At 43.6% G+C, this 247,376-nt stretch overlaps 13 protein-coding genes across 18 annotated transcripts; 6 read left to right on the top strand and 7 right to left on the bottom strand.

The window, feature by feature from the left end:
• The first annotated feature begins 1,417 nt into the window (after nt 1-1,417).
• On the top strand, nt 1,418-12,473 carry LOC125371550 (organic cation transporter protein-like). 2 transcript variants are annotated; one of them, XM_046503575.2, is made up of 11 exons: nt 1,418-1,722; nt 3,336-3,520; nt 4,734-4,959; nt 5,164-5,267; nt 6,788-6,942; nt 7,075-7,243; nt 8,611-8,829; nt 10,136-10,362; nt 11,248-11,429; nt 11,602-11,753; nt 12,305-12,473. In XM_046503575.2, the coding sequence occupies exons 2-11, from the start codon at nt 3,375-3,377 to the stop codon at nt 12,402-12,404; spliced, it is 1,680 nt and encodes a 559-aa protein (XP_046359531.2). In that variant the 5' UTR covers nt 1,418-1,722; nt 3,336-3,374; the 3' UTR covers nt 12,405-12,473. The 2 variants fall into 2 exon arrangements, with proteins under 2 accessions (XP_046359531.2, XP_048258454.1); XM_048402497.1 differs by having other exon boundaries at nt 1,418-1,714; nt 3,334-3,520.
• Nucleotides 12,474-18,657: 6,184 nt separating this feature from the next.
• On the top strand, nt 18,658-28,435 carry LOC125371654 (organic cation transporter protein-like). Its single transcript, XM_048402496.1, has 12 exons — nt 18,658-18,723; nt 20,925-21,005; nt 21,477-21,644; nt 22,676-22,901; nt 23,101-23,204; nt 24,138-24,292; nt 24,553-24,721; nt 25,721-25,939; nt 26,540-26,766; nt 26,937-27,118; nt 27,567-27,718; nt 28,269-28,435. The coding sequence occupies exons 1-12, from the start codon at nt 18,701-18,703 to the stop codon at nt 28,366-28,368; spliced, it is 1,806 nt and encodes a 601-aa protein (XP_048258453.1). The 5' UTR covers nt 18,658-18,700; the 3' UTR covers nt 28,369-28,435.
• A 4,581-nt stretch (nt 28,436-33,016) lies between these two features.
• Nucleotides 33,017-54,153, bottom strand: LOC124137316. 4 transcript variants are annotated; one of them, XM_046503565.2, is made up of 15 exons: nt 54,054-54,153; nt 45,710-45,846; nt 43,526-43,629; nt 43,197-43,337; nt 42,576-42,820; nt 42,188-42,272; nt 40,945-41,118; nt 39,408-39,481; nt 38,901-39,083; nt 37,785-37,958; nt 37,184-37,339; nt 36,994-37,071; nt 35,366-35,549; nt 34,578-34,777; nt 33,017-33,914 (listed from the first exon to the last, which is right to left on the bottom strand). In XM_046503565.2, the coding sequence occupies exons 2-15, from the start codon at nt 45,810-45,812 to the stop codon at nt 33,746-33,748; spliced, it is 2,070 nt and encodes a 689-aa protein (XP_046359521.1). In that variant the 5' UTR covers nt 45,813-45,846; nt 54,054-54,153; the 3' UTR covers nt 33,017-33,745. The 4 variants fall into 4 exon arrangements, with proteins under 4 accessions (XP_046359521.1, XP_046359519.1, XP_046359520.1 ...); XM_046503563.2 differs by lacking the exon at nt 54,054-54,153 and adding an exon at nt 48,266-49,865; XM_046503564.2 differs by lacking the exon at nt 54,054-54,153 and adding an exon at nt 48,145-48,278.
• A 4,205-nt stretch (nt 54,154-58,358) lies between these two features.
• Nucleotides 58,359-69,847, top strand: LOC124137318 (organic cation transporter protein-like). Its single transcript, XM_048402498.1, has 8 exons — nt 58,359-58,518; nt 62,076-62,234; nt 63,978-64,203; nt 64,993-65,096; nt 65,299-65,453; nt 65,959-66,127; nt 66,601-66,819; nt 69,720-69,847. Exons 2-7 carry the CDS (start codon nt 62,092-62,094, stop codon nt 66,632-66,634), a joined length of 831 nt encoding a protein of 276 aa, XP_048258455.1. The 5' UTR covers nt 58,359-58,518; nt 62,076-62,091; the 3' UTR covers nt 66,635-66,819; nt 69,720-69,847.
• LOC125383680 (solute carrier family 22 member 15-like) lies at nt 66,728-72,346 on the top strand. The gene is made up of 5 exons (XM_048402383.1): nt 66,728-66,819; nt 69,720-69,946; nt 71,041-71,222; nt 71,530-71,681; nt 72,262-72,346. The coding sequence occupies exons 1-5, from the start codon at nt 66,728-66,730 to the stop codon at nt 72,344-72,346; spliced, it is 738 nt and encodes a 245-aa protein (XP_048258340.1).
• Nucleotides 72,347-74,875: 2,529 nt separating this feature from the next.
• On the bottom strand, nt 74,876-126,062 carry LOC124137311 (ubiquitin carboxyl-terminal hydrolase 45-like). 2 transcript variants are annotated; one of them, XM_046503555.2, is made up of 20 exons: nt 125,975-126,062; nt 120,606-120,742; nt 117,759-117,853; nt 117,002-117,115; nt 115,679-115,782; nt 114,935-115,047; nt 114,246-114,355; nt 113,943-113,990; nt 113,207-113,359; nt 111,144-111,280; nt 110,617-110,704; nt 110,024-110,114; nt 108,173-108,261; nt 106,593-106,649; nt 105,754-105,909; nt 104,748-104,913; nt 81,911-82,978; nt 80,957-81,057; nt 78,494-78,580; nt 74,876-77,947 (listed from the first exon to the last, which is right to left on the bottom strand). In XM_046503555.2, the coding sequence occupies exons 2-20, from the start codon at nt 120,721-120,723 to the stop codon at nt 77,588-77,590; spliced, it is 3,255 nt and encodes a 1,084-aa protein (XP_046359511.2). In that variant the 5' UTR covers nt 120,724-120,742; nt 125,975-126,062; the 3' UTR covers nt 74,876-77,587. The 2 variants fall into 2 exon arrangements, with proteins under 2 accessions (XP_046359511.2, XP_046359510.2); XM_046503554.2 differs by having other exon boundaries at nt 80,957-81,060.
• Nucleotides 126,063-129,765: 3,703 nt separating this feature from the next.
• LOC124137323 (26S proteasome non-ATPase regulatory subunit 13-like) lies at nt 129,766-141,357 on the bottom strand. Its single transcript, XM_048402499.1, has 13 exons — nt 141,162-141,357; nt 140,240-140,318; nt 139,423-139,457; nt 138,951-139,006; nt 136,901-136,944; nt 136,625-136,711; nt 135,713-135,884; nt 134,686-134,765; nt 134,216-134,341; nt 132,128-132,190; nt 131,150-131,230; nt 130,839-130,955; nt 129,766-130,563 (listed from the first exon to the last, which is right to left on the bottom strand). Exons 1-13 carry the CDS (start codon nt 141,260-141,262, stop codon nt 130,468-130,470), a joined length of 1,137 nt encoding a protein of 378 aa, XP_048258456.1. The 5' UTR covers nt 141,263-141,357; the 3' UTR covers nt 129,766-130,467.
• A 5,905-nt stretch (nt 141,358-147,262) lies between these two features.
• LOC125383681 (uncharacterized protein K02A2.6-like) lies at nt 147,263-151,348 on the bottom strand. Its single transcript, XM_048402384.1, has one exon. It carries the CDS (start codon nt 151,346-151,348, stop codon nt 147,263-147,265), a length of 4,086 nt encoding a protein of 1,361 aa, XP_048258341.1.
• Nucleotides 151,349-152,847: 1,499 nt separating this feature from the next.
• LOC124137409 lies at nt 152,848-178,686 on the bottom strand. The gene is made up of 17 exons (XM_048402500.1): nt 178,367-178,686; nt 175,161-175,370; nt 174,787-174,853; nt 173,932-174,101; nt 173,501-173,668; nt 168,035-168,151; nt 166,404-166,520; nt 165,608-165,814; nt 164,235-164,559; nt 159,622-159,797; nt 159,265-159,408; nt 159,004-159,120; nt 156,772-158,325; nt 155,766-155,905; nt 155,381-155,432; nt 154,391-154,632; nt 152,848-153,619 (listed from the first exon to the last, which is right to left on the bottom strand). The coding sequence occupies exons 1-17, from the start codon at nt 178,539-178,541 to the stop codon at nt 153,446-153,448; spliced, it is 4,155 nt and encodes a 1,384-aa protein (XP_048258457.1). The 5' UTR covers nt 178,542-178,686; the 3' UTR covers nt 152,848-153,445.
• An 11,704-nt stretch (nt 178,687-190,390) lies between these two features.
• LOC124137410 lies at nt 190,391-202,969 on the bottom strand. Its single transcript, XM_046503695.2, has 3 exons — nt 202,960-202,969; nt 195,544-195,873; nt 190,391-190,635 (listed from the first exon to the last, which is right to left on the bottom strand). The coding sequence occupies exons 1-3, from the start codon at nt 202,967-202,969 to the stop codon at nt 190,391-190,393; spliced, it is 585 nt and encodes a 194-aa protein (XP_046359651.2).
• An 11,703-nt stretch (nt 202,970-214,672) lies between these two features.
• On the top strand, nt 214,673-215,878 carry LOC124137411 (flocculation protein FLO11-like). The gene has a single exon (XM_046503696.2). It carries the CDS (start codon nt 214,673-214,675, stop codon nt 215,876-215,878), a length of 1,206 nt encoding a protein of 401 aa, XP_046359652.2.
• A 4,838-nt stretch (nt 215,879-220,716) lies between these two features.
• LOC124137414 (ganglioside GM2 activator-like) lies at nt 220,717-225,702 on the top strand. The gene is made up of 5 exons (XM_046503697.2): nt 220,717-220,965; nt 221,489-221,717; nt 223,683-223,881; nt 225,075-225,252; nt 225,563-225,702. The coding sequence occupies exons 1-5, from the start codon at nt 220,717-220,719 to the stop codon at nt 225,653-225,655; spliced, it is 948 nt and encodes a 315-aa protein (XP_046359653.2). The 3' UTR covers nt 225,656-225,702.
• Nucleotides 225,703-242,099: 16,397 nt separating this feature from the next.
• LOC125383682 (zinc finger MYM-type protein 2-like) lies at nt 242,100-243,329 on the bottom strand. Its single transcript, XM_048402385.1, has one exon. It carries the CDS (start codon nt 243,327-243,329, stop codon nt 242,100-242,102), a length of 1,230 nt encoding a protein of 409 aa, XP_048258342.1.
• Between the last annotated feature and the right edge of the window lie 4,047 nt (nt 243,330-247,376).

Here is a 247,376-nt window from a genome sequence, read left to right on the forward strand (position 1 = left end):
TTTGCAACGATGAAGAAGTCAGCTGGGATTTTTTATTACCAGTTTGGTTGCACTCTGATGAGTCGTGGCAGCCATAAGCAGTTCAGCAACTGCCCCAATACATCTGGTGGAGCGATCCCCGACTAGACATTGTTGTAACACAGCTCATACCACAGGGCATACGTCACATGGACTTACTAAGCGACGAACATATACATAATATACGAAATATATAAACAGTTGTATATAACTAAGAAAAAACTAATAAAGATGTGAGTTGAAAACACAATCCTTAAGCCCCCTGCTCTGTCAGTCCAAGTTGTCTCCTATGTTACTGTCTTCAATGAGAGGTCTGAGGTCACATATTCATCAACTTTATGTCATCATGCTACGCAGGTTTGATCGACATATAACTTCGATCGGCCATTTTGAATGATATCAGCATCAGGGTGATAGTTTTGATTCGTACGACAATAATGGGATAAGTGATGACGAACTCTGCTGCAAATATAAACACCTGCTGCAATATTGTACCTGGTGAGGTTCGAGCTAATGTCTCACTGATCATTACAACCTGGGCACACTGTACCCACCCTACATGTCAGCACTGGACACATTTACGTTTCTGCACGCCAGTTCGTGTTGTGCGTCGACATTCTGAGTTTTGGTGCCCCTGTCATGATGAGCCAGAAGAATAACGCCCTGCATTATTCTTGTAAATAAGCTGGATATTTGTGACTTTTCATCGTTTTTTTTTCAATATTTAAACATAAAATGAACGTTCCATTGACAAAAATATGAATAACTACTGTGGACTGCTCTGATTCGGATCTTGACTCCAGAGATCGTCCATACATGTCATCTCTGTTACGCAACAAGCAAGCCATTCAAATGATCGAACTTGTGTGGCGTCGAGTTGTAGGTCACGTCTGTTGACGTTGAGAGAGTGGCCATGCCGCGAGTGTCAGTTTCACTGGAAACACCTGGATTTTGGAAATGTTTGACATAAATAAACAGGTTTAGAAGTAAGATATTTGAAAATTAAATTATATGAATATTACTATGAATATTCAGCGACTTTTCGTAAGTAATCGGACTTCCATGACACGAGGATAAATAATTTAAATGAACATATGGATTCAGTAAGTAAACTTTGTCAATGATGTGAGATATATACACCACCCTTCAAAGAAGGTTCGTATTATATCGTTCGACTTTTAGAGATATGTATGTTGGGTACATTGCTGACTGTTGTCTGTAAGTGTAGCCTGCAGTCACCTCACCTGTGTGAGCCTCGTGTCATTGTTGCATGAATTATGTATGTGACAGTTACGTCAACCTCGACCCATTGTTCACTCAGGTGGTAACATTTCCAACCTGCCGTATCAAGTTAGAAAAAAGTCAATATTACACATAGCATAAAAGCATAACATTGTAAAGGTTTGGTCTCCACAACTGTTTATTAGAAACGGAAGTGGACATGTTTTATCCCGTGTGTATCATGTCCCGTCTGCAGCTTGTTGACATGACATCTGAGGTCACCACTAACGTTTCATGGGTGTTTATTCGGCAAACATTATAATATGAGACGAGCGAATCAGAGCTGCACCATTCTTACCTGTCATGCGAAGGTCGATGTCAAGTAAACCATCCGGGAGCGTGTGCGTTATTACCTATAGGGATATTCTTTACCCTCACACACTGACGGGATCTCGAGTGGATTTCCTCTCTCGCACAGCCAAGGTACAGTCCAATCTTTTATTTACTAGCGACAGTGATATGATGTTTTGGCTTTTTGAAAGGATTGTAGAACTTGTAGAAATATGTTCAGTGATTACTTAAGGATTGACTGTGTATTTGTTTCGGTTCATTGAGGTATGAATCGAAAAAACAAAGTGCAAACTGTATGAATCCGCATAGCGGATTCTTACAAAAGTTTGCACATTGTTTTTTTCGATTCATACCTCAATGAACCGAAACAAATACACAGTCAATGCTTATAATTTAATTCGACAACATAAAACATGTTTTATCTTCAATAGTTTAACCGAAAACAGTTGTATATATCAAAACAGACAAAAATGATGAGATTGATAAACATTCCAGGTGTAGGAATACATACTGTGGTGTGACATGAATCAGGTGATCGTTTAATTTATGCACATAACTTGACACGCCTACACAGTCAGTAGCCAATCAACCGAGAGCAGGATCAAAACAATGTTCATTGGACCTGTCAATTAAGACAAGAGGCGAAAAGAACTGCAACAGTCAGACTGTAACGAACCGGAAGAAATAAGTTCGGGATAAGGCGGCTGTTACCGCCAGATTCAAACATTACTTCCCTGATTACGGTAAAACACAGTTGGAAAAATGCTTGTTAGAAATGAAACCCGAACACATGAAAGTTGAACCGAGGCGAGCAGAAAAAAACCAGGCGAGCGAACCTGCACGTTTGCTGTTTCATTCATTCTCGGCTTTCGGTTTCAAAGGTTTGTTTGGACAATGAATATGCATTAAAGTCGCTAAATGTCTTGTGCATGAAGATACACGTGAGCAGAAAGGGAATTCCCTCGACTGTAACATTGGGATTCCCCGACATTCCGAAGTAATAAAAGTAGTGCGCCCCGGTGGGCGTGGCTAAATTCTTTACATTCATTGGGAAATGAATGCAATAACACGTGACCAATTCAGCTAATCAGAATACAGGAATTTCAATGAACACAACGAAAATTTAATCATATGTACATGAATCCTGAAGGATACTACTGGTTATCTATTTATGTTGTAGTCAAAGTTAATCAGCTGCTTATCACAACAAGTTCTGTGACCATGGAAAAAGGAACAACTTGAAAATCGGGAAGTGACCAAGTACTTGTAGATTGTTGTTTGGCTGGAAGTGGTTCACCCAGGTGTCATCCACTGTCAGAACTCGTTGCAAGAACCTTTCTGGATCAGCTTTAAACAGGGCCAGATTATGACGTTATTGATCAGATGTCAGAAGTTTTAGAAACCAAAGAGCTGATATATTCTTCATTGCGTTCAAGTGTCTGTGCTGCTGGTGTTTACTGCCTGCTTGCGATGCGGACTGAACGTTATTATAATATGATACTCATATCTCCATGGATGCCTTTCGGTGTTAAACCCTGTTCCTGCAAGTACTTTCTCACAACACGTTCTTCAGGTTTGTCCATTTTCCAACGGTCACAGACCCCTGCGTATTCTGATGTCTTTTTTGAGCATATACCTCTTGACATCATGTAATGTTCATGAAATGTTCACAAGAAAATATTCACTATTACCTAATTTTGTGAGGCTCAGAACTGTAATTAACCCTTGCAAGTATGCTTTTACAGAACCTTTGAAGACCTAGCGAGCATATCACAACAGTCGACATGAAGTCTTTCGACGAGATCCTGCATGAAGTTGGGGAATTAGGAACTTATCAGAAGAGGCTCCTGTTTTTCATTTTTCTCCCCACACTGGTGACAGCCTTCCTGACACTTTCCGGTGTCTTCACACTGTACATACCCCCTCACAGGTAACACTCCCCGTTTCTTCACGCTGTACATACTCCCTCACAGGTAACACTCTCCGTGTCTTCACACTGTACATATCCCCTCACAGGTAACATTCTCCGTGTCTTCATGCTGTATATACCCCCTCACAGGTAACACTCTCCGTGTCTTCACACTGTACATACCCCCTTACAGGTAACACTCTCCGTGTCTTCACACTGTACATACCCCCTCACAGGTAACACTCTCCGTGTCTTCACACTGTACATACCCCCTCACAGGTAACACTCTTCGTGTCTTCACGCTTTACATACCCCCTCACAGGTAACACTCTTCGTGACTTCACACTGTACATACCCCCTCACGGGTAACACTCTTCGTGTCTTCACGCTGTACATACTCCCTCACAGGTAACACTCTCGGTGTCTTCACACTGTACATACCCCCTCACAGGTAACACTCTCGGTGTCTTCACACTGTACATACCCCCTCACAGGTAACACACTCCGTGTCTTCACACTGTACATACCCCCTAAAAGGTAACACTCTCCGTGTCTTCATGCTGTACATACCCCCTCACAGGTAACACTGTCCGTGTCTTAACACTATACATACCCCCTCACAGGTAACACTCTCCGTGTCTTCACACTGTACATACCCCCTTACAGGTAACACTCTCCGTGTCTTCACACTGTACATACCCCCTCACAGGTAACACTCTCCGTGTCTTCACACTGTACATACCCCCTCACAGGTAACACTTTTCGTGTCTTCACGCTTTACATACCCCCTCACAGGTAACACTCTTCGTGACTTCACACTGTACATACCCCCTCACGGGTAACACTCTTCGTGTCTTCACGCTGTACATACTCCCTCACAGGTAACACTCTCGGTGTCTTCACACTGTACATACCCCCTCACAGGTAACACTCTCGGTGTCTTCACACTGTACATACCCCCTCACAGGTAACACACTCCGTGTCTTCACACTGTACATACCCCCTAAAAGGTAACACTCTCCGTGTCTTCATGCTGTACATACCCCCTCACAGGTAACACTGTCCGTGTCTTAACACTATACATACCCCCTCACAGGTAACACTCTCCTTGTCTTCACACTGTACATACCCCCTCACAGGTACCACTCTCCGTGTCTTCACTCTGTGCATACCTACTCACAGGTACCACTCTCCTTGTCTTCACACTGAAATCCTCTCTGTTTCCCGCCAATAGATGTGCAGTCCCCGGCCTCAGTAACGACACCTACGCCATACAGGGAGACAACCATCGTCGTCTGGTCAACTTGACCATTCCCATTAAAGATGGCGCATACTCCAAATGTGATGTCTACACGGATGACGTCACAGACCTTGCTAAAAGGTCAGACAACTCCAGTCAGTCCCAGTGTGGAGAATGGGTGTACGACAAATCAATGTTTACATCCACCATAACAGAAGATGTGAGTTGTAATTTGTCATTCAATTTTGTTTATTCCTGGTTAATTATTGTATGGACAATATGTGATATTTAAAAAATAATAATTGAATACATTTATTACTTGCACAGTGAAGCTTATATATACATATATATTTTTTAACAATATCACCATTTTTAACAATGTGATGATGTTCCTTGTTCCTGAGCTATATCTGCTTTCTCGCAGCTTAGCTTGGTGTGTGACAATAAAGTGATGCGGTCCCATTCCAACATGGTGGTGATGGCGGGGAAGCTTGTTGGCTCCTTTGGGCAGGGTCTCATCAGCGACATGTGAGAATACTTTAACTTGTCTTAATAGACGTCAGCCTTCTATTACTGATAGATATCAATAATAAATACCATTTGGACACGCTTCACTCTATATTTTATGCTACAAAATGTTTCCTAAGTATAAAGTATTGATGATATAAAAAAATCATCCAACAAATAAAGACTTTAATATCCCGTACACAATAATTTGGTAACCCCTTTAGATCCTCAATTTCATGACAAACGGACATAAGCAGGATGTGCACGATGTACTTGAAAACATGTGTTGCACATCATTGCAGGAGAGCGCAACAACATTTGCCACATTTGCAACTGGATGTTTTTTGACGACTGAAAAAATCGACAGATACATAGGCATCCTTGAAACTGGGTCACCACACGGTCACTTTGCAAATGTCTTTGGTGATCAGCAGAGATTTGGAACAACTTCCTAGTGACATATAACGACAGCAGGAAGACGTGTTTCACATGATTGCAGCTGTTATCACTTCATGACTGCCATCACACTCAGAAATGACCAGCAGAACGTTTTAGATGTTTCTACGGCGCGTAGTCGTCTCAGTGAGTCTCTGGTCACTTTAGAGGAGGCATGCATTCACATCCCACTGAGCCGACATCACAGGCAGGCAAGTTTGGATTGGACTCACATCAGTTGGACAGACCAGGCCTGGGCTCCAGCACTTTGCACTGATGAATCGCGATACTGTCTATACTTCACAGATCGTTGTACGCGAGTGTGGCGTAAACAAGGTGAAAGATTTAAGGTTTCCAACAAAGCCGAACATTACCGCTATGTAAGGGGTTCAATCATGATCAATAGAGCCGGAAGAACCGATCTCCTACAACAGGACACGATGACAGGTGTGTGCTACAGCGATGACAAACTGGGTGTGAAAATGAGATCGTATGCTGGTGCACTCGGACCGGACTTCATCCTCATGGTCGATAAAGCACAACCTTATCATGCCAGGGTCGGTTATGCATACTTAGAGCAGAAGTCCATTGTACTCATGAAGTGCCCAGCCTGGTCACCAGACCTCACCCCTATCCGACACGTGGCGACCGAGCAGCAGAAGCCTTGTCCTTCCGGTAACTCTACTTCCCCTTTCACTGAAGAGTGGAGCAATCTTCCCTTGGCAACAATCCAGACACTTATTGGGAGCATGGGAAGGCGATGCCAGGCTGTGATTGCACCACGTGAATCACATATGCGCTACATGGGCGTTGTTTTTGATGGACAATTAATTTGTCTTACGTGTCAATTTCGGTCAGATTCTCTCATTTTGCAGGTGATCTGAGTTTGTTTGTTGGCATTGCGTGACACATAACACCGGATTTTTGTTCATTGTTCGTCTTCATGCAATATTGTCCTTAGCTTTTTCAAGAAATGCACACATGTGACATAATACCTTTTAAAGGGGTGATCCTTAGCAAACTTTGAGTCGTTTATTATGGATGAAATTCGAATCAACAGTTACAAGGCAACGGGAGTAAACTTCCTTATAATCTCTTTCTTACAGGTTCGGGCGGAAGAAAGCGTTGATGATGTTCTTGTGTGTGATGATTTGTGTCGGCTTCCTCAACTACGTCATCCAAGACTTCGCCTCCCTCATCATCATCCGCTTCCTCTCCGGCTTTGGGTCAACATCTGTATACATTGCCACTTTCGTCTTGGGTAGGCTTTAGATCTATGCAGGACATGGAGCTTTAGTTAGCAGAACATGGCATTTTGAAATTGTATTCATAAACTGTACACACATATTGCCCAGAACATTTGTAGTATGCCAATATGTTGTGTTTGTTTCAGGAATGGAACTGGTTGCTCCTTCCAAACGCTTGTACCCTGGGAATTTAGTCCTGTTTTTTTGGGTGACGGGGATGCTTCTGATGTCGGGTGTGGTCTACTTTATCCGAGACTGGCACAACTATGTCCTCACTTTAGCATGTGCTCCAGTCCTCTTTCTTTCCTACTGGTGGTAAGTCCTTCTCGGGGTTAGTCCTGACCCTCTTCCTCACCTACTGATGGTAAGTCCCGACCCTCTTCCTCTCCTGCTAGTGGTACGTCCTGACCCTCTTCCTCTTCTATTGGTGGTAGGGTCCTGACCCTCTTCCTTTCCTACTGGTGGTACGACCTGACCCTCTTCCTCTCCTACTGGTGGTACGACCTGACCCTCTTCCTCTCCTGCTAGTGGTAAGTCCTGGTCCTCTTCCTCTCCTATTGGTGGTAAGGTCCTGACCCTCTTCCTCACCTACTTGTGGTACGTCCAGACCCTCTTCCTCTCCTATTGGTGGTAAGGTCCTGACCCTCTTCCTCTCCTGCTGGTGGTTAGTCCTGGTCCTCTTCCTCTCCTATTGGTGGTAAGGTCCTGACCCTCTTCCTCACCTACTTGTGGTACGTCCAGACCCTCTTCCTCTCCTATTGGTGGTAAGGTCCTGACCCTCTTTCTCTCCTTCTTGGGGTAAGTCCTGACCCACTTCCTCACCTACTTGTGGTACGTCCTGATCCTCTTCCTCTCCTTCTTATGGTGAGTCCTGACACTCTTCCTCTCCCGCTAGTGGTAAGTCCTGGTACTCTTCATCACCTACTTGTGGTAAGTCCTGGTCCTCTTCCTTACTTACTGGTGGTAAGTCCCGACCCTCGTCCTCTCCTGCTGGTGGTAAGTCCTGACTGTCTTCCTTTCCTACTGGTGTTGGGCGGTTGGGTAGCTCGTCATGCTGAAGACCCGGGTTCAATTCCTGACATAGGTACAATGTGTGAATCCCATTTCTGGTGTCCCCGCCATGATGGTGCTGGAATATTGCAAAAAGTGGCGTAATACCATACTCACTCACTTACTCTTACTGGTGGTACGCCCTGATCCTCTTCTTTCTTCTCCTGTGATAAGGCCCCGGCCCTCTGCTAGTTGTGGCGAGATGCTGCCATGGGCCTCATTCCATAAAGTGATCTTAGCACTACGACTTATGTCGTAAGCCTATGCAAAAGAATGGGAGCTACGATCAACTTAGCACCAAGATCGTTTCGTGGAATGGGTTCTTCACGGGGTCTTGAGGCCCTAACCCTCTTTACATTATCAGACCTAGGGATTTGTTTTCATTAATTGTCTCCATTCAAAGAGTCAAAGTCGTACTTTTGTAAGATGAGATAATTACGTAGCAAGGCTGCCTCACCAGCTCAAGAGTAATATAAATAAAATGCCAAGAACTAGTCCACCATACTAGCCATGCATGTAAGCAGACTTAAATAAGTTTACGACAATAGCATATGTCCTGGTTGTTTGTGAGTCATCATATCGAATGGAACTGATGTTCTAACCGTCCAGAATTCTGTTCATCTCTGTTAAAGGTTTATACCCGAGTCTCCAAGGTGGCTTATATCCAAAGGCAGGTTTGGAGAAGCAGAAGTCATCATCCGGAAGTTTGCGAAAGTCAACAAGACCACAGTTCCGGAAAATATGTTTGATGGCAAATATGTGGAGGAGACTAAAGCTCCAACAGGAAAACTGTCTGAGCTGCTGACAAACAGAACCCTGGCCATACGCAGCTTCATACTCTTATTTCATTGGTACGTAAACGTCATCATGGATAGATATATGAGAAACCTTATTTAAACACTGTAAACATATACTTTGAGGCATATTAAAAAGATTGGCAAAACTGATCAACAAAGTTGAAATTAAAGTGTCAAATGTTCTTAAAGTGAAACACAACACTAGTTTCTGAGAAAATGGCATCACAAGTCAGTATCTCATGTGTCCGCCATGTGCATTGATGACTGCCGTGCAACGTCGATACAAGGAATGGATGAGGCGGTTGATTAAGGCCATAGGCACTTGAGCCAACACTCTGAGGAAGGCCTGACACAGTTCAGCTGCAGTTTCGGCCTTGGTCGGACGTCATTCAACCGTCTTTGAATCTCGTCCCACAGGTGCTCAGTGCGATTTAAATCGGGACTGAGGGCAGGCCACTGCATGGTTCTGATGCCATTCTGCTGAAGGAAGTCTCTTGTTGCTCTCGCAGTGTGGGCACGGGCGTTATCATGCTGAAACTCGTGGTTGTGGCGACGTGCCAAATGAGGTATGGCGTGTGGTCTCCAGACTTTATCAATATACCGAGCTGCTGTGCCACCCTTGCCTCTCCTTGGACTGATGTTCCGGAAGACCACAGGGCCGACCCTCTGTGCAAGACCAATTCCACCCCACACCATGATGCTCGGACCACCCCACGAGTCTCTCTCAACACAATCATCCGAATAATGTTCCCCACGGCGTCGCCAGACTCTCTCTCTGCCATCTGCTGTTGAGATACAGTAGCAGTTCCGTCTGAAAAGGAGACTCTTTTCCACTGCTGGTGGCGCCAGTGCCAAAAACGGTCCCGGCGATGACGTGGTGTCAGAATTGGTCCTCAGTGTGGCCTGTGACAGTGGTGTCTGCTCGTCAGTCGTCGACGCATGGTGTCCGCAGCAGTAACAAAGCGATCTTGAAGATGCCGTCGCACAATCTGACGACCCAAACGTCGGGTGGTGACCCTTGACCGTCGGTCATCTGTAGTGTTGGTTGTCTGGTACCGTTGCTGGATCCTGTATATGGTCCTTACGTGAACTTGAAATTCTTTGGCTACTTTGACCGGCTTGCAATCGTCCAATTCAACACCTACTTCCTCTTGTATATACGCGTTATTCAACATCTTATTCATTTGGTATATGCGTGTTATTCAACACCTCCTTCCTCTGGTATATGCGCTTTATTCAACATCTCATTCCTTTGTTTTATACTCGTTTTCAACATCTCCTTCCTCTGATATATACATGTTTTTCTCCTTTCTCTGGAAATATCCGTCGGATTTAACGTGACTTGTAATGTGTTAAACAGGGCTGTGTGTAGTCTGACCTACTACGGCTTAACACTGAACGTCACCAACCTCAGTGGCAACGTCATCAACAACTTCGTTTTTTCTGCGCTGGTGGAGGTGGCTGGGTATCTGCTGACACTGTTTCTGCTCGACAGAGTTGGACGGAAGTGGCTCCATTGCGGCTTCTTCCTGGGCGGGGGCCTTGCGTGTCTCGCAACCATCTTCCCAGTCCTCTATGCTGGAGAGGGTATGTACCTCTTCTTCAATAGTTTGTGCCCTTTATTCATGCACTGATTGTGAATCTATTCGGCGGCTTTATCTGGATTTTTAATTTTATGCTATTTTAAAAAAAATGGATATGTTTGACCTACGAGTACTACTGCTATCAGTACTGAAGACATGGTCAATATATACACAAAAGTTAAGCGCCACCCACCATATTTGTGAGCTGTTACTTTTGCCACTTAATGATGACTATTATAACGAGATGTACGATTGTTATAAGCCGTATATGTAAACCTCATGTGATGCAAAAGTTGTCCCAAAGCAAGTTTACCTTGTGTTCCAAAAGAATATGAACAGAAAGGAAGTTTACCGAAGGCCAGAAATTGAAGGATTAGAAAACATTGAAAAACTTTTTTTGTCATGTAACTGTCATGACATCAGCAGACCATATCAAGTGTCACATAGACACCCTAGGGAGTCTATTGCAAGACAGAAACGACAGTCACGTGTGTATGATCCACGGACATTGACCACAGCTTCAACCTGGCCCTGCATTACATGCCAGCATTTTTCATGCCTATCACTTGCCATCTTTCAGTGTCCGTTAACTTTCTCCTCACCATGGCTGATTTTCAACCTCTATTGGCAAGGGAATCTCACACAGGAGCAAAATGCAACCACGTGTCTGAAACTTCACTATTTATAGGGCAGGGGAACTGCAGCAACATGTAAAGCAAGCTTTCCGTGTTGTATCTGGACAAATTTGGGTTCATGAAACTATGGAAACCTAATTCAGTCACACGTGAAATCAAGAGAATATGAACGTGGTGGCGCTTAACCTTTGTGCATGTTTATATAACAGTTTGACAGCATATATGTTTTTTATAAAATCTCCTATTTTGCGCAGACGCGAAGTGGACGCTCGTATTGCTGTCCCTGATTGGCAAGATGGGAGCGTCAGGAGCCTTCGCCACCGTCTACATCTACACCGCCGAACTCTTTCCAACTCCCGTCCGCAATGTCGGGCTTGGGGCCGGGAGCATGTGCTCGAGACTTGGGGGTGTCATTTCTCCCTACATTGTAGATCTGGTACGTTGAGAACTTCCTCTAGATGCTTGCTCTAAATATTCAAAAAACCCAACCATTGTCACATTGAAGTATGGGATCAGAGTCCGCAGCAATGTTACTTTTCTTAAAAGCATTGACTACGGTGTATATGATGTAGTGGTGCTTATTGCTGACACAATACTTCATTCTGCAGGGCATCTTGGTGGAGGGAGGGTTTGGAGAAGCTCTTCCCCTCATGGTGTTTGGTGGTGCGGCGGTATTGGCGGGAGTGTTGACCTTCTTCCTCCCGGAGACCCTCAACCAAGACCTGCCAGAGACGATTGAGGACGCCAAGAACATTGGCCGGTAATAATACTCGGTGTATATCAGTACCATTGTGCGTCAAGACGCTCGGCAGGTAACAGTATTCAGAGTATATCATTAGCACGATGCTTGGACACCGTGGAGGAGGACAAGACCATTGCCAACAGGTAACAGTTGTATATCTTCATGGTGCTTGGACACCGCGGAAGACGTCAACTTTCTTGGTCGGTAACAATTGTACTGTAAATTCCGTTTATAACAAACACGCTTATATCAAACAGATTGGTATAATGAACTATTTCTTGATCCCGTACATTTGCTGTATACATGTTGTACATATGCTTACAATGAACTGTGGTTAAAACAAATTAGGTTGCATCGCAGTGGCATTGTCTGTGTGACTGAGGCTTTAAACATCAACATATGATTGGACTTCACGTGGTTTGATTTAATTATAGTAAGATGTGGGTCCCAGAAACCTTGTATGGTTCCACCTCTCATTTGTCTTGAAAGAGCGAACCTCAAAGAATCCCACACTATAATCACGGTCGATCCCTATTACATCACGGTAAACTATCTACTTCATCTTTCAGAACTCGGGCCAAGTCTGCTTCAAATGTTTACGAAATGAGGAAGTCACTGGATGGCCGGGACATTGCTGTGTTTGCTCTGTCTATCAAGAACAGAGACTGAAATAGTTATAACTGTCCCTGTCCACATGTAACAAAGATATTTGGATTAAAAACGTACTTGAACAATCTGGACATGTCTGGTCTTTCTGGTAGCAGCAGAATATCATGGTGCTTGGACACTGTGGACGATGACAGTGACTTGATGATAACTGACATTGACTCTGAGGTACTTGATGGCCGAGACAATGCTGTGCTTGATCTCTCTATCAAGAACAGAGACTGAATAGTTATCCACGCTCCTTATCTATGCCTAACAGACATACATTTCTTATTCATTGAGGGCACAGGTCTTGCGACATTCAGAGTAGTCTCGCAGAACAGAGAATAAATACAATTGGCGGCAAGGATGGGACTCAACAGTTTAACAGTGCAAACATCTAAAACGAATTTAGAAATTTAGAGACTGATAAGATAATCCTATAAATCTATCTTTTGTGGAGGACGACAAACTAGTACAGGATGCAAACAGGTAGATATCCTGAGGTAGGAACTGACTTAGAATTAACTCCATCACTGTCACTCAGAACACCATCATTTGACAGTGAGAGTGGTGAAGTATTTTCCCCTGTGTCAGCAGAATCACAAGAACAGGCTGGAACAGGTACAGTCTGAGTCACATCACCAGATATACACTGTGGTGACGTGGGAAGGGCCGAGTAGCTACGGCCAACATCACAGAGGTCTCTGTGTTAAACCGCCATGCAGAGAACTACATCCAAGAAAGAGGACCGTCTCGAGAACTGACAACATCAGGTGTCCACTTATCATGACCAGCTCTGTAATCTCGAATGGACACTTCCTGTCTGGATTCAGCGTACCTAGGTCGACGTTGCTTGCCACACTCAATGCCCAGCTGTTTCTCTTGAACGGTTTTTCTGATGGTAGGCTTCATCAAATCAAAACGCGTCCTGGGGTGTATGTTCATAAACAACCACGCTGGTGTTTCACCAGTGGTAGAATGAACTGATTTCCTATAAGACAGGGGGAATTTAGATATTTTACTCTGCATTGTCCAAGACAGTGGCTGGCTTTTTCTGAGATAATCGACATCCCGAGCACAGCCTTGATTTCTTTCAGTGTTCCAATTCGTCCGCCGAAAACACCAGGGTACTTGTCAAGGATTGAACTTAACTTCTGTGACACAGACGATGATGAGAGTTGTCCTACCTGAAAAGTCTTGATACTCCTCCTATCAGGTTTGATCTGGTTTAACCAGTTCCTTCCAAAGTGAGTGAGTGAGTATGGTTTTACGCCGCTTTTAGCAATATTCCAGCAATATCACGGTGGGGGGGCACCAGAAATGGGCTTCACACATTGTAACCATGTCGTGAATCGCACCCGGGTCTTCGGCGTGACGAGCGAACGCTTTAACCACTAGGCCACCCGACCGCCCCATTCCTTCCAAAGAGAGGCGTACCATTACGCTCAATCACAGAAATTTCGAGGTCACAGCAGGTCGGACCATAGCTTGCAAGTTGCGTTTTGTGTTTATGTCCAAATAGCATACCTAAGCTATCCACCGGTTTAGACTTATCCCGAAAAGAAAGCTGAATGAGATTTGATATTAATGTTATGAAATTTGATTTGATCTCTTACAGCAGTTACCATAGCAACAGCGGTCTCTACTGCCTTAGCAAAAATTAACTTGTTGTCTGCCAGCAAACGCCTCTGAACAGTCTCTATTCTAAGTCCGCAAACGAAACTGTCTCTGGGTGCATCGTTTACATTAGTACCAAATTCACAATGTTGTGACAAACGCTTCAATTCAGCTACACAAGAGAGCTAACACCCTTGCCAGGTGTCTGAACTCTTTCATGAAAATGGAAACGTTCTGCAATAATGATGGGTTTTGGTGATTGGTGATCTCTCAAGATTTTCACTATACCATCAAAAGTTTTGTCTTTTGACTTGTCTGGACCTGTCAAACTTTTCAAAAGGGAAAACACATGTTTTGGGTTCATCAATATCATTCGCAGCAAAGTAAACTTCAGAACAACATACGTTGACCGATCTTCCAATGACTCATTAAATTCACCTAGAACTTGCCTTAATGTTAAAACAGTCAAAATATCACCTGAACGAGAAACGTAAATGAACACTTATTATACATAATAAGCGTAGATAAACAAGTGTTTATACAGAATATATCTTGTGTACATAAATATACCAAGTGATTATACACAGGATAGTAACTTACTTACATAGTTTCCATTACAAGTAAAGGGATTTGGCAAAAGTATTTAAACCATAGGGCTGAAAGATACAAAGTTCATCATGCAACATATAGGCCAACATGCGGTGGCTACACACAGTGAAGCAATATATAGAGAATACTGCACTCATTCACGTTAGATACCATTATTACGACACGAGTGGATTTCTATGGTATCAGATCGAGCGAAAACGAGGTCAGATACCATAGAAAGTTCACGAGTTGGTATCTAACGAGAATGAGTGTGGTATTTTATTTATTGCCCACGTCAAATATACATTGAAGTGTAAATACATAACAACTTTCGTCAATTGACAGACCAAACTGAAACTGGTTGCAAAATCTGGATGCGCATGAATATTGATATATGCCCAAATATGGGCATTGTTGACATTTCTGTGCATCCGCATTAACAACATGCGCCTGCAGTTGTGTTTGCAAATAAAACAGCACCGACGCTCAAGATCCTTTGGGAAGAAATTCTTCAACTTATGGTAATTCAAGCGCCATGTTGTAAGTACGAAAGACACCTATAAGAAAATTTGAAAAGTCACATTAGCGCCGCGCTTTGAATATCGGACTGACGGTCGGTCACTCGCACTGCCGGTGTCCTATCTGTTTAATCAAAATGGCTCGGTTTCCTTGATCTATCAGCAGAATTTATATCATGTCCGTACCATTTTGGAAGAGGGAAATCAGACTGTTCGCCAAAGACATTCATGTTAACTGTACCACCCTATATACTGAAGACGTAAAAATCAACAAACTCAAGTCTGGTTGCATGTCAGTGACAGCTTCGAACGATCGAAACGGTCACCACCAGAATAAGAAAAGACAACCGTGATCTACTCACAGCGTTTTATGCTAGAGATGGGGAATGTTACTGTTCACATTTGGAATGTTTGGGGCTACAAAATCAGAAGTCAGGCACACTTCCACGGAGTTTTCGAAGGATTTGTTTCAGAACTGTTCACTTTTAGTGATCTGGTCGTGCTGTCGTGTGCGTTCATTCATGAACAACGCCTCCCGAAACAGCGCCACAAAATACACTTCGAAGGGGACACTGATGGCACAACCGGATCATCCCAAGTAAATCTAGATATCTAGATAGTTTAAACAGACTTCATTTCACCACGCTTATCCCTTTACGTTAAATCAAATTGAAAGTTGCGACAGCGGTCGGGTGCGTCACGCTCATGGGGACCCTCGCTCTATTGATCGGTAGTCGTACATTGTAAATGGATATAGCTCGATTATATAATGTCTGTAGAAGCTCTATGCATAACTGTATATAGGATGCAAACCAAATTTGATGCGTGTGACTATTTCGTATGGTTTAATAAAGTGTTTGTAAATATCTCTCGTTCTCATTAATTTCTTCAGTTCTTCCTTGTAGTTGCAAAATGAATGACGTCTCGCGCTTTTTTATGAACGAAAAAAGTAGTCCCGGTGTGACAGAGGTCGCGGTTATCCAATCAAAACGAATAAAACAAGGTCATCCTTGTACGACACACGTGTGACGTACGGGTTTAGTATCTTACCACTTGTATCTTCACCACGTGGGTAATAAAGTGAAATCTCCACAAGTTACCTATAAGAAACATGCAAGGGAGGTAACTCATCCACAAAACAGTTTTGTCCAAATAAAACAACACATATTTCTTGTGTTAATGCATAAATATACCAAGTGATTATATATAGGCTACATCTTGTGTTGATAGATATACATTGATGGGTCTGTGTCAATATCCCTAGTTGCCCGTATGTTTGCCAAATCAAAAACTTTTATTTCTGGACTGTGGGACAAGTAGTATCAGCGGGAGGGGTTGCCATGAGACGTAGGACCAACCTCACCTGGACAGGATCGTCTCACTACGTTAACTGCACCACGCAACAGATTCAACTCGGCTCTTGTTGTCAATGGGGAATTACGTCCGTACATTAACAGGAAGTCGAATTTCTACATCAACCGTTAAAAACCGGCTCTGTTCGTCCCGCCTGAAAGAAAGGCGTCCTCTGACGGGTATGGCCTGACCACAGGTGGCAAGGATTGGAGTGGGCTGCATCTAGGCAACTGCAGGGACGGGATGTGCGCCATCGGCATTACACCATGTTTACACACGTATCAAGGTTTTGCTCCGATAGATGTCAGAGTACTTTGTTGACAACGTTGCGGCGAACGGTATATGCTAGGGCAACTATGTTTTACAATGATCATCACAGGCCGGAAGTGTCATGGTGTGGGGCGGCATCACACGTGACAGGCGAACTCTTTGAGTAAATGTGAATGGAGATTAGCAACCTCTTGTTCCATTCACTGGTATTATCGGCAGAAAGTTTGAACTGCAAGTTGACAGTGCCAGACCACAGACTAACTCGGCACTGATGATCTCCGACGAGAAGTAATACGGCCCGCTACGTCCCCGAGGAGTCCCCAATAGAGCATCTGAAACCATCTGGGATGATGTTCTCGGGCGTCGAGTGTACACCAGAACATTGCACCCGCCCAAGTGAGAGAGAGAGAGAGAGAGAGAGAGAGAGAGAGAGAGAGAGGGAGAGAGAGAGGAGGGAGAGAGAGAGAGTGAGAGAGAGAGGGGGAGAGCGAGAGAGGAGGGAGAGAGAGGGAGAGAGGGAGAGAGAGAGAGGAGGGAGAGAGAGAGAGTGAGAGAGAGAGGGAGAGAGCGAGAGAGGAGGGAGAGAGAGGGAGAGAGGGAGAGAGAGAGAGGAGGGAGAGAGAGAGTGAGAGAGAGAGGGAGAGAGCGAGAGAGGAGGGAGAGAGAGGGAGAGAGGGAGAGAGAGAGAGGAGGGAGAGAGAGAGAGTGAGAGAGAGAGGGAGAGAGCGAGAGAGGAGGGAGAGAGAGGGAGAGAGGGAGAGAGAGAGAGGAGGGGAGGGAGGGAGAGAGAGAGAGAGAGGGAGGGAGGGAGAGAGAGAGAGAGTGAGAGAGAGAGAGGGAGAGAGGAGGGAGAGAGAGAGAGAGAGAGGGGGAGGGAGGGAGGGAGAGAGAGAGAGAGAGAGAGAGAGAGAGAGAGAGAGAGAGAGAGAGAGAGAGAGAGAGAGAGACCCCCTCTGTCACTTATACATAAACATGAAGTAGGACGGCGATTTTTCATCGTCGACGTAGTCATTGGTGATGTGGTAGCCGTAGCCGACGCAACGACGAACCATAAATCCACATGTCCATGTCCAGGGCCGGCCTCTCTGATTGACCGTGTCGGTCCGGTTTTGTAGGTAGAGGTATTACAGTGACCCACAGACATGTACATAAACACACATCCTTCGACATAAGGAGATGCTAACTGACTTATAGATGGGGATTATAGATTGGGATTATAGATGGGGATTATAGATGGGGATTCAGGGACCTGCACGAAGGAGACATGATAAGAGGGGACACGCAGTGTTTGCTGAATATATTAAAGAGACAGAATAGGAGATATAATATAAATTAGGTGCACTTGAACATTTAAAACAATTTGGTATTTTTGATACATGACCTTTTAAAAAAACGTATTGAAGCGGTTTACACTATGACATATGGAAAAGAATACACATTAAACAAAGTGTCATAGTTCCAAAATACATCATGTTTTCTTATATTTTTTGTAAATAATTTTGACTTTATAAAATATGACTAAACAACATATTTTGTGTATATTACTTAATATTTTGTGTACTAAACGTTTATTATCAGTCGGCCTTCATTCGCAAGGTTAACATTTGGTTGATAAGCATTATGCAGTAAGCGTTAAGACTATGAGTGTAGTTGATAGGCATTATGTATTAAGCGTTAAGACTACATGTCCAGCGAGAGAAGTAAACATTACTCTATGATAACGCGATATCCGAGAAAACTTATGTAATTTTAGTCATTTCTGCATACTCATGTCCTTCAAAACTGCGAGGTAATCTCTTAATTCAGATAGTCAGCACGTTAGATTAGCAACATTGCGTAGGTATTGTGTAAGTAAGTGATAATTGAAAATGTGACCATATCAGGACCTAAGAGCATCGGTGGTACAGATAACGACCTTATTCCGGGTACCTCACTGATGAGACACACGGAATAAAGACTGGCCACTAATAGATGCTTCTCTTGGTTGTCTCAAGGTAAGATATGTTCACTTCATATATATTGTATGTTCTTAAACTATATTCCTATTTTCCTGTTTTCTATTGCATTCTATATTCTTAGTTGCTTTGAATATAATCAACATTTTAAATTAGGCAATAATGATTAAGGTAACCAGTTAAGTTAGTATTATAGTTAGGTTAGATCATGTAGCACGAGAAACAATCTAACAATATAGTGTATATTAAAATAGTATAAAATATAATATGATAGCGTTTTTAGACATTGGTTCAGCAAATTAAAATTACACATAATCGGGCACGTGGAAGCAAAGTAGTTCTTGTGCATCTGTTGTCAATTGTATATTTTATTGAATGTCTGCAATTGAAGTGTATGTAAATGAATGCATCTCCAAATGATTACTGCGTGTGTTCCATTCAAATGATTCAAACTACCCTTGATGTAATTAATGTTTAAACAATGTACTTATTAAGCGCGGCAACTATACTGTACACGCAAAACCCGTGAGCACACATAACACTTGTTGTTTAATTCAGCTGCTCATGTATTGCTATATTTTCAGTATTATTAAGCTCTATTTATGTCTACATTGTACACATACAATGACATGCCGTCGGGCATATGACGTTTGGTTATTAACGGTAGTTTAGATATAAAACATGTGGCCATATTATTTAATTAGCAGATTGAAATCTTAATAATATTTGTGTATTCCTATTATTCGGTTTAAGTTGTATTCCGTAAGGTTGTATTGAAGTCAAGCTCATCTTTACGTTTCTCATAAACATCAAAAGATCATGTATGATTATTTTAGTAATGGGTGAGATATTTTTTAATATTTGTGTATTCTTATTATTCGGTTTAAGTTGTATTCTGTAATGTTGTATTAAATTAAAGCTCATCATTACGTTCTTCATAAACATCAAAGATCATGTAAGATTATTTTAGTAATCGGTAAGATATCTATTAATGTATGTGTATTCTTATTATTCGGTTCAGGATATCTTCTGCTGGGTATATTGGGGGCACGGGTGGCCCAGTCGTCTAAGGCGCCGCGATTCGCTGTGCAGAGTTGCGTCCCTTGGGCACGCCAGAAACCTATGATTGTGGGTTCGAATCCCGGTTCGCCCCAATTACGTTTCTAGGTTTGTCAGCTCGTGGGTTCACCGAAGTAGTAAACGCCTGAGACCTTCATCACTTCGGGCTTTCCTCCCACATTAAGCTGACACGCCGTGATATAACTGGAATACTGTTAAAAGCGGCGTTAAACAAAACTCACTCACTCACTCTGCTGGGTATTTTAAAGTAACGCTTATCATTACGTTCTTCATAAATAGCAAAGATCATTTAAGATTATTTCAGTTTTTGGTAACACATATCTAGTACGTGTCTAATCGAAGAGTTATCTTATTTATTTAAAATACATTGTCCTTAATTGCGCTATATCACGTGTATTATATTTTCAACCAAATGTAAAGTGTCTTCGTTTTATTGTTAAATGCAATTGTTTATTGTATGATACATTGTAAGATTTATACTGTAACTGTTAGTTCATAATTTGCGGAATACTTTAATTGTCTTAGGTTGTACTTTGTTTATGTTTTATTGTGATATGTAAATGACTGATGAGACACACGGAATAAAAACTGGCCACTAATAGATGCTTCTCTTGGTTGTTTTAAGGTGTGCGGTCCCTCGCTAATTCCCCGACAACTAATTCTAGGAATTATAATTAGCCTTGACCAAACAAACCTTTAAAGGTTATTATAGGTCATAAGGTTTATTATAAAAGCATAGGCATCGATGGTAATGTTTTTTTTTTTTTTTCTTTCTTTTCATTTTTCTTCTTTTAAACCAAACCGCCCAGAATGCCTCTCTTCCCTCCATCTCTGCCACACGTGACTGAAAAGAATGGAACAAAAAAATAAAAAATAAAATAAAAATAAGATGCTAATGTTATATCCTCTATAACAGTTTATTAGATAGTGAAGTGGCCACTCTTATCACGTGTGTGGCATGTCCCCTCCCGTCCCCTGTTGACATGACATGTGAGGTCACCACTGGTGTTTGAGGTCAACACTAACGTTTCATGGCTGTTGGTTGATCAAACATTGTAAGATGAAAGAACGACTCAGAGATGTGCCAGTGCTTACCTTACATGACAAGATAATTCATGTCGATGAAACCCAGTCTGAGGCGTGTGCGTTATTACCTACAGGGGCATTTGTTATCCTCACACAAAGACGGGATCTCAGCCTGCCGGACAAGTCGAGCGGACTTTTCCCCACGCACACCAAAGGTACAATCCAATCGTTGTATACTGGCGACAGTCACATGATGTTTCATGGTTTTTAAAAGGATAGTTTAACATTGTAAAATGTTTTCAATGATTACATATATGTAAAGCCTGATTGTTGGGCTAGAATAAGACGTGTTGATTATCTCCCGGCTCCTTCTTCCTGCGATAAGCGTTATACATATGTATACGCTTGTGGTCCCATTCCGGGTTATAAGTCATCTTCAGCAACCCATGCTTGCCGTAAAAGGCGACTATGCTTGCCGTAAGAGGCAACTAGCGGGATCGGGTGGTCAAGCTCGCTGACTTGGTTGATGCATGTCATCGTATCCCAATCGTGTAGATCGATGCTCATGATTTCACTCACTGGAAACATTGTTGAGTGTGGCGTTAAACAAGAAACAAACAACATCAGACTCTATTGAAGTGGAATGATTAATGTCATGCAACTATTCATTTTGCATGGTGACCTAGTGAACACATCAAAGGAGTCGACATGAAGACCTTCGACGAGATTCTGACGCAGGTCGGGGAGTTCGGGACTTATCAGAAGAGACTCCTGTTCTTGATATTTCTCCCCTCGGCGATGACTGCCTTCCTGACACTTTCCGGTGTTTTCACACTGTACATACCCCCTCATAGGTAACACTCTCCGTTTCTTCACACTGTACCAACGCCCTCACAGGTAACACTCTCCGTTTCTTCACGCTGAATGCCCCCTCACAGGTAACACTCTCCGTTTCTTCACACTGTACATACCCCCTCACAGGTAACACTCTCCGTGTCTTCACACTGTACATACCCCCTCACATGTAACACTCTCCGTGTCTTCACGCTGTACATACCCCCTCACAGGTAACACTCTCCGTGTCTTCACACTGTACATACCCCCTCACAGGGAACACTCTCCGTGTCTTCACACTGCACATACCCCCTCACAGGTAACACTCTCCATGTCTTCACACTGTACATACCCCCTCACAGATAACACTCTCCGTGTCTTCACACTGTAAAAGTCCCCTCAGATGTAACAGTCCAATTGCACCACCAGTAATTGTGTCAGTTCGAAAACAATAATTGACCCCCATATTCCCGAGGCAAGGGAGTTAGTTAATTGACTGTAAAATTCCAGTTTCCAACCTTACCGAACTAGGCTGGAAATATGCAGGTATATACTGGCTGGATTAACGATTCTATTTCAATAGTCTAATCAAAATCGCGTAACGAAATCGACATCCGTTTTTGTAAACTGTTGTGCAGATTTCGGTCGACTGCAGGATTTGCAACACGGCGTCATCAGATATTTTCCAAACCTTTTCATGTTTTTAATCAAGTTGTTCACGTGATGCATTTCGCGAAGTAAGGCCGGTTTTATTACAACAAAGTATTTGATTATCAATTGGATCGTCTTGGCGCCGCCATTTTGTTTGAAGCAAATGCAAGTGAGGTGAGAGGTGGCCATTAGGGGGGACATAGAAGGGACATAACTCGTAATAGCCACTGGTGGCGCTACGATCGAGCCCAGAAATTCCAGCCGAGTTCCGCAAGGGTGGAAACTGGATTTTAACAGTCAGATGACTCTCTTGCCTCAGGAAGATGTTGACCTCGAGCTGATACCATTTATTCAATTTGCTATTTTCATGCTATTTTTCTTCTCTGTTTCCCGACAATAGATGTGCAGTCCCCGGCCTCAGTAACGACACCTACGCCATACAGGGAGACAACCATCGTCGTCTGGTCAACTTGACCATTCCCATTAAAGATGGCGCATACTCCAAATGTGATGTCTACACGGATGACGTCACAGACCTTGCTAAAAGGGCAGACAACTCCAGTCAGTCCCAGTGTGGAGAATGGGTGTACGACAAATCAATGTTTACATCCACCATAACAGAAGATGTGAGTTATAATTTGTAATTCAACTTTGTTTAGTCTTTTTTGTTTTTTGTATTGACAATATGTGATATTATATATTTATTACAATACAATTATTGCCTGCACCGTGCGGCTTAAATGTACAAATATATTTATAACAATATCACTATTTTTACAATGTGAGGATGTTCCTTGTTCCTGAGATATATCTGCTTTCTCGCAGCTCAACTTGGTGTGTGACAATAAAGTGATGCGGTCCCATTCCAACATGGCGGTGATGGCGGGGAAGCTTGTTGGCTCCTTTGGGCAGGGTCTGGTCAGCGACATGTGAGAATACAGCTACCTTTACTTGTAATAACAGACTACATATTGACATTTCAGAAAGAATTCCCCCCTACCTTAATATATCAACGTGAACAGAATTTGAGATCGCACTGTCATATCGTACGAACGCTGTTATGGTGTTTCGACCATTGGACGAACTTTGTCAACGAGACAGAAAATGGCTTCACGTGTGAGTCGACATCAAGATATTAGTTCCCAGTCAGTCAATTTTTCCAGCTGCATGGTGCGATCTCGGAAATCGCGTTGTTTTTCAACAATTTCCTTTTCTCAATTTCCTCACACGTCAACAAGAAAGTAACCATGTTGAAATTCAATGGAGCATCAACCTTAGCCACGAGTTTGGGTCGGCCCAACCGGAAATATTCACCTTAACTAAGGCTACTTTAGGGTAACACTTGCACAAAGTGATCTTAGCGCCAAGTCTGTTGCTAGCCAATGATGAAGTATGGGAGTTTCATGCAACAGGGAGTCGACTTTGGTAAAGGCCTGAGGTTAAAACTTGAGGATATGAGGTAACCTTAGTGCTTAGGTCGTTTTGTACAACGGTCATTTTCAGTCAGCCATTCTTACAATTTTCACAGCAACTTTGCCGTTTCCGCCCAATGGCGGATGGTCGAGAGTGGTTGATGTTCTATGTATCATATCATTTCTATTATGAATGAAATTCGAATCAACGATTACAAGTAAAAGGAAGTACAGTAAACTACGGTTATAACGAACTCAAATGCACCACTAATTTTAGTTCGTTATAACCGTAGTTCGTTATAAGCATATATACAACATCTATACAGGAAATGGCAGGGACCAAAAATTAAGTTCGTAATATCTGTCAGTTCGTTATAAGCGTGTTCGTTATAAACGTATTTTACCGTAAACTATTCACTTCCTTGTCGCGACCCTTCATTTCTGTGACAGATTCGGGCGGAAGAAATCGTTCATGATGTCCCTGTGTGTGATGATTTGTGTCGGCTTCCTCAACTACGTCATCCAAGACTTCGCCTCCCTCATCATCATCCGGTTTCTCAATGGCGTTGGGTCGACATCTGTATACATCGCCACCTTCATCTTGGGTCAGTCAACACCGATTGTCCTCTAGAAGAGATATTCTAGTTAGCAGAAATTGGCATTTGGAAACGAAACATTACCCTGAGATGATCTATGCTGACTTGTAGCTTGGATTGTGAGTGAATTTAGAGACCTGTTGTTTTGACCCCATCACTCTTCTCGCTTTTTTACTGTATATACACACACGACGTCAGGATTTCTCCATGACTCTTTATATCTCATTAAATCTGCACCATGATAAACAGTTACCGTGTGTTTGTTTCAGGAATGGAACTGGTAGCTCCTTCCAAACGCTTGTACCCTGGAAATTTAGTCCTGTTTTTCTGGGTGACGGGGATGCTTCTGATGTCGGGTGTGGTCTACTTTATCCGAGACTGGCACAACTACGTCCTCACTTTGGCATGTGCTCCAGTCCTCTTCCTCTGCTACTGGTGGTAAGTCCTGGTCCTCTTCCTCTCCTACTTGTGGTAAGTCCCGACCCTCTTCCTCTCCTACTGGTGGTAAGTCCTGGTCCTCTTCTCTCCTATTGGTGGTAAGTCCTGGTCCTCTTCCTCTCCTATTTGTGGTAAGTCCTGACCCTCTTCCTCTCCTACTGGTGGAAAGTCCTGACCCGCTTCCTCTCCTGCTGGTGGTAAGTCCCGACCCTCTTCCTCTCCTACTGGTGGTAAGTCCTGGTCCTCTTCCTCACCTACTGGTGGTAAGTCCTGACCCTCTTCCTCTCCTACTAGTAGTAAGTTCTGACCCTCTTCCTCTCCTACTTGTGGTAAGTCCTAGTCCTCTTCCTCTCCTACTGGTGGTAAGTCCCGACCCTCTTCCTCTCCTACTGGTAGTAAGTTCTGACCCTCTTCCTCTCCTACTAGTAGTAAGTTCTGACCCTCTTCCTCTGCTACTTGCGGTAAGTCCTAGTCCTCTTCCTCACCTACTGGTGGTAAGTCCCGACCCTCTTCCTCTCCTACTGGTGGTACGCCCTAGTCCTCTTCTTCTCCTACTTGTGGTAAGTCCCGACCCTTTCCTCTCCTACTGGTGGTAAGTTCTGGTCCTCTTCCTCTCCTACTGGTGGTAAGTCCCTTCTTCCTGATTACCGTTAGTGAGGTCCCGACCCTCTTCCTCAGTACCGTTAGTGAGGTCCTGACCCTCTTCTATTTTCTACTGGTAGTACTGTCCCCCATTCGAAGAGTCAATGCCGTGTTTTGTATGATGAGCTAATTACAAAGCAAGGCTGCCTCACCAGCTCAAGAGTAACATAAAAACCATGGGGACAATTAACTGACATAGTGAGACCATAGTCAAGAACTCGTCCACCATACTAGCCATGTAAGCAGACTTAAATAAGTTATTAACGACAATAGCATATGTCCTGGTTGTTTGTTAGTCACCATGTCGAGTGGAACTGATGTTCTAACCTTCTAGAAGTCTGTTCATCTCTGTTAAAGGTTTATACCAGAGTCTCCAAGGTGGCTGATATCCAAAGGCAGGTTTGACGAAGCAGAAGTCATCATCCGGAAGTTTGCGAAAGTCAACAAGACCACAGTTCCGGAAAATATGTTTGATGGCAAATATGTGGAGGAGACTAAAGCTCCAACAGGAAAACTGTCTGAGCTGCTGACAAACAGAACCCTGGCCATACGCAGCTTCATCCTCTTCTTTCATTGGTAAGCGAGCGTTTTCATCACCTCTTTCAAAACCCTTTTCATCTTGCATGTTCATTTAATAATTAGTTTTGGCATATGTCGAATCACTTTTTGTGCATGCACGATATCCTTCTTCCTCTTGCATATAAACGCTATTTACCGTCTCCTTCCTCTTGGATATACACGCAATTCAACGTCGCCTTCCTCTTGGATATACACGCAATTCAACGTCTTCTTCCTCTTGGATATACACGCAATTCACATCTCCTTCCTCTTGGATATACACGCAATTCAACATCTCCTTCCTCTAGGATATACACGCAATTCAACGTCTTCTTCCTCTAGGATATACACGCTGTTCAATGTCTCCTTCCTCTCGGATTTACACGCTATTCATCAACTACTAACATCAACTCAACATCAACTTCTCCTTCTTCTTTAATATGCATGTTATTCAACACCTCCTTCCTCTGGTATATATACGTCATTCATCAACTGCTACGTATTGTACAAAAACCTTATTCAACATCTCTTTTCTCTGGTACGTACTCATTATTCAACGTCTCCTTTTCCCTGGAATCTTCAACTGTGACTTTTGTAATCTATGTCTGTGTTAAACAGGGCTGTGTGTAGTCTGACCTACTACGGCTTAACACTGAACGTCACCAACCTCAGCGGCAACGTCATCACCAACTTCGTTCTGTCTGCGCTGGTGGAGGTAGCTGGGTATCTGCTGACACTGTTTCTGCTCGACAGAGTTGGCCGGAAGTGGCTCCATTGCGGCTTCTTCCTGGGCGGGGGCCTCGCGTGTCTCGCAACCATCTTCCCAGTCCTCTATGCTGGAGAGGGTATGTACCAATAGCTGTGTTTGAGCACAGCACTATTTCTATTAATACTAAAGAAATGTGCATATATATAACAGTGTCCATGTCAGGCGGATTAAATGAAATCAGTCTGTCGACATAATAATTCCACAGGTCACGTAATGTCTGATTTCAAAATCTCCTATTTTGCACAGACGCGAAGTGGACGCTCGTTTTGCTGTCCCTGATCGGCAAGATGGGAGCGTCAGGAGCCTTCGCCACCGTCTACATCTACACCGCCGAACTCTTTCCAACTCCCGTCCGCAATGTCGGGCTTGGGGCCGGGAGCATGTGCTCGAGACTTGGGGGTGTCATATCTCCCTACATTGTAGATCTGGTACGTTGAGAACTTCCTCCAGGTGCTTGCTTCAGATATTAAACCACACGAGCACAGTGAAAGTGTAAAAGGGTTCCACTCAATCCCCACCTTCCCGAGACAAGGGAGTTAACTATCTATAAAAGTCCAGTTGACTGGGCGCCGCCATTTTGTTTGAAGCAAATGCAAGTTATATGAGAGGTGGAATCTGATTGGTCAGTAGGGTGGTCATAGAAGGGACATAACTCGTAATTACCACTGGTGGCGCTACGATCGAGCCAGTAAATTCCAGTCTAGTTCGGCAAGGGTAGAAACTGGGACTTTATAGTCAGTTAACTCCCTTGCCTCGGGAAGATGATGAATCCCCAGCAATGTTACTTTTCGTCGTACGTGTGAGGACACTGCAGCATTTGTTATGGTGTATGTGATGTAGTGGTGCGTGTTGCTGACACAATACTTCATTCTGCAGGGCATCTTGGTGGAGGGAGGGTTTGGAGAAGCTCTTCCCCTCATGGTGTTCGGTGGCGCGGCGGTATTGGCGGGAGTGTTGACCTTCTTCCTCCCAGAGACCCTCAACCAAGACCTGCCGGAGACCATCGAGGACGCCAAGAACATTGGCAGGTAATAATACTCGGAGTATATCATGGTGCTTGGACACTGTGAAAGATGCCAAGACTCTAGGCAGGTAACGGTACTTGTAGTGCATCGTGGTGTCTGTGCACTGTGGTGGATATCAAGACTCTTGGCCGGTAACGGGCGTATATCATGGTGTTTGGATACTATGGTGGTGCTATATATTGCAGCTGCATGAGAAAATCAAGTGATGCGGTTACACAGAAAAAGTTTTTTCCATCCGATACTATTCGTTCGTCTTGTAAGAAAAGTTTCCATTTTGTATATTATATGCACTAAAGTTGCGGTTGTATTAGAATATTTGTTATATGTTTTTTACGCCTAAACATCAACATAAGATTGGACATACAATTTCAAAAAGTGATTCGATTTTTTCGTAGGACGTATCATGTGATACCGGGCCGACTGTGTGTTTGTTTGGCTCCGCCTTTCAGAGAACAAAGTATATGTCTTGAAGGAGAGGCCCCCAAAGAATCCCACACTATAATCACGGTCGATCCCTATTACATGACGGTGATCTATCTACTTCATCTTTCAGAACTCGGGCCAAGTCTGCTTCAAATGTTTACGAAATGAGGAAGTCACTGGATGGCCGGGACATTGCTGTGTTTGCTCTGTCTATCAAGAACAGAGACTGAAATAGTTATAGCTGTCCCTGTCCACATGTAACAAAGATATTTGGATTAAAAAAGTATTTGAACAATCTGGACATGTCTGGTCTTACTGGTGGTAGTAGAATATCATGGTGCTTGGACACCGTGAACACCGGGCTTTTTCGCAGAGACTTCCCATGAATATGGAAGGGGTTTTGTCTCTCAACAGGACATAATCTAAGATCAGGACTACCTTCAACTGCCAACACTATTATTACGTGAAGCTGTTAGGGCAACTGCGTGAGAATATCAAATCTTAAAGTCGCGAGACACTCACTAACGCTGTATTGTTCCACCTGGTCAATGCATCTTTTCACAAATCTATTGTCGCCATGATTATAATGCATGATGGTGACTTTGAAGTAATTAAACATCCTCCGTATTTTGCAGATTTGCAACCAAATTTCGAAGCATTGTCTGGCAAACATTAGGCAAATGATGATGATCCCGTTTCTTCTGTGGAGGACATTTTCCACTACTAGGAGGAGGCCTTCTACCCCAGTCATCCGGGCACTACAACGTCGTTGGCAGAAGTGTGTGGGCCTTGGAGGGGAAAATGTACATGGTATTTGATTCGACACTGTTTCAACCGCCTCTCGTCAGCTAACTTCCCTCTGCCGGTCCTTTGTTCACAACCTTGTGCGCCTGTTTTAGTGGTTGGCCATTGTTACGTTTTATAGGCATATCCTACACCACGAGATCTTGTGGTTCAGTGAAATTGGACAGCAAATCGCTACATAAATCAAATTCTTCAACCTAACCTTCTTCCAATCATTGACCGCCAGAGGGACCTGTTTCAACAGGACAACGCTCCACCGCACACAGCTCGTGACTACCTTCATAATGCCAACATCAACGATTTGCCATGGCCGTCGAGATCTCAAGCCAATCGAACACCTCTGGGATGAACTCTATCATTTTAGACTGTTATGAACTACCCCAGTAAGTCAGACACAATGATAGCGCGTCCTAATACATTTACATCAAGTACACGACGCTAAAATGGCCTACACGATAAACGTGACAGGAGAGATTTCCGAACTGTGTGATGAACCTGTGGCTATTCAAGGTGTTAGTCATTGCTCATCAATTGGCCGATCGCTGAAAGGTGAAAGGATCTATCAAATAGTTAAATTCATAGATTGCTGTAGACTGTCACTGTAGTCTAGACAAGGTGAGATGAAATTGGGTTTAACGTCGCGTCCAAGATTATTGCACTTATATAGCGAGGTGCATGCATGCACGTGTGTGTGGCTGCTTGTACTAGTCCGGACTGATGCCGATTTATAGTGCTAGCACACTGAGATACCATGCCGCAGTTTAACATGAATACCTCACTCAGACACAATATACTGACTCCGAGCCGACCAGTCCTTGTTTTAACCCTTAAATGCCGAGCGCCAGACAGGGTAACAACAAGTACCATCTTTTAACGTCTTTTGGTATGACGCGGCCGGGGATCGAACTCCGGACCTTCCGCTCTCCGGGCGGACGCTCTACCTCTAGACCACGGAGGCGGTTTCTAGACAAGTTTGGATGTGATTTTCTTCGTTTGTTCTCTAAGAATGGTTGTACCGAGGATATCCTTGAACTGGCATGCAATCAGTCTCTGACTGTTCCCAGTGTATGCTAAAACGCTAAGTTCAAGATGAAAGGGTCTAAGCTATCAGAAACAACGCTTCTGTGTGTATTCGTGCTTGGGAACTCGCCGGCTTTTCCCCGGGAATGTGGAAGTAGTCCGTCAGTGTACACCTCGTGAGAAACGTATAAACGTATAAATGTGTCGTTTAACACTTATGAACTTCAGTTTCGCGGTCACATGACCCCTCTTCCAATGGAATAGCCGTATATCGTGTAACCTTCACATTGAAATAGTATATGCTTATAACGAACAACGGTTATAACGAACACAAATTAGTGGCCCCTTTGAGTTCGTTATAACCGTAGTTTACGATATACACTTATCCTTAACACAGGTTCAAAGACGGCACTTTGGTGTACATGTACTAAGAAATGACATGAGATGTGTATAGCCGGGGTGGTAGGCCCAAGTTTGATGTCTGCTCTATCCGCTTGTGTTGTCATAAAATGTGTTTTACCCCTGAACTATTATACTTAAAGCACGGGGACGCTTGGAAGGCGATACCTCATGGAGGCGCACATCCATTATATCAGGCTGGATAAACATCCCTAAGCCAATGCTAGTATACTATATCGCACAATGGCCTCCAGAAAAGCACACAGTGCATGACCTGTCATATCGTGTGCTGGATGATGTGTTGACACGCTCGGCCGACATGAGTCATCTCACGACATCAAAACTGTGCTGACCCTGATACATATAAGTGTAAACAGAACAGTTCAGAGAGCAGGCAATATTATCATTCTGGGGACGAACATCAAACCCTTTGATTAAAAAGATATTGCAAGACAAAAACACTCGAGATGAAGCCCTAGGTCGAAAAAATCCCTCACTCAAGCCATCTGGGATATTAGTACGTGAACTCATTCGAAGTCACAATTGTGATGACATTCAGCCTCCAGAAAGTCACTACAAAGGGTTACACCCTACCTGGACTTTAAAAACTCCCAAAGTTGACACTGCTTTAACATCAGAAGTCACTAAAAAGGAAAACCCAACCCTACTACGATCAGTAGCTATCACTAAAATTCAAACTACCTGGGACAGTTCGGCCCCTATATACAGTGATGGATCCAAGAATCCTATCGACAACAGTGCTGGTTACCGGATTTATATCCACAGCTCCAAACCCCAAGCACATTTAGTTCGCTTGCCTGATGGTCAGTCAGTGTTCACTGCTGAAATGGAGGCAAATTATCATGCACTCAAACTCATACCGGAACTTCCGGAAGCAAAGGCAGTCGTCCTATCAGACTCGCTAAGTGCACTTCAGGCCATCAGTGGCAGAAACTCAAACTCCAGGCCAAACACGGTCAACCAAGGGCAACAGGTGGAGCTGTGTTGGATCCCCTCTCACATAGATATTCATGGAAATGAAAAAGCAGACTCACTGGCGAAGCTAGCTCTAGACAAAGCGGATATAAAGCCTATTCCCTTTAGTAAACTAGAGATTAAAAGCAAAATCAAAGCCTCCATAGCAGAGAGATGGCAAGCCACATGGGGTGCAAGTAAGATCGGCAGATGGCTTTACAAAATTCAACCCAAGGTCCAACAAAAGTCAAACTCATACTCAAATGAAAGGAAAATTGAAATTGCTATCTCACGCCTCAGACTCGGTCACAAAAAGCACTAGGACAAGGTTTGTTCATCTTGCAATCAGGCTGAAACCATTGATCACGTGTTACTAGAATATCAAGACCATGCCCCAGCCCGGGCTAGGTTAAAACAAGAATTGCAGTTAGATCCGCTCTCCGTCTTAGATCTCCTGAAGCCAAGAGATGCAATAGCGAAGGCCAAACTAACTCTATTTCTGAGAGAAGGAGAGCTACTCGAACGTATATAAACAGAGCAGCCAAGGATAAAAATGAAATCATATCAATATACGAAAATGGAAATCATATTAATACAAAAACAGAAATTATGTGAACACCAAACTCACAATAGATAGGTGTACCCTACTCACACACAGGAGTCCCAAAGAGGGACAGGTCAGCCGAAATTGCTTAGGCAGAAGGCGAGCTCTTAATATAAACACTTAATGCAACAATAACAACAGTTCAATCAAGACAAGCATGTTTTCTACAACATGACCTACATCATCATCAACTTTGCTGTTTTTTGCTCTGACGAATGCTAACAATTATGCAGTGAAACTCGGCATATATTGTCGCCTGCGACAACATGTCCGTGAACGTTGCATATTTTGTCGCGGCGACAGTGAGAATTTCTGGACATTCCTGTGTACATTGACATATGTTATAGAGCTTGTAACGTATTGCTGCGGACGCTTATGTGACCCATAGTATTGTCTTACGTCATTGTAAATCGGAACCTGTATATATGATATAATATCGGTTTATTATTTACTGATCTTGTGATCATTTACTGATTTCGCAATTTAGTTTTTAACGAACCGAGTACGGGGTAATCTTTACGTTTCAAATTTGAAAACCACCTGGTCATATTAACACAGCAACGTCCTGAGATAACATAAAGAAGATTACAGGTAAATAGGCACCATTGTGAAGTAAGCTGTACACCTCACAGAGCTACATTGATGACGTCACACCACTCACTGTGACGTAATAGACAGGACGTTATAGCCGGATGTAGAAAAGGGAAAAATTCAAGCTATCTGTTTCCCCCCAAATATGAAATACACGCTATCACTGTAGTTCTATCATGTTTTCTCCCCAATAATGATTGCCAACTTTGAAATAATAATATCGTAATAACCGACACCCTGTATTTTGTAACCTATCATTGTACATAGCATTGTTTCGAAATATCTGTCGGCAACAATTACTTGTCTATAGATATCAGCTTCAGCTGTTTCAATCAGTGACCAGCCAATGAGAATCGAGTATTTTCCACATTCACGTTAGAGTGCGCCTTGCCGTCATTTGTAGAAATACATGTATACATATCTTCAGTCATTTTGTGCGCAACGGAACGATCCTCACGATGATATAAAGCGGAATGTATACGTTGTGAGGTGTTTACAACTGAAAGTTTTATTCAATGGTACACAGTGTATATCTGTACAGAATCGGGATCCACAACATACAACAAGACAGCATGAACGTCATCTTATAAGAATTGGCACGTTGCAATGTCAGGGAAATCTGTACTACAATACACCGCTCCTCCGTACAGCGTGGTGGGACTATGATGCACCGGTGAGGTGTCCCACGGGCACTGCTTGCAGGAGTTACCTCCCCTCAGCAAGCCAGCATACTTTTGCTTTTTGAAGCTACAGTTGTCTGACGTGTCCCGTCTCATCATGTCTGTGATAAACGTGAAGATTGTATTCCTTATGACTATCTTTCGACCACCATGTATAAGATGTAGGTCCCTAATAATAGAGAACTGGCAGTATAATACCCACAGTAATGCTTCTCAGATCCTCACAGAAATAGTTTTCCGATCCTCACAGAAATGGCTCACAGAGCCTCACAGAAATGGTTCTCAGATTCCCACAGAATAGGCTCACAGATCTTCTCATAAATGGTTCTCAGATTCACAAAGGACAGTTGTGAGGTCGTCACAGAACTGATTCAATGACGCCGACAGAAACTCCATTATCTAAGGAACCCCGGGTGGACACTACCTACCGGGTCACTATCTCCACACCACTCTGGTCACGTCGCCAACGTGACAGACGTCACGAACCCGCGGAGTCACTGACTCCACCACCTTCCTGGATCAGCTGTCGTCACGTCATTCCAACTTGATTTCGACCTGGGCTTCTGATAGGTCAGTAGACTCTTCTGTCTCTGCCACCAGCATTTGTGATTGGATGCGATCAATGTCCTCATCTTTTATTGTATTGCTGGTAGGTGTAGTGGCGAGAGGTCTCTCTGGAGGAACAAGTCGGTCCAACTGCTCTCTACAACAGAAACAGAATATCAGCTGAAGAAATCCAACTGTCCGACTTCCAATATTCACTATTACTACCATTACACGAGCGTGTCCAAGTCACGTGTATTTACTATTCGTAGAAAACAGGTCTAGGACTGCGTCACCAAGGCCAATCACCCGAACGCGTTACCCCAGCTTATTGTGTCCACAAGACGTGTACGTATCAGAGGTAGCTTTAGGAAACCAGGCACAGGACAGCGTTGGGTCAAATTCTGTGGTTGCTGATACAAACTAACACAAGAAAACGTTTGATGCGATGCATCAACACGGCGGCAAACTCTTTGTGTCCCCCAAAATATGTTATATATTGGTATCAATTCATTTCCGGCTTTACATCTTAAACCATGTTCTTGACTACAATACGATTACCTCCCTTCAATACCTAATTTGATAAACAAGGTATTTTCACAGTATATGAGCGAAGTGGCCTCTTCAGGCCGAAGGAAGGTGAGTCCGCATTCTGCAACAATGTAGTCTTTTGTGGGGGACATTTTCTTTGTATTTCAACATGATCATTTTTTCAATCAATTTCCGGGACAATTTATTTTTTTGATAATAATTATAAAATAAAAAACAGAATTAAAACCATAACATGGTTGGTCCCCTTGCCCGGTGCGGGGTGTATACTGACTGTATCCGGGTGAGCGTGTATTCCTGTCGGGCCAGGCGGTTCTTGATCGTCAGCAGGTTGAGCTTGTGTGAGTCAAGGCCGTCCCAGATGTCCCGGATGTACTTGTTGAGCTCGTTGAGGGGAGGATTCTCCCACTTCTCCAACACGTCCAGGGGGCTTGCGATCTCGTCCATCTCCTGGTACTTCGTCACGCGGTAACCCTGGGAGACCACCATCATATCACTCAACGTTTAACCTCATCACTGGAGCTGTGACTTCAGCGTTCTGTGTTACACCTAGCCATCTCTAGCGTTAACTGTTAGTTCTCGATACTTTTTTGTCCTATCACTGCTGTTATAGTACCACTGGATGGTGGTAGTGTTTATGAAGTGCTGAATTCTCATTGTTTATGCCTATAAACAATGTTATCTTGCCTATAAACAATTTACCCTTGCCTATGAAAATCCTACCTTTGTCTATAAACAACCTCACCTTTTCCTATAAACAATGTAATCCTGCCACTAACCAATCTCACCTTGCCACTAACCAATCTCACCTTGCCTATAAACAATCTCACCTTGCCTATAAACAATCTCACATTGCCTACAAACAATCTCACCTTGCCTATAAAACAATCTCACCTTGCCTATAAACAATCTCACCTTGCCTATAGACAATCTCACATTGCCTACAAACAATTTCACCTTGCCTATAGACAATCTCACCTTACCTATAAACAATCTCACCTTGCCTATATACAATCTCACCTTGCCTATAAACAGTCTCACCTTGCCTATAAACAATCTTACCTTGCCTATAAACAGACTGTTAAGCTCAACACGGGCAATAATCCACGCCCTGTTGAGCTCCAGACCGCGTTGTGCATCCCGCTGTACGTTCTGGTAGGTGTCGCTGAGCTGGGCGATGAGGATGTTGAGGAGGACAACGATGCAGGTGAAGAGGAAGATGACCATGATGATGCAGCTCAGCGTGCTGTGGGGGGAAGCAAGCGCAGTCAGTGATGGTAGAAAACACACACCCATACACACACACACGCACAGACACACATATGCACGTACGCACGCACGCACACATCCCCTTCCCCCGACCTCTTACAACCCCGTGCCATAAGAAACCCAGATAAGACACGTGATTCAAAGAAGCAGTAGGTTGTGTGGAGATTATTGTCCAAATGGAGAAGTGGTAAAAATGTATAGACCTCACAAGTCGCTCATAAAGTGCAATCATATTATTTATTTGCAATACTGCCAGGTGTATGATTTGTTGCTACCGGTCGTATTGCGGTAATACCATAGCGAATAATAGTGTAAGGCCATCATGAAGTGAACTTTCATCTTTATTAATGCGACCTCCTTTGTAATAACAGCGATAAGGAATGCATGGGAATATTAGTCCAATGAATGACTCCACCAGGTAGTAACTGATTCAACTAGTGACGGTTCCCTAAAGGTACTCGTTCATCCGACTAGTGACTGTCCCCTAAAGGTACTCGTTCATCCGACTAGTGACTATCCCCTGTAGGAACACGTTCATCCGACTAGTGACTGTCCCCTAAAGGAACACGTTCATCCTACTGGTGACTGTCCCCTAAAGGAACACGTTCATCCGACTAGTGACTATCCCCTATAGGAACACGTTCATCCAACTAGTGACTATCCCCTATAGGAACACGTTCATCCAACTAGTGACTATCCCCTATAGGAACACGTTCATCCGACTAGTGACTATCCCCTGTAGGAAGACGTCCATCCGACTAGTGACTATCCCCTATAGGAACACGTTCATCCGACTAGTGACTATCCCCTATAGGAACACGTTCATCCAACTAGTGACTATCCCCTATAGGAACACGTTCATCCAACTAGTGACTATCCCCTATAGGAACACGTTCATCTCACTAGTGACTATCCCCTGTAGGAAGACGTCCATCCGACTAGTGACTATCCCCTATAGGAACACGTTCATCCGACCAGTGACTATCCCCTATAGGAACACGTTCATCCAACTAGTGACTATCTCCTATAGGAACACGTTCATCAAACTAGTGACGTTCATCCGACTACTCCGACTAGTGACTATCCCCTGTAGGAGCTCGTTCATCCAACTAATAACTATCCCCTGTAGGAACACGTTCATCCAACTAGTGACTATCCCCTATAGGAACACGTTCATCCAACTAGTGACTATCCCCTGTTGGAACACGTTCATCCAACTAGTGACTATCCCTTGTTGGAACACGTTCATCCAACTAGTGACTATCCCCTGTTGGTACTCGTTCAAATACCAACTTGTCGTTCAAGCCCTATTCACACTCAGCCTCCTTTGCAACCAAAGCAACACTTCAGTGGACTAGTCCTTGGATCCTACATTGACGTCGCTGTTATACACAGCAGTACACGTCTTGAGCTAGACTCACCTATATTCTGTGTACTCTATGACAGGCTCGCCCTCAATCAGGACCCGTACGCCTGTGAACAGGATGTCCCAGAAGGTGCTGTACAGGAAGACGAAGGCATATAAAGAATTCATTGATATATATTTGTACTGATTATCTGCATTGTATGTCACACATGGTGGTTACGGGAATAAAGGGGAACCACCCGTACCTGGTTTCATTGTGTACTTGCAGGGAGTTCTCTCCCCTTAGGGCCATGATGAAGGATCCGCTGAAAGCAAGCAGGATGACGGCGAAGACAATGGTGAACTGGATGAAGTCGTGTGCGATGATGCGCCATAAGATCTGGGCATAGGCTCCGGTTTGTCTGAGGACGAGAAGAGATGTGAGGAGTTAGCTATATGTAGCCACAGGCCGTCAGCGAGGGTGCTTGTTGTGTAGACATCCGGTTATTAAAATAGATTTTGTAACTGTAATCGCGCAAATGTTATATGATAGCTCATAAAACTGCATTAGCCTCAGTGCTTGGCCGACATCTTGGAAAACAGCCTGAGCGTCCACAGTAGATAGCCGACCTTACCGAAACACTGCGGCGTATTTGAAGAGCCTGAGTGTCCACAGTAGATAGTCGACCTTACCGAAACACTGCGGCGTATTTGAAGAGACTGAGTGTCCACAGCAGATAGCCGACCTTACCGAAACACTGCGGCGTATTTGAAGAGACTGAGTGTCCACACCAGATAGCCGACCTTACCGAAACACTGCGGCGTATTTGAAGAGACTGAGTGTCCACAGCAGATAGCCGACCTTACCGAAACACTGCGGCGTATTTGAAGAGCCTGAGTGTCCACAGCAGATAGCCGACGGAGAAGACGTGCCACTGCTCCTGTCTGTGCGTGAAGCGGAGCGGGGGAACCAACAGCAGGAGGGAGGAGGACGACAGGTCGATCCAGTTGAACTTGTCCTTCCAGTAGTCTAGTCTGTGTCTGCAGGCACAAAGCCAGGTAATCAAGAACTCGTCCAACTCTGCATTTCCTTCTTGATTAGATTATTTGAATCTTTACCTATACCATCATCTCACAACACTGCCCACAACACACAGCAGATAAGCACATAGATATTAACTCTTGTACGGGTGTACGTGTTCCCTAGTCGTCTCAGGTCCCACAATCCGCGGTGCAGAATTGCTTCCCTCGGACACCCCGGAAACCTATGATCGTGGGTTCGAATGCCGGTTCGCGCCGATTATGTTTCTAGGTTGGTCAGCACCAGACCCATGCTCGTGTGTTTCGATGGCAGCATTACCTCGGGTTTTCCCCCAACATTAAGCTGACGCAACGTGATATAATGCGGAATACTGTTAGAAGCAGAGCTCACTTTCTCATACACTCGGAAACACACATATATAGACATACTTTCTGAATTGGTTGAACTACATGCCTACAGAGCTATACTCAATTGCTATGACGTACTTTCTGAACTGGTTGAGCTACATGCCTACAGAGCTATATTCGATTGCTGTGACGTACTTTCTGAATCGGTTGAACTACATGTCAACAAAGCTATACTCAATTGCTGTGACGTACTTTCTGAATTGGTTGAACTGCATGCCTACAGAGCTATACTCAATTGCTGTGACGTACTTTCTGAATTGGTTGAGCTACATGCCTACAGAGCTATATTCGATTGCTGTGACGTACTTTCTGAACCGGTTGAACTACATGTCAACAGAGCTATACTCAATCGCTGTGACGTACTTTCTGAATTGGTTGAACTGCATGCCTACAGAGCTATACTCGATTGCTGTGACGTACTTTCTGAATTGGTTGAGCTACATGCCTACAGAGCTATACTCAATTGCTTTGACGTACTTTCTGAATTGGTTGAACTGCATGCCTACAGAGCTATGCTCGATTACTGTGACGTACTTTCTGAATTGGTTGAGCTCGAGGAAGAAGGTGACGATCACGGCCAGGTAGGACCACACCTCGAACACCGCACGTGCTAACTGTACAGGTGAGTCGTAGACTGTGGGGTCTGACGTCATCACGGCCGAGATGGCAGAAAACGTCATCGAGAACAGTGTGATGCAAAACAAGAAACAATTCATTCTGAAACAGAATAATGTGTGTTAGAACACTGTACCGTGTGTACAGTATAGAATGTGTACTTGAATCAGCATTTTTTAAATATAGAAACCAGTTGTCAAGTGTATGCTTCCCTTTGACCGACAGTTGAGTACATGGTGCAGGCAAACCACTATTAACTCACACAGAATCGACCCTCACCTTAGTGGTTCGACCAGACACTCCGCCCCAAGGCCCAGATGGTCCAAATGCAGTGGCCATTTTGTCCACCCAATCAAGCAGGGGCGGAAGAGCGTGGCATCACCATGGCAACTGGGAGTTTACATTGATGGAACTAATGATACTCACTGAAATCGGAAGCGTGCGTAGCCTTTCCACTTCTTCCTGATGAGGAGCCTGACAACGTCGTGGTACACCACCGACTGTAGAGGAGGGAACAGATGTTGAATGTGGGACCAGTCATCCATACTAGTCAACTTGTGATAGGGATATTCGTGATTATCCAGGTACAAAGGAAAGTGGCTTGGAGATGTTGTCATACTAATAGTATCGAATAGTGCCTTGATACTGGCGCATTTTTAGCACCATGTCCAGATGCAATGACTACACACTAATGATGTGATTTCCTCATCGTTTAGTAGCAGCATGCACTATCTTAAAATCTCCATAAAACGCTGAGTAGTCCAGTTAAACACCTTTGTGCCGAAGTTGAGGGGCCTACGTAAATACTTCGAGTCATCCGATGTTCGACCTGATGACTAAAGAAGGTATACGCGGGGACCAAGCATTTACTTCGAGACAAACGTTAGTTCGACACAACGGTGTTTAATTGTATATTATGTCACATAAAGTTTGGTTAGGAAAATATTTGTTGCTAAGAAAATATTATAGATCAAACAATTTGGAATTCATCCCGGTTCGCCCCGATTAATATTCCAAGTTTTGTCAGCACCATACCCGTGCTCGTGGGTTTCACCGAAGTGGTAAACGTCTGAGACCTGTATCACTTCGGGCTTTCCTCCCACATTAAACTGACACTGGAATAACTGGAATACTGTTAAAAGCGGCGTTAAACCAAACTCACTCACTCACCTTATGAACATTTATAGATGCCAGGATGGATCAGTCAACATGAACACTATGTGTTATATATTCGATGATTAGAGGAATTATTTGTTGAGGCACAATATGTCAATGACTTTAGACATGTGTAAACCCTTGTCATGGTTTCTGTCATGTTTTAAAAACTTATACAAAATATAACAATTTTGGCTTCCCTGTTTTGTATACATGCTGTTGCGTCACTACGTATATCTTTTACTATCAAATCATTACTGTATACCTATCGCATGTATCCTGAAGATACAGAATGGTAATTTCTGATAAGTTACACGGTTTAAATATGCAACTAAACCTCAATTTGACAGATATGGACTGTGTTTCAAAACCATCTTGACGCAGTGGCCGAACGATCGCATCCAAATGTGGAAGAAATATGACAATCGATATTGAGAGAGAAAGGTGCAGAAAATTGCGAGAACTACAAACTTAATCCCCTCTGAACATAAGAATGAGAATAACTGCTCTGGGTTGCGCCCCTTATGGTGTATTCTCCCTGCAGTGTTTTATTGTCCGATGAATAACTCCCATGATTGTTTAACGTCGGATGTCTGTGAGACGACTTTAGATACACATGCTGAAATACAAAGACAATAGACAACAAACAAAGACAACAAAACTTACTTGAATTTTCGGAGAATAGATGAAACTAATTTTTCGTTATCCTTTTAAAAAGAAAAAAAACACCAAATGTTGCAAAAACGTACACCACATCCTGAGGTTACTAGGGCGTCCTATATGAGAGTCTGTACATGAGGACACCCACCTTATACCCTTCCTTGGCTATGACATGTAGACAGGACTTGGAGTTAGAGCCAAACGACGGATGTCGCGGGGATCTGCCAAACTCATCGGCCTCCAGCACGTGGTAGAACACCCTCATGTGTCCACTGTCTCCTATAGGGTCCATCATACAGTCCAACACACCCAGGGCAGTCTTCTGTAATACACAGAACATAGACCATACAGTCCAACACACCCAGGGCAGTCTGCTGTAATACACAGAACATAGACCATACAGTCCAGCACATCCAGGGCAGTCTGCTGTAATACATAGAACATAGACCACACAGTCCAGCACAACCAGGGCAGTCTGCTGTAATACATAGAACATAGACCATACAGTCCCGCACAACCAGGGCAGTCTGCTGTAATACATAGAACATAGACCATACAGTCTAGCACACCCAGGGCAGTCTGCTGTAATACATAGAACATAGACCATACAGTCTGGCACAACCAGGGCAGTCTGCTGTAATACATAGAACATAGACCATACAGTCTAGCACACCCAGGGCAGTCTGCTGTAATACATAGAACATAGACCATACAGTCTGGCACACCCAGGGCAGTCTGCTGTAATACATAGAACATAGACCATACAGTCTGGCACATCCAGGGCAGTCTGCTGTAATACATAGAACATAGACCACACAGTCCAGCACAACCAGGGCAGTCTGCTGTAATACATAGAACATAGACCATACAGTCTGGCACAACCAGGGCAGTCTGCTGTAATACATAGAACATAGACCATACAGTCTAGCACACCCAGGGCAGTCTGCTGTAATACATAGAACATAGACCATACAGTCTGGCACAACCAGGGCAGTCTGCTGTAATAAAGGCAACATGAGTTTCCTTCCCTACAATCGCGACCACTTTCTCTATATGGTGAAAGTTAGTTTATGAAATACGAGTAAAGTTGACCTAAAGAGTACACAAATGTCGTGGACTCGTCGATTTGAGAAAGAATAAAACAAGACTATTGTCCAGGGTCAATAGGGTCAAGAAAACGTCATGTCATCAGCAGGTTTGGTGATGCACGGAATGAACCAGCCCGTGGCTTGTGATTGGACAAGGATCTAGTGTCATAGATGTCGGCGTGTGCATTGGCACCTGGTGGGCTAGCGTCAAAGCAAAGACCCGAATTAGATTACCCATATGTACCAGTGTGCGAAGCTGGAGTATTGCGGCGTAAAACCCAGCCCGCTCACTCACTCACTTACCAGCATCTCATTGCGCAGGAGTGTGTGGAGTTTGCACTCAGCCTCAGAGTTCTTGTCATCCGTCACTGTGTGGAGCTCTCGGACCCTTGTAATATGAAACATCATAAATGGTTTTCTTTTAAATGAATACAGCTGCTTTCCAATACAAAGAGTAGTCCCTTGATGCTATATATGTGTAGAGCATCCCCCGTGACTAATACATGACTGCACCTCGATTTACATATGTCAGGGTTGCAGTTAGTCGATGGCTAGTCTTGCATGACGGCACTTAGATCTACATGTGTCAGGGTTGCAGTAAGTCGATGATTATCACTGCTTGACAGCACTTAGATCTGCATCTATGGGGGTTGCAGTACGTCTAAGGTTATCCTCGGATGATGTCACTCACGCAGTGTTGGGCATGAAGTTGAGGATAAGGGCGGCGATGTCGTCGTTGTTGTTGTTGAGGGCCAGGTGGTAGGGCATGTTGTTGTCCTTGTCTCTGGCGTGGGGGAGGGCGTCGTTCTCCAGCAGTTTACTACACACCCCCTTGAAGTTCCTCTTGACGGCGTGGTGGAGGGGGGTCTGCCAGGCGCTGTCGCACGTCGACGGGTTGGCGCCGCGGTGCAGCAGGGTGTTCACGAAGATCTGCACCTGGACACGAACCCAACACATTGCACAATAATATTTTCAGTGAAGTCGGTAATGTCGCGAGCCATTGAAGACATGGTGATGGCCTTGAGTTACCCGAAGATGCCATTGCCTTCAACGTGGCACCTCTGATTTGTTTGTTTGTTTGTTTGTTTAACGCAGCATTCAGCAATATTCCAGCTCTATGAGGGCCGTAAAAAATCCGGTCTGAACTGAATATTCCATTGACTGATATTATGAGCAACAATCCATTCCGCCCAGGAATGATAACACGGAGCTGCTTTTAGAGATATCGCTTGGAACTCTGACAGTGTTATTTATGACATCCATGGTAGTTTTAACATCAGTTTTATTCAGTATATGTTACCGTATATGTTACCTTTATTTCTGTGGGGATTTCCGACACGACATACAGCAAGGCCTTATCTTTTCCCTCGTATCTGTCAATCAGCTTGTCAATCATCACCTCGGTCTCCGCCTCCTGTCGGCCGATGTAGTGTGTCTGTGTCTTCTGGACGACCTAAGGGCGAACAGTTAACGCAGTTTGACCAATGTTCAAATCATAACGTGTGGGTTTGATGCTGAAACAAAGCCAACATTTAACCGCATATGTTCAGTATTGGGTAGAAAAATACTGCTTCTCCATATATTCGTCCCTGGTTTCAAAATGCCTCATTAAGGTTTCTTTATGCTTTTCCTTTGCAGTACCTCTCTTTGAAAGGCATCTTCAGTGATGTCGGTTCCAAGAAAGTCAGCAACAGACGCAGTGATCGGCAGGGTCGACGACTGAGACGCCCGCTTCTGAGACTGACCTATAACAATGAGAAAGAGGAACTAGTCAGCAGCACTACAAGGTGTTGACATTAGTGTTCCCTCACTAGCTGCATGTAACACGGAGCTGTGTGGCTGCACTACGAGGTGTTGACATTAATGTTCCCTCACTAGCTGCATGTAACACGGAGCTGTGTGGCAGCACTACAAGGTGTTGACATTAATGTTCCCTCACTAGCTGCATGTAACACGGAGCTGTGTGGCAGCACTACAAGGTGTTGACATTAGTGTTCCCTCACTAGCTGCATGTAACACGGAGCTGTGTGGCAGCACTACGAGGTGTTGACATTAGTGTTCCCTCACCAGCTGCATGTAACACGGAGCAGTGTGGCAGCACTACGAGGTGTTGACACTAATGTTCCCTCACTAGCTGCATGTAACACGGAGCTGTGTGGCAGCACTACGAGGTGTTGACATTAGTGTTCCCTTACCAGCCACATGTAACATGGAGCTGTGTGGCAAAACGACAAGGTGTTGACATTAGTGTTCCCTCACCAGCTGCATGTAACACGGAGCTGTGTGGCAGCACTACAAGGTGTTGACACTAGTGTTCCCTCACCAGCTGCATGTAACACGGAGCTGTGTGGCAGAACTACAAGGTGTTGACACTAGTGTTCCCTCGCCAGCTGCATGTAACATGGAGCTGTGTGGCAGCACTACGAGGTGTTGACATTAGTGTTCCCTTACCAGCTGCATGTAACATGGAGCTGTGTGGCAGCACTAGTAGGTGTTGACATTAGTGTTCCCTTACCAGCTGCATGTAACACGGAGCTGTGTGGCAGCACTACGAGGTGTTGACATTAGTGTTCCCTTACCAGCTGCATGTAACACGGAGCTGTGTGGCAGCACTACGAGGTGTTGACATTAGTGTTCCCTTACCATCTGCATGTAACACGGAGCTGTGTGGCAGCACTACGAGGTGTTGACATTAGTGTTCCCTCACCAGCTGCATGTAACACAGAGCTGTGTGGCAGCACTACAAGGTGTTGACATTAGTGTTCCCTCACCAGCTGCATGTAACACGGAGCTGTGTGGCAGAACTACAAGGTGTTGACACTAGTGTTCCCTCACCAGCTGCATGTAACATGGAGCTGTGTGGCAGCACTACGGGTTGTTGACATTAGTGTTCCCTTACCAGCTGCATGTAACACGGAGCTGTGTGGCAGCACTACAAGGTGTTGACATTAGTGTTCCCTCACCAGCTGCATGTAACACGGAGCTGTGTGGCAGCACTACGAGGTGTTGACATTAGTGTTCCCTTACCAGCTGCATGTAACACGGAGCTGTGTGGCAGCACTACGAGGTGTTGACATTAGTGTTACCTTACCAGCTGCATGTAACACGGAGCTGTGTGGCAGCACTACAGGGTGTTGACATTAGTGTTCCCTCACCAGCTGCATGTAACACGGAGCTGTGTGGCAGAACTACAAGGTGTTGACACTAGTGTTCCCTCACCAGCTGCATGTAACATGGAGCTGTGTGGCAGCACTACGGGTTGTTGACATTAGTGTTCCCTTACCAGCTGCATGTAACACGGAGCTGTGTGGCAGCACTACGAGGTGTTGACATTACTGTTCCCTTACCAGCTGCATGTAACACGGAGCTGTGTGGCAGCACTAGGAGGTGTTGACATTAGTGTTCCCTTACCAGCTGCATGTAACACGGAGCTGTGTGGCAGCACTACGAGGTGTTGACATTAGTGTTCCCTTACCAGCTGCATGTAACACGGAGCTGTGTGGCAGCACTACGAGGTGTTGACATTAGTGTTCCCTTACCAGCTGCATGTAACACGGAGCTGTGTGGCAGCACTACGAGGTGTTGACATTAGTGTTCCCTTACCAGCTGCATGTAACGAGGAGCTGTGTGGCAGCACTACAATAAGATGCTTGGTGACAGCTGTGTCTCCTTCAATGTTTCTTTGTTGTTAACGTCACAATATTCCAGCTACTTAACGGCGGTATGTAAATATGTAAACGACGTCTCACAATCAACCAAGTTCCCAAACCTGACCCCCGCACACAATTGCTATAGCATTGATCTTGCTTCAACAACAACACCTACCTGGGGAGCTAAGTTCCTGCAGAGCAATGTCTTTGGATTTGTTGCGCTTGCGAATAGGGGCTTGGTCCTCACCCCTTCCACGCCGATACTTCCCGCTAGACATACCCGGAGTCCCCCACCCGATCACGTGACAATACCTGTAATCATACAAGATAAAATGAATATAGAAAATGTCCTGCGTGTGAAAAAGACCAAGTGAGACTCATGAAAACATTAAATCTGATTCCCAAATTGTGTATACCAGGTGATGTGTTTTACCACGCGGCTGTCATCTGCTCACACCCCACTCCGTACGCTGCATCCTCTGTTTGACAGTCTCTAGGCGTGGTCACGTGCTTCGCCAGTTGTAGAGTATGGACAAGCGCGTTCTAGGGATACTCATTAACTTGGCGCGCCTTGATATAACTGAAAGAGTGAGTAAGTGTGGTTTTACGCGGCTTTTAGCAATATTTCGGCAATATCACGGCGGGGGACACCAGAAATGGGCTTCACACATTGTTCCCATGTGGGGAATCGAGCCCGGGCCTTCGGACGAACGCTTTAACCACTAGGCTGCCCCAGCGCACCTAAAACTGAAAGAATATTCATATCCGTGTGAAACTGGGTTCAGACATTTCATAGACGCCCCCCATGGATAGACACCAATTACGGCGACATGGAGACACTATCCAGATCATAACACCACAGCTGCAGCTGGTTGACATGTAACCCAGGTGACACGCTGATAGCAGGGTAATTATACGTTCATACCTGGCGACAGGTAGACTCCCGTAATTAGCACCCTCTCAGGCGACTGATTACCTGTGTTGACTATAAATCACGAACACATTATAAACTCGTCATCATCGCCATGACACCTGACGTAGAACACTGTCTCAACGCTACAAGTAAATTAGCACGGCCTCAGATTATGATCTGTTCTCCGTTAACTCGCCAGCTTAACATGAAACCGTTTGTCCGTTAGAAGTACCACTGCTTCACTACAACCATTCGTCATCTTGCATTAGGACCTGCTTGTTATCTCTGCCCGTCGTCCCCTCGTCTTCAGGTTGGGTTTGTGTCTATGCGTCCCCCAACCCGACATTGTGTTCTTTGGTTGTCTTCAGAGTGAGTGAGTGAGTATGGTTTTACGCCGCTTTTAGCAATATTCCAGCAATATCACGGCGGGGGACACCAGAAATGGGCTTCACACATTGTACCCATGTCGGGAATCGAACCCGGATCTTCGGCGTGACGAGCGAACGCTTTAACCACTAGGCTACCCGACCGCCCCTGTTGTTGTCTTCAGAGCGCCGATCTGGATATCGTGCATGTGAAGACACCACAGCACCGTGGAGAGGCATTGTCAGAATGCGCCGCCAGGTATCTATGCTGATTGTAAGAGGTGACTTGGTGGATCGGGTGGCCAGGCGCTGATTGGCTGATTGGGTGTCACCGCAGCCGTGCGACGTTGATCATTATATCAATCACTCGTTTGTTGTGGTCCAGATAACAGTGGAACCAAATGACCTGAGACCTCAGTGATATGCTGGTAGAACCAATTGACCTGAGACGTCGGTGATATGCTGGTTGAACCAATTGACCTGAGACCTCAGTGATATGCTGGAAGAACCAATTGACCGGAGACGTCGGGGATATGCTGGTAGAACCAATTGACCTGAGACCTCGGTGATATGCTGGAAGAACCAATTGACCTGAGACATCGGTGATATGCTGATAGAACCAATTGACCTGAGAGGTCAGTGATATGCTGGTAGAACCAATTGACCTGAGACGTCGGTGATATGCTGGTAGAACCAATTGACCGGAGACCTGAGTGATATGCTGGTTGAATCAATTGACCGGAGACCTCAGTGATATGCTGGTAGAACCAATTGACCTGAGACGTCAGTGATATGCTGGTAGAAACAATTGACCTGAGACCTGAGTGATATGCTGGTTGAATCAACTGACTTGAGACGTTAGTGATATGCTGGTTGAATCAATTGACCTGAGACGATAGATATGCTGGTAGAACCAATTGACCTGAGACGTCTGGTTGAGATGCAAGTAGAACCAATTGACCCACGACGTCGTCGAGTAGCGGAAGGCACAGTTTAAATTACATCCGTCAACTGTTAGTTTTAGAAATCGCGGGAAATATATGCGTCAGTTCTGATTTCACAGACGATTGTACCAAGGCGGATACAGACTGTGTATCAGTGTTGGGTTGTAGGACGTGAACCCCACATGTTGGTTATAACCGAGTCCTTCAACAACACACATTGGACATTGTTGAGCAATACATGATTGCCATGGCCATTACGCATCCACATGGGACCAGATTCACTTCCTGGTTGACTCGGGACAACAGTCTATCCCACACCGGGCCCGCCCTCTCACTATAATCGTCTTTGTACTTATCATCAGTGTATAACTATACAAATAATACTCACTGTAGGTACAGATATGATATGTCCAGTGAAGTCTATGGTTCCGTCAGTGATGAGTATCACCTGTCTGTCGCAGGCTAGTTCATTCTCCTCCCGCAGGAAGACGTATAGATCTGCAACTTACCCAGAGGCATGACCTGCTGCACTTGGGGTCACGTGACGTCTCGAACCGTTCTGTTATAGACGCAGTCAGTGATATCACACGGCCAAGAAACAACAGCTGCCTTTCCATGCAGTCTGATAGAATAGAATAGGGGTATATTCCAATACAACACACGATAACGCAACAACGCAGTGATAATTAACGTGTCACGTGAACATCTGTGTACGTGTCAGAGGTCACCAGGGCGTCAGAGCGTGGAAGTGAAGTCGCAGTGAAGTGCGAGATGATCTGTCAAGCTATCTATTCGCGTCTGAAATCTCAGTGTGACACCTGTTTGTACCCAGGGGCGATGTTGCGTCGCCCAGCGTAGTCACCAATACCATGGCGTGGTGGCACGGCAGTGTAAGCAACAAGAGAGCAGTTTGAGCGTATGCGATGAGAGGCGCTTAAACTGCTCTATCATCGCATACACCAAAACTGCTCTATCATCGCATACACTAAAACTGCTCTCTCATCGTCAAAACTAAAACTGCTCTCTCATCGTACACACTAAAACTGCTCTCTGATCGCATACACTAAACCTGCTCTCTCATCGCATACACTGAAACTGCTCTCTCATCGCATACACTAAAACTGCTCTCTCATCGTCAAAACTAAAACTGCTCTCTCATCGTACACACTAAAACTGCTCTCTCATCGCATACATTAAAACTGCTCTATCATCGCACACACTAAAACTGCTCTCTGATCGCATACACTAAACCTACTCTCTCATCGCATACACTGAAACTGCTCTCTCATCGCATACACTAAAACTGCTCTCTCATCGTCAAAACTAAAACTGCTCTCTCATCGTACACACTAAAACTGCTCTCTCATCGCATACATTAAAACTGCTCTATCATCGCACACACTAAAACTGCTCTATCATCGCATACACTAAAACTGCTCTATCATCGCATACACCAAAACTGCTCTCTCATCGTACACACTAAAACTGCTCTCTCATCGTACACACTAAAACTGCTCTTTCATCGCATACACTAAAACTGCTCTATCATCGCATACACTAAAACTGCTCTATCATCGCATACACCAAAACTGCTCTCTCATCGTACACACTAAAACTGCTCTCTCATCGCATACACTAAAACTGCTGTCTCATCGCATACACTAAAACTGCTCTATCATCGCATACACTAAAACTGCTCTATCATCGCATACACTAAAACTGCTCTATCATCGCATACACCAAAACTGCTCTCTCATCGTACACACTAAAACTGCTCTCTCATCGCATACACTAAAACTGCTGTCTCATCGCATACACTAAAACTGCTCTATCATCGCATACACTAAAACTGCTCTATCATCGCATACACCAAAACTGCTCTCTCATCGTACACACTAAAACTGCTCTCTCATCGCATACACTAAAACTGCTCTATCATCGCATACACTAAAACTGCTCTATCATCGCATACACTAAAACTGCTCTATCATCGCATACACTAAAACTGCTCTATCATCGCATACACTAAAACTGCTCTATCATCGCATACACCAAAACTGCTCTCTCATCGTACACACTAAAACTGCTCTCTCATCGCATACACTAAAACTGCTCTCTCATCGCATACACTAAAACTGCTCTATCATCGCATAACTAAAACTGCTCTATCATCGCATACACTAAAACTGCTCTATCATCGCATACACTAAAACTGCTCTATCATCGCATACACTAAAACTGCTCTATCATCGCATACACCAAAACTGCTCTCTCATCGTACACACTAAAACTGCTCTCTCATCGTACACACTAAAACTGCTCTCTCATCGCATACACTAAAACTGCTGTCTCATCGCATACACTAAAACTGCTCTATCATCGCATACACTAAAACTGCTCTATCATCGCATACACTAAAACTGCTCTATCATCGCATACACCAAAACTGCTCTCTCATCGTACACACTAAAACTGCTCTCTCATCGCATACACTAAAACTGCTCTATCATCGCATACACTAAAACTGCTCTATCATCGCATACACTAAAACTGCTCTCTCATCGCATGCACTAAGACTTCTCTCATACTACACACTTTAACTATTTACTATACACGCCACACTACACACTCTACAATACACACTACACATTACACGTCTTACAATACACACTCCACACTAAACACCATACACGGCACTTCATACTCTACGCTATGTAGTACATGTCATACAGTCCACACTACACACTAAAAACTCTACACTATACAGTAAACGTCATACACACTCTACACTACACACTACAAAATGCACACTCTACGCTATATAGTACACACTACACAATACACACTACGCACAACATACTACACAATACACACTACAGCATATGCCATACACTACATACTACACACCACACACTACACACTTCATTACACGCCACACACTAAACACTACACACTTCACATTACACGCCATACAGTCAACACTACACATAACACACTACACACTTCACATTACACGCCATACAGTCAACACTACACATAACACACTACACACTTCACATTCACGCCATACACTCAACACTACAAATTAAACACTACACACTTCACATTACACGCCATACAGTCAACACTACACATTAAACACTACACACTTCACATTACACGCCACACAGTCAACACTACACATTAAACACTACACACTTCACATTACACGCCATACAGTCAACACTACACATAACACACTACACACTTCACATTACACGCCATACAGTCAACACTACACATAACACACTTCACACTTCACATTCACGCCATACAGTCAACACTACAAATTAAACACTACACACTTCACATTCACGCCATACAGTCAACACTACACATAACACACTACACACTTCACATTACACGCCATACAGTCAACACTACACATAACACACTACACACTTCACATTACACGCCATACAGTCAACACTACACATTAAACACTACACACTTCACATTACACGCCATACAGTCAACATTACACATAACACACTACACACTTCACATTACACGCCATACAGTCAACACTACACATAACACACTAAGCACTTCACATTCACGCCATACAGTCAACGCTACACATTAAACACTACACACTTCACATTACACGCCATACAGTCAACACTACACATTAAACACTACACACTTCACATTACACGCCATACAGTCAACACTACACATAACACACTACACACTTCACATTACACGCCATACAGTCAACACTACACATAACACACTTCACACTTCACATTCACGCCATACAGTCAACACTACACATAACACACTACACACTTCACATTCACGCCATACAGTCAACACTACACATAACACACTACACACTTCACATTACACGCCATACAGTCAACACTACACATAACACACTACACACTTCACATTCACGCCATACAGTCAACACTACACATAACACACTAAACACTTCACATTCACGCCATACAGTCAACACTACACATTAAACACTACACACTTCACATTACACGCCATACAGTCAACACTACACATTAAACACTACACACTTCACATTACACGCCATACAGTCAACACTACACATAACACACTACACACTTGACATTACACGCCATACAGTCAACACTACACATAACACACTTCACACTTCACATTCACGCCATACAGTCAACACTACACATAACACACTACACACTTCACATTACACGCCATACAGTCAACACTACACATAACACACTACACACTTCACATTCACGCCATACAGTCAACACTACACATAACACACTACACACTTCACATTCACGCCATACAGTCAACACTACACATAACACACTACACACTTCACATTCACGCCATACAGTCAACACTACACATAACACACTTCACACTTCACATTCACGCCATACAGTCAACACTACACATAACACACTACACACTTCACATTACACGCCATACAGTCAACACTACACATAACACACTTCACACTTCACATTCACGCCATACAGTCAACACTACACATAACACACTACACACTTCACATTACACGCCATTAAGTCAACACTACACATAACACACTACACACTTCACATTCACGCCATACAGTCAACACTACACATAACACACTACACACTGTACATTACAGGTCATACAGCACACACTGCACACTACACACCACGCACCGTGCACTACACACTACACGTCATACAACACACACTACACACAACACTTTACACACTAGACCCTACACACTCTACTCTACACGCTTCGCACAACACGCTACACACTGCACACTGTACATTACAGGTCATACAGCACACACTGCAAACTACACACCACGCACCGTGCACTACACACTACACATTACTCGCCATACAGTGCACACTGCACACTTCACACTACGCAATGCACATAACACGTGATACAGTACACACTACACAGTATACACAACACCCGACACACTAAACACTACACACTAAAGCCTGCACACTCTACACTACACGCTAAACACTACACACTACACACTAACCTCTGCACACTACACACTACATACTACACACTGTACATTACACATCATGCAGCACACACTATACACTACACATTACACATTATACCCGGCACACCCTACACTACTCGCTACACGCTACACACTACACACTACACACTACACGTCATACAGCACACACTATACACTACACATTACACACTATACCCGGCACACCCTACACTACTCGCTACACGCTACACAGTACACGTCATACAGCACACACTATACACTACACATTACACACTATACCCGGCACACTCTACACTACTCGCTACACACTACACACTACACGTCATACAGCATACACTATACACTACACATTACACACTATACCCGGCACACCCTACACTACTCGCTACACGCTACACACTATACACTGCACATTACACACTATACCCGGCACACCCTACACTACTCGCTACACACTACACACTACACGCTACACACTACACGTCATACAGCACACACTATACACTACACATTACACACTATACCCGGCACACCCTACACTACACGCTACACGCTACACACTACACACTACACACTACACGCTACACACTACACGTCACACAGCACACACTATACACTACACATTACACACTATACCCGGCACACCCTACACTACACGCTACACGCTACACACTACACACTACACGCTACACACTACACGTCATACAGCACACACTATACACTACACATTACACACTATACCCGGCACACCCTACACTACTCGCTACACGCTACACACTACACACTACACGCTACACACTACACGTCATACAGCACACACTATACACTACACATTACACACTATACCCGGCACACCCTACACAACACGCTACACGCTAAACACTACACACTACACGCTACACACTACACGTCATACAGCACACACTATACACTACACATTACACACTATACCCGGCACACCCTACACTACTCGCTACACGCTACACGCTACACACTACACACTACACGCTACACACTACACGTCATACAGCACACACTATACACTACACATTACACACTATACCCGGCACACCCTACACTACTCGCTACACGCTACACACTACACACTACACGTCATACAGCACACACTATACACTACACATTACACACTATACCCGGCACACCCTACACTACTCGCTACACGCTACACACTACACACTACATGCTACACACTACACGTCATACAGCACACACTATACATAGGACACGGGAACACTTACTTCCTGAACAACGACCGGTCAGCCCTTGTCCTCCATCACGGTCACTGATCTGCCCCTGGTCACCCTCACGTGCACTGGTCACGTCACAGTTGACATCAGCATGACTGATCTCTGTCTCGAGCAGCCACGCCCAGATCCCGTGGTACTTACCTGTAAGCTTCAGCTACTCTGCGTTAATATCTTGAGACAGCGCCCAGGAGTGGATTGATACACGTGGTTACTTATTGTATCTGTATGAAAGACTAACATATTAGTATCCTCATCTACTCTGTCAAATTTAGTGTTTTAGTAAAACATGAAATGTTAGGTTAAGATTAAAAGTTAAACAAACGAATAAACGCATCCTTCTACATATAGACAAAGATAGATAGGTCATATTTTCCCTGATTATATAGAATTGTTGATACTTTTATTTGCAGATGATATTGTATTGTTTTCAGATACGATTTCAGGTTTACAAAACCAACTAAATACTCTCAATAAGATTAGTATTGTAACAAATGGAAATTGACAGTTAATTTAGACAAAACAAAAATAGTGGTATTAATCAAATATGGAATTTTGAAAAAAACACGAACGAAGGACTTTTAATAACCAAAATGTCGAAATTGTAAAACACTATAAATATTACTCAAATATGAATATGATAAAAACAGTGAAATACACATGCCAGAAAGGTAAACAAGCACTTTATGAAATTTTAAGATCATGATATGAACTTGGGTGCTTGGCATATTCTTTAAGATATTTGATGCACAGATTAAGCCTATTTTATCATACGGTGCAGATATTTGGGGCACCAATACCTTTGATCCACTTGAAAAAATTCAGAATTATGCATGTAATTATTTCTTGGTTTACCGTCACAACCTCCTAACGCTATGGCTGTGGGAGAATGTGGTAGATATCCCTAATATGTTGATTCATTTGTGCAGTGTGTAAAATACTGGCTTAGATTAATACACATGTCAGATGGTAGAATACCCAAAAGGTTGTATATGTTAAAACACTTAGCTGAATGTGATAGGAGAGATTGGGTAACAAATGTTATAGAATCTTTATGTTTGATAGGTCTTGGAGAAGTCTGGTTCTCTCAAGGAGTAGGTAATATTGATTATTTAATAAATATGATTAAACCTAGATTAAGAGATATTTTTTTTCAAGAGTGGCAAGCAAAATTAAGAGAAAGTACAAGATTCGATAGTTACAGTAAATACAAATTTTCATTAAATGCTGAACCATATGCGCAATGCATAATTAGCTCTTTTACGAACTGGATGTGCAAAAATCTACATAAATGTTGGAAGACGGAAAAATGTTGAAAAAGGTAAAAAAATCTGTCAGAATTGTAAATGAGTTAGAGGATGAATTCCACATAATAATGAAATGCCCATGTTTTAATGATTTAAGAAGCATTTTTGTACCAAAGAAATATTTAAGCAAATGCACATCCAAATGTTTTGTTAATTTAAAGAATGATTATGAAGCAGCTATAGTATAGAAGACTTGTTAAAATTGTGTAAAGCTTCACTTGTAAGGAGAGAATGTTATCATTAATTACTGATCTGTTATCACTGAATGTATTTATATATATTTGTGTGTGTGTGTGTGTGTGTGTGTGTGTGTGTGTGTGTGTGTGTGTGTGTGTGTGTGTGTGTGTGTGTGTGTGTGTGTGTGAGAGTGTGAGTGAGTGAGTGAGTGAGTGTGATGTGTGTGTATGTATGTATGTGTGTACATGTGTATGTATATTCACACACACACACACACACACACACACACACACACACACACACACACACACACACACACACACACACACACACACACACACACACACACACACACACACACATATATATATATATATTCACATATATATATATATACATGCTATATATTCATATATATATATATATATATATATGCTATATATTCATATATATATATGCACATATGATAAACCGCCATCACCCTTGATGTATATTTTGTATTTTTGTATACTTTGTACACTTTGTATATGGGCCTCAGGTACAAATAGATAAAGAATATTATTAAAGACGGGTAGCTGAATGACAGATCGATACTAAAAGTGACTTTGCATCTGACATTTATTATTCAGTCACATCTGATTTTCAGTGATCAATTCATATTATATTCACCGCTACTTTGTTGACTACCTTGCCTTCTACGCCCAGTGGGATCCGCTTCACTCACTCACTCACTCACTCACTCACTCACTCAACCACTCACTCACTCACCCACCCACCCACTCACTCACTCACTCACTCACTCACTCACTCACTCACTCACTCACTCACTCACCCACCCACTCAGTCACTCACTCACTCACTCACCCAACCACTCACTCACTCACTCACTCACTCACTCACTCCAGCTATACATGGGGATCATGCTAACATGAGAAACTCGCGTGTCGGGTCATTTATCTTCCAGAGCAGCAGGGTCTCATGTATGTCATCAACCCTCGCCACGTCACCCACTCGTTCAGTCCACAACGCTGTGTAACTGGGGGTCAATGTATCAATGTAACATTGAAATCTAACTCCTTGAAGCTTATGGAGCCCAGAACAATACTTAATCCTGGCGCTGAGGCATCGGACTTCTGATCATTCTAGACTTGAGTTGGACTCCTTTCTTAATTTATTCTATGGGGCATGGGAGACAGGCTCAAAATTCTGTTAAGGCCATTTATACTGGAAAAGCTTTTAATTTACATTTATTTTCCGTTTCAGCACAGTAGTAGTTTTGCTATTGATTCCTGAGGGTAAATGTGTGTACAGTACGGTGGACCTCTCCGGACGACATCTAGTGTACCATGTATGTAGGGCTAATGACGTGTCATGTTGGGGCCCACCCCTGTATGATGTGAGATGTTGGGACATATCTATGTATGACGTCTGATGTTCTGGAACATCCATGTGTTCCGTCTGATGTTGTGGCACATCCATTTGCTCCTTTTGATGTAATGGCACATCCCTGTATGACGTGTGATGTTGAGGCACATCCCTGTATGACGTGTGATGTTGTGGCACATTCCTGTATGACGTTTGATGTTAGGGCACATTCCTGTATGACGTGTGATGCTGTGGGACATCCCTGTATGACGTGTGATGTAATGGCACATCCCTGTATGACGTGTGATGTTGAGGCACATTCCTGTATGACGTGTGATGTTGTGGCACATTCCTGTATGACGTTTGATGTTAGGGCACATTCCTGTATGACGTGTGATGCTGTGGGACATTCCTGAATGACGTGTGATGTAATGGCACATCCCTGTATGACGTGTGATGTTGTGGCACATTCCTGTATGACGTGTGATGTTGTGGCACATTCCTGTATGACGTTTGATGTTAGGGCACATTCCTGTATGACGTGTGATGCTGTGGGACATCCCTGTATGACGTGTGATGCCGGGGGACATTCCTGAATGACGTGTGATGTTGTGGCACATTCCTGTATGACGTGGGATGTTGTGGCACATCCCTGTATGGCGTGGGATGTTAGGGCACATCCCTGTATGACGTGTGATGTTGTGGCACATCCCTGTATGACGTGTGATGTTGTGGCACATCCCTGTATGACGTGTGATGTTGAGGCACATCCCTGTATGACGTGTGATGTTGTGGCACATCCCTGAATGACGTGAGATCTCTGTATGTATAAGTTAAGCAGATGGTGGAGGATGATAGGTTCGTGACAAGGGGTAACTACGTACATGCTGTCACCCTGACGGTAGTAGCACTTCTTCCTGCTATGTCCCTTTATACTATGGGGTTTCGCTTACACAAGAGTGAGTGAAAGGTTACCAAGTGAATTGGCTGCATTCAGTAATATTCAACAATAATAATGTCCATGTATAATGCGCCAGATTCAGCACCCAAGCATGCGCAGCCGCTAAATTACCATTGCGCTTGTCATTGGACTATGCAATGTCATTCTCAACTCAGTATACAACCAATGTATTCAAACAATAACACAGTAGGGACATCAAGATTTCACTTCATGTTGTGCCCATGTATGGAATCGAACTACTCGTCCGGCTTCCAGTGTTTGTGTAAATACTTAGTGTAGACAAATATTTATAAACAAAGGGTGTCTTGTACGAGGTCCCCTGTGTGCCGTGTCCGGCTGTGAGCAGGCGTATGGTAATGGTGTGTGTACAGTCACACCTGGGGTCAACTGAGATATACTGCACCACGATATGATGATACTGTATCCCCCCTGAACAAACAACCCCTTGATACAGTGCCCCCCACCCCAACCCCCACACCCCACCCCCACTGCCCCCATCCCTGGCTGTCCATCTGGCTGGAAGTGTCGCTCAGGTGACCCTGTACTCTCGAGATCTACCTGTCTGAAAGTAGAACGCAGGTGATCCACAGCGAGCAGCAGTGTCCCCTCCCACTAGCCGGGCTGAAGCCAGTGTTGTCTAAACATCGAAGTGAGTGAAACTATGTCTACAATCTCTCTGATAATATTTTGTCAAACGTTTGCCGCCATCTTGTTGATTATAGTTTCTAAGAGAAAATGCAAGAAACAATGTTGATGATGATGATGGTGATGATGACGATGATGATGAGGATGATGATGATGATGATGATGATGATGATGATGAGCTGTGTACGGTGGAATGGACATGCATATGTCACGTCTGAGTGCCACCTACTTGACCAGTCCACGTGATCATGTCATGTTAGTTTGGATATGACTGTGACAGAGAGGCGGGATAAGACGAGAATACCGGTCCTGTGTTGGACATGGGGATAATAAGGAATGGAACATCTTGCATGTATGTCTCGGATGGTCCTGATAAGTTGGAGGACAGTTGTCCCTCTCTGTGCTGTCTGGGAACGCGCGTCCTGACCCGTGGACTGACAGGAAGTTAAGAACAGACAATGTTCGCACTGTCATGCAGCCAGGCATATAGTTCAGGGTCAGTAGTGGCGGGGCAGCCCTTCTTCAGAACAATTACAGGGAATAGAGAATTGTATATCGTTGCAGAACATCTAGTTAATGCTCCTATTTTGTTGAAGATCCAATCGTTTAAAATTTATCGTACACGTTTACTTTGACATGCCTTTGTTTGTGTGTGTGTGTGTGTTTCTGTGTGTGTGAGAGACTGTGTGTGTGTGTGTGTGTGTGTCTGTATGTGTTTGTATGTGTGTCTGTGTTTGTGTGTCTGTATGTATGTGTCCGTGTATGTATGTTCATGCCTGTTTGTGTGTGTGTCTGTGTGTGTGTGTGTCTGTGTCTGTGTGTGGAGTGGGGAGGGAGTTATTTGCTTCGTGGTATAGTGAACTGGGTCACTGTTAGATATGCCCATCAGCTAACAAGACAGGTGAAGTAACAGGGAAGGCGACACGATCAGTTAATATAACTTTACATATCCAACGCAGTGCCGGATTTTTTATAGAATACAGTTTTATTTGAAAAATCATGAAAATACAAGTTGGGGACAAGTGATACTTGTACAAATATTTACCACCCCCCCCCCCCAAAAAAAAAAAAGAAAAGACAAAAAAGTTAACTACGGCCTTGCAACGACATGTGGCCTGTTTGCAGAGTTACCTGGTGGGGGACTTAAAACGTTCATCTCATCAGACACATGCTTAACCTCAACCACAGTCAAAACAAGTTAATTCATTGATATTAAGAGTTTTCATCAGGAGCAGGGAGAGTGATGTCGTCAGATGTAAGGTCAGTGACGTCGTCACATTTACGGAGAGTGATTGCGGACACCAAACTATATGTGAAAACTGTTAGCGTTCAAGACACCAAACTCATTGTTGTTACATGTCGATTCCCAAATTGAAACAATATGTTAATCCAGAAATCTGTACGTAAAAGTGAGTGAGAGGGTTGTGTTTAACGCCGCTTTTAACAGTATTCCAGTTATATCACGGTGTGTCAGCTTAATGTGGGAGTGATGCATGTCTCAGACGTTTACCACTTCGGTGAAACCCACGAGCACGGGTATGCTGACAAACCTAGAAACATAATCGGGGCGAACCGGGATTCGAACCCACAATCATTGGTTTCTGGCGTGCCCAAGGGAAGCAACTCTGCACAGCGAACTGTACGTAAAAAAACTTAGTGTGAAATCAACAAACAACCAACAAGTGGTACACAATCAACATATCTATTACAAAACTCACTTTGTTTACAAATCAGCACACACTGCAGCACAGCATTTATAATGGCAGTAAACAACAGAGTGGAAGTACAATATTCAATGGCAATGAATAATATAATGGCAGTGGACAGTATCAAATACAGGAATATGGTGGTGATAGCAAAAGTCAGTGATAATAATAGATATATTCACCCAGCGGCGACAGTGGTCAAACTTCTGAGATGGGCTAGGCAGGGAATCGGGAATACTGAGCGATCCTTACATGAAGGTGATGAAAATGCGTATGTGTCCCGCAAACATGCCACTGCCCCCTTATTTACAACCCACAAGACAAAACATTACAGAAATGTCCATATGTTTCTATAACATACTCTCACCGTCCGCGGTACACGGGCCGGAAGTGTACACACCACACTAGTATCAGAACAGTGAAAATAGCATCATCATAAAGAATTTATGTATAATAAAAGACCATACGTGAGATCCAGCGACGTAAGGAGGTGTTAATTGACATTTACAGATACCGCTGGGGATTAGGGTCCTGCCCGGAGGGGGCATATGCTTAGAGGGGATACGCTGAATGTTTGACTTAAACATTAAACAGGAAAAGGAGATAGAATTTCTGTGCACTTTGGAAGCATATTGAAACAAATAGTTATTTTGGATAATGAAGTTTATAAAGAAACCTATTGAAGTGGTTTGCACTATAACAATACCCCTGAAAGTCATGGAGCTTTTGTCCTCAAATGCTTTTTAAAAATGGTGACAATATTGAAAGTACAAGTATACAGTAAAATGCATTTGTCCTATCCCAAATATCAGTTTTTGCCTCAGATTGATTAGGATTTTCACATACTCACCTACATCATCACAAAATAGAAACAAGTGACACAAGCCCCATTTGTAGAAGCAAAACGCACCTATCAGGGCAGATTGTTCCAGGTGCATGAAATGTAAGAAGCCAATATCATTTAGCCCAGTTCTTCTGAATGGCACTCTCCCGTTGCCATGGTTAAAAAACGGGATAGCTCTTACCGCCTTGACGTAGATTATAGACGCCTCAATGCAGCTACCAAACTTATATATTTTCCCCTCTGTCAGCATTGAAGATGCCGTATATAGTCGACAGCCATGCCAACATTTCGAATGTCCTTGATTGTGCTAGTGGCTTTTTGCAATACCACTCCATCCAAATACAAAACACAAGTTGGCCTTCATTACAAAGATGTTTTTAAATGGAATCGCCTCCCTTTCGGTCTCAAAAATGCTCCTATGGCGTTCTAGCAAACCATTTCAAACACTAACAGAAATGAATTGACTTTGTATATGTAGATGACATTTTAATCACCTCAAGGCAGTATACCAAAAGATACAAGAAGCAGAACTTTTAAGTCGCCTACATATAATGCATGTATTCAGCAAATATGGCATCCATGTCGATCCTTTAAAGATAGATTCAGTCGAACAGATCCCACCCCCTACAAATGTCTATGACATACGTCATTTCTTAGGTTTGGTCTCGCATTACCGTATATTTGTAGCAAACATTGTTGGCATACTGTCGCTCATGGTCATGCCTCTCTGTCAAAGATGATGGCTTTGCTCACGAAATGCTCTGTATTGATGAGGATGGCCATATTATGGTCGAGACTTTTTATTGAGGCTGAAATATTTTTATTCAAGCAGATGGAGTTTTTTTATTTACAAAAAAATATGAGCTGTTTTTTTTTCTTTTCAAAGGGTTTGTCATGTCATACCTTATTATCAAAACAATATGTCAACAATCAGAATCAAATATCAACAAAGGTATTGTTTTCTTACTCCTCTGCCGTCTGTGTGTCAGCTGCTATATGTATGTTGAACAGGTCAGGAACGCGGAGTATGAAGTTTGACGACGTGTTGGCGTTACTGGGGGAGTTCGGGCCGTACCAAAAGCGACTGTACTTCCTGGTGTGTCTGACAGGGATCTGTGTCGCCTTCCAGACGCTAGCATCTGTCTTCACCCTCACCGTGCCCCCTCACAGGTGAGCTCGACATTTATATCGATCCTCACCACCCCGTCACAGGTGAGATCCACCCTCATATCGATCCTCACCAACCCGTCACAGGTGAGTTCCACCCTCGTGTCGATCCTCACCAACCCGTCAAAGGTGAGTTCCATCCTCATGTAGATCCTCAACACCCCATCACAGTTGAGTTCCACCCTCATGCCGATCCTCACCACCCCATCACAGGTGAGTTCCACCCTCATGCCGATCCTCACCACCCCGTCACAGGTGAGTTCAACCCTCATGTCGATCCCCACCACCCCATCACAGGTGAGTTCCACCCTCATGTCGATCCTCACCACCCCGTCAAAGGTGAGTTCCGTCCTCATGTCGATCTTCACCACCCTGTCACAGGTGAGGTACACCCTCATGTCGATCCTCAACACCCCCGTCACAGGAGAGATCCACCCTCATGTCGATCCTCACTACCCCGTCAAAGGTGAGTTCCACCCTCATGTCGATCCTCAACACCCCATCACAGGCATGTTCCACCCTCATGCAGATCCTCACCATCCCATCACAGGTGAGTTCAACCCTCATGTCGATCCTCACCACCCCGTCACAGGTGAGTTCCACCCTCATGTCGATCCTCAACACCCAATCACAGGCGAGTTCCACCGTCATGCCGATCCTCACCACCCCGTCACAGGCGAGTCCCACCCTCATGTCGATCCTCACCACCCCCTCACAGGTGAGTTCCACCCTCATGGCGATCCCCACCACCCCATCACAGGTGAGTTCCACCCTCATGTCGATCCTCACCACCACATCACAGGTGGGTTCCACCCTCATGCCGATCCTCACCACCCCATCACAGGTGAGTTCCACCCTCATGCAGATCCTCACCACCCCGTCACAGGTGAGTTCAACCCTCATGTCGATCCTCACCACCCCCATCACAGGTGAGTTCCACCCTCATGTCGATCCTCAACACCCCATCACAGGTGAGTTCCACCCTCATGTCGATCCTCAACACCCAATCACAGGCGAGTCCCACCCTCATGTCGATCCCCACCACCCCGTCGCAGGTGAGTTCCACCCTCAGTCGATCCTCAACACCCAATCACAGGAGAGTTCCACCGTCATGCCGATCCTCACCACCCCGTCACAGGTGTGCTCCACCCTCATGTCGATCCTCACCACCCCCTCACAGGTGAGTTCCACCCTCATGTCGATCCCCACCACCCCATCACAGGTGAGTTCCACCCTCATGTCGATCCTCACCACCACATCACAGGCGAGTTCCACCCTCATGCCGATCCTCACCACCCCGTCACAGGTGAGTTCCACCCTCATGTCGATCCTCACCACCCCGTCACAGGTGAGTTCCTCCCTCATGCAGATCCTCACCACCCCGTCACAGGTGAGTTCCACCCCCTTGTCGATCCTCACCACCCCGTCAAAGGTGAGTTCCACCCTCATGTCGATCCTCAACACCCCGTCACAGGTGAGTTCAACCCTCATGTCGATTCTCACCACCCCGTCAAAGGTGAGTTCCACTCTCATGTCGATCCTCACCACCCCATCAAAGGTGAGTTCTATCCTCACCATCATCACCCACAAGTTGGCTGGCTTCACACTCACCCTCAACCCGACAGGTAAAGCTCGCCACCCACCCTTTCACAAGTGACGCTTGTCACCGTATCCCTCCTTAAATGTATGCATGTTAACTTGTCTTGTGCTTATTCCACCTTAAGATGACTGACAATTCTACGACAGATGTAAGATCCCCGGCTACGACAACGACACATACGCCGTGCAGAATGGCTACCACCACGAACTCGTGAACCTCACCATTCCCGTCTCCGATGGCAAGTACTCAAAGTGTGAAGTCTACACAAACGGGGACTCCACAATTTTATCAAGGGGAGACAACTTCACAAAGCGCGAGTGTGACAGCTGGGTGTATGACAGATCGACCTTTGTTTCCACCATCGCCACAGATGTGAGTCAGTATATCACGACACTACTTTACAGTCACTGATGTGAGTCAGTATATCACGACACTACTTTACAGTCACTGATGTGAGTCAGTATATCACGACACTACTTTACAGTCACAGATGTGAGTCAGTATATCACGGCACTACTTTACAGTCACTGATGTGAGTCAGTATATCACGACACTACTTTACAGTCACAGATGTGAGTCAGTATATCACGACACTACTTTACAGTCACAGATGTGAGTCAAATGCCCCGGGAAGATCTGGGTTAGAATAGGTCTTCAGCAACCCATGCTTGTCGTAAGAAGCGACTGACGGGATCGGGTGGTTAGGCTCGCTTACTTGGTTGATGCATGGCATCGTATCCCAATTGCGTGGATCGATACTCATGATGTCAATCACTGGATTGTCTGGTCCAAACTCGATTATTTACAGACCGCCGTCATATAGCTGGAATATTGCTGAGTGCGCCGTTAAACAACAAACAAATCAATAGGTCATAACAAGAATGTGATTCCTTAGGACATAACAGTACTCTACCGCTTCAGATATGAGTCAATAGCACATATCTACAGCCACAGATATGAGTCTACAGAATGGAATTTATTTGCTGAGGTCGCTATGTACAAGTGGGCTCTGAACAGTACGCCAACGCTATCGAATCCCTTGAAATGTAGAAGCTTCAAATGAACACACACCTCAGAATGAAAAACACAAAAGGGACATTTTGAAATTAATTTGCCAGTTTTCAAATTGTTTGACCAACATCGTGACCTCCCCCTCCCCAGCTGGACATCGTGTGCGGCGACAGATTGGTGCGGACCTTGTCCAACTCCCTAGTGCTGGCGGGCAAGCTAGTCGGCTCCACCCTGCAGTGCTTCATCAGCGACATGTGAGTACATGCCGACCGTGTCTCAGTGCTTGGGGGATAGACAGGGTAACAACAAGTACCATCTTACAACGTCTTTTGATATGACGCAGCCGGGGTTCTAACCCCGGACCGTCCGCTCTTCGGGCGGACGCTCTACCACTAGACCACGGAGGCGGTCCACTAAGGTCGATAACTGACATAAGTGCTGTGTTTTGTGTTGCAGATTCGGTCGTAAAAAGTCGTTCTTCATGTTCCTCTTCCTGATGATACTTACCGGCTTCGCCAACTACTTCCCCTTCAACTTCACCTCGTTGATGATCTTCCGCTTTCTTGCCGGGCTCACCACGACATCGACGTTCCTGGGAGCCTTTGTTATAGGTAGGATAGTCCACGACATCTACGTTCCTGTAGCCTTTGTTATAGGTAGGACAGACCACGACATCCACGTTCCTGAGAGCCTTTGTTATAGGCAGGACAGACCACGACATCTACGTTCCTGTAGCCTTTGTTATAGGTAGGACAGACCACGACATCCACGATCCTTAGATCCTTTGGTATAGGTAGGACAGACCACGACATCTACGTTCCTGAGAGCCTTTGTTATAGGTAGGATAGACCACGACATCCACGTTCCTTAGATCCTTTGTTATAGGTAGGACAGACCACGACATAAAGTATGTGTGTGCGTCAGCTAGGATTGGGGGAAACGTAAGACCCACGCACTGTGAGGTACATGTCTGTGAACACGAGAAGCTTCCGTTGGTTGTGATGAAGTCAAGATGCTGCTGATTGTGAAGACAGGATCTCGATACTGCTTAAAGTGACTTATCGGGAATCCTGATGTAAGATACAGCGTAGATAACCCCTTGCTCTATGGCTACAGGTGTGGAGTTTGTGGGTCCGTCCAAGCGTGTGTGGACCGGCCTGGTGATCGAGCTGTTCTGGGTGCTGGGGATGGTCATCATGGCGGGCCTCGCCTACTTCCTCCGGGACTGGCATCACCTGGTTCTCGCCCTGGCCTCGCCCGCTGTCCTCTTCCTCAGCTACTGGTGGTCAGTATCCAGTACCACAAGTCCAGGATGGGATAGTACTCTCCCAGGATCACACGGGATAGTACTCTCCCAGGATCACACGGGATAGTGCTCTCCCAGGATCACACGGGATAGTACTCTCCCAGGATCACACGGGATAGTACTCTCCCAGGATCACACGGGATAGTACTCTCCATGGATCACACGGGATAGTACTCTCCCAGGATCACAACACATCACTAAATACGTCCACTTGCACAAAGCGATGTCAGCGCCCAGACGATCGTATCTCCTATATCTTAACAAATACGATAGTCGTAGCGCTGAGATCGATGTCCAACTACGTGACAGAACTTAACAATGTAGTCTAACTACCAATACATAATAGCATGCTGCAGTAAAGGGGTATGCTTCGCCGAGGAATATTATATAATACCGTAGTCTGCCGCTCATCTGTTGCAGTCTGTCACTATGATGCTGTGTGTGTTGTGCAGGCTCATACCGGAGTCTCCCCGCTGGTTGATGTGAAAAGGCCGGTTGAAGGAAGCCGAAAACATCATACGAAAGGTCGCCAAGGTCAATAAGGTCACGCTCCCGGAAATGTTGTTTGACGAAAAAACAATGGCGGCGGACAATGAACCGAAAGGGAAGCTGAAGGAGATGTTCACCAACAAAACTCTGGCAGTGCGGTCCTTGATCCTCTTCTACATCTGGTAGGTATGCTGGACTAAGGGGGTGCTTGATCTTCTACATCTGGTAAGTATGCTGGACTAAGGGGGTGCTTGATCTTCTACATCTGGTAAGTATGCATGACCAAGGGGATGTTCGATCTTCTACATCTGGTAAGTATGCTGGACTAAGGGGATGCTTGATCTTCTACATCTGGTAGGTATGCTGGACCAAGGGGGTGCTTGATCTTCTACATCTGGTAGGTATGCTGGACTAAGGGGGTGCTTGATCTTCTACATCTGGTAAGTATGCTGGACTAAGGGGGTGCTCTATCTTCAACATCTGGTAAGTATGCTGGACTAAGTGGATGCCTGATCTTCTACATCTGGTAGGTATGCTGGACCAAGGGGGTGCTTGATCTTCTACATCTGGTAGGTATGCTGGACCAAGGGGATGCTTGATCTTCTACATCTGGTAAGTATGCTGGACTAAGGGGGTGCTTGATCTTCTACATCTGGTAAGTATGCTGGACTAAGGGGATGCTTGATCTACTACACCTGGTAAGTATGCATGACCAAGGGGATGCTCGATCTTCTACATCTGGTAGGTATGCTGGACTAAGGGGGTGCTTGATCTTCTACATCTGGTAAGTATGCTGGACTAAGGGGATGCTTGATCTACTACACCTGGTAAGTATGCATGACCATGGGGATGCTTGATCTTCTACATCTGGTAGGTATGCTGGACTAAGGGGGTGCTTGATCTTCTACATCTGGTAAGTATGCTGGACTAAGGGGATGCTTGATCTACTACACCTTGTAAGTATGCATGACCAAGGGGATGCTCGATCTTCTACATCTGGTAGGTATGCTGGACTAAGGGGGTGCTTGATCTTCTACATCTGGTAAGTATGCTGGACTAAGGGGTGCTTGATCTTCTACATCTGGTAAGTATGCTGGACTAAGGGGATGCTTGATCTACTACACCTGGTAAGTATGCATGACCAAGGGGATGTTCGATCTTCTACATCTGGTAGGTATGCTGGACTAAGGGGGTGCTTGATCTTCTACATCTGGTAGGTATGCTGGACCAAGGGGGTGCTTGATCTTCTACATCTGGTAGGTATGCTGGACCAAGGGGGTGCTTGATCTTCTACATCTGGTAAGTATGCTGGACTAAGGGGATGCTTGATCTACTACACCTGGTAAGTACGCATGACCAAGGGGATGCTCGATCTTCTACATCTGGTAGGTATGCTGGACCAAGGGGGTGCTTGATCTTCTACATCTGGTAGGTATGCTGGACTAAGGGGGTGCTTGATCTTCTACATCTGGTAAGTATGCTGGACTAAGGGGATGCTTGATCTACTACACCTGGTAAGTATGCATGACCAAGGGGATGCTCGATCTTCTACATCTGGTAGGTATGCTGGACTAAGGGGGTGCTTGATCTTCTACATCTGGTAAGTATGCTGGACTAAGGGGTGCTTGATCTTCTACATCTGGTAAGTATGCTGGACTAAGGTGATGCTTGATCTACTACACCTGGTTAGTATGCATGACCAAGGGGATGTTCGATCTTCTACATCTGGTAGGTATGCTGGACCAAGGGGGTGCTTGATCTTCTACATCTGGTAGGTATGCTGGACCAAGGGGGTGCTTGATCTTCTACATCTGGTAGGTATGCTGGACTAAGGAGGTGCTTGATCTTCTACATCTGGTAAGTATGCTGGACTAAGGGGATGCTTGATCTACTACACCTGGTAAGTATGCATGACCAAGGGGATGTTCGATCTTCTACATCTGGTAGGTATGCTGGACCAAGGGGGTGCTTGATCTTCTACATCTGGTAGGTATGCTGGACTAAGGGGGTGCTTGATCTTCTACATCTGGTAAGTATGCATGACCATGGGGATGCTTGATCTTCTACATCTGGTAAGTATGCTGGACCAAGGGGGTGCTTGATCTTCTACATCTGGTAAGTATGCTGGACTAAGGGGGTGCTTGATCTTCTACATCTGGTAAGTATGCATGACCATGGGGATGCTTGATCTTCTACATCTGGTAAGTATGCTGGACCAAGGGGGTGCTTGATCTTCTACATCTGGTAGGTATGCTGGACTAAGGGGGTGCTTGATCTTCTACATCTGGTAAGTATGCATGACCATGGGGATGCTTGATCTTCTACATCTGGTAAATATGCTGGACCAAGGGGGTGCTTGATCTTCTACATCTGGTAGGTATGCTGGACCAAGGGGATGTTCGATCTTCTACATCTGGTAGGTATGCTGGACTAAGGGGATGCTTGATCTTCTACATCTGGTAAGTATGCTGGACTAAGGGGGTGCTTGATCTTCTACATCTGGTAGGTATGCTGGACCAAGGGGGTGCTTGATCTTCTACATCTGGTAGGTATGCTGGACCAAGGGGATGCTTGATCTTCTACATCTGGTAGGTATGCTGGACTAAGGGGATGCTTGATCTACTACATCTGGTAAGTATGCATGACCAAGGGGGTGCTTGATCTTCTACATCTGGTAAGTATGCTGGACTACGGGGACGCTGCACTCGGGGCTGTTAACATGATCAAACAAATAAGGTAAAACAAAGAACTAAAGTTTTTCCACATTAGAAACACGTGACGTGAGAAGATGCTCATATTCCTCTAATATTAAACATGTTCAGCTTGATTGATCAGTGTATCCCACAAGATACTTCATGCTCTGGTTAGGACGAAATGTGGACGCTGACATCCATGTCGGATGTCGATTTCGTTGCGCGATTTTGATTGGACCGTGCAAAGACTTGTTAGTCCAGCCAAAATATAGCTCCATAATTCCAGCCTAGTTCGGAAGGGTGGAAATTGGACTTTTATAGTCAGTTACACACTTGCCTCGGGAAGATGTTATTAACACTGCTCCTCTACTCTCCATCTCTATCTCTAGGATGGTGTCGAGTCTGGTGTACTACGGCCTCACCCTGAACGTCTCCAACCTCAGCGGCAATATCTACGTCAACTTCGTGCTGTCGGCGCTGGTGGAGGCGGTGGGGTACGTCCTGGCTATCTTCCTACTGGACCGGGTGGGGCGCCGGATGGTGCTGTGCGCCCTGATGACCCTGGGGGGCGTGGCATGTGTGCTCACCGTGTTCCCTGCTGTCTACGCCGGCGGAAGTAGGTACACCGGGGTCGAACACTATGCATATGCATACTGTGTTGTGCATAAACTGGGAAACACCAGTAGGCGATGTCCACCGAGGACATCTGACAAACATGGGGTAGTGTAGTTACGGGTTGATCGCACCTCCCCGAGGCAAGGGCGTTGACTGACTCTAAAAGTCCAGTTTCCACCCTTGCCGAGCTAGGGGGATATTCCTGAGTTACATTTTGGCTGGACTAATGAGTCTATGCATAGTCCCATCAAAGTCGCGTAACGATCTAGACATCCGGTTCGTAAGCAACATGGATTTCAACGTGCAGATTTCGGTCGACTGCAGGATTTGCAAAGCATGTGTACCGCCAATTGGGTGTCGACAGATATTTTGCAAATCTTTTCATGTTTTAGTCAAAGCGCTGAAGTGACCTGATGCACTTCGCTAGGTAAGACCCTTTTTTATCATAATATAGATCTGTTTGAAGCAAACGCAAGTGATGTGAGAGATGGAATCTGACTTCAATATGACCAATAACTAGTATTCGTCACTGGTGGCGCTAAAATTGAGCGTGGAAATTCCAGCTCAGTTCGGCAAGGGTGGAAACTGGACTTTGATAGGTTGATCGAAGCAATGACGGGGTTGACAAATCATGTCCTAGAGAAAAAGGAAGTGAAATAGATACCCATGGTGTATTTTGAAAAATGTGTGTCCATTAATACTTAATGTTAGAAGCTTAAAAACTGGTCGTGGTTAGTGTGAGAAGTATGGCTGTGGTAAGAGGGTAGGGTCTATCACAGATCATTGTTGGCATTTGACAGGATTTATCACAGATCATTCAATTTGCATCAGGCTAGAGCGCGAGTGCAAAATCGGCACTCCCGGAAGCGCTCGTTAAATCTCCATCATCATCATCATCATCGTCGTCGTCGTCGTCGTCATCATCATCATCATCATCATCAGGCATCAAGTGGTGTATAGATGTCCGTCAGCAGTATACCAATCACATATATGAATGATATACGGCAGTCTACCGTCACAGCTTTCCCGACGTTTCGTTCCTGCCTTACAATGAAGTAATAGATATTTGTCTGACATGCGTCATCTTTGTTTCAGCGGCAGACTGGTCACTGATGATGTTGTCGTTGGTGGGAAAGATGGGGTCGTCAGGGGCGTTCGGCGTCATCTACATCTTCACCGCCGAGTTGTACCCCACGCCTCTTAGAAACATCGGTCTTGGGGTCAACCTGACGTTCTCCAGGATAGGCGGAGTTATCTCCCCTTTCATTTCTGATTTGGTGAGTTTGTCAGGACATGCATCAGTGAGATGTTGTCTTCTTTGTCATTGTCATTGTATGTAGTGCATTGATAATTGATTCTGAAGTCTTTGGGGACTTTTCCTAAAACTCATCTTAAAGAGGGTCCATGTCAGTCTGGTTCCCAATTCTAGATCGAGATCTAGATTTGTGTGGGACTGGGTCACTGTATCTGTCTGGAGAAGGTTGGTTGTGAATAGATGGAAACGAACTTGCTGGGATTGTGAAATTATCATGGAATTCTTACACACGCATTATGTGTTGGTCCATCTATTCCTGTCTGTTGTAGGGTATACTAGTTGGAGGTACATTTGGCGAGCAAGCTCTTCCTCTGGTGGTATTTGGTGTTACCGCCGTTCTTGCTGGGGGGCTGGCCCTCGCTCTTCCGGAAACTCTGAACCGGAAACTACCGGAAACAATCGAAGATGCCAAAGCTATCGGGCAAGTTATAATTTCCCTCATGAAAAAATATCTCCCAATAGTGAGTGAGTATGGTTTTACGCCGATTTTAAGAATATTGCACCAATATCACGGCGGGTGACACCAGAAATGGGCTTCACACATTTCGGGGCTTCGGCGTGACGAGCGAACGCTTTAACCAGTGGGCTACCCGACCGCCCCTTATTTCCCAATATGACAAACTGATTGTCTATTATAAAAGTCCGGTATACATTGCATCTACAGATCTTTGGTGCAGGTACATTATTGGAGAGCATTGTCTGGTTGCCATATTGCATTACCAGTACGTTGGTGCATATATATGATTTCACAGTATTGTCTGGTTGCAATACTTCATGTACATTACATTGGTGCATGTACCTGATTTGATGGTTGCAATATTGCATTCCCAGTACATTGGTGCATATACATGATTGACAGCATTGTCTGGTTGCATTATCGCGTGCGTGGTGGTGCATGCAGGGCAAGTGAGATACGTCTATCACTGGAAGTAGTTGTGGGAACACCCCTGTAATGCATGTGATGAGAACTGTGTTACTGTAACTCGACGTGTCCTCGGCAGGTCCGACACAAAGCACAAGTACAAGATGAGGACAGAGGACCAGGCCGAGAGCGTCTTCTCAGTGGCCTTCACGAACAGGGAATAGTCAGACCACGTGACATCGTGACCTTCACCCAGCACCACGTCTCCCGTGTCCTACGAATGACCCCATGTTGCCCATGTGTCGTGTCTGTGCTGTAATATATTATATTCATGCGGTGATAATGTTGAACGAATAAACTCGAATACTGTTGGAATTTAAATATTAATGTACTTGTTTGCATGTAAATGTGGATGGCCTTGTCAGCTGGTTTGTCTTATCTTGTGTCCCGGAGCTTTAGTTGACTGCATGGATGCTGAACCCCGGCTCGTCTCTTTCCGCGACTAATCACATGACTGGAGGGTGACCCGTCGGTGACGTCAGACTCACCTCTGTCAAAGTGAGTGAGTTGGGTTTAACGCCGCTTTTAACAGTATTCCAGTTACATCACGGCGGGTCAGCTTAATGTGGGAGGAAAGCCCGAAGTGATGCAGGTCTTAGACGTTTACCACTTCAGTGAAACCCACGAGCACAGGTATGGTGCTGACAAACCTAGAAACATAATCGGGGCGAACCGGGATTCGAACCCACAATCATAGGTTTCTGGCGTGCCCAAGGGACGCAACTCTGCACAGCGAATCGCGGCGCCTTAGACGACTGGGCCACCCGTGCCCCCGACCTCTGTCAAAGCTGTGGAAGGTTTTCAGTCAGACCAATATCTTCTATTGCTAACTGGAAACCATTCACAATAGCAAATTCAAGTAGCATGTTGTAAATATCAATTTTGCCTGCTCACTCGATAAAATAAACAACTATTTGACAGGAAGAGCCAAGTTTTCTCTAATTACTGAGTATTCAGTGATGTAACGGTTTATGTATCTGAAAGCATGAACACTCTCCACCAGAACTTTCTGCCCCGATGAGAAAATCAGTTTCAGAGTGAGAGCATGAACATCGGCCAGAAAGCACATGGAAACAGAAAATTATTTTATTGGCACAAGTAATATTTTCACGTGTAAATTATTCAGGTCGCGAGGTGACTTGACTGCAGTATTGTGTTAAGACAGATCGATGTCATCATAACTCACGTCAGTAGACTTAGAACGAGACATGTCAGCTTCAGGTTGCTGACGTCATGCAGTGTGATGCAGGTGTGATCTGACTTGGTTCATGCATGTCATCGATCCCGATTCCGTGGATCGATGCTCATGATATCAATCACTTGATTGTCTGGTCCAGACTCGATTATTTACAGACCGACGTCATATAGCTGGAATAGTGCTGAGTGCAGCGTTAAACAACAAACAAATCAGATGAGATGCAGAGCAAACTAAGGATCATACGGTCCTGACGTGTCTAAGGGAGGCAACTGGTTTTCAATTGGTTTATGGATGCTTCACTGGAAACGCTTGGTCGGTGGACGAACTGAACCAACATTAATCCCACTACTCAGTGTTTTGTATGTAAGAATATATGGATGGAAGGAGGAGCATCCCTTCAATTTGTATATTGAAAAGTAACAGGAATGTTAAACAGCCATAACGTTCACATGAGACACGAGCCACACAGCTTGGGGCACCAGTGTGGCTATACGTTCACACGAGACTCGAGCCACACAGCTTGGAGCACCGGTGTGGCTATACGTTCACACGAGACCCGAGCCACACAGCTTGGAGCACCAGTTTGGCTATACGTTCACATGAGAATCGAGCCACACAGCTTGGAGCACCAGTGTGGCTGTACTTTCACATGAGACTCGAGCCACACAGCTTGGAGCACCAGTGTGGCTATACGTTCACACGAGACTCGAGCCACACAGCTTGGAGCACCAGTGTGGCTGTACGTTCACATGAGAATCGAGCCACACAGCTTGGAGCACCAGTGTGGCTGTACGTTCACATGAGACTCGAGCCACACAGCTTGGAGCACCAGTGTGGCTATACGTTCACACGAGACTCGAGCCACACATGGAAGGGAACGTTCTGAATGGGGCACTGACTGCATTAAGATTTTTATGAAATCCCATATCGCTGTTTGACGGTGCTGGACGAATTAAAGAATCTGACCTTCAAATATTACTGTACAGGGATGCCAGACATAGTTTGGTGTTACTTTGAAAGGTATTTTAGTTTTATCAACCTGTCAACTTCATGTGGGAGAAAAGCTCGAAGAGATGCAGGTTTCAGACATTTACCACTTTGGTGAAACCCATGAGCACAGGTGTGGTGCTGACAAACCTAGAAACATAATCAGGGCGAACCGGGATTCAAACCCACAATCATGAGTTGAAGAACTGGCATGTCAAGCATTAAACCCAGCAATCTGGCATGTCAAGCATTGAACCCAGCAATCTGCCATGACAAGCATTGAACCCAGCAATCTAGCATGTCAAGCATTAAACCCAGCAATCTGGCATGACAAGCATTAAACCAAGCAATCTGGCATGACAAGCATTGAACCCAGCAATCTGGCATGACAAGCATTAAACCCAGCAATCTGGCATGTCAAGCATTAAACCAAGCAATCTGGCATGACAAGTAGGCTACCCTGAAATGGGAAAAAACACACCTGCAGACAAACAACAGACTACAGACATTACCCCCTGTATTTATTGTTGGCATTTATCACTGATATCAACAAGTTCATATGTATTTACAAAGATCAGTCTGAATGTACAACAGTTTCATGGAATAAATACACAAATGAATGTACATAGCACTGCCGCATGAGACCTGCTGTGTTAGTGAGTGAGTGAGTGAGTGAATGACAGCCCTGAGAGATAGACACCTTGTCAGGAGAAGGAAACCATGGTAACAAGAGATAACATCTTTCACAATACTGCAGAAACTACTCCAGTGGTAGAGTCCCTGGATGGAGTGGACACTGACGGTGGTTGATATATGGTGTGGACGCTGCTAGTACCTGTATGGTGTGGACGCTGACAGTCATTGCTGGACGCTGCTAGTACCTGTATGGTGTGGACGCTGCTAGTACCTGTATGGTGTGGATGCTGCTAGTACCTGTATGGTGTGGACGCTGACAGTCATTGCTGATGGAAGTCTAGGAGAGGTTGTTGTGTGTACATTCTGTCATGCAGCCTTAGACAACAACATGGGATTATCCGAATTGATCCTATTTCAATCAGTATTGCATCGTTGTTCAGGCCCAAACATGAATTGATGAATTTACAGAATTTGCTGAAATATGACTTGGCACACACAAATACTTAACAATAGGGTTTTCACTGCATAGAAAAGGAACTGTTGTTGTATTGATAATATTTTCAATGACAAATTCCTGACATCAAAACATGTGCTACATCATAAATAGCTATTGCCGACCTTGAGATTACCATCAGTGTATACTGGGAGCAGACAGTAATGGCTTGACAAGGCTGCATCTGTGGGATGTGGTCAAGTATGCTTCAGGTAGACATAGTGATCCTTAGCTTATGAAGATCAGTACATATCTAACATTTGGGAAAATTATACATGTAACAGTGAACTTGCTATTCTCTCAGGTTCAACCTTGTTCACTGATAGAGCAATGGCGTTCTTTATGAAAGGACAGAAGTACTGCAATACAAGTATCTTCCATCACCTGTCAGTGCCATATGGTCCATGTCTCACCACAACACCTCTTGTGTGTTAACCTTATCAAGATAGGATCATATACATAATATACATGATATACGAGAAATGCTCATGTAGATAACAGTTCTTTTGCTATATATCTGAGCATATATTTCACCAAAACATGTTACTTATACCTTTTCTTATTTCATTTATATTTTCTTGTATATTTATAGTTGTGTTCTGCTAGAATATCGACACTGGTTCCATGTGACTGTTTCCAGCTGACAAGGACACTGGTTCCAGGTGACAGGGACACTGGTTGCATGTTACAGACACTAATTCTGTGTAACAGAGATTCTGGTTCCAAGTGACAGGGACACTGGTTCCGGGTGACAGGGACACTGGTTCCGAGTGAAAGGGACACTGGTTCCAGGTGACAGGGACACTGGTTCCAGGTGAAAGGGACACTGGTTCCGAGTGAAAGGGACACTGGTTCCAGGTGACAGGGACACTGGTTCCAGGTGAAAGGGACAATGGTTGCATGTTACAGACACTAATTCTGTGTAACAGAGATTCTGGTTCCAAGTGACAGGGACACTGGTTCCAAGTGACAGGGACACTGGTTCTGAGTGACGGGAACACTGGTTCTGAGTGACGGGAACACTGGTTCTTAGTGACGGGAACACTGGTTCTGTGCTACACTGGTTCTGAGTGACAGCAAAACTTGTTCTGCTTGACAGGGACTCTGGTTCCGGGTGACAGGGACACTGGTTCCAGGTGACAGGGACACTGGTTCCAGGAGACTGGGACACTGGTTCCAGGTGACAGGGACACTGGTTCCAGGTGACAGGGACACTGGTTCCAGGTGACAGGGACACTGGTTCCAGGTGACAGGGACACTGGTTCCAGGTGACAGAGGCACTGGTTCCAAGAGACCTTACATACAGGAACACTGGTTACCATATGTTTGTAAGACCCTTGTTCCATGTGACATTGACACAAAGAATGTATCTTGTAGCTAGCCACCATGGTCAGAAACACTAGAAATAAGAACATGTTACTTGGCTTGTGTTACTTGTAGTACTCGTGACCTGGTCAAGCTCAGTGCCTTTCAGGGGGCTTCTTTCACTTGGCAAAAGAATCATGTAAAGAAAGACACTTGGCATTAGGTTTGTTGTACATGCTTAAGTATGGAATGTACTTTAAAGAAAGAATGAAATAGGAATAATATATCAATTCTTCCCTAAGTCAACCACAGTCCTCAAAGTCATCCTCCTAGCCACACATCAAATAGTTCATTCTCTATGAAATTCCATCAAAATCTAATTAGCAATTTACTAAACTTTGGAATTAAAAAAGAACTAAGGAAATATCCAATCATAAAGAGTTACTAAAATAAAATTTTGGTCTGAATCCTACTTCAGCATCTCCTGACAACACATCACATTCACAAGAGATTCTTCAGCTCTCTGCCTGTCTTCCTTGGTATTTCAGTATATTCTCTAGTAGAAGACTAGAAAAGTCTTTACCTTCCCACTAGCTCCCTGGGTATTTCAGTATATTCTCTAGTAGAAGACTAGAAAAGTCTGTACCTTTCCACTAGCTCCCTGGGTATTTCTGTATATTCATTCATAGAAGTGTAGAAAAGTCTGTACCTTTCAACTAGCTCCCAGGGCATTCCAGTATATTCTCTTCTAGAAGAGTAGAAAAGTCTGTGCCTTCCCTGGGTATTTCAGTATATTCTCTCATAGAAGAGTAGATAAGCCTGTGCCCTCTGCACTGTGGCCTCCTGCACCTCGCTGACCCGACTGTCACTCACGTGGTACCACTTGCCCGGGGGCACCAGACTCTCCAGCGTCTCATCACTCAGGTCCTCCTCCGTGGGTGACCGCGGCCCGTTCAGCATGCGGTGAGCGTACTGGTGCACGTAGTCCTTAGGGGTTGGGACCTGAGAGTTCAGATAGTTGGTCAGTGCTGCTAACGATGGTCGGACTTTGACGTAGGCGGTGTAGTGACCGCCGGACAAGCGGCCGCTGTGTTCTACCACTCCGTACAGGGCATACAGGATCTTCTTCTGACCTGGCCGGATGCCCTGAAACACCCAAGACATGCTGTAATCCATGGAGTGAGTGAGTGAGTGAGTGAGTGAGTGAGTGTTATGTTACACCGTTTTAAGCATTATTCCAGCGATATCACGTCGGGGGACACCAGAAATGGGATTCAAATATTGTGCCCATGTGGGGATTGAACCTGGCGCTTCAGTGTGACGAGTGAACACTTTATCCACTTGGCTACCCCACCGCCCCGCCTCATGGAACTAGTGTCCTTCAAGCATGGGATAAGTACATCCCAGGTATAGTGTTTTCGTGAATTGATATACTCAGCCTTTCAAATAGTTCTGGTAAACAATTTACACTCTTATTTTCTAAATGTTTGTTTACTTTGCCCTTAGTCAGTCCTCCAGGTAAACACACAATGTTCTAATAATTCTCATGTACTGATATTGTGGTAATGCTGAGAAGCAATCAAGACATAGTCTCACGTGTACAGTCACTAGCCTGCAACCTACACAACACACTCAACTTTCAAGAATACTTGTGATGTGATGCATTATCTTCCCCCTTGTGTGAATTGTTACCTGACAGAGGGCGCTGCAGTAGGGGGCCAGGTCAAACACAAACGGGAAGTCCACATGGCGGTTTACTTTCCGTGATGTGAAACCCACCTGAAATACATGAATTTCTGTCAATTATCTGCTGTTGCCTCCAAGCTAAGTCACTGTATGAGATCAAACATGAAGCTGACTGATTCACAATTCTATCATGTCTATGTCAACAGTACAACAAACACACACTGACGGGAAGCAACAAGTGAACGCCTCATGTGTCATGGTAGTGGAACGGAGGAACACTTGCTACTCTGTCTACCATGTCTTTTATAAAAACACTTCATTTGAACAAAATAAGGCAGACAATGAAATGTTAGGAACTAACATGTAAATTGCCCTACAATCTCCAGTTATCTCGGGGGTATATACATCAATCTCCAGTTATCTCTGGAGTAGATACAACAATCTCCAGTTATCTCCGGGGTACATACTTCAATCTCTAGTTATCTTGGGGGAACATACAACAATCTCCAGTTATCTCGGGGTACATACAATAATCTCCAGTTATCTCAGAGGTACATACAACAATCTCCAGTTATCTCGGGGTACATACAATAATCTCCAGTTATCTCAGGGGTACATACAACAATCTCCAGTTATCTTGGGGGTACATACAACAATCTCCAGTTATCTCAGGGGTACATACAACAATCTCCAGTTATCTCAGGGGTACATACAACAATCTCCAGTTATCTTGGGGGTACATACAACAATCTCCAGTTATCTCAGGGGTACATACAACAATCTCCAGTTATCTCAGGGGTACATACAACAATCTCCAGTTATCTTGGGGGTACATACAACAATCTCCAGTTATCTCAGGGGTACATACAACAATCTCCAGTTATCTTGGGGGTACATACAATAATCTCCAGTTATCTTGGGGGTACATACAACAATCTCCAGTTATCTCGGGGTACATACAATAATCTCCAGTTATCTCCTGGGTACATACAACAATCTCCAGTTATCTCAGGGGTACATACAACAATCTCCAGTTATCTCAGGGGTACATACAACAATCTCCAGTTATCTCGGGGTACATACAACAATCTCCAGTTATCTCAGGGGTACATACAACAATCTCCAGTTATCTTGGGGGTACATACAACAATCTCCAGTTATCTCGGGGTACATACAATAATCTCCAGTTATCTCCTGGGTACATACAACAATCTCCAGTTATCTCGGGGTACATACAACAATCTCCAGTTATCTTGGGGGTACATACAACAATCTCCAGTTATCTCAGGGGTACATACAACAATCTCCAGTTATCTTGGGGGTACATACAACAATCTCCAGTTATCTCAGGGGTACATACAACAATCTCCAGTTATCTTGGGGGTACATACAACAATCTCCAGTTATCTTGGGGGTACATACAACAATCTCCAGTTATCTCAGGGGTACATACAACAATCTCCAGTTATCTTGGGGGTACATACAATAATCTCCAGTTATCTTGGGGGTACATACAACAATCTCCAGTTATCTCGGGGTACATACAATAATCTCCAGTTATCTCCTGGGTACATACAACAATCTCCAGTTATCTCGGGGTACATACAACAATCTCCAGTTATCTCAGGGGTACATACAACAATCTCCAGTTATCTCGGGGTACATACAACAATCTCCAGTTATCTCAGGGGTACATACAACAATCTCCAGTTATCTTGGGGGTACATACAACAATCTCCAGTTATCTCGGGGTACATACAATAATCTCCAGTTATCTCCTGGGTACATACAACAATCTCCAGTTATCTCAGGGGTACATACAACAATCTCCAGTTATCTCAGGGTACATACAATAATCTCCAGTTATCTCAGGGGTACATACAACAATCTCCAGTTATCTTGGGGGTACATACAACAATCTCCAGTTATCTCGGGGTACATACAATAATCTCCAGTTATCTCCTGGGTACATACAACAATCTCCAGTTATCTCAGGGGTACATACAACAATCTCCAGTTATCTCAGGGGTACATACAATAATCTCCAGTTATCTCCTGGGTACAAACAACAATCTCCAGTTATCTCGGGGTACATACAACAATCTCCAGTTATCTCCTGGGTACATACAACAATCTCCAGTTATCTCGGGGTACATACAACAATCTCCAGTTATCTCGGGGTACATACAACAATCTCCAGTTATCTCGGGGTACATACAACAATCTCCAGTTATCTCGGGGTACATACAATAATCGCCCTCTATCTCAACATGTTGCAAAATTTCCCTGTCTTCCATTCCCTCAGTATGTACTGGAACCTATCTGAAAAGGCTGTGGTGTGATGCCTTGCAAGTTCCAAAGTAAAGGTTTAGTGATAGTGAACTATTTTACTTTGCATCAGATTTACAAGAACTCCTCTCCTATATGTAGAAGACTCAGTCTTTAACAGTAGTGGACTGGGTCACCAACCTGCTCGAAGCGCTTGAGATGCAGCGTGAGCACTGACGGCGGCAGGAAGATGTGATACTGCTTGCTGGCGTTGGAGTAAACTGTCTCCGACGTCTTCTTATCTGCTGATGAAAACGTAACGTAAACATGAGCATTTCGAGATAAATGTACTGTTATTATATTAACCTGACACCACACAGTGCTTTAGCTTTGCTTCCCTACCTTTACAGACAGACAGTACTGGAACAGACAGACAGCTGAAACAGACTGCAGCCTGTGCACATTCTCTCCTATTCTATGTAGTGTCAGGTTAGGTAAAACATGACAATCAATCAAGACTGATGATTGATCTATACCCTGAATCAATACAATGATAGGGTGACAATCATCATGTTTATCTAAAATATTCAACCTTTTTTTGGTTTTCATGTTTAACATGTTCAAGGAACGAGATTTTTAAAATTTCATTTTTCTTTTTACCTTCCAGAAACAAGTGAGTGAGTGAGTGAGTGAATATGGTTTTACGCCGCTTTTAGCAATTATTCCAGCAATATCACGGCGGGGGACACCAGAAATGGGCTTCACACATTGTACCCATGTCGGGAATCGAACCCGGGTCTTCGGCGTGACGAGCGAACGCTTTAACCACTAGGCTACCCGACCGCCCCTCCAGAAACAAGAAGATATCAGCACCCAACCAAGAGGATTATGATCAATAATTGAAATGTGGGAACCAATGAAAAGGGCTACATGTTGGAACCAATTACTGATGAATAAATACCAACACAAAAACCAGTATCAAAGTACTTGTCAGAAGCCTTGACCATGCTGATAAACAGTTCCGCAATTCTATTTGTGACAGACTCTGAACAAGTAACAGTGGTCGGGACAGCGAGATGAGTCGGGACAAGATCTGCATGACATGTCTGGTGGGCTGTGAAGGTGATAGAATCTTATAGTAATAAAGCACTGTACCTTTCTGCTGAGATATGGTCTTGTTGCGTTTTGTCTTGGTGCATTGCTTACAGCCAAACTTGTTGGAGCCAGTGAGCAGCTCGGCGGAGGTGAACTGATGGAGACAGGACATGATAGAGCACTCTTTGGGAGCCGGGTGGTAGCGAGGAGCAAGGGAATTCATGGACTTGTACTGGGCCTGCTTCCTCAGCTCCACCTTGTGCTTGGCCTGGTTCGGTGACAGGCGGTCACTGGTCAGCCCGTTGGTCAGGATTTCTTCTGTGGAGGGCATTGACGTACACTCTGTCAGGTCCCGCGGGGACTGACAGTACAACGTGTCCTCACTCTCGCCCTTCAGAGTCAGCTGACTATCACACTCCTCCGGGCTGACTTGGCCAGTGTCATCCAGTGCACTGAACGCTGCCGCACCGCTGCCTTCCGTCTCGGGTGCTTTGACCCCCTCAGACTCCGCACCAACACCGTTTATCACAGACTTCTCAACTTCCCCATTCATAGTTATCACAGTATTACCATTCAGTAGAATATCAGTGTTTTGGCTTGCTTGCTCCACTGCTCCCCTGTTGTGCTGACATCTGGCACAGTACTGACCCACCTCCTTGCACTGCGGAGACGGTCCAACACGGCCAGCAGAGTTCACATCAACACACATATCTTTGGCATCACATTCTTCAGTCTCGGACTGATCGGCAAAAGTCAAGCCACTCAAGTCATTACCTAAACTAGACACATCTGTTTTGACTGCTGCTATAGATGTTCCACATTCCCCAACACTGCTAGCCATCCCCTGACTGTGGGACTTGATGTCCCCGTTCCCAGTACACACTCCGCCAGACACGTGGAGATCGGGGGAGATTTCTTCCGCTGCTATATGTCCCAGTCGTACATCAGTGTCCACACTTACAGGCTGACCAGGAGTCTGTGTATCCGTCCTTCTACCTGACACGGTTTCCCTCTGCGCTCCATCACTGTCTACAGTGTCCTCAGTCAACCCTACATCTCTCCCCCCCTCCTGCTGGGCGTGCATCAGTCGGGACGTGTCACTCTCCAGGTTGTCCTCAATGTCAGCATCTGAAAAAACATGTATTTTTTAATTCCACAAACGTGACTGCCAACACTCCAAGGAGACAGCCCTGACATCCACCATGTATCAATGACTACCATATCTACTGCTGAGTTTCATACATCCACCATGTATCAATGACTACCATATCTACTGCTGAGTTTCATACAGCCACCATGTATCAATGACTACCATATCTACTGCTGAGTTTCCTACAGCCACCATGTATCAATGACTACCATATCTACTGCTGAGTTTCATACATCCACCATGTATCAATGACTACCATATCTACTGCTGAGTTTCATACATCCACCATGTATCAATGACTACCATATCTACTGCTGAGTTTCCTACATCCATCATGTATCAATGACTACCATATCTACTGCTGAGTTTCCTACATCAACCATGTATCAATGACTACCATATCTACTGCTGAGTTTCATACATCCACCATGTATCAATGACTACCATATCTACTGCTGAGTTTCATACATCCACCATGTATCAATGACTACCATATCTACTGCTGAGTTTCATACAGCCACCATGTATCAATGACTACCATATCTACTGCTGAGTTTCATACATCCACCATGTATCAATGACTACCATATCTACTGCTGAGTTTCCTACATCCACCATGTATCAATGACTACCATATCTACTGCTGAATTTCATACATCCACCATGTATCAATGACTACCATATCTACTGCTGAGTTTCATACATCCACCATGTATCAATGACTACCATATCTACTGTTGAGTTTCCTACAGCCACCATGTATCAATGACTACTATATCTACTGCTGAGTTTCCTACATCCACCATGTATCAATGACTACCATATCTACTGCTGAGTTTCATACAGCCACCATGTATCAATGACTACCATATCTACTGCTGAGTTTCATACATCCACCATGTATCAATGACTACCATATCTACTGCTGAGTTTCATACATCCACCATGTATCAATGACTACCATATCTACTGCTGAGTTTCATACAGCCACCATGTATCAATGACTACCATATCTACTGCTGAGTTTCATACAGCCACCATGTATCAATGACTGCCATATCTACTGCTGAGTTACATACATCCACCATGTATCAATGACTGCCATATCTACTGCTGAGTTACATACAGCCACCATGTATCAATGACTACCATATCTACTGTTGAGTTTCATACATCCACCATGTATCAATGACTACCATATCTACTGCTGAGTTTCATACAGCCACCATGTATCAATGACTACCATATCTACTGCTGAGTTTCATACAGCCACCATGTATCAATGACTACCATATCTACTGCTGAGTTTCATACAGCCACCATGTATCAATGACTACCATATCTACTGCTGAGTTACATACATCCACCATGTATCAATGACTACCATATCTACTGCTGAGTTTCATACAGCCACCATGTATCAATGACTGCCATATCTACTGCTGAGTTACATACAGCCACCATGTATCAATGACTACCATATCTACTGCTGAGTTTCATACAGCCACCATGTATCAATGACTGCCATATCTACTGCTGAGTTTCATACATCCACCATGTATCAATGACTACCATGTCTACTGCTGAGTTTCATACATCCACCATGTATCAATGACTACCATATCTACTGCTGAGTTTCATACATCCACCATGTATCAATGACTACCATATCTACTGCTGAGTTTCATACAGCCACCATGTATCAATGACTACCATATCTACTGCTGAGTTTCATACAGCCACCATGTATCAATGACTGCCATATCTACTGCTGAGTTACATACATCCACCATGTATCAATGACTACCATATCTACTGCTGAGTTTCATACAGCCACCATGTATCAATGACTGCCATATCTACTGCTGAGTTACATACAGCCACCATGTATCAATGACTACCATATCTACTGCTGAGTTTCATACAGCCACCATGTATCAATGACTGCCATATCTACTGCTGAGTTTCATACATCCACCATGTATCAATGACTACCATGTCTACTGCTGAGTTTCATACATCCACCATGTATCAATGACTACCATATCTACTGCTGAGTTTCATACATCCACCATGTATCAATGACTACCATATCTACTGCTGAGTTTCATACAGCCACCATGTATCAATGACTACCATATCTACTGTTGAGTTTCCTACATCCACCATGTATCAATGACTACCATATCTACTGCTGAGTTTCATACATCCACCATGTATCAATGACTACCATATCTACTGCTGAGTTTCATACATCCACCATGTATCAATGACTACCATATCTACTGCTGAGTTTCATACATCCACCATGTATCAATGACTACCATATCTACTGCTGAGTTTCATACATCCACCATGTATCAATGACTACCATATCTACTGCTGAGTTTCATACAGCCACCATGTATCAATGACTACCATATCTACTGTTGAATTTCATACAGCCACCATGTATCAATGACTACCATATCTACTGCTGAGTTTCATACATCCACCATGTATCAATGACTACCATATCTACTGCTGAGTTTCATACATCCACCATGTATCAATGACTACCATATCTACTGCTGAGTTTCATACAGCCATCATGTATCAATGACTACCATATCTACTGCTGAGTTTCATACAGCCACCATGTATCAATGACTACCATATCTACTGCTGAGTTTCCTACAGCCACCATGTATCAATGACTACCATATCTACTGCTGAGTTTCCTACAGCCACCATGTATCAATGACTACCATATCTACTGCTGAGTTTCCTACATCCACCATGTATCAATGACTACCATATCTACTGTTGAGTTTCATACAGCCACCATGTATCAATGACTACCATATCTACTGCTGAGTTTCATACATCCACCATGTATCAATGACTACCATATCTACTGCTGAGTTTCATACATCCACCATGTATCAATGACTACCATATCTACTGCTGAGTTTCATACAGCCACCATGTATCAATGACTACCATATCTACTGTTGAGTTTCATACATCCACCATGTATCAATGACTACCATATCTACTGCTGAGTTTCATACAGCCACCATGTATCAATGACTACCATATCTACTGCTGAGTTTCATACAGCCACCATGTATCAATGACTACCATATCTACTGCTGAGTTTCATACAGCCACCATGTATCAATGACTACCATATCTACTGCTGAGTTACATACATCCACCATGTATCAATGACTACCATATCTACTGCTGAGTTTCATACAGCCACCATGTATCAATGACTGCCATATCTACTGCTGAGTTACATACAGCCACCATGTATCAATGACTACCATATCTACTGCTGAGTTTCATACAGCCACCATGTATCAATGACTGCCATATCTACTGCTGAGTTTCATACATCCACCATGTATCAATGACTACCATGTCTACTGCTGAGTTTCATACATCCACCATGTATCAATGACTACCATATCTACTGCTGAGTTTCATACATCCACCATGTATCAATGACTACCATATCTACTGCTGAGTTTCATACAGCCACCATGTATCAATGACTACCATATCTACTGCTGAGTTTCATACAGCCACCATGTATCAATGACTGCCATATCTACTGCTGAGTTACATACATCCACCATGTATCAATGACTACCATATCTACTGCTGAGTTTCATACAGCCACCATGTATCAATGACTGCCATATCTACTGCTGAGTTACATACAGCCACCATGTATCAATGACTACCATATCTACTGCTGAGTTTCATACAGCCACCATGTATCAATGACTGCCATATCTACTGCTGAGTTTCATACATCCACCATGTATCAATGACTACCATGTCTACTGCTGAGTTTCATACATCCACCATGTATCAATGACTACCATATCTACTGCTGAGTTTCATACATCCACCATGTATCAATGACTACCATATCTACTGCTGAGTTTCATACAGCCACCATGTATCAATGACTACCATATCTACTGTTGAGTTTCCTACATCCACCATGTATCAATGACTACCATATCTACTGCTGAGTTTCATACATCCACCATGTATCAATGACTACCATATCTACTGCTGAGTTTCATACATCCACCATGTATCAATGACTACCATATCTACTGCTGAGTTTCATACATCCACCATGTATCAATGACTACCATATCTACTGCTGAGTTTCATACATCCACCATGTATCAATGACTACCATATCTACTGCTGAGTTTCATACAGCCACCATGTATCAATGACTACCATATCTACTGTTGAATTTCATACAGCCACCATGTATCAATGACTACCATATCTACTGCTGAGTTTCATACATCCACCATGTATCAATGACTACCATATCTACTGCTGAGTTTCATACATCCACCATGTATCAATGACTACCATATCTACTGCTGAGTTTCATACAGCCATCATGTATCAATGACTACCATATCTACTGCTGAGTTTCATACAGCCACCATGTATCAATGACTACCATATCTACTGCTGAGTTTCCTACAGCCACCATGTATCAATGACTACCATATCTACTGCTGAGTTTCCTACAGCCACCATGTATCAATGACTACCATATCTACTGCTGAGTTTCCTACATCCACCATGTATCAATGACTACCATATCTACTGTTGAGTTTCATACAGCCACCATGTATCAATGACTACCATATCTACTGCTGAGTTTCATACATCCACCATGTATCAATGACTACCATATCTACTGCTGAGTTTCATACATCCACCATGTATCAATGACTACCATATCTACTGCTGAGTTTCATACAGCCACCATGTATCAATGACTACCATATCTACTGCTGAGTTTCATACATCCACCATGTATCAATGACTACCATATCTACTGCTGAGTTTCATACATCCACCATGTATCAATGACTACCATATCTACTGCTGAGTTTCATACATCCACCATGTATCAATGACTACCATATCTACTGCTGAGTTTCATACAGCCACCATGTATCAATGACTACCATATCTACTGCTGCGTTTCATACATCCACCATGTATCAATGACTACCATATCTACTGCTGAGTTTCATACAGCCACCATGTATCAATGACTACCATATCTACTGCTGAGTTTCATACATCCACCATATATCAATGACTACCATATCTACTGCTGAGTTTCATACATCCACCATGTATCAATGACTACCATAGTTACTGCTGAGTTTCATACATCCACCATGTATCAATGACTACCATATCTACTGCTGAGTTTCATACAGCCACCATGTATCAATGACTGGCATATCTACTGCTGAGTTTCCTACATCCACCATGTATCAATGACTACCATATCTACTGCTGAGTTTCATACATCCACCATGTATCAATGACTACCATATCTACTGCTGAGTTTCATACATCCACCATGTATCAATGACTACCATATCTACTGCTGAGTTTCATACATCCACCATGTATCAATGACTACCATATCTACTGCTGAGTTTCCTTCATCCACCAAGTATCAATGACTACCATATCTACTGCTGAGTTTCATACAGCCACCATGTATCAATGACTGCCATATCTACTGTTGAGTTTCATACATCCACCATGTATCAATGACTACCATATCTACTGCTGAGTTTCATACATCCACCATGTATCAACGACTACCATATCTACTGTTGAGTTTCATACAGCCACCATGTATCAATGACTACCATATCTACTGTTGAGTTTCATACAGCCACCATGTATCAATGACTACCATATCTGCTGCTGAGTTTCATACAGCCACCATGTATCAATGACTACCATATCTACTGCTGAGTTTTATACATCCACCATGTATCAATGACTACCATATCTAATGCTGAGTTTCATACAGCCACCATGTATCAATGACTACAATATCTACTGCTGCGTTTCATACATCCACCATGTATCAATGACTACCATATCTACTGCTGAGTTTCATACAGCCACCATGTATCAATGACTACCATGTCTACTGCTGAGTTTCATACATCCACCATATATCAATGACTACCATATCTACTGCTGAGTTTCATACATCCACCATGTATCAATGACTACCATATCTACTGCTGAGTTTCATACATCCACCATGTATCAATGACTACCATATCTACTGCTGAGTTTCATACAGCCACCATGTATCAATGACTACCATATCTACTGCTGCATTTCATACATCCACCATGTATCAATGACTACCATATCTACTGCTGAGTTTCATACAGCCACCATGTATCAATGACTACCATATCTACTGCTGAGTTTCATACATCCACCATATATCAATGACTACCATATCTACTGTTGAGTTTCATACAGCCACCATGTATCAATGACTACCATATCTACTGTTGAGTTTCATACAGCCACCATGTATCAATGACTACCATATCTGCTGCTGAGTTTCATACAGCCACCATGTATCAATGACTACCATATCTACTGCTGAGTTTTATACATCCACCATGTATCAATGACTACCATATCTAATGCTGAGTTTCATACAGCCACCATGTATCAATGACTACAATATCTACTGCTGCGTTTCATACATCCACCATGTATCAATGACTACCATATCTACTGCTGAGTTTCATACAGCCACCATGTATCAATGACTACCATATCTACTGCTGAGTTTCATACAGCCACCAGGTATCAATGACTACCATATCTTCTGTTGAGTTTCATACAGCCACCATGTATCAATGACTACCATATCTTCTGCTGAGTTTCATACATCCACCATGTATCAATGACTACCATATCTACTGCTGAGTTTCATACAGCCACCATGTATCAATGACTACCATATCTACTGTTGAATTTCATACAGCCACCATGTATCAATGACTACCATATCTACTGCTGAGTTTCATACAGCCACCATGTATCAATGACTGCCATATCTACTGCTGAGTTACATACATCCACCATGTATCAATGACTGGCATATCTACTGCTGAGTTTCATACATCCACCATGTATCAATGACTGGCATATCTACTGCTGAGTTTCATACATCCACCATGTATCAATGACTACCATATCTACTGCTGAGTTTCATACATCCACCATGTATCAATGACTGGCATATCTACTGCTGAGTTTCATACATCCACCATGTATCAATGACTACCATATCTACTGCTGAGTTTCATACATCCACCATGTATCAATGACTACCATATCTACTGCTGAGTTTCATACATCCACCATGTATCAATGACTACCATATCTACTGCTGAGTTTCATACATCCACCATGTATCAATGACTACCATATCTACTGCTGAGTTTCATACATCCACCATGTATCAATGACTACCATATCTACTGCTGAGTTTCATACATCCACCATGTATCAATGACTACCATATCTACTGCTGAGTTTCATACAGCCACCATGTATCAATGACTACCATATCTACTGCTGCGTTTCATACATCCACCATGTATCAATGACTACCATATCTACTGCTGAGTTTCATACAGCCACCATGTATCAATGACTACCATATCTACTGCTGAGTTTCATACATCCACCATATATCAATGACTACCATATCTACTGCTGCGTTTCATACATCCACCATGTATCAATGACTACCATATCTACTGCTGAGTTTCATACAGCCACCATGTATCAATGACTACCATATCTACTGCTGAGTTTCATACATCCACCATATATCAATGACTACCATATCTACTGCTGAGTTTCATACATCCACCATGTATCAATGACTGCCATAGTTACTGCTGAGTTTCATACATCCACCATGTATCAATGACTACCATATCTACTGCTGAGTTTCATACAGCCACCATGTATCAATGACTGGCATATCTACTGCTGAGTTTCATACATCCACCATGTATCAATGACTACCATATCTACTGCTGAGTTTCATACATCCACCATGTATCAATGACTACCATATCTACTGCTGAGTTTCCTACATCCACCATGTATCAATGACTACCATATCTACTGCTGAGTTTCATACATCCACCATGTATCAATGACTACCATATCTACTGTTGAATTTCATACAGCCACCATGTATCAATGACTACCATATCTACTGCTGAGTTTCATACAGCCACCATGTATCAATGACTGCCATATCTACTGCTGAGTTACATACATCCACCATGTATCAATGACTACCATATCTACTGCTGAGTTTCATACATCCACCATGTATCAATGACTACCATATCTACTGCTGAGTTTCATACATCCACCATGTATCAATGACTACCATATCTACTGCTGAGTTTCATACAGCCACCAGGTATCAATGACTACCATATCTACTGCTGAGTTTCATACATCCACCATGTATCAATGACTACCATATCTACTGCTGAGTTTCCTACATCCACCATGTATCAATGACTACCATATCTACTGCTGAGTTTCATACATCCACCATGTATCAATGACTACCATATCTACTGCTGAGTTTCATACATCCACCATGTATCAATGACTACCATATCTACTGCTGAGTTTCCTACATCCACCATGTATCAATGACTACCATATCTACTGCTGAGTTTCATACAGCCACCAGGTATCAATGACTACCATATCTTCTGTTGAGTTTCATACAGCCACCATGTATCAATGACTACCATATCTTCTGCTGAGTTTCATACATCCACCATGTATTAATGACTACCATATCTACTGCTGAGTTTCATACAGCCACCATGTATCAATGACTACCATATCTACTGCTGAGTTTCATACAGCCACCATGTATCAATGACTACCATATCTACTGCTGAGTTTCATACATCCACCATGTATCAATGACTACCATATCTACTGCTGAGTTTCCTACATCCACCATGTATCAATGACTACCATATCTACTGCTGAGTTTCCTACATCCACCATGTATCAATGACTACCATATCTACTGCTGAGTTTCCTACATCCACCATGTATCAATGACTACCATATCTACTGCTGAGTTTCATACATCCACCATGTATCAATGACTACCATATCTACTGCTGAGTTTCATACATCCACCATGTATCAATGACTACCATATCTACTGCTGAGTTTCATACATCCACCATGTATCAATGACTACCATATCTACTGCTGAGTTTCCTACATCCACCATGTATCAATGACTACCATATCTACTGCTGAGTTTCATACATCCACCATGTATCAATGACTACCATATCTACTGTTGAATTTCATACATCCACCATGTATCAATGACTACCATATCTACTGCTGAGTTTCATACATCCACCATGTATCAATGACTACCATATCTACTGTTGAGTTTCCTACAGCCACCATGTATCAATGACTACCATATCTACTGCTGAGTTTCATACATCCACCATGTATCAATGACTACCATATCTACTGCTGAGTTTCATACATCCACCATGTATCAATGACTACCATATCTACTGCTGAGTTTCATACATCCACCATGTATCAATGACTACCATATCTACTGCTGAGTTTCATACATCCACCATGTATCAATGACTACCATATCTACTGCTGAGTTTCATAGAGCCACCATGTATCAATGACTGCCATATCTACTGCTGAGTTACATACATCCACCATGTATCAATGACTACCATATCTACTGCTGAGTTTCATACATCCACCATGTATCAATGACTGGCATATCTACTGCTGAGTTTCCTACATCCACCATGTATCAATGACTGGCATATCTACTGCTGAGTTTCATACATCCACCATGTATCAATGACTACCATATCTACTGCTGAGTTTCATACATCCACCATGTATCAATGACTGGCATATCTACTGCTGAGTTTCCTACATCCACCATGTATCAATGACTGGCATATCTACTGCTGAGTTTCATACATCCACCATGTATCAATGACTACCATATCTACTGCTGAGTTTCATACATCCACCATGTATCAATGACTACCATATCTACTGCTGAGTTTCATACATCCACCATGTATCAATGACTACCATATCTACTGCTGAGTTTCATACATCCACCATGTATCAATGACTACCATATCTACTGCTGAGTTTCATACAGCCACCATGTATCAATGACTACCATGTCTACTGCTGAGTTTCATACATCCACCATGTATCAATGACTACCATATCTACTGCTGAGTTTCATACAGCCACCATGTATCAATGACTACCATATCTACTGCTGAGTTACATACATCCACCATGTATCAATGACTACCATATCTACTGCTGAGTTTCATACATCCACCATGTATCAATGACTACCATATCTACTGCTGAGTTTCATACATCCACCATGTATCAATGACTACCATATCTACTGCTGAGTTTCATACATCCACCATGTATCAATGACTACCATATCTACTGCTGAGTTTCATACATCCACCATGTATCAATGACTACCATATCTACTGCTGAGTTTCATACATCCACCATGTATCAATGACTACCATATCTACTGCTGAGTTTCATACATCCACCATGTATCAATGACTGCCATATCTACTGCTGAGTTTCATACATCCACCATGTATCAATGACTACCATATCTACTGCTGAGTTTCATACATCCACCATGTATCAATGACTACCATATCTACTGCTGAGTTTCATACATCCACCATGTATCAATGACTACCATATCTACTGCTGAGTTTCATACATCCACCATGTATCAATGACTACCATATCTACTGCTGAGTTTCATACAGCCACCATGTATCAATGACTACCATATCTTCTGTTGAGTTTCATACAGCCACCATGTATCAATGACTGCCATATCTACTGCTGAGTTTCATACATCCACCATGTATCAATGACTACCATATCTACTGCTGAGTTTCATACATCCACCATGTATCAATGACTACCATATCTTCTGTTGAGTTTCATACAGCCACCATGTATCAATGACTACCATATCTTCTGTTGAGTTTCATACAGCCACCATGTATCAATGACTACCATATCTACTGCTGAGTTTCATACATCCACCATGTATCAATGACTACCATATCTACTGTTGAGTTTCATACATCCACCATGTATCAATGACTGGCATATCTACTGCTGAGTTTCATACATCCACCATGTATCAATGACTACCATAGTTACTGCTGAGTTTCATACATCCACCATGTATCAATGACTGGCATATCTACTGCTGAGTTTCCTACATCCACCATGTATCAATGACTACCATATCTACTGCTGAGTTTCATACAGCCACCATGTATCAATGACTACCATATCTTCTGTTGAGTTTCATACATCCACCATGTATCAATGACTACCATATCTACTGCTGAGTTTCATACAGCCACCATGTATCAATGACTACTATATCTACTGCTGAGTTTCATACAGCCACCATGTATCAATGACTACCATATCTACTGCTGAGTTTCATACATCCACCATGTATCAATGACTACCATATCTACTGCTGAGTTTCATACATCCACCATGTATCAATGACTACCATATCTACTGCTGAGTTTCATACAGCCACCATGTATCAATGACTACCATATCTACTGCTGAGTTTCATACATCCACCATGTATCAATGACTACCATATCTACTGCTGAGTTTCATACATCCACCATGTATCAATGACTACCATATCTACTGCTGAGTTTCATACATCCACCATGTATCAATGACTACCATATCTACTGCTGAGTTTCATACATCCACCATGTATCAATGACTGCCATATCTACTGCTGAGTTTCATACATCCACCATGTATCAATGACTACCATATCTACTGCTGAGTTTCATACATCCACCATGTATCAATGACTACCATATCTACTGCTGAGTTTCATACATCCACCATGTATCAATGACTACCATATCTACTGCTGAGTTTCATACATCCACCATGTATCAATGACTACCATATCTACTGCTGAGTTTCATACAGCCACCATGTATCAATGACTACCATATCTTCTGTTGAGTTTCATACAGCCACCATGTATCAATGACTGCCATATCTACTGCTGAGTTTCATACATCCACCATGTATCAATGACTACCATATCTACTGCTGAGTTTCATACATCCACCATGTATCAATGACTACCATATCTTCTGTTGAGTTTCATACAGCCACCATGTATCAATGACTACCATATCTACTGCTGAGTTTCATACATCCACCATGTATCAATGACTGCCATATCTACTGCTGAGTTTCATACATCCACCATGTATCAATGACTACCATATCTACTGCTGAGTTTCATACATCCACCATGTATCAATGACTACCATATCTACTGCTGAGTTTCATACATCCACCATGTATCAATGACTACCATATCTACTGCTGAGTTTCATACATCCACCATGTATCAATGACTACCATATCTACTGCTGAGTTTCATACAGCCACCATGTATCAATGACTACCATATCTTCTGTTGAGTTTCATACAGCCACCATGTATCAATGACTGTCATATCTACTGCTGAGTTTCATACATCCACCATGTATCAATGACTACCATATCTACTGCTGAGTTTCATACATCCACCATGTATCAATGACTACCATATCTTCTGTTGAGTTTCATACATCCACCATGTATCAATGACTACCATATCTACTGCTGAGTTTCATACATCCACCATGTATCAATGACTACCATATCTACTGCTGAGTTTCATACAGCCACCATGTATCAATGACTACCATATCTACTGCTGAGTTTCATACAGCCACCATGTATCAATGACTACCATATCTACTGCTGAGTTTCATACATCCACCATGTATCAATGACTACCATATCTACTGCTGAGTTTCATACATCCACCATGTATCAATGACTACCATATCTACTGCTGAGTTTCCTACATCCACCATGTATCAATGACTACCATATCTACTGCTGAGTTTCATACATCCACCATGTATCAATGACTACCATATCTACTGCTGAGTTTCATACATCCACCATGTATCAATGACTACCATATCTACTGCTGAGTTTCATACATCCACCATGTATCAATGACTACCATATCTACTGCTGAGTTTCATACAGCCACCATGTATCAATGACTACCATATCTACTGCTGAGTTTCATACAGTCACCATGTATCAATGACTGCCATATCTACTGTTGAGTTTCATACATCCACCATGTATCAATGACTACCATATCTACTGCTGAGTTTCATACAGCCACCATGTATCAATGACTACCATATCTACTGTTGAGTTTTATACAGCCACCATGTATCAATGACTACCATATCTACTGTTGAGTTTCATACATCCACCATGTATCAATGACTACCATATCTACTGCTGAGTTTCATACATCCACTATGTATCAATGACTACCATATCTACTGCTGAGTTTCATACATCCACTATGTATCAATGACTACCATATCTACTGCTGAGTTTCATACATCCACCATGTATCAATGAATACCATATCTACTGCTGAGTTTCATACAGCCACCATGTATCAATGACTACCATATCTACTGCTGAGTTTCCTACATCCACCATGTATCAATGACTACCATATCTACTGCTGAGTTTCCTACATCCACCATGTATCAATGACTACCATATCTACTGCTGAGTTTCATACAGCCACCATGTATCAATGACTACCATATCTACTGCTGAGTTTCATACATCCACCACGTATCAATGACTACCATATCTACTGCTGAGTTTCATACATCCACCATGTATCAATGACTACCATATCTACTGCTGAGTTTCATACATCCACTATGTATCAATGACTACCATATCTACTGCTGAGTTTCATACAGCCACCATGTATCAATGACTACCATATCTACTGCTGAGTTTCATACAGCCACCATGTATCAATGACTACCATATCTACTGCTGAGTTTCATACATCCACCATGTATCAATGACTGCCATATCTACTGCTGAGTTTCATACATCCACCATGTATCAATGACTACCATATCTACTGCTGAGTTTCATACATCCACCATGTATCAATGACTACCATATCTACTGCTGAGTTTCATACATCCACCATGTATCAATGACTACCATATCTACTGCTGAGTTTCATACATCCACCATGTATCAATGACTACCATATCTACTGCTGAGTTTCATACAGCCACCATGTATCAATGACTACCATATCTTCTGTTGAGTTTCATACAGCCACCATGTATCAATGACTGCCATATCTACTGCTGAGTTTCATACATCCACCATGTATCAATGACTACCATATCTACTGCTGAGTTTCATACATCCACCATGTATCAATGACTACCATATCTTCTGTTGAGTTTCATACAGCCACCATGTATCAATGACTACCATATCTACTGCTGAGTTTCATACATCCACCATGTATCAATGACTGCCATATCTACTGCTGAGTTTCATACATCCACCATGTATCAATGACTACCATATCTACTGCTGAGTTTCATACATCCACCATGTATCAATGACTACCATATCTACTGCTGAGTTTCATACATCCACCATGTATCAATGACTACCATATCTACTGCTGAGTTTCATACATCCACCATGTATCAATGACTACCATATCTACTGCTGAGTTTCATACAGCCACCATGTATCAATGACTACCATATCTTCTGTTGAGTTTCATACAGCCACCATGTATCAATGACTGCCATATCTACTGCTGAGTTTCATACATCCACCATGTATCAATGACTACCATATCTACTGCTGAGTTTCATACATCCACCATGTATCAATGACTACCATATCTTCTGTTGAGTTTCATACATCCACCATGTATCAATGACTACCATATCTACTGCTGAGTTTCATACATCCACCATGTATCAATGACTACCATATCTACTGCTGAGTTTCATACAGCCACCATGTATCAATGACTACCATATCTACTGCTGAGTTTCATACAGCCACCATGTATCAATGACTACCATATCTACTGCTGAGTTTCATACATCCACCATGTATCAATGACTACCATATCTACTGCTGAGTTTCATACATCCACCATGTATCAATGACTACCATATCTACTGCTGAGTTTCCTACATCCACCATGTATCAATGACTACCATATCTACTGCTGAGTTTCATACATCCACCATGTATCAATGACTACCATATCTACTGCTGAGTTTCATACATCCACCATGTATCAATGACTACCATATCTACTGCTGAGTTTCATACATCCACCATGTATCAATGACTACCATATCTACTGCTGAGTTTCATACAGCCACCATGTATCAATGACTACCATATCTACTGCTGAGTTTCATACAGTCACCATGTATCAATGACTGCCATATCTACTGTTGAGTTTCATACATCCACCATGTATCAATGACTACCATATCTACTGCTGAGTTTCATACAGCCACCATGTATCAATGACTACCATATCTACTGTTGAGTTTTATACAGCCACCATGTATCAATGACTACCATATCTACTGTTGAGTTTCATACATCCACCATGTATCAATGACTACCATATCTACTGCTGAGTTTCATACATCCACTATGTATCAATGACTACCATATCTACTGCTGAGTTTCATACATCCACTATGTATCAATGACTACCATATCTACTGCTGAGTTTCATACATCCACCATGTATCAATGAATACCATATCTACTGCTGAGTTTCATACAGCCACCATGTATCAATGACTACCATATCTACTGCTGAGTTTCCTACATCCACCATGTATCAATGACTACCATATCTACTGCTGAGTTTCCTACATCCACCATGTATCAATGACTACCATATCTACTGCTGAGTTTCATACAGCCACCATGTATCAATGACTACCATATCTACTGCTGAGTTTCATACATCCACCACGTATCAATGACTACCATATCTACTGCTGAGTTTCATACATCCACCATGTATCAATGACTACCATATCTACTGCTGAGTTTCATACATCCACTATGTATCAATGACTACCATATCTACTGCTGAGTTTCATACAGCCACCATGTATCAATGACTACCATATCTACTGCTGAGTTTCATACAGCCACCATGTATCAATGACTACCATATCTACTGCTGAGTTTCATACATCCACCATGTATCAATGACTACCATATCTACTGCTGAGTTTCCTACATCCACCATGTATCAATGACTACCATATCTACTGCTGAGTTTCCTACATCCACCATGTATCAATGACTACCATATCTACTGCTGAGTTTCATACAGCCACCATGTATCAATGACTACCATATCTACTGCTGAGTTTCATACAGCCACCATGTATCAATGACTACCATATCTACTGCTGAGTTTCCTACAGCCACCATGTATCAATGACTACCATATCTACTGCTGAGTTTCATACATCCACCATGTATCAATGACTACCATATCTACTGCTGAGTTTCATACATCCACCATGTATCAATGACTACCATATCTACTGCTGAGTTTCATACATCCACCATGTATCAATGACTACCATATCTACTGCTGAGTTTCATACAGCCACCATGTATCAATGACTACCATATCTACTGCTGAGTTTCATACATCCACCATGTATCAATGACTACCATATCTACTGCTGAGTTTCATACAGACACCATGTATCAATGACTACCATATCTACTGCTGAGTTACATACATCCACCATGTATCAATGACTACCATATCTACTGCTGAGTTTCCTACATCCACCATGTATCAATGACTACCATATCTACTGCTGAGTTTCATACATCCACCATGTATCAATGACTACCATATCTACTGCTGAGTTTCATACATCCACCATGTATCAATGACTACCATATCTACTGCTGAGTTTCATACATCCACCATGTATCAATGACTACCATATCTACTGCTGAGTTTCATACATCCACCATGTATCAATGACTACCATATCTACTGCTGAGTTTCATACAGCCACCATGTATCAATGACTACCATATCTACTGCTGAGTTACATACATCCACCATGTATCAATGACTACCATATCTACTGCTGAGTTTCATACATCCACCATGTATCAATGACTACCATATCTACTGCTGAGTTTCATACATCCACCATGTATCAATGACTACCATATCTACTGCTGAGTTTCATACATCCACCATGTATCAATGACTACCATATCTACTGCTGAGTTTCATACAGCCACCATGTATCAATGACTACCATATCTACTGCTGAGTTTCATACATCCACCATGTATCAATGACTGCCATATCTACTGCTGAGTTTCATACAGCCACCATGTATCAATGACTACCATATCTACTGCTGAGTTTCATACATCCACCATGTATCAATGACTACCATATCTACTGCTGAGTTTCATACATCCACCATGTATCAATGACTACCATATCTACTGCTGAGTTTCCTACATCCACCATGTATCAATGACTACCATATCTACTGCTGAGTTTCATACAGCCACCATGTATCAATGACTACCATATCTACTGCTGAGTTTCATACATCCACCATGTATCAATGACTACCATATCTACTGCTGAGTTTCATACAGCCACCATGTATCAATGACTACCATATCTACTGCTGAGTTTCATACATCCACCATGTATCAATGACTACCATATCTACTGCTGAGTTTCATACATCCACCATGTATCAATGACTACCATATCTACTGCTGAGTTTCATACATCCACCATGTATCAATGACTACCATATCTACTGCTGAGTTTCATACATCCACCATGTATCAATGACTACCATATCTACTGCTGAGTTTCATACAGCCACCATGTATCAATGACTACCATATCTACTGCTGAGTTTCATACAGTCACCATGTATCAATGACTGCCATATCTACTGTTGAGTTTCATACATCCACCATGTATCAATGACTACCATATCTACTGCTGAGTTTCATACAGCCACCATGTATCAATGACTACCATATCTACTGTTGAGTTTTATACAGCCACCATGTATCAATGACTACCATATCTACTGTTGAGTTTCATACATCCACCATGTATCAATGACTACCATATCTACTGCTGAGTTTCATACATCCACCATGTATCAATGACTACCATATCTACTGCTGAGTTTCATACAGTCACCATGTATCAATGACTGCCATATCTACTGTTGAGTTTCATACATCCACCATGTATCAATGACTACCATATCTACTGCTGAGTTTCATACAGCCACCATGTATCAATGACTACCATATCTACTGTTGAGTTTTATACAGCCACCATGTATCAATGACTACCATATCTACTGTTGAGTTTCATACATCCACCATGTATCAATGACTACCATATCTACTGCTGAGTTTCATACATCCACTATGTATCAATGACTACCATATCTACTGCTGAGTTTCATACATCCACCATGTATCAATGACTACCATATCTACTGCTGAGTTTCATACATCCACCATGTATCAATGAATACCATATCTACTGCTGAGTTTCATACAGCCACCATGTATCAATGACTACCATATCTACCGCTGAGTTTCCTACATCCACCATGTATCAATGACTACCATATCTACTGCTGAGTTTCCTACATCCACCATGTATCAATGACTACCATATCTACTGCTGAGTTTCATACAGCCACCATGTATCAATGACTACCATATCTACTGCTGAGTTTCATACATCCACCACGTATCAATGACTACCATATCTACTGCTGAGTTTCATACATCCACCATGTATCAATGACTACCATATCTACTGCTGAGTTTCATACATCCACTATGTATCAATGACTACCATATCTACTGCTGAGTTTCATACAGCCACCATGTATCAATGACTACCATATCTACTGCTGAGTTTCATACATCCACCATGTATCAATGACTACCATATCTACTGCTGAGTTTCATACATCCACCATGTATCAATGACTACCATATCTACTGCTGAGTTTCATACATCCACTATGTATCAATGACTACCATATCTACTGCTGAGTTTCCTACATCCACCATGTATCAATGACTACCATATCTACTGCTGAGTTTCATACATCCACCATGTATCAATGACTACCATATCTACTGCTGAGTTTCATACAGCCACCATGTATCAATGACTACCATATCTACTGCTGAGTTTCATACAGCCACCATGTATCAATGACTACCATATCTACTGCTGAGTTTCATACATCCACCATGTATCAATGACTACCATATCTACTGTTGAGTTTCATACAGCCACCATGTATCAATGACTACCATATCTACTGCTGAGTTTCCTACATCCACCATGTATCAATGACTACCATATCTACTGCTGAGTTTCATACATCCACCATGTATCAATGACTACCATATCTACTGCTGAGTTTCATACAGCCACCATGTATCAATGACTACCATATCTACTGCTGAGTTTCATACATCCACCATGTATCAATGACTACCATATCTACTGCTGAGTTTCATACATCCACCATGTATCAATGACTACCATATCTACTGCTGAGTTTCATACAGCCACCATGTATCAATGACTGCCATATCTACTGTTGAGTTTCATACATCCACCATGTATCAATGACTACCATATCTACTGCTGAGTTTTATACAGCCACCATGTATCAATGACTACCATATCTACTGTTGAGTTTCATACAGCCACCATGTATCAATGACTACCATATCTACTGTTGAGTTTCATACATCCACCATGTATCAATGACTACCATATCTACTGCTGAGTTTCATACATCCACTATGTATCAATGACTACCATATCTACTGCTGAGTTTCATACATCCACTATGTATCAATGACTACCATATCTACTGCTGAGTTTCATACAGCCACCATGTATCAATGACTACCATATCTACTGCTGAGTTTCATACAGCCACAATGTATCAATGACTACCATATCTACTGCTGAGTTTCCTACATCCACCATGTATCAATGACTACCATATCTACTGCTGAGTTTCCTACAGCCACCATGTATCAATGACTGCCATATCTACTGCTGAGTTTCCTACATCCATCATGTATCAATGACTACCATATCTACTGCTGAGTTTCCTACAGCCACCATGTATCAATGACTGCCATATCTACTGCTGAGTTTCATACAGCCACCATGTATCAATGACTACCATATCTACTGCTGAGTTTCCTACAGCCACCATGTATCAATGACTACCATATCTACTGCTGAGTTTCCTACATCCACCATGTATCAATGACTACCATATCTACTGCTGAGTTTCATACAGCCACCATGTATCAATGACTACCATATCTACTGCTGAGTTTCATACATCCACCATGTATCAATGACTACCATATCTACTGCTGAGTTTCATACATCCACCATGTATCAATGACTACCATATCTACTGCTGAGTTTCATACATCCACTATGTATCAATGACTACCATATCTACTGCTGAGTTTCATACAGCCACCATGTATCAATGACTACCATATCTACTGCTGAGTTTCATACAGCCACCATGTATCAATGACTACCATATCTACTGCTGAGTTTCATACATCCACCATGTATCAATGACTACCATATCTACTGTTGAATTTCATACATCCACCATGTATCAATGACTGCCATATCTACTGTTGAGTTTCATACATCCACCATGTATCAATGACTACCATATCTACTGCTGAGTTTCATACAGCCACCATGTATCAATGACTGCCATATCTACTGCTGAGTTTCATACAGCCACCATGTATCAATGACTACCATATCTACTGCTGAGTTTCATACAGCCACCATGTATCAATGACTGCCATATCTACTGTTGAGTTTCATACAGCCACCATGTATCAATGACTACCATATCTACTGCTGAGTTTCATACATCCACCATGTATCAATGACTACCATATCTACTGCTGAGTTTCCTACATCCACCATGTATCAATGACTACCATATCTACTGCTGAGTTTCATACATCCACCATGTATCAATGACTACCATATCTACTGCTGAGTTTCATACATCCACCATGTATCAATGACTACCATATCTACTGCTGAGTTTCCTACATCCACCATGTATCAATGACTACCATATCTACTGCTGAGTTTCATACAGCCATCATGCAGCAGCCAGTCTACAGGCCACATATTGGGTATGCGTTGGGGAGTCCTTGGTATTACAGCTGTATCATTGTCAGGAGACCCGTGAACATCCGGGTTAGCATAGATCCTCAGTAACCCATGTTGTAAGAGGTGACTATGCCTTATTGTAAGGGGCGACTAACGGGATCGGGTGGTCAGGCTTTTTGACTTGGTTGATGCATGTCATCGCATCCCAACTACGTAGATCGATGCTAATGATGTCAATCACTGGATTGTTTGGTCCAGACTCGATTATTTACAGACCGCTGTTATATAGCTGGAATATTACTGAGTGCGCCGTTGAACAACAAACAAACAAACATGGTCAGGACACAGAGAGAGTTCAAACTATGATACACACTGTAACGACTCTTCCCCGACTACATTCAGCTCCAGATCACACCATGCTACAAACATCCTGCTGTGGCCAGGACACATTTGAGAGTGTTTGGTCACAAACATTTCTCTGTAAACCTTACAAACTGAGTCTAAGCAGAACATAACGATTTCTCCATGCAACCCACCTGACTGGTCATCACGTCCGCTCCCCTGCGAGTCGTCACCATCATCTTCCCGCACCTTCTCCACCGACACCGACATCTTCCTCTCCTCACCACCGACCTCATCCTTCCCACCAAGGTCGTCAGCAGAAGTCCAGCTCTTCTGCTTAGCTAGTTTGGCGCCACGACGCTGAAGAAAAAGAGAAGAAAATGCTGCACATCTTCCTCTTTCAGCTACTGTATTACACCAAAATTGGACCATAATTTGTAATGTTGTTATATGGCAGTGTATTTTATTGTTTAACAATGATTGTAACTGTGTAGCATTGTTTCTGTTGGGATTCGATAGACACTCATTGCATTGTGTTTGGACATTGTGTTTGGACAGTGTCCGTCGTCAGGAAGTTACTATATTTAGATGCTAGTGTGGTGTGTAAACATCTGGTCTGGCATTCCACGGATGGTGATAGTATGTTACCGAAATTTCTGTAATGTTCTTAATGGTGAGGGCAAGGTATAGAAATTTCCAGTAGCTTGTTAGACTGTATATTTAGTGAGACAAGAGAGTTTATGTATCTCTCATACAGTTCATTGCTTGGGAACCAGCTTTCACGTGAGGATTGCTCACCATTCCTGATTCCCTGCCCATCTTGGAAGCTTGACCACTGTCGCCACTGGGTGAATATGTATTATTATCATGGACTGTTGCTTTCACCACTGTATTTCTGTACTTCATACTGATCACAGTCATCATATTATTTATTGTCATTGAATATTGTACTATCACTCTATTGTTTACTGTCATTGGAATTGTGGTGCAGTTATTTGTATTGATTTGCCATCTTAGAGAACTTTGTAATACATTTGTTAATTGTATACCACTTGTTTTTTTACGTACAGATTTCTGGATTTACATATTGTTTCAATTTGGGAAACGACACTTAACAATGTGTACTTTCCAAAAGACATCATCTACAGACAAGGAGGACAGTAAGCACTGTATCTCTCACAAAACTAGTTAGCTAGTTACCTTAGCCTTGGCCTCTTTCCTTGCCTGCTTCTTGTTCTTCTTCTTCTCCACATGCTTTGTGGGCTTGTCTGTAACGCCCCCCTCCACCCCCTTCACCTCCTCCGTGTCCATGCTCTCCTTCTTCCGACCCCCAAGGATCAGGTTCGGACGCTGAGGCTGCAGGAAACACAACGTCAAGCAATACTCAACGAAATAGGCTTCAGTTTAACATCGACCACATTAGGGGTGAATCGATACATCAATGCACCGGTGCCTCATGAGTTTTCATGTCACAATACGGAACAAGATACGTTTCTTTCTGTATCAATACAAGATCATACACCTGTGGAAATAAATTAATCACTACTTGTTTAATGACCCCTGTCATTTTTGTCAGTCAGATATTGCAAAATGTGTTGTAACTTGCGTTTCAAGTTCACTAATGACAAATTGCCACAATGAACATGTGTCTACAGCAAGCTTTTCCTTTTGAACCTGCTCTGAAATATTTATTGTCAAGAAGTTTACATGCGACTTGGCATAAATATGCGTATGCTACGTATCGTATTGTGACCTTGCTGTGTCGTTTCACCCCTAGACCACAAAGTCTGTTTAGAGTGTTGCTCATCAACACATAGAGCCTGTGATGGATGTATTGGATGTATTGGACTGCTCCACAAGTGCATCACCATGGTGTGCCACACTTTTGTATCTTGTCGTTCACAGGCTAATTCTTTGACATGTTGACTTGGGTATATAGATAAACATAGCTTTGTATGGTTCAACAAGCTGAGAAAGATTGAAGATGAATGTTTGACAAGATAGACATGACAGCCAGCACCAAAACATGAGTAACCTACCTTCTCCTCTGTGACAGGAAGGGACAGGTCCAAGAAAGGCTCAAATATTTGGGACACCTGTCAGTGTAGAAAACGTCCATGCATTATTTGCCCCCACATAGGTACAACAATCTACAGGTACAACAATCTACAGGTACAACAATCTACAGGTACAACAATCTATATTCGCATTAACTGAATCAAGAAATGGCTACTTGGACACTTCCTGAAAGCTAGATTATCTACTCGAGGTGTCACGATTCACTGACACACTGATGCACCGTGAACTTACACCTGATATGTCTGTCCATGTATCAACTGAATTCTTTCTATTTCTGTACAGATTTCCAAAAAGTAATATCTAGTATCTGATTGCAAATACTTTTAGAATCAGCCTAGTTCAACCAATGATGCAAGTTAAACACAAAATGATTCAAAGCATACCCTTTTGTTACTGGACCACATGCAAGAGTGGAGAGAAACGACACACTTAGTATCATGACTAAATGACTTGATCACAAAATGAGGGCCTATCTGATGTGGCTAGTGCAAGCTTTATTTACATAATCATTTAACAATCTACCCTAAAGAGACTATTTATGGTAGGACTGAATAATGCTACCCTAAACAGACTGTCTACGGTATGACTGAATCATGTTACCTTAAACAGACTATCTATGGTAGGACTGAATCATGTTACTTTAAACAGACTATCTATGGTAGGACTGAATCATGTTACCTTAAACAGACTATCTATGGTAGGACTGAATCATGTTACCCTAAACAGACTATCTATGGTATGACTGAATCATGTTACCCTAACAGACTATCTACGGTATGACTGAATCATGTTACCTTAAACAGACTATCTATGGTAGGACTGAATCATGTTACCTTAAACAGACTATCTACGGTATGACTGAATCATGCTACCTTAAACAGACTATCTACGGTAGGACTGAATCATGTTACCTTAAACAGACTATCTATGGTAGGACTGAATCATGTTACTTTAAACAGACTATCTATGGTATGACTGAATCATGTTACCTTAAACAGACTATCTACGGTATGACTGAATCATGTTACCTTAAACAGACTATCTACGGTATGACTGAATCATGCTACCTTAAACAGACTATCTACGGTAGGACTGAATCATGTTACCTTAAACAGACTATCTACGGTAGGACTGAATCATGTTACCTTAAACAGACTATCCATGGTAGGACTGAATCATGTTACCCTAATAGACTATCTAATGTAGGACTGAATCATGTTACCCTAACAGACTATCTACGGTATGACTGAATCATGTTACCCTAACAGACTATCTAATGTATGACTGAATCATCATGATCATGTTACCCTAAACAGACTATCTACGGTAGGACTGAATCATGCTATCTTAAACAGACAATCTACAGTAGGACTGAATAATGCTGCCATAAACAGACTATCTACGGTATGACTGAATCATGTTACCTTAAACAGACTATGTACGGTATGACTGAATCATTTTACCTTAAACAGACTATCTACGGTAGGACTGAATCATGTTACCCTAAACAGACTATCTACGGTCGAACTGATTGACATACGTGTTTGCACTCCTCACACATGACGGTGCTGACCAGCTGCCCGCCAAACACCGAGTCCAGGAACGTGTGTTTCACTTGCCGACCATACTCTGTGGACAACGTTTCGAAGCAGTTAGAATACAGAAACATGAAACTGAACACTTCAGTAAGATGCAACTACTTGACCACCAGTGTAAAGACAACAGAACCCTTCAGGCAACAACTGATCAGACACTGGTGTGGAGGTACAGACAACTGTATGTAGGAAGGAGGTACAGACAACTGTATGTAGGAAGGAGGTACAGACAACTGTATGTAGGAAGGAGGTACAGACAACTGTATGTAGGAAGGAGGTACAGACAACTGTATGTAGGAAGGAGGTACAGACAACTGTATGTAGGAAGGAGGTACAGACAACTGTATGTAGGAAGGAGGTACAGACAACTGTATGTAGGAAGGAGGTACAGACAACTGTATGTAGGAAGGAGGTACAGACAACTGTATGTAGGAAGGAGGCAGACAACTGTATGTAGGAAGGAGGTACAGACAACTGTATGTAGGAAGGAGGTACAGACAACTGTATGTAGGAAGGAGGTACAGACAACTGTATGTAGGAAGGAGGTAGACAACTGTATGTAGGAAGGAGGTACAGACAACTGTATGTAGGAAGGAGGTACAGACAACTGTATGTAGGAAGGAGGTACAGACAACTGTATGTAGGAAGGAGGCAGACAACTGTATGTAGGAAGGAGGTACAGACAACTGTATGTAGGAAGGAGGTACAGACAACTGTATGTAGGAAGGAGGTACAGACAACTGTATGTAGGAAGGAGGTACAGACAACTGTATGTAGGAAGGAGGTAGACAACTGTATGTAGGAAGGAGGTACAGACAACTGTATGTAGGAAGGAGGTACAGACAACTGTATGTAGGAAGCAGGTAGTCAACTGTATGTAGGAAGGAGGTAGACAACTGTATGTAGGAAGGAGGTACAGACAACTGTATGTAGGAAGGAGGTAGACAACTGTATGTAGGAAGGAGGTACAGACAACTGTATGTAGGAAGGAGGTACAGACAACTGTATGTAGGAAGGAGGTACAGACAACTGTATGTAGGAAGGAGGTAGACAACTGTATGTAGGAAGGAGGTAGACAACTGTATGTAGGAAGGAGGTACAGACAACTGTATGTAGGAAGGAGGTACAGACAACTGTATGTAGGAAGGAGGTACAGACAACTGTATGTAGGTAGGAGGTACAGACAACTGTATGTAGGAAGGAGGTACAGACAACTGTATGTAGGAAGGAGGTACAGACAACTGTATGTAGGAAGGAGGTAGACAACTGTATGTAGGAAGGAGGTACAGACAACTGTATGTAGGAAGGAGGTACAGACAACTGTATGTAGGTAGGAGGTACAGACAACTGTATGTAGGAAGGAGGTAGACAACTGTATGTAGGAAGGAGGTACAGACAACTGTATGTAGGAAGGAGGTACAGACAACTGTATGTAGGAAGGAGGTACAGACAACTGTATGTAGGAAGGAGGTACAGACAACTGTATGTAGGAAGGAGGTACAGACAACTGTATGTAGGAAGGAGGTACAGACAACTGTATGTAGGAAGGAGGTACAGACAACTGTATGTAGGAAGGAGGCAGCCAGCCTGATGTTGCCAGTTTCACTGTAGAGCAGAAGACATTGTTGTTTCACAAGTCAACATTGCAATGTGTCCACTGATGAATAGATGTCTGCTTTTTTGTTGTTTCACATTATTCTTGCAAATAGCAACTTTCCAATATAAAGAACAAAGGTAAAACAACATCACATAGTTTGTTGATTAATAATCATATATAAAGTATGACTCCATTATACCTTTGACCTTGACCTTGGTGTCATCATCAACCTTCTTTGGGTTGGTGGACTCCTGCAGCTTGAAGTACTTCAGAATCCCCATCTGGCCGCGCTGCACAAACCAGAACACACAATAAACTGACATAAACGTTTACTTGAAATGGGTATCTTAACCATTACATACAAAACAAAACTTCACATAAGTTCCTGGAAGTGGGAGCAGGACTGAAAGAATTTGAATGTTTAACAGAGCAACAATATTCCAGCTATATCATGTACATCAGGGGCAGACACCCATGTTCACATCTCACTACTACGCAGGTCATTTCTGATGAGTAGCTCATGTAACATAACTACAATGGGGAGGAACAACTAGTCCCTCGAAATATTCACTTGTCTCGGACCAACAGACTAGTGGCCGTGACTATCCATGCGTTTGACAGATGTAAATAGTCTGGGCCAGTCAAACCAGTGGTTGATATAATGAGCAGTTCCCATGTTGCCTGGGTGTAATGACATGCAATCAACCAGGCTGCCATACCCACAAGCAACTTCAGCATGCATAGTTTATTCCAGACAAAGACTACAGCTTCAAGTATCAGTGAGAGTCTGACCTTGACCTCCTCGGTGCGGATGACGTCAAGAAGGTAGCGCAGGAGCTCGTGACTGTCTTGCTGCTGGAATCCCTTGAACCGCGGGGCTCTGTAGACAGAGAGTCAGTTACCTCATTACATCATTGCAACATACACAGTGCACATGCTCAGTGTGACAGACACTACTCAAGATGATTGTGTAGGAAGGGAGGCAACTCTTCATGGAGACAGCTGTAGAAAAGACTTGGAAGAAATATCCAAAATATTAATGTTTGTAGTTTAGAATGCAAGGGGTGTGATATAACAATACTTTTCAGATAGGAATCTATTTGAGGCTTTAAGTTTCTGAAGTATAGATGGAATTTGCCAAGATATTTGTATTTATATCAGAACATTAGCTGCTCATATCCCATTGAATTCTGATGATAGTCGAGTGAGTGTCCATCATTATCTCCAGGACTTGCCAACGTCAGGTCCAGTCAGGATATGTAGCTGGTGTTTCTGTGCCTCCAAATGAACAAGCGACGGCTCAAATTAATAATACTTACTTTTTACAGACTTGTCCGAACAGGCCGCTGGGGTTGACGGTCATGTTGCGTGGCGCGGTGTGGTTCATGTCCTGCAGGAAGGTCATCATAGCCTGGGTCAGCGGCCCGGCATCAGGGGGCACAATCTCAATAGGAGACTGTGGGAAACAATGTCAGTCAGTAAACAGTGTATTCATCTTGATTAGAGTGAGTGATGAATCGCCAGGCCATTCATTTTTAACACACATGTATAAAGTAGGTTTTTTAATGAGATTCAGCTGGCTACTAGGCTCGAGCCCTTTGAAGATGTTCCTTGGCACAGTCCAGTGGACTTGCATTAATTCTTCCTGCTGGCATGATGTGTCTGGCTGGACAGGGGATGGATGCAGACTAACGGGTGATCATGGTGATCGATGACATTCACGCAGACTAACGGGTGATCATGGTGATCGATGACATTCACGCAGACTAACGGGTGATCATGGTGATGGATGACATTGCATGCAGACTAACGGGTGATCATGGTGATCGATGACATTCACGCAGACTAACGGGTGATCATGGTGATCGATGACATTCACGCAGACTAACGGGTGATCATGGTGATGGATGACATTGCATGCAGACTAACGGGTGATCATGGTGATCCATGACATTCACGCACCCTAACGGGTGATCATGGTGATGGATGACATTGCATGCAGACTAACGGGTGATCATGGTGATTGATGACATTCACGCAGACTAACGGGTGATCATGGTGATCGATGACATTGCATGCAGACTAACGGGTGATCATGGTGATCCATGACATTCACGCAGACTAACGGGTGATCATGGTGATGGATGACATTGCATGCAGACTAACGGGTGATCATGGTGATCGATGACATTGCATGCAGACTAACGGGTGATCATGGTGATCGATGACATTGCATGCAGACTAACGGGTGATCATGGTGATCGATGACATTGCATGCAGACTAACGGGTGATCATGGTGATCGATGACATTCACGCAGACTAACGGGTGATCATGGTGATGGATGACATTGCATGCAGACTAACAGGTGATCATGGTGATCGATGACAGTGCATGCAGACTAACGGGTGATCATGGTGATGGATGACATTGCATGCAGACTAACAGGTGATCATGGTGATCGATGACAGTGCATGCAGACTAACGGGTGATCATGGTGATCGATGACATTGCATGCAGACTAACGGTGATCAGGGTAATCGATGACAGTGCATGCAGACTGATGGGTGATCATGGTGATCGATGACATTGCATGCAGACTAACGGGTGATCATGGTGATCGATGACATTGCATGCAGACTAACGGGTGATCATGGTGATGGATGACATTGCATGCAGACTAACGGGTGATCATGGTGATTGATGACATTCACGCAGACTAACGGGTGATCATGGTGATCGATGACATTCACGCAGACTAACGGGTGATCATGGTGATCGATGACATTGCATGCAGACTAACGGGTGATCATGGTGATTGATGACATTCACGCAGACTAACGGGTGATCATGGTGATTGATGACATTCATGCAGACTAACGGGTGATCATGGTGATTGATGACATTGCATGCAGACTAACAGGTGATCATGGTAATCGATGACAGTGCATGCAGACTAATGGGTGATCATGGTGATCAATGACATTGCATGCAGACTAACGGGTGATCATGGTGATGGATGACATTGCATGCAGACTAACGGGTGATCATGGTGATCGATGACACTGCATGCAGACTTACGGGTGATCATGGTGATCGATGACATTGCATGCAGACTAACGGGTGATCATGGTGATAGATGACATTGCATGCAGACTAACGGTGATCAGGGTAATCGATGACAGTGCATGCAGACTGATGGGTGATCATTGTGATCGATGACATTGCATGCAGACTAACGGGTGATCATGGTGATCGATGACATTGCATGCAGACTAACGGGTGATCATGGTGATCGATGACAGTGCATGCAGACTAACGGATGATCATGGTGATCGATGACATTGCATGCAACGGGTGAGACATATGACAGGTGAACATACAATTTCCTTTAGCGAGTCGTCCTCGCTGTCATCATCGCTGGAACCCCCGGTGTCGGAGTCAGAGTTAGCAATCCGCCCAGGAAGCAGGAAACCACGCCCTTTCTTTGTCCGATCACACAGGATTGACTCCAGGCTGTGGGTCTGACTCAGATTCTGGAAACATCAGATCACACAGATGTACAGTCGGCAAGACCTCAACCCTAACTCCCTACATTAATGTCAACATATTCCAGTCTCTGAACACCAATCAGCCAGACCAACACACTGCCCTATGATCATTGAATTGAGGGACACTTAAGTGTGCAAAACTGCATAGAAACATGTGGTGACAAAGGTGACAGAGGTGACAAAGGTGACAAAGGTGACTGAGCTACATGTCCCAACAGTCGACACTGTCTCCTTGACATCGTATTGCCAACATTCAACATGTTCAGTCATCTTAAAAAATTTGTTCTCCATTTTCAGAATGTTAAATAAAGTTGGACACTGAGTTATAATCTGTACAATTGATATGAATAATATATCCCCCATACTATATCCCTCTGTGGAACATGTTCAACATATATGCAGGGATGTGAGCAGGTTTACCTCAAAATAGAGGATAACTCAAGGGGGTATGGGGGCATTCCCCCCAAGAATATTTTTAATCATTTGATTGCATTTTAAGCAATTTCGTGCAGTTTCACACCAAGAAATGACACGTGACACACTACTCTGAACATGTAGGAAGTCCTACCTGCATCACAGCATTGAAGAAACAGGTGTTTCCTAAGTTGCTCAGGCCCTGAAACAATCAACAGAAATAAAACAAAAAAACAACAACAGTCTGTTATTCCACCAGTCTAAATTCAGCAGTTAGATTTGTTCAGACTAGAAAACTTAGCAATAATTTATTGATAAACATGCCAAAGCCTACAAGCAGTTTTAAGGCATGAAACTTATTTTATACAAAATGGTGGAACATTATTTGTAGCTTCATCTCCAACACCTGCTGTGTTCGGTGTAGTAAGAAACTACCACAGTTGGATCTCCTACTGACCTTGACCTTCTGACAGGATGATGTAGCTACTGTGGCCTTGGGCGTGGTAGGTCGGCCGTTGTCCTTCACTGCAGCTAAATCAACTGTGGAGTCGGCCCTCCCTCGTCGCCCTGCAGTTACAGAAAGTGTTGGTCAAACCACTGAGGGAGTGAGGCAAGGATGGAGTGGGAGGGATGTGGAATGGGGCTGGAGGGAAGGGGCGGGGTTGGAGTAGGGGGTCAAGTAGGAGGGAGAGATGATGACGTGGCTGGGGTGGTTGTGTTGGAGTGAGAGGGGGTGACATGGGAGGAGGGGAGGGGGATGGTGTGGGGTGAGACATGATGACTTGGGTGGGGTGGTTGTGTTGGAGTGAGAGGGGGTGACATGGGTGGGGTGGTTGTGTTGGAGTGAGAGGGGGTGACATGGGTGGAGGGGAGGGGGATGGTGTGGTGAGACATGATGACATGGGTGGGGTGGTTGTGTTGGAGTGAGAGATGATGACGTGGCTGGGGTGGTTGTGTTGGAGTGACAGGTGACATGGGAGGGGGGGGAGGGGGTGAAGGGGGGATGGAGTGAGAGGGGATGACATGGAAGTGGGGTCTTGAGTGAGGACATTTTGAATCCCGAACCATTGTTTACACTAAACCATCTCCAAAAATTCAATGCTGGTGAATGGTCCATACATGCATTCCTGGTGATTGAGAATGTACCTGTGGCTGTCTGGTCGACACGCGGGAGGCCTGCCATCTTCCGCAGCATGTCCACACACTCCTGTATCCTCTTGCTTGTCTCCAGGATGATTTCCTCATCACACGCGTAACACCTGCAAAATTCACTCATTGTTTTCATCACCAATTATTCTTCATGTCATTCATTCAAAACAAGCCATCACTGGAAATAAATACACATTATGTATTTAAAGTTTGCATTGTAATAATGAAATCTAATAAAGCATGGTTGTCCATAGACATAATCTGACACTCACATTGAGAGAAATACATCCAAGTCACTTGCTCCAATATTCACTGCATCAAGTACAAACAGATCAAGACTTTTGTCAGCAGCTCGTATTATAAAACATAGTAAGATTGTTATGAAAACATTGCACAAAGTTTTCTGTCTCTGTCCCTGTCAAAAATATTTTTATTTCGTTGTTGTTTAATGCTGCACTCAGCAGTATTCCAGCTGTATGCCGACAGCCAAGACACCAGACCACCTGATCCACTTGGCCGCCTCTCACAACCAGCATAGGCTGTTGGGGGCCTATTCAGAATCCCTGTGGATAAATGTCATGAGAGTTGTGAAATCGGACTGATTATAAACCTGCTTTGATTTCACAGCGTTAGAAATTGGCATTAGTCCTGTAGTCCTTGCCAACCTGCCCAATACTAGTGGACTAAAATGTTAGTTTCTACAGCTGATCTCACTAAAGGACTTACTGAGGTTGTACTCACCAAACTGCCCATGATGTGAGGTTGACCACAACACAATGTGTTCCTGAGTGAGGGGTTTCATAGTGGGCAAGAGCATGTTTCTCCTTCGAATTCCGATCACAGCCCTGAAACAGTTGTAAATTGTAGTGTTTGGCAAATGGTGCCAAAGTGGTTCAACAATGGCATATTTATGAGGCTGTGTGTTGAAGCATGCACGCTGAAACTGTGACATTGTTCTGTGGACCTAGTGGTTAGATGCACCACAATTTACCATCCAGAGTTGCCTCCCTTACTTGCCTCTGGTCACTGAAACCACCCACACCTGCCTATGCTCATTGGTCTGGAAGGAAGTCATGTTTCATAACCTGGTAATCGTCAACAACCTTAGATTTCCACTAACATTAGGCAGAGAAACCTTCATTCTACCATGAATTTGGAATTAACTCGATTCTGATTGGTCAATCAGAGGCTATAAAATCACAATAAACCCCCTCTGATTGAAACAGCTGGTCGGTAGGCATATTTAAATAATTATATCTACAATTACAGGTTACAAAATGCACAGATGCGGTTACTACAATATTCAAAGGATGTGTGGCAATACATTTCGTGCTGAAAACACGGTAGAAATCTACAAAGGGAATGTATTTACGTTTTGGAGACGAGAGAGCTTGGAATTTTGGCGCTTTTCTATATACGACTGTGACGTCATATCTTTTGCGTCACAATGAGCGATATGACGTCATAATGGTGACGTGCGATGTGGAGCGAAAGCCTTGCAAAGATTGCTTTGTTTTCTTTAGGTATGCCCACCTCATGTTAGCTTACCAAGTTGCCGTGTTTATATGCTTTCAATTCCTGTCATATGTTCGAGTGAAGTATTACGGTGTAAACAAACTGCTTGCGTATATACAGCGCCATATTTTGTTCGGTGATTCCCTAATTCAGATCGATAACCAACTCAAAACACTGGACTCAACCCATGCCGCTTCACTCAGTATATTTACTGACACCAAAGAGTTCGCGTTTTATTTTGTCATGGTAGAATGGAGATAAACATACTGTGTTTTCAATGTAGAGCTAGGTTACCTGTAGATTTAACCGCGCTAAATTTAACATTTGAAACCTCACGCTGCGCGTTCTGTTCCAAATTCAATTTAGCGGGGTTAAATCTACAGGTAACCTAGCTCTACATTGAAAACACAGTATGTTTATCTCCTAATTGAAAGAAACACAGTTCAAAGAGGCATTACACGACTGGGTCACGTTCCTGCTGAGTAACCCGACCTCCCTGTAGCTGATCCATCCTTCTCACCTCCTGCTGAATGAGTGAGTGACACTGACCTGATTAAAACACTGGAGACACACCCAGATGGTCGTCTCCGTCTCGGTCTCCAGTGCCTCAGGTCCATCTGCAGTTGTTGTCTCCTTGGCGGGCCCCTTGTCCTTGGTGCAGGCCTGGGGGCAGAAGCATCACCAATATACATCTTCTTCAACATCCCTGATTTGATCACTTTCATGGTACTTACAACTGCACAGCAACTACATATTTCTTAAACCTTGAACTCACAGTGTAGCAAAGGACTTTGCTCAAACCATATCATCTTCGTGCATGTAAATATTTAAGAACTGAAGCTTGATAGAGTTAGGGCCAAACTGTATGAGTACCACAGCTTGCAAGCTGTTCTCATAATTTATTATGTCCCTATCTCATATCTCAAAGGACGCATACAGTTTCAGTTGGTCCGTGTGACTTCATGTTTACACTGACAGTCATACAACAACCAGCTGTATCACAGACAAACATACTTCCTCCTTGACTTCATGTTTACACTGACAGTCATACAACAACCAGCTGTATCACAGACAAACATACTTCCTCCTTGACTTCATGTTTACACTGACAGTCATACAACAACCAGCTGTATCACGGACAAACATACTTCCTCCTTGACTTCATGTTTACGTTGATCATGGACAAACATACTTCCTCAGAATGAGGGAAGACATGTATATGTATTACTGCCCTACATATTTTGACGTTTGGTTACAACAAATAGATATGAGTTAAATTCTCATTATCATATTGGTATCTACTTACCCCACATTCCCCGAAGGCGGCAGTGGGTTTAGACACGGCCTTCCTCACAACGGTCAAGTTGACGGCCTTGTTGATGTGTGTGCAGGTTGCCCCTCCTTTAACAGACATCGAAACCACGTACCAGACCGGGCATCACTTACACTAGCATACACTATAATATGCCTTGATACACTAGCATACACTATAATATGCCTTGATACACTAGCATACACTATAATACGCCTTGATACACTAGCATACACTATAATACGCCTTGATACACTAGCATACACTATAATATGCCTTGATACACTAGCATACACTATAATATGCCTTGATACACTAAAATATGCCTTGATACACTATCATACACTATAATACACCTTGATACACTATAATACGCCTTGATACACTAGCATACACTATAATATGTCTTGATACACTAGCATACACTATAATACGCCTTGATACACTAGCATACACTATAATACGCCTTGATACACTAGCATACACTATAATATGCCTTGATACACTAGCATACACTATAATATGCCTTGATACACTAAAATATGCCTTGATACACTATCATACACTATAATACACCTTGATACACTATAATACGCCTTGATACACTAGCATACACTATAATATGTCTTGATACACTAGCATACACTATAATACGCCTAGATACACTAGCATACACTATAATACGCCTTGATACACTAGTATACACTATAATACGCCTTGATACACTAGCTTACACTATAATACGCCTTGATACACTAGCATACACTATAATACGCCTTGATACACTAGCATACACTATAATATGCCTTGATACACTAGCATACACTATAATAAGCCTTGATACACAAGCATACACTATAATACGCCTTGATACACTAGCATACACTATAACAAGCCTTGATAAACTAGCATACACTATAATACGCCTTGATAAACTAGCATACACTATAATACGCCTTGATACACTAGCATACACTATAATATGCCTTCATACACTAGCATACATTATAATACACCTTGATACACTATAATATGCCTTGATACACTAGCATACACTACAATATGCCTTGATACACTAGCATACACTAAAATACGCCTTGATACACTAGCATACACTATAATACGCCTTGATACACTAGCATACACTATAATACGCCTTGATACACTAGCATACACTATAATACGCCTTGATACACTAGCATACACTATAATACACCTTGATACACTATAATACGCCTTGATACACTAGCATACACTATAATACACCTTGATACACTATCATACACTATAATACGCCTTGATACACCAGCATACACTATAATACGCCTTGCTACACTATCATACACTCTAACATGCCTTGATACACTAGCATACACTATAATATGCCTTGATACACTAGCATACACTATAATATGCCTTGATACACTAGCATACACTATAATACGCCTTGATACACTAGCATACACTATAATACGCCTTGATACACTTTAATACGCCTTAATACGCCTTGATACACTAGCATACACTATAATACGCCTTGATACACTATAATACACCTTGATACACTAGCATACACTATAATACGCCTTGATACACTATAATACACCTTGATACACTAGCATACACTATAATACGCCTTGATACACTATAACATGCCTTGATACACTAGCATACACTATAATATGCCTTGATAAACTAGCATACACTACAATATGCCTTGATACACTAGCATACACTATAATACACCTTGATACACTAGCATACACTATAATACGCCTTGATACACTAGCATACACTATAATACGCCTTGATACACTAGCATACACTATAATACGCCTTGATACACTATAATACGCCTTGATACACTAGCATACACTGTAATACACCTTGATACACTATAATACGCCTTGATACACTAGCATACACTATAATACGCCTTGATAAACTAGCATACACTATAATACACCTTGATACACTATCATACACTATAATACGCCTTGATACACCAGCATACACTATAATATGCCTTGATACACTAGCATACACTATAATATGCCTTGATACACTAGCATACACTATAATATGCCTTGATACACTATCATACACTATAACATGCCTTGATACACTAGCATACACTATAATATGCCTTGATACACTAGCATACACTATAATATGCCTTGATACACTAGCATACACTATAATACGCCTTGATAAACTAGCATACACTATAATACGCCTTGATACACTTTAATACGCCTTGATACACTAGCATACACTATAATACGCCTTGATACACTATAATACACCTTGATACACTAGCATACACTATAATACGCCTTGATACACTATAATACACCTTGATACACTAGCATACACTATAATACGCCTTGATACACTATGATATGCCTTGATACACTAGCATACACTATAATATGCCTTGATACACCAGCAACTATTCTAGAAACATTTGCGTTTCATCAATGTTTGAACCAGGTTCTTCATCTATCGCTCAAACACTGACAACAAATGTAACTCAGGTATTGTTTTAATAATTGCACCCTTGTCAGTTTGCTAAGCGTCCATGGCACTTATTATGAAGAATAGGGTAATTAACTTAGCATTCTCCAAACATTACCCCAGACATTGCAACATTGCAAACACACAGAAAGTTGTTAGATATAATAGGAGTAAGGTCTAAGGTGTGTGTGCAAAATATTTTATGTTCAGTAATTAGTGTTGGCCTGTTATAAAATTGCCAGGGCTGTTATTTTGAATTACTATCGGACTGTACAACCATCAACTAGAAAGTCCCCAGACCACTGATGACCAAGTCACTCTCACCTGCCGCACCCTCTTCACTGGAGTCAGATCCTCCGCCCTCATTCTTCTTTCTGAGTCGATGCTTTCTGTTTTTACCCATTTTGTAGGTTGGTGTTGTGTCGGTCTCTACAACTCTCATTGATACTGGTCTGGTGAAACTGTCGGGAGAGGGGAAATACAGCTGTTGTACAGTGCATATTGAATACCCTCACTACTTTTATTTAAATTGTATTTTTCAGAATAAACAAAAATAAAACATTTAATTATACAGATCACTCAAGCCACCACAAGAGCTCACTACACCCTATTAATTGATGTTTATCATTCTTTAAACTGTCTCTTCCTAAGTACATTTACTAGGAAAAAACTAGAAGAGGGAACATATATCTATCACCTAAAGTACTGTCAGAAATGCTAGAAAACTGCTTTTTGCCAGTTAAAAAAGGATATAATTTTTCACAGACAGTTGTTATTGAAATATCGAGTAACTACCGATCGACCTAACTGTGGTTTGAAGTATTTCAGTCACAAGGAGTCCTATCGACAAGTTTACAGGCAACAAATTCGAACAAAAACAGGAAGATCACATTTATTCTAAGTCCAATGATGGCAGTCTGAAACGGACTATAGAAATATGCGCACATGACTCCGTTATAATGATAATAATGTAGTCTTCATAAAACATCCAATCCACACACAGAAATCATTGAGAAAATTCGAGTTGTGCATCTTCTAAATGATAAAATGACGCTGTGTTTGTTTTGTTAACATTGCTCCCATGATGCATGTAACATTACACTTGCATTGCCATAACCATGGTACACGACATGGAGTCTGTACTAGGATATGCATACAAGTTCTTTACACTTTAGAGAGATAGAGGGAAACCATTTATTCATTTAGATAGGGTGAAATACCGAACTGCCCAAGCTATGGGGTTTTCTATTCATACCATCAAGTCTACGGTATAAGAAAACAAAACAGGAATAGGGGTTGTCTCAAAAACAAAACTGGGAAGTAAAAGACAGCTTTGATACAGGGTGATTTGGCGTATAGTGTACAAGCTTTATGAGCAAAAGGTTACCCTTACTTGTAGTAGAATTTGGGAGGAATTAAAGATACAATTAATGTTTCCTGCACTGCACTAACTATTGCTCCCCTAGAGATGGCGTTTCGATACACTGCGATAAATGCTACCTCAAGAAGACAGTCAGACATTGTGAGCTCAACCCTGTTGTGCCCATCTTGGCTAAGTGTAAAGGGTTTGTGGCATGACATAACACAACATTCAAAAGTACGTCATCAGCTACGTCATCAGCGGAGATAAATGCTACCTCAAGAAACCCTCTGTAGAACAACAAATACTTATGGATTCCAAAACCGCAACCTTCCAATACTCATCCCGTTTCATAGCTCTTAACTAGTCCATCATGTGATCAAGCAAATATAATGCAGTACATATCCTAAACTGCTACCCCGTCAACGCATGTCAATTGAGTACAATAACAGCAATATTTTGAGACCACCCCCAGCTCGGTGACATTTGCTCCTACGAGAATGCACGGGACTGTGTGAGGTCATCACCTCGGGAGAGATGTTAGGTAATTACCTCAGGTTATAGGCCATTTCATACATGCATGACAACAAATATTTTCCAAGTTTATCATCATTTTACCTATAAAATTACATTTTTAGGGTAATCACAATGTCAGTTGACAGGCTAGATTAGGTCAATTCGCACTATTTTGATATATGCTCTTTTTATAGTCCTATGACTCGTATTTATTACATGAAACCAGAAAAGCAGTTTTCTAGCATTTCCGACAGTACTTTAATATTCCCTGCACCCTCATTCTCTTTCTAGAACATACAGGTTGGTGTAATTGTGATTTAGGGATGGTTTAGTGGGCGTTTAAAGTGTGAGATAGGATAAGATATACACGAGGAAGCTTGATCTGAGCCATGATAAATCCAAGCATTGTCAGAGCCTAGTTGTAAAATAGGAACTCGTGTAAGGGTTGTTTCTGAAATCCCTCTTTGTGTTACCATGGTTACTAAGACAGATGCAGCCTGAGCTCAGATACTCATGCCTTCTGTGGTTTCATACAGGACATCGATCCAAGGAACGACGGTGTAACTTTTGAGTCAAGTGAAGCTTACTCAGTCACAACTTTATCCTCACCCGTTTAAGAAGTGTTCTGTTACAAACACCTCTTCCTGGACAGTAGGTTCTACAAGACAGACCTCACACATACAATCCATTGGACATGGAGGTGAACAGACACAAGATAGGGACACCGTATTTCGCAAAATGGAAAGTTCTGAGGATAATAGAACGCAGCCAATAGGAGATGGTGGTCCTTGAAATCTCTGAAGTTGAAGGCATCCACAATGGGAGAACAAACACTTGCGCGCAGGTAAGGACTGAGAAGCCTTCAGGTAGATACTCAAGGTTCCGACTGTGCAGAACGAGAGGCCTTCCACATCATCTCCAGGGTCACACATAGGGGAGGAAAGGCAACTCTCTGCTGATGGTCAAGGTTTGTCCAACAATGACACGAAGGTAACATTCCTCTTGGAGGTAAGTAGTGAATCCTCAGTCAACCGGACAACTGTAGGTAACTGGGTGTCGTCACTAGCACAGGGTGTGGTCTTCACAGAGGCGGCTAGATCGACATTCAGGAATGAATCCCATAGGGCATCCTCTTTGATCGATAACGACAGAACAGTTGAAGTCGCAATCTTGCGTGAACACGAAGGAGGCACAGAAACATTAGAAGACACTGTCTGCTTCAGTTTCTTGCTGGGTGAAGGATCATGCTTTGAATGGTGAGAGGCAGGTTTGGACTGCCTATTAACTGACCGCTTGTGGCATTTTCGCAGGTAAGTTTTAAACCCTGGCTCTGAGAGGTTACACACAAAGTGCATATATTATCGGCAGTACACATTCCTCGGCAGTCACAGCATATGAAATGGGGGCCATGTGGCGAATATAGCCTATTACCATCTTTACAGAGGGGGCGTGACAGCTCCATTGACTTGTGTAGAACTTAGCGGTTGTAAATTGTAGAGACAGAAATACCTCGACAAAAATAAATAATATGTATTCTCTGTTGCTGAATGACCTATCCACCAGGCATTAAGAAAGATGATGAGGGTGCAGGGAAGAGCAGGTGATGGGAAGGATCGAAGAAGGAAGAATGCATAATGCGAGATAGGATAAGTTTCTAAAATTTAAATATTTGGCATGATGTGACAAAAGCCATAACAAAGACAAGCTAATCAATAAGAATGATCTTGCTTAAGCTATGAAAGTTAAAGCTGATTTGTCCATTCACTCTCCTGCTCCAATTAACAGGTTGGCGATCATGTATGTCCACTGGAGTATATTTCATACAGTGTGCAACATATTCCGCTTTGAAACTGTCATTTGTTAAGTGATTTAGTGTCCTGCTTACCCTGTGAAGGATGCAAAATAACAGGCAGCATTTACTAGCCTGCATGGTGACAACATATGACACACCCTAAAAAGCCTGAAATTCTTCTCGTCCTAGGGATAACTTTAAAGTTTAACTTCAGACAACCTAGTGCAAAGATGCAATGTGCTTGTGATTTTGACAATTTACATGGGTTAAAATTTGAGTAAACAAAATTTTCCAGATGTAATTTGGAAACATTGCCAAGATTACAACACCTTTGAAGTATTACAAATATATATACCTCATTTGTTGCAGCGTATAACAATTTTACTCCTCTAGTCCTTATAATGTCCTTATGATACCTTAACCATTGGGAAGTTTGGCAAGGACTACAGGACTGGTGTCAATTTCTAACGCTGTTTGTAGTATTCTAAATCTAATAATATATGAATGTATTAGATCAGGTTCTATGTAGATCCATGTCGTCCATCATTTGATTCATCTACTGAAGGTCAAGGGACCAAATGCCAGTCTTGCTGATTCAGGTATCATACTGAATTCACAAGGTTCTCATTGTAAAAGTCTCCATGAGACAAAGAAGAGTCCATAATTTGATTTTGAAGACTGCTCGGTAACAAACTACAGTCAAGTCCCGTTAATTAATCCGACATTGTTGGTTACATATGATTATGTCGGATTAACAAGTATGTTGGATACACGAAATTAGGTAGTACAAACGTTCGTGATCGAAAATTGGACAACTACACGATAGATAACGATATGAACACGTAGGAAAATGAAAAATGAAATATTCATAGTGTTGTGTTACATTCAACGGAATATGTTTTCTAATCATGCAACCACTAAAGTTTAACACAAAACTACTGTTATGGACTGTCTGACTGATTCAAAATTGACTGATTTTTAAAGCATAGTCTGGAAGGGAAGTCGCTAATTTGAAACTAGAGCCACAATGCTCAAGAAAGCTGCCTTCTTAGTGGCTAATGTCGACTTCCTGGTTAGTAATTTCATTGGTCGGTCAAAGGGACCTGCAATGGGATGTCCGTAACGAGAACTTGTATCCGATTTTAATGAGATTGAGATAATCTAGGCATGTGATTAATCCTGTTTTGTTTATTTAAAGCAGTAATTGTTTATTGTTAAGCAAGTTTATCTCTGCAGCCGTTGAAATATGCAGCTACTCGCCGACTCGTCTCGCATCAAAACATAGGGGTGTGTACTCGCGGGCAGATGACCACGGAGTGCGCTGATAACTGTGTCGGATTAACAAGACTGATTGATGTGTGATTTCAGTAATTTGTTGCAAATTAGGTGTGTCAGTGTCGGAGTCGGAGTGCGAGACTGTTGGATTAACGGGTCTAAATGGCACTGATTAAATCGGTTCCCATCATTTGTCGGATAAAGCCGGTTGTCGGATTAGCAAGTGTCGGATTAACGAGACTTGACTGTATACCCACAGCTGACAGAGTAGGGAGACGTTCATAAATAAGTATTGCGGAAGATTGATAGGCTAATCTACCGTGAGATGTGATACAGCTGAAACTTATGCCATCAGGTATTACTACATTGCTCGATGGATCCTCAACCACCCCATCCACTTTTCCCCATCAAAAGTCTAACTGGACCCCATCACAAGACAAAATAGTCACCGAGATAAGTTCAGGTGTGTAAATTAGTGAGACGTGTATCTGGCACCAGTAAAATATTTCTACTAGTCTCCAAGTGAACACCACAATGTCTAATAGTCGCCAAGCTTGTGTTCACTGTATCAACATCTCCTCCTGTAGCGTAACGCTGAAGACTTCAGAAAACGAAAGTCCAGAGAGGTTCAAATGCAGTGAAATGACCCAGCTGCGCTGCCTATTTCTTGGGCATAATTTCGGTATGGCGAGTCTACACACAGCAGACTGTTGCCCAACAATCTCAGAGACATGTTTCAAGAATACATACCTTCAGAATATATTAAAGTATATAAGAATCGTGGCTGAATGTGTCAGCACATTCACACATCGTGGAAGATGGCGAAACCGGAAGTTGTAAGAATTTCAAAATCATATACGGTTGTCGTAAATTTAGCAATATCATTTTTACAGTTGCAGACTCACGTACATATATATGTTTGTAACCTAGAGCTATCGCGTGCACATGTGTCACCGTCAATACAAAATCGTCAGTTGATTTACGTCATTTTACGACAATCAAAGTTATCTCCCTTAGCCCGACTTGTGATCATGATTAAAAAAAGGTGACTGTTGGTGTTGTCAGCTCAATCCAAATGTTTGAATCAATACATTTAAATGTGTTTATCAAAGGTTATCTTCGAAGGCAATCATGTACTTAGCATAGAACATTTTAGAGCACCAATGTCGTTCTCTTGCTGAAATGTTGTTTGATCACTGTGTGAGTGAGTTGATATTTTACGTCGCATCGGCATTATTTCAGTCATATAGCGACGAGATGTATACGGGACTATTCTAAAGGATTTTGTATTTATCAATTTCCATGACGCTCTCTGCATATTCTGGGTCGTACCATGGATGGACCTCTGTATCACAACCACAAGCATGGCGAAGACGGTAATAAAAGGACGTGCGCAGGACTCTGCAGGGTTGCTGATCGTCTCAACACACTGAACATGAACTCGATGCAGTGGTCGTTCAGATAGCCTCTCCTTGAAAAACTTAGTCTTGGCTTGGTCTTGTCGCTTAGTTGACGCTCATTTCTGTACCGCCCAGAAATGTACAGTACAGAACCATCTCAACTGTACAAGCGACTGTATTTTAAAGAGATATCTTTATAATATGGATATTGAAAGGATTTTGTCGGTTTTTTTTAATCAGAATGTTTTCTTTTGAGACCTAAATAGTCAACTAGTCGTGGTTTAAGGCACCAAAGCAGCCTTACGTACATATTTCCAAGGGAGCTGAGAATGACAGTGATATGTTGGTCAGGATAAATTATGTAGGTGTTACGACCAGGATTTGTGTTGAATCAGCGCTGTACAAATGTGTATTAATATACTCCTCTAGACAAGTATGAGAACATAGGGTACTTATATATTGACAGTTTTCAGAGGTTGAGAGATTTGAACAGAATGGTGATAAGGTGACAAATCACCCAATGCGTCCACGGATAGCATGGCTGTCATGCCATGAACACATCTTCGACTGTTGGTGTGATTTAGAGATTCCGCTCAGGCAAAAATATAAATTCACGGAAGAACTTCAACATGCGCCAACACACATTGATGCCACTGTACGTGAGACAGGACGGTTTTGTGGTGGATTCCTCCAGACCCTTTGTTACCAGCTCTTGTCGCTTTGTGGGACGGGTCAAAGGACGACAAGGAAAGACTTCACAGAAGGAGAGTTGCCCCTGCCTTCTCACAACAGAATAGTCTCGTACATGCAGCTTATTCCTCCGATCTTGCACCGATCGAACATCTGTGGGAAGTTCTGTGGAGAAATCTGGTGCAGGACCACCGTCAGCCAGCATATCTGCAACAACTGTTCAGTTCTTCCAAGCAGAATGGCTAGTCATCCCCAAGATTCTGCAGATATTAGGACACTCAACGTGACATCATTGCAGAGAGCGTTAACAGCAATGAGGTGACCACAAACATTATTTACACTGTTAGACCACGAGAGACTGCCTAAGGACCCACGTGTTTTCAGTACCTGCATCCAGGTTATCATGGCATTCATTGCCTTTTTTCTTTGCAGCAATGAGTATTCTTTTTGTTCATAAAATATATGTTTATGTCTGTTTTGTTGTCATGGTCTCGGCTTCTGAAAATCAGGTGTTCCCAAACCTTTATTAAGGAGCATTTTCTGAAATTCAGGGGGGGGGGGGGGGGGGGCATAATTTCTTTACTATACTCTGGGTTGATTTGTGGTGAATTAAAAGAAATGTCTTGAAAAAAACATGGTTGAGTGTTTGCAGGCCAAGCAACATAGTTTATGACCAGATGAAACCAGGATAGGAGCTGGCACATGTTCAGGATTAAACTTATATTCAGTTCAGATTGGACAAAAAGAGACTAACACATTCTGGTTTCATGGTTGATTACATATTCACATAAATAATATTTTTTTGAGACCAGATCTAAACCACCCTCTTACGTTGGCTGTAACATTTCACTGATACCTCTATCATCAATACTGAGGTACAGACGATACTTGAATTGTCAGTTTATGAGATCATGATAAACTATCAATAGAACAGGAAGTGATAGTCACTTACGGTAATGGCAGAAGTAGCATAGCGCAACTTGTAAGCATGACAGAACCGAGAACGTGGTGATCGAGGACGCGTACACTATGTAGAATATTACATTTTATAACCATCCCTTCATTATAAACTCTCGTTCTTTTTTCTTTTTTTTGTCAACAAGTTTTTGACTTAATAATAAATAAATGCATGAAGCAAAAGTTTTTAGAGTTGTACTTCAGTGATTTCTTCATTTCATATTATTTCTTGTGGTGTATGGCATACCAGTGGTATGTCATACCAGGCGATACTCAGCTCTACTTCTTAGATCACTATTAAAGCAGGCAGGGTGGAATTGCAACAGCATTCAAATGTAATCAAACATCCAGAAGGATATGATCTGAAATGAAGTGATAAAACACCAGTTGTCATGGTCGCTGCAAGTAATCTTGTCACATTTGTTGTCTTTCATTGGTTCCATAAATTGGTAGATTTGTACATGTGACAGGGAAACATATTAAAGAATGTTCATTCTGGTTTCAAATACGCCTATGACTGATGTTGATGTGAACATGACAGTGTCTGAAGGGTGAGTGAGTGAATGTTGTTCAACGCCACAATCATACATTCCACCTATACCATAGCACCCTGTAAATAATCAAACCCTGACTAGGCAAACCAGTGACTGAAAGCATGAGTGGCGATCTACACAATCAGTCACAGTGACAGGCATACACAAAGCCTGACCACACGACCCTCATGTAAGTCCATTTTTAAGGCAAATATGAGGTACTGGTGACCTAGTCTGACCCAACCAGGGTCCCTTCCACAAAGCGATCATAACGCTAAGACAAGCATAGATCCCATACTTGAAGAAAGACTTACGACAGTCGTAGTGCTAAGACAAGCATAGCTCCCACACTTGAGTAAAGACTTAGGGCAGTCGTAGTGCTAAGACAAGCATAGCTCCCATACTTGAGGAAAGACTTACAACATTCGTAATGCTAAGACGTCCATAGCTCCCATACTTGAGGAAAGACTTACGACAGTCGTAGTGCTAAGACGACCATAGCTCCCATACTTGAGGAAAGACTTACGACAGTCGTAGTGCTAAGACGACCATAGCTCCCATACTTGAGGAAAGACTTACGACAGTCGTAATGCTAAGAGAACCATAGCTCCCATACTTGAGGAAAGATTTACGACAGTCGTAATGCTAAGACAACCATAGATCCCATACTTGAGGAATGATTTACGACAGTCGTAGAGCTACGATTGCTTTGTGGAACGGGTCTCATGACTCATCTGCAGTTTCATTCTCAAGAAACAAACACCCAGCATATATACCTTGCTTACAATACATTCTAAAAAGGCCAGTCATTAAGGTAAAATGTTTATAATATGTATATTCCTTGCCATCACATGTTGTTTGCTAGTGAAGGGCCAATTGAATAAGAGATAGACAACCTGCACAGGTAATCCTTCTCATACAGTGCAGACAGCACCGGCAGCAATTGAACAAGACCAGAGCATAAATAGAGAAGGTTTATTGACCTTTCATTTCAATATGATGATGCAGACAAATACATGAACTTGGTATCAACAGAATATAACTGGAATGACAACATCATGTGTAGCAGTGGAGGTTGTTCATGTTCTACAGGCCTGACTGTTCTGGGCATGGCATCCCAACCTAGCAGCTGTCACTCAAACATACGTTCTGCCGGATACAATCTGAAGCTGGCGGTATTCACATCATCATGAACTCTAAAGACCCATGTAGGGGAATTATGAAAGTATGAGGGCTAATCATTGAAAACAGAAGTGTTGACACACAATATCCATGAAACAGTCTGTATCCATATCCAACATCGGAATACAAATACAACTAAAGTTATTGAAAATATCTGCTAATGTTGGCCAACTTTTATTGTAGTATTTTGTGCTTTGTCAACAACTTCTGTCTCAAAAGCTTAAAAATAAAAGGTAAGGCGTCCTATGAAATGCTGTATGCAATACTCTTTATATCATGTATTTCAGTCGATATATCAATACTGATATTTCCCATAAGTGACAGGCCCCAAGGCGTCTGCATGACTCAGTGTTGGCAGTTAGTGCCCCGACTGTACTGATGTAGTCCGCCTTCAGCACCCCGAGAGGGCCCCTCCCTGAGGAGGGAGCCATGCTACACATGATGTTGGAGTGACGATGCTGTACGTTGCTGTGTGGAGGAGCTATGTGAGGATGTCGTGAGCCCGATCCTCCACCAGTCGCTCCATCTGCTTCACATCCTCACACCACTGGTCCAGACGTGTCTTCATGCCGCAGATCTGAAACACAGGACAGGGAACATGGGAGTGCAGGGCAGTCGGCGCTGGTAAGTGAAACATTCACCTCATTGGTTTCTACATTTTTCAATATATAGTGTCACATCCATCTAATAGATTTCATGTCGAGATCTTTCTATAGTGTTACATCTATATGATAGATTTCATTTCTTGATCTTTTTAGATATAGTGTCATGTCCATTTGATAGATTTCACTTCTAGATCATATCAAACTTGGTCTCATCTGTGCTATGTCTACAATGTTGTAAATACTTCACCTGTGAGATGTCGAGAACGCGTGGTTGTACCCAGGTCATATGAACTTTGCAGTCGACTTCGTCTATTGATCCTTTCACAAGGCCGAGACTCAGTGCCTTCATCACCAGCATCTCAACCTGAGGGAGAGGGGCACATGTTACTATGGTTACAAAACAGTAATTGCATGTGTGAGTCTGTGTGTTTCCATTTATACATGTCTGACCTAACATGTGTCAACTTGGTTCTACCGAAACACGCAACTACCTACACGTGTGTATAATCACATGTGTCTAGCTACAGATGGGAACAAGGGAGAAGTGTCAGGGCTGACCTCATTGAGAGGAACCTTGGCCTCTTGTGCAATCTCTGCGAATGTCATCTGTCTGTTTGTTGCCGGCCTCCTGAATGTGATCTGAAACAAGCCAATCTATTACTGTCACTAACAATCATCAACACGGACCATAGCCACATAACGTACAGAGGAATGGTTTTATAGTCTGCTGATCATTCTAAAGAATACAGGCTGAAACAAAACTGATACACAACCTTCAATCCTGATCAATATCTCTGTGTTTAGGCCCTGCACAACTTTATGTTTGTAAGCCCACAAGCTCGGAGTGAGTGAGTGAGAGTATTGTCTTAAGCCCCTTTCAGCAATATTCCTGCAACATCAGAGCAAAGGGAATCTTGTCCGTCTCTGGACACAGGAAAGTGCAATCCTTGAAGAGTTTCATAGCCACATGCACATCTGTTGCCCAGTGTAGGGGATTTAGCAACATACTGCAGTCAAACTAAACAACTGTTGCTCTTCCTGCGTCATGTTCGTCCCATGGTGACACCATGTCCAAGGCCGTCGAATCCCGCCAGTTATGGTATCATGTAGCGAACCAACTTGGCAAGCACACTATTTAATGGCTTGCAGATGCTGCCGTCTGCTAACATTAGTGGTGGAAACAAAGTTGCAAAGTTGCAACCATAAAATCTTAAATCTAAATCCTTTTTATTGCTGCATGGTGCTTTAACTTTAATTGTTCTGAACAAACCTATTCTTTATTAAACAGCATATGGGGATACAGCAAACCTTATTACTTTAATATATACACATTTCTTTGTCAAAACGTTCTAATACCCTTAATTTAACATGTGCAGGTATCATGCACGACTACACAAGGAAATGTATGTAACATAAGGCAGTCCCTTACTAACACTGTGTAGACATTGTATTACAGGCCTCTCACCTCTTAATTAAGGAAACAAAATAACAATAGAGTTATCAATATGTAAGCCCACAATACTGTGAGTGACGTACCTCCATCAGACAAAGCAGGGATATTTTCTGCCTCATGCCGACTTCATGTGCTGCCAGGTCAGCCTGCAACACACGACAGCTGGATGTAACACCTCTCACACAACACACAACACCTTAATGTAACACCTCTCTCACAACACACAACACCTTGATGTTACTCCTCTCACACAACACCTTGATGTTACATGTCTCACACAACACCTTGATGTTACTCCTCTCTCACAACACACAACAGCTTGATGTAACACCTCTCACACAACACACAACACCTTGATGTTACTCCTCTCAAACAACACACAACAGCTTGATGTAACACCTCTCACACAACACACAACACCTTGATGTTACTCCTCTCAAACAACACACAACACCTTGATGTTACTCCTCTCAAACAACACACAACACCTTGATGTTACTCCTCTCACACAACACACAACACCTTGATGTAACACCTCTCAAACAACACACAACAGCTTGATGTAACACCTCTCAAACAACACTTTGATGTTACTCCTCTCAAACAACACACAACACCTTGATGTTACTCCTCTCTCACAACACACAACAGCTTGATGTAACACCTCTCACACAACACACAACAGCTTGATGTAACACCTCCCAAACAACACCTTGATGTTACTCCTCTCAAACAACACACAACACCTTGATGTTACTCCTCTCACACAACACACAACACCTTGATGTAACACCTCTCAAACAACACACAACACCCTGATGTTACTCCTTTCACACAACAGTTTGATGTTACTCCTCTCACACAACACACAACACCTTGATGTAACACCTCTCAAACAACACACAACACCTTGATGTTACTCCTCTCACACAACACACAACACCTTGATGTAACACCTCTCACACAACACACAACAGCTTGATGTTACATGTCTCAAACAACACACAACACCCTGATGTTACTCCTTTCACACAACAGTTTGATGTTACTCCTCTCACACAACAGCTTGATGTTACTCCTCTCACACAACAGCTTGATGTTACTCCTCTCACACAACACCCTGATGTTACTCCTTTCACACAACACCCTGATGTTACTCCTTTCACACAACAGTTTGATGTTACTCCTCTCACACAACAGCTTGATGTTACTCCTCTCACACAACAGCTTGATGTTACTCCTCTCACACAACACCCTGATGTTACTCCTTTCACACAACAGCTTGATGTTACTCCTCTCACACAACAGCTTGATGTTACTCCTCTCACACAACAGCTTGATGTTACATGTCTCACACAACACCTTGATGTTACATGTCTCACACAACAGCTTGATGTAACACCTCTCACACAACACCTTGATGTTACTCCTCTCACACAACACACAACACCTTGATGTTACTCCTCTCACACAACACACAACACCTTGATGTAACACCTCTCAAACAACACACAACACCCTGATGTTACTCCTTTCACACAACAGTTTGATGTTACTCCTCTCACACAACACACAACACCTTGATGTAACACCTCTCAAACAACACACAACACCTTGATGTTACTCCTCTCACACAACACACAACACCTTGATGTAACACCTCTCACACAACACACAACAGCTTGATGTTACATGTCTCAAACAACACACAACACCCTGATGTTACTCCTTTCACACAACAGTTTGATGTTACTCCTCTCACACAACAGCTTGATGTTACTCCTCTCACACAACACCCTGATGTTACTCCTTTCACACAACAGCTTGATGTTACTCCTCTCACACAACAGCTTGATGTTACTCCTCTCACACAACAGCTTGATGTTACATGTCTCACACAACAGCTTGATGTTACTCCTCTCACACAACACCTTGATGTTACTCCTCTCACACAACACCTTGATGTTACATGTCTCACACAGCAAACAGCTTGATGTTACTCCTCACACAACACACAACAGCTTGATGTTACTCCTCTCACACTACACACAACAGCTTGATGTTACTCCTCTCACACAACACACATCAGCTTGATGTTGAATTCTTAGAACTCACACTTAGTGTGTGGAAAAGAGACATGTTTGTAACATCCTGTAAAAGAAGACACTTACCTGTGTCTGCCACTGTTTCTTGAGGTCATCAAATTTGGCAATGTTGCCACTGTTAAAGGCATATAGAAGATCTACCAGCCATCCTCGCTCTGTACCTTTCAGTGTCTCCAGGATAGGGTGAGCTAACTGTAGCAGAAAAAAACATATCACTCATCATACATGGAATGGAGAACCGCACACCTCTCGGTTTCACTGTAATCACAAGTCCAATACTCCAGAAGCTGAATACCTTGACTCTATGACAGACTTACTGGACAGGTCAGTGGTCAAGTTTACAGACCTATAGTGAGAGGTGAGCTGGTGACCTATGATGTCTATTGTAAAAAGTCAATGTTCCGAAATTTCACTTAAATTTCTATAGAATTCTTGGACTGATATGTGTTCTTGTGGTCAGTGATAAAGTCCATACAAAGCATCTGACAAATGTTGTCTGAGACTCCAACAGCTACAGGTATTGTAGAAAAGCTCACCAGTTCTCCAAAGTTGTACACTCCATCCCCCAAGACAGCCGCCAGCCCAAGATTGAAGGCTCTCTCTACCTGCTCCCCAGCTGTAACAAACAAATAACTAATTGATATTTATAATATCATGTCTAACAGTCTAAGGTTTATCAAAATATGTGTCCTTATATGTGAGCAATACATGAGCCAGCACATGTTTCAGAGTGAGATACATCCCTGTAAATACACCTGTCATCAATACAATACTAACTAGGCATACTAGCAGTTCAAACTCATCTCTTTTAATAGAAAGTATCACAAAACAGTTTGCATAGGAGACTGGTGATTCCAAGAGGTGCAATGAACTTACCTCTGCTATATATGCCAGGTCGGAGGAGTCTGGTGGTACCTTGAGGGGTCAAGGACTCACCTGCTATATCTGCCAGGTCGGAGGAGGCCGGTGGTACCGAGAGGGGTCAAGGACGTACCTGCTATATCTGCCAGGTCGGAGGAGTCTGGTGGTACCTTAAGGGGTCAAGGACGTACCTGCTATATCTGCCAGGCCGGTGGTACCGAGAGGGGTCAAGGACGTACCTGCTATATCTGCCAGGTTGGTGGAGGCCAGTGGTACCGAGAGGGGTCAAGGACGTACCTGCTATATCTGCCAGGTCGGTGGAGGCCAGTGGTACCGAGAGGGGTCAAGGACGTACCTGCTATATCTGCCAGGTCGGTGGAGGCCAGTGGTACCGAGAGGGGTCAAGGACGTACCTGCTACATCTGCCAGGTCGGAGGAAGCCGGTGGTACCAGAGGGGTCAAGGACGTACCTGCTATATCTGCCAGGTCGGTGGAGGCCAGTGGTACCGAGAGGGGTCAAGGACGTACCTGCTATATCTGCCAGGTCGGTGGAGGCCAGTGGTACCGAGAGGGGTCAAGGACGTACCTGCTACATCTGCCAGGTCGGAGGAGGCCGGTGGTACGGAGAGGGGTCAAGAACGTACCTGCTAAATCTGCCAGGTCGGAGGAGGCCGGTGGTACCGAGAGGGGTCAAAAACGTACCTGCTATATCTGCCAGGTCGGTGCAGCCGAGGTATCGCAAAGCCTCCTTGTAGTATTCGGCATGGTTCCCCATCAGCTTGTGGTAATTACTGGACAGTTCATAGAAGCGACTGTGGACCGACGTCACACCATATAGAGCATCCAAGATGCCCTTGCATTCCTCCACAAGCACCTGCACACCATCATACAATTGTAAACTCACCATAGACTCTAGGTGTGCTATCTATTGAGGACTGTAGCTTTGCATGTGCGTACAAAAGACAGAAGCTTTGCAAGTGCTTACAAAATTAAACAAAGTATTTGTGTTATAATACAGTACTTTGAAATGTGATGACTTGCATCGATAAAACAATAATGATACTAAGGACAGAATATCGGGTTACCACTGTGTTATTCACTGACACAACTTCACCTGAGTAAAGAAATAAGTCACAAGCTCTGTATCAAATACTTTCTCTGGACTAGATTCAACCCCTGAAGACCCGGGGTAGAGTAGATCTTCAGCAACCAATGGCTTGCCGTAATAGGCAACTATGCTTGACGTAAGAGGCGACTAATGGGATTGGGTGGTCAGGCTCACTGACTTGGTTGATGCATGTCATCAGATCCCAATTGCGTGGATCGATGCTCATGATGTCAATCACTGGATTGTCTGGTCCAGACTCGATTATTTACAGACCGCCGTCATATAGCTGGAATATTGCTGAGTGTGGCATTAAACAAACAATCAAACAAAACATATCTGGACCAGATTCACATCAACTACCAAAAATAACATTATCATCATGGTCTGAGCTAAACAAAATTCAGTCTACAAGCTTGAACATAAAACTTCTTTTCAAGATGTTAGTCTTTAGATGACGATTACTATAAAATATTAGCCTAACCAATCAGCATTATGTTTGGCCTGACCTTGGTGCCGTCGAAGTCTTTGTTCTTCAGTTTGGCCATACCCATGGTGGTGATACACAGAACCTTGGCCTCGTCACTGCTCTTCACCTGGAATACACACCAACTCATCACACATCCCGTCACTGTATCACAGGTCATCACATTACAACATCACCATGCTCTTTGTGCGAAACAGTCCAGAACCAACAGCTTGTTTAGTTCTTCATATACTGCAAGCAGTAACAACACACAGAGGCTTACATACAAACAAAGGTGAGAGTTTTAAATAATTATTACCTTGTCTTTGATTTTCTCCAGAAATTCTATAGCTGCTTTTGGATCTGAAACAAAGGAAACAAAGTTGACCTTTATCTCAGGATGTAAGTTGGAGGCCAAACCGATTCATAAACCAAGATGTTTGAAGTATTAAGCAGCAGTGTGCATGCAGTCATCTGTCACTAGGAAATATCTAACACTAGGAAATAGGCTAGTACAGACAGCGTATGTTTTGTTTTAATTGTTTGTTGTTTAACGTAGCAATATTCCAGCTATATGACGATGGTCGGTAAATAATTGAGCCTGGACCAGGCAATCGAGTGATTGATATGAGCATCGAACCACTTAATTGAGATATGATGACCATGTCAGCGAGTCTGACCACCTGATCCCATTAGTTGCCTCTTATGTCAAAGTTGCCTTTTGCGACAAGCATAGGTTGCTGAAGACCTTTTCTACCCTGGATCTTCACGGGTAGTACAGTGAGTGAGTGAGTGAGTGAGTGAGTGAGTGAGTGAGTGAGTGAGTGAGTGAGTGAGTCCGAGTTGGGTTGAATGCTGCTGAGAACTGCATGTCAGTTGTATCAAGGCGTATACTGTGTCTCAGCCCAAAGTGACGCAGGTCTCAGATGTTTACTACTGTTTGTTTATGCATACAATATAGTCTTGTTAGGGGAAATTCAATGATCTAGATATTGTCTAGTTCAGCCACATCTTTTTGACGACAGATGACTGTACATACATACAGTAAAGTGCCGTTAATCCGACATGGTTGGTTGCATATGATTATGTCGGATTAACGAGTGTGTCGGATAAACAAAATTAAGTAGTATCAACGTTTGTGTTTGAAAATCGGACAACTACACGATAGATAGAGATACCAACAATAATAAAAAATGAAATATTCATATTGTTATGTTACATTGTTAGCGGCATATGTTTTCTAATTAAGCAACCTCTAAAGCTTAACACAAAACAACTGTTACTGACTGTATGACGTATTCAAAATACTTTAAAAAGCATAGTCTGGAATAGAAGTCGCCAGTTTCAAACTGATACCGAAAGCTTAAGAAAGCTGCTTTCTTAGTGGCTAACGTTGACTTCCTGTAAGTCATTTCATTGGTCGGTCATAGTTCGCGACAGGTTGTTCTGACGTGACCTGCAATGTGATGTCCTCGGCGATAGTGAGAACTTGTATCTGATTTTAATGAGATTGGGGGCGGTCAGGTAGCCTAGTGGTTAAAGCGTTGTCTCGTCACGCCGAAGACCCGGGTTCGATTCCCGATATGGGTACAATGTGTGAAGCCCATTTCTGGTGTCCCCCACCGTGATATTGCTGGAATATTGCTAAAAGCGGCGTAAAACCATACTCACTCACTCACTCACTAATGAGATTGAAGTAACCTAAGCATGTGATTGATCCTGTTTTCTTTATTTAAAGCATTAATTGTTTAATGTTAAGCAAGCTTATCTCTGCAGCCATTGTAATATGCAGCTACCACCCGCTCGTCTCGCATCAAAACACAGACTCTGTACTCGCAGGAAGATGACCACGGAGTACGCTGATCACTGTGTCGGATAACTAGACTGATTAATGAGTGATTTCAGTAATTCGTTGCAAATTAGGTGTGTCGGAGACGGAGTGCGAGACTATCGGATTAACGGGTCTAAATAGCACTGATTTAATTGGTGCCCAGCATTTGTGTCGGATAAAGCCGATTGTTAGATTAATGAGTATCAGATTAACGAGACTTGACTGTATATATGATGAGTGAGTGAGTGTTGTTTAACACCTTAGTCAGCAACGCCACTGTAAATAATCAAGTATGGACCAGGCAAAACAGTTACTGACAGAATGAGCAGCGATCCATGGGGTACCTGACCTGTATCACCCGTCACCCAGTCTGTCCACCCAATCCTCAGTTTAGTTGTTTGGCAGGACAATCACGAGGTACCAGCAATCCCCACATCAGCATAAGTATGTGAGTGCCACATTTATACTAGTACATGTATGGGTGTTTTGGATAAAGACAGGGAGACAAGCAGCCCTAACAGCTGATAAATGTGCATACCTGTTATCTGGCGCACGATGAAGATAGAGATCTCCATGAGAGCCAAGGGGTTGATCCTGAAACAAAGAAGGCAGTGAAGCAGTGAGTGAGTGAGTGAGTGAGTGAGGAGACAGTCTATAGACCAGCAAGGTTCAGCAATATGTAAGCCATGTCAGTGATGGGGACCCCGTGTACAGGATACATGGACTGTATCCTGGCTTGACGCCTGGTCATAGATGGGACGGGCACCTACTTGAACCACTTGGCTATGTGACAGCCCTCTATGTACTATAATAAGGGCTACTTGTCATGCCAAGACTCAACAGTAATAGAATTAAGTACAACAGGGAATTTTCTTGCATATTTTTATTTTCTCAAAGTTGAAGAAATCGAGCAGTTTCTCTTTATTCAGTTACTTAATAAAAGTTCTACAACTTGTACAAATACATATGAACATTTCATCTGAAAGATGTATTTAATGAAATATTCTTACCTATGTTCAAAATCTGCAAGGAAGTTTTCGTACAGCTGAAAGTAAACCCAAGTGGTGGTTATTATGAATTATACAATATAGTGATGAGACAAAGTAATTCCTATGGCCATGTCATCATTTACATTACTCCACTGAACATGCTCAACATAGGACACTGTACATCATTACAAGCTAACACGTGTGGCAAGCAGACATTACAGAGTGTGTCATTATTGGCAATCGGTAGCCTTGTACAATATATTAGTACATACTTAGTTACAATACAGGGATTCATAATCACTTGGTGGAAATTCCACATTATTCTGATTACATCATAGTCTTGATGTGACGTCATGAGAGTATATTTCCGTTGATATTAATCATGGCCATGGTTCTTACTGGTGGTTGGTGAAGTTTTGTGTTCGCCTAGGAACAATGCTGCTGAACACAACAGCTGTGCTGCTCAATACTACAGCCAATTATACAGATCAGTAGACTTTACATCTTTTATCTACCCCTACCCAGGCACATATTCCACGGATAGTAGATTTCCAATGTCAACTAAACATACACAAATGGTCTCTAGCCTTGGTGTATTGTAGTGTTTAACAGACAACTTGACTTTATCTTCTATACAAGAGATCCAAAAGTAACTTTTAGAGTGTACTTTTCACAACAAAGATTGGAAAACTCCCCCAGTCGCTACAAGTCTATGTGACACTTCATTGTTCATCACTGTTCACTGAGGATGTTGTAGTCATTCAATGTGGTAAAGAATCAAAACAAAAACAAAAACACATATGACCTAGAAGCTTTTGTATGAGTATAACCTGCCTACCCGCAACAGTCCATCTCCTTTGGTGAAGACTGGATTCTTTACAAATTCCAAGAGTTCCAGAGTCAACTGATGCCACAGTCTGAAGAAGAAAAATATAATATACATGGCATGTATATGTAAATAATGTGAACTTCATTATCAATAAGGAAGAGAATGTATGGATGTCAACATCTTTATTATGAGGAATACACTTTTTCGGAGCATACACTTACTCCTCCATCAGGTGAATTAATGCCATGAGGCAGAGAGCATATATTCTGAAACGTTGTGTTCCTCATAATAAAGAAGTTGACATCCATATAATAATATGATAATATAGGTTAATCCAATCCTTGGTCATGGTTGTGATTAGTAAATCATTGAAGGTACACTAGAATATCAAATTTCCGGTGTAGCCTTTTCATGGTAATCCAGTTGTTCTGTGCACATGGTGTCGAAACACATTCGTCAGGTTCTTGAAACCTAAGTAACCTCTTCCTTGCTGGTCATAATACATTAGTTTTTATTTTCAAATATGGCATGCACACATCTCAGAATGTTGGATTCCTTGTGCCTTGGTCACCAGAGTGATTGGTGGATTGTTTGTTGCTTAATGCGACAGAGGAACTGTTATCGTCTTACATTAATTATCGTTCATCATCATGATCATCTTTCAAAGGGGCTCTTCCAAAGTTGGCCGAACTAGACCACATCACCACATCCTATTGTATGAAGTATGAACTCAAGCAGCCCAAACTCAATTAGGACCCCTCAATTATTAATCAGGGCACTAACTTGAAATTTAATGTGGTTTTGAGTTCCGAACTTCACACAATAAGATTTTCTTGTATACGTGAAAAGCCGGTGCTACGAAAATAATGACAAAACTTGGAACAACCTCGGGGTGTGTGTGAGATCTGGTCAACCAATCATTTGGACTTACTTTTTGTTATATAGTTCTTCAAGCGTTCCCCATTCTGTGGCGACATCGCCAGTGCTTTTACGCTGTTGTTCAGCTAAGAATGCTCCGACGTCCCTCGGCATGTTGATCAACTCGAAGCGTGAATAGCAGATTTTGGTTAAGAAGTATCTGATAGACAACTATTTCTGTATGCTAACAAGATGAAACAGTCTAAACAGTTTCTTGCTTACTCAAGTGATCTTAATATTAGTTAGTTTTCTAAACTTAAATTACATACAAATACACTATTTAGGAAACGAAAAACTAATAAAACTTTACTAGATTACATGTACATAATTCTTTCCAACACAATGAGTCGTTTAACAAATATTTGTGCTTATGCGTCTTCAGAGAAGAGCCTTAAAGGGAGGCCACTCTTTAAATGCCCCGAAAAGAAACACTTGTAAAAGCTTCATTTGTCAATCAATGGTTGTGTGCAGGTTGGGGCAGTTCAACGCGTTTTGCATATGTTATTTACACTCTAGCTTGCTTACAGATTTGTGACTATTTGGTTCCTCAAGGAAAGAAAATATTAACCGGGTTGGACAACAGCATGTATCAGAAGAAAACGACGAAATGAGTTTAAAGGTTAAAATTATATGACAGATGTTTATAGAATGTTGAAATTTCGTCGTTTTGTTAAGTTGAATGTAAATATGGAGACAAGCATGGATTTCAACTTGCTGATGATACGAAACTGTAATTTAATACGGGTTCAAGACAAAATAGCAAACATTAAGGGATAAAGTCTTTGATAGGCATTTAGAAATGGGAAGAACATGAATACATGAAACTTTTCAGGGATAGCAAATTCGTTTATTCTTCGTCAAGACGTTTCAGAGCTACTTCTTGCTCCCTCATCAGGTGAATGCTGAGTAAGTGCCTCACTTACTTACTTACTTTGGAGATTTAACGTGCGCTTTCCGACTGATGCGTATTTCGCACACGGGCCCGGCCAGGCCATTTAATGTGTTTCCGAAAGGGGCGGAAGTGGTCTGTGCAACCCAAGAGGGGGGTTTAGGGGTTGCTTATATAGAATTTGGGAATTTTGAGATTTGGAATAGATGCCGATGGGGTTGGGGAGGAGAACTAAGGGAGCTGGGTATGGTGGATGTTTGTTTGTTTATGTGATTTTGATTTGGTAGGTTATTGTGTTTTTAGATGCGTTTTATTAGTTCTGTTTTTATTAAGAATACGCCTAAGGCCTTGAAGTTTTCTAGTTTATTTTGTGGGTTAAGTATTGCTTCTAGAGTGAGAGCCTTGTTTAGATTGAGGGTGGTTTGTAATGCGGTTCGATGTGTTAGGTAGTGTGTGCAGTGGATGAGTGCGTGTTCTGGGGTTTCTGGTTGTTTGCAGTGTGGGCAGTTACCTGTAGTGTGTTTTTTAATTTTTTTTAGGTGGTTATTTAGGTTGGTGTGTCCTGTTTGGAGTTGAGTGATTACTCACTTGGTTAGTGGTTTGCTGAGCACTTTTTTTATTTGGCTATTTGAGTTTAGATATAGGTTATGCCATTTTTTGTGATTTTTTGCTTGTTTACACTTTTAATTTCTGATTTTGAGATGGGTAAGTTTAAGCTTATTTCTGGGATTTTGAGGGATAGTTTAGCTGCTTTATCGGCGTTTTCATTACCGTATATTCCTACGTGGGCGGGTATCCACAAGAAGGTTATTTGTTTGCCTGCCTTAGTTAGGTCGTTGGAGCTTTTAAGTATTTGATTTATTAATTTAGGTCGGTTTTGGTATTTTTGTTTTGGAGGGCTTGCAGTCCACTTAGGGAGTCGGTAAGTATTAGGATTTTTTTTGGTGGTTTTTGGATTCTTGATTATGGAGGGCTGAAGCCATGCCCATTAGTTCTGCCGTGAATATTGATTGGTTGTTTGGGAGTCGGAAGGATTGTGTGGTTTTAGTTGGTTGTGTGGTATGGACTCCGAAACCTGTGTGTTTGGAGGTCGGATCTGAGGATCCGTCCGTGTAAATGTGACACCAATTTGGCCAATTTTCGTGTATGTATGCTAGTGTGGTAGTTTTAGCTATGTTTGGGTCGGTTTGTTTATTTATTTGGCTAGCTAGTGTTGTGTCTATTTTGGGTATTTTAAGTTTAGGGGTGAAGATATTTGATTGTTTGCAGTTTTGTTTAAGATTTTTAATTTGGTGTAAGTGCCTAGACGTAATATATATTTATATAAATCATGATATTTTTACACGACACAAAGTGGGATTAATGTACAAAGATAACAATAAAATGACGAAGCCAATGAGATTAACAGGAGAGGATTAATTAAGTACACTGAAGGTGTAGTGATGACAAGGATCTGGCTATTGTGACACAAGCAATAAGGTAATCAAGGTGTCTATTGTGGTTGCTGATGTGTTTATAGAACAGTGGAGTACACACTGGGTAGGTAGATACCTTGGTCTCTGTTAATGACTGGTTTCTTTCTTTGGATTTCGATTCTTTCTTGAAGTTTCCTCTTTTTCCAATGACTGATGTTGGTATGGAGTCTTAGTTTGTGGCCAGGACATATTGTGGTCAGAATTTTTTATGAGATTTCATGTCAGATTTTTCTTTTTCCTTTTGTTCTTTTATTCTGGTGGCGATGGAGCGTTAAGTCTGTTCAATGTATTTGTGTCCACAGTTGCCACATCTCATTCACACGTTTTGAGGTGGACTGGGCGGGACCTTTACCATTGGCGTGTATCATTTTTATCAGTGTTCTGACGGAAGTTAAAGTCGCGTCTATGTTGGCTGTTTGGGTGAGCAGCCTCCTAATCTTGTGACTGGTAGGACCTTTGTATGGGATGCTGACGAGGATGTCTGGTGACGGGCAATTACGGCTTGTCTGATCTGAGGATTGTAGTAATGAATGTACTGGTCCGTGTGCGTGGGTTTGCGGTAGTCTTCCCTACATAGGAACAGCCAGCCACCAGATCCGCAGACTGCTCAAACACCACGCCAACATTGATACAGTATTCCAGAGAGGCAGGACAATCCAGAACATCCTCAGTGCCAACGGCAAGCCCCCTACATCAAAGAAAGAAGACCCAGCTGGTGTCGTATATCACATACAATGTGACTGTGGTGACTCCTATGTAGGAGAACCATCCAGGCCCCTACCCATTACAATAAAAGAACACAAGACCTCAGTACAAAAAAATGACTCAAAATCAGCCATCTCCGACCACACCCAAACCCACCCCGACCACAACATCCAGTGGAACAACATCAAGATCCTAGCCAACAATCAATCAGACTACAAAATCAGGAAACTCCTAGAAGCCATCTACATCAAAAGGATCCAGCCAGCAATGAACAGAGACCAAGGCTATTACATCCCGCCTGCTTACCATCACCTAATTGCTAAATCCCTATGTCCATCTAATTAATCCACTGGCTTCCATCATCTCTATCAGTCTGCTTGTTGACTCTGTGTTCATTTGTCATCCACTGGCTTCCAATTATCTTAATCAGCTCTCTGTGACCATCAATTATTTACTGTATAAACTTTGATGTTAATAAGTATATATACCTATGTTGTTTAGCACTATGTTGTTTAGCAACAATCAAACAATCAAATTTCAAAAACAAACCAAATTCTTAGGACTTATTTTCGATGAACATCTCACCTGGGATGCTCACATCCAAAACCTAACAACTAAATGCAGTAAAGACCTAAACACCCTAAGATGCCTAACTGGCTCTAACTGGGGAGCCTCCAAAGATACCCTCCTCTCTCTCTACATATCACTAATTAGATCAAAACTAGACTACGGCTGCGCCATATACAACACCCTAAACAACTCTCTATCTTAAAAACTTGACTCAATACAATATCAGGCTCTCAAACTAATTACACGCACCCAACATGGCACCTCCTACACCTCACTTCAGGCCTTAACAGGAGAAAAGCCACTAAGTCTACGCAGGGAACAGCTAAGCTTAAATTTCTGGGCCGCGTCCCAATCAAACCCTCTCATCCAAAACTTAATAAACCAAAACATCAGCCCAAAAAACCAAGCTCTAGCTCGTAAACACCCCTTACTTACCCCAATATCCCAAAGAATAACAAACTACCTAAATGAACACCAAATTAAAAATCTTAAACAAAACTGCAAACAATCAAATATCTTCACCCCTTAACTTAAAATACCCAAAATAGACACAACACTAGCTAGCCAAATAAATAAACAAACCGACCCAAACATAGCTAAAACTACCACACTAGCATACATACACGAAAATTGGCCAAATTGGTGTCACATTTACACGGACGGATCCTCAGATCCGACCTCCAAACACACAGGTTTCGGAGTCCATACCACACAACCAACTAAAACCACACAATCCTTCCGACTCCCAAACAACCAATCAATATTCACGGCAGAACTAATGGGCATGGCCTCAGCCCTCCATAATCAAGAATCCAAAAACCACAAAAAAATCCTAATACTTACCGACTCCCTAAGTGGACTGCAAGCCCTCCAAAACAAAAATACCAAAACCGACCTAAATTAATAAATCAAATACTTAAAAGCTCCAACGACCTAACTAAGGCAGGCAAACAAATAACCTTCTTGTGGATACCCGCCCACGTAGGAATATACGGTAATGAAAACGCCGATAAAGCAGCTAAACTATCCCTCAAAATCCCAGAAATAAGCTTAAACTTACCCATCTCAAAATCAGAAATTAAAAGTGTAAACAAGCAAAAAATCACAAAAAATGGCATAGCCTATATCTAAACTCAAATAGCCAAATAAAAAAAGTGCTCAGCAAACCACTAACCAAACCAAAAATTCTCCATCCATCCAAAAAAATCGACAGAGTAATCACTAAACTCCAAACAGGACACACCAACCTAAATAACCACCTAAAAAAATAAAAAAAACCACTACAGGTAACTGCCCACACTGCAAACAACCAGAAACCCCAGAACACGCACTCATCCACTGCACACACTACCTAACACATCGAACCGCATTACAAACCACCCTCAACCTAAACAAGGCTCTCACTCTAGAAGCAATACTAAACCCACAAAATAAACTAGAAAACTTCAAGGCCTTAGGCGTATTCTTAATAAAAACGGAACTAATAAAACGCATCTAAAACAAAATAACCTACCAAATCAAAATCACATAAACAAACAAACATCCACCATACCCAGCTCCCTTAGTTCTCCTCCCCAACCCCATCGGCATCTATTCCAAATCTCAAAATTCCCAAATTCTATATAAGCAACCCCTAAACCCCCCTCTTGGGTTGCACAGACAACTTCGCCCCTTTCGGAAACACATTAAATGGCCTGGCCGGGCCCGTGTGCGAAATACGCATCAGTCGGAAAGCGCACGTTAAATCTCTAAAGTAAGTAAGCAAGTAAGCACTATCCATAACTTGCTTGATAAAGGTGTTAGGATCTACACCGAAACGTCGCACTAATTGTAATAAAGAAGTTGTTCATCCATAGAACTCGTCTTACTTCATCACACCAACTTCGCAATGCCAATGAAAGAACTTATCGTCATTGTTTGTGTTGGGTTCTCAGGGAGGAACGACAAACGCGGGAGCAGGGAGACGAGCCTGCCACTTGACCGGCTGTTTATTCCGACTGTCGCATGTTACATAACAGCACGTGATTGCGCTTACCTGCAACTAATCGCATTACAAGAGCGGACATCTGTTGGCCTGTCATAATATTATACACTAGCTTGTTTAAAACTACTGCGTTTCAATTACAGATATAACATCCGCCCCTCCTAAATTTAAGTTACTTTGAAACCAAAATAATAATCTTTGATAAACAACATAGTCCACGGAACTTCATTAAGTATAAGTAACTTAACAATGTACACTGACTCTTGTAAAGTACTAATAACCCTGTGACTTGACAAGTCAGTCATAATGAAAACATTGTTAAAGTAGAAAGTGAAATTTAACTAAACTGAGCTTTTTTTTCGACACATAATAATACTGATAACCTGCTGAAGTATTATAGTCCTGATACAAGTAACTGTAATTCACAGCTAAATCAAATGCCACCTTGACACATAGTTCACTGCAAATGACAGTCACAGTTCACTCAAATGTCACTTTGACACAAAGTCCCTCAGATAAGACGGTTGCTGCTTCACTCTGGTTGAACGACGAAGTATGGGTGCTACAGGCGATGTCACTACCGGCGTTTCCTCCCCCGGTTCAGACATATCTGGTACACTTGAAACATCCCCTTGGATACTTTCCTCATGGGAATCTACCTGTGATGTGTCAGGTAAGTCTGATTCATACTCCTTCCTTCGTGAAGACTGTGATTCTAGCGGAGTGTCTGAACGTTCAATCACGTCCCTTCGGGGTGAAGATAAAGACATCCTGCGTCTGACATGATCCACATGCCTTCTGACCAATCTTCCATCCGTTAACTTGATGATGTACGACAATGGACCAGTTACACTATCAACTTGTCCACTAATCCACTTTGGACCTGAAGCAAAGTTCTTAACCCACACCGAGTCATTCACTTGGAATGCCCTACATTTCGTTAGAGCTGACTGATCCACAAGTTTTCTCTGGTTCTTTTTCACCTTTGAGGCAAGGTTTGGAAACATCAAGTCCAATCGCGAACGCAATCTGCGTCCAAGAAACAACATTGAAGGTGATACACCAGTTGTAGACTGTGGTGTAATTCTATAAGAAAATAGTAACCTATGTAGTTGAGTTGCAACTGTGTCACCAGTTGTCTTCTTTAATCCATCTTTTATTATTTGAACCGCCCTTTCTGCTAAGCCATTCCCAGCCGGGTGATGAGGGGATGTTGTCACATGTTCAACTCCATTTCTGGACATAAATGTAGCAAATTCTTCCCCAACAAAAGCTGTAGCATTATCAGTTACAATAATTTCTGGTATGCCATAAGCTGCAAACATCCGACGCAGCTGGTTTATGGTAGCCTTTGCATTTGACGACGACATAGGTGCACATTCGATCCATTTGGAGTAGGCGTCAATCACTATAAGAAACATGCTACCCGTGAATGGACCAGCATAATCCATATGCAGTCTTTGCCAAGGTTGAGAAGGATACTCCCAAGGGTGTAGGGGAGCTACACTCGGACAATTCCTGTCTTCCTGGCAGGAATCACAACTGTTTACTGTTGTTTCTATGTCAGCATCTAGATGCGGCCACCAAACATAGCTTCGGGCCAAGCCCTTCATCCTGGTGATTCCTGGGTGGGACTGATGCAACTCTGACAATATGACAGATCTGAGTTTCAATGGAATGATGACCCTCGAACCTCTCAATAAGCATCCATCCATCACACTGAGTTCAGAACGAACTCTGTAGTACGGCTCATAGTGGTCATCCAACTTATCACGCTGCGGCCAACCTCGGATCACAAATTCTCGAACAATAGACAATGTTCGGTCCTTGCCAGTCTGGATACTTATGTCTTTAGACTTCAGAGGGCATGTGTCCAATTCCTGAAGCATTAAGACTGTCATGTCTTCCATAGGCTTCCCTGAGTCAGGCGCTGGCAACCTGCTCAATGCGTCTGCATTGGTATGCTGTGTACCTTTCCTGTGTACAATTTTATAGTCATATGCAGTCAACAACACTGACCATCTCTGAACTCTTGGAGACACCATCTGTGGCACTGGATTATTCTCATTGAATAATGACACCAACGGCTTGTGATCTGTCACGATCTGGAAATGACGTCCATAAACATACTTATGAAACTTTCGCAGTCCAAAGATCACACTCAGTCCTTCACGATCAAGTTGAGAATAATTCTGCTCTGCCTTAGTCAGTGTCCTTGAAGCAAAACTTATAGGTCTCTCCGAACCATCAGGCAGTTGGTGAGCCAACACAACACCTACTCCGTAGGGGGATGCATCACACTGCAGTAAAAGTGGTTTGGAGCTGTCAAAATGAATCAAGACATCCGAAGACTGAAGCAAGTTCTTTGACTTCTCAAACGCTTTTTGTTGAGATGTACTCCATGACCATTTCACTTCTTTTTGTAGCAACTTGTACAAGGGGGAGAGAGTGTCAGGCAGATTTGGTAGAAACCTATGGTAGTAGTTCAGAATACCAAGATAAGCTCTCAATTCTTTCACATTTTCAGGGACCTTAGCTTCCTGAATTGCAGCAATCTTTTTCTCCACTGGATGCAAACCTTCACTGTCAAGTCTATAACCAAGATATTCAACTTCATCAGCCATAAAGACACACTTGTTTCTTCTCAAACGTAATCCTGCTTCTGACAATCGATGAAGTACTTCATCCAGAATACGAAGATGCTCACTGTCGTTGATTCCAGAGTTTATGATATCATCGAGATAACCCGCTGAGTAATCGAGTCCCTGTAGAATACTTTCAATCATCCGTTGAAAGATAGCGGGTGCCGAAGATACTCCAAATGGCAATCTTGTGTACCTAAAGAGTCCTTTGTGGGTGTTAATCACGACATATTTTCGCGATTCTTCATCCAAGACTAACTGTTGATACGCATGACTCATGTCAAGTTTGGTGAACTTTACACCCCCAGATAGCTTCGTGCACAAATCTTCCAACGTCGGTATTGGATATCGCTCCAATTTTGAAAACTGATTCACTGTCAGTTTAAAATCTCCACAAATCCTGACAGAAGAATCAGGTTTAATGACTGGCACAATGGGACACGCCCACTCAGAATGCTTGATTGGCTCAATAATGCCTTCACTCAGCAAGCGATCAAGTTCAACTTCTATCTTCTGACGTAATGCATACGGCACAGATCTAGGTTTGAAAAACTTCGGAGTTGCATCTTTATCCACGTAGATGTGAGCTTGGAATCCCTTAAGTGTTCCAAGACCTTCCTCAAAAACAGCTGAGTGTCGTTCAAGAACATCATTAAGTGTCAAATCTGTAGATTTCATAAGGTTCACCGAAACATCCCTCAGGTCAAAGTTCAAAGGCTGTACCCATGTACGACCTAGAAGATTGGAACCATTACCCTTGGCTATGGAAATCGGTAAGGAGTAAGATCTCTCCTCGTAAGATACTTCCACAGTAGTATAACCGTTCAAATCTACTTCCTGTCCTGTATAACTTCGCAGGGGTACTTGTGACGTGTATAATGTCGATGACTGAAGGCCAATTCTTTGAGCCGTCTGCTCATTCACAATGGTCACTGGGCATCCCGTGTCAACCTCAAACGTCACTGGTGTGCCATTAACATCCACTGTAATGTAGTAGGGGTTTGGGTAGTTTGGATCACCTTTAGCCGAAGTCTGAGTACTAACATGAAATAGCGAGTTCTCAAACAAGTCTTCCACACTAGCACTGCTATTACCTGGGCCACACGAGTTCACCTCACTCACTACAGCATTCACTTTCTGTCTTCCCTTGAATTTAGCCTTAGAATTCTGTTTCTGCGGAATTGATTCTTTTGACCTGCAGACTCTCACAATATGGCCACGTTTTCCACACTTATGACACTTCTCATTCTTATAAAAACACATGTGTGGAGCATGAGTAGTTTTTCCACATCTAAAACAAGTTTTGTTATTTCCAGATCCAACATGAGGCCTCTGGTCTTTTGTAGATTGTGCTGATGGTTTACTGCGAAACTTGTGTACTGAATGTCCCACAGTTTTATCACCGTGAAGATCCTGTAGATTCTTGTCTGCCGCCTCAATTGCGTTAGCAATTTTCAATGCACTACTAAATGTTAGAGCAGTCTCTGACAACAACTTTTTCTGAATATTGTCATCACAAATACCACACACTAACCTGTCTCTCAACATGGCCTGTAAAGACGTTCCAAAATCACACCCGTCAGTCAACTTTCTCAATTCGGCGACATAAGCAGCTACACTTTCACCAGCCTTCCTATTCCGTGAATGAAATTTAAATCTCTGTACAATTTCCGATGGTTTTGGCGTGAAATGTTCTTTCAATAAAACCACCAGCTGGTCAAACGTTTTCTCGCTAGGTTTCACGGGCTGAACCAATGCTCTTATCAACTGGTAAGTTTCAGTTCCACATGACGCTAACAGTATGCTTTTCTTGTTGTCTTCGTCTGTAATTCCGTTTGCCACGAAAACATGTGTCAGTATCTCACACCATTCCTCCCATGTCGACTTCTTTGGATTAAATTCAAACAATCCACAAACAAAACCCGTGGTAGCCATAATCTCTGAGCTGAAGATAGTGACGGTTATAATGCCTCAAGAAGAGCGAAACAAAAGTCAATGTTCATCTATACCGCTTCTCCTACTTCACACTGACGGGTGAAACAAAGGTCAGCAGACCACGTGCTCTTGGCTAACACACTCGTCGCAACGAACACACCTCGTCAATGTATCGTCAAACAGCCAGATAAACGTACCAAAATTCCTTTACATCTACTTCATAGCTACCTTGGATCCCATCCTCGTCGCCAAAATGTTGGGTTCTCAGGGAGGAACGACAAACGCGGGAGCAGGGAGACGAGCCTGCCACTTGACCGGCTGTTTATTCCGACTGTCGCATGTTACATAACAGCACGTGATTGCGCTTACCTGCAACTAATCGCATTACAAGAGCGGACATCTGTTGGCCTGTCATAATATTATACACTAGCTTGTTTAAAACTACTGCGTTTCAATTACAGATATAACAGTTTGTATCGCGAATTGCCCGACATGTCTTTAAAAGACCCATTTGAATTTAACTGTTCAAGAAGTGTTCTCTTGTGCAATATCACCCGACACGACCACCCTATTGCAATAATTTAAATGTAATTGTTAGCTCAGAAATAGGCCCTAAATAAATAGTGTGTTGGCAGTGGTGAGAAAATAAATAGTTTGTTTTGTGGAAAATACCCAATCATCAAAAAGTTGTGTCAATAGTGAACATGAATAGATTCTTTAGTCGTGCTTAAGCTGGATATAGCTGGGAAAAATTGATTGTTTTCAAACCACCACCCAACCCCCACCTACAAATCACATAGCTGCTCCCTTGTGCTTAGCATGTGAGTTTAGTTTGACTCTTCTGTGAACATTATTTCAGTTTTATCACAGCGTGTCAGCTTAATTTGAGGTTTCTGGCGGGCCCAAGGGACGCAACTCTGCACAGCGAATTGCGGCGCCTTAGACGACTGGGCCCCTCGTGCCCCCGGTACTTCCTTTGACCTGTACAAGAATATCAGTACCTCTCTACAAGTGGATGCGTCTTTACTGAAAATGTCTGTCTATGACAGCCCGGCAGACAGCCAGCGAAGGCCGCGGTCACACACCCTCGATTATCCAGTGTATCATGTCTTCATTTTATCAGAATTCAGATATAACACACTGGATAATCGAGGGTGACGATCAGTGTATAGATCGCGTGCCACTATGTCATTATTTATTATTTGAAGGAAAATAAATGTTACACATCGAGTGGAGTGGAATGGAGTGGTTGAGTGGAGTGGAGTGCAGCCGATTTTGACGGCGAATCCTAATCAGGCTTTGTGTGTATGACAGTTAATATATAACGTATTGCAGTTGGGAAAGTATGACGTATAACAGTGGTAAAGTAAATATTAAAAACTTGAAAATGCCATTTGCTGGAACTATCAAATATTTTTATGCTTACAAATCACAAACAGGAACATGAATGACATTTTAATGTTTTATTGAGTTCTGAAAACAACAACAACAACAACAACAACAACAACAACATAATGGTATCCACCTTTTACAGGAACACGTGGGCAATGAAAGGCTTCAGCTTCAGCTATATTGCACGACTTACAGGAACGCCGTCACAGTGACGCATGTACATGGAGCAAGAACACTAACACATCTGTACGGATATTCCACATCTGCATGTACGGCAACACCAAAACATAAACAATTACAACGTGGCTATTATTATCAAGATATTCTACATTACAGTAAACTACGTTTATAATGAACACCCTTTTAACGAACTGACGGATATAACGAACTGTTTTTGGTCCCGTCCATTTGCTGTATATATGCTGTATATATGCTTATAGCGAACTCCGGTTATAACGAACAAAAAATAGTGGTCCATTTGAGTACGTTATAACCGTAGTTTACTGTATATCAAAACTATGTGTCAACAGAGAACGACTTAAATGTCTGAGTGGACGTCTTGAAGCGTCTTCTCAACTCCATGCCTCAGCCAAGTACTTTCTTTAATAATAAACGACCAATAAATAAGATGATACATATTGAATTAAAAGGATAACAGTCACATCGAAAGTAAGTGTAATGTTGTAGCGTCTGCGCTGGTGACATTTAGTCGCTGGTGTGGGATGCTGCCCGGTGCTTCTCCCGCTCTTTGCGCGCCATGGTGTACGCCCGTAACATTCTCGAAACCAGACGGCCGTAGTCGATGATGTCGGTGTAAAAGTCGCTGTCCATCCGGGGTCTGGAGGGGTGGAGTGACATCCACACACTGAGGAGATGACCCTGGGGGAGAGAGACACACCTGACAGGACGGGGAGGGGTAGTGTTTCACGCCGCACCAGCAGGCTTAGAGCAATTCCTGGGACAATAGGCATGCAGATATATTCTGGTGTGTGGCAGTTACTGGCGGGGTGGGGGTATCTTATGTAGGTAGATACACGGGAACGCCATGCCTACCGTTAATAGAGTGCAGTGTAACATGCCCTCTTCCACAAAGGGATCGTAGCGCTATCGTCCATAGTTAGAGTATGGGAGTGAGGACAGATGTTTGTTTGTTGTTTAACGCCGCACTCAGCAATATTCCAGCTGTATGACGACGGTCTGTAAATAATCGAGTCTGGACCAGACAATCCAGTGATTGACATCATCAGCATCGATCCCCGCAATTGGGATGCGATGACATGCATCAACCAAGTCGGCGAGCCTGACCACCCGATCCCGTTAGTCGCCTCTTACGACAAGCATAGTCGCCTTTAACAGCAAACATGGGTTGCTGAAGACCTATTCTACCCCGGAACTCTTGAGTTCACTGTCTGGCAGGGCAGTAATGCGGGGCTCTTCATATCACATAACGTATTATTCCAATTTCAAGAAACTACATCCCTATAGCATCAATAACGACAGTGGCACAACATAACGGTTCGATTGAGCAAGGATTCACTTGCACATGGACATCGAAGTCTTATCGTTCCTGAAGTGTTCTTCGCGCAGGTGTGTGACATTAACTGACAGGATACGCAGTATTCCCCTAACACGTGCGACGGGTTGACATACCTCCTGTGACACAGCCAGGAACACGCTCTCCTCCTCCACGAAGCCGCTGACCAGGCCTTGGGCGTGAAGGCGCCCCACCAGCTCGGCGACATGGCGGGCCACATGTAGCACGTGCATCAAGGACAGCTGATTGGTTGAAGCGAGGAATGATGTGAGATCGAGGCTATCAGGTGGCTGTGTGAACACGATGTCAGTGTTCCCCGCCCGTAGGTGTTTGATGACGCTCTGGTAGTCACGTGACACTGTCGACATGAGACAACGGGGTCGTGAAAGTATCTTACAGAGTGGTGACACATTTTTATATCACAACTAGTACCCAATCCATTGGTCGTCTGACAATAAAATATGTTAAAATATGGCCTAGATATATCTTGGAAGGTGAATGTTGCGGAACGCCGCAGTTTTTGTTCCAGGTATGTCGCACAGAATAATCTGAATCACCCCTGCAGCCATTCGTCACCACTCGCCCCTTTCCGTAACCTGCAAGAAGACTCGTCTCCCTATCGATGAATCTTATGTGCGATAATACAACAAACCAATCAAAATGCGCGTATGACTTCAAGTATTTCGGTCAAAAAATCCCTCAGGAATAATTTTGTATTTTACATATGTCTTGCTTCCTTAAATATACGCAAGACACAGTTATATATGTTCAATCATACTGTATAATAATGCCGGTCCCGATGTGCTTTAAATTGCATCCGAAATAATATAATATATGGGGAAATATACGTGAATCATTACGCAACGAGTTAACAATTCTTTTAGCTATGCCTTTTTGCGCTTGGACGGAGCCAAAATAATATTCTAATAAGAGCCCCCTATTTCTTATTTTGAGAGCGCTCTGGGCGCTTATTACGTCGAATACAGTATTCATAAAATCTGAGAGGCTCACCTTGTTTGCTGTATTATAGACTATAGACATAAGACGAGAAATAGACCAAGGACACAAACATGACATCAACCTTGAGAACAGCATAGAGCACTCACACTTCTCCCGCTTCGTGGACTTGTCACTGGTGGAACTGTCCACACCCAGCACCTGCAGCAAGACGCGTGAAGTTGTTAACTACCATGGAACTGGTTAAATACCATGGATACTAGTGCTCACAAACACCCGCAAATCTGAAAACACATAACGGTTATACCACAGACCACAACGACTGGCGACTTTCTCTATCCTGTCGTGGGGCGGTCGGGTAGCCTAGTGGTCAAAGCGTTCGCTCGTCACGCCGAAGACCCGGGTTCGATTCCCGACATGGGTACAATGTGTGAAGCCCATTCTGGTGTCCCCCGCCGTGATATTGTTGGAATATTGTTAAAAGCGGCGTAAAACCATACTCACTCACTCTATTCTGTCGTGGTGGAGACTGACCTGGGTCCTGAGGGTGGTCCAGCCGATGGAGGATAGGGTGTAGATGACGGGGTTGAGGGCGGAGTTGATGGGGAGGACGAACACCGCCACCCACGCGTACACTTCCCCACCGATCACGTGACCACTCATCGCCACCAAACCTGGAACAGCAATAGACGACACATGGCCACAGTTGCATGCTACCGGAAGAGGGCGAACTCTGGGAATGACTGACAGATGATTCTCGCCGCTGGGCAGTATTGTTCCAACTATACCACAGTGGTATAGACATGATCAGTTGTGAATGAGGAAAACTAATGATTTATAACACAAGCAACGATCAGGGGCATGGTGTCTAGCAACCAGGCAGGTCACGTGATGTATTCACCGGATCTTCATTGGAGACATGCATTGACCTGTACTTCCACTGAATCCGCTAGACAGTGGTGGTGAACTAGTACTGACCCGTGACAATTATAAAGAGCATGCACTCACCTGTGACTTACATGGCACACGCATTCACCTGTGACTTACCTGGCACATGTCCTCACCTGTGACTTACATGGCACATGCCCTCAACTGTGACTTACATGGCACATGCATTCACCTGTGACTTACCTGGCACATGTCCTCAACTGTGACTTACATGGCACATGCCCTCAACTGTGACTTACATGGCACATGCCCTCAACTGTGACTTACATGGCACATGCCCTCAACTGTGACTTACCTGACACATGCCATCACCTGTGACTCACCTGGCACATGCCCTCAACTGTGACTTACATGGCACATGCCCTCAACTGTGACTTACATGGCACATGCCCTCAACTGTGACTTACATGGCACATGCCCTCAACTGTGACTTATATGGCACATGCACTCAACTGTGACTTACCTGACACATGCCCTCAACTGTGACTCACCTGGCACATGCCCTCAACTGTGACTAACCTGGCACATGCCCTCACCTGTGACTTACCTGGCACATGCAGTCACCTGCGACGTATCTGGCACATGCACTCACCCATGACAGTGATGGGGAACCAGCACAGGAAGTCTGATATGACGATGAAGGACAACTTCCGGGCGACGCTCAGATCGATCCTTCTTTGTTGCTGCTGAACTCGGCGCCCCGAGATCCTGATCTCACGATAGATGCCGGCCTGGCCCATGGCGATGACAACGAAACAAAAGAAATTAAAGACAACAAAGATGGCAGTGGAATATGCCCATCCGGGAGGCTTGTCTCTGGTGAGAGGAAGAGCGAGGCAGACACCAGATCGGGAGAAGAACCCGCCACTGAAGTACGTCAGAGGAAGAAGGGGGACGGCTGCCATGACGACACTGATGCTCCAGATGATGATGCAAGATGTCACAGCTCCCTGACGCCCCAGTCGGGCACCACTGAACGGGAACTTGATGGCGATGAAGCGGTCTAAGGTGATGACGGTCAAAAAGAGGACAGACGCTTCCGCTGACACCATGGACAGGAAGCCGGACATACTACACACCCAGCTGTGTCTCCAGGTGACGTTGTTCCAGCTGTAGCTGCCCCTGAAGAAGACGTCAGCACTGGCTATTATCAACATATACACTCCCATGAGGAAATCAGCGATGCCGAGATTCGCTACGAACATGCCGTTACTTTTTCTGAGTCCTGTCTTGTCGAACACCACCCTGTAAGCCAACACCGCCATGTTGCCAAGCAGGGCCGAGAAGCCCAGGACCCACATGGACACTCTCAGAGCCAGGTTCCTCATCAGGTCGGAGCAGGAGGAAAACTCGTCGGCTGGGGGCAGGCACTGGTCAGAGGGGACGGTGGCCGGCCGGGCGCAGCAGAACATGTAGGAGTCGGTAGAGAGGTGCCCCAGGGTGGACAGGCCCGTGAAGACGTCCCCTGTGAAGGAGCTGATGGGGTTGTTTCTTATGTCCAGTTTCTTCAGATTCACCAGACCTTGAAATGCGCCATCTTCTATCTCGGTGATTCTGTTCCCTTCAAGGGTCAAGGTGACCGCCCCACTGAGGCCTTCAAATGTCCCGGTCTCCAGGACATCTATAGCGAGGCGAGAAAGATCTACTGCCACAACATTCATCAGACCTGAAAACGCCCCAGGAGACAAATATCGTAACTTCCTATTCCCAGCTAAAACCAGTGTCTTCAAATTCTGCAGATCGCGAAATACATTAGGTCCTATGATTTCCAACAAGTTGTAACTTAAGTCAAGCATTCGCAAATTTCTCAACCCACTGAACATATCATTTGTTATGTGACCCAGAACACCATTGGAGAGGTTTAACTGGTAGAGTTTCGTCAATGCACTGAAGGACACCTCGTTTATGTCTTGGTTGTTTAAAACCAGCGATCTGGCGCCGCTTGGGATGTCGGAGATGTTGGTGCCGCGGTTGTCGTTGCAGTATACTGATGGGCCATCACAGTTACATCCGTCAGGGCAAATCACGTGACACAGGAACTCGTCCTCCCCGCGGGGGCAGTGGGACACGCCGTCACACACGTGACTCCATGGTAAACACGTGCGTGACGCGTGACAGCGGTACAGACCTGGGCAGGTCCAGCTCTCTGAAAGAGAACCGTTAGTTGTCAGTTTTTGGTATGTATGAAAAAATTGCCTGGCTACACTTATCAGTTGATGACTCTTAATACTGCTCTTTTGGAACGCACAGTAAGTATATCAATGTCATTAATTTCACATGTCCCTGAGGTAGATTTAAATGTAATTCTTTAAAGAAAATTATGCAGGAGAAGATGTTGACGTGGCGATTGTGGCAGAAGTAAAATAAACAAATAAAATCAATTTGTTTGTCTATATGTCTTTTCCTTTTTTTCTAGGCAGTAGTGTTGATTGTTAAAGGCAGCAAATTGATTGATGCTCTCTCAAAAAATCTCTCTACGCCGAAAGTGTGAGAGTTACCTCCCTTCCTCACTTTCTGGACAGACATGATCATTCGGGAAGTGTCATGAGGTGACATTTTTTATATGCTCTTGCGTGTGAGTGTAAGTGTTTGTGTGTGTGTGAGTGTGTACGTCGTGCGTGCGTGTGTACGTCATGTGCGCGTGTGTATATTCGTCGTGGGTGTGATCGTCGTGTGTGTGCGTGTTCGTCGTACGGGCAGTTTGCGTACGTCTTGTGCGTGTACCGCGCGTGCGTTTGTGTGTCTGCAGTTTATTTTTGTTTTTGCGTTTGCGTATTCATCGTGTGTGCATTTGTGTGTTCGTCGTGTGGTACGTGTGTCTTACCACAGTCCATCTCGTCATCCCCACCGGGACAGTCGGGTCGGCCGTCACAGACGAGGCTGACAGACACACAGTAGCTGTGGGGGCACTTCATGTAGTCAGAGGGGCAGGTCTCCTCCCCTGCAACACAGTTATCAAGAATGTTACCAAACCACATTGACAATCTACATAACATTGATGATGTTTTAACATCAAATATCTGATGTCAACTGTTTCACCCCAGAACGTGTTTAGTTTTGGATGAAGTGAAGCAGGTGCACCTACCACAGTTCCTCAGGTGAGTGAGATCCTTGCAGCCGATTGGCTCCTTGTACTGGTCGTACTGGAGTCGACAACGGACGCTCGGCGACACAGTGAAGCCATTCCCACACAGGAAGCTACGAGCCTCCAGGTCGGCCTTGGACAGCACTGAAACAAGGAAGTCTTATGATGATACACATTGTCCTACACTAACACCAGGGTGTATGACTAACCTGTCCCTGGCCGACACTCCGGATCACCCCCACAGACATACGATGTAGAGTCGACAACACACGCACACAATGCACACACACACACACGCGCGCACGCACGCGCACGCACGCGTACACACACACTGTTGACAACCTAACACATACATACCCTGTAGACACTCCAGAGGTCCCAATCGGAACTCCATTATCTCTGACAAGTCAACCTCGGTGGTAAACAGCTTCAGAACCGGAAGAGCCTCGGTGTTGAAGATGTAGTCAGCGTCCTCCCGCCATTCGTTATCGTCTGCTGCGTACCAAGAGTCACGTGTCCGCTCACAGTGACATCTGGTGATTAAAAGCAGATCATAGTTAAAATCTGTTCTTGATATGATCCGGTAACATCACGACAAAGGCAGCAACGTCATACGGCAAAGAAAGGAAGAGGCTTGAATCTACAATCAATGGGGAACCTCTGGCAATGTATTTATCGGTTACAAAGTTATCACCACAAATGAAATCGTTCGGCCTACGTCGATATAAGAATAGAAGTCGAAAAAACGTTGGTGAGTCAATAAGCGCACGTTTAAAATACTATAGTGGCGTCATCCTGTTGTTCTTAATGTACCTTCAAAAGTCCGCAAACACAGCTGCTAATATCCATGCCCAGGGCAGGGCAGTCGAGGGAATGCCCTCGACTTTCTTACCTGACTCAGTGTGTTACATCACCAAAGATTTATAAACATTCTTTTGATGTGCATCTAATGCTTATTTTTGACTGGTGAAATGTTCCATGAAAATCCCATGACGTCAATTGAACCTGCTTCACATATCATATTAAGTATTGTAAGATACTGTTTTCTCACTGAGCCACCGGGGCAGGTGAGTTGAGGTTAGGAATCTTAATGGTCACTGACTTCAGTTGTCTGAATGCTGCATGTGATTTTTCTCTCGACCGCTGTCATCAAATTCGACATCCTCACACACTACCCTTCCTTCGGGGGACATACTCACTCACCGCCATTCCTGCGGAGGACATACTCACTCACCGCCATTCCTGCGGAGGACATACCCACACACTGCCCTTCCTTCGGGGGACATACTCACACACTGCCCTTCCTGCGGGGGACATACTCACTCACCACCCTTCCTTCGGGGGACATACCCACACACTGCCCTTCCTGCGGGGGACATACTCACTCACCACCCTTCCTTCGGGGGACATACTCACTCACCGCCATTCCTGCGGAGGACATACTCACACACTGCAGTTCCTGCGGGGGACATACTCACTCACCACCCTTCCTTCGGGGGACATACTCACACACTGCCCTTCCTGCGGAGGACATACTCACACACTAGGACATACTCACTCACCACCCTTCCTTCGGGGGACATACCCACACACTGCCCTTCCTGCGGGGGACATACTCACTCATCGCCCCCGATCCCTGCGGGGGACATACCCACACACTGCCTTTCCTGCGGGGGACATACTCACACACTGCCCTTCCTGCGGAGGACATACTCACACACTGCCCTTCCTGCGGAGGACATACTCACACACTGCCCTTCCTGCGGAGGACATACTCACACACTGCCCTTCCTGCGGAGGACATCTTCACACACTGCCCTTCCTGCGGGGGACATACCCACACACTGCCCTTCCTGCGGGGGACATACCCACACACTGCCCTTCCTGCGGGGGACATACTCACACACTGCCCTTCCTGCGGAGAACATACTCACACACTGCCCTTCCTGCGGGGGACATACTCACACACTAGGACATACTCACACACTTCCCTTCCTGCGGAGGACATACTCACACACTGCCCTTACTGCGGAGGACATACTCACACACTAGAACATACTCACACACTTCCCTTCCTGCGGAGGACATACTCACACACTGCCCTTCCTGCGGAGGACATACTCACACACTGCCCTTCCTGCGGAGGACATACTCACACACTGCCCTTCCTGCGGGGGACATACTCACACACTAGGACATACTCACACACTGCCCTTCTGCGGAGGACATACTCACACACTGCCCTTCCTGCGGAGGACATACTCACACACTGCCCTTCCTGCGGAGGACATACTCACGCACTAGGACATATATACTCACACACTGCCCTTCCTGCGGAGGACATACTCACACACTGCCCTTCCTGCGGGGGACATACTCACACACTAGGACATACTCACACACTGCCCTTCTGCGGAGGACATACTCACACACTGCCCTTCCTGCGGAGGACATACTCACACACTGCCCTTCCTGCGGAGAACATCTTCACACACTGCCCTTCCTGCGGAGAACATACTCACACACTGCCCTTCCTGCGGGGGACATACTCACACACTAGGACATACTCACACACTGCCCTTCCTGCGGAGGACATACTCACACACTGCCCTTCCTGCGGAGGACATACTCACACACTAGGACATACATACTCACACACTGCCCTTCCTGCGGAGGACATACTCACACACTGCCCTTCCTGCGGGGGACATACTCACACACTAGGACATACTCACACACTGCCCTTCCTGCGGAGGACATACTCACACACTGCCCTTCCTGCGGAGGACATACTCACACACTAGGACATATATACTCACACACTGCCCTTCCTGCAGGGGACATACTCACACACTGCCCTTCCTGTGGAGGACATACTCACACACTAGGACATATATACTCACACACTGCCCTTCCTGCAGGGGACATACTCACACACTGCCCTTCCTGCGGAGGACATACTCACACACTGCCCTTCCTGCGGAGGACATACTCACACACTAGGACATATATACTCACACACTGCCCTTCCTGCGGAGGACATACTCACACACTGCCCTTCCTGCGGGGGACATACTCACACACTGCCCTTCCTGCGGAGGACATACTCACACACTGCCCTTCCTGCGGAGGACATACTCACACACTGCCCTTCCTGCGGAGGACATACTCACACACTGCCCTTCCTGCGGAGGACATACTCACACACTGCCCTTCCTGCGGGGGACATACTCACACACTAGGACATACCCACACACTGCCCTTCCTGCGGAGGACATACTCACACACTGCCCTTCCTGCGGAGGACATACTCACACACTAGGACATACTCACACACTGCCCTTCCTGCGGAGGACATACTCACACACTAGGACATACTCACACACTGACCTTCCTGCGGAGGACATACTCACACACTGCCCTTCCTTCGGAGGACATACACACACACTGCCCTTCCTGCGGAGGACATACTCACACACTAGGACATACCCACACACTGCCCTTCCTGCGGAGGACATACTCACACACTGCCCTTCCTGCGGAGGACATACTCACACACTGCCCTTCCTGCGGAGGACATACTCACACACTGCCCTTCCTGCGGAGGACATACTCACACACTGCCCTTCCTGCGGGGGACATACTCACACACTAGGACATACTCACACACTGCCCTTCCTGCGGAGGACATACTCACACACTTCCCTTCCTGCGGAGGACATACTCACACACTAGGACATACTCACACACTGACCTTCCTGCGGAGGACATACTCACACACTGCCCTTCCTTCGGAGGACATACACACACACTGCCCTTCCTGCGGAGGACATACTCACACACTAGGACATACCCACACACTGCCCTTCCTGCGGAGGACATACTCACACACTGCCCTTCCTGCGGAGGACATACTCACACACTGCCCTTCCTGCGGAGGACATACTCACACACTAGGACATACTCACACACTGCCCTTCCTGCGGAGGACATACTCACACACTGCCCTTCCTGCGGGGGACATACTCACACACTAGGACATACTCACACACTGCCCTTCCTGCGGAGGACATACTCACACACTGCCCTTCCTGCGGAGGACATACACACACACTAGGACATACTCACACACTTCCCTTCCTGCGGAGGACATACTCACACACTGCCCTTCCTGCGGGGGACATACTCACACACTAGGACATACCCACACACTGCCCTTCCTGCGGAGGACAAACTCACACACTGCCCTTCCTGCGGAGGACATACTCACACACTGCCCTTCCTGCGGGGGACATACTCACACACTAGGACATACCCACACACTGCCCTTCCTGCGGAGGACAAACTCACACACTGCCCTTCCTGCGGAGGACATACTCACACACTGCCCTTCCTGCGGAGGACATGCCCACACACTGCCCTTCCTGCGGAGGACATTCTCACACACTGTCCTTCCTGCGGAGGACATACTCACACACTGCCCTCCCTGTGGGGGACATACTCACACACTGCCCATCCAGCGGTGGACATACTGACTCACCGAACTTCTTGTGGGGAACATACTCACTCACCGAACTTCTTGCGGGGAACATACTGACTCACCGAACTTCCTGCGGGGAACATACTCACTCACCGAACTTCTTGCGGGGAACATACTCACTCACCGAACTTCTTGCGGGGAACATACTCACTCACCGAACTTTCTGCGGGGAACATACTCACTCATCGAACTTCTTGCGGGGAACATACTCACTCACCGAACTTCCTGCGGGGAACATACTGACTCACCGAACTTCTTGCGGGGAACATACTCACTCACCGAACTTTCTGCGGGGAACATACTCACTCATCGAACTTCTTGCGGGGAACATACTCACTCACCGAACTTCCTGCGGGGAACATACTGACTCACCGAACTTCTTGCGGGGAACATACTCACTCACCGAACTTCCTGCGGGGAACATACTCACATGTCTAATGATCCTTGACAGGTCTTCCTCAGAAAGCAACAGTAGAAGGGACTGGAGTTTAAGGTGTACTTGGGGCCACGCCATTCGTTCCAGTACACATTGCCCTTCCGGATGGTGTTACTATGGTGACAACGCATGCGCAAAAACTGTCTACAATATGAAGATTCGTCTTTCACCGCGTTAATCTGTTCCCTCGTCGCCTGGTAGATCATCTCGACATGCGCAGTGCCCTCTTCCTGTGTGATGCGGATAATGTCCTCCTTGTCGTGATGCACGAGCGTGTAGGCAAAACTCTCGTCAAACACACACTGCACTGAGAAAGGCTCTGGTGGAAAGAGTTCAGTGTTACCGGACAGTACCCTGTTACATACCAGCACCGTGTATATGTGTTATATGGTAGTGTGTTTTGTTGTTGAACAGTGATTGTTACATTGTTTCTGTTGACGCTCATTGCGTTGTGTTTGGTCAGTGATCAGTCGTCAGGAAGTTAGTATATTTAGATGCTTGTGTGGTGTGTAAACTTTCGGCCCGGTGTACCGCTGCCGGTGACAGTATGTTATAGAAACACGTGGAACTTTCCAGTAACTGGTTAGACTTTTTAAGGGGACAAGAGTTTGTTTACGTGTCTCTCACACATCTCATCGTCAAGACCAGCTTTCATGTGAGGATCGCTCATCATCTCGGATTCGCTGCCCAGCCCTTCAGGGAAGCTTGGCCACTGTCGCAGCTGGGTGAATATACATTATATCACTGACTTTTGCTATCAACAATGTCTTTGTGTATTTAATACTGACCACTGTCATCATATTATATGTTGCTACTGAATATTGTACTACCACTCTATTGTTTACTGCCATTGTAATTTCTGTGCAGTAATGTGTATTGATTTTAAACTTAGTGAATTTTGTAATACATTTTGTTGATTGTATACCACTTGTTGGTTGTTTGTTGGTTTCACAGTAAGTTCTTTTACGTACAGATTTATGGATTGACATATTGTTTCAATTTGGGAATCGACACGTAACACATGTAACAAACCAGCACCACGTATGATATACCACCGACGAATATATCGTAGCGGCACCGTGTATAACATGCAACATTCCAGTACCACGTATGATATACCACCAACGAATATACCGTAGAAGCACCGTGTATAACATGTAACATACCAGCACCATGTATGATATACCACCAACGAATATACCGTAGCATCACCGTGTATAACATGTAACATACCAGCACCACGTATGATATACCACCAACGAATATACCGTAGCATCACCGTGTATAACATGTAACATACCAGCACCACGTATGATATACCACCAACGAATATACCGTAGCAGCACCGTGTATAAAATGCAACATACCAGCGCCGCTTGGGCTGATGAGGAACTGGCCGGGTTGCGTCTGGCCGAGGTGGAACCAGTCGTTGCACGTGGCTGGCGGTTGAGTGATGCAGCTGGCGTCCTCATCCTCGTGGTAGGCACCACCACAGTCCACGTGGCCGTCACAGCGCTGACGCAGCGGAATGCACGAGCCATCATAACACGTAAAGGTTGACGCAGGACAGAAGTCTGGATGGATGCAAAGATATGACATTGATAGTGTTTTGTGTGTTCTTTTACGTTGTTTGTTTATTGCTAAAGGCGGCATTCAGCAATATTCCAGCAACATCACCTTGGCCACCAATCGAGTCTAGAACGGAAAATCCAGTGATTGATGTGAAGTGAAAGGGTCCACGCTGTTGGTATGCGATGAGTGAGTCAGTGAGTTTGGTTTAACGCCACTTTGAACACTATTCCAGTTACATCACGACGTGTTAGTCTAATGTGGGAGGAAGGCTCGAAGTGATGCATATGTCAGACGTTTCCCATTTGGGTGAAACCCACGAGTAAGGGTATGGTACTGACAAACCTAGAAACAATCGGCATACGATGACACCCGGTCAGTACACCACGAGCAGCATAGGTTGCTGGGGGCGAGTTCTAACCCGGAATTGTTGGACATAGAGTGACCACCTGACTTGTACTTCTGGGTTTGTTTCGGCATACAATTCCCACTGACCATGGTATTGAAAGGTCTATGTGGTCGTGAGAAGGTTCACTGCAGGAACGAAGAGAAATAAAATCATTTTATGAAAGCAGATGTGAGTAAAGTACAAACCACAATGCTCCTCGTCGGAGTGGTCAAGGCAATCTGACTTGAGGTCGCATCGCTGGGTGACGTCCACACACTGACCGCTTGTACACCGGAACATGGACGCAGGGCACGCTGGGTACTCTGGGATAATACAATTGGGATATTTGACTTACAAACATCCATGGATGGACGTGGAGACAATAGCGAATCTCTGAGGGCAGCGTCATGAACTACATGGAGTAACCGCGTGGTCACCACATCGTCACAGACTTAATTTTGCATATGGTCATCACATTAACCTCAGTTGTTTCATATTACATACTGATACTTCTTTTGTTGTTTGTTCGTCCTACAGAACCCACTTTCAGTTCACTATACAGCTAATCAGTACAATGCATTACATATTTAAACTGTTGATACAAGTGAAGGAAGATTATCATCGGGACAATACACAAGACTTTCATTAAGACATCTGCTACACATGGGTAAAAGTAAATAACTGTTCCAGTTTAATCATATAGCGTCTTTTCCAATAGTATGGCTTTATGTACAGTTTTCTTAAGCTATCACACGATTGACACTTGAGAATGAAATTGCAATCATCTTCTATTTCTAGAGGACATACATGATATTCTGTCGGACGAATGTAAACCTTGGCGTCTTCAAGTTTCTGTTGATAACGTGAGATGCAAGCCTCAACTTGAATATATACTGTCTGTTAATGACTAGAAAGGACTTTTTTAATAATATTGTATTGAGGGTATCAATAGGACATCTAAACAATATACATTTAGAACAAACATAAATCTGCCCTCTAACTGCCTATGTGGCTTCATAAACAAATGTCTGCTTTTTCACAGGTACATAATTAGAAATTAACTTCTGCTTATTCCAAATGTCTCATGTACCAATGGAAATAATATATTATAAACCTTAAACATTTAAGAGTATTTGTTTATTCCAATTTAGTATACTTAAATGTACATGTAAACAACCTTTAAGATTACAGTTATTGGTTACTATAGTAACTTACTTCAATATTTGATCATATAAACAACCCAATAAATCTATATAGAATACTAAACGAGCTCCCGTGTAATATCAATTCTATGAAACGAGTGAATAGTTCGGCGTTTTTCCACTTTTATAAACTCGTGTTGATATATTTGATATAAAAAAACACGAGGTTGGGATTCTCGATATATCATAGCATAACAAGCTGATCTATTAACATCGAGCATTCATTTACAATATTTCGATAGTATCTCCCTCATGTGAACCCAACACTTGAGACGTGTAAGATAAAATACTACCGACATAGTAACTTAGATAATGACTAGGTATAATAACGGGTATCAATTAACGGAGCATCGCCAGACAACGATGTAGCTGATTGGTACAGGCTTGTGGTTCAGGAGTGATTGTGTGAGTATTGGTTTACGTGGCTTTTAACAATATTCCAGAGGAGGGAGACACCAGAAAATGGGCTTCACACATTGTACCCGTGTGGGGAATCGAACTCGGGTCTTCGGCGTGACGAGCGAACGCTCTAACCACCAGGCTACCCGACCGCCCCTGTGGTGGAGCACGAATCTCTTTGTTTGTTTACATGGAACTGATTCATATAATCTGCATGGTTTGTATCCCCATCTTACTGCAGCCGGCTTCATCCGCGGAGTCTGCGCAGTCGGGGTGCGCGTCGCAGTACAGCTGCAGCGACACGCACTGGCCGTCACCGCACCGGAAGCCAGAACACACAGCCTCACTTTCATCTACAAGAGAAGAGCGAATCAGCGATTAAACATGAGAAGCCTCACGCGGATGCATGAGTGCGATGGCAGATGAAATTTAGAAGAACAAAACCATACCTTAAACAAAGTATTTTTCCGTACATGTAAATTTCGTGAATTTTTTGGTCGGTGACGTTTTGATTACGTTCCGTGTACGCCGCTACAGTGTAAGTGTGTACAACTGAACAAAGTATACCCTGTCCCCATGGCAACAGACATTTTGCAGCTCTTAGCAATTTCCGCTATTCATCTGCAGTTCAAGTTCCTTACAGCGAGACGGCATCGCGTAATGTATACTGAACAACAAAAGTTCCTGTGACATTGAATAAGATTTAATGCAAAGTTATGTTTTTTACCAAATCTGAAACAATTTCGGTTTGCAACAGATAAAAGACTCCTGTAAGTGTTCAAATGGTTTAATTTGCCGTAGTAACTTCAGAAAATGCGTGATTTCATAAACCACATGAACTTGCCAAAATGTCAATTTACAAATCAATAGCGTGTGTGTCCACCTCTGGTTGCGATGCAAACAACACATCGTCTCATGGAATGGACAAGGTGTCGCACAAAGTCCTGTGGGATATCTGTCCATATCTGCTGGAGCATGTTTCGAAGTTCCTGGAGTGTCTGTGGAACACGTGGTTGACGTCGAAGGCGCCGATCCATCTCATCCCACATATGCTCGATTGGTGATATATCAGGGGAGCGAGCCGGCCAGAGGATGACATTCACGTTGTTTTGTTGAAGAGAATCCTGAACATGTCGATCAATATGAGGCCGGGCGTTGTCATGTTGAAAGGTAAAGCCTGGGGCATGACGACGCAAAAACGGTAGAACAACAGGGGCGATGATCTCGTTCCGGTAGCGCTGTCCATTGAGATTTCCCTCTCCCACTATGAAACGGGTCTTCAGTCTTGCTGTAATCCCACCCCATACCATAACGCTGCCGCCCCCGAACCGATCTTCTTCCATGACACAATGATTGACGTAACGTTCACCTCGACGTAGGTACACTCGAATCCGTCCATCGCTGTGGCTGAGGTGAAAACGAGACTCGTCAGTGAATAGAACTTGTCCCCACTGCATGGCCGTCCAGCGTAGACGCTGTCTGCACCACTGTGGACGTGATTGACGGTGGTTTCCTGTCAAAATGGGACGTCTGGCGGTTCTTCTGGCGACAATCCCTGTACATCTGAGGCGACGAGGTACGGTTTGTGAAGATATTCGTCGAAGGCCATGGATGCTTCTTGCAGTCACTGTTGCTGGCTGGAATCGATTTCGTAGATGTGTTGTTCGAATCCAGTTGTCTTGTCGATTATTGGTTACGCGTGGCCTGCCACTCCGAGGATGGTCTCTGGCTGCATTCGTCTGTTGCCAACGTTGCCATAAACACCAAATGGGGTTTCTGTGGACGTTAAATTTTCTTGCAACATCTCGATCCTGCTTCAAGCATACCAATGGCTCGCAGACGCTCATTTTCAGACAGGCGTGGCATTACGTAATGTTGAATAATTGCGTAATTTTGTTGTTTTTCTGAGTGGTTGTTGTCAGCACGATGCTAAACAATGCAAATTGAATCCCGTTAACGCACATGTTTTTGTACCCATTCTCGGGTAGTGAAATGCATGGGGCTTGCATAAAAGTCAACTTTTGCATGGAATGCATGCTTTTCTGTAACAGATGCGTTTTTGTGACTTGATTCCATACTACAATATTGAAAACCAAACTTTACTTGTTTGGAAAATACACTAAAATATTGGTGTCGCAGGAACTTTTGTTGTTGAGTATATAATAACATTGTCTTCAGGTGTACGTGATACACAGAGTCTCAACATGAACAAATTGTCCTCGGAGTCTCATCTGGCAACACCAGAAGAAGCATGTCATTTTGTTATATGTGATAAATGATAAACAAGGAGGAAATATAAATTACTTCGACACACAACGGGTACATCAAGCCGTATTCCCTTGTGATAAGTCCAGTATAGCTGATACTATGGTATGGTATACTATGGTATGGTATACTATGCATATGGTATGGTGTACTTCACAGGATACAGTTGTAAATAAATTTGGTCAAATGTTGTTGGATTTATGCTATGTTTTTAAACTTAACATCGTAAATGGACGTGTATATGGTGATACTAATGGGGAATTTACTTATTGTAGCCAACATGGATCTAGTGTGAACGATTATTTTATAAGTTCACCAGATTTTTTTCAGTTTATCAATATGTTCACTGTCGGTGATCGATCTGATTCTGATCACTTTCCATTAGAATTGATGTGTAGATTTCCAAATATGGGTAAGAGGTGGAACAATGATTCATGTATGGATCCACAAGCATCAGAGAAAATTGTATGGAATGATCATTACTCCAGTTTGTTTCTTGATAACCTGAGATATAATTTTACTGAAAACAAAGAAATGGTCCTTAAAGAAATTGATAATGCTATTGAAAACGCAATTAGCCACTTTGTCGACATTGTATTAGACTCTGCTAGCTGCATGAAAAAGACAATACGACATAATCCACAATTTGCAAATCAAAAACCACTAAGTCTAGAATGTAGACAAGCGAAACGAGAAACACGTAGGGCACTTAGGAGATTTAGAACACAAAGAACAGTCGCTAACAGAATTGTGTACTGTAGACAAAGAAATCATTATAAATTTTGTTGCAGAAAATTTAAATCCATTTCACGTAAGAAATCAGTTGAAAGATTGCATAGAAGCATAAATAGTCAATCTAGCTTTTGGAAACAGATAAGATCATTACAAAACAAACCCAGACAGAAGAATCATATAACGAAAGCAGAATGGCTTTGCCATTTTAGAGAGGTTTTTGCAAATGACAATGTTTTTTCTCCTCACCTAGATGATGAAAATGAACTCAGTTCTAATCAGTTTACAGATATTGATGCATTCATACTAAATTCTACGATAACTGAACATGAAATTACATCATCAATAAATAAGTTAAAAAAAAGGAAAATCCGCCGGGCCCGATCAAGTGCTGATAGAAATGCTTAAATGTTCCCAATTGGATATAATGCCATTTCTTCATAAATGTTTCAACAAACTCTTTGATAATCAAATATTTCCAAACAGTTGGTCTTGTTCAGAAAAAGTCCCTCTACATAAAAAAGGCGATCCGAGAAACCCTGACAACTACAGGGGGATCTCATTAATGAGTGTTCTGGGGAAATTTTTTACCTCTGTTTTGAATAACAGGCTTACTAACTGGGCGAATATGAGAGATAAGATACCGGAAGTTCAAGCTGGTTTTAGAAAAAAATATTCAACCATAGATCATATTTTTACATTATATGCTGCAATTCAAAAATGTCTAACACGTCGTAAACACAAGGTTTACGTTGCTTTTATTGATTTTAAAAAGGCATTTGATACAGTTGATCATTAAAAATTATGGTGTTGTTTAAGATAAGCTGGACTACAAGGGAAGATGTTTAATATACTACAATCAATGTATTCAAATATCAAGTCATGTGTACGTAGTGATTATGGTGTTACTGATTTTATCAAATGCCTATCTGGTTTACGTCAGGGATGTATACTGAGTCCTCTGTTATTTTCGTTTTTCATTAGCGAATTATATTATGAAATCTCAAGTAACGGCAAGCATGGTATACAGATGTATCCTGACATCCTTGAACTTCTTATGCTCCTTTTTGCCGATGATGTTATTTTACTATCTGACACTGTTATTGGTCTACAGAATCAGTTGAATGTATTAGATAAATATACTAAGGAATGGAATTTATCTGTAAATTTAGATAAGACAGAAATTATAGTATTCAGAAAAGGGGGTCCTTTAAATTTTAGGGAAAGATGGTACTTAAATGGACAACAAATTAACGTAGTTAATGGTTATAAGTATCTCGGCATAATGTTTAATTTAACACTAAATATGAACAAATGTGTATCTGACTTATCAGTGCGAGGGAAACGAGCTCAACTTAATATAATGTCTGTTTGACATAAACTTGGAGTTATTACTCCAAAAGTATTTTTTAAATTATTTGATACTCAAATACAGCCAATTTTATTGTATGGATCTGAAGTGTGGGGTTACCGAAGATATGAATGTTTAGAAAGAATTCACCTACTGGCATGTAAAAAGTTTCTTCGCGTTGGAATAGCAACACCAAATAATATGATATATGGAGAATGTGGAAGATACCCACTTTACATTAATTCACAAATAAAGTGTTTAAAATATTGGTTTAATATCATCCGTATGCCAGAACATCGGCTTCCTAAAAAAGCTTATTCATTTAGATAGTATCGGTAAGGTTACATGGGTATCGCATATTAGGACACTATTATTCTCACATGGATATGGGTATATATGGCTTAACCAATCTGTTGGTGATAAACATTTATTTCTAAATGATTTTCGTAAAATAGCAATAAATATGTTCTATCAAGGGTGGCAATGCAACTTGGAAAACAGTTCACGTTATGATTTGTACAGAACATTTAAGACTCTATTAGAGCCAGAAAAATATCTATCAGTTTTAACAAATAGTCACCTAAGAAATGGATATATTAAATACAGACTTGGCTTGTCAAAACTTATGATTAACTATGGACGGAATATATCACTTGAAAGAATACAAAGAATTTGTCCATTCTGTAACTCTGCAATAGAAGACGAAATACATTTTACATTTGAATGTCCTTATTATGCAGAATTACGTACTAAATATATACCAGCATGTTTCTTATCTAAGACGAGTAGAATAGCGTTTGTTTCTATTTTGTCATCGAATGATGCCGATGTAATGTTTAAACTGTCTTTAATTGTAAAACATGGGATGGAACTACGAAATATCATGTTGAGTGGAAATTCATAATTTTAATTACCTCACCCTAGAAAGTCCTCATGATTATCACCGATTGTTAAATGAATGTTATATTTATATAATTTTTGTTGTATCTCCCAATCTGTAAATTCTCACCCACTGTATTTATCTGAACTTGTATATGGGCCGATGGCCTTTGATACAATAAACGTCTTTGACTTGACTTGACTATAAACGGTTGCAGACAGCCACATTGCAGATACTGTTTGTTTGTTTGTTTGTTGTTTAACGCCGCACGGCAAGCGTAGTCGCCTCTTACGACAAGCAAAGTCGCCCTTTACGACAAGCATAGTCGCCTCTTACGACAAGCATAGTCGCCTCTTACGGCAAGCATAGTCGCCTCTTACGACAAGCATAGTCGCATCTTACGACAAGCATAGTCGCCTCTTACGGCAAGCATAGTCGTCTCTTGCCGAAACCTGAAACTGTCACATGACGCACCTGAAGCGGTCGTATTGCAGTCTTCGTCGGTGGCATCGTAGCAGTCGGCCACACCATCACACCTGTACACGTGGCTGATGTACTCCCCATTGTCACACCTGTACAGATAGGTGATGTTGGTGATGTCTGGCGGGGAGTGAGTGAGGGGAAGCGTTGGACGCCCTGAGTCTGGGGGGAGTAGATAATGTATATTGTTATACGTAGTTGGTTCATGTACTGAGCACTCAGTGGCACTCACCTTACGAAGCAGGAAATGTCAGAAACAGATAACAATTGAATACGCAATTCTAATATCTCCTTCATTAATAACAATATCGCATGTTTAAATTGTGGCCAGTGCCTGTGATTAAAGATGATATATGCCAGGTTGAAAGCACGGTCCAGACACAGAAGAGAAGAGGTCGGGAGAAAGGGCGAACAATCAAACCAACTATTGAATGATCCGATGTTTTTCTCGCAGACAAACTGGGTAATCTGGTCGAATGCGCATGCGACATCATGCCACGTGGCTGTGGACTGCAGAGTTGATATGACCAGCATGCCACACAACTCCTGGTCCAACCCGTCTGGCTGGGAGATCCTGGTCCCCGGATCCTGGTACCTGCAACAACAGATAGGGGGCAGACATGACCAGCATGCCACACAATCCCTGCCCCAACCCGTCTGGGAATACTTCATCCAATTAGGAATGATTTGCTATTTTCCCAGGTAAACCTGTAGCCGAAACAAAATCCACGCTGCCGAAGAATGATGTCACACAATCAGCCAGTTAAAACTCTGAAATAATGTGATCCTCATTTAACTCTTGAGTCAAATATTTCGTACAAGGGGGGTATTCAAAAGGAAGTGAGGCAAATAATATCCCTTTTCAATATATTAACGTCATTTCCTTTATTCCAATTATTCTTCAAGCTACTTATGCCAGAAACAGACACCCCTGACTGGTCCTCCAACCACCCTTCTGTGTCGTCTTCAGATCGGGGTCGGCTTTCAAAGTTCGGAACAGATAGAGTGTAAATTAAGGGCCAAGTCTTTGCCGTCTCAGAATCCCAAGGGTTTTCCCGATGGCTGTATATTATCGCCGAATCAAGAAACGATTCAGATTTAAGTCAGAAGCGTTCAATCTCTTTTTGAGATGACTGCCAAACATCAACGTAGATTCGATGTCTGTGGACGCTACGTTTAGAAAAACATCTGAAAAGACGACAAACGCGCTCGGCATTAAGAACACATAATTTCTTTTCTCGAAAATTCCCGATACATCCTACTACCGGAAGATGTCTCACCAGTCAGTGTAGGACAGCGGTCGCCCATCAAGCCACGACCAGCCAGCCCCAGCAGTCTTCCTCAAACCTGCAATACATATCAGTGAATGCGTGAGTTTAACACAGTTTTGAATAGTTGTTTTCATTTATATCACAACCAGACAGCTTACCAAGGGAGGAAAGTCGCAAAGGGGTCTTTGACGTTTAATACCACTTTGGTTTAAGCCCGAACACGTGTGTAGTGCAGACAGAGCAAAGGTCAATGCCAGGGGCAATCATTGACCCTGTCATGCCTAAGGGACGCAACTCTGCAGAGCGGATTCAACCGCTATAAACAAATGGGGCACCAAGTGAATTAAGGAAAGGAAAATTGGTTATATGAGTTGAATACTGACCAATGAAGACCTCTCGGCGGCGGAAGACGTTCGTTGCGAGTATGAGTGCGTACACGGCCGCCATCTCCTGCTGGTCCCGAATGCTGACAAGATGGCCGCCACTTTGGCTGCAGTTGTCACGTGCTTCCCCCCACGTGATCCCAGCGTCGTGCACGTTGAGCTTGTACGAACTGTCGCCCAACGTGTACCATCCGTCGTCGCTTGGTGCACCTGGGCAAATATAGTACATCTCGTCTCTCCTATACATGGACATGTAGTTATATCTGAACAGATAGTTTTTGTTTTAGTTTTGTTTTATGGAATAAAGAGAGAGAGAGAGAGAGAGAGAGAGAGAGAGAGAGAGAGAGAGAGAGAGAGAGAGAGAGAGAGAGAGAGAGAGAGAGAGAGAGAGAGAGAGAGAGAGAGAGAGAGTATTCAAAAGTAATTTGGGGAAATAGTTTCGATATCCCTTTTTAATATATTAAAGCTGTTGCCTTTGTTCCATTTATTCTTCAAGCTACTTATGCCAGAAACAGACACCCCTGACTGGTCCTCCAACCACCCTTCTGTGTCGTCTTCAGATCGGGGTCGGCTTTCAAAGCTGTTGAAAGCCAAAGTTGCGGATGTTGGTTGCCTCCTATTTGCCATCGGCATCAGCATCATGGCCCCTGGGACTGGAGATCGCATGTGGTCAAGCCTAAGTCCCCCCTTTGATTCCCAGAACACGTGCTTCCACTGTAAAGACTCCCATGTGCTGACTCCACGTCTCACTCACCACCTGTAACTAGCCGTGCATGGAAGATGGCTGGGTCCTCAATATACAATTCTGATGTCAATCTTGAACACTATGATTTCGAGGTACCCATCAAGCAGTTATCTTCATCATACCCACATGCTCATGAGGTATTGCGGAAACACTGTCATAAGATATTCTACCTCAAGCGAAACCACAATCATCGGTTAATGTTCCGATATAGAACATATACAGTTCTAATGCGTTATCGACAGCCATTGATATATATAGGCTAACGATATTTTGATAATTTTTTAACTTGAAGTTTACACGATATACGGCTTTTCCATTGGACGAGAGGGCGGTCACATGACCGCGAAAGTGACGAAAGTGTTTGTTTGACGCATCTTTTTTTCACCTTTCAATGATCAGCCAGTTGATCAATGGTGACTAATACATGTAACCGCCACAGGTTCATTAACAACTTCGGAAATCTCTCCCGTCACGTTTATCGTGTCGGCCATTTTGACGTCTTGTACTCGATGTAAATGTATTACGACGCGCTGTCATTGTGACTGACTTACTGAGGTAGTTCTTTACAGACCTTTCTCATCTAATAAGGATACGATTTGAACACATGTGCTGCGTAAGATGTTTCTGAAGAGCAAGCTGTGCATCCATACGCCCATGTCACCTCTCTTTTTGAGGAACTATTTTACACCGCGATATAGCTGGTTGTTGTATGGCTGTCAGTGTAAACATGAAGTCACACGTACTAAATAAAATTGTGTTTAGATCTTGGCATATATCCTTTGAGGTAGGAAATTGTGATAATTTTTTTATAAGAATTGACTTTAGCTTTGTGTGAGTTCATTGGAGTATGAACCTTCATAGAGTGAGGGCCAAACATTGTATGAACGTCGTCGCAAGCTCCGACGTTCATACAGTTTTGCCCTCACTCTATAAAGGTTCATACTCCAATGAACTCACACAAAGTGAAGGTCAATTCTTAAGTGATCATTCCTATGGTTTGTGTCTGGAAATGCTTGTTAATTTAGAAGTATCACATGGGATTTGATACCTGATTTGAATCATGTTTTGATCAATTAGAATCAAGTATCCCTTGTCCCCTAATCCAAACTTATTTACAGAATGAACTCAATGTAATGTTTCAAACACTTCAGATGTTTTTTCACGTGTTTAATACCTAAAAACATGGTCGCTAAATTAGCCTTAAAGAAAGGCTAACCGTCTCCCGATAATTTAATCTCAATACCTTTGCTTGTTGGAATGTTTTGTGAACGCTGCATTTTAGATATTAAAGAATTCCATCTATTGCTTTGCGAATGTTTAAAAGTGACATTGAGAGCCATTAAGACATATATAGATGGATTATCATGAGTGGGGTTCATTGTTTATAGTGAGTGATTGAGTCAGTGGTGTTTAACATGCACAGAGAAGGTATAACATGTACGGTGAGGATATAACATGCACGGGGTGGGTATAACATGCACGGGGTGGTTATAACGGGGAGAATATAATATGTACGGGTGGGTATAACGAGATGAAAATAATATGTACGGGCTGGGTATAACATGTACGGTGCGGATATAACAAGTACGGCATGGGTATAACGAGATGAAAATAATATGTACGGGGTGGGTATAACATGTACGGTGCGGGATAGGCATAACATGTACGGGGTAGGTATGACACGTGCGCTGGGTAGGTATGGCACGTACTGGGTAGGTATGGTATGTACGGGATAGGTATGACACGTGCTGGGTAGGTATGGCACGTACTAGGTAGGTATGTCACGTACGGAATAGGTATGGCACGTACTGGGTAGGTATGACATGTACGGGGTAGGTATGTCACGTACGGGGTAGGTATGGCACGAACTGGGTAGGTATGGCACGTACTGGGTAGGTATGTCATGTACTGGGTAAGTATGGCATGTATCATGAACTATGTGTGGGGTGACTTGCACGTGACACATCTTATCTCGAGGCCCCTGGGAAGTCGCCAGCTGGGACATTCCAGCTGTTGTCCGGGAGTGCCTCCCGCCCCTATCTCCCTGTACCAGTGGTTATAGACACACGGTGCTGTGATTTATCTTGCCGACAGTCAGAGTGCGCGTAGAAATGTATTCTGGAGTTCACTGTGTAATGGAAAACTTTCTTGCTTCTTGAGTGGTTGTCAGAGTATAAATGCTTGTCGTACGTGCTGATAGCGTTGACTCATCCCATAGCGTTGACTCACCCCACATAATGACCGAAGTCGATCTAATTGACAATCTTATGAAAGTGAGGCAGTGAGTGAGGCTTATATAATTAAGTCGCTTATCCCAGCACCATGACGGCGTGAGGCTAACATTCGGCGTCATGTGTTCATGTGAGAATCGAACCTGGTCCTTGGATCAATGTACCCGCTAGATTACACTGTAACATCATTACTATGATGTAACTTCTGCAACAAGGCAGTGCCAACATACCCGCGTCCATACCCAGGCTTGTTCTCACTAGACTGTACTTGATCCGGAAGCCGGTCCCACGCCGACCCCCGTCACTGTAGAACTCCACCCCTAGAGAGCTCCAGCTGGACAGGATGTCACCGTTGGGTCGTCGTTCTGTGCAGTGTCGTGCCAGAGGGGTGCGCGTTCCCTCCATGTCGTAGTCAAACAGCTGCACGTAGTCCCCGTCACAGTCCTACAGGGGGATCATAGAACGCACGAAAACATATATGTCTTTCATCAGGGGACCAAATCATCGATATATTGTATGATTATATAGACGTCATCGGACACTGTGGTTTTTAAACGGCCGAGCAGTGAATAGAGGAGCGCCTAAAGGATAACATATATTTTGCAGACGATAGTGTGAAATGACCATTTGTTGTCCAGAAAAAAAAGCATGCACTTCAGGTCCTCATGATTCCGGTTATCTCGAACAATGCCTGACTTCATGTCATCCACTCCCTCTCCACTATATAACCTTGCTACACGTACACACGCCAGCAAGCACGCACACACACACATACACACCAGCAAGCACACACACGCACACACACACACACACATGCACGCCGGCAAGCAGGAACACACATACACGCCGGCAAGCACGAACATATTTACACGCCGGCAAGCACACACACACATACACGCCGGCAAGCACACACACACACATACACGCCGGCAAGCACACACACACATACACGCCGCCAAGCACGAACACACATTCACGCCGACAAGCACACACACATGTACACGCTGGCAAGCACGAACATACGTACGCGTCAACAAGCAAGAAAACTAACACCATCAGACACACACACGCGCTCCAACAAGCACGCACACACGCCAGAAAGTACACCCACACCCACGCCAACAAGCACGCACACGCACGCCAGCAGGCACGAACATAGTCCCAATTAGGCACACACACGCACGCACGCACGCACGCACACGCCACAAAGCACGCAGATCCTTTAACACGAAGATGCACACTATCGCTACAATGTTACCGTGTTGTCCCCGATGACGTCGAGCCAGAGAAACGTGACGTTGACGTATTCCAGCTCTCGTCCCTGTATCCGCCACTGGCAGTTCGAGAAGTCGTTGTACATGTGGGGGAACAGGGGGGAGTTGATGTACCCACATTCACCCCCGCATTTAGGAACGCCCGAGCACGTTCTACCCACGTGCTGACACCCGCCACAATCTGCAATAACATGCCTCGTTATCCATATAGTGAGTGAGTTACGCACATTTTATCATTTTTTCGGCGGGGGAACCAGAAATGGGCTTCACATCTTGTACCCATGTCGGGATTCGAACCCGGGTCTTCGGCGTGACGAGAGAATGCTTTAACCACTAGGCTACCCACCGTCCTAATTTATCGATATATCACACCAGGACAATACCACCCGAGGTACGAAGTGGACAAAAACACATGGGGGGGGGGCCGACATAAACTGCGGGGCAAAGACCCATGTTTTTGGGTGGCTAAATATGAAACAAACAGGAAATGTTTATTCGAAGTGATGTACTTGATACGGGTATCATAGTTGTGTTGTGAATTTAAGATCGAAGGGAGCACGGGTGGCCCAATCGTCTAAGGCGCCGCGATTCGCTGTGCAGAGTTGCGTCCGTTAGGCACGCCAGAAACCTATGATTGTAGGTTCGAATCCCGGTTCGCCCCGATTATGTTTCTAGGTTTGTCAGCACCATACCCGTGCTCGTGGGTTTCACCGAGGTGGTAAACGTCTAAGACCTGCATCACTTCGGGCTTTCCTCCCACATGAAGCTGACACGCCGTGATATGACTGGAATACTGTTAAAAGCGGCGTTAAACCCAACTCACTCACTCACTTAAGATCGAAGTGTTTCGGTGACTGTTTCATGTTAGTAACGTTTTGATAACGTTTGTAATTTGTTTGAAATCCAATTCTCAAGTGTATACTTGACAGGTTAGGTTGACAAAGTGAAGGGCCTGACTTAACACATTGAACAGAGACTAGTACATCTCCGAGGCAGTCAAAGGACGCATGTAATCATGCATAAATACATGAACTAGTATATCCACTTTGTAAACTGCCGTACCTGACTCATTGATGTGTAAGGTAAATCCCCTGGCGGCTGTCTCACTGAGTCTATAGCAAGATTTGAAGGTCAAGGTCATCCGAGATTCACTGCTGATGAGCTGACTCTCCCGGAAGTTGACAGAATCTGTCCCTGTCACGGACCACAGCGGCTGCGTCCCCACCCCCGGGCCGTCGTGCACGGTCAGGGTATCCTCGCACTGCCCCAGGGTCGGGCTGTAGAGGGACTGAAGGGGAGAGTATAACATTAACACAGGTCAGCACCAAGTCACATTGGGTGTAAGAATCTACATCGAAACGTCGCTATATGCAATAAACCAGAAGTTGTAATCTATAAAGTTGTACGTTTTCCTACTTACTTGCCAACTTCTAGAATACCAATTAAAGAGATTGGAATGTTTCTCCGAGAGTGACCGAATTGGTGTTAAATGAGTGTACAGACAGGCCCCACAAGCCTTCAAAAGATTTTGAATTAAGTTTAGAAATAAATCCACTTCATGTCCTACTAATTTGGTTAGCTGTGTGGTCCATTTCACGAAAACTGTTTCACAACGCGCCTCAGCCTGATTACTAACATTAGTCGCTAGATGGGTGAAATAATGCCGATGCGACGTTAAAGATGAACTCATTCACTATCAGTACTGTCAGAGTAATGGCGTTTCACCGTACAACAGTACTGTCAGAGTAATGGCGTTTCACTGTACAACAGTACTGTCAGAGTAATGGCGTTTCACCGTACAACAGTACTGTCAGAGTAATGGCGTTTCACCGTACAACAGTACTGTCAGAGTAATGGCGTTTCACTGTACAACAGTACTGTCAGAGTAATGGCGTTTCATCGTACAACATGCCTCACCCTGATCTGCGCCTGGAGGGGAGCGAGTTCGATGTCTACCACTGTCAGCTGGATGAACACCCCCGGGGGAAACTGTACCTTCCACTCGCACTCCAGCCCCTCCCCATAGTACAGAGGGTAGGAGGGGGACCTCAGCTCTGTGGACGACGTGACAGTCGCGTGACATTCGTGGAAGCGGTGGACACCTGTCACGTAGGAATTATATGAAACAGGAATGCATGGATCTATTTCTTTAGTAAGAAAGTGTTACCCGACAATATAACATCTGTTATCACTTGGAGTATTTGCGGTCATACTGTTTTCCCACACGGGAAATAGCCTATGTTCTGATGCTGTGTGGGATAAACATTCAGTAGCCGCGGTTCACGAGTATAAAGTGGAAGAAACAAACATTTCAAGGAAGGGAAAGTGGAACAGTTTCTGACGACGGGGAGGATAGACAGTTCCAGGGAAGTGTCGGGGGTGAAGACGGTTCTAGGATAATGGGTGACCCCAAGTACCTCAGCTGGTGATCTCACCTTCAATGCACATGCGCTGTGTGTAGGCCGCGGCCACGCCCTCCCCTCTGAGGAACCACTGTTTGGTGTGGCGGCTGTAGCGGTTCCCCAGGAGGTGTTGGCACTGTCCGGTCTCTGCCTCGTACGTGAAGCCCGCGCACCTGTCCGTCACCACCATGTCGCACGTGTCCGCCCAAGTGGCTTGTGCGCACTTATCCACACTGTCGTTGCTGCAAGCCGCGAAGCAGTCTTCCCACGTTGCCGCGAACATCTGAGTCGTCGTGGTCTCCAACAGAGGAGGACGGAGTTGGTATCTTCTCATCGTCTGCCACCCCAAGGTCACGCTCGTCGGAGAAGCACAGCGCAAGTCAAAGTTGGCTGAAAGGGAGAAAAATCTGAACTACTACTACTACTACTACTACTACTACTACTACTACTACTACTACTACTACTACTACGCTTTCAGTACCGACATAACAATCACGTGGTAGTAAGGTCTGCCACATACGTCTCATGGGACATCCAAGTAGCTCCATCTTGACGCAGGCATCGCCACGTGGGAAGGTCAGTCGTATCTGACGGGCGAGCACCTGCCTCCCTAAGGTCAGTGTCTGGGGCGTGGCAGGGTGAAGGTCGGGATCAACACGGAACTCCTGGACAGCGAACAGCACCACGTCAAAACACTTGGCGGACCTTTGTCCAATGTAGCAGACAGACATAGTTATGTTGTATTTAAGAATCTCCCGAAATAAAAACTCACCCTTCCCGGGACCATGTAAGGCTTCCATGTAAACAAAAGAGTTACAAATAAGTAGTTTTACATATTCGGATATATACTAATATTTAACAATTCGTATATGAGGGAAATTTCCTTTTTAACACATGTAACCAGTTTTAATATGACAGCATCATCTTTGGAAGAGAAAGGATAACTTGACAGATGGCGCTCTGGTATAAACCTGTTTCTTAGATCTCAATAATAAGGACATACAAAAGTAAAATGAATTTTATTTTCCATAGCTGAATGACATAATGGGCAGAACCTCTTCGATGTTTCAGTGGACATTTGTTTATCATGATATCTGACAATCCGAATTGAATAAATGGACGTCGAAGGGTTCTTGATGTTAATGCATATAAGTATTTGTCTGGTTGAAAAAGACTTTTAATAGTTCTATAAAGTCATAACTGTTTTGAGAGTCATTTTTGGTGAAATATATTTACAGATTGTTCACGAAATTGTTTCAAATAGAGTTTAACACCACCAACTGTTTGGTTTTAACCATACAAAGCCAAGAGGTTTCTCATATGTGATGTTCATGTTACTTTGACCATGTCATCTAAATGTACAAGCATATTATAAGCAAGTTTGGGGATTTGTCGTTCATGTATTCCAAAAAATATTAACCCAGTATTTGAAGCTTCTAACTTGGGAGTTGATATATCACACCATGACACAAGCTACTCACTGTAGCGCTGCCTCCATCTTCTGTCCCCAGCAACGTGAAGCTGCCATTGCCCGTGCGGTAGCCCACGTTGAATGACGTCACAAAGCGGACGTTGCTGCCCTCTGTCCATCCCTGCACCGCCACAGCGTCCACCACAGACGGAGTTAGGAGGTCTACCTACGCGACAACACAGTCCTGTTCAGTAATCATGTTATGTGGAAGTAACGTTAGTGGATGTTGTTAATATATGTGACGTAATTGTCTGTGCCAACAAATGATTGAACTACAGGTAACAAAATATCATCAACTGTCGTGGCCGATTTGAACTCCAGTGGACAGCCTCAAGATGTTTTCAGAATGGTTTGTAAGGGATCACACAGCTGGCAGTACCTACATAAGAGCACAAGGGTGAGGTTCCAGGCTCATTTCGACGTGATTTGATCCTAGGCAATGGTGGATCCAGCATTTTTAAAAGGAAGAGGTCCGATCAAAATCCTCTCTTGGTCAATTTTACTGCCTACATCATGCTACATTTGTTTTTCAAAAGAGGAGAGAGGACCCTCTGGACCCTCTGGACCCGCCTATGCTTAGGATGGATACCTATGTGGAAACAGAGTTTCCGACAGATTCCAACACTACTCTTGATTCAAGAACGGAGACATGCCTGTTTCAAGACATTGGACAGTGATAAACATCTGCAAATTCGTGGGTGCACGAGCAAAAACGCTAGGGCCTGTCACTTATAGCGGATGCCACTTACTATATTGACTATTGCTGTTGTAAACCTGGCGCTGTGGGTTAAATATAACCTTTTGATTATTCTCTGATCTTGCTTGATCATTTACTGATACCACAGTTCTTTGTTGTGGGTTAACCTCTGCGTTTTAAGTTAGAAATTACCTCGCAACATGTACGAATATCACAGATGTACACAGTATTACGTCTAGATGTGTCCCCGGTAGTGTAGTGGACTGTGCTTACATCGCCAATCAGTGTGATACTGTTTCCCGTAATTATATATGTGCGTGCATATTGATGATGTTCTTGAAATGAAAGATGACTTAACTAACATGTTGTGTTTTTATTGAGAACTAAAAAGATGAAAACGCGACAGTTATCTATCGTTGCTTGTCCAAGCTAAGGTGTTTTTGGTTAAGGAATATGTTTGATCACACTTACGCAAATATTCAGATTGATAAACAAAACACACATGTGATAACAGGATAACATTATTATCCCGAAACTGAAGACGATGGCGCGTGATGATCCTGACAGTATAGACTAGTGAAGGCACTGTTCGATCTAAGTCGACATGTGCCCTTCGAGTTAAGGAGGTGCGATTGCAGTCGTGAGGTTACCTCTATATATGGCTCTGTGTCATCCGGGCTGCTGCACCATCCCTTTTCACGATGGAGGCGCGCATGCGTAGACAGACTGTCACGACTGTCGGATGAGGAGAAAATCTGGAAGTCTTGTATGTACCCTGATGTGACCCCCATTGTACGACCACACCCCGTGTCTGAAGTAGAAACAAGCCTGTATATACCTGATGTGACCCCCATTGTACGACCACACCCCGTGTCTGAAGTAGAAACAAGCCTGTATATACCTGACCCCCATTGTACGACCACATCTCGTGTCTGAAGTAGAAACAAGCCTGTATATACCTGATGTGACCCCCATTGTACGACCACACCCCGTGTCTGAAGTAGAAACAAGCCTGTAAATACCTGATGTGACCCCCATTGTACGACCACACCCCGTGTCTGAAGTAGAAACAAGCCTGTATATACCTGATGTGACCACCATTGTACGACCACACCCTGTGTCTGAAGTAGAAACAAGACTGTATATACCTGATGTGACCCCCATTGTACGACCACACTCCGTGTCTGAAGTAGAAACAAGCCTGTAAATACCTGATGTGACCCCCATTGTACGACCACACCCCGTGTCTGAAGTAGAAACAAGCCTGTATATACCTGATGTGACCACCATTGTACGACCACACCCTGTGTCTGAAGTAGAAACAAGACTGTATATACCTGATGTGACCCCCATTGTACGACCACACTCCGTGTCTGAAGTAGAAACAAGCCTGTAAATACCTGATGTGACCACCATTGTACGACCACTACCCGTGTCTGAAGTAGAAACAAGCCTGTATATACCTGATGTGACCCTCAATGTGAGACCACACCCCGTGTCTGAAGTAGAAACAAGCCTGTATATACCTGATTTGACCCCCATTGTACGACCACACCCCGTGTCTGAAGTAGAAACAAGCCTGTATTACCTGATGTGACCACCATTGTACGACCACACCCTGTGTCTAAGTAGAAACAAGCCTGTATATACCTGATGTGACCCCCATTGTTCGACCACACTCTGTGTCTGAGTAGAAACAAGCCTGTATATACCTGATGTGACCCCCAGTTGTACGACCACACCCCGTGTCTGAAGTAGAAACAAGCATGTATATACCTGATGTGACCCCCATTGTACGACCACACCCTGTGTCTGAAGTAGAAACAAGCCTGTATATACCTGATGTAACGAGATACAGCCATACACTGTAGTGGTTTTTAGAATTTAACACAGACGAGACTTCAAAACATGATTACAAATGTATCTAAATCCTAAACGGAATACACATTTAGCTCTACACACATGAAATAAGCTGTCGCATGACAGCCCAAACACCTCCTAAACACAACATTCCCTTAAGGTAAACATGTTCAGAAATTAACACGTTAAAACATGTTTCGAATTTAAACTTGTTTAAAGTTAAAATATTTTTAGAGTTTAAAAATGTTTACAATTTGAACATGTTTCAATAAAGTTCATATTATTAGGCAAAAAGTTAAAATCAAATATAGATACGATGTGCAAATCTGCTTCACAGGCACTTGCATAACACATATACCACCAGGAGTTACAACGACTTGACACCTGTGGGACCTCAGTCTCCGTGGCACAGATGGTAGCGTGAAGGACAACACATCAAGAGGTTCCAGGTTCGAATCCCACCCAGAATATGTGTTCATAAATGTGTTGTTACTTATGACTAATAATGTATCTCTCATACAGCAAGCTGACGATGAAAGTATATCTCATTACTACCATAGACTCTTAACGTTTTAAGTTAGCACCACAAATTAATAAAACAGCGGTGAACACGCCCCCTCCTCCACACACACAAACACACACACACACACACTTCTGTGTCCCCATTTAACGCAAATCAAAATATATACAGCACCCTTTTTAAATTACCTACAGTGAATGTCAAGAGGTGTATATGTTACAGTGAATGCCTATAATCAGTCAATATGTATATTGACAGAACACTTCAGTCAATATGTATATTGACAGAACACTTCAGTCAATATGTATATTGACTGATTCACTCAGGCAATGTACGTATTGACTGAAAAATGAGACTGGATTTTAGACAGATTGACTGAAATAAATTACACAGTCACTCCTTAATATGATCTCAACATTTTAATTCGGATCTACTTTGATCTTACGAAGATTAATTAAAAATTAATTAAAAATGTTTTCACAATGAATTGTTTGGTTGTTCGGACATGGATAATCCAGTCCTCTTTTACGTCACTTATCTTGATTCGTTTACACTTCTGATTTGAGAAGTAGAAGAGATTTGTACAGTTCTACAACCTCGCGGGTGATATTAGCATATTCAAACTTCTACTCGGAGTTGATCTTCTCACAAACAAACAAACAAACATATCCTGCAGCCAAATGAGTCTGAGGGAAAGTGTGAGATAAGAAGGACGTGGACAACCTGGCAATACTGGCACAAGCAGGGAGTGTAACGGTTTATCTGTTCAGTGAGCCTCCTACCTTCAACGTAGATTTCTATTTCCGTCACGTGCAGGCTGTTCAGTGTTCCTTGGTTCACATCCGGGTCCCAGTGCACGAAGTCCTGCACTGTGACGTAACGAGCTCTGATTGGATGATCACATTCGAATGCAAAGACAGAAGTTTTGTGTGTGCTGTGGGGTCCACCGCAAACATGGGCACCAAAGGTAAAGAAATCCCACTGTCGTCTGCTGAGCCACGTGACCGCATCCCAGAAGGCGTATGGTGTTGCCACTATGTGAGAGCACCAAAGAGTCTTAGTCAAAGTTGTTCCCAAGCAAACTGGAAAAATACTTTTTTCAAAAATCCCTAACTATCAAAAGGCACCAGTTCACCACTAGACCTATGTATGTGCCAAGTTTGGTTAAGATATCTGTCATGTGTTTTGAGTTCCTCTCTGGAAACGAAACGTAGCGGAAGGAGGGACAACGGACAGCACCCACTCCTACATGCCCCTTCCACTTCGTGGCTGGGGGTAATAAACAGACATGAGGCAGGTTCAGGGAAGGGAGGTCACTCTCAGTTTATTGCATAGAACTTGACATTTAGTTATGTATATGAAGTAGAGCACGACAATTACTCAAATAATAGCGTCAGCTTGAGACCGTAGTGCTGGGTCACCACCATGATGAAACACATTCACTCACGAGGGGCAGATAATCCGGAACTCACTGACATTTCAAGAGGGAAAACGAAGGAAAACGTTAGAAATATTAGGAAAGGGGCACGTTGCAAGCCACGAATCGCTTAGATTAAGACCCCGGGGTCTGCAACAGCTCGAAGCGCTTGCGCACTCTTCCAAAATGGAGGCGCAACTACCGCTTGGTCGCCTTGCCCTAGTAACGAACGTAATAGAAGAGGCTCGATGACCAGCCGATGCATAAGACTACTTTGTAGATGTGGAGCAGACTGAGGATGGTGCGATATCAGCTGCCTTTGCTAATTTCCCAGTTGATCCAGTCAAGAATTTCTTGTTCCACTGTCAAACGCAGCCGCCATTTTGGTTTGAGAACGAAGCGACCTCAGCCAGCGATTGTTGCGCTTGCAAGCGGCTGAAAATAAGCGCACCGTTGTTAGGCGAATCCCTGTGCATCGCTTGCAAGCGATTGGTACTTTGCAACGCACCCCAGATTAACCCCACTGAAGGCGTTCAGATAACGTCATGTTATCAATTTTCGACGTCATATTGAATTTTCTCACCAATAAAGCACCGCGACGTCATATGGGTTTAATTGACAAATCAGCAATGATAATCGCTTCAATGCAAATGTGAACATATCGGTAAGTTATCACAATCACTCTACCCAGAAGGGTAGTATAAGGTGTTATCTTTGCTGGTGTGCAGGAACTGAAAATAGCAAACAAAGAGAAAACAGTTTATCAGCCAAAACTTGCTCCCACTGGAGATATAGCTTGGGTGAAATTGCATGACAATGCATTGTGACATCATTGGTTACCATGACGTCACAATCAAATGACATCACTAATGGCTCTGCTACTGAAGCTGTAAGCAGGACATTTTACGCTTAAGACACTGCTTATTACTGTCTACAAGCTAAAAAAGTTGGAAGAATGATGTTGGATGATAGATAGAATCTCACCCTCTGGTCTTTTGATACCAAATATATCAACACTCGTTGATATTTGATATAAAAAGCCACTCCGTGAGATTATCTATATATTCTCACCGTTTGTAAGGTATACAATGACTTTGTAAACGATGACGTCACGCATGACGTCGACTTGTATCCAAGGTTCCACCAGAGGTCTCCGGCTAATGAAGGCTGCGTTAGCTGGAACAGTAACATGTGTACGTGTCGTTCTACTGTCGTCAGTAGCAAGCAAATAGTGTGTACAGTATACATCAAGCGCGTTTAATTGCAATGACAGTACAAATATTTCAGCAACATTACTGTTCCACATGTTTTGCTATAGTTACTTGTTAAACCGTCAACGACAGCTCTCCTGTCAGATCCCTCCGCCTCGGCGCAGGAATACAGCGGATAGCCAAGTGACGTCATTTTGTGCACGCGGGCAGATAACTCGGCTGAAACAAGTAAAAACAGACAATGTAGGCAATGTAACAAAGGTTTGAGATCGACACGACAGACACAGTGCAACTTCAAACGTCGCAGAGCACAACGTCAACGACAGACAGGAAGAGGAGAAGGTGTTACGTACGACAGACAGGAACAGGGCAAAGTTGAAGGCCTTCCGCTTCATACTGAACACAGACAGGCCCCCCGGGGGCGTCTTCCAGCGCCCGACAATAGCGCGCCTCAAGCAAGGAGCGGGCCACGTCTCCACCGACAGCGTTCCACTCCTTCGTCCTCGTCCATTCGTTGCAATACCCGCCGTCAGATAATGTTTCATGACGTCCCCGGTAGGAGGCGCCCTTGTCCTGTCTATCCCAGCATTCTCTCCGGGCTAATAAATGCAGAAACACGGATTAAACGAGAAGAATATCACAAATGCTTGTATTTTAGTAATACTCCACAAACGATGTTTTACGTGTTATGTCGACCGCACCTGCACGGAATGTACAACACAATGTAAGATGCTTACCATACGGCACATAGTGGCACAGCCCGAGGTTAAGGTCCTGGGTACCCGGTAGAAAGGTGAACGTGTGGGACTTGAGAATCATACCCTTCAGGGATGGGCAGGCTATAAACGAAGTTCTCTGGGGGTGAAAAGCATATTTTAGTCAGATAATAATTTCCTTGTTGAGAAAAAGTGCCTGGGGCATGCTGTACGTTACATGATAAAAAACATTCTGGTCAAGGTTGCTGTATTTTTTTTCCCCAGAACATATTGTACATCTGGATGACATGCGCACGCACTTATATACACTTCCCTCACTTCCCTATTCTTGTAGGTACACAGTTATGATGTCACACAGCCTATTGTGACGCAGAAAATATGACGCCACAGTCCGCTTAAATAAGGTGGTTACAATGTCCGACCTGGGCCCCGCTCCACAAAACGATCGTAGCGTTAAGACGATCGTAATTCCCATACTTTAACATAGATTTAGTCAGTCTTAGAGTTAAGATCGCTTTGTAGAACGGGGCGATATTGCCTCATCATACCACGACCGCCTGCATCGTTCTTCAAGTTGATTTCCATTCGTGTGGCTGGTCCAGGTTTCTTGACTTAACAAGCTACCGTGACATGGCTGGAATATTGCTGACTGCGGCGTTACAGAACATGCACTCACACACAGATCATCAACCATATATAAGCAGGCATAGCAGATCTAGACATTGGTGTTCGTAACGCGGGCACACCTGGAGTAACAGGAACGCCGACGATGTTGGAAGGTGGAAGGCGTTGTTCGGGTCTTCGTCGTCCCTGCAGCATAGACCCAGACTGAAGGACAACGTATCTGCTGAAAAGTCGACAAGGATGGCGGCGTCTCTGTCTGTTGTCGTCACAGCGTAGTTTGCAAGTGTCATGGCGTCGTAGCGGAAATCTGTGGAGGGCGAAGGCTGGGCTGAGAGTTTTGCTTAGAGTGCCCAGGAAAGTGCTTGGTATGAGAAACATGAAGTAGTTGCCATAGGCACTGATAAGAGACTAGCTTCCGTGTTTCACTTCGGACAATACATTGTAGCTGTTTCACATCGGACAATACATTGTACCTGTTTCACATCGGACATTACATTGTACCTGTTTCACATCGGACATTACATTAAAGATGTTTCACATGGGACAATACATTATACCTGTTTCACATCGGACTTTACATTGTACCTGTTTCACATCGGACAATACATTGTAGCTGTTTCACATCGGACATTACATTGTACCTGGTATATCGGACCATACATTGTAGCTGTTTCACATCGGACATTACATTGTACCTGTTTCACATCGGACATTACATTGTACCTGTTTCACATCGGACATTACATTGTACCTGGTATATAGGACAATACATTGTACCTGTTTCACATCGGACATTACATTGTACCTGTTTCACATCGGACATTATATTATAGCTGTTTCACATGGGACAATACATTGTAGCTGTTTCACATCGGACATTACATTGTACCTGTTTCACATGGGACAATACATTCTACCTGTTTCACATCGGACATTACATTGTACCTGTTTCACATTGGACATTACATTGCAACTGTTTCACATCGGACAATACATTGTACCTGGTATATCGGACTATAAGTTATAGCTGTTTCACATCGGACATTACATTGTACCTGTTTCACATGGGACAATACATTGTACCTGTTTCACATCGGACATTACATTGCACCTGTTTCACATCGGACATTACATTGCACCTGTTTCACATCGGACAATACATTGTACCTGGTATTTCGGACTATAAGTTGTAGCTGTTTCACATCGGACATTACATTGTACCTGGTATATCGGACCATACATTGTACCTGTTTAACATCGGACATTACATTGCACCTGTTTCACATCGGACATAACATTATAGCTGTTTTACATCGGACATTACATTGTACCTGTTTCACATCGGACAATACATTGTACCTGGTATATCGGACTATACATTGTACCTGTTTCACATCGGACATTACATTGTACCTGGTATATCAGACCATACATTGTACCTGTTTAACATCGGACATTACATTGTACCTGTTTCACATCGGACAATACATTATAGATGTTTCACATCGGACATTACATTGCACCTGTTTCACATCTGACAATACATTATAGCTGTTTCACATCGGACAATACATTATAGCTTTTTCACATCGGACATTATATTGTACCTGTTTCACATCGGATATTACATTGTAACTGGTATATCGGACCATACATTGTACCTGTTTCACATCGGACCATACATTGTACCTGTTTCACATCGGACATTACATTGCACCTGTTTCACATCGGAAATACATTACAGCTGTTTCACATCGGACAATACATTGTACCTGTTTCACATCGGAAAATACATTGTACCTGTTTCACATCGGACATTACATTGCACCTGTTTCACATCGGACAAAACATTGTGCCTGGTATATCGGACTATACATTGTAGCTGTTTCACATCGGACATTACATTGTACCTGTTTCACATCGAACATTACATTGCACCTGTTTCACATCGGACATTACATTGTACCTGTTTCACATCGGACATTACATTGTACCTGTTTCACATCGGACAATACATTATAGCTGTTTCACATCGGACAATACATTGTACCTGTTTCACATCGGAAATTACATTGTACCTGTTTCACATCGGACATTACATTGTACCTGTTTCATATCGGACTATACATTGTACCTGTTTCACATCGGAAAATACATTGTACCTGGCATATCGGACCATACATTGTAGCTTGTTCACATCGGACATTACATTGTAGCTGTTTCACATCGGACGATACATTGCACCTGTTTCACATCGGACATTACATTGTACCTGGTATATCGGACATTACATTGTACCTGTTTCACATCGGACAATACATTGTACCTGTTTCACATCGGACATTACATTGTACCTGTTTCATATCGGACTATACATTGTACCTGTTTCACATCGGACAATACATTGTACCTGGTATATCGGATCATACATTGTAGCTGTTTCATATCGGACATTACATTGTACCTGTTTCATATCGGACATTACATTGTACCTGTTTCACATCGGACATTACATTGTACCTGGTATATCGGACAATACATTGTACCTGGTATATCGGACCATACATTGTAGCTGTTTCACATCGGACTATACATTGTACCTGGTATATCGGACTATACATTGTACCTGTTTAACATCGGACATTACATTGTACCTGTTTCACATCGGACAATACATTATAGCTGTTTCACATCGGACATTACATTGCACCTGTTTCACATCGGACAATACATTTTAGCTGTTTCACATCGGACAATACATTATAGCTGTTTCACATCGGACATTACATTGTACCTGTTTCACATCGGATATTACATTGTAACTGGTATATCGGACAATACATTGTACCTGTTTCACATCGGACCATACATTGTACCTGTTTCACATCGGACATTACATTGCACCTGTTTCACATCGGACAATACATTGTACCTGTTTCACATCGGACAATACATTGTACCTGTTTCACATCGGACAATACATTGTACCTGTTTCACATCGGACATTACGTTGAACCTGTTTCACATCGGACAAAACATTGTGCCAGGTATATCGGACTATACATTGTAGCTGTTTCACATCGGACATTACATTGTACCTGTTTCACATCGGACAATACATTATAGCTGTTTCACATCGGACAATACATTATAGCTGTTTCACATCGGACATTACATTGTACCTGTTTCACATCGGATATTACATTGTAACTGGTATATCGGACAATACATTGTACCTGTTTCACATCGGACCATACATTGTACCTGTTTCACATCGGACATTACATTGCACCTGTTTCACATCGGACAATACATTACAGCTGTTTCACATCGGACAATACATTGTACCTGTTTCACATCGGACAATACATTGTACCTGTTTCACATCGGACATTACGTTGCACCTGTTTCACATCGGACAAAACATTGTGCCAGGTATATCGGACATTACATTGTAGCTGTTTCACATCGGACATTACATTGTACCTGTTTCACATCGGACAATACATTATAGCTGTTTCACATCGGACAATATATTGTACCTGTTTCACATCGGACATTACATCGTACCTGTTTCATATCGGACTATACATTGTACCTGTTTCACATCGGAAAATACATTGTACCTGGCATATCGGACCATACATTGTAGCTGTTTCACATCGGACATTACATTGTAGCTGTTTCACATCGGACTATACATTGCACCTGTTTCACATCGGATATTACATTGTACCTGGTATATCGGAAATTACATTGTAGCTGTTTCACATCGGACAATACATTGTACTTGTTTCACATCGGACATTACATTGTACCTGTTTCACATCGGACATTACATTGTAGCTGTTTCACATCGGACATTACATTGAAGCTGTTTCACATCGGACAATACATTGTAGCTGTTTCACATCGGACATTACATTGTACCTAGTATATCGGACCATACATTGTAGCTGTTTCACATCGGACATTACATTGTACCTGTTTCACATCGGACATTACATTGTACCTGTTTCACATCGGACAATACATTGCACCTGTTTCACATCGGACAATACATTGTACCTGGTATATCGGACCATACATTGTAGCTGTTTCACATCGGACATTACATTGCAACTGTTTCACATCGGACATTACATTGCACCTGTTTCACATCGGACAATAAATTGTACCTGTTTCACATCGGACATTATATTGTACCTGTTTCACATCGGACATTACATGGTACCCGTTTCACATCGGACTATACATTGTACCTGTTTCACATCGGACAAAACATTGTACCTGGTATATCGGACTATACATTGTACCTGTTTCACTTCGGACTATACATTGTACCTGGTATATCGGACTATACATTGTACCTGGTATATCGGAATATACATTGTACCTGGTATATCGGTCAGACAGTTCACGTAGTTATTAATGTATCTTATGGGAGTCACAGAAATCATAGCCCAGTTTGTCGTTTGTAATGATATCGAAATTCACATGGGCATACACACCCGCATATATGATTACGGCCATACGGAAATATTCACAAGTCTCACACATTGTTTGATCAAATCTGAACTGTTGCGTATTAATACTTGATATTATTTTGATAATCGTTGTTAGCATGCTAAAATACTGATATGTTGCAGTGATAGAGATTGTTGTACGTTTGTTGGTCAGTGACAGCAAATAATTGAGTGATGTTTAATGATGTCGAAATGTCAGTTGAATTTAGAATTACCTCCTCTGTTGTTTATCAACAAAACAGGTTTGATCGTTCGGGAAGTTTCAGGATGAGGCTGAGTTTAGCAGACTGAGAGGGGGAGAGTAGGGTTCTATGTCGGCCTGACTTGTCGAATCCCTGTTCGCGCTCATTATGTTTCTAGGTTTGTCAGCACCATACCCGTGCTCCTGGGTTTCACCAAATTGGTAAACGTCTGAGACCTGCATCACTGCGGGCTTTCCTCCCACATTAAGCCGACACGCCGTGATGTGACGGGAATACTGCTAAAAGCGGCGTTAAACCCAACTCACTCACTCACATACTCGTTTTAGCACAAAACAGAAGAAGGCATGAACACCTAAAATACCTAAAAAACCTCTTTATTCAACTGGATAATCAGCCTTTGCCTCTCTGTGCTGGACATTAACTGTTGTATCAAAATATGCCAAATGTGTGTTTATATGATTGTGAGCAGCGGACAGGTTGACTTACCTGTAGGACAATCCCCCGGGACGACCTTCACCAGGCAGTAGGACCCCCGGGGCCAGGTGGGACGGGAAACGTTGCCTGCCTCAACAATCTTCCCCCCACCCCCCTCATCCTCCATTCTCACACACAGGTTCAGCTGAATGGTCCGGTAATGGTAGGGTCCCAGCAGGGGCAGGTTGTTGGTCCACGTTTGTCTACCGTCGCTGCTGTTGTTGCCAACGTAGGTGAGGTTGATGAAGGTGGTCGTCCATCCATGGTTCTCACTCTCAGGGCATCCCGTCGAGGTGGACAGCAGACCGTATAACCCTACGGGCCAATCGCTCTCCCGCCTTTCTGAAAATAGCACGTGTGAACGTCAGAACTTGTATCACTGTTTCGGGAAACGTGCTGCAGATTTCAACAAGATGACAGTAATAATAATAACAACAACAATAAAGATAGAAATACTGAGCATCCGTCGTCTCACAGTCCTATCTGAAATACACTGAAGCACAACTTTCTTTCCCAGTATGCACCGACAGCCTTATATCAATGTATTTGGTATACACACACAGCCTTATATCAATGTATTTGATTGCATCGACAGCCTTATATCAATGTATTTGTTATACACCGACAGCCTTATATCAATGTATTTGTTGGAACGACAGCCTTATATCAATGTATTTGTTATACACCGACAGCCTTATATCAATGTATTTGTTGGAACGACAGCCTTATATCAATGTATTTGTTATACACCGACAGCCTTATATCAATGTATTTGATTGCATCGACAGCCTTATATCAATGTATTTGTTATACACCGACAGCCTTATATATCAATGTATTTGTTATACACCGACAGCCTTATATCAATGTATTTGGTATACACCGACAGCCTTATATCAATGTATTTGTTATACACCGACAGCCTTATATCAATGTATTTGGTATACACCGACAGCCTTTATATAAAATGTATTTGTTATACACCGACAGCCTTATATCAATGTATTTGGTATACACCGACAGCCTTATATATCAATGTATTTGGTATACACCGACAGCCTTATATCAATGTATTTGTTATACACCGACAACCTTATATCAATGTATTTGGTATACACCGACAGCCTTATATATCAATGTATTTGTTATACACCGACAGCCTTATATCAATGTATTTGGTATACACCGACAGCCTTATATATCAATGTATTTGGTATACACCGACAGCCTTAAATCAATGTATTTGTTATACACCGACAGCCTTATATCAATGTATTTGGTATACACCGACAGCCTTATATATCAATGTATTTGTTATACACCGACAGCCTTATATCAATGTATTTGTTATACACCGACAGCCTTATATCAATGTATTTGGTATACCCCGACAGCCTTATATCAATGTATTTGGTATACACCGACAGCCTTATATATCAATGTATTTGGTATACACCGACAGCCTTATATCAATGTATTTGTTATACACCGACAGCCTTATATCAATGTATTTGGTATACACCGACAGCCTTATATATCAATGTATTTGTTATACACCGACAGCCTTATATCAATGTATTTGTTATACACCGACAGCCTTATATCAATGTATTTGGTATACCCCGACAGCCTTATATCAATGTATTTGGTATACACCGACAGCCTTATATATCAATGTATTTGGTATACACCGACAGCCTTATATCAATGTATTTGTTATACACCGACAGCCTTATATCAATGTATTTGGTATACACCGACAGCCTTTATATAAAATGTATTTGTTATACACCGACAGCCTTATATATCAATGTATTTGTTATACACCGACAGCCTTATATCAATGTATTTGTTATGCACCGACAGCCTTATATCAATGTATTTGTTATACACCGACAGCCTCATATCAATGTATTTGGTATACACCGACAGCCTTATATCAATGTATTTGTTATACCCCGACAGCCTTATATCAATATATTTGGTATACACCGACAGCCTTATATCAATGTATTTGGTATACACCGACAGCCTTATATCAATGTATTTGTTATACACCGACAGCCTTATATCAATGTATTTGGTATACACCGACAGCCTTATATCAATGTATTTGGTATACACCGACAGCCTTATATCAATGTATTTGGTATACACCGACAGCCTCATATCAATGTATTTGGTATACACCGACAGCCTTATATCAATGTATTTGGTATACACCGACAGCCTTTATATATAAAATGTATTTGTTATACACCGACAGCCTTATATCAATGTATTTGGTATACACCGACAGCCTTATATATCAATGTATTTGTTATACACCGACAGCCTTATATCAATGTATTTGGTATACACCGACAGCCTTATATATCAATGTATTTGTTATACACCGACAGCCTTATATCAATGTATTTGTTGGAACGACAGCCTTATATCAATGTATTTGTTATACACCGACAGCCTTATATCAATGTATTTGTTGGAACGACAGCCTTATATCAATGTATTTGTTATACACCGACAGCCTTATATCAATGTATTTGTTATACACCGACAGCCTTATATCAATGTATTTGGTATACACCGACAGCCTTATATCAATGTATTTGGTATACACCGACAGCCTTATATATCAATATATTTGGTATACACCGACAGCCTTATATCAATGTATTTGTTGGAACGACAGCCTTATATCAATGTATTTGTTATACACCGACAGCCTTATATCAATGTATTTGGTAAACACCGACAGCCTTATATATCAATGTATTTGTTATACACCGACAGCCTTATATCAATGTATTTGTTATACACCGACAGCCTTATATCAATGTATTTGGTATACACCGACAGCCTTATATATCAATGTATTTGTTATACACCGACAGCCTTATATCAATGTATTTGTTATACACCGACAGCCTTATATCAATGTATTTGGTATACACCGACAGCCTTATATATCAATGTATTTGTTATACACCGACAGCCTTATATCAATGTATTTGGTATACACCGACAGCCTTATATCAATGTATTTGTTATACACCGACAGCCTTATATCAATGTATTTGTTATACACCGACAGCCTTATATCAATGTATTTGGTATACACCGACAGCCTTTTATATCAATGTATTTGTTATACACCGACAGCCTTATATCAATGTATTTGTTATACACCGACAGCCTTATATCAATGTATTTGTTATACACCGACAGCCTTATATCAATGTATTTGGTATACACACACAGCCTTATATCAATGTATTTGATTGCATCGACAGCCTTATATCAATGTATTTGGTATACACCGACAGCCTTATATATCAATGTATTTGTTATACACCGACAGCCTTATATCGATGTATTTGGTATACACCGACAGCCTTATATCAATGTATTTGTTGGAACGACAGCCTTATATCAATGTATTTGTTATACACCGACAGCCTTATATCAATGTATTTGTTATACACCGACAGCCTTATATCAATGTATTTGGTATACACACACAGCCTTATATCAATGTATTTGATTGCATCGACAGCCTTATATCAATGTATTTGGTATACACCGACAGCCTTATATATCAATGTATTTGTTATACACCGACAGCCTTATATCAATGTATTTGTTATACACCGACAGCCTTATATCAATGTATTTGTTGGAACGACAGCCTTATATCAATGTATTTGTTATACACCGACAGCCTTATATCAATGTATTTGTTATACACCGACAGCCTTATATCAATGTATTTGTTGGAACGACAGCCTTATATCAATGTATTTGTTATACACCGACAGCCTTATATCAATGTATTTGATTGCATCGACAGCCTTATATCAATGTATTTGTTATACACCGACAGCCTTATATATCAATGTATTTGTTATACACCGACAGCCTTATATCAATGTATTTGGTATACACCGACAGCCTTATATCAATGTATTTGTTATACACCGACAGCCTTTATATAAAATGTATTTGTTATACACCGACAGCCTTATATCAATGTATTTGGTATACACCGCCAGCCTTATATATCAATGTATTTGGTATACACCGACAGCCTTATATCAATGTATTTGTTATACACCGACAACCTTATATCAATGTATTTGGTATACACCGACAGCCTTATATATCAATGTATTTGTTATACACCGACAGCCTTATATCAATGTATTTGGTATACACCGACAGCCTTATATATCAATGTATTTGGTATACACCGACAGCCTTAAATCAATGTATTTGTTATACACCGACAGCCTTATATCAATGTATTTGGTATACACCGACAGCCTTATATATCAATGTATTTGTTATACACCGACAGCCTTATATCAATGTATTTGTTATACACCGACAGCCTTATATCAATGTATTTGGTATACCCCGACAGCCTTATATCAATGTATTTGGTATACACCGACAGCCTTATATATCAATGTATTTGGTATACACCGACAGCCTTATATCAATGTATTTGTTATACACCGACAGCCTTATATCAATGTATTTGGTATACACCGACAGCCTTATATATCAATGTATTTGTTATACACCGACAGCCTTATATCAATGTATTTGTTATACACCGACAGCCTTATATCAATGTATTTGGTATACCCCGACAGCCTTATATCAATGTATTTGGTATACACCGACAGCCTTATATATCAATGTATTTGGTATACACCGACAGCCTTATATCAATGTATTTGTTATACACCGACAGCCTTATATCAATGTATTTGGTATACACCGACAGCCTTTATATAAAATGTATTTGTTATACACCGACAGCCTTATATATCAATGTATTTGTTATACACCGACAGCCTTATATCAATGTATTTGTTATGCACCGACAGCCTTATATCAATGTATTTGTTATACACCGACAGCCTCATATCAATGTATTTGGTATACACCGACAGCCTTATATCAATGTATTTGTTATACCCCGACAGCCTTATATCAATATATTTGGTATACACCGACAGCCTTATATCAATGTATTTGGTATACACCGACAGCCTTATATCAATGTATTTGTTATACACCGACAGCCTTATATCAATGTATTTGGTATACACCGACAGCCTTATATCAATGTATTTGGTATACACCGACAGCCTTATATCAATGTATTTGGTATACACCGACAGCCTCATATCAATGTATTTGGTATACACCGACAGCCTTATATCAATGTATTTGGTATACACCGACAGCCTTTATATATAAAATGTATTTGTTATACACCGACAGCCTTATATCAATGTATTTGGTATACACCGACAGCCTTATATATCAATGTATTTGTTATACACCGACAGCCTTATATCAATGTATTTGGTATACACCGACAGCCTTATATATCAATGTATTTGGTATACACCGACAGCCTTATATCAATGTATTTGTTGGAACGACAGCCTTATATCAATGTATTTGTTATACACCGACAGCCTTATATCAATGTATTTGTTGGAACGACAGCCTTATATCAATGTATTTGTTATACACCGACAGCCTTATATCAATGTATTTGTTATACACCGACAGCCTTATATCAATGTATTTGGTATACACCGACAGCCTTATATCAATGTATTTGGTATACACCGACAGCCTTATATATCAATATATTTGGTATACACCGACAGCCTTATATCAATGTATTTGTTGGAACGACAGCCTTATATCAATGTATTTGTTATACACCGACAGCCTTATATCAATGTATTTGGTAAACACCGACAGCCTTATATATCAATGTATTTGTTATACACCGACAGCCTTATATCAATGTATTTGTTATACACCGACAGCCTTATATCAATGTATTTGGTATACACCGACAGCCTTATATATCAATGTATTTGTTATACACCGACAGCCTTATATCAATGTATTTGTTATACACCGACAGCCTTATATCAATGTATTTGGTATACACCGACAGCCTTATATATCAATGTATTTGTTATACACCGACAGCCTTATATCAATGTATTTGGTATACACCGACAGCCTTATATCAATGTATTTGTTATACACCGACAGCCTTATATCAATGTATTTGTTATACACCGACAGCCTTATATCAATGTATTTGGTATACACCGACAGCCTTTTATATCAATGTATTTGTTATACACCGACAGCCTTATATCAATGTATTTGTTATACACCGACAGCCTTATATCAATGTATTTGTTATACACCGACAGCCTTATATCAATGTATTTGGTATACACACACAGCCTTATATCAATGTATTTGATTGCATCGACAGCCTTATATCAATGTATTTGGTATACACCGACAGCCTTATATATCAATGTATTTGTTATACACCGACAGCCTTATATCAATGTATTTGGTATACACCGACAGCCTTATATCAATGTATTTGTTGGAACGACAGCCTTATATCAATGTATTTGTTATACACCGACAGCCTTATATCAATGTATTTGTTATACACCGACAGCCTTATATCAATGTATTTGTTATACACCGACAGCCTTATATCAATGTATTTGTTATACACCGACAGCCTTATATCAATGTATTTGGTATACACCGACAGCCTTATATCAATGTATTTGTTATACACCGACAGCCTTATATCAATGTATTTGTTATACACCGACAGCCTTATATCAATGTATTTGGTATACACCGACAGCCTTTTATATCAATGTATTTGGTATACACCGACAGCCTTATATCAATGTATTTGTTATACACCGACAGCCTTATATCAATGTATTTGTTATACACCGACAGCCTTATATCAATGTATTTGGTATACACACACAGCCTTATATCAATGTATTTGATTGCATCGACAGCCTTATATCAATGTATTTGTTATACACCGACAGCCTTATATCAATGTATTTGGTATACACCGACAGCCTTATATCAATGTATTTGTTATACACCGACAGCCTTATATCAATGTATTTGGTATACACCGACAGCCTTATATCAATGTATTTGTTATACACCGACAGCCTTATATCAATGTATTTGTTATACACCGACAGCCTTATATCAATGTATTTGGTATACACCGACAACCTTATATCAATGTATTTCGTATCATGGCTAAAACAATTGTGAAGTTTGTTTTACAGCAATTCAAAAGTGTCCGAGAGAAAATATTACAAGTTACATAAGTATATGCGATGTACATGAAAAAATATGTGCTGGTGTCGTTTTTCGAGAAAAAAGGTTCTGTTCCAAATAATGCTGATGGTGTTGGACAGCGCGATATAAGCCAGGCTACGCGTCCATATAAGCCACGCAATGCTGCGATATAAGCCTATAAACACAAAGATAAGCCACATGGCAATGTAATCCATGTAACGCATTGATGTAACTCACCCAATTCCATGGATAATGGTTTGCATCGATATTAGCTCGGCAACGAATCCTGGAAAGGGCATTCGTTCATGTACTACAGATTTGTTGATGTAAAGTGAGTTAGTTAAAAGTTAACGTCACATCGTGTGGATGTAAATGTCATCTTATTGGACTATGCGCGCACTTCGCCTTTCCTGTTGAAGTCATTGAGGTGGGAGATTTGTTTGTTTGTTGTTTAACGCCGCACTCAGCAATATTCCAGCTATATGACGGCGGTCTGTAACAAATCGAGTCTCGACCAGACAATCCGGTGATTGATATCGATCCACGCAATTGGGAAGCGATGACCTGCATCAACCAAAACAAGCATAGTCACCTTTTACGACAAGCATGGGTTCCTACACACCTATTCTACCCCGGATGTTTACGATCGAGAGAGAGGTCAGATAGATCAGATAGGTCAGATAGGTCAGAGAAGCACGTGTATTTACCAATGGAACAGAAAGTGCCCGTATATCCTGGTTCACAGTCGCAGACGCAGCTGGTGTTGTTAAGGACGCCACCGCTACCACACTGCAGCCAACGACATTCTGACAGAAAACACAAAACTATTATATTGACATGCCTTGATACACCACTGTTAGCGCCATTAATACCTGTTCTTGTTGTGTAACGCTATACGTGAACTTGAAGGGTATGTTATATCCCAGGAATACTCATGGTGATAAGTACTGACTACTGATTTCTAGATAGCAAACTGTGGTAGCCTAGTGGTGAAAGCGTTTGCTCGTCACGTTGAAGACTCGGGTTCGATTCCTAACTTGTGTGAAGCCCATTTGTAGTGTTCTCCGCCGTGATATTGCTTGAATATTGCTAAAAGCGGCGTAAAACCATACTCACTTATATGCAACTTAAGCCAGTGGTTATTTGATAATCGCTCATGTCTTAAATGATGTTTACACGCTTCGCTGACTGACCTGGCAGGAACCCTCTCACCTACCTGGCACGCCCTCGTCCCACAGAATGTACGCCGACACTGTCGTGAACGACAACAACGTCATGACAAAGGTGGTTGACATCGCCGGTATGCTTCTGGCCACAGACACTACCTGACTGGTTGTGGTACGTTTCCCAGTCCACCACTGCCGTGTCCGAGTGCGCCCGTGGGGTGAAGGACACCACGTTCTGTACGTCACCGTTGGATCAAGGGCACTACCTCCTGTACGTCGCACTGCGTCGTGATGGCCGACAGACACATGATCAGTTATAAACACGACTTGTTTTGACTACAGTAAGTCGCGGCTTGGCCATCGACTGTATGTTGATGTTACTGAATCTTCATCAGTGTTGTCGCAGTGGTGTCTAGTGTAGCTACGGCTGTGGTTGGTTGAAGTCGAGGTTATCAGTATAATCCCCCAGTGTCACCTGAGGCAAGGCTGTTATTTTGATTGGGAACATGAAGACACTTCTTCATTGTTTCTCAACACCAGGGCTTGCGCCAAGATCAGGTGATAAAGTGGAAGTAACGCAGCGAGCCTTGCAGGAGAAATGATGATAACATGGGTCAGATTCATAATCAAGGAAAATAAGTGAATGCGATTTATAATTCACAGGATTTGTCGTGGACAACGTGTGCACGCATGGGGATCAGGATGTGTGGTGGGTCTGTGTGTGGATCTGTGTGGTGTGTCTGTGTGTGGATCTGTGTGGTGGGACTGTGTGTGGATCTGTGTGGTTGGTCTTGTGTGTGGATCTGTGTGAGGTGGGACTGTGTGTGGATCTGTGTGGTTGGTCTTGTGTGTGGATCTGTGTGAGGTGGGACTGTGTGGTGGATCTGTATGGTGGGTCTGTGTGATGGGTCTGTGTGTGGATCTGTGTGGTGGGACTGTGTGTGGATCTGTGTGGTTGGTCTTGTGTGTGGATCTGTGTGAGGTGGGACTGTGTGTGGATCTGTGTGGTTGGTCTTGTGTGTGGATCTGTGTGAGGTGGGACTGTGTGGTGGATCTGTATGGTGGGTCTGTGTGGTGGGTCTGTGTGTGGATCTGTGTGGTGGGACTGTGTGTGGATCTGTGTGGTGGGTCTGTGTGTGGATCTGTGTGGTGGGACTGTGTGTGGATCTGTGTGGTTGGTCTTGTGTGTGGATCTGTGTGAGGTGGGACTGTGTGTGGATCTGTGTGGTTGGTCTTGTGTGTGGATCTGTGTGAGGTGGGACTGTGTGGTGGATCTGTATGGTGGGTCTGTGTGATGGGTCTGTGTGTGGATCTGTGTGGTGGGACTGTGTGTGGATCTGTGTGGTTGGTCTTGTGTGTGGAGCTGTGTGAGGTGGGACTGTGTGTGGATCTGTGTGGTTGGTCTTGTGTGTGGATCTGTGTGAGGTGGGACTGTGTGGTGGATCTGTATGGTGGGTCTGTGTGATGGGTCTGTGTGTGGATCTGTGTGGTGGGACTGTGTGTGGATCTGTGTGGTTGGTCTTGTGTGTGGATCTGTGTGAGGTGGGACTGTGTGGTGGATCTGTATGGTGGGTCTGTGTGATGGATCTGTGTGGTGGGCCTGACCACCCGATCCTGTTAGTCGCCTGCTACGACAAGCATAGCAGCCTTTTACGGCAAGCATGGGTTGCTGAAGACCTTTTCTAACCTGGATCTTCACGTGTCCACTCTTTGTAGTATTAGGTAACTAAACTGATTGACTGAATGACGAAACTTCTCCCCCCCCCCCTCCCTCTATTGTAAAACTTGATGATAGGACAATTTCCACGAAATACGCGTGTGTTGCCAGCAGGACTTAAACCGTGAAGTCTACACCGACAGCTGACGAAAGTAGTCTTCTGCCACGGCGACTTGGAAGCACTTTATGAAATAAACAACTATATTTACTTACGAATAGTTTACATCGTTTGTTATTCAATGCATTGTACGTACGTGTGATTTAACGCTTTTCGTTCAAAGAAACGAACAATTAGAAAAGACCTGACGCTTATCGTGACCACATATGTGTTTGGTTCTATTAATCCCATCAACATTGGTGATATTCTGGTCACTGATACATGTGCCCAATGTTGTCCGGGATATTTGCCTCGGGACGTGCATTTCTATAAACCGAGTCGCCGAAGAGCAAGATGCACGTGCGACATGCACGGCGATCATATTACACGTGCATCACGCAGGACCGACTCACATAATGTTCTCGCAGTTGAGCTCTTGATTGTCTTTTCAAATACGGTTATCCAAACGATAAACTTTAACATTTTAGGTGCTAGGGTTCATTCATTTCATCTTCCGAGGCAAGAGAGTCAACTGACTATAAAAATCCAGTTTCAACTCTTGCCGAACTAGGCTGGAATTTCTGGGGTCGATCGTAGCGCCACCAGTGGCTGGCACTACCATCACACAGGCTGGCACTACCACAAGCAATGAGTACCGTTTTATTGGCGTCAGTAGTTGTGTGCTGCGGTCTGGGACCGCTCCTGGCTTCTGATTGGTCGAGAGGATCTGTGACGTCACATCCGGTTTCGGTTTGGTCACGTGACTGCGCATGCGCACAGGGCATGAGGGGTCCTGCGTGCGCATCCAAGATGGCGTCGCATCCGTTTCCGGTGGCGAACGCCTCCAAGATGGCGGCACATCCGTTTCCGGTGGCGTGCGCACCCAAGATGGCGGCGCATCCGTGTCCGGTGGCGCGCGCCTTCAAGATGGCGTCGCCTCCGTGTCCGGGGAGGAGGGATGGGGAAAAACCCAGAGAAACGGTCGTACAAGGTGAACAAGAAAAGAGTTTTGTTGTTGTTGTTGTTCTTGTGTTGTTCTAAAAATAGAAATAGAAAAGGTGGTAGTGGTGCAGGGAGGGTGGTGGTGAAGGGAGGAGGGAGGGATTCAGGGAGGGAGGGAGGGAGGCGGGAAGGGAGTCGGGTTCTTTGTTTTGTTTTGTTTTGGTGGGTGGGTGGGTGGCGATGGCATGTGGAGATGATAGCTCACTGAGACGAGCTTATCATACACAGTCGACGACTCTGCCACTTTGTTGCTAGGTTGACGTCATATCGGCGAAGGATCTTGCAACAACATGTCACAAATCATGTCATCGGGTATGGTGATGTGTTTGTCAACTTTGAGGTGTAAGGTTTCGTTCCACAAGGCGATCGTGTATTGTAGCCCACGATGACAGCCGTTCGTCTAAGTTAAAAGTCGGGGAGTGGCGAATTTAAAGGGGCTCAAGGTGTTGGCTGAATTCTAACGGTGAATCGACAGGCACAGACATGAACGTGTTGTAGGTATATGTCTACGTGAAGTACTTCGTGTCACCCCCCATGCAAACGTGGTGCCACGCGTGACGACAAACAGACGTTGACGTTGATCCATAGGATGATTATTATCATTTATTTATTCACGATACCGAGGTGGTGGCACTCGTGTCGGTTGACAGGTGTACTGTCGTTCGTGTTGCCAGGCACCCGTAGTGTTTCACGCGTGTTGCCAGGCTAAACGTTGTGTCCTCTGTGTGTGTGTGTGTGTGTGTGTGTGTGTGTGTGTGTGTGTTCAAACAGACGTTGACGTTGATCCATAGGATGAACATTATTATGAATGACGCCGAGGAGTCGGTACTCGTGTAGGTCGACAGGCGTACTGTCATTCGTGTCTCCATGCACACGTCATGTACGTCGTGTGTTGTCATGCAAAACGTCATGTACTTCATGTTGCCATGCAATCGTGATGTCATGCGTGTGTGTCTTCAAACACACGTTGATCCACAGGAGTATTGATCCTATTTTGTATTTTATAAGGAGAGAGAGAGACCGATCGACATACGTGGTGTTTGACTCGTGTCTCCAGGCACCCGTGGTGTTTCACGCGTCTCTATTTCTATATATTTATTTTATCATTTGGAGACGTACCATGGTGGTGTCACGCGTAGGCGTGTGCCTCCAAGAGGACGAGGGGGTGGGTGTGGGTTCTTTTGGATGGTTGTTGTTTGGGTTGGCAAAGCAAGCAGGGTGGGTGTCGATTAGTCAGAACACCATGTGGATTCCATCATGTCTTACTTCTCTTTTATCTTTCTCTTCTTCACTTTGGTGTGCACTGACATGAAAGACGCACGGACAGACAACGTAGACGACATCTCAACTCAACCTCTACCCTCGGTTCGGCATTCTACTGGAGTTGAGATCCATCAAGACACAAAGAGTCAGTTCAATTTATCCCTGTTTAATAATGAACAACAACTTAGATACAGACAAACAAGGTGAAATGATGCGAATAATGCGAATAATGCGAAAAAGTGGATGACAACCTTCGTCATCGTCATCACACAGGTAGCCTGCTCATGCAAACGTGGTGCCACGCGTGACGACAAACAGACGTTGACGTTGATCCATAGGATGATTATTATCATTTATTTATTCACGATACCGAGGTGGTGGCACTCGTGTCGGTTGACAGGTGTACTGTCGTTCGTGTTGCCAGGCACCCGTAGTGTTTCACGCGTGTTGCCAGGCTAAACGTTGTGTCCTCTGTGTGTGTGTGTGTGTGTGTGTGTGTGTGTGTGTGTGTGTGTGTTCAAACAGACGTTGACGTTGATCCATAGGATGAACATTATTATGAATGACGCCGAGGAGTCGGTACTCGTGTAGGTCGACAGGCGTACTGTCATTCGTGTCTCCATGCACACGTCATGTACGTCGTGTGTTGTCATGCAAAACGTCATGTACTTCATGTTGCCATGCAATCGTGATGTCATGCGTGTGTGTCTTCAAACACACGTTGATCCACAGGAGTATTGATCCTATTTTGTATTTTATAAGGAGAGAGAGAGACCGATCGACATACGTGGTGTTTGACTCGTGTCTCCAGGCACCCGTGGTGTTTCACGCGTCTCTATTTCTATATATTTATTTTATCATTTGGAGACGTACCATGGTGGTGTCACGCGTAGGCGTGTGCCTCCAAGAGGACGAGGGGGTGGGTGTGGGTTCTTTTGGATGGTTGTTGTTTGGGTTGGCAAAGCAAGCAGGGTGGGTGTCGATGGCGTGTGGAGATGATAGATCACTGAGACGAGTTTATCAAAGTTATCATACACAGTCGACGACTCTGCCACTCTGTTGCTAGGCCGACACCACATCGGCGAAAGATCTTGCTACAACATGCCACAAATGACGTCATCGACTATGATGATGTGATTGTAAACTTTGAGATGTAAGGTTTTGTTCCACAAGGCGGGCGTATTGTAGCACAAGGACAATCGTTCGTTTAAGCAACAGGGGATGAGTGGCGAAAAGGTGCTCAAGGTGTTGCCTGAATTTCTAAAGGTGAATCGACAGGCACAGACATGTAGGAATGCAGGGAGCGATCGAAATGGTGCCTGTTTTGATTGGTCCAACACGCTGCGCGCTGATTGGTCCGTTCCGGCGCCTGACTTTCACCTCGGTTTTCCAAACTGGCCCGGCCCTTGTGTTTCTTGTTCATAGGAAAAGTGATGACCAGAGAGTGTCTATCTTATTTAAGACACTGTCGACCTGTTTCCTGATTGAACGACAACCCAAGCTTCTGATGGGTAACCATTTTTTAACCTGTTTTTATCCCTGGGGTGAGCATGCTGATTTCTCCATCCTAAAAAACACAACACAATTCATTTTTTCAACTTTTAGAGTGGATCGAAAGGGCTCCTGTTTTGATGGCTCCAAAACGCGACACGCCGATGGATCCGTTTCGATGGCTGGACTGAGCCTCAGTTTTCCAAATGGGTCCGACCGTTGTGTTTGGTTTTTTTCATAGGAAAAAAATGTATTTTCCATGGGAGAGAAAGCACAACTCGGCTCGGGTGCTGTCTTCTGATTGGTCAGATTTTCGACCAATCAGAGACCTTCTATAAATAGATCCTCTTTTCTGTGTATATAAAGGAAGGGCTGACGTTCATCAGACACTCATCGCCACCATGACGGACACGCAGAGTACACCCTATCGTTTGGAGAGGAAAGACATCACCCGCTCCAGGCGGTTAAGAACCGCTAACCATACCTATCGTTTGACTTTCAACCCAGACTACTTGGACACCGTACCACCGGAACGCATCCCCATGGAACTGCCTGCATTATTTGACAGGGTGATCGATGACTTTTATGAACAGATGTCAGGCCAGAAGGGAGATCGTATTGGTCTAGGTATCGACCATCCCGCTTTGAACATCTCCATACGGATTCCCTTTCGACGTTTTGAAGATCTCCATGGGCTAGATATTTTGCAAGCCGTGGAAAAAGTCCAACAGTCCAACAAAGACCTGAACATCGATGCCACCATGGATGTGACCTTAGTACACGTCGCAGATCCCGACAGGCTAGGTTCGGGCAGTGGTGCTCCCCGGCTGAAACACGTGATTGGACTCGAAGCTTTTTTAACACGCAAAAAGGGTATCGTACGGATCAACAACCAAGATCAATCCTGTTTGGCACGGGCCCTGGTGGTGGCACAACATTATGCCCAGAAACCTCACCCTCTGACCCCAGCATGGACCGCCGAGCGAAAGAGACTGACGAGAACGGATCGCGTCGAAGTTCAAGGCATACGGGCAAGGGACTTGTTTCGGCGCCTTGGCCTGCCCGAAGGCCCCTGTCAAGGTCTGGACGACCTCGCACGCGTGGGACGCGCCTTGGTCCCCCTGAATTATCAACTGAAAGTCTACAGTCAAGAGGTGGACCAGAGACTGTTGTACAAGTGTGATGAGGCTCCACCCCACGCCACCGTGCTGCATGTCTATCATCATGATCAGCACTACGATGTCATCACGTCCATGCCCGCTTTTTATGCCTCTAGCCATTACTGCGAACGCTGCGACCAACGTTACGAACATCCCGAAAAACATCCCTGCACCAAGGAATACCGCTGTCACCGCTGCCTCCACTCTAACTATTGCGGATCCCAGGAAGAGCACGGGATCCCTTGCTTGACATGTCAACGTTGGTTCCCCAATCCATCGTGTTACACCCGGCATCTCCAGTCACCGTCAGAGGGAAAACCCAGCGCCTGTCAATCGCTTCACAGGTGCCCGACCTGTTTTCATCTGGTCCACGTCTTGGAGACCCCCATGGTTCACCACGAGTGCTTCGACGAAAAACATCCCTGCTTGGTGTGCCGAGAACCCATGACCCCAGATCATCGCTGTTACATGACGCCTCTCCGTGAAGAAAACGAGGAGGAGGAGGAAGAGGGGGAGGGAGAGGAAGCGGAGAAGGAGGAGGGGGAAGAGGAACAACATCACATACGAGACAATGTCCAATACGCCTTCTACGATTTCGAATGCATGCAAGACACGGGGGAACACATTCCAAATTTGTGCGTGGTGCAACTGGGATGTGGACGGTGCATCGGTGAAGTGAGCAAGAACTTGTGCGAACACTGTCCATGGAGAGAAGAAGGATATGGTCCCAGCCGTGAGATCGTGTTTCGAGGCCCCACCACGCGACATGATGTGTGTGTGTGGTTGACCACGTTGGCTGAAAAACCCAAGAAGAAGCCCCACCCAGAGGAAGAGGAGGGCAGCACACGCAAGGGGACAACACAACAACAACAACAAAAAAGAAAACGGGATGACACCCCCTCAAGAAAGGTCGCTACCAAACGTCAACGACATGCATCCCCCCAGCAGGAGGCGGAGGAGGGGGAAGAGGGGGAAGAGGTCATGGAAGTGGAGAAAGCAAAGAAGCCAAAGAAGCCAAAGCACAAGAACACCCCCCGCCATACAGTTCCGAAGGAGGATCGCATTTATGTGATGGCCCATAATGCACGATCGTATGATTTACACTTGATACTGAAGGGTCTGTCCCCCCTCCTGGTGACACTCCCCACCAAGATTCGACATGGCCAACAAATTTTGTCTCCCGCGGAACGCACAGTCTTTCTCAAGTGGCATACTCAAAAAGTGCAAGAAGGAGCCTTGTTCGACTTACAAGGAGAACTTTTAGCTTACTGCCAGAGCGATGTGGACATGTTGAGACGGGGATGCGCCGACTTCCGACAGAACGCCATCCACTCGGTGGGCATGGATCCCTTTGTGGAAGTGATGACAGCTGCAGCGTTCACCATGAAATCCTTTCGAAAACACGACCTGAAACCCAATACCATCGCCATTCTTCCACCTCAAGGCTACCAACCGAAGAGAAACTATTCCCAGGCCTGTCTGCACTGGCTCCACTATCTGATGGAAACGGACCCCCATCTGCACCTCCAGCACGCCAGGAATGGAGGTGAACAAGAGTTCACGTGTGGAGAGGGTCAACATCGGTACACCGTGGATGGCTACGATCCAGCGACGGGCACCGTCTACGAATTCCTGGGCTGTTTCTGGCATGGGTGTCAGGTCTGTCACAAGACCCAACGTGGAGAACCGCATCCCGTCCTGGGCTTGTCGTTGGGAGCCCGTTACACCGACACCCACTACCGCTTGAGTCTCTTGAGTCAACACCCTGAGGTGAAACGAATCGTCACCCTGTGGGAGCACGAGTTTACGAAAATGCAACGGGAGGACTCCGCTCTGCGTGCTTTCTTGCAGGGACCCCGCTGTATCCACGTCCCCGGACCGCTCAACCCTCGCGACGCCTTCTATGGAGGACGCACCAATGCGACGCGATTATGCTACGAAGCCCAAGAAGGTGAAACCATCAAGTACATCGATATTTGTTCCCTTTACCCCTACATTTGTAAGACCGGAGCGTTTCCCACGGGACACCCGACCCTTCTCCATCAACCCCCTGTGGACACGTTGTTTGAACTGAAAGGCCTGATCCAATGCCGTGTCCTACCTCCGAAACGCCTCTACCATCCGCTACTGCCTTACAGATCGGGTGGCAAACTGCTCTGTCCTTTGTGCCGTACGTGTGCCGATACCCGGTCAGACTCCCCCTGCGAACACACGGACGAAGAGAGGTCATGGGTGGGGACGTACGCCACCGTAGAACTCCAGGAAGCCGTGAAGAAGTATGACTACCGGGTGCTTCAGATCTACGACGTTTGGCATTTTGACACCTTTGCACAGCATGACCCCGACACCCAGCAAGTGGGACTCTTTGACACTTACATCGATCGACATTTCAAGGAGAAGCTCGAAGCCAGCAGATACCCCGAAGGATGTACGGATCACGACGCTTACATCCAGGAGATCTACGACAAAGAAGGCATTGGGTTGGACAAGGATCGCATCGAAAAAAATCCAGGACTTCGCACGATTGCCAAGATGCAACTGAATTCGCTCTGGGGCAAGTTTGGACAACGGGTAGACTACAGTCAGAACGTGTATATCAGCGATCCTGTACAGTACTTTGCCTTGTGGAGGGATGAACGCAATACCATCGAGGATGTGACCGTGGTCAACGAATACATGGTGGAAGTGACCTATACCCATCAGAAAGAATACCAAACCCCTCATTCTCATTTCAACGTCGCCATCGCCGCTTGGGTCACCGCCCAAGCACGTCTCAAGCTGTACGAGACCCTTGCCCTGGTGGGCCGCAGGGTCTTGTATTTTGACACGGACAGCGTCATTTACATTCATCGACCCCACGACGCGAATCCAGAGCTGGGCCATTCGTTGGGTGAATTTACGGATGAACTGGACGGAAACACCATCAAGACGTTTGTGTCGGGAGGTCCCAAAAACTATGGCTACGAGTTAATGAACCCCAGACCCGATGGAACGCGCACGACCTGCAAAGTGCGAGGGTTCACTTTGAATTACCGAAACCAACGCCATCTCAACTTTGACACCATGAAAGGACTGATACTGGGGCAACGATCTGGGAAAGAGGAGGAGAAAATCAGTTTGGATTACCCTCATCAGATCATTCGAAAAGGACCTCGGCACGAAAACGCACTCGTGACCCGACCCACCCGAAAAGACTATCGTACCGTGTACGACAAGCGACGTCTCGTCTACGACGACATCACAGGGCTACCCGTAGACACGCTCCCCTTTGGGTACAGAGACGACTTTCTATAATTCTATAATAACTGAAACTGAATTGACGTGGACCCCCTACAGAAACAAACGGATCGACATCGGACCAATCCGAAGGCTGGGTTGTCGACCCATCAGAGGCCGTGTTTGTGCCAGGGTGGCCATAGACTGTACGTGTTGAACGGATGGACCTCTCACAGGTGTGAGGGAGGACCCCCTCTTATGGGCTTGAAGACAGAAGAGCTTGAAGATGGAAGAGGAAAACGTTGTCGCGTTATTGTTGTTGTTGTGGTTGTTGTAGGGACATGCAAAGCACTCCCTCCTCCATTGACTTTTCGTATTTCCATTGTATCGGGTTGTGATTGTTTTTTTTCATGATTAAACAGTGATTGATTGAACTGACTCTTTGTGTCTTGATGGATCTCAACTCCGATAGAGTGCCGAACCGAGGGTAGAGGTTGAGTTGAGATGTCGTTGACGTCGTCTGTCCGTCTGTCTGTCTGTCTGTCTGTCTGTGCCTCTGTCATGTCAGTGCACACCAAAGTGTAAAATTAAAATAAAAATAGATAAAAGAGAAGGGTCGAACCGAGGTTGTGCTTTCTCTCTCACGCTACAAGCCTGACCCTTTGGAAAAGAAACACTAAGGACATACCACACGGGTGGGTGGCGTGTGAGACAGAAACCAGCCAATCAGAAGGTCGGATTTTCCACCAATCAGAAAGCAGAGTGTCAGTGTCTTTAAATACGAGCAACGTTCCCTGGCCATCACTTTTCACTGAACGGTCCAAGCAACAACACCATCATGTTCCGACTACTACTACCGTATGACAACAATGGCCACTACCGCATCATCATCAAACAGAAGAAGAAGAAGGAGAAGGGGGGCAAGGACGAGGACGTTCTCAATAGCGAGCATTTCCGTCGTGCCATGGCGGACATCCTGGGGGAGCAGCTAGTTCTACATTGGGAGATGATGAGAACAAGTGCCTTGTACAAAGCTTCCCATGACTGCATGCATGAGAAGTTAAAGAGTGTTGTGGACACATTTCTGCCTCCGGAGTATGGCATCTGCATCCCCAGCATGGAACTCTACGTGGAAAAGTCAACCCCAACACCTGAAGCAACAGCACTCACAGCATCCATACTCAAAGCAGCCCAAAAAGCAGCAGCACCATACGTCGCAGCACTTACCACAGTGGTAACAGAGGGGACGTTAAAAGAAACAGACGTTCTCACCTCAGCACTCATTGCAGCGTCAGCAGCAGCAGAAGCAGCACCCATACTAACAACAACACCCTCAGAAGCAGTGAAAGCAGCACAACAACTCGACTCAGCACTATGGACAGCGATACTAGCATCAGCCGCAGCAACACCTGCAGCCATAGAAGCAGCAGCAGTAGCACTCGTTGAAATAGTAACCTCACATGCACCCTTGCTGCAGCAGTACTCATCGCAGACAACACCATCAACAACACCCGTAGCAGCAGCAGAAGCAGCCACCACACAGGAAGAAGAAGATGCAGCTGCAGACGCAGCAACAACACCCTCACTAAAAGTATTCATCAATGCACTACAGATGGCGCAATGCATGGCAGGTGTGAGGGCATCGAAGGGGACACCCCGAGAAGCAGCAGCAACAAAAAAATTCGCCTCAGCACTATCCTGGGCGGCAGCAACAGCCACAGCCGCCACACCCACAGCAGTAGAAGCAGCAACAGCTGCACTCGTCGCCGTAGTAACAGGAGTAACTTCAGCGCAGTCATCATCACCACCACCTTCACCGTCACCGATGGACACCTCAGATGCTGCAGCAGCCACACCAAAACCAGTGGCAGTCACCACAGCACCCACACCAAAACCAGTGGTAACAGCAATGGTAGCATCAGTGGCACCAACAGTGGCAGACACCACCCCCACAGCCATAGAAGCACCAGTAGCAACACCTTCACCAACAGAAGCAGCAGCCACAGAAGCACTCGTTGCAACATTGAGCAGGCTACCTGTGTGATGACGATGACGAAGGTGGTCATCCACTTTTTCGCATTATTCGCATTATTCGCATCATTTCACCTTGTTTGTCTGTATCTAAGTTGTTGTTCATTATTAAACAGGGATAAATTGAACTGACTCTTTGTGTCTTGATGGATCTCAACTCCAGTAGAATGCCGAACCGAGGGTAGAGGTTGAGTTGAGATGTCGTCTACGTTGTCTGTCCGTGCGTCTTTCATGTCAGTGCACACCAAAGTGAAGAAGAGAAAGATAAAAGAGAAGTAAGACATGATGGAATCCACATGGTGTTCTGACTAATCGACACCCACCCTGCTTGCTTTGCCAACCCAAACAACAACCATCCAAAAGAACCCACACCCACCCCCTCGTCCTCTTGGAGGCACACGCCTACGCGTGACACCACCATGGTACGTCTCCAAATGATAAAATAAATATATAGAAATAGAGACGCGTGAAACACCACGGGTGCCTGGAGACACGAGTCAAACACCACGTATGTCTATCGGTCTCTCTCTCTCCTTATAAAATACAAAATAGGATCAATACTCCTGTGGATCAACGTGTGTTTGAAGACACACACGCATGACATCACGATTGCATGGCAACATGAAGTACATGACGTTTTGCATGACAACACACGACGTACATGACGTGTGCATGGAGACACGAATGACAGTACGCCTGTCGACCTACACGAGTACCGACTCCTCGGCGTCATTCATAATAATGTTCATCCTATGGATCAACGTCAACGTCTGTTTGAACACACACACACACACACACACACACACACACACACACACACACACACACAGAGGACACAACGTTTAGCCTGGCAACACGCGTGAAACACTACGGGTGCCTGGCAACACGAACGACAGTACACCTGTCAACCGACACGAGTGCCACCACCTCGGTATCGTGAATAAATAAATGATAATAATCATCCTATGGATCAACGTCAACGTCTGTTTGTCGTCACGCGTGGCACCACGCTTGCATGGGGGGTGACACGAAGTGCTTCACGTAGACATATACCTACAACACGTTCATGTCTGTGCCTGTCGATTCACCGTTAGAATTCAGCCAACACCTTGAGCCCCTTTAAATTCGCCACTCCCCGACTTTTAACTTAGACGAACGGCTGTCATCGTGGGCTACAATACACGATCGCCTTGTGGAACGAAACCTTACACCTCAAAGTTGACAAACACATCACCATACCCGATGACATGATTTGTGACATGTTGTTGCAAGATCCTTCGCCGATATGACGTCAACCTAGCAACAAAGTGGCAGAGTCGTCGACTGTGTATGATAAGCTCGTCTCAGTGAGCTATCATCTCCACATGCCATCGCCACCCACCCACCCACCAAAACAAAACAAAACAAAGAACCCGACTCCCTTCCCGCCTCCCTCCCTCCCTCCCTGAATCCCTCCCTCCTCCCTTCACCACCACCCTCCCTGCACCACTACCACCTTTTCTATTTCTATTTTTAGAACAACACAAGAACAACAACAACAACAAAACTCTTTTCTTGTTCACCTTGTACGACCGTTTCTCTGGGTTTTTCCCCATCCCTCCTCCCCGGACACGGAGGCGACGCCATCTTGAAGGCGCGCGCCACCGGACACGGATGCGCCGCCATCTTGGGTGCGCACGCCACCGGAAACGGATGTGCCGCCATCTTGGAGGCGTGCGCCACCGGAAACGGATGCGACGCCATCTTGGATGCGCACGCAGGACCCCTCATGCCCTGTGCGCATGCGCAGTCACGTGACCAAACCGAAACCGGATGTGACGTCACAGATCCTCTCGACCAATCAGAAGCCAGGAGCGGTCCCAGACCGCAGCACACAACTACTGGCGTCGTGCGAAGAAGTCTGAAAATGTTCATTCAGCAGCTCCGAAAAGTATCAGCCCACACCACGAATCGGGGTGTCACATTGTGCTGTGAAAACGATTATTGCCAACCCAGGAATTACCACTGACTCTGTGATCCGAATCTGGAGCATCCCTCCCTCCCACGGATGACATTCGCGAAGCATCTCCTCATGTTGCTGATCAGACGTCTGAAGTTCAACATTATGATCTTTTGCCATTCCTGGAGCAGTGCCTGGGGCAGTTCATTCAGGTTTTAAACTGGAGGGTCTCTAGCTATCAGGGGCGGTCGGGTAGCCAAGTGGTTCAAGCGTTCGCTCATCACGCCGAAGACCTGGGTTCGATTCCCGACATGGGTACATTGTGTGAAGCCCATTTCTGGTGTCCCCCGCCGTGATATTGCTGGAATATTGCTAAAAGCGGCGTAAAACCATAGTCACTCACTCTCTAGCTATCACTGGGCGCCGGTAAAGTTATACAACATGCGTTGTTTCGTCATTTCTCAGTAATTTTCAGAATTGGATTTTGTATCAGGTGGTGCTTAATTAATGTGCATGTGTATATTTATATATTGTCTCGCTAATCATCAGCAACGGTAATCTGTGCTGTGCAATCCTTAAGCTGGGGATGATGGATACAGGGAGTGATCATTCAATCTGCATGTTATCAGGCTGTGCTGATAAAATTCCTTGACAGGAGCTTGACAGGAGGAGGTGAAATGACAAACTCTCACTCACCAATCTGAGGTCACACTGAAATACTTGTCAGACAAGTCTCGCTGGCTACGGACTAGAAAGTGTGTGTTTTTATTGACACTGTGACTGGTGTTTAATGTATTGATTTATTGTTGTATGGACTTTGGCACTGTCTGCAATCTCTGTCAGTTGGCACATGCCGTTATATAGGTCAAACAGATCACACAGGTCAGCATTTGAACATCTAGGCGTCGACTGATAAAAGAAGACACCGGCTCATTTTATGGGAATTGTATTTAGGTGACCAATACAGTGAGATAACGCTGAAGTAGAGACCTTCCAGCATGTGTTCATAGAACCACGGTTCTCTATAGCTCATCAGAGTGAGTGAGTGAGTGAGTGAGTGAGTGACATTCCAGCATGTGTTCATAGAACCACGGTTCTCTATAGCTCATCAGAGTGAGTGAGTGAGTGACATTCCAGCATGTGTTCATAGAACCACGGTTCTCTATAGATCATCAGAGTGAGTGAGTGAGTGAGTGAGTGAGTGAGTGAGTGACATTCCAGCATGTGTTCATAGCACCACGGTTCTCTATAGCTCATCAGAGTGAGTGAGTGAGTGACATTCCAGCATGTGTTCATAGAACCACGGTTCTCTATAGCTCATCAGAGTGAGTGAGTGAGTGAGTGAGTGAGTGAGTGACATTCCAGCATGTGTTCATAGAACCACGGTTCTCTATAGCTCATCAGAGTGAGTGAGTGAGTGAGTGACATTCCAGCATGTGTTCATAGAACCACGGTTCTCTATAGCTCATCAGAGTGAGTGAGTGAGTGAGTGACATTCCAGCATGTGTTCATAGAACCACGGTTCTCTATAGCTCATCAGAGTGAGTGAGTGAGTGAGTGAGTGAGTGAGTGAGTGACATTCCAGCATGTGTTCATAGAACCACGGTTCTCTATAGCTCATCAGAGTGAGTGAGTGAGTGACATTCCAGCATGTGTTCATAGAACCACGGTTCTCTATAGCTCATCAGAGTGAGTGAGTGAGTGAGTGAGTGAGTGAGTGAGTGACATTCCAGCATGTGTTCATAGAACCACGGTTCTCTATAGCTCATCAGAGTGAGTGAGTGAGTGAGTGAGTGACATTCAAGCATGTGTTCATAGAACCACGGTTCTCTATAGCTCATCAGAGTGAGTGAGTGAGTGACATTCCAGCATGTGTTCATAGAACCACGGTTCTCTATAGCTCATCAGAGTGAGTGAGTGAGTGAGTGACATTCCAGCATGTGTTCATAGAACCACGGTTCGCTATAGCTCATCAGAGTGAGTGAGTGAGTGAGTGAGTATGGTTTTACGCCGCTTTTAGCAATATTCCAGCAATATCACGGCTTCACACATTGTACCCATGTCTGGAATCGAACCCGGGTCTTCGGCGTGACTAGCGAACGCTTTAACCGCTAGGCTACCCGACCGCCCCAGCTCATCAGACAATTCCGACCACTAAAGCCATGCTTCAGATAATTATAAAGTGTTGCTTATAATTTCCTTGATGCACTTCGGCACTGACAATTCGCCATCTGGTGAATATGTAACCCCTGAATGATATGTTTGACTGTGCTGAATCAGTCTATAGTTTATGTAGCTTATGATACGATGTCAGCACACCAACACGTACGGTGAGTTGGTTTGTTTGTTTCTTGTTTAACGCCGCACTCAGCAATATTCCAGCTACATGACAGCGGTCTGTAAATACCAGACAATCCAGTGATTGACATCGCGAGGATCCACCCACGCAATTGGGATAAGATGACATGCTTCAACAAAGTCAGCGAGCCTGACCACCCGATCCCGTTCGTCCACACTTACGACAAGCATAGTTGCCTATTAACGGCAATTAGGGTTGCTGAAGACCTATTCTAACCCGGATATCTACGGGCTCTACAGTGAGTGAGCTTCCCTAATTGGGGAACAGAATTCTGGTCTACGAGAGAGAGACAGCGCTTTAACCGCTAGGCTTCCCACACTGACAGAAATAGTTAGTAATATCACTGTCCACTCAAGACACCAACATGTTAGTAGACTTTGACTACCAATGAGTTAATATGGACAATATGGTAGTGTCAGGCTGTGTGATGATAGTGCCAGCCTGTGTGTGGGTTGTGGCAGCCTGTGTGATGGTAGTGCCAGGCTGTGTGATGGTAGTGCCAGCCTGTGTGTGGGTTGTGGCAGCCTGTGTGAGGGTAGTGCCAGGCTGTGCGATGGTAGTGGCAGCATGTGTGAGGGTAGTGCCAGGCTGTGTGATGGTAGTGCCAGTCTGTGTGATGGTAGTGCCAGCCTGTGTGAGGGTAGTGGCAGCCTGTGTGATGGTAGTGCCAGGCTGTGTGATGGTTGTGCCAGGCTGTGTGAGGGTAGTGCCAGGCTGTGTGATGGTTGTGCCAGGCTGTGTGATGGTTGTGCCAGGCTGTGTGATGGTTGTGCCAGGCTGTGTGATGGTTGTGCCAGGCTATGTGAGGGTAGTGCCAGGCTGTGTGATGGTAGTGCCAGGCTGTGTGAGGGTAGTGCCAGGCTGTGTGAGGGTTGCGCCAGACTGTGTAATGGTAGTGCCAGGCTGTGTGAGGGTAGTGCCAGGCTGTGTGAGGGTAGTACCAGGTGTTGTTTTTGTTTTCTGCTATTTTGTCTTGTTCCAAACAAACAACCACTCTAGTCTTTTTGAAAAGGTGGGTGGTGCATAATATACACTTTCAACGCTTTGCCTTGCTGCAGCAGTTACAACATTAAGGAAACGTACAAACAAACGTCCTTTTTCTATTTGCGTCCATTCACCGCCATCTTTATGTTGTAACATAATCCAGAAGACAGCATTTAATCCACCATGTGTTGAGTCCCAGAGTGGCCGACTGACGTCCCAGGTATGCAACGAAAGTATTCCAGCTCCTGCAATGAATGCCTCCCAAAGCAGATACCATCTACTGCTTGACAACCAGGGCATCTGTGAACTTGGTATGATTTAGACGTCAGTGATGTATTCAGAACGTGTCAACTCTGGCAACCTGGTCCGACGACCCCCTGGTATCGCCCCTGTGGTCACGTGGACTCGACCTCGCTATCGGAGTGTATATACAGGTTGCCAGTCAGTGTCTGGCTCTACTCGGTCAGCTAAGGTTTATCATGTTGCTGTTGGTCGTAGCTCTTATCGTTCCTGCCCTGGGGGTCCGCCCAGGATTCACATCCACAGGCACACTAGAGTGGAGGGACTGTGGTATGTAAATTGATTGAGTAAATTAATATTTTAACTTGGCAATGTCAACACTACAGCGTCGAGAACACATCCTACATAGTTGGAGGTTCGATTCCCAAATTCGCCATGAATACGATTCTAGGTTTGTCTGCACCACATCCATGTGATGTGTTCTCTAAAGTCCAAACTTTAAAAAATGTAGTCCGTCGGGCTTTCCTCCACATCAAGATGACACGCCGTCATATAAATGAAATAGTGTTCAAAGGGGCACTAAACTCACTTCACTCACTCACTCGCATATTGTAGACTCTGATCATACGTCATGAAAAGACATCATTGGGATGGTTCCCAAGCAGTGATAAAGACCATATCAACCAACAGGTGTATAAAACGTTTGACGTGACTTTGTTGGCACAACACACGATGACTAGGAGGTAACAGGTGTATCATAATAAAGTCCGAATCTGTTGAAATCATTCAGATGAAAGATAACTATTTAAAATCAATCACACGTACATGCAAAGTTGATATCGATAGAATTTGTTGATTTTAATCGCCTACCAATGTCTGAACCTATCTGAGTCTATATATCCTTTTAGGCACGTAACGAGTCTATACGAGCCTATCTGAATCTTTATACTGTAAGGTATGGCTCGAAATGTTATGTGGCCATGAGTGTATCTAATTCTATATACTGTAAGCTTTGCCTCGAAATGTTATGTGGACATGAGTGTATCTAATTATATATACTCTAAGGCATGGCTCGGTATGTTATGTGGACATGATCGTAAATATTTCTATGTACTGTAAGGCATGGCTCGAAATGTTATGTGGACATGATTGTATATAGTTCTATGTACTGTAAGGCATAGGTCGAAATGTTATGATGACATGAGTGTATCTAGTGCTATATACTGTAAGGCATGGCTCGAAATGTTATGTGGACATGAGTGTATCTAGTTCTATATACTGTAAGCTTTGCCTCGAAATGTTATGTGGACATGAGTGTATCTAGTGCTATATACTGTAAGGCATGGTTCGAAATGTTATGTGGACATGAGTGTATCTAATTCTCTATACTGTAAGCTTTGCCTCGAAATGTTATGTGGACATGAGTGTATCTAATTCTCTATACTGTAAGGTATGGCTCGAAATGTTATGATGACATGAGTGTATCTAGTGCTATATACTGTAAGGCATGGTTCGAAATGTTATGTGGACATGCGTGTATCTAATTCCATATACTGTAAGGTATGGCTCGAAATGTTATGTGGACATGAGTGTATCTAATTCTATATACTGTAAGCTTTGCCTCGAAATGTTATGTGGACATGAGTGTATCTAATTCTATATACTGTAAGGCATGGCTCGAAATGTTATGTGGCCATGATTGTATATAGTTCTATGTACTGTTAGGCATAGGTCGAAATGTTATGTGGACATGCGTGTATCTAATTCCATATACTGTAAGGCATGGCTCGAAAAGTTATGTGGCCATGATTGTATATAGTTCTATATACTGTTAGGTATGGCTCGAAATGTTATGATGACATGAGTGTATCTAATTCTCTATACTGTAAGGCATGGCTCAAAAGTTATGTGGACATGAGTGTATCTAGTTCTATGTACTGTTAGGCATGGCTCGAAAAGTTATGTGGACATGCGTGTATCTAATTCCATATACTGTAAGGTATGGCTCGAAATGTTATGTGGAAATGCGTGTATCTAATTCTATAAACTGTAAGACATGGCTCGAAATGTTATATGGATATGCGTGTATCTAATTCTATATACTGTAAGGCATGGTTCGAAATATTATGTGGACGTGAGCGTATCTAATTCTATATACTGTAAGGCATGGCTCGAAATAGTATGTGGACATTTCTGAGAATATATGTTATTTGTCCAATGTACGTTCATGGAGTTAGTTTGAAGCAAGCTAGGTTTTTCCTTGAGATATTTATGTCATGTGTACTTCCATGTCAGGTGTGGGCGACCCCTGGGTTACCGTGAAGCAGTTCGACATCAAGCCCAGCCCCATTGTGATTCCCGGAGATATGACCGTGTCCCTTGATGGCACCATCATCCACAAACTCGCAGACCAGGTCACACTGGACGTTCTCTTTGAGAAGTCGCTGCTCGGACGTTTCACCAAAGTGCCCTGCAAGTCTGATGTTGGCACGTGGTAAGTGCCCTGCAAGTCTCATGTTGGCACATGGTAAGTGCCCTGCAAGTTTGATGCCGGTACATGGGAAGGGCTGGGAAAGTCAGTTGTCGGCACGTGGTAAGTGCCCTGCAAGTCTGATGTTGGCACTTGGTAAGGGCTGAGAAAGTCAGATGTTGGCACGTGGTAAGTGCCCTGCAAGTCTGACGTTGGCACGTGGTAAGTGCCCTGCAAGTCAGATGTTGGCACGTGGTAAGTGCCCTGCAAGTCTGACGTTGGCACGTGGTAAGTGCCCTGCAAGTCCGATGTTGGCACGTTCTGAGTAAGCTTGTTGTCAGCACATGGTAAGTGCTGAGTAAGTTATTATTGCCGAATTTTGCCTCCACGTCATCGTCAGGCACGCCTAGCTTTGTGTCGACAGCGAGGCTCAGAAGACAAGACTGGGCAGGCATGCTATTCAAGTTTCATCTTCATCTGATGGTCGTGCAAGGGCCTACGTGCATCTTGGAGAACGTTTTAGCGACGCTTGCGCTACTCAACGTCGTCTGTTTGAGGATGGGAGTGTAATGGCATGGGGTGGTATCACAACTCATGGGAGAACACAACTCATCGTTGCTAATGGACATTTAAATGGTGTACGCTATCGGGACGACATGGTCAGAGATCATATTCTACCCTTTGAGCAAATGCAGGGACATAACTTCACATGGCAGCAGGATAATGCCCGCCCACACATTGAACGTTTTGTAACAGACTTTTGAGGCAGAATAAAATTGCTGTACTGTCATGACCAGCTGTTTCTCGAGACCCATACAACATGTCAGGGATGAGATGGAACGATGCTTACGACAGGACCAGAACTAGCGGGTAACGCGAACTCAAGAGTAACATCCCTCTGGCTGTTTTCAATCATCTGGTGTCTTCAGTGTATCGCTGCTGCTTCTCTTGTATGAACGCAAATTGTGGTCACACCCATTGACATCGTATTTGAGTTGTTGCACCGCCCCTCCTGGTACCAAGTCTTTGTCAATACATTTCTCATGATAGAACATTATTAAGACGAATGACCAAATAGTATGTTGTTATTTCAATACAAAAACATTTACATCACTTCGTACGAAGCATAACATTTTCCGCTCTGATGTAAACAAATAGGTTAAAGTTTCACACTGTGATAAAAGCAACGATCTGAGATAGTAATGATTTGCCCACAGCCACTACACCGACCCCTGCCACTTCCTGAGCGCCTTCAAACAACAGGGCACCTGTCCTGCCCAGCTGACTGCCAACGGCCTCCCCTGCACCTGCCCCTTCAGCCCCGACAAGCTCCACATGCCTGCTTCCAAGTTCACCGTCACCAACATCAGTGATGCCTGGAAATTCTTGGCCGACGTAAGTGAAGTTTGTTAACCAAACGTGTGATTTGGTTTCACAAACAAATGTGTCCCTGAGGATCATTTGTACAGGTATTTCACGCCTTGGATAGTAAGGATTATGCCGAATCTTGGCAAGACTTCTTGGACAATATAATAATTGAGAACTTTTAATTGTAAATGTATTCTTTATATCAAAGACTGACAATAGATTGAAACGAAGCGCATAACCTTTCGGCTACCTTTCGTGATCTATGAGACGTCACTATAGTTCAGCGCTGGGGCATATTCCCATATTTACATTTTAAAATCACCCTGTTTATTTCCAGGGCGATTACCACATAAAGATCACCATGAACGACAAGCACACTAGACAACTCCGTGCCTGTATGGAGGCCTACCTGACGATCGGCGTCAAGTAAAGTGAAACACATGTACAGTGAAGATAATAAATAACAACATATGGGTTTCTGATTGTCTTTGTAGAACAAATCCTTGCTAAATGATACTAACCTTTCATATTTAGTTGAAAGAAAACTAGGAAGACATTATTAATTTTAGTATGTTTGGAAACGTTCGACACGATTAGTCTCTATTGTGAATATACAACTCGGATGCCAGAGAATAACCAAGCTTACTTATCCACCGAGACAAATGCTACTGGGCGTAAAAGGCGACATAGCGGTGAACATGATACCAGGGCTGCTCACAAAGTTCAGAGCCTAACAAACAGTACAAAAAATTATTGTAAAAATGATTTTAATTTTATTTTTCAACATATCCCCCTCCTTTTATTACACTTCTCATATCGATGGTGAAGCTTTTTAATTTTGGTCAGAAAAAAAGAGCCACCCCGAAAAACCAAATGACCGCAACTTTGAGGTCAGGGTTGTCGTCATAGTGCTTTCCACGAAGGTGTCCTTTCCGTTAAGGAAACAAGTTGGAATCACTTGGAGCCAGGTCTGACGAGTATGGAGCTCTTCAAACCCACGTTTTCGCACAGCAGCCTTTGCAAGTCGAGAGGTTTGAGAAGAGGCATTGTCATGAAGTAGTAGAACTCCAGCAGTCAGCATTCATCACCGCTCTTCTTTGATAGAATCTCTCAGGCGATAAAGCAAATCAGCATAGTAGGCACCGGTAATCGTCATTTGACTTACTAAGTAATCAACAAGAATCACACTTTGCATCTCAGAATACAGTGGCCATAACTTTCTTCACTGATCTTGAAGACTTGAATGCCGGAGAAGTGGAATGGTGCCATTCCGTGGATTAACGTTTTGACTCGGGATCATAGTGGAAGACACATGTTTCATCACCAGTTTCTATTCCTCATTTTGAATTTGACGAAATCCTGCTCAATTGCTTCTAAATATTCTCTGTCCGTTTTTTCCCCTTAAGATCAGAATTTAGAAACTTTGGCACCCGACGAGCAGATATATTGTTCATCTGTAAATGTTGAGGAAAAATAGTTTCAAAACTCAAACAATGTACTACATTGACTAATTCATTTTGGTATGGCCCATAGTTGAAAACTAATCAGGCTTAGAACAATTTTTGTATCATCCCTCGTAGGAGTAGCACGCTGAAAATCAGTGATGACACCAGGTGTTCGCGACACAGGTAAGCTTGTCCTGTCCTACTGTGTGTTTCTAAGCCAGATGTCTCACTACAATCCTGCTGTATGACGTCGGTCTGTAAACAACTAGACAGTTAGGTGATGGACCAGACACTCCCGTGACACGACAGCGTATTTCCTGAACTTGTTGAAACTCAACATTACGTCTATAGTTCTGATAGTATGTTACTTATAAATAAAGAAAAACGTTTTAGAAATGTTTCGTCTTGTAGCACAGTTGGGTAAGTCTTAATGTCTCGGCCCAAACATTTGACCAAAGAATTGACCATCCTATTAATGAAATTACTATTGTATACTTTCAGCATTCGGTACAGATGTTGGTAATCTGATCAAGAAGGTGATCTACTACTTAAAAAAACATTAATCTGTTTATTTGTTATGGTCGTTTTAGGAAAGAATTGTAACCTGAAAAGGAGAAGCATTTCAGATTTAGTTTTATCATCGCATACGTGTTTGAAATTATTAGCCGTTTTTGAAACAAATTAAACGCCAAATTCTGTGACACACAGAATCCAGAAATTCCCAATACGGACACTAATTCTTATAACAGATAAACCTGATCACGCCACGATACATCCGAGTGAAACCTCGCAGGATCCCACGATACAAACTAGAGCATACGTTGAAGACATTTAAAATGGATTCGATAATAATATTGTTAATAGTCATATTAAGGTTCTGAGTAACCATGTCGAGTCATGATGACCCATTGAGAACGATCGTGTTTTAATGAAGATTTAATTAAATTAATAGGTGAAGTGAAATGGGGTTTAGCGTCGCGTTCACGAATATTGAACTTTTATAACGACGTGCATGCACGTGGTGTGTGTGTGTGTATGTGTGTGTGTGTGTGTTTGTGTATGTGTGTGTGTGCGTGCGTGCGTGCGTGCGTGCGTGCGTGCGTGCGTGCGTGTGTGTGTGTGTGTGTGTGTGTGTGTGTGTGTGTGTGTGTGCTTGTACAAGTCCGGACTAATGTCGATTTTATAGTGTTAGCCCACTGAGATACCATGCCGCAGCTTATCATGAATACCCCACTCAGACACAGTATACTCTCTCCGAGCCGACCAGTGCCCAAATACCGAGTGCCAGGTAGGATAGTAACAAGTACCATCTCTTAACGTCTGTTGGTATGACGCGGCCGAGAATCGAACCCCGACCTTCCACTCTCCAGGCAGGCGCTCTACCACTAGACCACGGAGACAGTCAATAATTGTAATAGGTCGTCTGATGTAATCGTGCACGTGACTTGAAGAAGTACCCAAAACCTTTTGCATACAACGTTGTTATGAAATGCGTAGTCTGTCACGAAGCTGATAAAAAACCAATAAAAGCCATAGTTCGGTGTCAAATGTAATATTGGCATGAACAGTACACGATGCCCAGAATCGTAACACAACTTATCCCATGGGGGTGGGGATGGGGATGGGGATGGGGATGGGGATGGGGTGGGCACCTGGAATTCTATTGAAAAAATATATATTGTCCCCGAAAATCTTTGAAAAGAATAATTATGCTTCAGATTGTTCAAATGACAAGAAATTGCCTGCCATAATACTTATATTGTTGAAAGTATATTTCTTTAAAAAGGTCCATAGTTTTAAATGAAAAGGAAATCTGGTGTGTAGCTGTAGCTGAACAAATATCTAATCTCGATACGAAATCCCAGCAGCCACTCCCCCTCCCCCACAATATCAGATGGTCGCACAGAGATTCACTTAATAAACCAATAAACACAAACATTTATTTACTTATTAAGAAGAAGCAAAGCACAAAAATCACCATATACATTTCGGATGGCCTCAACACATAAAATTCAGCCTGTCTTAGGTTACGCCACTGTCCAAATTTGTGACGCCACAACGGTAATCGATGATCAGAGCGCATTTTGTTATTGCAAAGACCCCACAGCCGGAACTCACGCTCTTGTTTCACCCATGCTTACATGTAATGGCGTTTCAATCATTTGCTCTAAACAGGAAAAACAGTCAATATAATTAGGTGCTCAATAACCATGTTGATGCATCTACAGTTATTTTGGAACAAGACAAACAGAAGGATCTCTGTCAGTGATTAACAAAATACACTGAAAAATGATTCAGTTCAAATAAACCCTCAAGGGGTAGACTGCCCCCTTGTTTATGGAATGTTATTCTGCCCTGTGAGCAGGGGTCAAAGTGCACAAAAGATATATGAAAGTCACGACTATAATAGACCATCACTGGGGCGACTGCACTAGGTTATGGGAATTATTCTGCCCTTTGAGAACAAATTAAAAGACGTGTGAGAATACTGTTACATTAGAAGTATAGACTCGTGAAGATCCGGGTCTTCAGCATCCCATGCTTGTCCTTAGAGGTGACTAACGGGACTAATGGTTGATGCATGTCATCTCATCCAAATTGCTTGGATCGATGCTCATGATGCTCATGCTCAGACATGGGTCATCATGGACATCATCAAGGCCACCGCAACTTATCACAAGGACAGAACCTTGTAACGCACAGCAACCAAAACTAAGTACAATGTAGTGCGTAATTTTCTTCCCACAAATTTGAGTACAATGCACCAGAGACAGTCCTCCGACATACCAAAATACCGACTCCAAGAACAAGCCATGTTGTGCTTATAATATAAGTAACAAAGTCACCAATAGCAATTATTTCACAGTTTTGGTCTCGCTATTGGGGTGATTAGTCAAGGATCTACACGTGATAACTTCATTGTCAGAGACTGGTGTTTGGCGGTTTTAAACTGATTCCTTTGAGTCACCGCTGCTTTGATGTCAGGCCTCATGACATGTTGCTCATGTTCAGTCACCGCTGCTTTGATGACAGGCCTCATGACATGTTGCTCGTGTTCAGTCACCGCTGCTTTGATGACAGGCCTCATGACATGTTGCTCGTGTTCAGTCACCGCTGCTTTGATGACAGGCCTCATGGCATGTTGCTCATGTTGAGGCAGCCGATGGCAACTGCGTTGGAATTCAATGTGACAAGGCCTTTGTTGGGGTCCTCACGAGTCAATTACTCTCCTAATTCCTGGGTGGGCTTCCCAGCAACAGGACTTTTCTTTGAGATGTTACTCTTTCCAAATTCCAGAGTGAGTCGATGTTACTTGCGAAGGACTTTCTGTTTTAAGTTGACAAATCCAGGGGCGGGATCAGGTCATCATGGGTAAAGAGCTTGACCAAGAGTTGGGCCCCTCTTGTCATCTATGATGAACGACGTAGTGAACTCGCGCATATGATTCCCTTCTCATTACATCAGTGCATTCTACGTGCACTGTGGTTAATTACAACTTGATGATCAAGCACAACGTGTATATAAGCACACTGGTGTCAAGATTTGGACACAGTGTCTATTGCCTTGTCAAGATCTAAAGCAAAGAAATATCGAGCACATACTCGTCAGAGTTTGATAGCTAAGGGACGATCCAACACAATGTACAAAGTTGTTAGTAGACATCTAACACCTGTCTGCGAAGAACGATTAACTCATGACCAGAATTGACTGGGTCTGATAGTCTGACCACAGGTAAGCTGTCCTTGGATATGGTGACTGACGGAAGGTAAATTTTCACATCTTTTATATTTCTCTATTTCTTGGGTAGCCTTGTTCCTTTGAGAAGGTGAGCATTGCCTGGTTCAGATCTTGACCACTTTCTTGGATAGTGCGCCTGGCTGTTCTGGTAGTGAAAGTTCACTAATTGTTTACTGATCTATTTCTCAAAACTGACTATTCTGAGATCTGCAGGATACAACTGACATTTCTTGGCATCAGATATATGAACCTGTATTATGGAGTCCTTGTCGCCGTTGTCGAGTCCTCAAGAACTGTTGCTGGCACATCTGGCAAACCTATTCATGTCTCCCGATTGTATGTGGTTGGCCTGGGAGATTGGTGATTCTTATACCTCTTGACACAGTTTGAAGGACTCCAAATTCTGGCCAGGCCAGACACTGTGAATCAGTAACTTTGTTTTATCCTGCTGCACAGTGTCTTCATCCTGACCATAAATTTCCTGTCACTGTCGGGAAGGAATTTGCTATCACTAAGAGAATGTCCATCATCGCCACGTCCTGCAGCCTTGAACAGTGGACATGACTTGGTGAACTTCAGAGGCAGACGTTTACTATTTCGTATGGGGCGTGATTTTAGCATCCTCACCTAACAGGATTTCATCTAACAGACAATCCAGGCCAGGAGCCTGTGAATTTTCCCGTTTTACTAATTCAATGGTTCTGGAGCGGAGATCGGTGCCATAACGTTACTTGACTAATCTTGGTGAGCCAGGGTGTAAAAAGTCTCAGTCCATGATGGAAAATGTTGTTTGTGTTCTTCTTGAGCTACACCATGAGGGATACTTCCCCCATCATACGAAAAAAGGATTTTCTTCCACAAATGAGTCTCTGAAACAGGTCTTTGGGTATCTCCTCTGGTTCAGTTAGATTTCAACTAAGTCAAGGAAAAGTACCTCCGTTGTTTGAAACCCAAAGTGAAGTTGGTTTGTGTGGAATCCACAGATGTTGATGACCTGATAATTGTGTTTCTCGATATACTCTTTAAATGTAGGCGATACTCGAAATAAGTATCCAAAATTGTACGAGACATTAGTTTCTTGTAATTGTCGTGAAAATGATGAATATATTGGGAACACATTACAGCGGCAGTGAGGTATGACAGAAAATGTTATGACCACCAAAGATCTTAAAAGATAACAGAGGTATGATTTGAAGTTAAACATTGGAACATTCATTCACTCCACGAAGAATACTGCTTATCAGTCTCCCAATGGCGATTTAAGGGAATCTGTCCCATTCTTCTTGCAGCACCTGGTCAAGTTCAGCCAACGTGGTCAGCAGCCATGGTATTCTATGGATGTGGTGCTGCAGGAGCCGAGCATTGACGATCTGTGCATGGCGAGCACGGGCGTTGTCGTCCTGAAAGACAAAACGTCGACCCACATGCCTTGCAAACGAGACAACTAAGGGTGTCAGTATGTTGTCCTGATAGTACTGTCCAGTGACCCTTCCTTGTACAACATGGAGTGGGGTTTGCTCTGTCGTGGTAATTACACCCTACCCCATAACCGATCCATCACCCGATCTGTCATGAGGTCTCAGCTTGACGTTTCATTTCAACGTTGCCAGTCACATCTACGCCTATCAAGGAAGTGCAAAGTGTATCGGGACTAATCAGGGATGATTACCCCAGTTTCGATGTGGCGTACACATCTGACGTCTGTTGGCACTATCAATAATTTAAGGGGTGGCATAACACGTGGCCTTCGGGCATGGAGATGAGCTACATGCAGACGATTTCTAATTGTCTGACTAATAACATGTGCGCCAGGAGCCTGATGAAAGTTTGCAGCAATTTAATTCGACGTTTGAGCTCGATTTCACAGAGCCTGGTTTCATATCAATCAATTCTGTACTCCAGTCGCTTACCGGGGTCGCCTTAATTGTCAACATTTTGTGTTTGTTGGTACATGTTTTATAGCCTGCTAATCACTGAACACTGCACGTTGACTTCTGCGAGTCTCCAACTTGCCACAAGACACTAGACATACAGAGAGTGAATAAAATCAAGTAAATCATAACCGTATGATTAGCAGAATCATTAAGATTGACAGAAAAAATGGTCCACAGAGATTAATCGACCTTTCTTGAAAGTGTCAAATTTCAGGAATTATACTTCACGTACGTGAGTGGCGCTACTGCATGAGGCAAGTGCAAGCTATCGGATGTGGTTTGGTTTTAAGTTTTACAGACATAAAGGTTCTTGCATAGGAAATTTGTCGTCAACACTGATCTTTGTTCTAATACTTTTATCTTTCTTGATCGCCTACTTATTTTTGAAGAGTATATACTTAGGCAATAATTCGGTATTAGACTTGACATCAGAGTCCTGTGGTTTCCGTGATGTTCTCTCCAACTTTTGTCAGCCGTCTTCGTAATGTTCTCTCCACATTCTGTCAGTCCTCTTTCTGATGTTCTCTACACCTTCCGTCAGCCCTCTTTGTGATGTTCTCTCCACCTTCTGTCAGCCCTCTTCGTGATGTTCTCTCCACCTTCTGTCAGCCCTCTTTGTGATGTTCTCTCCACCTTCTGTCAGTCCTCTTTGTGATGTTCCTTCCATCTTCTGTCAGCCATCTTCGTGATGTTGTCTCCACCTTCTGTCAGTCCTCTTTCTGATGTTCTCTTACACCTTCCGTCAGCCCTCTTTGTGATGTTCTCTCCACCTTCTGTCAGCCCTCTTCGTGATGTTGTCTCCACCTTCTGTCAGCCCCCTTTGTGATGTTCTCTCCACCTTCTGTCAGCATTCTTTGTGATGTTCTCTCCACCTTCTGTCAGACCCCTTAATGATGTTCTCTCCACCTTCTGTCAGCCCTCTTTGTGATGTTCTCTCCACCTTCTGTCAGACCTCTGCATGATGGTCTCTCCACCTTCTGTCAGCCCTCTTTGTGATGTTCTCTCCACCTTCTGTCAGACCTCTTCATGATGGTCTCTCCACCTTCTGTCAGCCCCCTTTGTGATGTTCTCTCCACCTTCTGTCAGTCCTCTTCATGATGTTCTCTCCACCTTCTGTCAGCCCTCTTTGTGATGTTCTCTCCATCTTCTGTCGGACCTCTTCATGATGTTCTCTCCACCTTCTGTCAGCCCCCTTTGTGATGTTCCCTCCACCTTCTGTCAGCCCTCTTCGTGATGTTGTCTCCACCTTCTGTCAGCCCTCTTTGTGATGTTCCCTCCACCTTCTGTCAGCCCTCTTCGTGATGTTCCCTCCACCTTCTGTCAGCCCTCTTCGTGATGTTGTCTCCACCTTCTGTCAGCCCTCTTTGTGATGTTCCCTCCACCTTCTGTCAGCCCTCTTCGTGATTTGTCTCCTCCTTCTGTCAGCCCTCTTTGTGATGTTCCCTCCACCTTCTGTCAGCCCTCTTCGTGATGTTGTCTCCACCTTCTGTCAGCCCTCTTTGTGATGTTCCCTCCACCTTCTGTCAGACCTCTTCGTGATGTTCCCTCCACCTTCTGTCAGCCCTCTTCGTGATGTTCCCTCCACCTTCTGTCAGCCCTCTTCGTGATGTTCCCTCCACCTTCTGTCAGCCCTCTTTGTGATGTTCCCTCCACCTTCTGTCAGACCTCTGCATGATGGTCTCTCCACCTTCTGTCAGCCCTCTTTGTGATGTTCCCTCCACCTTCTGTCAGCCCTCTTCGTGATGTTGTCTCCATCTTCTGTCAGCCCTCTTTGTGATGTTCTCTCCACCTTCTGTCAGCCCTCTTTGTGATGTTCTCTCCACCTTCTGTCAGTCCTCTTTGTGATGTTCTCTACACCTTCTGTCAGCCCTCTTTGTGATGGTCTCTCCACCTTCTGTCAGCCCCCTTTGTGATGTTCTCTCCACCTTCTGTCAGACCTCTTCATGATGTTGTCTCCCTCTTCTGTCAGCCCTCTTTGTGATGTTCTCTCCACCTTCTGTCAGTCCTCTTTGTGATGTTCTCTACACCTTCTGTCAGCCCTCTTTGTGATGTTCTCACCATCTTCTGTCAGCACTCTTCGTGATGTTCTCTCCATCTTCTGTCAGCCCTCTTCGTGATGTTGTCTCCACCTTCTGTCAGCCCTCTTTGTGATGTTCCCTCCACCTTCTGTCAGCCCTCTTTGTGATGGTCTCTTCACCTTCTGTCAGCCCGCTTTGTGATGTTCTCTCCACCTTCTGTCAGACCTCTTAATGATGTTGTCTCCCTCTTCTGTCAGACCTCTTAATGATGTTGTCTCCACCTTCTGTCAGTCCTCTTTGTGATGTTCTCTACACCTTCTGTCAGCCCTCTTTGTGATGTTCTCTCCACCTTCTTTCAGCCCTCTTCGAGATGTTCTCTCCACCTTCTGTCAGCCCTCTTCGAAATGGTCTTTCCTCCTTCTGTCAGTCACTTTCGTGATGTTCTCTCCACCTTCTGTCAGCCCTCCTTGTGATGTTCTCTCCGCCTTCTGTCAGCCCTCTTCGTGATGTTCTCTCCACCTTCTGTCAGCCCTCTTCGAAATGGTCTTTCCACCTTCTGTCAGTCACTTTCGTGATGTTCTCTCTATCTTCTGTCAGCCCTCTTTGTGATGTTCTCTCCACCTTCTGTTAGCCCTCTTTGTGATGTTCTCTCCACCTTCTGTCAGTCCTCTTTGTGATGTTCTCTCCACCTTCTGTCAGCCTCCTTTGTGATGTTCTCTCCACCTTCTGTCAGTCCCCTTTGTGATGTTCCCTCCATCTTCTGTCAGCCCCCTTCGTGATGTTGTCTCCCTCTTCTGTCAGCCCTCTTTGTGATGTTCTCTCCACCTTCTGTCTGCCCTCTTCGTGATGTTGTCTCCACCTTCTGTCAGCCCTCTTTTTGATGTTCTTTCCACCTTCTGTCAGACCTCTGCATGATGGTCTCTCCACCTTCTGTCAGCCCCCTTTGTGATGTTCCCTCCACCTTCTGTCAGCCCTCTTCGTGATGTTGTCTCCACCTTCTGTCAGCCCTCTTTGTGATGTTCCCTCCAACTTCTGTCAGCACTCTTCGTGATGTTCCCTCCACCTTCTGTCAGCCCTCTTCGTGATGTTGTCTCCACCTTCTGTCAGCCCTCTTTGTGATGTTCCCTCCACCTTCTGTCAGCCCTCTTTGTGATGGTCTCTTCACCTTCTGTCAGCCCGCTTTGTGATGTTCTCTCCACCTTCTGTCAGACCTCTTAATGATGTTGTCTCCCTCTTCTGTCAGACCTCTTAATGATGTTGTCTCCACCTTCTGTCAGTCCTCTTTGTGATGTTCTCTACACCTTCTGTCAGCCCTCTTTGTGATGTTCTCTCCACCTTCTTTCAGCCCTCTTCGAGATGTTCTCTCCACCTTCTGTCAGCCCTCTTCGAAATGGTCTTTCCTCCTTCTGTCAGTCACTTTCGTGATGTTCTCTCCACCTTCTGTCAGCCCTCCTTGTGATGTTCTCTCCGCCTTCTGTCAGCCCTCTTCGTGATGTTCTCTCCACCTTCTGTCAGCCCTCTTCGAAATGGTCTTTCCACCTTCTGTCAGTCACTTTCGTGATGTTCTCTCTATCTTCTGTCAGCCCTCTTTGTGATGTTCTCTCCACCTTCTGTTAGCCCTCTTTGTGATGTTCTCTCCACCTTCTGTCAGTCCTCTTTGTGATGTTCTCTCCACCTTCTGTCAGCCTCCTTTGTGATGTTCTCTCCACCTTCTGTCAGTCCCCTTTGTGATGTTCCCTCCATCTTCTGTCAGCCCCCTTCGTGATGTTGTCTCCCTCTTCTGTCAGCCCTCTTTGTGATGTTCTCTCCACCTTCTGTCTGCCCTCTTCGTGATGTTGTCTCCACCTTCTGTCAGCCCTCTTTTTGATGTTCTTTCCACCTTCTGTCAGACCTCTGCATGATGGTCTCTCCACCTTCTGTCAGCCCCCTTTGTGATGTTCCCTCCACCTTCTGTCAGCCCTCTTCGTGATGTTGTCTCCACCTTCTGTCAGCCCTCTTTGTGATGTTCCCTCCACCTTCTGTCAGCCCTCTTCGTGATGTTCCCTCCACCTTCTGTCAGCCCTCTTCGTGATGTTGTCTCCACCTTCTGTCAGCCCTCTTTGTGATGTTCCCTCCACCTTCTGTCAGCCCTCTTCGTGATTTGTCTCCTCCTTCTGTCAGCCCTCTTTGTGATGTTCCCTCCACCTTCTGTCAGCCCTCTTCGTGATGTTGTCTCCACCTTCTGTCAGCCCTCTTTGTGATGTTCCCTCCACCTTCTGTCAGACCTCTTCGTGATGTTCCCTCCACCTTCTGTCAGCCCTCTTCGTGATGTTCCCTCCACCTTCTGTCAGCCCTCTTCGTGATGTTCCCTCCACCTTCTGTCAGCCCTCTTCGTGATGTTCCCTCCACCTTCTGTCAGACCTCTGCATGATGGTCTCTCCACCTTCTGTCAGCCCTCTTTGTGATGTTCCCTCCACCTTCTGTCAGCCCTCTTCGTGATGTTGTCTCCATCTTCTGTCAGCCCTCTTTGTGATGTTCTCTCCACCTTCTGTCAGCCCTCTTTGTGATGTTCTCTCCACCTTCTGTCAGTCCTCTTTGTGATGTTCTCTACACCTTCTGTCAGCCCTCTTTGTGATGGTCTCTCCACCTTCTGTCAGCCCCCTTTGTGATGTTCTCTCCACCTTCTGTCAGACCTCTTCATGATGTTGTCTCCCTCTTCTGTCAGCCCTCTTTGTGATGTTCTCTCCACCTTCTGTCAGTCCTCTTTGTGATGTTCTCTACACCTTCTGTCAGCCCTCTTTGTGATGTTCTCACCATCTTCTGTCAGCACTCTTCGTGATGTTCTCTCCATCTTCTGTCAGCCCTCTTCGTGATGTTGTCTCCACCTTCTGTCAGCCCTCTTTGTGATGTTCCCTCCACCTTCTGTCAGCCCTCTTTGTGATGGTCTCTTCACCTTCTGTCAGCCCGCTTTGTGATGTTCTCTCCACCTTCTGTCAGACCTCTTAATGATGTTGTCTCCCTCTTCTGTCAGACCTCTTAATGATGTTCTCTCCACCTTCTGTCAGTCCTCTTTGTGATGTTCTCTACACCTTCTGTCAGCCCTCTTTGTGATGTTCTCTCCACCTTCTTTCAGCCCTCTTCGAGATGTTCTCTCCACCTTCTGTCAGCCCTCTTCGAAATGGTCTTTCCTCCTTCTGTCAGTCACTTTCGTGATGTTCTCTCCACCTTCTGTCAGCCCTCCTTGTGATGTTCTCTCCGCCTTCTGTCAGCCCTCTTCGTGATGTTCTCTCCACCTTCTGTCAGCCCTCTTCGAAATGGTCTTTCCACCTTCTGTCAGTCACTTTCGTGATGTTCTCTCTATCTTCTGTCAGCCCTCTTTGTGATGTTCTCTCCACCTTCTGTTAGCCCTCTTTGTGATGTTCTCTCCACCTTCTGTCAGTCCTCTTTGTGATGTTCTCTCCACCTTCTGTCAGCCTCCTTTGTGATGTTCTCTCCACCTTCTGTCAGTCCCCTTTGTGATGTTCCCTCCATCTTCTGTCAGCCCCCTTCGTGATGTTGTCTCCCTCTTCTGTCAGCCCTCTTTGTGATGTTCTCTCCACCTTCTGTCTGCCCTCTTCGTGATGTTGTCTCCACCTTCTGTCAGCCCTCTTTTTGATGTTCTTTCCACCTTCTGTCAGACCTCTGCATGATGGTCTCTCCACCTTCTGTCAGCCCCCTTTGTGATGTTCCCTCCACATTCTGTCAGACCTCTGCATGATGGTCTCTCCACCTTCTGTCAGCCCTCTTTGTGATGTTCCCTCCACCTTCTGTCAGCCCTCTTCGTGATGTTGTCTCCATCTTCTGTCAGCCCTCTTTGTGATGTTCTCTCCACCTTCTGTCAGCCCTCTTTGTGATGTTCTCTCCACTTTCTGTCAGTCCTCTTTGTGATGTTCTCTACACCTTCTGTCAGCCCTCTTTGTGATGGTCTCTCGACCTTCTGTCAGCCCCCTTTGTGATGTTCTCTCCACCTTCTGTCAGACCTCTTAATGATGTTGTCTCCCTCTTCTGTCAGCCCTCTTTGTGATGTTCTCTCCACCTTCTGTCAGTCCTCTTTGTGATGTTCTCTACACCTTCTGTCAGCCCTCTTTGTGATGTTCTCTCCATCTTCTGTCAGCACTCTTCGTGATGTTCTCTCCATCTTCTGTCAACCCTCTTCGTGATGTTGTCTCCACCTTCTGTCAGCCCTCTTTGTGATGTTCCCTCCACCTTCTGTCAGCCCTCTTTGTGATGGTCTCTTCACCTTCTGTCAGACCTCTTAATGATGTTGTCTCCCTCTTCTGTCAGACCTCTTAATGATGTTGTCTCCCTCTTCTGTCAGTCCTCTTTGTGATGTTCTCTACACCTTCTGTCAGCCCTCTTTGTGATGTTCTCTCAACCTTTTTTCAGCCCTCTTCGAGATGTTCTCTCCACCTTCTGTCAGCCCTCTTCGAAATGGTCTTTCCTCCTTCTGTCAGTCACTTTCGTGATGTTCTCTCCACCTTCTGTCAGCCCTCCTTGTGATGTTCTCTCCGCCTTCTGTCAGCCCTCTTCGTGATGTTCTCTCCACCTTCTGTCAGCCCTCTTCGAAATGGTCTTTCCACCTTCTGTCAGTCACTTTCGTGATGTTCTCTCTATCTTCTGTCAGCCCTCTTTGTGATGTTCTCTCCACCTTCTGTTAGCCCTCTTTGTGAGGTTCTCTCCACCTTCTGACAGCCCTCTTCGTGATGTTCTCTCCACCTTCTGTCAGCCCTCTTCGTGATGTTCTCTCCACCTTCTGTCAGCCCTCTTCGTGATGTTCTCTCCACCTTCTGTCAGCCCTCTTCGTGATGTTCCCTCCACCTTCTGTCAGCCCTCTTCGTGATGTTGTCTCCCTCTTCTGTCAGCCCTCTTCGTGATGTTCTCTCCACCTTCTGTCAGCCCCCTTTGTGATGTTCTCTCCACCTTCTGTCAGCCTCCTTTGTGATGTTCTCTCCACCTTCTGTCAGCTTCCTTCGTGATGTTGTCTCCACCTTCTGTCAGCCCTCTTCGTGATGTTCCCTCCTCCTTCTGTCAGCCCCCTTCGTGATGTTCTCTCCACCTTCTGTCAGCCTCCTTTGTGATGTTCTCTCCACCTTCTGTCAGTCCTCTTCGTGATGTTCCCTCCTCCTTCTGTCAGCCCCCTTCGTGATGTTCTCTCCACCTTCTGTCAGCCTCCTTTGTGATGTTCTCTCCACCTTCTGTCAGCCTCCTTTGTGATGTTCTCTCCACCTTCTGTCAGCTTCCTTCGTGATGTTGTCTCCACCTTCTGTCAGCCCTCTTCGTGATGTTCCCTCCTCCTTCTGTCAGCCCCCTTCGTGATGTTCTCTCCACCTTCTGTCAGCCTCCTTTGTGATGTTCTCTCCACCTTCTGTCAGTCCTCTTCGTGATGTTCTCTCCACCTTCTGTCAGCCCCCTTTGTGATCTTGTCTCCACCTGAGTTTTGCTTCTGCTATAGATGTACTATATCAGTAAAAGCTTATGCAATTTGGGTTGAAGAATACGCATGCTACCTTTCAAAGCGTTATCAGTGACGTCACGTCAAGCTTACAAGGTGCAGAAACTTTCAATGAGGATATTATCGGCTAAAGTGACAGAGTTGACTTTAAATATGTTAAAGTGTGAATTTGCCTAGGCCCATATTGTATTCTGATTTCACGTAGTCGGTCAAGGTCAGGTACAATCGTTTAATAAAAAAACCAAGACTTTCGGAAATTTGTAAAATTGATTTGATCAGTTATGAATATAACCTTGTGCTAAGTATACATTATATTATGGAAACACGTATGTTTTGTTTAATTAACATGTTTAGTAGAATATGTGATGTAAATGCTTTTATCCTTGAAATTCAAACTTTTGTTCTCTTGAAGGGGAGAGTGTTATATGGGAGTATTTGGTAGGCCGTGGTGGTTGTGAGTCGCTCCAATTTGATTTAGACATTCGTACAAATTCGAGCTTTGGCAGTGACATTGACCTTGTGGTTGTTTATAGTCCGAAGCCCATCTTAGCTTGACACCTTCATTCCCCTCCCAATGCATAGACCGCTCCGCATGTTATGGGCTGGCTGCACCTATATAAGATTGCGAATCGAGACGTCCGTCGACGTCTTGCGACTGATCTTCTTCCTCGGTTTTGGGCGGGCGGGATGCCGATCGGAAAACATCGACTTTCTGCCTGCTTCCAACACTGGTTCCTGGTGTCAAAAAATAGAGCACATTCCTCTTTCATTACATGCAACTGTGATAAATACCGAACCTTCGTGTGTGCATTGACTTTTTATGCTGATGAATCGGAATTTATGCTTGGATTGGCAAAAACAAAACAAGGGAAGTTGGTTAAGAAGTTACACTTGTTATGTGTTGATTCCCAAACTGAAATAATATGTTAATCCAGGAATCTGTAAGTAAAAGAAAACCAACGTGAAACCAACAAACAGCCAACAATTGACAAATGTAATACAAAATTCACTGAGTTGACAAATCAATACAAATTACCTTACGGCAATTACAATAGCAGTACAAAATAGAGTGGTAGTACAATATTTAATGACAATCGATAATATGATGGCAGTGATCAGTATCAAATACAAAATTACAGTTGTGATAGCAAAAGTCAATGATAATCATATATATTCACCCAACGGCAACAGTAGTCAAGCTTCCGTGATCGGCTTGGCAGGATTTCAGGGATGATGAGCAATCCTCACAAGGAAGCTGACCTTGACGTGATGACTTGTATCAGAGATGCAAGAGGCATGCTCTTGTCCCCTAAAATAAAATCTGACTAGCTTCCAGAACTTTCTAGATAGTGCTGTAAGGCTCTGTACAATGCTGGACGAGTCTCGCCGTTTCCGGACGTTAAAACACCACTCTTGCATCTAAATAGAGTAACTTTCTAACTCCTGCTTACATCGAATAGTACTACATTCCTGCCAACTAACCACTGTCCAAATACATTGCAATGAACGTCTACCGAATCTCTACAGAAACAACGTGACACAGTTACACAATCATCGTTAAATAGAGGATTCATCACGAGTGTTTTTTAATATGGGAAATATCAACCGAGTCTTAGTTAATCGGTATTTGCCGAGCCTTTGGCGAGGCAAATACCGATTAACGGGACGAGGTTGATATTTCCCATATTAAAAAACACTCGTGATGAATTCTATTTATCATTTTTGCTTCCCTATTAAGGAATAATTTCATTAACAATAACATCAGCAACTTGTCGAAATCTTACGTATAGATCGTGCGTAGTGATACATGTTTTCCATAGCCGTGTAAACCAAAATAAACAACCTCTTAACTCCTTTATGGCATATTCCTTCGCTGAGAAAAAAAAGTTCCTCGGATTATTTTAAACAAAATACTTGAACAGACTTTTGCAGAATAATTGAATCTTTAATAACGGTAATAACAACGATTCTGTGTAATCTGTTAATATCTCTGGTGTAACTTCACTTATAATATATAGTTTCAAATCAAACCGCTCTCTCAATTGAAGAATGTCTCGCGGCTGAGAGGTCAGAGTAGATGCATTAGTCGGTGTCACTATCACTTTCGATGACAATCCGGCGTCTTTTGACTGGGACCGGGCTTGGAGGTTTAACGAGATAAATCGTTATGTTTCCACCAGTAATGTTGCCAGCAAACATAGTGTTGACACCACCAGAAACATTTATTATTTGAGACCGCTGACTGTGTTGTCTACTGTCGATTTGGACATTAAGCGAGGGGCCGCTCTGCATGACGGGAGTCATTTGGCGGAACATTATTGTCATTCAACTTTTGCACAAGGAGTTTGCGCGCAGAGTGATTTGTGAGTCGTTTCGATGTTTGGAGACTGGCGGCATCGCACATGTTTTTCATGAGAGAGGAAAGTTTGTTTTTCCCAATACGATAGCGGATAAACCACTGATCGCCAGGTTTAGGCATACCTAAAGTTTGTGTGCCTATGTAAAAGGGATCGTCATCTCGACAGAAGTCGAGTGGACGCGTGGAGGCATACAACTTATACACCTGCACAGGGCACCGAGAGGGATCAGCAACATTAGCCCACATTTTGGGCCTAACGTCGCGACAATCACGGGGATTCTCACCGGACCTATTCTTTTCTTGTCTCATGGACAGTTCAAGATATTCATGATCGTCTCCATCAACATGCAATGTGATGTCCCCCCAACACATGTTGTTGTGATCATTGACACCTCTTAACCCGAAATTGATTGTGTTGTAGAGCCATTGACAGTTTATTATGCTCATTGGATTACTGATTCCAATGGATCCGGACTGCCACAGGGCCTCGATCTCTTCATCACCAATCGGGTCGGCTCTCCTTGGTAAGTTGCCACGCCCTTCTTTCTTTAGTTCAATTTTTCTCCCCTTTAATACTTCCCGTGATCGTGAAAATTCTAAAGATGACGTGAGTGAATAGCCATACCCCCTTCGTTTTAGTGATCTCTCGATGCTGCTCTGAAAACCCGTGAGACTGTTTGGTTCATAATTTTCCCAATTTGTTTTTCGAACACTAATGGAAAACTTGCAGAGAAGTGTGTCTAGTTCGTTTGGGGGGATTTCGTGCATTTGGCGAAATTCATTTTGGACGTTTAGAAAGTTATCGAACAGTTTCAAATCGTACAAAGTTTTCTTGGCTGTGTTTTTGTTTTGATTGTCCAGGATCACACCATCGATCATGCCGTCCTCAACAGCCACAAATCTTCCTTGGGCATCTTTCGGCTTTGTGTTCGTCGTCTGCTTCGCCGTGCTCGACGATGGCGTTTCGATGATGAAACTTTGGCCACAGGGAAGTTTTAATAATCTGCCTTCATCACAGTCAAATTTAAATTCGGTACCATCAACCTGTAACCTGTAATATCCATTTGTCAACACGGATATCACTGTAGCACTTCCCCTTTGATCTATTAAAACATTGTCTCCAACATCTAAGGTATCCATGTTGTTTGTAAACACCTACTCACGTGCACCGGCGAAAAAAGTCCCACTTCCGGCTATCTAATTTGCATATCTAATTTGCATACTTATGTCATTGGGGTATGACATACATGTTTTCATGTTATAAGCTTATGTCATGGATAAATGCTTTAGTTAAATGATAAACAATAATATACACTGCCATGTAACATACTTAAGCCGATATCGTGGTGGTCTTAAAGCCAAGTCCCGTCCACTGGTTTACCCATCTTAACGAGAAGTAAAAGACCAGTGAGACTGCCTTAGTTGATTCATATTTAGACCTATGCCGGAAGATTCTGAGTAACAGGAAGATTGAATGACAACAGGGATGACTTCAACTTTTCAATGGTCAACTTTCCCCACATGTCAAGTAATATTCCAGCAGCTCCAGCCGTTGGCGTCTTCATTTCACAACTTGTGACGTATAATCTATGATGCCCTTTCTGCGTAGATGTCATGGAATGTCATAAAACACTTTCTCAATAGGCATTACATTTATTGCCACTGCATCTTATTTGAGCCATTGCATGGCCTTTTATGATTGTAAACCTAATAATATGTGTTCATTATATTTTTTCATCATTCATTGGTTTATATATTTTGACTGTTTTCAAAATTTAGTTCTGTGTGTACTCGTTTCAGGATCAGATTTCACGTTTCAATTAGAGAATTGTGTAACTGTGTGTCCGGCCTGTGTGGTAGAGATATAGGTGTGTGTGATGGGTATGTGTGATGGGTATGTGTGATGTGTGTGTGTGTGTGATGGGTGTGTGTGATGTGTGATATGTACCTCTAATGGGTGTGTGTAATGGGTGTGTGGTGTGTGTATGATGTGTGTGTGTGTGACGTGTGTATGTGTGACGGATATGGATGGTGGGTGTATGTGATGGGTATCTGTGATGGGTATCTGTGATGGGTGTGTGTGATGGGTGTGTGATGGGTATGGGTGATGGGTATGTGTGATGGGTATGTGTGATGTGTATTTGTGATGGGTATGTGTGATGGGTGTGTGATGGGTGTGTGATGGGTATGTGTGATGGGTATGTGTGATGGGTATGGGTGATGGGTATGTGTGATGGGTATGGGTGATGGGTATGTGTGATGGGTATGTGTGATGGGTATATGTGATGGGTATGTGTGATGGGTATGTGTGACGGGTATGTGTGATGGGTGTGTGATGGGTATGGGTGATGGGTATGTGTGATGGATATGTGTGATGGATATGTGTGATGGGTATGTGTGATGGGTGTGTGATGGGTATGGGTCATAGGTATGTGTGATGGGTATGTGTGATGGGTATATGCAATGGGTATGTGTGATGGGTATCTGTGATTGGTATGTGTGATGGGTATGTGTGATGGGTGTGTTTGATGGGTATGGGTAATAGGTATGGGTGATGTGTGTGTGTGTGATTGGTGAGGTGTGATGGGTATGTGTGTTGGGTATGTGTGATGGGTATGTGTGATGGGTATGGGAGATAGGTATGGGTGATGGGTATGTGTGATTGGTATGGATGATAGGTATGTGTGATGTGTGTGTGTGATGGGTATGGATGATAGGTATGTGTGATGTGTGTGTGTGTGATGGGTATGGATGATAGGTATGTGTGATGTGTGTGTGTGATGGGTATGGGTGATTGATATGTGTGATGGCTATATATGATGTGTATGGTTTATGTGTTGGGTGTGTGTGATGGGTATGGGTAATGGGTATGGGTGATGGGTATGTGTAATGTGTGTGTTTGATGGGTGTGTGTGATCGGTATGGGTGATGGGTATGTGTGATGGGTATGTGTGATGGGTATGGGTGATGTATATCGGTGATGGGTATGTGTGATTTGTGTGTGTGTGATGGGTGTGTGTTTGGGTGTGTTTGATGGGTATGTGTGATGGGTATGTGTGATGGGTATTTGTGATGGGTATAGGTGATGTATATGGGTGACGGGTATGTGTGATTTGTGTGCGTGTAATGGGTATGTGTGATGGGTATGTGTGATGGTTGTGTGATGGGTATGTGTGATGGGTATGTGTGATGGGCGTGTGTTGGGTGTGTGTGATGGGTATGTGTGATGGGTATGGGTGATGGGTATGTGTGATGGGTGTGTGTTGGGTGTTTGTGATGGGTATGTATGATTGGTATGTGTTATGGGTATGTGTGATGTGTGTGTGTGTAATGGGTATGTGTGATGTGTATGTGTGATGGGTATTGGTGATGGGTGATGGGAATGTGTGATGTGTGTGTGTTATTGGTATATGTGATTGGTATGGGTGAAGGGTATCTGTGATGGGTATGGGTGATGTGTAAGTGTTTGATGGGTATGTGTGATGGGTATGTGTGTTATGGGTATGTGTAATGTGTGTGTTTGATGGGTATGTGTGATGGGTGTGTGTAATGTGTGTGTTTGATGGGTGTGTGTGATGGGTATGGGTGATGGGTATGTGTGATGTGTGTGTGTGATGGGTATTGGTGATGTGTATGGGTGATGGGTATGTGTGATTTGTGTGTGTGATGGGTATGTGTGATGGGTATGTGTGATGCGTGTGTGTGTTGGGTATGTGTGATGGGTATGTGTGATGGGTAAGGGTGATGGGTATGTGTGATGGGTATGTGTGATGGGTATGTGTGATGAGTGTGTGTGATGGCAAATGTGTGATGGGTATGTGTGATGGGTATGTGTTACTGGTATGTGTGACGTGTGTGTGTGATTGGTATGTGTGATAAGTGTGTGTGATTGGTATGTGTGATATGTGTGTGTGATGGATAGGTGTGATTTGTATGTGTGATTGGTATGTGTGACGTGTGTGTGATTGGTATGTGTGATGGGTATGGGTGATGGGTATGGGTGATGGGTATGTGTGATGGGTATATGTGATGGGTATGTGTGATTGGTGTGTCTGATGGGTATGTGTGATGGGTATGGGTAATGGTTGTGTGTGATGGGTGTGTGTGATTGGTATGTGTGATGGGTATGTGTGATGGGTATGTGTGAGGAGTGTGTGATGGCTATGGGTGATGGGTATGTGTGAATGGTATGTGTGACTTGTGTGTGTGATTCGTATGTGTAAAAAGTGTGTGTGATTGGTATGTGCGATTGGTATGTGTGATTGGTATGTGTGACGTGTGTGTGTGATGGGTATGTGTGATAGGTAAATGTGATGGGTGTGTGTGATGGGTATGTTTGATGGATATGTGTGATGGGTGTGTGTGATGGGTATCTGTGATTGGTATGTGTGATGGGTATGTGTGATATGTGTGTGTGATTGGTATATGTGATTGGTATGGGTGAAGGGTATCTGTGATGGGTATGTGTGATGTGTAAGTGTTTGATGGGTATGTGTGATGGGTATCTGTGATAGGTATGTGTGATGGGTGTGCGTGGTGGGTATGTGTGATGCGTGTGTGTGATGGGCATTTGTGATGGGTATGGGTGATGTATGTGTGTGATGGGTATGTGTGATTGGTATGTGTGATGGATATTTGTGATGGGTATGTGTGATGGGTATAGGTGATGGGTAGCTCTGATGGGTATGGGTGATGGGTATCTGTGATTGGTATGTTTGATGGGTAAGTGTTTGATGTGTGTGTGTGATGGGTATGTGTGATGGGTATGTGTGATGGTCATGTATGATGGGTATGTGTAATGGGTATGTGTGATGGGTTTGTGTGATTTGTATGTGTGATGTGTGTGTGTGATGGGTGTGTGTTATGGGTATGTGTGATGGGTCTGTGTGATTGGTATGTGTGATGGGTATGGGTGATGGGTATGTGTGGTGGGTATGTGTGATGGGTATGTGTGATTGGTATGTGTGATGCGTGTGTGTGATGGGTATGTGTGATTGGTATGTGTGATGGGTATGTGTGATATGTGTGTGTGATTGGTAATATGTGATTGGTATGGGTGAAGGCTATCTGTGATGGGTATGTGTGATGTGTAAGTGTTTGATGGGTATGTGTGATGGGTATGTGTGATGGGTGTGTGCGATGGGTATGTGTGATGGGTATTTGTGATGGGTATGTGTGGTGGGTATG

Source organism: Haliotis rufescens, unplaced genomic scaffold (assembly GCF_023055435.1).
Source record: "Haliotis rufescens isolate VD_foot unplaced genomic scaffold, xgHalRufe1.0.p SCAF_26, whole genome shotgun sequence".
Taxonomy (NCBI): domain Eukaryota; kingdom Metazoa; phylum Mollusca; class Gastropoda; order Lepetellida; family Haliotidae; genus Haliotis; species Haliotis rufescens.

Excerpts from the sequence above, each read along its gene's own strand:
- LOC125383682 (XM_048402385.1), bottom strand. The coding sequence starts at position 243,329 with ATGGATACCTTAGATGTTGGAGACAATGTTTTAATAGATCAAAGGGGA.
- LOC125383681 (XM_048402384.1), bottom strand. The coding sequence starts at position 151,348 with ATGGCTACCACGGGTTTTGTTTGTGGATTGTTTGAATTTAATCCAAAG.
- LOC125371550 (XM_046503575.2), top strand. The coding sequence starts at position 3,375 with ATGAAGTCTTTCGACGAGATCCTGCATGAAGTTGGGGAATTAGGAACT. Across the intron at positions 3,521-4,733 it reads CTGTACATACCCCCTCACAG|ATGTGCAGTCCCCGGCCTCA; the intron begins GTAACACTCCCC and ends TCCCGCCAATAG. Across the intron at positions 8,830-10,135 it reads TTCATACTCTTATTTCATTG|GGCTGTGTGTAGTCTGACCT; the intron begins GTACGTAAACGT and ends TGTGTTAAACAG.
- LOC124137318 (XM_048402498.1), top strand. The coding sequence starts at position 62,092 with ATGAAGTTTGACGACGTGTTGGCGTTACTGGGGGAGTTCGGGCCGTAC. Across the intron at positions 64,204-64,992 it reads TTTCCACCATCGCCACAGAT|CTGGACATCGTGTGCGGCGA; the intron begins GTGAGTCAGTAT and ends CCCCCTCCCCAG. Across the intron at positions 66,128-66,600 it reads CTCTTCCTCAGCTACTGGTG|GCTCATACCGGAGTCTCCCC; the intron begins GTCAGTATCCAG and ends TGTGTTGTGCAG.
- LOC125371654 (XM_048402496.1), top strand. The coding sequence starts at position 18,701 with ATGCTTCTCTTGGTTGTCTCAAG. Across the intron at positions 23,205-24,137 it reads CAGGGTCTGGTCAGCGACAT|ATTCGGGCGGAAGAAATCGT; the intron begins GTGAGAATACAG and ends TTTCTGTGACAG. Across the intron at positions 27,719-28,268 it reads GACGCCAAGAACATTGGCAG|AACTCGGGCCAAGTCTGCTT; the intron begins GTAATAATACTC and ends TTCATCTTTCAG.
- LOC124137410 (XM_046503695.2), bottom strand. Across the intron at positions 190,636-195,543 it reads CCCGGGGGATTGTCCTACAG|ATTTCCGCTACGACGCCATG; the intron begins GTAAGTCAACCT and ends CGCCCTCCACAG.
- LOC124137411 (XM_046503696.2), top strand. The coding sequence starts at position 214,673 with ATGTTCCGACTACTACTACCGTATGACAACAATGGCCACTACCGCATC.
- LOC124137323 (XM_048402499.1), bottom strand. The coding sequence starts at position 141,262 with ATGCCGAGGGACGTCGGAGCATTCTTAGCTGAACAACAGCGTAAAAGC. Across the intron at positions 139,007-139,422 it reads CTTGCAGATTTTGAACATAG|GATCAACCCCTTGGCTCTCA; the intron begins GTAAGAATATTT and ends TCTTTGTTTCAG. Across the intron at positions 132,191-134,215 it reads AGAAACAGTGGCAGACACAG|GCTGACCTGGCAGCACATGA; the intron begins GTAAGTGTCTTC and ends CGTGTGTTGCAG.
- LOC124137409 (XM_048402500.1), bottom strand. The coding sequence starts at position 178,541 with ATGGAGGGAACGCGCACCCCTCTGGCACGACACTGCACAGAACGACGA. Across the intron at positions 174,854-175,160 it reads CCGCCGAGAGGTCTTCATTG|GTTTGAGGAAGACTGCTGGG; the intron begins GTCAGTATTCAA and ends TATGTATTGCAG. Across the intron at positions 153,620-154,390 it reads TCCTGGCTGTGTCACAGGAG|GGTCATCTCCTCAGTGTGTG; the intron begins GTATGTCAACCC and ends TCTCTCCCCCAG.
- LOC124137316 (XM_046503565.2), bottom strand. The coding sequence starts at position 45,812 with ATGTCTAGCGGGAAGTATCGGCGTGGAAGGGGTGAGGACCAAGCCCCT. Across the intron at positions 37,340-37,784 it reads AAATACGCCGCAGTGTTTCG|ACAAACCGGAGCCTATGCCC; the intron begins GTAAGGTCGGCT and ends TCTCGTCCTCAG. Across the intron at positions 35,550-36,993 it reads ATAGAGTACACAGAATATAG|CACGCTGAGCTGCATCATCA; the intron begins GTGAGTCTAGCT and ends TTCCCCCCACAG.
- LOC124137414 (XM_046503697.2), top strand. The coding sequence starts at position 220,717 with ATGGTAGTGGCAGCATGTGTGAGGGTAGTGCCAGGCTGTGTGATGGTA. Across the intron at positions 220,966-221,488 it reads TGATGGTTGTGCCAGGCTAT|AACGTGTCAACTCTGGCAAC; the intron begins GTGAGGGTAGTG and ends TGATGTATTCAG. Across the intron at positions 223,882-225,074 it reads AAGTCTGATGTTGGCACGTG|CCACTACACCGACCCCTGCC; the intron begins GTAAGTGCCCTG and ends ATTTGCCCACAG.
- LOC125383680 (XM_048402383.1), top strand. The coding sequence starts at position 66,728 with ATGGCGGCGGACAATGAACCGAAAGGGAAGCTGAAGGAGATGTTCACC. Across the intron at positions 71,223-71,529 it reads CCCCTTTCATTTCTGATTTG|GGTATACTAGTTGGAGGTAC; the intron begins GTGAGTTTGTCA and ends TGTCTGTTGTAG. Across the intron at positions 71,682-72,261 it reads GAAGATGCCAAAGCTATCGG|GTCCGACACAAAGCACAAGT; the intron begins GCAAGTTATAAT and ends TGTCCTCGGCAG.
- LOC124137311 (XM_046503554.2), bottom strand. The coding sequence starts at position 120,723 with ATGAGAGTTGTAGAGACCGACACAACACCAACCTACAAAATGGGTAAA. Across the intron at positions 110,115-110,616 it reads TCCGCACCGAGGAGGTCAAG|CGCGGCCAGATGGGGATTCT; the intron begins GTCAGACTCTCA and ends TGGTTTGTGCAG. Across the intron at positions 81,061-81,910 it reads GACCATATCTCAGCAGAAAG|CAGATAAGAAGACGTCGGAG; the intron begins GTACAGTGCTTT and ends CGTTTTCATCAG.